The 240,347-nt window shown below is 40.1% G+C and overlaps 2 protein-coding genes and 1 long non-coding RNA gene across 5 annotated transcripts; 2 read left to right on the top strand and 1 right to left on the bottom strand.

Moving 5' to 3' along the window:
* Positions 1 to 17,688: 17,688 nt before the first annotated feature.
* Positions 17,689 to 19,265, bottom strand: LOC124882560. Its single transcript, XR_007041935.1, has 3 exons — positions 19,099 to 19,265; positions 18,698 to 18,798; positions 17,689 to 18,610 (listed from the first exon to the last, which is right to left on the bottom strand). It is a non-coding gene; the product is annotated as an uncharacterized LOC124882560 (long non-coding RNA).
* A 1,325-nt stretch (positions 19,266 to 20,590) lies between these two features.
* On the top strand, positions 20,591 to 233,397 carry fam184ab (family with sequence similarity 184 member Ab). 2 transcript variants are annotated; one of them, XM_047388056.1, is made up of 22 exons: positions 20,591 to 21,332; positions 111,446 to 111,565; positions 113,147 to 113,305; positions 115,563 to 115,802; positions 116,004 to 116,087; positions 117,549 to 117,800; positions 132,027 to 132,162; positions 134,732 to 134,913; positions 141,660 to 141,845; positions 154,342 to 154,464; positions 164,818 to 164,979; positions 165,854 to 165,975; positions 174,350 to 174,500; positions 180,479 to 180,691; positions 193,932 to 194,085; positions 197,423 to 197,550; positions 205,326 to 205,510; positions 211,019 to 211,165; positions 219,586 to 219,703; positions 221,496 to 221,600; positions 223,826 to 224,082; positions 232,433 to 233,397. In XM_047388056.1, the coding sequence occupies exons 1-22, from the start codon at positions 21,162 to 21,164 to the stop codon at positions 232,512 to 232,514; spliced, it is 3,477 nt and encodes a 1,158-aa protein (XP_047244012.1). In that variant the 5' UTR covers positions 20,591 to 21,161; the 3' UTR covers positions 232,515 to 233,397. The 2 variants fall into 2 exon arrangements, with proteins under 2 accessions (XP_047244012.1, XP_047244013.1); XM_047388057.1 differs by lacking the exon at positions 223,826 to 224,082 and having other exon boundaries at positions 20,601 to 21,332.
* Positions 233,398 to 234,354: 957 nt separating this feature from the next.
* On the top strand, positions 234,355 to 234,962 carry ptrhd1 (peptidyl-tRNA hydrolase domain containing 1). Of its 2 annotated transcripts, none has more exons than XM_047388371.1 (2): positions 234,355 to 234,595; positions 234,695 to 234,962. In XM_047388371.1, exons 1-2 carry the CDS (start codon positions 234,398 to 234,400, stop codon positions 234,863 to 234,865), a joined length of 369 nt encoding a protein of 122 aa, XP_047244327.1. In that variant the 5' UTR covers positions 234,355 to 234,397; the 3' UTR covers positions 234,866 to 234,962. The 2 variants fall into 2 exon arrangements, with proteins under 2 accessions (XP_047244327.1, XP_047244326.1); XM_047388370.1 differs by having other exon boundaries at positions 234,362 to 234,607.
* The last annotated feature ends 5,385 nt before the right edge of the window (positions 234,963 to 240,347 follow it).

Raw genomic sequence — 240,347 nt, 5'->3', positions numbered from 1 at the left:
TTTTATTACCAAATAGACCAAATATTTGCAACGAAGTCATATTTCCAAAGCTGGTCCTGTTTTATAACTCCTGTAGATCCTCCTGACCTGGATATGAACTACTAACAGCAGACTCATTTCCTTGTTTTCTCACTGACTAAATCACACCAAACTTTACCTGTTTTTGTTAAGCTAGGATACATTCATTCAATTTACTAAATGCCAGAAAGAAGTTTATTTTCTTCATTTTTCAACGTTTACATACACTAAAATTATTGTGCCTTTAACACTTTGGGAAAGCCCAGATGATGAAGTCATGGCTTTGTCAGCTTTCTGAAAATTTCTGTTAATTTCAGGCACACCTCTAGATGTATTTTAAGGCATGGAAAAACCAACCAAATTAGCCAAGATATCAATAGGAAAAGAATTGTGAAACTCCATAAGTCCGGTTCATCCTTAGGTACACTTTCCAGATGACTGAAGGTACCACTTTCATGTTTAAATGCTTATTTGCAAGGATAAAAACACCATGGTGAGAAAGAAGCTATTATTCCAAAAGCAACACAAAAAAAAACAGATACAATATGAAGATGCACTCAGGGACAAAGATATGACGTGTCCAGTGGTCTGATGAAACTGATGAGCCAACATTGAACTGTTTGTACCATTGTTGCATTTGGAGAAAAAATGCTTGCCACCCTGAGAACAACATCGCAACTGGAAGTACGGTGATGGCAGCATCATGTGGGTTTTTTTTTTACTGCAGGAGGGACTGGTGAACTTCACAAAACAGTTGACAGGAAAGGACGTTTTTTGGAAATATTGAAGCAACATCTAAAGAGATCAGCCAGGAAGTTAAAGCTTGAGCACAAATGTGTCAACCAAATGGTTTGGCCTTAATCATACCTGCAAATTAGTTTAAAAGTAGCCCAAGACAGAAACGTCAGTGTTTTGGAGTGTCTGTTACACAGTTCAATCTCAGTCCCTTAGAAGATTTATAAACAGGTCTGAAAAGGTTGTGGGGATCAAGGTGGTCTACAAACCTGACTTGGTTCCACCAGTTCAATTAGCAGGAATGGGCCAAGAACCCAGCAAACTATTGTGAGAAGGTCTGGTTAGAAAACCCAGAACTTTTGACCTGTTTCATACAGTTTAAAAAGCAATTCTACCAAATACTGAGGAAGTAAATGGAAATTTAAGCTTAGAAGAAAACTAAACAAACACTACAAATTGTCTTTCAGGACAATTTGGAAATGTAAATGATTTTGTTCATCCTAACTGAGTTACAACAGGAAAGCTTTTGTCTGATTTGATGTTGCAGTGATGAAAAAATGCAGTATAAATATCTGGTTTTCAGCTGCAGCCACCATCTTCTGAGATCTTCCTGTGTTTAGAGACGCTTTTGTTCTGTTGGTGATTGCTTTTTTTATAAGCAACATAATTCTGGAGAAAACCGTTTTATGTCCGTGATGTCAATACTAATTTAGATGAGTCCAGCCAACCATAAGTTTACAGAAACCGTAAACAAAGTTAAAATCTGGAAAATAGGAGGAATTTTAAGGCATTGTTACATAATATGCAGTTCTGGTGAGAAGCTTACATGCACTCATAAACCAAGTATTACTCTGGCTGAATATTTCATCCACTATAATTAGCTGATTTTCTAGAGGTGGCACAGACCCAGCTTCTCTAAGCATTTTCCACACATTTTCTACAGGCTTTAGGTCCGTCGGGGCTTTTGGAAGGTCCAATTAAAAAAGGTTTTGATCTGTGTTTGGCACATGAGGTTGACCAAAACAAATTTTCTCCATAGGGCATTTGTTCTGTCCATTTAGGCAGCTGCAGGTTTTGTCACATTTGAAGATACTGATTTTGTCTTCTTGCTTTGTCGTCACCATCTCAGTCTATGACGATGCAAAACTCACAGTGAACAGGAACAGTGGTGTTCCAGCTGTTTCCAGTTTAAGATGATAGTAAATTGGATTTTTCATTGAAGGACATAACTACACTTCATTACTGGGACACACGATGCTGTTTTGGTGACTTCTTAAAACTAGCCACCAGATGGCAGCAGAGGACCTCGTGTGCCAGAGCAGTCTGCCTTTAAATCGTAATGTCTGTTTTCACCCAGGTGTCTTCAACCAGTAATCTAACTCCCCAGTTAAACCAATTAAACCAGACGACTAAAAGCTGAGGGTCAGGGGAAGTAGCCCTCTGTGGTGCAGAAAGTAATTCAAACGGATTCATTGGAGGGAGTTGAAAGTATATAATTTATGTGTAACCTTCTAATTGACATTTTATTCAAAATTTGGACCCACTTTCTTTTTAATTCCCTGATTATAGCATCAATTCTCAGACTGGATTTACCTTTATTGTCCCCTGACTCATCTGAACCAGCCTCCTGTGTTCACTCGCTCCCCAATTAACTCAGATTAAAGTTTTTTACTTGTGGACGTCAGATTTTTTTCTCTGCTGGGATGTCCCTCCTGTGCTTCTTGTCAGCCACCATCAAAGCTGGTTTGTTGGCCAGCAGCAGATTGTTGTTCTGAAACGAGAAGTCCCACAGGAGCGCAGCTCCACTTTCTGTATTGTGTCCCACAGGGAACTGGGGAAGCCTGACCCACATTCTGCACAGATGTTCCTCTATAATGTTTCTCCTACTTGGTTAGATTTTTCAGAGAGACTTGTGCTTAAGTGCTGCTAAAGGACAGCAGTGTTATTTTATAAAACAATCAGGCTTTAATTAACAGAAATATTGACACTAACATAAAAAAATGCAGCCTCAACCAAATCTACCATGCAAGTCAAGAACATGATCTCCACACCAGATCGGTCAAGGACCAGGTTAACAACCACCGAAATTGGTGCTGATGGTCGATAGGGTACCAGTGGAAATTATGCTACTGTTGGTCAGCAAAGAAGAAGAGGAAAAAGAGACAGGAGGGTAAGCTGGAGGAAGCAGAGATGAAGATGTTTAGGTTCTCTTTGGGAGTGAAGAGGATGGATAGGGTCAGTAATGAGTACATCAGAGGAGCAGGTGTGTTGGAGACAAAGCCAGAGAGACCAGACTGAGGTGGTTTGGACATGTAAAAAGGAGAGATGATGAGGCTGGAACTGCCAGGCAGGAGGCCTAGAGGAAGACCAAAGAGGACATGAAGGTAGTGGGTGTGAGAGAACAAGATGCAGAAGATATGGTTAGTTGAAGACAGATAACTTACTGTGGCAACCCTGAAAGGGAAAGCCGAAAGAAGAAGAATGACATTAACATAAAACGTCTCCTCATATTTACACTTAAAAATGTGCCACCAATTGAAAAAGAAATCTTTTTATTATTGCATGAAAAATAGTGGAAATAATGCGTAGACGCCATGCTCAGTGAATGGGCTTTTTGTCTGAATGTTTTCGCTTTTCTGCAGTAAGTCTTGTTGTCATGGAAACCAGTAAAGCAAAGCTCCGACCTGGTGGTCCATCTCACTGTGAGTTTTCTAAAGTCCGCTTTTATTTGCATTTCTCTTTTAGACGACCTTTCTGTGATATGGTCAAAAAAATTGTATTAGAATTTATACCAAATACAGCCACACAAGATGCACACTGAACCACTTCATGAATATAAAACAACATAACGGTTTCTTCTTTAGTTTCTGCATACAGTAAACTTACATGTAAATGATGCATAATCTTGTTTGCCTTCATGTCTCATGTTGATGAGTTAATTCTGTCTCAGATTTGTTTAATTGGTGGCATAAAATACAGAGAGCAACGTGTAATTAATCCACAAATTCATGTTGATAGCTAATTTGGCTCAGCCAGCAGTAAGATGACGCAGAATCTGTGTGAATACAGTGGAAATACAGCAGGGGATTAGGCTAGCATGTCTTGGGATGAAGTATTTATTTGGCTGCTTTTTACTCATTTTATGGCGGTAATGTGTTTTTTGTTTTCATGACACTTAACTGACCTTTGATACATTCAGGTGTGAAAAGATTACTGAGTTAAAGGGAGGAATACACAATCGACAACACAATTTCTTCCCATTGAATCCATTAAAAATACCAAGGACAACACAGTTTGAAAACAAAGATCTATTTTTACACCAGCAAGGCAATTGCCAGCAAACTATTGGCTGATATAGGATTTGGATTTTTTAAATTGATACCAATATATCTCTGTTTTGCTAGGTCCACAGACAAATTAGTTCTCAGAGAACTCCACATGAGTCAAAGCTATGATCTTTCACAGGGATTCTCTGTTTTTTTATTTGTTCTCTTTAGTTAACATTCCCTGAACACTGGTTAAAGCATATTTATAAGACAGCTTCAGCATTTAGCCAACATTTCACAAACTAAAACTGCACCACATTGCAAAAGTAACTACCTTGGAGTTTAGAGAGTGTCAGCCTATGTGCAAAACAGTTATTTTGCAAGGGTTTTAGCTCCCAGCCCCAGTTGTAAGCAGGGTAATATAAGACACTGGAAGATTAATTTTCCAGGCCTTAAAAAAAAAGGAAACTGTGTGCATGCGTGAGTTCAGGCACAGCACACAAAAATATGAAGAAATTATTGTTAAAGTGTGTACAGAAGGGTCAGGATTGTGTGTGTGACTGAAAATGAAGAGGTGAAATAATTCCCAATGAACAATCAAACCTCTTTCTTTATTAAAATATTTTATACATCTATTAATATGCCATATCATATGTCTGCCTTTGTTAAAGAGCATAAAACAAAGTATTTTAGTATGAAGGCATCTACTGTTAATGTGTGACGGCATCTAATATCATAACTACATCTCTGTCAATTGTAACAAACCAAACTGTATGAAAATAAGTTCAAACTTTGAGTAGTAGTAGGATTATTTTTGTTAGGCAAGCAGCTTCCTCAGAACAAATAAATGCACTGGGGGGACGTGTGAGGGACCCATCCAAGATGGCAGCCACGCTGACACGTTAGCTCCAACAGTCAGCACCAGTCCTAGAGGCGTCTATATCAATATTTCTAACTTGTCTGTATGTTTAATTTGGAGTATTTACAGCACTTTGTAAACCTTGGTTTGTCTGAAAGTGCTTTACAAATAAAGATGGTACAGTATGGTATAATATCTATGCTCTGAACACTGGCAAGGATACTTGAAAGATAGCCACAGAATTTAGCTAATGTTTCCTGAAACTGGCTAAAGGATAAGGAAACTTAGCTGTAGCATTTAGCTAACAGTCCATGAATACTGGCTATAAGATACTAGAATATTAGAAGTAATATTTAGCAAACATTCCCAAAAATTGTAGTGGATAAAAAATAAAGATTGCAGAACATTTGGGAAGCTTTCTGAGAATGGTGCTTAATACTAAAAACTAACACTGGGACCATGCTAGTAAAACTTTCCAAAATGACTGTCGGAAAATGCCTGCTAAAGGTCACTGTCTAAAGTTTAGGGAACCTTTAATGAACTCTGAATGTGCTCTCTTGTTATTTGAGACGTCTTATTGTTTTGATTGGCTTGTCACTGCCAAAGGATTGCAGTGATGGTTGATGCAGTAAAGTCACAAGCCCGATGTCCACCAAAACATAGCATAGGCTGCGCAAAATGTCACGCTTCGACTGTGGAGTTGGAAAAACAATGGGTGGTTTTAGAATGGGAGTTTTAAATGGGGACGATAATGGCCGAGCTATTAGTATATATTTAACACAGGACCATTCACAGCACTATGGATTTGGAAAGTTGGCAACTCGGAGACAGTCTCTAAAAAAATGCTCCAAAAGCAGTTCTAAGGACACAGAATTAACAAGAGTTAGAACCAACAGGTGGAAGGTTCCTGTGGTCCAAACGCACCCAATGAGACTTCCAAAAAAGAAGAGATCTGTGTCAGCACACTGTGCCAGGCCGCCATCATACATTGAGCCTTACTGGACTTCCTGTGTTGTTCTACCGAGACTAATTCCCTGCCCACCAAATTCTCCAGTTGCTTCCTGTTGTCTTACCTGCAGAAGAACTGAGTTTGAAGAGAGCGGAGCTTTAAATAGGAAGTATTTCTCACTCAACTGCGGCACATTACAGAAACGGGAGAAGACGCAGCCGCAGCATCTGCGTTCCTGAAAGTTCCTTCATTCATGTCGGTGTGTTTGTGTGTTGAGAGTAAATCTGCTAAGCCACAATAACCCTGTGTTTATCTCTCCTGTTAGTTTTATTGAATAACTGAGACAAGAACAACTTCAGGAATGTTTCTGACTTCTTTTTTCTCCATCTTTATTCTCACATAAAAAAGCTTTTCTTTCTTATAAATATTTTGTTGGATGTTTTTGTCTAATATTCATGCTGCAGTCGTGTCTGAACTTAATCTGCTTACATGTGAATAAATGGATCAGGGATTGAGCTTTGCTTGTAGGATGTTTCATCATTGCAGAAACTGTTTTTTTCATTTCAGCAGCACTGCTTCATCATCCCATCCTGAGCTGAATTTTCTATGCATCTTGTCGGTCCAGATTAAAGATTTTGAAAAATGCCTTATTGCACCTCAACCACGCTTTTTGCAGCAATCAACGAGCTTCTGGCTTGATTCGGTCTGGATATTTGACTCCTATCAATGGCAGAATTGCTAGAGTATATTTAAATTGGTTGGCTTCTTGGCACAGAGCTTGTTTTAAAGCATCAATTTTTAGGGAGTTTGTGATCTGAACATTTCAAGAAGCTTAATGCTAGATTTATCCACTCCAAAACCAATTTTGATGTTTGCTGACGGGATCAGCCTCCTGTTGGAACGCCAGATCACGACTCTCATTCTGAAATCTGTGTCTTCTGTTTCGGTTGAACTTTAGAAGAACACAAGGATCATGGTTTCGTCCTTGAGATCAGCTGCAGCAGCTAAACACATTTTAAAAGCCCTGCAGGCCTTTATGTGCACATGCTACAGCACAGATGTAGAACTGGAGTCCTTGAGGGCTGGCGTCCTGCAACTTTTAGATGTGTCTCTCTGTCAACACCCCTAAATCTCATCATTATGTTATTTCAGGACTCTGTAGATCCTGAGAAGGTCATTCAGTCCTTTGATTCAGGTATGTTGGACTTGGGAAACATCAAAAAGTTGCAGGACACACCGGGCCTCAAGGACTGGCCGCTGGTATTTGTATAAATTAATAATTTTATTTTTTATTGCACCTATATTTGAAGAGTGCGTCACTGCCAAGGACTACCGAACCATTCTTGAGGACCATGTGCATCCAATGGTTCAAACATTGTATCCTGAAGGCGGTGCCGTGTATCAGGATGACAATGCACCAATACACACAGCAAGACTGGTGAAAGATTGGTTTGATGAACATGAAAGTGAAGTTGAACATCTCCCATGGCCTGCACAGTCACCAGATCTAAATATTATTGAGCCACTTTGGAGAGTTTTGGAGGAGCGAGTCAGGAAACGTTTTCCTCCACCAGTATCACGTAGTGACCTGGCCACTATCCTGCAAGAAGAATGGCTTAAAATCTCTCTGACCACTGTGCAGGACTTGTATATGTTATTCCCAAGACAAATTGACGCTGTATTGGCCGCAAAAGGAGGCCCTACACCATACTAATAAATTATTGTGGTCTAAAACCAGGTGTTTCAGTGTCATTGTCCAACCCCTGTACATCTATTTTTCAAAGATTAGCAGGACTTATTAGTTGTGACCTAAGAACAGTTTCATTTGAAGTATGTGCTCTGGTATTTCATGGCCCATTTCTTAGACGGCACAAAAACTTCATCAGAGAATCTCTTTGCACAAAAACTAGTGAGACAAATGTAGCCCTGAGGTGTGCTGGGATGTCAGCACAAGAGGAACGTATTCAAGCTTAACTAGTGAGATAAAGTATTGGCCTGGAGGAAAGACAAGTCCCTCAAAACGACCTGTGCAGATTAAACCAGAGCTCTTATACTCCTCTCCACATTGGATCCTGTGAATTTAGATTGACGTCCTGCTCTGTTTCTGCCTGAATCAACACCCTAAACTCTTAAGTGTTCCTACTTTGACTGAAAAATACTTCAGTGCACATTTTAACCCTCAGACTACATAAAACGAGTCATAAAAAGGTAGAAAACGTTTACCCATAGTTTTCATAGCCTTGATGTTTCATAGCATACTCATTTTGTGGTTTCTTGGCCCAGATAAGTCAAGTCATTGCTTCAGAGTCAAAATGATGAGTTATACATAACTGGACCAGTAAAAGCACATTTTGTCCTTTATCAGAGATTTTTAGCTAAAAAGGCATCATAAAATTTCCCTCCACAGCCATTTGTATTTGACAGCAGCCCCTAGAGACTTAACTTCAAACCTTCAAAAACACCTACAGCTGTGTTTATGTATGCCCTACACTTAATGTTTGATGTTTTTTAGTCATTCAGCTGTATTTAACTCGCTACCTAAAGAAAATATTAATATTATAATTTTACATAATTTTAAATAGCACTCCCTCTGTGTTTAGTCCTTCTGTTTCTTTTTCCATGGGTAGACTTTATGTTCATCATAGTCAAAGAAGGTTAAATTGCCTCAGAAATGATTTGTTTACCTGGACTGGGTCATTAAAGAACCTGTTAAAGCCATTGACTAACACTGCTTGGACTTTCTTTCTCATAAAAAGTTCTTCTGACCCTGTGCATATGTTTTTAGCTGTGACTTTTTCCCTGGACATTGATGGAACTTTTGATGCCAATAGCTATGGGTTCGGTATTTTGTCTTTTCACATAAAGTAACCCAGTGTGTATGTCTTGTGTCTTTTCCGTAAGAATAGCCATTGAAGGAGGTTTGGCTGGCTTAAAGTGAGTGTACTCTCTATAGTAAATTCACATTGAAAGTACCCCTGGCACTTTGTTTTATGTTTAGCTGAGTCTCCTGGACTGAGTCATTTAGTCCAGTCATTTGGGCTTATTACTGCCAATGTCATTAGCTATATATACTTTGTTTCTTTCCATAGAAAGTACCCGTAGTTCAGTACCTCTGTTTTGAGCCATTGGTGTAAATTTGGGTAAAATTTACTTTGTTTACCATCAGTTGTTTTTCTTTCTTGTAGAAGTACTTCTGACTTTTGTGTTTAACTGTCTCTTTCCTGGATGAAGCCATTAACACAGCTACTGCTGCTCTCACCTTTGTCTTCTCCTTTTTCCTATAGAAAGCATGCCTGGCCCAGAGTTACCATGTTTTTTCTCTCCTTCTTATCTTCTCGACTCCCAGTTGGTCACACCAAATGGCTGCTCTTATTGTGCCTCGTTTCTCTGTAGGTGTTTCCCTCCACTGTTGCCACATGCTTGGCCAGGACGTGGGATTGCTGCAAAGTCAGTGATCAGATGCATGTGGCTGGGTTTCCGATAACCTTTTTTCAACTTGCATTATAAGTTCTGTATATTGTACTACGATTTGGACTGAACTTAATTAATAAAACTTGTATCTTGTTCAAGTTTTAGAGTGGAATGGAGTGAACTCGACTAAAATAAAATGTATTTGGACTGGACTGGGTTCTATATATCTGGAGATTAATTCAATCCATTTGTCCTGTAGCATTATATTTATTGTGAACCAGCACTGTATAAATATACTGAATTCACTTGTGTTAAATAAACTTTAGAGCAAGGCTAAATGTGGATTTACATCACAGCATCCTCCATAAGTTGGCAGGTGAGCAGAGGGATGACAACACAGTGACACGGTGCCTTTGGATACGTCTCCATACACACAGAGCATGAACAAAAACACCTGCCGAATCCCTAAGCAGCCCCTACATACATATGAATGCTTGTTTAGCATATTCTGTCATGGGGGAACTGTCAGGAAAGTTTCTTTCGATAGGTGAAGAGTGGAATAGTGGATATATAGTATACATCTAAAAAGAGTCATGAATACTCATCAGTAAGGTTGTAAACAGACTGAAACAAGTTTATATGAAACAACACTGATGGTAATGTAAATAAAACCCAATTTTCCCTCCTAATTCACACATTGAACCTGTGAAATGAGAAAAAATCCTATTTTTCTTCTTCTTCTTTGCTTGTTGTGTGTAAAATAGTTTGCCTAAAGATAATTCAAAATTTGCACATAACAAAACCTTACTCTTGGTGTAAGTACAGCTCCAGAAGTTACAATATCATAAAAAAGTCCAATATCTTTTGTCACTCGTGTCAGAAAGCAGGACTTATAGTTGCTTTATAAATAGAGGGAAACATTTCAAGCCTTTATTTCTTGTATCATTGATGATTATGGCTTACAGATAATGAAAACCCAATATTCAGTGTCTCAGAACATTTGAACATTGTGAAAAAGTGGAAACTAATGGTGTCACCTGCAAAGGTTTCCTGAGCCTCTAAATGGTCTTTTAGTCTGGGTCAATAGGCCACACAATGAGGAAGACTCCAAACTGGACAAATGTCCAGAAGTCAGTAATGGACACCCTCACCAAGGATGGTAACCCACAAAAGGTCACTGGTAAAGAAACTTGTTATTAAGAATGCTGTATCCAAGCATTTTCATAGAAAATTGAGTGGAGGGAAAAAGTGTGGTAGGAAAAGGTGCACCAATAACAAGGATAACCTCAGCCTTGAGAAGATTAGCAAGCAAAATCCATTCAAGAAGCTTCACAGTGAGCGAACTGAGACTGGAGTTAGCCCATCAAGAGACACCACATAAAGACAAATCTTAGACATAGGCTACAAATGTCGTATTCCTTGTTTCAAGCCATTCCTGAACCAGAGACAACATCAGCAGGGTCTTACCTGGGCTAAGGAGAACAAGAACTGGACTATTGCTCTGTGGTCCAAAGTCCTGTTTTCAGATGAAAGTAAATTCTGCATTCCATTTGGAAATCAAGGTCCCAAAGTCTGGAGGAGGAGTGTAGAAGCACAGCATCCACATTGCTTGAAGTTCAGTGTGAAGTTTCCACAGTCAGTGACAATCTAGGGTGCCATGTCATCTGCTGGTGTTGCTCCACTGTGTTTTCTCAAGTCCACAGTCAACACAAAAATCTACCAGGACATTGTAGAGCCCTTCATGCTTCCTTCTGCTGCCAAGCTGAATGGAGAAGCAGATTTAATTTTCAAGCAGGACTTGATACCAGGCCACCCTGCCAAAGGTACCAAAAGTGTGTCTAATGACCATGGTGGTACTGTGCTTGACTGACCAGCAAACTGGCCTGCCCTGAACCCTATAGAGATTCTATGACAGGGGTGTCCAAACCTTTTGTCACATAGGTCAAGTTCGTAAGTCAAAAGTACACATGACCAAAGAAACATAATTTATAAAAAACAAAAATCACAAAAAAAATATTTTACCCGCTCAAGAGTAAACCAATATTTTAATTAAACAAATAAAGCCGTTTGATATTTCTGATGAAAGGGATATGTCAATCATTGTAGATCCAAAGCCTAAAAAGGGTTTTGATTAAAACATAGGGATCCAATTTGCAAATTCTTTGGAGCTCAATTTAAAGAAATATTTTGAAAAATGTGTCTCTTCTCAGCAATAAGAAATAAAAATAGAAAATGCTTGCTGTATTTTGCCAAGTATAAAAGCAGATTTGGGTGCACCAAGTCTGCTTTGAGTAAAAGTAACTGGATAGATGTGATCCTATTTACTAAGTTAAAGAGAATCCATTGCAAGAACGATATAATTTGACCGGTAATAACTTTGCCCAAACTAAAAATAGAAAAGTCATCTGCATCAACAATCTGTGCTGGGGGCCAGACTTTTAGGATTCTTGAAATGCAGTCAGGGACAAATAGCCCCTAGGCCCCTAGCTGTTGTCAAGAGGAAGATGAGAGACACCAGACCTAACGATGCAGATGACCTGAAGGCCGCTATCAAAGCCACCTGGGCTTCCATTACACCTCAGAACCACAGGCAGATCTCCTCCATGCCACGCCGCACTGATGCAGTAATTCATGCAAAAGGAGCCCAGGCCAAGTAATGAGTGCATTGAAATGAACATACTTTTCAGAAGCCTGACATTTCTGTTTAAAATATTTTTAATGATCTTATGAAATAATAAAACAGAATTTTTAGTTTTGATTATTTGTAAGCCATAATCATCAAAATTACTAGACTTTAAGGGCTGAATTATATTCCTCTGTGTGCAATGAATCTATATAAAACATGAGTTTCACTTTCTGAAATGAGTGAAAGAAAATATTGAACTTTTTCACGGTATTCAAATTTCTGGAGCTGTTCTTGTAAATGATGTAAGCTGGGCGGCTCATCCTGAAAGACTTCCTTGTAAAGTAGCAGGTTTGCTTCCAGCCGAGGAACGCTGTTGGATGTCATACATTTCTCTTTAATCCCTCGTTTGCTGTCTACATCTTCACGATCACCTGTCCAATGAAGGCAGGCCTGACACAAACAGGATGGAAACGTTTTTCTTCTCATCACTTCACGGCTGTCAGTTCTGCTGACTGTGACAAACACCGAGGAGCTTCTGTTGGATTTTAACTCTCCGTACTGCTGGGCAAATTAAAATGCAGACTTTGATTCTGGCTCTTTCCAGCACAGAGTTATATTTGAAAGTCCCGACATGGTTGTTGTTGATTTTTATCATCTTTGTTGACAATCTGTGGTATGGAGGAAGGTTCATTTACACAGCGGGAAGAAGCAGAACATTCTCACAGATAGCACTGCGAAGAGTTTTGATGATTTAGTTCTTGTTTGCTTGGAAGCTTAAATTTATTTTGCAAGCATTAACATTTTACTGTTGCTGTTTGAAGTTGCGTTTTTATACAGTCAGTAAGAAGCTGATGGACCATACCACTAAACACCTAAGGCAAGAACTGAATTGAACAGTATGCTTTACCCTTTAATATTTCATGTAACTCTACAGTATATTGATCAAGTCCAACTTCTGGACACAAATCAGACATTTCCAGGTCTAAAAAAGGCCACTGGCAGAACATCCGGTTTCATTAACTTCTCAGTTCTATTATACGATTAGTTGCTCATGTTGGGACTACAGCCATGGGTTTCAACACTAAAACTCCGGTACATACTTTCCTGGAACTTTTCAAAATAAAGTGCATTAACCTTCTTCCAGCACAGCCAGGAAAGGGGGTAACTGCGGACTTCCTGTGGCGCCATTACCCAAATAAAAGCCCCCACCTTTCCACAAATCTTTCTCTTCCACGCGGCCTTCCAGAGGTACCGGATAGGAGAGGAAAGCGCGCTGATGTCTTTTGCTGGCAAAAAGACATAAATTTAACTGGATCCAAAGCCATACGATCATCGATCATATGCAAAGTTAAGTAGAATGAAATACTGTCTGTGTATCCGGTATTTTCATTCATGAACGGGGAAATTAAGGTGTAAGAGTTGCTTACATTTTCTCTTCGAGGCCCCACAGAAGCAAAACTGTATCGAGGAGAGATCCTGGTGGAGAAGCTGTTTCTACAAGCCGAGCCGCAAGGACGGACTACGGCTTGCACCACCGTGTTACGGTACCGAACAGCCGCCCAGCCCTCCGGAGCTAACGCTATTGCAGAGCGAACGCAGAGGTTAGCTGAAAACCAACCGCTTGTTGACTGTGGACGTTTATTTGAACTTCATCGCCCTTGGACAACGTTTACTCACCATGGTCAGAGGTTGGGTTTGGGCAGATTAACAGATTAACAGTTGGGATGAAATAATCTGAACGTTTTCATTCTATGAAGTTTGTTTTGTGGAACCTGGCGATCTTTAGCGCTAGTAGGCTAGCTACGGCACGCGCCGGTTCCGTGTTCTTTGTATGTTTTAAAGCTAAGATAAACTTTATTTAAAGGGTGGTTTTAACCAGAACATTGCTCATAACGCGCCCTGGTATTTTAAAGGTATGTGTTGATTCTGGTGCTAAGCTATCTTCTAGCTTAGCACTTTAGCTAGCTTCTTTGTTAGCCCAACGGCCAGCCGGTAAGAACACGTGTGCTAGCATTAAGGCTAGTCAACAGAAAGGTTGTTAGTTTTCAAGCTAGTGAATAATAGTCCCTGAACATCATTTACTAGAGTTGATAACTAAGTTAACACCATTAAGCCCCATTTCTCCAGAAAGATTAGTCTCTTTTCCAAAATACTCAATATTTCTTCAAATATTATTTTTATAAATAAAGGCAGTTAATTAGACACCGTTGAGAATTAGTCATCCAGGAGGTTGGTTTTATTCAGCAGATCATTATTTAAAACATTATTTTATTAAAATAATATTTAATTTGATCTTGCATTGTGAAGGGTTGTCTAAAGGTTGCTGATTATTTTCTAAGTTAATTCCAAAACTAACTTAACTTCACTTCCAGATTCTTCAAGATAATCCGTGGTTCTCAAACATAAACATTGCATGGTAATGTTGCATCACTCTTTTTGGTCATGATTTCTAATCATCTCTAATCAACTTGTTTATATTGTACATAGCCTATTAGTTGTCCCTATTCTTTAATTCTGCTTGGTAGTTTAGTTGGATTGTTTTAACATAGTAAAGAGTTTGTTGATTGAAATATGTTTAACTTTGAGTTGACTTATTTTTGTTGATAAATTCTTGTATTTTAAGAAATTGTGTGAATTCATTCCATATATGTGCAGAGTTTATGCTGTTCAATAATGTCAGAGCTCGTCTCACACCTTTCTATTCTGTCCTAATACCATCGCCTTAATGGGGCTGGTATTCGTAGGACAATCCTTATTATTATATATTATTATTTGGTAAAATATTAATATTAAATATTAAATTATATTCTCAGATTCATATTTACAATACTCATCTGTAGAGTGCAATTATTAACCCTGCTGCATCTGGCTGAATTTTAATGGTCATATATATTTCTGTACTTCCAAGCTTTCATGAGCAATCTCAAGCCTTTATGAGCATTTTTCCCTCATTGTTTTCAACCAGACCTAATCTATCTTCTATTCTAACCCTGGACCTTTCAAACTCAGCACTTGATGAAGAAAATTATTCTTTTCCTGCAGTAATATGTATTCTTTTCTCTTGTACCGAGCCTAACGTTGCATATCTGTTGGGCTCATCGCTAACTCAACTCGGGTCAGCTTTTGCTCAGTGGGGAACAGTATTCATTGCCAACTGGGAGGCTGTGAGTTCAACTGTAGTTTATTAAAGCTTGTGTGTGCTGATGGAAGTGTAACACATTATATAGAGTAATTACACATAGACTGATGTTTTCAGGCCTTTATTTCTGTAAATTATGATGATTTTCCTCTAACAGCTAATGAAACCATGACATTTAAGATTAGAATATTTAACACTGAAACTGTGTGTGTTGTTAATTATTTAAAAAGCTCTAATAATAATAATAATAATAATATTATACTACAGTTATACTAGATATTTTTTTATGCTTCTGGAAACACTGGAACATGTACCGTAATAACTGTATTTTCAGTGTAATGCAATGTTCAAATTGTTGTTTACTTACCTACTTTAATTTGATTTGCTTTACAGATAAGATTGGAAAAAAACATTTACATCCAAATATAAAAAACACCTTGCACCCAACATCTTATAGTTAATGTAAATGTTGCACCAAACCCTTTTTGACATGTTCACAGAGGTCTATGTGGAACCACATGTATTTTCTGTTGGTAATAATTTCTTTGTGTTTCTGACACCAGCGCTTTTCTTGAAGGAGACAACTGTTGATTATAATGATTTGAAAATAGGTCACATCCTCATTTAACTTGCTTTCAGTGAATAATGAAGAGGAACTTGCTGCATAGGCCCAGCTTTGGCTGTCTGAATCAGCTTCTTACTTGCACACAACAAAGCAAAGCAAAGCTAATGAAGATTTATCTTGGGTTTGAATTTGTGTTATGACCAACAGAAAGGATGACTATGGTGGGAAAATGCTGGGATTTTAAGGAAATCGTAAAATAGGGAGGGCTGGGGGAATGTGGATTGCATTAGGTGCAATAAAATTATGAACAGTTTTCTATTGTTTGCTGTGTATTGGGCAAATACACACAGATGCATTTGTTTGCCATCCACCTGTGTTTCTTCTTTTAAAGTGTATAAAGTTAAGGCGTGCCCTCATCTCCTCTTTTTCCAGCTTAATAATTTGGATTTTTTGTACATTAGAGCTTCCTCCTGGTGAGGGAATACAGACGGAGTCCAATTAAGAGCCCGATGGCACAACAAAAACGTGATGAAGTTGACAACATAACCAAAACAATCTAATCTCTCTGCTCACAGAAATATACAGAGAACATTGTTAACACTGGAGGCCAAACAATCTTACTGGAAGATAATAGGAAAGCTCCAGACGTTATTAGATAAGCAAAAATATTTCTTACCGAAACAGCACAGCATGGGATCAATCCAAGGAACACAATTTACATCATAACTGCTGTGACTGTAAACGCCAATAGATGCAGTGTTCCTGCAGGTCTGAAAATGCAATTAAACTCCCCACAACAGACATCCAGCTCCATTCAGTTACTGTTTCTGGAAATGTTGGTACTGTCTGCCTGGATCATCATGTTTCCACAGGTTTAGCAAAGCCAGCCAGCTTGTTAACACAAATGCAAGGGTACAAGAGTTTCCTCCCCCAAACCTTAGTGATTCATTAACCTGTGAGTCTTCAGCTTCAGAGCAAGGAAAGATTCTCAGCAGCTCTGGATTCTGGTAAATTAATAACTTCTTGGATAGCGTTTATTGGTTTTAGCTTTGCTAACATGCTAGCTGAGCGCATGCTTGCACACTGTTCACTCTTAAATCAGTATTATAAAGTTATACAGGACTGCATGAAAAACAGTAATGCAGGCTTTATGTTTGATGTGTTAAACTAGTTTCAACTGCAATCTAATTGGTTTGCATTAATAATTAGCAGGGTGTAGGTGCACATAAAACTATTATTTCGTGTCACAAATAAAAGGTTGGTTTCGAACTAGTTGTTCTTCTTGGTTTACGAATAAGTTTAGTTGCACAGAAATGGAATACATTTGGGCCAAATACAAAGTCTTGTGGAACACCTCAACTAATTGACGTTCCAGCAGAAGAGTCATTGTGTACATTTTAAACTAATAAATAAGTGTCAATTCGACCGGCCAGACAGGTGTCACTCAATTCCTCCAAAATGCTAAACTTTTTGTAATAGTACATGGCTATTTCTTTATCCCCATTTACTTGCAAGAACCAAGACAGGAGAGAACAATCAAAATGAAAAGAAATCTTGTTCTTTTAAGATATTAATTTAAACAACATTAGGAGCAAGACGGCGAGTCCAGTCATAAGATGCATTTCTTTGGATTGTGTCAGATGGCACCAAACAGGAAGGGACCAGCTGGGATTCGAACCTATACACTCTTTACGCGATTTAGTTGACTTTACTAGAAAATTGCGTTGGCTTAAACCATTCTAGTTTTTACACAAAGATTAAACTAAACAGGTTTAGTTATGTTAACCTCCAACTATAGTACAATGTAACAAACACATTTAGCAGTCTTTACTAAAATTGGTTAGCTCAAAAATTTCTTCCTAGTTGTATAAAATAACTATTTTAAGATAATCTTGAAGCAAATAACCAATATAACATTATTTAAAGCTACTTATATTTAGTTAATATAAGTAAAGACCTTTCCTCTAATTAAATTACCCTTTTGATCTTTAATCTTCAAATTGTACAGAATGGAAAGAATTAAACAATACATTTTAATGTTCCAATATATTTATTTTTCATAGAAAGTTTCTGCAAAAGAACATTTTAAGTGTAACTTGTAATCAGGTTTGTTACGAGTACAAAAATGGTATTGAAACAGTAGCCACTGAAAAAAAAAGCTTGCCATCTAAAAGGCAAGAAATATAGGCATTAAAAGTGCTTGACATCAATTCTTATTAGAGAAGGAATACAAATTGAGCAGCATTCAACATTATATGTATGCTTGTGAAAAACTTGACACATTAAAACTGGACGTAATGTTCTAAATTTTCAACTTGAATAAGGACAAATGAACTGTGTTAAAAGGGAAGATTTTGCAATAAATCCCTGTGCTGCTAAATTGTTTGAGAAAACTTATTTTGCAAAATATGTAGTCATGTTTCTGTTAAGGAGGAACTACATGTTATTTCAACATACATTTCTAGATTGCCCTCTGGACAGGCAAGGAGTGCAGCAGATGTGGATTTATGAAGGCACTACTGCACAGCCCCATGAGCAGGAAATCGTTTTGGTCAATCGAGCACACAGAATGGGCATTTACATGAAAAATGCCAAACTTTCCTTTAACTGCATTATATTAACTGAGTGTTACTACTCAGTCCTGAGCATCCGCCAATATATCTGGTACTGTATAGAGCACAAATGGGTGGACATTCACGTCTCTCATAACATTGTAAACTTTCTTAAACAGTAAAAACTGTGGCAGAACCTGCAGGTGTAGCACAACACACAAGACAACATTGCTTTACATCGCAAGCTGGTTTTTTAATGTTTATAACTTTGGTTTAATTTCACTGTGGCCCAGCTCTAGAAGTACCTGTTGGATAAACTGGAACGTGAGCTTCATAGACCTGGGGTAGGTGAGATGCATTGCGTATGAAAGTCCAAAGAGAATGCACTTAACTTTTGGCAAGTCTTGAATGTTGTCCATCACCACTTCTCCTTCAATGATGATTTTCAATGAAGCTGGGCTGAGATGCAGGGAGGATGATGGCACAGCACCTTCAGGTTCAACGAGGAGGATCCCAATGTCAATATTGCGGAATGATCATTTCAAAATAAAACAAAGGGTCCAGCTGGGATTCGAACCTATAGGAGCTTCTTGCTATGAGACAAAAGCGCTTACGGGACCACTATGCCACCCTGAAGTCGGACTCATCTGCAGGTACTGTTTTGTTGCGGACTGCCACCTTGTTGGTTGAAGCACATTTGATTAGGTAAAAAATAAACTTAAATAATTTAGGTGTTTTGACATTTCGTTCTATGCTTTTGTTGTTGCTAAATTTCATCAAAGTTGTCATTTCTTAAAAAATCAAGTTCTCAGTAATCAGCGTGTTTCTATGGCGGCTGTTTGTCTGAATTCCAGCACACCAAAGCCTTCAGGTAATTTGTGTGTTCCTTGGAAACACTTTTCTGCATGAACATCTGGAAACAAATGCATTGCATGCCCCCAGAGTTGTGAAAAAATAAATAGTATACAGAAGACAAACCGTTTGCGTCATCCCTGTGATTATGAGTATGTGAGATACCGCCTGTAGCTGCCGTTCCAGTCAGCTTGAATTTTTTTTTTTTTTTTTTTCTCCTTCCCCCTTCATGCTTTGATAGATGAAGGGCCGTCACTAAGACTCAACTCGATGCATCTATGTTGTTCAACGGAATCGTGCACCAATGACTTCCCCAGATTAAGCTTACTTTTCACAAAAAAAAAGGGAATTTATTCTAGTTTGAATATTTATTCAAACGATACAGCTGAATGTTAGGATTGACCATCTTTTTTAAATGAAAAGAACCATCAAAACACATTTGCAGCATGGCAACATGTTCTGAACGTTATATTCACACACTAGAATAAACACTAAGCTGTTTAGTGTTTTATTATACTAGATTAAATATGTTTTTTTTTCTGATAAAGGCTTTCTTACATTCCTTGTTAAAAAAATTATGGAATCAGCTTATAAAAAGAATGAACTGCTGTTAAGGCTTTGGAAAATGTGCATCCGTACATACAATAACTAATAAATGGTGAGTTCTTTCAAATAAAGTAGATTTATAAATAATGGAAACACCGTGAAATTTGGCATTTCAAACCAAATATCTGGATCAGCAGGAGAACTGCCAGTTGAAACAATAGGAAGGATGAAAAATCTTCAAGGAAAAAGAGGTTTAAAATTTGGAACAAATGCAAACAAAAAAAGGTAAATTGCTAATGGTAACCATGCAGACCAAAGAAGACATTAAATCATCAGAACAAAACCTTAAAGCAAAAAAATTCTGAAAATACAAAATGCCCAACAAAGGAATTTAAAGAAAATCAAGCCGGAGTTAAACATGTTCTTCTGGAACATCAGCTTCTTGGTATGTACGGCAAAAGGTTCTAATCTCAGTCCGATTGAAAGCTTGTGGTGAAATGTGGCAAGGCTCCATCCAGCAAAATAGTTCCATATTTTTTTTGACAGGGGTTGTAAATATTCCTGTTTATTTCTCTACATATTGTGCATCTGTTGCAAACCTCCAGATGCCTTATGTGGAAATATGACTTTCTCCATTGTTAAATCATGAAAAACCCCATTTTTAGTTCACTTTCACGAGCCAGACCCAGTTTTGATTAATGCATGACCTGTAGAATCGGGAAACCTTTGTGGGAAGGCTCCACGGCAAAGCCAACTGCTGACCAAAGACAAAAACCAGTTATTAGGTTTAGGGTGTAATTACTTTTTGACATTGGGCCAGATTGGATTAGAAGACTTTTCCTTTAATAAATAATTGTTTTTTTTTTTTTTAACTGCTTTTTAACTTGATTTAAATTTTGTTTTGATCATTTGAAACATTTATGCGTGGCAAAAACTTTCCTGTATATTACACAATTAATATTAATAGTATTCTAAATGTATATACAAAAAGCGCAATTAGACGCAGGGACTCATTCACGCAAGAACCGCCACTGCTTGTCTGGACGTGAGTCCGTCGCTCCGACGGTACGTGAACGCAGCGCTGCTCCCATCCTTCGTGAATGCAGCATCAACTGTTGAGGTGATCCATGGCAACAGAGGAGCAGCAACCAACCGCCGAGCCTGTCGCACACTCTCTCTCCAAGTCCCTCACACAGACCCTCCGGTCTCCGCTCACTCTGTCCGGTAAATGTAGCCGCAATGCTTCGGGGAGGAATCACTCCTAACGGCTTCCGCTGAGAAACATTCGGTACCAAGGTGACCGACTGGGAGGCAGCCAGCCGCCCGGGAGAACGGGGCTTCACATCCGCGCAAGGTGCCCGCACTACGACCCGCTGATAACGGAGATGATGCTAGTAGCTGGCATTTTCTGGGGTTAAACTGGTCAAATTTGACCCTTTAGTTTATTATTAACGGGAAGCGGGCAAAATGAACGCGGTTTCTAGCAGTCTCTGTGCCAGAAAGGCTTCCTATTTTTGATTAATTCTTGCAGTGCCTCGCTGAAACACGCTGTCCCAGCTCTGTGTGTCTCTGCACCGCTCGGAGCTAGCCCCCCTCCAGTTACTCAACACTGCCCGTACCTCAGTCAAGCATCATCGTTGAAGATGGCGACTGGGTCGGGCTGGCAGCAGTATTACTGCCCTACCGGTCAGGGGAAATTTACTTCATCCTCCTCCTCCTCAGCATCCACCGCCTCCTTCCAGTCCGGCATCGCCATGGAATATACCCAGGACCTGCACCTGAGGATGAGCAAGAAGATCGCACAGCTAACCAAGGTGAGGACCCGGTTTATTAAGACCCTCTCCCATTCTTCCACCAAAACTCGGTTTCAATTTATTCCCGATTAATAGAAAATATATTGTCAAACGTAAGATTCCCCACTGGGTTTCAGATATAAACCACTACATTAGGGCTTTGTTTAATTAAAAACCTGCCCTCCACATTAAATATAACTTTGTGAGCCAAAGATACACAATTCAAAAAGTTCAAGTTTTTAATTTAGGACTAACTTGCCAAAAAATAAAAAGAGGAACAGTTAAACAGTGCCCTCCTTCTCCAGCCATCAGTGTCCCGCATGTTAAAATAAAAATAAACACCTAATTTATTGTAACCCAATTTTGGCTTTTGTTCTGCAAACTTTAAATAATAAATGCACATACTTAAATTCCTGCCCTGTTGTCCCTGGAGTTCAATGAATCATATGAATCAGGTGTGCTGAAGCAGGGAGACAGGCCCCTGCACTACAAGGACACCTCTACAGGTGCATCTTGAATATCGTTAAGAAAGTTTATTTATTTCAGTAATTTGATACAAAACGTGAAATATATTTCAAGTGTTTATTAGAGATACCTTTGGTGATTGTGGCTTACAGCTTTGAAAAGCCAAGTTTCAAGTCATGAGAAAATGTGTACATCACATCAGACCAATAAAAAAGATTCTCAATACAGATAATTGTTGGTTGGACCTACTTTTTGCACATCAACGCAACGTGACGTGGAGGTAATCAGCCTGTGGCTCTGCTGAGGAGTTAAGAGAGTTCATCTTGCTTTATCAGTGGCCTTCATCTCATTGTTGCTTCTGGTGGCTGTGATCTTTCTCCATAGATTCTCTGTAGGGTTTCCATTGGGCCATTTCGCTGGCCAATCAAGCACAGTCATGCTATGGTCATTAAACCAGGTATTGGTACTTTTGACAGTGTGGCACTTTTTCCTTCCTCTCAGCTTTGCATTAATATGCTTGGATATGGCAGTCTGTGTGCAGCAAGAGTCTTTAACAATGACCTTTTGTGGCTTACTAGAGGGTGTCCATAACCATCAAATCAGCTGTTTTCTGCATCATTGTGGAGGCCATAACATAACATTTCTGTAAGGAAATACCCTTTTTTTAATGGATTTTATTCAATATTTAAAGTTTTCTGAGTAACTGAACTTTGGGTTTTCATTAACTGCAAGCCTAATATAGAAATTAACACTATATACTCTGTGTGTAATAAATGTGGATGAGTTCCTCGTTTGTACGTTATTGCTAAAAGAAATCAGGTTTTCAATGATATTCGAATTTTTTATGATGCACCTGGATATGGACCGTGTAGATTAATCACCCGTCGTTTCTCTTTGCTTCCTTTTATTTTACCCACTTAGAATAGTTCAAACTACTTTAGTGTTGTAATGCCTCGGTGTGTTTGTCTAAAATTCACAATACACTGAGTCTACAGAGCAATATTGCGTGAAAAGCTCGGGGTATTGTTGGTGTATTAGATTTCGGAGCTCATTCCGAGGGATTTGTTTTTGGCCAGATGGCTGGGATGATCTTCTTCACCCAGTCTACTTGTGTGCTTTCGCGCTTATTTCAGATAGATATAAAAATGTTTTTTAGCCCTGCGGATCACAGCTTTCATCTGTCTCTTAATAAACTGAAAATGTCTAACAGTGTAGTGAACCTTCTAAAGCATTCAGTCCATGTTGAGGCCCGTTTGGGCCCCCAGTCTGTCATTATCGTGAAGCTGCTGCTCTACTGGAGTCTTAAATGCTTGTCAGGTGGCTTTTCTATGATCTAAGATGTATGTTGGGAAAGGTCTGATGCCTCAGATGTTCATAGAGGATCCAACGCTGACTCTGAACATAGAAATCTGTTCTCTTAGTAGGATTTCTCATTGTTTGGCAATAGTCCGCTGGGAAAAAAAAAAACAGGATAGCAGCTTTAGGCTAAGCACGGACTAAGCCTGTAGTGCAGCAACGACTCTAGTTACTATAAACATGCAAAGACTGTTTTTTCAAGGTTCGTTAATTTTTCATCTAATATAATCTGAACAACAAGGACATTGGAAACATTATGTTCCCATTGGGATACAAAAAGAGTTTTAATTGTTTAATTAACGATGGATTTTGTTTGAGTTGGACCGCTATTTTAGCCAACTCCAAGCTTTCAAAATGTCTTAGAGCAAAACAGTACTTAAAGCTACCAGTCAGACCTTCCTGTAAAATCAGTGAAACTCTTTAGATTTAGTTTGTCATCTCTAGAGTAACATGTCATGGTCACCTTTTCGATTTGTTTTGCTATTTTGTTGTAAATTGTTATTTCGTCAAGATAAAATCTGTCCTTCCAAAAACAAGTATCCACACGCCTGCACCTCTGGTGACATCACATGAGACATCAGGTGACTAATCACTGGCCTTTTGAGTTTGCCTGTTGGTATTTTCCTTGCTATTTTTTCACCAGTTTAATCCTGCAATAGTTTTGACTTTTAATCCATTCATCTACAGCAAAATGTTTGAACCCTATGTGAGAACACAGCTGGGATTTTAGGAAGATTTGGTGACAAAACACATGGAAGCCATTTGTAGGGAGGACAGGGGGAGACTGGTTGTCTAGGTTTCACTATCGAAGATCTTCAGTTTTTTATGGAACCGCACATTCTCATAGAAGATGGCCGACCCGAAAATAACTTTATGCAGGAACACCGACGCCCAGAGATGACTTTTCCTGAAGATGCAAAAACATTTAGCCCATCTGTTGCATTGTCTACATTACATGTTATCTCAGTTTTTTCGTGTTTTTCTTTAAAGTTTCCAGGAAAAGAGTTGAAAGCTCTGCATCGGCCTTTACTGAATGCATTTCCATAATACAACCTCAAAGTGAGATGACTGGGTGATTGAATGTGCCTTACAGATCCCAGTTCATTATCAGAGTGAAAGTAGCCAGAACTAGCATTTCTGATGCCCCCATAATGCCGAAATGTAAAGTTTTATTATATTTCATGGACATTTTTCTGGCAAGGTCAGCTATTCATTGCAGTCAGGAACAGAACAAATTTGGCAATTTGTGTTAAGTGTTCAGTAAGCTTAAAAAGGCACTATACATGTGAATGGCCAATAGGAGAAAGAATTAGATTTGATTAAACAATACAGTCTGCATAAAGTGATGATAACCAATGTTTTCTGACAGGCTTGCACCAACTGAAATGATAGTAGATTGTATTTTCATAATGCAAGCCACACACATTCCCACCAGTGACACATCTGAGCCTCGCCTCTCCAGTGCCGTGTTGTATAAGGCCACATCAACAAAGCTGGGGAATAGGCCGACAGTGTTCGGGCCATCTGCTGCTCACACTGACCGCTGATCTCTGCTGAGCAGAGGAGGCGTTCAGGAATAAATACCAACCTTGAACCTCACCGGGCAGCTCTCCAGACATCCCGAGCCGAGTGATTTCAGCGTCTTTCAGCTGCCGAGGACAAACCCTGAGGGACTGAAACGTTTGGAAGTTTGGTCTCGTATTTTGACCAACCATTATTCTTGTCAGCCTTCTCCTTTATTTTTTTTTATAAAACATTTCCTGCCTGTTTTGTCATCTTTTTGCAGGATTTGAAATCTTATGATCCGCAGGACTTCAGGCAGCCTTCTAGTGTCAGCTTTCATCCCGTGCTCCTGAAAAATAGGTTTTTGCTGGGATTTCATGCATAATCAGTGAGTTTGGTCATTGATTGCAGCTCTCCAGCGCCTCTGAATTTCATGATTTGTGATGAAGGACTTGTTAGCTGCCACTGTTATTTAAGACTTGCAGTAATCTTTAATTCCACAAAGCCGTTCTCATCTCTTTGTGTTATCCAGCCTCTGCCTGCCATGATTTTTTTCCCTCTTTTGAAAGCTTTATTTTATAAGTTTTTATTTCTGTTTCAAAGGTTGGATTTATTGTTAAGGAGGCAGCACAGATGCTTTGCTGCCATGGCAACGTGTTTTATATAAATTATAGTTCAGAGCTCTTGCGTGTACTTTAAGAAATGGGTTGATGAGTTTCTGAAAAGAATCAGCTTGTGAGACCTGAAGTTCAGCTACTGTGAGAGCTTTGGGAAGCCCAGTGCAACATGTCTGCTTACTTCATCAAGACAATGATGTATAAAATAAAATGTGTATGTGTGTGTGTGTGTGTGTGCATTTCATCAGCAATGCCTGACTGACTTTCGTCTTCAAGTGAGTGAGTCAGAAATAGACCTCTGAGCACTCGTGTGTTCTGGACAAAGGGATTGAAAGAGACAGAGTCAAATACCGTTGTGTTGACTGTGTGTAGTGATGGAGCACCAGAACATTATCTTCCTTATAAATGGTCCACTCCTGGAGCAAATATTTCAACTTTGTTTGTTTACACCTCCTAAGTCTAGTCATGTCAAAATAAAGATGTAAAAATATTAGGATAGTAACATTTTACTTTACCTGCTTGTTTCTTACAGCTCAACCTAAAGGCTACATCTTACCAATCGGTAACTATGGTATCATTGATCCTTAGACGCAGACTTTATTCCTAACCATTGAATTTAACCACATATTTTAAATATTTTCTATGTCCTATGTATTAAGAATATATAGTTGATATGTTTGACCATTGAATATGCATCATTTTAGCTGTAGTTGGCCAGGCTTACAGTTTCACTTAGATATGTTATAATATTAAAATTCATGCAGAGTTATGCACCAATTGTTTGGTCTTTGATTTTACAAAATGCTGCGTTGTACATGTCAAACCTGTTAAATTGTTTCATTTTATCATGTGACACTGGATTGAAATCATTGTTATGACCAGCTCTTCTGTGAAGGCTGTCCACAAGGTTTAGGAGCATGTTCATGAGAATTTTTGGCCATTCTTCCAGAAGCACATTGTGAGGTCATAGATTGATGTTGGATCTCAATTTCTGCTCTAATTCATCATAAAGGTGTTCTATCGGGTTGAGATCAGGACTGTGCAGGCCAGTCAATCTCATCCACACCAAATTCTGTCATCCATGTCTTCATGGACCCTACTTTGTGGACTGCTGCACAGTCATGTTGGAAGGGGAAGGGGCCATCTCCAAATTGTTCCCACTAAGTTGGGAGTTGTCCAGAATGTCTTGGTGTGCTGAAGAATCCAAAGTTCATTTCACTGGAACTAGGGGGCCAAGCCCATCCCTCCTCCACCAAACTTTGCACAGCCTACGAACACAGACTCGTCCATCAGATTGCCAGCGGGAGAACGGCGACTCGTCACGCTTGAGGTCATGCCAGAGAAACCCAAGCATGTACGGGGAGAACATGCGCACTCCATGTAAAAAACTTCCAGAATTTCAGTTCTCTCCCACAGCTGCATTCCAGTGACTAAACTGGTCTGATTCCAATGTCGTTGATCACGTCTCAGTATTTGAAATTGTCCAGAATCAGAATGTAACCCTAACCCTAAGTACAATAAAACTAAAAAACGGCTATCTGGTCTGTGAGTAAGCAATAATATAATTTATGAAAAATATGTAATTATAAGCAGTGGTTAAAAGCACTAAATGAAAACACGTGAATATACATTCATACTGATTGTACATTCCCATGATTGCGTTTCCTTTATATTCTAGATGTGTTGAGTTTAGCTACTGCTGTTGGATAGAAACTGTTGTTGAATCTGCTTGTCCTTGCTTTAACTGATCTATAGCATCTGCCTGATGGTAACAGTTCTAATCTGGGTGAGAAGTGTTTATTTTTCCTAAGCACGCTCAAGACGTAGCTCTGCTGGGCCTGTTTCAGCAGCTCAGAGGTGTTCTAGCTATTCATTGTTCCCTGCTGGTTCCTTTCGTTGGTTCCGTGTCCTGTCTTCTTCGTGCAGTCCTGTAAGTTTTTGTTTTTCGTTATTATGAAAACTCACCATGCTGCTCCTGAACTCCTGTCGGAAAATCGGTCCCCTTCAAACCCATGACACGTAGTCACAGACCAAAAAGTCTAATCAAAAACTCAATTTTCGGGCACGGCGCTGGTGGCACAGGTTAGGCACACGACCCATGTACAGAGGCCTCAGTCCTGGACGCAGGCTGTTGCGGGATTTAGCCCCGACCCCAGGCCCCGGCCCCTGAACGTGGTCTAAGGCTGTTTTCTATAACAGAAATAGATAGTATGTATGTGTACATAGTTAATATCTGCTGGAAACCCTAAGATGAAGAGGGATTTTATTTTAAAGCATCACTGTGACATCAACCATACATCAATAAAAGAAGTTCTAGATTGGCCTAGCCAGAGTTCAGAACTAGATATTAGTAAAGCTAAGGGGGCACCTGAGGACAGCGCTGGATCAGAGATGTTCTCTCAATCGGATAGCGTTGGAAACCTTTGCAAGGCCCAGTAGGAAAATATTGCCCTGTAAAGATGAGATGCTGACAGTCTTCTACCAAAGAAGTTTGAGTATGGACATTAATGAAAAGGTAGTTTAACAAATTTTAAGGGTGTACAGATTTATGCAGCCACCATTTAACACCCCCCTCCTAGCTGATTTGTGTCTTTTTTCAGTTGAATTGTGCAGGAAAAGTTTCACCTTAAATGTTGAACATTCTACCTTTACATCACAAAAACCTGGAATTTTTAAAGTTGTGTCTACACTTTCCAGACCCACTGCAGCAGAATTATAATGGAATAATTCCTTTTTATATTTGTGCTCCTAAAGTGTTTTCCCATAAAGTATCTAAGCAGACAGCTTCATACAAATCTAAAAAAACAAAAACAAAACACAAATAAGACTCCTTCTTTATAAAACTTAATGTTGATGGCATGAGTTAGGAATTTGGTTCTGGGCCATTCTGCTGAAACAGAATACGCCATCATTACTTCCCAGATATTTGTTTGTTCCGATGCCATAATTAATGGGGTGGTAGTGCAGTCCATATAGCGAGGGTTGGGCAGGATCAGAAAGCAGATGGTCAGAGCAACACGGCTCCAGACTGAGAGGATACTGATGATAGTGAGTTTAATCTCTCAATGTTGTTTCTTGAATATCGTTAGCAAATTATCAATTTAAAGGCTGTCAAAACTGTGAAATGACCTGTTAGACAAAGAAAAACTACACCCACTTTGGATTTTAACACTATTACCTATCATGCCATGTTTGTTGATGCATTAAAATGTGTATTATGCATATCTAAATGTGAGGCAGTTTAACAGATTTCATGAAATAGTTGATGTACGACTGAGTCTTTGAAGCATGTTTTGTCACTTTTGATGCGCTTCCATTGGGAATAATGGATGTTTATTGGGATTGAGGGTGTGGAATTCAGTGTCTTGCTGTGTCAGGACAGGGTACTGTACTTTTCACGTTACTGTCTCAAATATTATTTTTCCATATCTAAGGATGAACAGACTATCTAGAAATGAAATACAGCTCTGGGTGCCCCCAAGTGAGCAAATAATTATTAGCTAAAATAACCCTTAACTGCCTGAATTTAGTTACAATTATATCAAAATAAAAAATGAATAGTCTTTTTTGCTGTCAAGCAGAGGCTAAATTAAGTAGAATATTTTTATTTGAATGTAGCACATAAAATAGATTATTAAACATAAATACATTTTGGAATGATGCAAATTGGTGACATTAGGCATAATTAAACATATATTATTAAACAGATTTTCCAGTCACAGTTATATTATTGTATTGATGCTGCTATTGCTAAAGACGTCTTTGAAACTTAATTACTGCACAAGTGTCTGTACAATCCTTTCTGGTCCATCATCACAGTAATAAAGCTTAATACTGTAAAGTAAGTACTGGGTGTCGTCCACACTCTGATCACTAGATAGAGGCCATGTGCTTCCAATGCAATCCTTGGTATTTGTGTATGATGCACCAGGCAACTTGACTGCATGAAGACAAGAAGCCATTTAAGCTGATTTCACATCATTAGTCTTAAAGGCCTTAATCAGAAAGTTTTTCAGTTTCAATCATTCGGGGTTGAACAATGGCTACTGGAGTTGAATTTTCCTTTTGGCTCAAACGGTACAGCTTGGTACATGTCTACGTCACAGCCGCATGTTTGGGTATAAAACAATTTCACTCAGACACATGCACCCATTCTGACCTCCACTGCCTTGGCACCGCCGGCTTCGGGCATCACTGAGTCAGCACCTTGAGCCAGTGGCTCAAACTGATAAGGCTCAGGCCCGCAGGGCTCCATACGGGGCTTTTACATCGGGTTCAGTTACACTTTAAGTAATAGTTATTATTGGGTCAACGCTGTAATATTTGAGTAGCAGTCGCACCTATTCTGCTACCTTGGCACAGAGGCTGAGGTATATATGGTATGTGAGAGATCTGGCGCTGCTTTTCTCGTGTCCAAACAAATCAGTTGCAGCTTGTCTTATCAGGTGATGAAATTATGTATTCAACTGTGTTTAATGTAGAAAGGCGATGCATGAGGGGGAATCTTCCTATACTATTGAAAGGCAAGGTACAGTGAATGAGCAATAGTGACATTTAGTATTGGTAATTTTGGTTTTTATGACAATAATGATTTAAGTTTTAAGCTATTAGTAATGTTATTATTGCATCTCCTAATGCATTTGCTTAGTTCATATAATTAATGCTTTGCTACAAAATACTAATGTGTTTTATGTCACATTCTGTTGGTTCTAGGTTCAGTTCTAGGTAATTCAGTCTCATTTTCAGTAAGTCTGGGTAATTCTAAATATTCAATTCTACATAAACTATCAGCCAATCGAATATTGCTCAGGGAAGCTAACGATTATGTTGTCCTGAAGCTGCTACAGATCATTCAGCCTGGCCATTAAAAGCCTCTGAAAAAAATCAAAATCAAATGTTTTACATTTGATTGTAAATATGTACATGCAGAGGAGTTATGCCTATAAATCTTGTTAGCTAACCTTTCCCTCTGGAAAACAAGAATGTGCAAATTTTAAAGGCTTGTTTACAGAAAAACGGTATGTTGCAAGCAATGAACCAAAAGAAATCCTACGTTTGGTGCTTTTTCTCCACCTATTTTGCCTAAAACAGACAAATGCTATCAAATAGTGATATATTATTGATGTTTTGTGAGACTCTAAATGCTCAATCAACCAGAGACACTTCATATGCAAGGTAAGGCAGTTATTGAATCTCTGTCTCTTGAAATTCACAAAATGTTTACAGGTCCTTCTCAAAATATTAGCATATTGTGATAAAGTTCATTATTTTCCATATTGTCATGATGAAAATTTAACATTCATATATTTTAGATTCATTGCACACTAACTGAAATATTTCAGGTCTTTTATTGTCTTAATACAGATGATTGTGGCATACAGCTCATGAAAACCCAAAATTCCTATCTCACAAAATTAGCATATTTCATCCGACCAATAAAAGAAAAGTGTTTTTAATACAAAAAACGTCAACCTTCAAATAATCATGTACAGTTATGCACTCAATACTTGGTCGGGAATCCTTTTGCAGAAATGACTGCTTCAATGCGGCGTGGCATGGAGACAATCAGCCTGTGGCACTGCTGAGGTCTTATGGAGGCCCAGGATGCTTCGATAGCGGCCTTTAGCTCATCCAGAGTGTTGGGTCTTGAGTCTCTCAACGTTCTCTTCACAATATCCCACAGATTCTCTATGGGGTTCAGGTCAGGAGAGTTGGCAGGCCAATTGAGCACAGTGATACCATGGTCAGTAAACCATTTACCAGTGGTTTTGGCACTGTGAGCAGGTGCCAGGTCGTGCTGAAAAATGAAATCTTCATCTCCATAAAGCTTTTCAGCAGATGGAAGCATGAAGTGCTCCAAAATCTCCTGATAGCTAGCTGCATTGACCCTGCCCTTGATAAAACACAGTGGACCAACACCAGCAGCTGACACGGCACCCCAGACCATCACTGACTGTGGGTACTTGACACTGGACTTCTGGCATTTTGGCATTTCCTTCTCCCCAGTCTTCCTCCAGACTCTGGCACTTTGATTTCCAAATGACATGCAGAATTTGTTTTCATCCGAAAAAAGTACTTTGGACCACTGAGCAACAGTCCAGTGCTGCTTCTCTGTAGCCCAGGTCAGGCGCTTCTGCCGCTGTTTCTGGTTCAAAAGTAGCTTGACCTGGGGAATGCGGCACCTGTAGCCCATTTCCTGCACACGCCTGTGCACGGTGGCTCTGGATGTTTCTACTCCAGACTCAGTCCACTGCTTCCGCAGGTCCCCCAAGGTCTGGAATCGGCCCTTCTCCACAATCTTCCTCAGGGTCCGGTCACCTCTTCTCGTTGTGCAGCGTTTTCTGCCACACTTTTTCCTTCCCACAGACTTCCCACTGAGGTGCCTTGATACAGCACTCTGGGAACAGCCTATTCGTTCAGAAATTTCTTTCTGTGTCTTACCCTCTTGCTTGAGGGTGTCAATAGTGGCCTTCTGGACAGCAGTCAGGTCGGCAGTCTTACCCATGATTGGGGTTTTGAGTGATGAACCAGGCTGGGAGTTTTAAAGGCCTCAGGAATCTTTTGCAGGTGTTTAGAGTTAACTCGTTGATTCAGATGATTAGGTTCATAGCTCATTTAGAGACCCTTTTAATGATATGCTAATTTTGTGAGATAGGAATTTTGGGTTTTCATGAGCTGTATGCCAAAATCATCCGTATTAAGACAATAAAAGACCTGAAATATTTCAGTTAGTGTGCAATGAATCTAAAATATATGAATGTTAAATTTTCATCATGACATTATGGAAAATAATGAACTTTATCACAATATGCTAATATTTTGAGAAGGACCTGTATGTCTAATCTAATGAAGTGAGGGCAAGACTTGTTTTTTATATCTCACACTCCTGTGATTTGTTCCAGATTTGAGGTTCCAGTGGCGCAAAATAACATGAACAATGTCTTTATGAAAATACTGGACTGCTATTAAGAGTATATGCATTTTATATTATTATAGTTACATTGTGTTTTATCTGTTTAATCAGTTTTTCATTGATTTGTTAAGTGGCCCCAGAGAAACTCTGGCCTTGTTGGATGCTATTCACTTTATGATTTGATTCATTGATTTGAAAGGTAAAGATGCTGCGGCTTGTCACTGTTTTTCTTTTTACTAAAACTGATCGGCCTCTTTGACCCTTTCATTAGTAACACGTTTTCCAGTGAGTGGCTTCTTGGATGAGGGTCTGTTTACAGCTTGGATTGTTGCTTCATGGTGCTGCATGTGATGTGGATGCATGGAAAAAACCTTGCTGTGTCTTCAGATTTATTTTTATTTTCATGCCTCTCTGCAACAATAAAGGAAATGGTGTGTGATACAGAAGCATCTGTAACCTGTTGGATGGAGTAAGGGGGAGTCAGGTTTAGCCTAAACCGGCTCAGTTATGGTTGAGGTGCAAACACACCCTCCATTTCTGCTACCTGTCTGACCCCTTCTCTTTTCCAATGGTTATAATCAGTCTGACAGAGAGAGGTATCCCAATCTTTGTGGCTTTTAGTATAACAATGGTCATCAGTGGGACCCTTTGTGGGGTGCCTTGTGACAACATTGTTGTAAATAAGCGCCGTTTAACTAAACAATCTGAACTGAAACTATCTGTGTAGTTATGCTGCTATAGGCTTAGGCTGCTGGAGGACATAATGACCACTTTCACCCTCTGCGCTACATTCTCACACTACTCTCCAATTTTGCATTATTTGTTGTTATTTCAGCTTTTAACCTTGTTCTCTCTCTTTTCTCTTCCTAGAAGCTACACCTGGCCTGACTCTGTGTCTACCTGTGACACCTTTCTGGAGAGGGGCATCGTCCAAGCTTCTGCTGGCAACAACTTAATGCTCACCCTCTACCGATGATCCACATAGCCCTGTCTTTTAGTCTTTAACACTTTCTCTCTCCTAGACATGGCGATTGACTGAGCTTTACTGTAACTAATTATATGTGCTCTTTTTCAGACTCTAACCTTGAAAACTGACTCAGAGTTTATCTGTCCTTTCTTTCTAGATGAAACGACTAAAGGAGCTACATCCACTAACATTTACTTTTCCTTCCTATGGAAAGTACTCCCGGATCCGTGCTTCTTTGTTCTCTCTGTGTCTCTGCTCTGTTCTCTCAAACCCCCAGTTGGTCGTGGCAGATGGCCGCTCACACTGAGCCTGGTTCTGCTGGAGGTTTCTTCCTGTGAAAAGGGAGTTTTTCCTCTCCACTGTCGCTACATACATGCTCAGTATGAGGGATTGCTGCAAAGTCAACGCCAGTGACTGTCCACTGTCTCTACATGCTCATCTGGGAGGAAGGAATGCTGCAAGTCACTGACTGGATGCAATCTGCTGGGTTTCCTTAGATAGAAAAACTTTTTATCCAATTTGAATAAATAACTAACTCTGACTGCACTGTTCAATGATTAGGATTAATTGGAATGTATGAACCTGACTGTTGTGAAGTGCCTTGAGACATGTGTTGTGAATTGGCGCTATATAAATGAACTGAATTGAATTGAACTGAATTAAGTCGCAGTGTATGATCTGTTTGCCTAATGCATTAAAGTTACTGTTATGTCCTGGAATCTGACATCTATTTAAAAATAGACTTATGATGCACCTTGGATCCTGAATTCTTACAAATAATGTTGGTTTGTTCTTTTTAAGGACGATTTGTGAAGTCCTCTTTGAAACTCTGCTTTTTCCAAAACATTTTTTCCAAGCCTCTAAATCAGGATTATAAAAATGTTACACAGGGATTTCCACGATTTCCTCTGATATCCATGTAATACAAATGCCTGATCAAGGTTAGAAGAAATATTTTATCTAAGGGAGTGCCCGGCCACCCTACGGAGGAAGCTCATTTCAGCCGCTTTTATCGGGATCTTGTTCTTTCGGTCATGACCCAAAGTTCCTTGCCATAGGTGAGGGTAGGAACGTAGACCTACTGGTAAATCTAGAGCTTCGCTTTTTGGCTCAGCTCTCTTCTCCACAACAGACAGGCACAGCGCCCCCATTACTATGGCAGACACTGATATGTCTGTCGATCTCCCGTTCCATTTTTCCCTCACTCGTGAACAAGACCCCGAGATACTTAAACTTCTCCACTTGAGGCTGGAACTCCCCTCCAACCTGAAGAGGACAAGCCACCCTTTTCCGGTCGAGAACCATGGCCTTGGACTTGGAGGAGCTGATCCTCATCCCAGCCGCTTCACACTCGGCTGAGAACCGCCCATGCTGTAGGTCTTGGCTAGAGGGGGCCAGCAGGACCACGTCATCTGCAAAAAGAAGAGACGAAATTCTCTGGTCCCCAAACCAGACCCCCTCCGGCCCTTGGCTGCGCCTAGAAATCCTGTCCATAAAAGTTATGAACAGAACCGGTGACTAAGGGCAGCCCTGCCGGAGTCCAACATGCACCGGGAACAGGTCCGACTTAGTGGCGGCAATGGGGACCAAACTCCTGCTCTGCTTGTACAGAGACCGGATGGCTCCTAATAAAGGGACCCCGATTCCTTACTCCTGAAGCAACCCCCACAGGGCATCACGAGGGACACAGTCAAATGCTTTCTCCAGGTCCACAAAACACATGTGGACCAGTTGGGCAAACTCCCATGAACCCTCGAGTATAGAGCTGGTCCAGTCTTCCACGGCCGGGACAAAAACCACACTGCTCCTCCTGAAGCCGAGGTTCGACTATCGACCGTACTCACCTTCTTCAGCTTGACAGCGTCCCTTACTGCCGGTGTCCACCACCGGGTTCGGGGATTGCCGCCACAACTGGCACTGCAGACCTTACGGCCGCAGCTACGGGCAACAGCAGCAACAATAGATGCAGAGAACATAGTCCACTCGGACTCTATGTTTCCGACATCCCTCGGAATCTGGTCAAAGCTCCCAAAGGTGGGAGTTGCATACATCCCTGGCCAAGGGCTCTGCCAGACGTTCCCAGCAGACCCTCACTATGCGCTTGGGCCTGCCAAGTCTGTCCGGCTTTCTCCTCTTCCAGCGGATCCAACTCACCACCAGGTGGTGATCAGTGGACAGTGAACAGCCCCTCTCTTCACCCGAGTGTCCAAAATATTCGGCCGAAAGTCGATCATTGACCTCCTGCCTAGGTTGTCCTGGTGCCAAGTGCACTGATGGACACCCTTATGTTTGAACATGGTGTTCATTATGGACAATCCGTGACTAGCACAGAAGTCCAATAACAAAACACCACTTGGATTCAGATCGGGGAGGCCATTCCTCCCGATCACACCTCTCCAGGTGTCCCTGTCGTTTCTCACGTGGGCGTTGAAATCCCCCAGCAGAATAATGGAGTTCCTGGGAGGGGCACTATCCAGCACCCCCGACAGGGACGCCAAGAAGGCCGGGTACTCCGCACTACCGCTTGGCCCGTAGGCCGAAACGACAGTCAGAGACCTATCCCCAACCCGAAGGTGCAGGGATACGACTCTCATCCACTGGGGTAAACCCCAACACGAGACGGCTGAGCTGAGGGGCAAAAAGCAAACCCACCCCACCCCGCCGCCTCAACCCATGGGCCACTCCAGAGTAGAGTCCAGCCCCTCTCGAGGAGATGGGTTCAAGAGCCCACGCTGTGCGTGGAGGCGAGCCCAACTATTTCTAGTCAATATCTCTCGACCTCCCGCACAAGCTCAGTCTCCTTTCCCCCCAGCGAGGTGACATTCCACGTCCCTAGAGCCAGCCTAAGCATCCGGGGATCGGGCCGCCGAGGTCTCCACCTTCGTCCGCCGCCCAATCCTCTTTGCACTGGTCCCTAACGGTTCCCTCTTCAGGTAGTGGGCCCACTGGGGGATGGCCTCGTGTCTCTCGTTCGGGCTTGGCCCGGTTGGGTCCCGCGAGGAGCAACCCGGCCACCAGGCACTCTCCGACGAGTCCCGACCCCAGGCCTGGCTCCGCCGTACTGGGCGACTTCACGTCCTACAAAATATTTATAAGTTCATTCATTTTATTAAATCAGTTAACTAGTGAAACACATTATTTAAATTCCACACAGACTGATGTTTTCAAGCCTTTATTTGTGTTAATTGTGATGATTTTCTGCTTACAGGCACTGAGAACATCTCATTTAGGATTAGAATATTTCATCAGACCAATAAAAAACTATTTTGATACAGAAATATGAACTTAATGAACAGTATGTTTAATACCTGCTTAAAGGTTGTTATTTTTAATCTGACTAATGAGCCTCACTGGAACACATATTCTTATTTATTGAATAAGAATATATTAGCAGTAAATTACATTAAACATTTATTATGGTTGTAATAAATTAAGCTAATTTGTATTTTATTTAAAACAAAATAGGACTGAGAGATTTACTTTTAGTCTTGTAAAGCGTAGAAATATGGAAAATGTTGAGGGTCCCTTTTATTGTTTTGCAGTGAAGTGAACAAGAAGTGCTTTGCACCACTGATTTGGTTTAGAGAGTTTCCGGAGGTGTCAGACAGGCCAGATTGCTCCTCACAATCTGATGAAAATACACTCCAACCATTCAGCTTTTTTAATTTCTAAATATAATTTTCTTGGATTGAAAGCTCAAGAGTGGTCTGTGTGTGTGTGTGTGTGCATGGTGGCCTACTGCTATTGCTGGAAGACGTACAGCTTATTAACCTCTGCAGGAAGCTTCATCGCTTATTGTCACAATTCACTCAGATTTCATTAAGATACACGGAAACACACACATGCAGGAAGATTAGAAAAAAGATGGGGACTGAGGGAGAAGTACTAGCCTGGAGCTTTGTCCGCAGAAATAAAAGCATGATCGACACACAATGGAAGTGTGCAAAGACGATGATTTGATGAGTCATTGGTAATGTTGACCTTCAAGGTTTCCTTCCTGTTTGAACAGCCTTAAACCATATTGCTGCTTCTATTTTCTGGCCTGTTTAATTGGTTGATGCTGCAGTATTTCATGTCAGTGTTACAGGCAGGGCATGGAGAAGCACCGATGCACAGCTTGCTTGCTGTAAGTTGTGGCTGATTTATCAGACAAATTCTCCTTAGTGCCTAGTCAGTGTCTTTCACCTGTCTCTGTGTCTGCAAACGCCATCTGTGTGCTTTTTATTGTCGATCATATAAGATGTCTGACATGAGAGCTCACTCCAGCGTGTTGTGGTGGATTTTTACTCAACAGAGTGGAAAGCGGAAATGAAACCTGCCTCACTGATCCACTGAACGGCTAATGACTTTGTGAGGAACTTTTATGGCTTAATGTTTAATTTATTTCTGAGTGTATGACAAATTTATCTTACACTAATGTGTCTTTCTCTCATATCCATTTAATTAATCAGGCTGAACTACATCATCTTTAATCTGAATTAAATATGCAAATATACAGAAAATTGAAAAGCAATTTTTTTCCTCTTAAACTAAAGTAATCTATTAAACTCTCCCTTCTAAGAGCTCTGGGTAATCATTACCAACAGTTTCTACTGTAGTCGGTTGCACGTTGCAGCTTTTGTTTGTATCTGAGAAATCACCAAAAATGATATTTCATTTTTACAATTATGGCTCAACCAAGTATCTGACCCAAAATGTCACCTTTAGATGAAAGAAACATTCAGGTATTTCCAAGGAACCTCTAACAATCTGAAATGGGTTTGGAATGAAGGGCTGTAGACCAAGAAAGAAATGGTGCTCCAAGCTGAGACCTTCAAGCGTAAATGGATTTCACACATACTCAAATGGACAGGCTAATCACCTTCTGGAGAAAACCTTTATGGTCCTATGAGACAACTGCTGAGCTATTTGGCCCCACTGAAGATGAGTATGTTTGGAGTCAAGGTAAGGCTTTCAAACCTCAGAACACTGCACCAACTGTCAAGCATAGTTGTGGTAGTATCATGCTTAGGGTGTGTTCCATTGCCAGATTTCTTAACCTCATCTCAATCAACAGATAGATTGTTGAAACCTTGGCACAGTTAGCTGTTTAACCAGGACCATAATCCCAACTTCAGCCCTATCAAAAATATGTGATCTATGGTTTAAAGACAGAAACCTTGCATTTTAAAGTAATCTATTATTTATTCATGCTTAAAACGAATCATGGGAATCAATTATTTTATTGCCTAAAATATTATGACCTTCATGCCAGAGCTACATGTCCTGTCTCTGCATTAATGCAGAATCATCTAAAAGTCCAAACAACATTACTGGTTATTAAAGAACACAGTGAAGGAGCAGATTTACAGCATCAGGAAGCTGGTCTTATCATTTTTCTTCTCCAGTAGGAAGGAACCCTGAGATGTTTCAACCCCTTTGTTCTCCTCTGAATGTCCTGCTCTCTTCTTCCTTTGTTAAAAATTGTCTCTGTGTGTCCATGGTTGTCCAGCTGAGAAGGAGGAATCTGTTTGAGCTCACTGACGTTTTCACTTGTTAAAGTCAAGATGTGTCAGGGAACATGACGTAATTACAAAGAACAAAATGTTTCCTCACTTCCCCCAGTCTGTAATTGGCCATGGTAGAAAGCATCATTGCATCCTCACCAATTGACCGCAGCAAGCTGCGCTCTAAATGTTAAGGCTTTCAGGTGATGTAGTTTTCCTTCTGCTGGTCAGAATGATAGACTAGTGGGTGGAGTACTGTTTTTAGTTCATATCTAACTAAAAACAGTACTCTGTTCGGTTCAGGCCCCCACCAGTGTATTGAAGACTGAAAAACATGCTCAAGATAAGTTGAACCAAGTTGCACTGCTTGCCAAAGAGCAATGAGCCGGAAGTAGTGCTGATTGTTCGTATAAACTAACATTACTGTGGGTGTAACGGTACATGAATATGTATGGGAAAGTTTTGGTACAGCTCCTTTTGGTTTGGCATGAACTATATCGAACGATTAAAGCGTTGTGTTAAAGCTGAAAGCATGTAGGATGTTTACATTATGTGCAGAACCAAGTAACAGAGCTACGGAGCCTTGTGCAACTTTAAATAGTGACACTGGGTGGACTCCCACCTATCAATTAAATCTGCTTTTTAAGGAACATTGAGGTTCCCTATTGAGCTGCAGTGGCGATGGAGAAAGAAAGGTTTGTGAACATTTTTAGACAATTATTGGCCTAAAACAGCTTAAAGGTGAATGTAAACACTACTGGTGCTGAAGAACAAAATAGCTTAGGTCCAAATCCTGCTGCCTGTGGTAGCATTCAGCCAGCAGTTTGCTCTTTGAAGAGAGGGGATATCCTAACAGCTGAACTCTTAACTATAACACTGTATATGAATTACCTCGGTGATTGAGGAGCTTCAGAGCTGAAAGTGGTTATTACATTTTCACCTTGTTTTAGTGTGGATTTATTTTAAGGAAAACCAGTTTTCTGATCATAACAACGAATGCTCAGTTATTTGGACCTTAAAAACTGTTGCTATGGAGACTGATGCCGATTTTTTGTTGCAGTTCTGTGAACTGTGAGCTTTGAAGATTTTTGTTTCCGGTGTTAACATCTGTCTGACCGTGTGTGTTGGCAAGATAAACTAGGCTCCACCTGCAGCATTGTTTGAAACTTTCTAGTTGTTGCTCTACATATGGGCATGGTAGATATGGGCATCTCCTGGATCAGCTTATGCCCCCCGTCAAGTGTGGGGCCTATTTCCTCCCTGCCCCACTCTTTGCTGGTGGCTGGTGTCTCTGCCTGCTGGTGTATTGGTGGTTCTCATGTCCATGACTGGGTGCTTCGGTGTGTGCTGGCTCATTCCCGGTGGCTGCTTGCTGGGGCCAGGGCCCCATGGCTCTGTCAGGCCTCTGCTTGGGGGGTGATGTGCCCCGGGGTCTCGGGTCTCTGGATCCATGGCTGGATCTGCTCTGTTGTAGATGGCTGCTGGTGAGGCCTGTGAGCAGGTCTGTGGCTCCTCACACTTGTTGTTGCATATTTCTATGGAGAGACATATACACAAGCTTGCTCATACTTACACCCACAGGTGTTTAGATTCAGGTGTTCACAGATACACAGATGTTATATATTGAGCCACAGTTACCACTAAATACATCTTGGATTCATAAGTACCGTGCACTTTTCTTGTCTTTCCCATTTTGAAGCTCTCTGTCACATGTTTATAATAATGGATAACTAATTAAATATTCCTAGACATTTTGATCAAATCAGAACATTAAAATATAAATCAAAACAAGTTGAAGATACATTTATTTGAATTTAATAATTTGCAGATGTGTACATGAGGGTGCCTGAAACCCTACCATACCATACGTCATTCATGACAACTGTAGATATCCATTTCTTTCTCTTCAAACTTCTCATTTCTTCCTCCACCTGTCCCTGAAGGTATCTTTACTGATTCTATCAGGTATAACAATAAAAACGATCAATAGTGATTTACAACAAGTTAAACTAGAAACTACAGGTATTAAATATACTTAGAAATTTGAAAACATTCAAGCAAATTTCAGTCAAAATCAAAACAAACTCTAGACATTCTTGCATGGTGCAAGCCTGCTTCAGAAACTAGAAATTGAATTTTTAAGGAGCCTTCAGGAGCTCTGAGAAACAGTCTAAATTTTCCTAAAGGCTTGAAGCTGCATCAACTTTCTGCTCTGTCTTGGCAGCTGTGAATGTGGCCACCAGGGGGCCATCTTTCCATACTGGGTTCCAGCTTGTGTTAACACGTTAGGGTGTATTGCCACTTTTGGTCCGCTTTAAACGGACCAGAGTTCGTTTCCCCCCTTGGTCCGGACCTTTTGTGCAGGTGTGAATACAGCCAAGCGAACCGTGGTCCGGACCAAACAACCGGACCAGACCCACTTTTTGAGGTAGTCTCGGTCCGCTTCCAAACGGACTCTGGTGCAGTTTGCTTATGGTCTGAATACAAACTGGCCCCGATCCGAACCAACTGCAGAAAATGTACGTCTCTTTGGACATAACAAGCCACCGTAGCCGATAGCAAAGGTGTACGTTATACTCCAATCATACCTGGCCAGCTGATTGTTGCAACACTGGGCATGTGGAACCGGGCAAGCAGAGAATACCGTCCTCTTTGGCGTTCAGCACGTATTCTCCAACGCTGTCCAAACTTATAAATAGAACGTCAAAAAATCTGTGTTGAATGAGCTGCTCTTCACCCTCACAATAATATTGCAGCTGTAATAACGACACAAATATGCAGAACAGAGGGTATATTCACACTTGCCACTTTAAATGGACCCAAGTTCGTTTCCCCCCTTGGTCCGGACCTTTTGTGCAGGTGTGAATACACTCAAGCAAACACTGGTCCAGACCAAACAACTGGACCGAGACCCACTGTTTGAGGTAGTCTCGGTCCGCTTCCAAACGGACTCTGGTGCGGTTCGCTTATAGTCTGAATACAAACCGGCCCCGATCCAAACCAACTACAAAAAGCGTACGTTTCTTTGGACATAAAAAGCCACCGTAACCTGTAGCAGAAGTGTGTGTTGTAAGGTAATCATACCTGATAAGCTGTGTGTTGCTTAGCAACGCTACTGGCTTGTTGTGGGACAAGGCACATAGAGAACGTCGGCGTTCAGCACGCATTCTCCGACGGGGTTCCAAAATTATAAATGGAACTCAAAGTCTGTGTTGAATGAGCTGCTCTTCATTCTCACAATAATATTGCAGCTGTAATAACGGCATGAATATGCAGAACAGAGGAGCTGCACGCAGCACATCTACAGCCATTTTCCTAAATGTCCAGGTCTGTCCTCTGTCCCGCCCCCATCATTTTTGTCCAATGGGAGCAATGGTCGTCACTCGCATGGCTTTGTTTACAAGTAATAGTTCACTTGCATAAAGTACAATGTGAAAGGAAACCGCACCAAACAAAAAAAATAAAGTTCGCTTTTGCTCCGGACCAAACAAGCGGACCAAACGACTTTCCTGGTGTGAATACACCCTAAATGCCTCAATGAAGGATTTCTGAATTCACATTACACAATACAACATCTTGAAGCAAATCTATCTAAAGAAAATCTATCTGTCTCCGCCAGATCAAATTTGACCTCATCGGCATGTCTTGCTCCACTTTGATAACCTAAAGTCAGTGAGATGCAGATAAGGCGTGTCTCTGTATTTATTTCCAGTCGTTTCTCCTGAACCATGCTGTGTAATTTAGGTTTTTGTCTGGCATGTGTGTGTGTATGTTTTTAACTTCATCCATCCTGCTCTGCATGGACTGTCTGCTCATGTTGGGGTTCTTAGACTTATTTACAGAAACTAGCAACTTCATCTTTAAAAACAAGCTTCAAAAATAGAAGCCTAAAGTCCCAAAACCAGCCAACCACGCAGGACTGTCAAGTGAAGTAGGGCAAAATATTCATTCAGTATTTCATTGGGTTAAAAGCAAACCATTTATATTTATTCATAAAGTAATTGTTGGAAAATGTTCTACAAATAAACATTAAAAAGGGAGACAAATTGTATCCAGTTTACACCTTGTATCAGTTTAATGCTTTTTTTTTTTTTATTTCTGCTGAGAAACTTTAAACAGTAGTTAAAGACTGAAGTTATAAGAGATAATTACATTTCTTGTATTTCTAAGACGTGTAGATATTTTGGCAACATATGGAGTTTTATTATTAAAAAACTGTTTTAGTGTCAGATTTTTTCCACTAATAATCCACTGAAACAAATAATTTCACTTCTTAGTTATTATCAGCAAGGAAGCACATCAGAACACATGAACAAAATGTAATCATCTGCAAAATGAATCAATAATTTATAAAATGTTATTACTAGAGATGCTCTGATCTGGCTTTTCCTGTCTGTTTAGGAGCAGATTCTGATTCGGACTGATTCTGATTTTACTCTAAATACTATATTAATATGCTGCAGGTTCTTTAATAAAGCAAGTATGGATCAGCAGTATGTCTGGAGGAGAAATAAATGAAGATATGCTTTAAACAACAAGATGTCTACCGTGAACCATGGCGTTGGCTCAGAGATGCTCCGGGGTTGCTTTACCTCTTCTGGCCAGGCCTCTACTGTGTCGCACTTGCAATGAATAAAGATGTCTGTGCCATGACTTATTTTGCAAATGTCACACCTGGTGACAGCTTTGCTAGCAATTTGTGTCTGCGTTTTTTTGTTAATCTTTTCTGTCTTTGGGAAAGAGGCTAGAGGTGGATCGCTGGCAAGTTGCAATCCAACTTGATTTGGTTTTAGATTTTTAAAACAGGCTAAAACAGAGACTACATATACTTATTACTCCATGCACGTAGAGGTATTCTTCAATTCTTTATTTGGCTTTAGCAGCTCATTAAGACACGTTTCCAACCTGTGAAAATAAAGTTATATTTTAGTTTTAATACAATCTCTTTATATACATTTTTTTCTCACAAGAAGATTTCTGTTGCATCTTATTGCAGATTTTATGGAACAACATTGGATACGTTAATTAGTTTAGATCATTTTGGAAACTTTACAAGTTGTTTTTGATCTGCTGCCAATCGCCTTGCTATTCTTTCAACTGATCTAGATGGTAAAGTCGGGGCTCCACAAAGGGCTTGACCTGGTACTTAGGGGCAGGTGTCCGTCTCCGGTTGGCCGTTCTTAACTGAATCAGTGACATTCTGATCATTGACCTCCTGGCCTTTCTCCATATTCTTTGGCACCTTAGGGCAGCCTTTTGGGCGGACGGAACATTAGCCTCTCTCTCCTGAACCGAAAACATGGGTGGCTGGAAACCAAACACAACATGGAAAGGGGACAAACCAGTGGCACTTGATTGCATAGAGTTCATGGCGTATTCAACCCAGGGCAAATCTTGTGACCACTTGGTCGGGTCTGACTCACATAAAATGCGAAGTTTGGTTTCTACTTCTTGGTGTGCCCTCTCAGTTTGGCCATCAGACTGAGGATGAAAACCTGAAGAGAGACTGATAGAAATTCCCAACAAAGAACAGAACTCCTTCCAAAAACGTGACACAAACTGGGGTCCTCTATCAGAAACAATGTCAATAGAAATTCCATGAAGCCTGAAAACGTCTTTGGTCAGTATCTCACCCATCTCCTTTGCAGACGGGAGCTTCTCCAGGGTCACCAGATGAACCATCTTTCTTGTTTCACTAATATGCTCAGTCAAATCACTTATTTCCTGTTGCAGGTTCTTGTTCTCCCTCTTCGAGGTCTCCAGGTGGCCCAGAGCTTCTTCATAGGAGTTTTTCATTTTGAACATCTCTGTGTTCAAAGCACGCGCCTCCTTCTGAGCTCCTTCCAGCTCGGCCTGACTCTCTTCATACTTCTGCTTCCACTCTGCAAGAACCTTGTCAAAGTTCCTCTGCTTCTTGTCCAGGTTCGCAGCCAGAGCATTAGCTCTCTCCACGTCGATCATCAAGACCTCCACTTCACCCTGTAGCCTCTGTTTGGTCTTCTCCAGAGAGGCACATTTCACATTCACTGCCTTGATGGACTCTTCCGCATCCAGAAGACGCAGGGCAAACTTTTTCTTGGCCTCCTCGAGCTCCTCAGTGCGCTGAATGGCATCAGTTTCATACATGGTTCTCCACTGAGCCACCTCGCTGTTAGCCTTGGACATAGCACGCTGCAGCTCCACTTTGGCCTCCTGCTCCTCCTCATACTGCTCTCTGAGCAGATCACAGTCATGACGAGCCGACTGAACAGCATGAGCCAGAGCGTTCTTGGCCTTAATCTTATTAAATACTTCCTTTAGATCATGGTATTCTTGAGGTACCTTGGATAAATCCGGGTACGTCTCCTTGACCTCATTCTCCATGCTGACCTCCATAGCAGCAGACAAAAGGCAGGCAGTGGAGCATGACTCAGACCAACCCAGAATTTCTTTTTTTCCAGTCAATGTGAGGGTTGTGTTTCTGCAACCAGGAGGCCCCTAGGACAACAGGAAGTTCAGGTGAATTTATGATCATGAAGGTTATATTCTCTTGATGATTACCTCCAACTGTTGAGGTAATCTCCTCCGTCCTGAGGTGTGAATTGTTCATGCTGTGACCATCCAATGCTAGCACTTTACGTGTGTCAGCTGACGGAATGAGCTTTATGTTGCTCTTATTGGCAAATGCTTCATCCATGAATTCAGTGTCTGCTCCTGAATCAATAAACACGGCCCCCTGGAGAGACATGGAAGAGTTTTGAAAACAAGCTGGAAACAAGAAGGAGGAGGCAGTTAGTTGACTTCGACTCAGTAGAAACCTCCCTTCCTCTGCTGAGCCTGTCCTTTTTAACGGACACCTATGTGCTAAATGTCCCTTCTCTCCACAATAAAAACAGAGCTTGAATCTTCTCTGACAATCCTTCTCTTCAGGGGTAATCTTGGTTCTGCCCAACTTCATGGGCTCACAATCCTCATTTTCCTCAGTGAGAGGTGACTGACTCCTTCTATCATGCCAGAGTGGAGGACCCTGAGTTAATGAGGAGCAACCCTCCTCATGTCGCTTACCCCTCCCTCTCTCTGCCAGCCGAATGTCAATGCGAGCAGCCAGGTTCTCGAGTTGTTTCAGGGAAGAGGGGTAGTCACGGGTCGCTAACTCATCCTTGATGTTTGCGTTTAGTCCTTGCATAAATGCATCCATCTGTGCTGCTTCATTCCAACGGCTATCTGCGGCCAACAAATGAAAGTCAATTATATAGGACGAGACAGGCTGATCACCCTGTTTAAGGGACAGTAAGCCTCTTGCAGCTTCATGACTTGGAAGAACAGGGTTAAAAACTCGAATGAGTTCCTTGAAAAAAGTTTCATAGAAGGTACAAGATGCAGACCTGTTCTGCCATTCAGCAGTTCCCCACTGCTTTGCCCTTCCTGCCAGCAGAGATATAACAAAAGCCACCTTGGAACGTTCAGTGGGAAAGAATGACGGCTGAAACTCAAAATGAATTTCACACTGAGTTAGGAAAGCTCGACACTGGTCTGGGTCTCCCCTTAACATCTCAGGCGGAGAGAGGCGTGGCTCCCTTTGTGACGGTGGCGGCTCGGAGACAAGATTGCCAGAATGTAATGTGGAAAAATTTCCTCCAAGCTGGATTTCAACCGGAAAAGGGTCTCATCAACATGGGTTCGCCTCTGCTGTGCTGGCGATGGGTCTATTTTTGGCCAGATTTTTCTGCTATGAATCAGAAAAAGGCAGACCCAAGATTCAGCCAGACAGTACTGAAAGTTTTAAAAGGTTTATTCGGCCACAGGAAAACGTCACACAGGTAACACTCCTCACAGCTTCCAGGAATCACTGCTTTTGTCTTGAGTGGAACTTGAAACCCAGAGGGGAAACCTCAGTGGGCGGCAGGCGGTGATCTCCACAGCACAGGTAAGAAGTGACTCCAGGCTGAATAATCCAAGGGCTAGGCTGGCTCAATAATCCAAGGACAGAAACAGGGTCAACGATCGGAACAAGAGCCGTCAGGCAAGGGGCAGGCAGAGGCATAAATTAGATGCAGGAAACAAGGTTGACAACCAAAATCCAAATAGTCCGACAGGGAGCAGGCAGAGGCATAAATCCAAAAGGCAAGGCAAGGTCAAGAACAATGACCAGACAGGAAGGAACGCTGGATATCTACTCACACAATGGCTTTCAAAAATCTGGCACCGTCTGCTTGTCAGAGTCAGTATATATCAGGGAAGACACAGGTGCTTGGCATTCCACAGATTGCACTGCACTATAGCAGCCACCAGGTGCATCTAATTTGCTGATTGCAGCCAGGGAGACAGGGTAGAGCAGACGTGCCAGAATCATAACAGACACACTACACAACCTTCTCAGTCTTTAAAAAAAATAGATGTAAAACACACTATCAGCTGATATTAGAAGACAGCTGAAAGACTAGGGATCATGCACTTAGCAATCCCCACAAGGGAGAGTTGCGGTTTCCAAGTGGATCAGTTGTGTTCATGGTACCTGGCTGCATGAAGGTCTTGTTTTAAAACATTCTAACATGTTTGACTGAAGTTGGGTTGGTTCCTTTCACACACTTGCAGAATTCTGTTACAGTTCTGCCGACTGTCCAGCATTAGGCTGGTTCAGACTGTGCCCAACTGGGAATCAGAGGTAAAATCTGACAGAAATATCCTCTGGTTCAAATGTTTTCCTGCTCAGCACACCTGATTCAAATGATTGATGTAACTCCCCAGGATGTCATCAAGTTCTCCAGGTACCTTTTTAAATAACCTATTCATTTGAAATCAGAAATGTTCTGGAAACATCTTGTGTATGCAGGACCGTGAGCCCTGAGAACCAAGCTTTGAGACCACTGCACTAAACTGTAGTACAGGGGTCTTTTAAACCCAAGTCCTGTAACTTATAGATGTGTCGTTGCTTCAACGCACCCAAATCAAATTGTTAGGGAGGACTCTAAGAACTTGATTGCATGCTGAGTAAGTAATCAAATCCCCTGATTCTGGTGAGTTGGACCATGGGCAAAAAGTGCAACACTGATAACATATAAAAACAGAGCTTACCCTCGAGGAAGTCCTGTTTTCCTGTTGAAAATGAAATGCGTGAACCCGTTTTCTAAGAACATGATACTTCATCAGTTCTCTGCAATGTCTATCATGCTACATGTGACTTAATATATCTATGTGTGGTGTAAACACTTATCAGTCCTGCACAAGACGACGATATTCATTCTTATTTATACATCCTAAAGTAAAACCAAAGATATACACTATACAGGCATAATGTTGGTCCAAAACAGCAAACTTTTAAGTATACTAACACACTTGGCTCCGAATACAGTCAACTACAGGTTACAGTGTTTTTTGTAGTTTTTGTTTTGTTCTTGTGACAATATATTTTCAACAATGAAATATTACATAGTTTTTCCCCCCAATATATTTGGCTTGTTAGGAACCTGAGATGATATTAAACCAAATACAGCAACAATGCATCAATGTACATATCATAATTATTGTGATAGTGAAGGATTGTAAATGGAGATGCTTTCTGATATTTTCTTGATTTTTAACAATACAAGTTAGCAATAATGGAACATGGCATAACACCAAAAACAGTTGTGCCATTAAGAAGATGTAGTGCTAATAACTAATGCTTACAGTGGTGACTGTATTTCAAACACAGCTGCTACCTCTTTGTTCAGAATGGCCATAAAAAAGCATTTTTTAGGGGCTGGAAAGACATTGTTGTAAAACCTCCCATTAGAACAGGGTTCTTACTCATTCTCAAAATCTCCATACTTTCCGGACTCCAATTGCTATATGTATCTCACATTATATTTACGGTTTTATAGCATAAGACCCTAATTAAAAGTCGTTTAGAGGTCAAAAAGCGAGTAAGTTGCCTTTTTTAAAATTTGTTGAAACTCAAAAAAGATTGGTGGCTTGAATGTTAAAGTAAAGCTGAACAGTTGCAAATCAAGAGGAAAAGGAAGAATCAGAATATCTTCTGTCATTGTCACAAGTACAACGACACAAAACAAAGCTATCAGTTCTGTGCATGAGCAATAATATAATTATCTAGAATACATACATAAAAGCAATTTAAAAACACATTCATACTGATTGCACATTCCTTTTACTGCATCTCCTTTACATTCTGGCTGTGTTGAGTTTGGCTGTTGCCTTTGGATAGAAACAGTTTTTAAATCTGCTTGTCCTTGCTTTAATTGATCTGTATCATCTGCCTGACTGTAACAGATCAAACAGAGCGTGACCTGGGTGAGCAATTTCCTTTATGATGTGCTGGGCTTTCTGGAGTTCTTCAAGTGTGGGGAGAGAGCAGCCAACCATCTTTTGGTCTGCCTTAATGACCCTCTGGAGCGCTTTCCTTTGAGCCAATGTGCAGCTGGTGCACCACACAGATACAGTAGGTCATTATGCTCTCAATAGAGCAACTATACAAGGACACCAGCAGCCTCTGTGATTTTATTTCTCTTAAGCACCTGAGGAAGAACAGTCTCTGCTGGGCTTTTTTCAGCAGCTCCGATGTGTTTATGTTCCAGACTAGGTCCTCCTTGATGTTGGTGAGCTGCTGGTTCACCTACCACACCTGCCTGCTGTTGTGGCTGTCCAGGTGGTGCTCAATCATCCTCTCATGGTCCGACTTTCTGATGCCTCTCTTAAGGTTTGCTCAGGCTGTGGTGTAGAGGCCCTCACTGCCTGACCCAAAGGTGTTGCTCCTCTCCTTCAGCAGCTGCTGGACCTCCCTGGTCATCCAGGGCTTCTTGTTAGGGTAGACCCAGGTGTTTTTCTACACAGTAACAGTGTCTATGCAGGTCTTGATGTAACATAAAAAACTCTCTGTGAACAACTCCAGGTCTGGATCTTTAAAAATCTCAGTTGGTCCTGTTAAAGCAGTCCAGCGGCTGTTAGGAGGCATCTTTGGTCCAAGTTTTACAAGGTTTTCTTCAAACTTATGAAACTTTTTTATAAGTTTTTAATAATCTGAACCTGTACATATTGTTGGTTGAGCAGTTGGTGGGAAGTTTTTGTTTTGATGGATTCAGCCTTTTAAAGAGTGATACAAGAAAACTTAAGCAGGAGATTCCATGCTTATAATAAATAAACAGTTTATAAGATGATTTTGACAAAATATCGAAGTATATTTTTTCATATTACCTTGGTTAAATTATATATTTACTATTTACAATGGACATAAATGTATCTTTCTGATGGAAATGTTTTCTTCTTGTATAGTATTCATGTTTCATTGTGTTCATGTGTTGCTGCTTGTTTTTAAAGAGCATATTAACTCAATAAATCCACTAAGAATAACACATACCTGTATACATAAAGAATCACATTTGATGCACACATTTTTCAAGTTTATCCATGAACCGTTTAATGATGTTTAAGTTATGGGCTGTATGACACAAAATGACTGTTCTCCTCAAAAACCTGAACTTCCACCTGTAGTACTAGGATCCTCCACCACATGGCTGAGACAACTACAGCATTTGATGCAGCACGTTTTTGAGAACAGTACGAACGTTGTTATTGAAATGTGTTCTTTACAAATTATCAATCTGGAGTTGGAGTGTTATTAAAAAAGGAAAAAATCTGATTTTTCTTTTCTTGCTATGGAGAACTGCTTTGACCCCCAATAAATTGCACCTATAAGATGCACCAAATGATTATAACATAAGGCAAATAAATGATAATTTATAATAATAATATAATAATTTATGTTTACATAAAATTCTGAAAACTGCTTATATCTTCCAACTGATAACTTCTGTTTTTCTTTTTTTTCCTTTTCTTTGGTACATTTTGCTTATATCAGGCGTCTTTTGGCCCTTTCTGAAATTGGCAGACATGTTTACTTCGCTCTCCCTCACGTCCACTCTTTCTTGTTTATCAGTCTGTCCTTTCCTCCAGCTGAAGGGCATCCAAACAACAGCAGGGCTCACTGTGACTTCACCCAGCCTCCAGTCTGTCTTCCCATTAAGATAAGATCAAGCTGATTCCTGTTGCCTCAGGAGGGACACTCTAACAGTGGAAAGTGACAGCATAAGCAAAATTAAAGAAGTTATTCAATTCAAAATTTAAATTCAATTCAGAAATGCTTTAGAAATCACAAAGGAAAATTAAATGTTGTAGCTTATATCATGCAGGTTTCTTTAAAGAGCCGTTGTAGATGCTGATGGCTGTGGGCAGGAAGGATCTCCTGTAGCGCTCCGTCTTACAGCAGATCTGAAGAAGCCTCTGACTGAAGACACTCTGTTGTTGTAGGACAGTCTCATGAAGAGGATGCTCAGGGTTCTCCATAATGTTCTTCATTTAATGAAGAATCCTTTGCACAATGATCTCCAGAGGTTCTAGAGTCCCCAGAACAGAGCCTGTGGTGCTCCTGTTATTAGCTTGCTGAGCTTTTTTAAGTCCATGGCTCTGATGCTGCTACCCCAGCAGATGATGGCTGAAGAGATCAGACTCTCCACAACAGACTTATAGAAGATCTGCAGCATCTTGATGCAAACACCAAAGGACCTAAGCTTCCTCAAGAAGTACAGTCTGCTTTGTCCCTTCTTGTAGATGGCTTCACAGTTGCATCTCCACTCTAGTCTGTTGTCCAGGTGAACACCGAGGTATTTATACTCCTCCACCACCTCCACATCTTATCCCATGATGGAAATAGTTTTTGACTTATTCCTGTTTCTCTTAAAATCTACAATCATCTCCTTTGTTTTAGTCACGTTCAAAATGAGATGATTGTTTCTACACCATGCCACAAAGCGGTCCACCACCTTCCTGTACTCAGCTTCTTGTCCATCTCTGATCCACCCCACAACTGCAAAATCAGAATCAGCTTTATTGCCAAGTTCGTACATACAAAGAAGGAATTTGACTCCGGTACACTTTGCTCTCTGGGTTTTTTTAAAAAAAATTTTTTAATGCGTTATAAGATATATTATGCATATATCTTTATGTCCTTAAATATACATATATACAAATATACACATATACAAAGGTGCATTTGCGACTTCAGTATGCAGTTGTTTGGTACTCTATTAAATGTTCATCAGAGAAACAGCCCAGGGGAAAAACTGTCTCTGTGGCAGCTGGTTTGGTTAAACTGTGCTCCGTAGCGACGGCCTGAAGGTAAAACTCTGAACAGTTTTTGTGCAGGGTGTGTGGTGTCTCCTGGATGGAGGGAAGGTCAGCCCTGATTATTCTCTCTGCAGACCTGATTATTCGTTGCAATCTGGACCTGTCCTGTTTTGTGGATGAGCCAAACCACACTGAGATGGATGAAGACAGGACAGACTGAAAGATGGCAGTGTAGAAGATGATCAGCAGCTCCTGTGGAAGGTTGTACTTCTTGAGTTGCCTCAGGAAGTACAGTCTCTGCTGGGCCTTCTTTCAAACAGTGTCTATGTGTGAGGACCACCTCAGGTCCTCAGAGATGGTGGTTCCTAGGAACCTGAAGTGGTTCACAGCTGACACGGTGTTGTTGAGGATGGTGAGGGGGGTGTATGGGGATGGTGTTCTTCAAACATCCACTTCCATTTCCACAGTCTTGAGTGGGTTCAGTTCAAGGTAGTTCTGACAACACCAGTGTACCAGCCGATCCACCTGCTGTCTGTATGCAGACTCATCACTGTCCTGAATCAGACCAATGACAGTGGACAGTCAAGTTTCTCAGACCAGTCCATACAGCCGAAGCATCACCAGTAGAAAGGCTTTTTTTCAGCTTCTCACTGTAGCTTCTCTTGGCTGCTTTGATCTCCTTTGTTAGTCTGTTCCTGGCCTGCCTGTACCATGCCCAATCTCCACTGCTGTGAGCTTCCTCCTTATCCCTGCGCAGGTTCCTGAGATGTGGAGTAAACCATGGCTTGTTATTCCCAAAGGTGCAGAATGTCTTGCTCTGCACACACATGTCCTCACAGAAACTGATGTATGATCTCACCACATCAGTTAGTTGGTTTAAGTCAGTGGCTGAAGTTTCAAAAACAGTCCAGTCTGTGCATTCAAAGCAGGCCATCTGCTTTGATTCCTCAGTCCACTTCTTAACAGTGTGAACAGCGGGCTTGGATGCTCTTAATTTCTGCCTGTAGGTTGGGATGAGGTGGATAAGAGAATGATCCGAAAATCCCAGAGTAGCCCTGGTAACAGAATGATATGAGTCCTTTAAAGTTGTGTAACAATGGTCCAGTGTGTTTTTGTTTTTGTTGAGACACTTAATATGCTGTCTGTATTTGGGAAGTTCATTGGAGAGGTTTGGACTGTTAAAATCTCCCAGTATTATGATGAAAGAGTCCGTGTGTTTTTTCTCCACGTCTGTAATCAGCTCAGCGAGATGTTTTTCAGCGGCAGAAGGGCAGCCATGTGGTGGAAAATATGAGCCTATTATTATAAACGAGTATTCATCTGAGTATTTCTGCAGATGACAGGAGTCTGTCTTGTACTGGAAGTCTGAGGTGTACAGAGTGAAAAGGAATGGTGAGAGTACAGTCCCCAGTGGTGCTCCTGTGCTGCTGACTACCTGGTTAGACTCACAACCCTTCAGTCTCACAAACTGTGGTCTGTCTGTCAGGTAGTCTTTGATCCAGGAGATTGTTGAGGCCTCCACCTGAGTTTTCTGGAGTTTCTGACAAAGCAAATCAGGTTGAATTGTGTTAAATGTTCTGGAGAAATCAAAGAACATGATCCTCACAGTGCTGCTGGCTATGATAATACTTTACAAATATTGAATGAAATGTATTGATGTTGAGCTTACCATAACTCATAGATACTCATATTTTTAGTTTAATGCAGTATATTGACTACTACCTAGAGTCAATTATAAAAATTTGTCATTATTGAGTTGGTGTGATTTCTTCGCAGCCTTTTTATTTTCTTTTACTCATTTAAAGCCTCATGACTCAGCTTTGCTTTTACAACAGCCTTGTGTTGTAAATGTTGGACTATGTCCAATCTATAAGGCTCATATTTCACCAAACGCCAGCCTTGCCTCTCTTTGTGTCTCACAGTTAGTTAAATGGTTTTTTAATGAACTGTCTGGATTGCAGACGTCAGGGTTTGCACTATACCATTATACAGTTCAGTTTAAGAAAATATGGTATTTGGTTATTCAGGTAGAAACAACACATTAGAAGCTGTAATTAAGCAGCTCCAGGCCAGAGTTTTATTTTTATTCATGCCTGTCTTACGATCACAATCAAAAACAAAAGCTGTAAACAAGAAACATCGCAGGATTTTTAACCAGAGAGCCATTTGTTCAAGTTCAATCTTTTGCTGAGGTCTTCCCCGGAGCGGTGGACATCATAAAAGCTGAATCAGCGTAGGAATTTCTTCGTCTTTGCTGCTCTGAGTTTTAAAACATTTCAACATTCTGCTCCTCTTTCTTAGTAAAGCAGCTGCTGACAGCTATACCATCTAAAGTGCTTAAACAACACCGTATGATTGCATTTAATGTACACAGACATTTGCAAATGGGCATGCTCGTAAAACCTTAAACTTACAGTCATTCAGTGCTGAGGTGACTGAACCATTTTGGCAAGAAATACATCCTATCTATGTGGAGCAACAAGAGCACCTCATCACCTAAACATAGTCTGCTTAATAACCAGTCGACACACAATTAACATTTACAAGGCCAGGTTATGCACCGTCTTGTAATAATACACTTATTGCTGGAACTTCTTCACATTATATCAAGTCCCAGCCACAAACTCGGTGTATTTTGGGGGGGACATCATTTCATGTATCACACATGGTTTTCAACATTTGTACAAATAAAAGTCTGAAAAGTGTATTTTTGTTCAAAGCTTAATGAGTCCCTACTATGTAGATCTGCTATGAGCCATAACTACAGCTCTTACGGGGTATGCCACTACCACCTTTGTTTTTAGAGATTGGATGGAGATGATCTGTGAACATCACTTTTCAAGTCCAGTTGCTTTAGATTTAGATTATCAATGGGATTTGTGTCAGGACTTTGACTGAAAATGGTTTGAGCTAAACTCTTCCATCGTAGGATGTATGTCTATGGTCGTTGGAAATTTGGAAGATGAACTTTCTTCCCAGTCTCAAGTCTTTTGCAGCCTATACAAGTTTTCTTCCAGGATTGTAGCTCCATACATCTTCTCATCCACTCTGACCAGTTTCCCCGTCCACCTTAAAGAAAAGGATTCTCACAACATGATGGTGTTGGCACCCTGTTTCACGACTGGGATGATACTGCATGTTTAGTGTCGTGATCAGTGTTAGGTTTTGCCTGTAGTCCACAAATTAAAGTTTGGTGTCACCAGACCAGAGCACCTTCTTCACATGTTTGCTTAGTACCCCTACATGGCTTGTGGCAAACTGCAAACAGAACTTTTTAGGGCTTTCTTTTAACTTGTGGATTTGTGGAGTGCATGACTAAAAGTTATCCTGTCAACCTATTTTGCCACTGAGCTGTGGCTCTTTGCAGCTCCTCCAGAGGCTCCTTCTAATCCTTTCCTCGCCCGGCCTCTCAGTTTAAGTAGTTGGCCGTGTCTTTGCAGGTTTGCCACTGTTCCATGCTCTTTCCATTTTCAGATAATGGATTGATCAGTTATTTTTAGATATTTAAAGCTTGGGAGATGGTTTTAAAATCCAACCCTACTTTAAACTTCATCTAACTTTCTCCCTGACGTGTCCTTGTGTTCCTTGGTCTGCACGATGCTGTTTGCTCTCTGATGTTCTCTCACAAACCCCTGAGGCCTTCATAGAACAGCCATAATGAGATTAAATGACCCACTCGTACCAATTAGGAAGCATCTAAAGGCTGTGGGTTCCACTAAGTTTTATTTAAGGGGAACAGAGCAGAGGGGAATAAATACAAATGCATACCATATTTCTAATTTTGATTAAAGGGGACATATCATCCTTTTAAATCCTTCCTTTTTACATTAAAATCATTTAGTTGTGGTCTATATAAAGTAGAACTGCAATGCTTTGGTCTCAACTCCTTGTTATTGTAGCTCTACAGGCTCCACTTTTACCACTGTTCCGAGGTGCGTCTGAGAACAACTCGTTTTGATGCTGTCTCTTTAAATGCTAGTGAGGCATTTCACACCCCGCCCCCTCCAGGTCAAAGAGCGTTCCACTCCACTCCGTTTGGCCATTTTTGTAGTTTGACAACAGAGATACAATTGTCTAGTGCCTTAGAAACAAGACAAAAACACCAAAATCAATGCAAAACTGTTTATGTAATAAAAATATTCAAAACACCCAGTACTGTTCAGTCCTCAAGGAGCTAAAAGCAGCAAACAGCGCTAACATAAGCAGAAGGCACGATGCTGCTGCTTTTAGAACAATGGCCAGGAACATATCAACACACAATAAATTCATGTCTAAAATAAAGTTTGTTGTCTTTTTATCGTTATTTCCAGCTTATTGCTTAGCTGTGTTAGTTGTTTCCATAGACAGAAGCAACTGACCCCTTAATCAGATGAAGTCTTTCAGCAAATCCATCTTGATTCTGGCGGAGGTTGCTGAAGGCACTCATCCTTGAAGTGCTTTGCGCAAACAAAGAGGAATTTCCTTACTGATGTGGGTAAATTTCCATAAAATGTTTTATACAACCAGGCACTTCGAAGACGTTTTGATGCTGGGGGACGGTGTAATGAATTGTGTGGGTTAATACACCCACAACTGAACGTTTACACTTATCCATTTGCAGCTTCGGCATACTTGAGTTTTGACAACAAAATCATAGCGAGAAATAACAATGGCAAATATACTGTGACGTAATAATTCAAAAAACGTAATGGATGATAGAGAAAACTGAATGGACCGAAATATCTGACCCAAACAGAACAAAGATATCTACACAACACTACACAGACCAAATTAAACATTTCAGCACTCCTACACACTCTAAGTATGCAACAAAACGTATTTAAGCGCTAAAAAATAGGATTTTGCATGATATGTCCACTTTAAGAAAAAACAGGGAAAACATGCAACACTTTCCTTCCAGCGCACAAGTCTGCACAAAATTAATGGTCATAATGTGACAAAATGTGGAACAGTTCAATTTTATATAAATCTAAAATTGGCTGTACATAAAGCGGTTTCAGGAAGAAATATCATTAAATATGTACATGAACACACAAAAGCTCTGAGAAACAGGGACTATGCATACTAAGAAAGTTAACCTGCAAAGGAAAGCATATGAGGTAATAATAAACAAAGACCAGGTAAGCAGGGAGAGCAAAGATAGAAAAAACAGAATAAATATGGAAATGAAACCAACAAGGCGAGACCAAACCAAGCAGTTATATTCTGCTTCTCCACCCTGAGGGCACGCTGGCAGGGTTATGGCTCAGAATAGAGACTAGGACAGAGGTTAGGTGATTCTGATTCTTTGGATCCGATGTTCTGCATTTTCTAGATCTAGGTCACTGTTCTGACCTACTTAATATATCTGGTTTAATTATTTCCTTGTCCTGTCATCAGGTTCTGCAGCTGCCTACTATTTCAATTCAATTCAGTTTATTTATATAGCACCAATTCACAACACGTCGTCTGAAGGCACTTCACAAAAGTCAGCTACATACATTCCAATTAATCCTAACCATTGAACAGTGCAGTCAGATTCAGTTATTTATTCAAATTGGATAAAACGTTTTTCTATCTAAGGAAACCCAGCAGATTGTATCCAGTCAGTGACTTGCAGCATTCACTCCTCCTGGATGAGCATGTAGAGACAGTGGACAGTCACTGGCGTTGACTTTGCAGCAATCCCTCATACTGAGCATGCATGTAACGACAGTGGAGAGGAAAAACTCCCTTTTAACAGGAAGAAACCTCCAGCAGAACCAGAACCAGGGTCAGTGTGACTGCGGCCATCTGCCACGACCAACTGGGGGTTTGAGAGAACAGAGCAGAGACACAAAAAGAACACAAAAGCACTGATCCAGGAGTAATTTCTATGGGAAGGAAAAGTAAATGTTAGTGGATGTAGCTCCTTTAGTCGTTTCATCTAGAAAGAAAGAACAGATAAACTCTGAGCCAGTTTTCAAGGATAGAGTCTGAAAGAGAGCACATATAATTAGTTACAATAAAAGCTCAGCCAATTGCTATATCTAGGAGAGAGAAAGGGTTACACACTGAAAGACAGGGCCATGTGGATCATTGGTAGAGGGTGAGCATTAAGTTGTTGCCAGCAGAAGCTTGGATGATGCCCCTCTCCAGAAAGGTGTCACAGGTAGACACAGAGCCAGGTGTAGCTTCTAGGAAGAGAAAAGAGAGAACATAGAGTTAAAAACTGAAACAACAGCAAATAATGCAAAATTGGAGAGTAGTGTGAGAATGTAGCAAAGAAGGTGAAAGTGGTCATTATGTCCTCCATCAGCCTAAGCCTATAGCAGCATAACTACAGAGATAGTTTCAGTTTATTTATTTATATAGTGCTTATTTACAACAATGTCGTCTCAAGGCACCCCACGGCGTGGGGCCGCCGGGGAGGCCAGACCAAACCACCGAGTGCCAGAGCCTGGCCACCCCAGAACGGGCCACGTGTAGGGGCACTAAGTAAAATAATAAACTGATAAAGTTTGTCCATCTAGAGCCCACTGATGACCATTGTTATACTAAAAACCACAAGGATTGGGATACCTCTCTCTGTCAGACTGATTATAACCATTGGAAAAGAGAAGGGGTCATACAGGTAGCAGAAATGGAGGGTGTGTTTGCACCTCAACCATAACTGAGTCGGTTTCAGGCTAAACTTGACTCCCCCTTACTCCATCCAACAGGGAGGGATGAAGGTGGAGGTAAAAAATAAGGAAGATAGCCTAAGCCACTCTAACTATAAACTTTATCAAAAAGGTAAGTTTTAAGCCTAGCCTTAAAAATAGACAGGATGTCTGCCTCACGGACTAAAACTGGGAACTGGTTCCACAGGAGAGGAGCCTGATAACTAAAGGATCTGCCTCCCATTCTACTTCTAGAGACTCTAGGAACCACCAGTAAACCTGCAGTCTGAGAACGAAGTGCTCTGTTAGGAACATATGGAACAATCAGATCTCTGATGTACTGGTCCTTCTCAAAATATTAGCATATTGTGATAAAGTTCATTATTTTCCATAATGTCATGATGAAAATTTAACATTAATATATTTTAGATTCATTGCACACTAACTGAAATATTTCAGGTCTTTTATTGTCTTAATACGGATGATTGTGGCATACAGCTCATGAAAACCCAAAATTCCTATCTCACAAAATTAGCATATTTCATCCGACCAATAAAAGAAAAGTGTTTTTAATACAAAAAACGTCAACCTTCAAATAATCATGTACAGTTATGCACTCAATACTTGGTCGGGAATCCTTTGGCAGAAATGACTGCTTCAATGCGGCGTGGCATGGAGGCAATCAGCCTGTGGCACTGCTGAGGTCTTATGGAGGCCCAGGATGCTTCGATAGCGGCCTTTAGCTCATCCAGAGTGTTCGGTCTTGAGTCTCTCAACGTTCTCTTCACAATATCCCACAGATTCTCTATGGGGTTCAGGTCAGGAGAGTTGGCAGGCCAATTGAGCGCAGTGATACCATGGTCAGTAAACCATTTACCAGTGGTTTTGGCACTGTGAGCAGGTGCCAGGTCGTGCTGAAAAATGAAATCTTCATCTCCATGAAGCTTTTCAGCAGATGGAAGCATTAAGTGCTCCAAAATCTCCTGATAGCTAGCTGCATTGACCCTGCCCTTGATAAAACACAGTGGACCAACACCAGCAGCTGACACGGCACCCCAGACCATCACTGACTGTGGGTACTTGACACTGGACTTCTGGCATTTTGGCATTTCCTTCTCCCCAGTCTTCCTCCAGACTCCGGCACCTTGATTTCCAAATGACATGCAGAATTTGCTTTCATCTGGAAAAAGTACTTTGGACCACTGAGCAACAGTCCAGTGCTGCTTCTCTGTAGCCCAGGTCAGGCGCTTCTGCCGCTGTTTCTGGTTCAAAAGTGGCTTGACCTGGGGAATGCGGCACCTGTAGCCCATTTCCTGCACACGCCTGTGCACGGTGGCTCTGGATGTTTCTACTCCAGACTCAGTCCACTGCTTCCGCAGGTCCCCCAAGGTCTGGAATCGGCCCTTCTCCACAATCTTCCTCAGGGTCCGGTCACCTCTTCTCGTTGTGCAGCGTTTTCTGCCACACTTTTTCCTTCCCACAGACTTCCCACTGAGGTGCCTTGATACAGCACTCTGGGAACAGCCTATTCGTTCAGAAATTTCTTTCTGTGTCTTACCCTCTTGCTTGAGGGTGTCAATAGTGGCCTTCTGGACAGCAGTCAGGTCGGCAGTCTTACCCATGATTGGGGTTTTGAGTGATGAACCAGGCTGGGTTTTTTAAAGGCCTCAGGAATCTTTTGCAGGTGTTTAGAGTTAACTCGTTGATTCAGATGATTAGGTTCATAGCTCGTTTAGAGACCCTTTTAATGATATGCTAATTTTGTGAGATAGGAATTTTGGGTTTTCATGAGCTGTATGCCAAAATCATCCATATTAAGACAATAAAAGACCTGAAATATTTCAGTTAGTGTGCAATCAATCTAAAATATATGAATGTTAAATTTTCATCATGACATTATGGAAAATAATGAACTTTATCACAATATGCTAATATTTTGAGAAGGACTTTATGCTTTAGTAAAGAGAATTGGCCCAAGTACTGAACCCTGTGGTACTCCACAATTAACCCTGGAGTTTAAAGATGATTTATCATTTACATGAACAAACTGGAATCTGTCAGACAAATAAGATTTAAACCAGCCTAGCGCTGTTCCCCTGATCCCTACAGCATATTCCAGCCTTTTTAAGAGAATATTATGATCGACTGTATCAAATGCAGCACTGAGATCTAACAGAACCAGTACAGTCCATTATCTGAGGCCATACGAATATCATTAGTGACTTTCAGCAGAGTTGTTTCAGTGCTATGATGAGCTCTGAAGCCTGACTGAAACTCTTCAAACAGGTCATTGCTGTATAAATGTTCACACATTTGATTTGCAACCATTTTCTCAAGAATTTTAGATAAGAATGGAAGATTGGATATAGGTCTAATTTTTCAAGTCATCTCGATCAAGCGAAGGTTTCTTAAGTAAAAGTTTAATTACAGCTAACTTAAAAGCCTGTGGTACTGATCCATTTACTAAAGATAGATTAATCATATCTAAAATGGGGCTGGTAATCAGAGGGAACACTTCCTTAAATAATTTGGTTGGGATTGGGTCTAACATACAAGTTGAAGGTTTAGATGAAGCTAATATTTCTGATAACTCCGGAAGCTTCACAGGATCAAAACAGTCCAAACACAAATCAGGTTCTACAGTTATTTCCAATGTTGTCTCACTTGCTGAGGATGAAGTAATCATCTTCGGGAGTATGTCAAAGATTTTCTTTTTAATAGAATCAATTTTATTTAAGAAGAATCCCATAAAGTCATGACTGGTGAGAGCTAAGGGAATGGATGGCTCAACAGAGCTATGACTCTAGTACAGTTGCTAAACTTACACAAAGAGAAAACTAGGATTATTCTTGTTCTCTTCTATTAATGATGAGAAAGAAGCTGTTCTAGCTTGGTGAAGTGTCTTTTATACAACAGTAGGCTATTTTTCCAAAATAAGCAGGAATCCTCTAGGTCTGTACAGCGCCAGTTATTGAAATCAGGTGTGTTAAAGCAGGAAAACACCCAAACATACAGGACAGAAGTCCTATGGGACTGGGATTTCGTATCATTAAATTAGGGCGTGTCTGCAAATATTTTGGAACATGCACTAACAGAAAAAAATGCTGGCATTTTGTTGCTTCCACTTATCCAGTGTTTTTGTTGCATGGGGTTCTCTATAGGAAATGTCTTACTCTGCTTCCATGCCAACATTGATGAGCTCAGCAGTTAGAAAACCCACTGGTTTTCTGACTTGCAGCTGGAACAAGTTTGGCTGACATGATTCCCAGATCCAGTCCGGCTTTGGAGATAAATGGACCACGGCGTTGTAGCTTGACTAGAGAGCATGTTAGTGGTTCACATTTTATCTACTTGAAATAAACTGAACTTGACTGCAGGATCAGTTGGGAATGTATGGACGTGACTTGGAATCAGTCTGTGTGATGTGATTGAATTAACCTGTGTTGTGAAATATATGTAAATAAACTGAACTGAATTAAAAATGAAAGAAGTCAAAAGCAAGAGTCACTTGATTTATTCATAATTTCTGTTGCTATTATAGCATTCTTTTCCTGATTTTACACCAATTTATTCACTAATTAATTCAGTTTGGAAAGATATTTTATTCTTTAAAAATTACATTTTATCTTAGGAGTGCTCCTTCAGATTCAAGCTGTTGTTACAGGAGACAAAATCTGAACACTTTCACAATTAAGATAGAGCTTTTGTTCCTCCTGCTTTAGTAAACATCTGAATCTTGATAATGCATCTAATATTCTGATTTTTCTTACAGTTTGCAGGATAGCATACAAAGTATTATATTAGAACGTGTAACTTGAGTACTTTGGTGTTTACAGTCTATATTTGGGTCTGAGAAACAACAGACAAACACTTTCACAAAGATTGCAGACAATGTTCAATAAAAATAAATCCAAAGGCTGAACTCAGTTCATCTCACAGCTTTAGGTCGATATAGACTGTTTTTGTCCCAGTTATTTAACAGAACGTGTGCTCCATTCAGATGGAAAAGTTATTTTTTGTGTGACTCAATGCAAATCCTGTTATTCTATGAATAAACCAAGTATATAACATCAATGAAGAGGAGAGTTGATCATGCATAAGGTGTTGTGCATATATGTAGTGGAAATCTTGCCAATATTTAATTAAAGCTACAATGGGGAGAACAAGTTTTTGATACACTGCTGATTTTGCAGATTTTCCCCTTTAATCTTTCTCTTCAACTGTGAGTGACGGAATCTAAAACAAAAATCCAGAAAATTGCATTGTGTGATTTTTAAGTAATTAATTTGCCTTTTGTTGCATGACATAAATATTTGATACATCAGAAAAACTAAACGTAATATTTGGTACAGAAACCTTTGTTTGCAATTCCAGATATCAGACGTTTCCTGTAATTCTGGAAAGAGGTTTGCACAAACTGCAGCAGGGATTTTAGACCACTCCTCCATACAGATCCTTTCCAGAGCCTTCAGGTTTCAGGGCTGTCGCTGGGCAATACAGACTTTCAGCTCCCTCCAAAGATTTCCGATTGGGTTTAGGTCTGGAGACTGGCTAGGCCACTCCAGGACCTTGAGATGCTTTTTATGGAGCCACTCCTTAGTTGCCCTGGCTGTGTGCTTCGGGTCGTTGTCATGCTGGAAGACCCAGTACGACCATTCTTCAATGCCCTTACTGAGGGAAGGAGGTTGTTGGCTAAGATCTCCCAATACATCGCTCCATCCATCCTCCTCTCAATACGGTGCAGTCATCCTGTCCCCTTTGCAGAAAAGCATCCGCAAAGAATGATGTTTCCACCTCCATGCTTCATGGTAGGGATGGTGTTATTGGGGTTGTGCTGATCCTTCTTCATCCAAACATGGTGAGTGGAGTTTAGACCAAAAAGCTCTATTTGTATTCCATCAGACCACATGAACTTCTTCCATTCCTCCTCTGGATAGTTCTGGGCTGATCCCTCACCTACGTGATCATTGATGCCCCAAGAGGTGAGATCTTGCATGAAGCCCCAGACGGAGGGAGATTGACCATCATCTTGAACTTCTTCCATTTTCTTATAATTGCGCCAACAGTTGTTGCCTTCTCACCAAGCTCCTTGGTTATTTTCCTGTAGGTCTACTAATTTATTCCTGATGTCCTCACACAGCTCTCTGGTCTTGGCCATTGTGGAGAGGTTGGAGTTTGCTTGATTGAGTGGGTGGACAGGTGTCTTTTATACAGATAACGAGTTAAACAGGTGCAGTTAATACAGGTAATGAGTGGAGAACAGGAGGGCTTCTTAAAGAATAACTAACAGGCCTGTGAGAGCTGGGATTCTTACTGGTTGTTAGGTTGTCAAGTACTTATGTCATGCAATAAAATGCGAATTAATAGCTTAAAAATCACACAATGTGATTTTCTGGATTTATGTTTTAGATTCCATGACTCACAGTTAAAGAGTGCCTATGGAAAAAATGCAAGACTTCTATATGCTTTGCAAGTAGGAAAACCTGCAAAATCAGCAGTGTATCAAATACTTTTTCTCTCCACTGTATATCACAGCCTGAGCAAATTGCTTGGCCAAATATTTATGTCTCAGATTCCAAAGAAAAAGTATTTTTAAATATATTCCTGATCAAATAAATTGTTTAGAAAACGATATTCTTTGGTCTGATGTCATATTTTAAACTTAAATGCCATGTTTTCATTTGCTTTAAGAAGAATATCATCATAATTAAGGGTTGAGAAAAACATTCATGTGTAGTTCTTTTATATACTGTGTTTCACTTAGTGAGTTATTAAAATAAATCAACTTTTAATGATATTGTAATCTGTTGAGTAGGTCTGTATATAAGGCCCACAGAGGCACCTCTATTCCTCTTTGTGACTGTGGAGCAGGTACTCAGGACAAGCAAGTTGCAATTGTAGGCGTCTCGTTCTTTATTCTCGTATATTTACAAGTTAATACAAGGTAAGATTTGTTTAGAGTATACATAATATTTTTATAATCTAGAACATTTTTAAATTCAGTTGATGTTTTTTCTCTAAAAGAAATAAAATGATGCATTATTTCACTGTCTTGAACAATCTGCAGGATCATTGTGACGCGTTTCCTTCCATCACATAATGGTTTTACAGTATTTAGAGGTATATCTTCAGATGAGGACTTGAAGTTCTTAGTTAATAAAAAAAATTAAATGAAAGTTAAAATAAAAAGCTGTCTGTGCGATCACTTCACTGCATCTGCTGTGTTTGTAGCTAAGGAGATTGTAGTCACATCTGCAGGTGTTGAGTGCAATCTGCTTTGTTAATCCAATGCAGAAACAGACCAAGCAACGGGGAGATTCCACTGCTTCATGTGTTTATTTTCATTCAATTCTTTGCAGTTTTTTTATCTTCTTCTTCTTGGCTGCTTTTGCTCATGTATTGTGGACGTTTTATTGTGTGGGTCTGTGTGCCTGAACCCTACTTGTAAAACGAATTCAGTAGGAGAGAAAGTCATTTGGCCCCCTGTCTGCACAGACTGAAACATCGTGGAGAACATTTTGGGTGTTAAGGCTGCTAGCGTTTTTGTGACTGCAACATTCAGGCAGTCATTTGTAGATTCACAGCTCATTAGCACTTCAGCAGAATGTTCGACTAGCTGGTGTGAACAGGACTGCATGTTGACCTTGTCTTTTTTTACCACCCCATTAAACACGTGCATAAAACGCCGGTACATGGCAGTTTTTCCCCATTGCTGCAGTTAATAGTTGAGCCTAGGATTTTAACCCAACAGAACAATCTTTGTTTGAAATGGGTGGATCTTTTCTCAAGCTTTACAGTACATACAGTTTACCGAGTCCTTCTGCGTCTAAAATACCACAAATGATGGGATCACAGTTTGTGCGCACACCCACGCACACGCAAATGTGGCAGAAGAAACCGAGAAGCTGCAGGCTACAAGTGTTACAGACACTGATGCCAGTGCTAATGGAATCCTGCATGCTGTGGCTGTGTGAGCAAAACAGAGACTAGAAGAGAAAGATGAGAACAGCGAGACAGAACGAGCCAAGCCGCTCCCAGTGGAGCCCAGTGCTGTGCTATTCTTAACACCCTTTCCATAATAACCATCCCATTCATACATCACTTCTGATGCAGCACACATTCAGAACTGTTCTGTGATGAATCCTGAAGCAGACATAAAAGAACTGCATTCCAGGTAAACATTAAAACCTTAGATTTGTGCAGAATGACCTCAAGCTTTGTAGCTGTGATCCCTGGCATACATCAGGAGAAATTGGTTCCATCTCAATTGGGTTTTATGCTTTAGTAGTTGGCCTGACGTTGCTAAAGGATGACCAGAAAGATTTAACTCAGACAACACAGTCTGGGAGAAACCTGCTCATTTAGGCCTTTCCTTCATCTTCACTTACAATGCTCTGCTTTCTGCTCCTTTACAGCTGATTCAATAAAAACAATTCCTCAAACTTTAAGAAAACCACAGAGGCACCTGGCAGGAAAGAAATCAAAATGTAATGTCTTCCAGATAAAAAGCTCCTAACTGTGTGTCTAAAAGATTACATAATGTAAATTAAAACCCATGTTGTATAATGAAAAGATGTAGTTACACCAGTTTCCAATCACTGCGTTGCATGACATTTATTATAGGCTGGTGTGTTGCTGAATTGTACTCGTAAAACTTGGTTGATTAATTCATTGCAATATAGAGAGATCGGCATAAAAAACAAAGGTACATCTGGATACAGGTTCAGGATGGAATCTAAAAAAATCGGCTTTACCATATTTGCATTTCTAGAATCCGATGTGATTAATAAATATTCTTTCAAAATTACTACACCCACACACCAACCGGTGATGGGGGGGTTATAATTTGGGCTTAATTGGCAGGACCAGCGCATCCTGCAGACATTAAGTCAGCAGTAAACACCTGTATAGAAAGTATTCTAGAATCAAATAGGTGAAATCTGTGGTGTCATCTGTGGTATGATTTAAAAAGGTTTAGAAAGACCATGTATGTTTGTGCATGAACATCGTACTTGTGCAACTCGTTCTGTTTCCTGTTGTGAAGCTGTATTATTTTCCCAGTGACCTTTACTCTGTTATCTTCCTCTCTGGCTCCTATGTTCCACCAGGACTTGACATGTAATTAACACACCTGCATCCTGACAGCCATTTTCTCACCATAATGTCCAACCCTGGGGATTTAGCCGATTACTGTGCTTATTTTCAGAGCCCTCTGCATTGGAACTGCTCCTTGCCTTAGATGTGGCTCGTCTTACTGTTGAACTGTTGTAGTTTGGATTTGTGTGTCTGGGTTTTCTATTATCTGGAGTATTTCTGTTATCTTTTGTTTCTTGAAGTTTTTATCCTATCAGAAGTTGGACTTTGGATCCTTCCAACAATAAACCCTGTCTCTAACATCTGGAAAACCTTTGGCGTTTTTGACACATTTTTCCTGCTGAGACAGCACTCCTTGCACTGACGAATGTAAAGAGGACACAGAAAGAGAAGGATTAGAGTGGGGTTGAGGTGAGATGATTAGAGGCCTGAGTTTCTGCCTCAGTGAAAATCTTTTGCTTTAGGAATCTTTGCAGGACACTGATTTAGAAACAAGGACTTTGCTTTAAGGTTAGGAATTCGTTGGATAAGTTTAAAACAAGAAAGAAACATGTTTGTCCTCACAAAGACAGGAATAAATAAAGCTGTGTTCCTCTTCAGAGGACATTCATCCTTTATTTAACAGGAGGCTGACTGGGAAGCAGGTGATGGAGCGCACCTCATCATTCAACAGCTGTGGCACACACACACCACACACCTCAAACTAGGCATCCGATGCTGGGGTCAGATTAGATCAAGCTGTCATTGCCACAACCAACCACTGTGCATCTGTCGCCGAGTCTGTCCACATGTGTGCTTGCAGAGGCAGGCGCGTTTGAACCCACTGTGCTGTGTGCTTAGCCTCTGGGCCGGGTCCATGTCAGTCAGGGTTAGACCGTACAGTGAGGGAGACAGCTGGGGAGGCATGGTCGACTGAACAAGGCGGCCACCACCTGGACACAAACACACACACACACACACACACACACACAATCAAACAGAACAAAAGACAGGAAAAAGAAGATGGAGACATTAACAAGGCTGTTTCTTTTTGCTGTGGCTTTGACTAGATTTACAGTTCTGGCCAGAAACTTAAATACGCTGATCATCAGCAGTGATCACATTTTTTTATAAACTGTAAAGTGATGGAACAGCACTTTGATATCCACAGTTAAGCAGCTTGACATTGACATGGACCAGACAAAGACTGAGCTTCTTGGCCTCAATGACAAGAATATTTAAAACCTAAAAAAGTATCAGCTGTCGAACACGGTGGAGGCAGCACCTTGCTGAGTGACTGTTTGGCTGCCATGCTGAATTAGACAAAGGATATGAAATAATGAAAAAAGAAGGGACTACCTTTAGATGTTTAACTTGCGGACGTAATTGGGTTTTCCAACAGGGCAATAATCCCAAACACACATCACAACTGCTTTCCAAGGGTTAAAGAAGCTGATAATAAGGTTGGTGAATAACCCTGATCTCTACCCCACTAAAAAAGGTGTGGACTATGCTTAAACGTCAGGTCCTTTAAGGTACCCAACCAATTTACAAGAACCTTACCAATTCCACCAAGAAGACTGCCTGAACATCCAACAGGAATCACTTCCAGAAACCGTGTAGATGATAGGCAACTTTCTGAGGTTCATTAAACCAGACATCACGTAGGTTGTGGGCATACATGCTAGTCTGTATGTATAATTTGGACCCTGAATAAGTTAGTGGAAATCCCCAGTAAATTCACACTTATTGGTCCAGTTCTTGGTTTTAAACATCATTGAAGTTGTATTTTAAGATATATTCAGTCCTGAAAAAAAGAAACTGTTAAATAAATTTTAAAAAACTAATTTTCTACAATATTCATGCTCATGAAGACCAGAACCGTAAAAAGAACGGTAGAAGAACTTATATAAGATGGACCTTCACAGAGTTACTTGCTTCATGTTCGACTGGGATAAAAAGCCAGATGAGGTGGGGCAAGAGAGGTGTACAAACCTTTATACTGCGGTTTGTGTCATCATACATCTGCCATTAATGTTTATTTTTCTATAAATCAACCCTTCTTCAACTCTGAAAATTATTTCTGTCTATGTAAAACCAGAAAGTGGTTAACAGGTACAATTTATTTACAATAAATTATTCAAACCCAATGTTGCTATTTATCCACAGTGACCAAAAGAGAAGTAACTGTATAAATCTGATGGGTTATAGCTGTTCTTTCATTTAATATTTGTATTAGTTGATTAATATTGTTGCAGGTAAACACTATTAAATGTATCTCATTTCAGTGACAGGATGTCTAAGGCAAACTGCTGCAGAAGAATAAAATGATCAGTTTATTCTGTTTTAAGTTATGCCAATATATCAGGTAGTTCTGGCACAATACTGCCTGAAAAATAGAATTTATTAAAAGTAAATTTAAGGGTTTTTATAATATGTCTCTCTCTTTTTTAAGCCAATAAACTGTCCGCGGTATACTAACAGTCTTCTTGCCTAAAACTAATAATTTTGGAGAAAACAAGTGTAAGAACTGTACAGAAACACGAGGAATCATCAGCACAGCAAACTGAATGAGCTTACATTATCACATCAGGCTGACGGTGGATTAGAAAGCGAGAGATTGTGGCTTTGGGCCCGTGCTGCTGGTGACTCATCTGACCTGATTCTCAGCAGCAGTAACAGTAACAGAGGAAGAGGCAGCCAGCGAGAACAAAACTCCTCATCCATCACACACCTGACTCTGTATGTGAAATGGTTTGGTTTTCTTGCTTTCTACTGAGAAACTAAATATAAAGTGCTGAATTAGGATATTGTTTCACAGTTCATTGTTACACGCAGCTCTAATATCATGGCTGTAGATTGGTGGAAAACACTGTGACGTGTTTTAAATCTCTGTTGGTACAGTACTCATGTAGGCCACAGCTGTTGTGGAAGCTGAAGATAAAAACCATAAAATCATTGTAGTATTAGCTTACTTTTTATCTAGGTTAGGGCAGGAAGTCTCTCGGTCAGTTCTTGGCTGGTTAATGGGGTGGATTGTAACGTTTTCAGGAGAGGTTCACATCAAAGTATTTTTAAATGATCAGTATCATTGTATCTGAGTAAATCTAACTAAATTTAACATGTTGTTGGTCTTCTGGATGAGCTTTTATCTGCTGGACCCTCAGCGAGCCGTGCAGATTCATTTTGCCTTAATAGTTTTTATAAATCGCAGCCTAACGCCATGCACACTGTTTGCAAAACTGTATTACAGGCTGTGCAAATTATTTCCTGCATCTAGTCAATCTGGGTTTTTTAACCTTTTATAAGGACTTCTGATTCCGTTTTGTCAGTCTGATTTTCTAAGGACTCCAACACACACAAACCCGTTTGTAATTAAAAAAAAACAACAATAAAATCTAGCAAACATTGAAAAATGCACGATATTGGTAGTTTTTTTATAGGAACAAAAAACAAAGGGATTGCAATAGTATCCCCGTTTATGATTGATAGCATATCTCTGGTGTCATTTGATTTTTACTCAAATCAACACAAAAGTGCATGAATGAACATACTGTATTATGATGAGTTCACAGATGGAAGAAAAAGTGGGAGTTTTCAGCTTTATGTCCTTAATAAACATATCAAGTAAGAACTGACCAATTTTGATCACATGCCACCTGACATTTGCATCATTTTTAAATGTAACAGATGCAAATTTTAATCAGTTTATTAGTATTTTAATAAAAGACCAACCCATCGTAGTGCATAATTATAAAGTGGAAGAAAAATAAAGAATATTTGCCTAACCTTTCGACACATGAAAAACGACCTCCCTGCTAACATTGCTTCTCTGCTTCAGTTTAACACCCCACTATCCTGTATTATATCTCTATCACCGTCACATGACCGAACAAATACCACATGGCCAACCCCCTCCCTCTCCAGAAACACAAACAGCAACAACATCAAAATAAACATCAGTTGTTAATATCGGCCCAGTTTTACTTATCGGGCCGATACTGATGTTAACACCGATACATTGTGCATCCCTAGCATGTATTTGTATTCAGCCCCATTTACTCTCATACCCCTGAATAAGTCCAGTTCAATTTTAATCTCAGTATAGGTGCAGCTGTTCTCTGAAGTTCTCAGAGGTTTGTTGGAGAACATTTATGAACAAACAGTATCCTGGTGTTCCTTCAGGATGCTGTTTGGTTATTAATGTAAATGCAGACAGGCTAGTCATAAAGTAGTGAAGAAGTTTAAAGCTGGGTTTTCTCAAGCTTTGAACATTTCCTGGAGCACTGTTCAATCCATCAGCTATAGATACAAAGAGTATGGCACAACTGCAAGCCTACCTTCAAAGACAACTATTGGAGTCCACAAATCGGACCTCTATTAAAGACTGGCAAGATTGTTGAATTGCTGAAAGAAATCCAAAGTTATTCCCTTCTGTAGCTTGCCGCCAGCCATGTAGGTGACACAGCAAGCATGTGGAAGAAGATGTGTTTAGATTAGACTAAACTTTTTGGCCTATTGCAAAAAAGCTTTGTGTGGTGGAAACCTAACACTCTGAAATCACTGTGAAACATGATGGTGGCAGCACCATGCAGTGGGGTTAACAGGGAAGCTGGTCAGAGAAGATGGATGGAGGGAAACACAGAACGCTCCTGAAAGAAAACGTGTTAGATCCCGGAGGGGAGAGACATATAATAATGTTCACATTCCAGCCGGACACCGACCTTTTAACATCCAGCCAGAGCTACAATGGAATCGTTGAAATCACGGCTGCACAACAATAGGGAAAAATGAAACTGTAATATTATTTCTGAACAGTGTTGCATTCAGTCAGTCCTTTGTGATTTAGATATTGCAAATACTGAAACTGTGATGATGATTGTGGTCCCCAGTTATTATTAAAGTTTCCAGACACCTTCCATCCCATCTGATGGAGCTGGAGCTTAGATTTGTATTTGTAGATAAATGTTTAAACCATGGGGTTTGCACTGTGGTACAGATGGCTCTGTTGTCCTGTAGTCAAATCAAGCCTCAGGTCTTTCTGCATGGAGTTTGCAGGTTCTCCCTGAGCATTTCTGGGTTCCCTCTGGGTATCCTGGCTTCCTCCCTCAGTCCAAAAATATGATTGTTTGAATAACTGGTATCTCTAAATTGCCCTTGGGGATGAGTCTGTGCATACATGGTTATGTGTCTCTTTGTTGTCAGGTGATGGACTGGTAATCTGTCCAGGATGTACCCCTCCTCTGGTCCAGTGACCGCTGTCACTGTAACCATGTATCTTTTTCCTTCCTTCCTTCCTTCCTTCCTTCCTTCCTTCCCGCAATTATGTGCTACTTTGTGTTGATCTATACCAAAAATCTTAATAAAATCCAGTCAGTGTTTTGGCTGTTAAGTGACAAAATGTGAAGTAGTTGCAGTAGAAGGGATACATTGCAGACACTTTCTGAATGCTGCAGCCTGTGCAAATCGGTGCAGGCAAAAGTGATTGAGAGAGCGTTTGATTTGCTTTTGCTCCGAGTCATTTTGGCAGAGCCTGCATCTTTAACTTTGGAGGATCAGATTCATTCTTTGCAGTAAGCCAAATTGGTAATCTAGATTAAACTTTCACTTAATGTGCAGGTGTTATAAACAGTGCTACTGTGTTCTGTATTTATTAGCTTATATCTTATGCACATATGCACATGGTTCAGTGCACATTCTGTCAGTCGGTTAAGCAAACTTAAGGATTTTACTCCTCTCAATAAATGCTCTCACACAGTGGGCTGGAACCATATTCTCCTGGTGTTTGCTAGTTTTGTTGTTTGGCTTTGTTTTCAAGGTAAAACTGACATCAACATTTTATCCATGATGCCTTCTACTAAATCAATGCATTAAAATTAGTTGCTTCAGAGGCTTTCCAACATAAGCTTAAATAACACTCTCAAACTTTCCTCCTGTTCAGAAAATGAAAATTTTTTTTGTACATTATTGAAGAGCACAGTTTTCAGGATTGTTTTCTTCAGCCATACATTAGTCCTGTATGTCTTAACCCCAACCTACTCATGACTCACCACAGCTTGTCTGCTTTGGTTCCACACAGCAAAGCTCAAAGGTTGTTTAATCTACAGGGTTTTATCACTTTATCTCCATTTCCAGTCCCAATGTGGGTGGGATGTCGACTTTCCATATGTATGCATTAGGTATGCATTACCTCACATTGATTCAGAATTAATGCAGAGTGGTGCACAGGAGCATAACCCTGATTAAATATTTTAATTTTTCCTCTGCTTAATGAATCGCTACTTGATGTGCATAAAATGCACTCCTTGCAGTTTGTCCCTTGCATTCAGAAGGCACCGATAACAAAGCCTGTGCAAGTGTGGATTTATTAATGAGTTATTTACTTTTATCATAATTTCTTAGCGATAGCTTCCCATCCAAGGCAGACAAAAGTTTGCTGAAGAATTACTTTAATTAGTGGCAACCTTAATTGGTCATAATCACTCTGAGTAGCTCAATTATCTTCTGTCTGCAGCCCATTCTGTTGGATTACACCTGACTGTCAACCTGCCCTCCTCGCCTCCTTAACTCAATCACTGCTTTCAGAGCGTGCGTCAGCAGCGGAGGGGAAATTACAGGGTTTGAATTAGAAATATTGTCTCGCACTGACATTTTCTTTCTCCCCTCTCCTCATCGTTTGTTCAACTTTTCTCTGCACCTTTTTTCCGGTTCCTATTCCCGTAGTGGTGACTCGGACCCATTACCATGGCAACCCCTGTGAAAAGCCTTGCCAATCAGACAGGTTTGTTTGTGCGTTGGGAAAATGTGTGTAAATGCAACTTTTTTTCTTATGTTTAACCTTCTCTCCCTCATCACCCGTGTGAGCAGCATGTAATTACCACCTTCCCACTCATTTCTAAATATATTTCCACAGTCATATGCCACCTGTGGAAACTTCAGCTTCTGCAGTCTGAAGGCAAAGTTACAGGTGTGAAATTTCACGTTGCTCCAACCCTCTGCTGAGGCGCCATTCCTGCTCTATATAACTCGTTGCTGGAGGGAACAGACACTAGCTGACTTCTAATGGCAAGAAAAACCTGAAAAACACCTCAAGTCATTTCTGCAGCTGTCTCCAACACGGCTGGAGGTGACAAGCAACTGGAACACGATGCTGCTGTAGCTTTTTCTTTTTATCGTTCAGCTGCTTTTTTCTCTTTGGCTATCCTCTGAAACATTCATGTTGTGATTGTGAATTATTTGATGTGACAGAAGCCAAAACTACTGCATCATTTGTCTAAAAAAACCAGATACATCTTCCTTCTTAATCTTCAAATCTTTAGAGGGTAGAGAGATTACCTGTTTTTTGACAACATGACATTGTGCCTGGATTTTATTTAGGGGTATCTGAGTAAAGGGGCGTAAGATAAATAGGTGGTGTAATTTTCTGATTTTGTTAAAAAACATTTTGAAATGCAGTTAGGATGGATGGATGGATGGATGGATGGATGGACAGTCAGAAGGACTATGAATGGAAGCAAAGTTAGAAAATGAAGGAATTGGTGATGGACAAATGACGATTGAATGAAATTAAGGATAGCTGAATGGATAAATGGGCATATGAATAGATTTATGGATAGATGGATGATGTTTTAATTGACAGAAGGAGGATGGATGGATGTTGGATGAGTGGATGGGACATCACTAGAGTGATTTTCCAGATTTGTTAAACAATTTTTCAACAAAACATCAATGTATCAGTTGTTTTACATTAATCTGTTATTATTTAGCATGTTTGCTATACAGCGGGGCCACTCACCCTTTAATGAAGCAGATGGGTGTAGTGTCAAGCACAATGTTGTCGTCTAAAAGCTTCATCACCTTCTTAAAATGAACCCTTCTAGACATTGTTTTATTAAAACCTCTTTCAGCGACCCCAGAAAATGGTTCTTGTTGCCTCAGCAGGCAATCATCACATATTAATGTTGTGCGCCAGATAAATGAAGATTATACAAAGAAGAAGCAGAAACAAACATGATGCTAGCCAAGACAGCTAAATAGGACGTAAATGAGGTAAAGAAAACATTTAGGCTTATTTCTTGCCTTTCTTATTTTGATGGGTTGCATTGGCAGCAAATGTTTAAGCATACTTTCTACTGCCACAGTGGCTCAAAATCTTTTTGGAAATCTTGAATTGTGCTCTGTTAAATCAAAGCTTCCACACACACATCTCCTTCCCTTCCTGTCTTGGCTTAAAGATGGTGCAGAGCTGAGAGAAGATGACCTGTCCACATACTAACTGAAGGTTTCAGAAGGATCTGCTGACTGGGTCAATCGTCAGCTCCATCTACAGGCACTCATCTGACATCAAACACAAATTATTCTGCTTCTCCTGCCTTCAATTTAGATTCAAGAGACATGTGGTTAAATTTATGCTATAAAAACGTGGCATACAAATCCGTCTCAGAAAACTAATTTCATATGGCTCAGTTTTAATGATCCACCCAAACTTTTCAACATGTTCTATAAAAGTCCACGCTGTCCAGATTTGAGGAAATGTGGATGGACAGTATAACAATGGATAGTTGGCCTTGCTTAACCCTATCAAACAGCTAGTTATCTCTCATAAACTGTGTGGAACCAGTGCCACGAGGGGTGGATGTACAATAGACATCAGGCTTGTGTCAGAACCCTTAGTTTCCCAGTGGACCATTCCAGAACATATTATCAAGTAGTCTGTCTAGAAATCTGATAGAATAACGTCCTGTAGTATGAGCTTTCCCTTTCATGCTCTCAGGGCCACCCCTCATTGGCAAAGATCCCCAGTATTTTCTTCGCATCCTTTTATATAACCATGCATTTATAATTTTGATCCTTTTTTAAATCCTATCAGGCCTGAGCTTTTCTCTTACAATTGACTGATAGTAAGAGCAAAATCCATCTTTGCCTTTACACAAGACATGTTTCCACTTCCACAGGTGGTAAATCCAACCCAGAGCATCCATGCTTCATTGTAGGTGTGGTGTTATTTACAGTGTATGAATCATTCTTCCTCTTCCAGACATACTGCTAATCCATTGGCCTGAAAAGTTCCAGTTTTTATTCATCGCTCAACAGAACAGACTCCCAAAACCTCTTTGTCATATTGATATAGTTGTGAGCAAATTAGAGCTGACTTTTCTTGTGCTTTTGGGTCAGTAGTGGTGAATGTCTTGGAGTTCACGCAAGGATCCCTTGAGCGTTTTGCATGTCCCGTTCTGTGGAAACGGAAACCTCAGTGATTGCTGCCACCAATTCTTCTACAGTCAGATGAAGGTTTTTCACCACCTGCCTTTGCTAACTTTTTGTATCCTTTTCCTTATTTCTGTGAATCAATGATCTCTTCTCGGACTTATGTGGAACAATTCTCTTGAATTACCCAAATTTCCAACATGCAGTGAAACCGTCAGCATTTCAGGTATTTCTGTGTTCTGTCCTGCACACCTGATTCAACCAATAAAACCCTGAATTGGTTGCATCAGGTGAGCCTGAGACTAGACATGATTTACAAATGTGTTTTCCTATAAGGAATTATCTTCATGGTGCTGAATAATTTTGAGTCGACAGTACTTTTTATAAGTAGGATATAGTGTTGAATTTGGGAAAAATCCTAGTAATATTAATTTTATTGAACTTTGTAAACTGCTGAGTAATTTGTTTGTTGCAAACACCTGAACCCTGCATATATTTTGTTTTTGGCGGGGTGACTTCCTAATAACCCCAATTTCTCCTTCCTCATTCATTAACAGAAATAGTTTTGATGCATTTGATGAACAGGAAAGAAATTGGATATTTTAGTATTTACACTGTATTTACATCAGAGCCAACCAAGAGAAAATGGGCCTATTTATATCTCTAGACAATTGATTGTTGCATTTCTATCAGTTTTTAATTCAATAATGTTCTACTGTTCTATCACAGTAAAGTAAAAGCTTTCTGTATTTTTAAACTCAATTTGCTTTGGGAAGACACAACATGCCAAAACAATCTCCAGCAAATGTGATCCCGCTGTAACTAAATGGACCCCCTATTATAATACACAAATTAAATCATGTCTAAAGACATTTTATGAAGCACTTTTTGAAGGATATTATTTAAGTATGTGCTCAGATCTGCCTTCATTTATAAAAAGTCTGTCTAGTTCTAATTTGAAAATATTGCTTCAGAAATTTGGATTTGTTGTTTATGTAGTAAATCTGTAAACATTTAGCATAGAGTTTACTATTCAAACACTTAACGGGCAAAACACCCAAGTGATTATTCATTAAGAAAACATCAAGAGGTTAATCCCCTGTTGAAGTAAACATTAGATGCCTCCTCTGCAACATTAACAGGATTTTCCTCCCATAGAAAAGCTACATTTAGAGCTTTTTTAGACTTTACATTTTGCCATCTGCTTCAAAGACAGGCAGCAAAGGAAAACATCATTAGCTACATCTATTGCATGCAAACACACACAAGATGCCAGAAAATGTTTGTGTGTGTGATGCGCCGTCCTCCGTCCCAGCAGATCACTGTCAAATGTTGTCAGCTGTGTTTTGCCTCTGAACTGAGCACATGGGGCCACAATGCTGCAGTAGCCAAGGAAACCAGCCCACCGGAGCACAGAAACATCTCTCACGCCACAGAATGGATACAATGGCAGACATCATTTGTTTTTATGTGCACCTTATTTGTTTTTAATTAATTTTAAGCTGAGTGTACAGGTTTACCGTCACATTTCTTGTAGCGGTTCAGACTGAATCTTTTCTTCAAACTTGCAATAAAAGATTCTCCAATTACATGAGGGCAAAATAACTCTGAAGGATGAAAACACTTAACCTTGTTATTGCATTACCTCCTAAATGCTTAAGCTCTGAAGTGTGTGCAGTCAGCTACCTGTTTTCACATTCAGCAGATGCAGCAGAGTATTAGCATACATTTAGTCTTGAGCCATGTTCTTTTTATTTTTCTCCATGTTCTGCTTCGGCCATAAACCCGTAAAAGTACATACAGGTCCTTCTCAAAATATTAGCATATTGTGATAAAGTTAATTATTTTCCATAATGTCATGATGAAAATTTAACATTCATATATTTTAGATTCATTGCACACTAACTGAAATATTTCAGGTCTTTTATTGTCTTAATACGGATGATTTTGGCATACAGCTCATGAAAACCCAAAATTTCTATCTCACAAAATTAGCATATCATTAAAAGGGTCTCTAAACGAGCTATGAACCTAATCATCTGAATCAACGAGTTAACTCTAAACACCTGCAAAAGATTCCTGAGGCCTTTAAAACTCCCAGCCTGGTTCATCACTCAAAACCCCAATCATGGGTAAGACTGCCGACCTGACTGCTGTCCAGAAGGCCACTATTGACACCCTCAAGCAAGAGGGTAAGACACAGAAAGAAATTTCTGAACGAATAGGCTGTTCCCAGAGTGCTGTATCAAGGCACCTCAGTGGGAAGTCTGTGGGAAGGAAAAAGTGTGGCAGAAAACGCTGCACAACGAGAAGAGGTGACCGGACCCTGAGGAAGATTGTGGAGAAGGGCCGATTCCAGACCTTGAGGGACCTGCGGAAGCAGTGGACTGAGTCTGGAGTAGAAACATCCAGAGCCACCGTGCACAGGCGTGTGCAGGAAATGGGCTACAGGTGCCGCATTCCCCAGGTCAAGCCACTTTTGAACCAGAAACAGCGGCAGAAGCGCCTGACCTGGGCTACAGAGAAGCAGCACTGGACTGTTGCTCAGTGGTCCAAAGTACTTTTTTCGGATGAAAGCAAATTCTGCATGTCATTCGGAAATCAAGGTGCCAGAGTCTGGAGGAAGACTGGGGAGAAGGAAATGCCAAAATGCCAGAAGTCCAGTGTCAAGTACCCACAGTCAGTGATGGTCTGGGGTGCCGTGTCAGCTGCTGGTGTTGGTCCACTGTGTTTTATCAAGGGCAGGGTCAATGCAGCTAGCTATCAGGAGATTTTGGAGCACTTCATGCTTCCATCTGCTGAAAAGCTTTATGGAGATGAAGAATTCATTTTTCAGCACGACCTGGCACCTGCTCACAGTGCCAAAACCAATGGTAAATGGTTTACTGACCATGGTATCACTGTGCTCAATTGGCCTGCCAACTCTCTGACCTGAACCCCATAGAGAATCTGTGGGATATTGTGAAGAGAACGTTGAGAGACTCAAGACCCAACACTCTGGATGAGCTAAAGGCCGCTATCGAAGCATCCTGGGCCTCCATAAGACCTCAGTGCCACAGGCTGATTGCCTCCATGCCACGCCGCATTGAAGCAGTCATTTCTGCAAAAGGATTCCCGACCAAGTATTGAGTGCATAACTGTACATGATTATTTGAAGGTTGACGTTTTTTGTATTAAAAACACTTTTCTTTTATTGGTCGGATGAAATATGCTAATTTTGTGAGATAGGAATTTTGGGTTTTCATGAGCTGTATGCCAAAATCATCCGTATTAAGACAATAAAAGACCTGAAATATTTCAGTTAGTGTGCAATGAATCTAAAATACATGAATGTTAAATTTTCATCATGACAATATGGAAAATAATTAACTTTATCACAATATGCTAATATTTTGAGAAGGACCTGTATGTATATTCTGTAATGCAAAAACAAAACCAAAAAGCAAAGTGTACCGGAGTCAAATTCCTTGTTTGTATGTACGAATCAATAAAGCTGATTCTGATAACAAGAAAGTAAACTATTTAAATTCATTTTACCAAGCGTTATATAATATTGTGTCAGAAATATGCCAGAGGTTTTTTGATTGACTACAAAAAGTTTGTATTGAGATGCAATTTGGTTGGACATTCAAGAAAATACTAATGAGGCTCTATACATGTATATAACCTTGCATATATAATCCTGTGTGTTTTAGAGAAAATCCACAATAAAGAAATACTTATGAAACCAGTTCTGTTTTAAAAAAATCACTGTTGTATGTTCTATGCCGGAAAAATATAATTTCTGAAGCATCATTAAAAGCTAATATTTAATATTAATTTTGTTTCCATAATAAGAGGCTAAAGTTTTTTGACTGGAACCACACACGCTATGCAAAATGTTTAACTTTAGTCATGAACTACTTTCCCTGTTCCCTGACCCACTGTGGATTATCACTCAGTCCTGTTGGTCCCTTTTAAAGCCCCTACTTCTGCACCGAGTTGCAAGAAAGAGATTTGCGTTCCTGAATAATTTGACCTTCACCTGCACTCGAGACAGAACGAAATGAACAGATTGACAGAGACAGTTTCAGGTTCTCCCAATCCTCACTGAAGCGGCACATGGCCCACTGCTGAATGCTGGGAGGACTGTAGGGAAAACATAAAAGGCCGACCAGTGAACCGGAGAGATTGCAGGCTCACTGTGCAGGGGTGGGTGTGTGTCGCAACCAGTTATTAGGTTTAGGCATGTGTGAGGGGAATAAAATGCAGAGGAGGTGGTTGAAACAAAACTCACTCCCTTTTCTACCCTGTCAGCTGCTGTGGAGACCCCCGGAGAGCATTTTCTCTACAAAGAACGAGGAAATGTGTTGGTCCTACGTTCGCCTAAGATCTGCTGATGCAGAGTAATGGTGGGATGAGGGTTGAACGGGTGGGTGATGAGAGAAGAAGGTACCTCTGAGTTGTTCTCTGCTGGTGTCATCTGGAACGCAAAGGTGATAAGGTTTAGTGGGAATATACAGGACTGTAAAATAACTTTTTGTTGTTTGCTTTTTTGTCAAAATTAATTGTTTCAAACTAATTTCAATAATGGATAAAGATAACCAACATTGAAAAAATCCTCATGAATTCCTTTATCAAGGTAAAAAAGCTATTTAAATTAACCTGATCCTTTTGTGAAAAGTAGTTGCCTAAACCTAATAACTGGTTGCAACCCTCTTGGAGGCAACAACTGTGACCAGGTGTTTGTGATAACTGGCATTGAGTCTTTCTGCATTACTGTGGGGGGATTTTGAGCCACTCTTCTTTGCAGAATTGTTTCAATTCAGCCATATTCGAAGGGTTTCTGAATAAGAGAATTCTGTTTAAGGTCATATCACATTTCCTCAGCCATAATAACGTGTGGGCTTTGACTAGGCCACAAGTTGAAGCCCATAACTGAGCAGAACTAATGGTTGCATCAGTTCTGGTATCTGGGCTTTGAACCACTAAAGCAGAACCAGACCATGATAGTACTGCCACCAAGTTTGACTTTTATGTTGTAAGTCCCCAGAATAGTTTATCAGTGTTCTTGGACGTTTGTGATTTCTTTGGTCTCCCATAGATGCCGTGATGAAACATTAACACTGACCTGAATTGAGCCAGGTGGAGGCCTACAGTGCATTACATGTTGTTCTGGATTGTTCTGTGACCTCCTGAATTAGGTCAATGACTTTGTTTCTCATCTGTTATTTATTTTATTTGGATTGGGGGATGGTGTGTTGTCTTTTTGCCTACTTCCTGTTGTCAAACAGGTTCTTTTGAAGGGATTTCTTGGTTCCACAGCTCAGATAGCAATCAGCCTGGCTGTGGCAAGTAGATTGAACTAGATAAACGTTAATCGGAGTTAATGCATGATTTAACAAAGTGGTCAGATTGGTTTGGATAGATTTTTTTCCCTAAATAGATGAAATCATCATTTGAAAATTGATTTTCATATTTTCTGTATTTATATCTGGAACATTTGTGAGACTAGAAAGCAGAAGTAAGAAATCTGTATAGGTACAAAGATTTTTCACAGCAATGTGGTCCATTTAAACACTGTGAATGGGTGTAGAGGGGTTTGAGTGTGATGAAGTAAAGGGAGAACATTTGCTGAAACCTCCTTCACTTTTTTTACCTGCTGTTCGTCAAAGATTGGGATTGGGATCGACAGATTGTATTTCAGTTTACTCCTCTGGATCTGATGTGTGCTGAAGCTGTTAAATGATGCATTTCATAATATGATGAACTTTAGGCCTATTGTGTTCCATCCACGTCTCATTATTTTACTGTAACTGCCTTTTAAAAAGTCCTACTCTGTGTTTTGAGTGATTCTCTTTTAATAAGAGGGCTTTTAATTGGGAGTGGACAAGACGGGCAACAGAAAAGACCGATGCTGAGAGTCTGCAGCTCCGCTACAACTCCACAGATGCTATTTGTACGCAACTTGCTCCAGAATGTGAACTGTGAGAGTATTAAGAAGATAAGGTTTATTATTTTTGTTTCCATCTTTGTTTAGCATGTTGCCATGAAAATGTATCACCACAGAAATGGTGTCTTTGTTAGGTTTGCTGGTTATGGTCACATTTTGATCCATTTTTACAGTGGGACCAATTAAAGGACCAGTGTATTTGGGGCCATCTAGAAGCATAAATGTCATACCTTAACAAATTAAATAACCCCTGTAGACACATACCACACCCTTCTGAAAACAAAGCTATGAGTTTTATATAGTGTTTTTCCCTCAGTGCTACATCTTACAGGAGGTAGTCATAAAGCAAACTCAACTCAAAGCTTTAAAACAACCATGACATTAGAAATCAGCCTCACATCTCTGATGGGTAAAACTGAATGTCTGTTGATGTTGATGAAGTATGTCAGACATCCAGTCTGGACCACATTTAGCATCCAGATATCATTCATTACCAATGATGTGCACAACCGACAATTTTAAGTTTACTTAAGAATTATTCAAATAAATATTGTCAGTGCAACATTTATCTGCCTGGTTAGAATCAGTCGTATGTTTTTTGTTCTCCTTGCTAAGTTTCGGATTTAACTGTGTTCGTTCCAAAGCCATTAAACCCATTGATGAACTGTCATGTTTGATTACGAGACCTACAGTATTTTCTAGTGACCAGCCAGCTTGCGGGCATGGTTGACTCTTTTTTACATTATTTTCAAACGATAAATCATCTAAACAAACGACAGCCTGTAATCATTAGGGAATAATTCTTTGAAAACTATCATATTGAACTTGTCTCATTACATTGTTCACATGCTACTCTCCTGTTGCCTCAGTCTGTGAGAGTATCTCCAGAGAGAGAGCTACAAATCAGCACATTTGGAAAAATAATGTGGAAAAAGCCGAAATGTACATTGTCATGCTCAAGGATTATGTGAAATATGTAGTTTAAAAAGCCTTATGAGATTTCTGTTGGTCTGCTCCCTGCTGTATTTGTTCAAATGTCCTTTTAAGATCTTTTTCCTGCCAGTGTGTGAGCTGCCTGGTGTCATAGAGATGGAGACTGGTCTGGTACAGCATCGGTCAATCTTGTAATGCTGTTGCTTGTTTTTAGGTGTGCAGTAACATGCATTGATACCTCTTTCTTACATTGTATTTCACTGGGTTTTTATGTGTTACTTAGTGTAATAGTGTATAGTTGTGAAGTGGAATGAAAAGGATACTTGATTTGAACTATTTTACACATTTAAAATCTTAAAAGTGCAGCCCTACATCTGTAGAGACTGACATTTTTGTCCATTCTTTGCAAACGTTGTCATCTTGCCACAAATTCTCATTTTGATATAGGTCTGGACTTTGACTAGGACATTCTAACCCATGAATATGCTTTGATCTGAACCATTACATTGTAGTTTTGACTTGTAGGTAAATGCGGCAACTATTCAGTGGGTAGATAAGTCTTCCAATGGAAAAGTTGTGGGTTTGATTTCTGCTTCCTCCTGTCATATACTGACGTTCTCATGGACAAGGCACTTTACCCCGAGTTGCCTACTGATATTGTATCATGTGAACGAGTGTGCACAAGTAGAAAGGCGCTATATAAATTCAATCGATTTCTGTCTAAGGTTGTTGTACTTCTGGAAGATGAACCTTCACCCTATTCTCAGCTTCCAACAGATTTTCTACTAGGGTTAGCCTGTATTTAGGTCCATCTGTCCTCCCATCATCTCAGCCTGCCTGTCCCTGCTGAATAAAGTGTTCCCACAGCATGATACTACCCCCATCTTTCACCCTGGGGATTGTGTGTGTTTTCAGGATGATGTGCAGTTGTGGTTTTCCTCCACACATAGTATTTTGCATGTAGGCCACAAAGTTTAATTTTGGTCTAATCTGACCAGAACAACATCCTTCCTTTGTCAGCGGTGTCCTCTACATGACTTTTGGCAAATCATAAACTGAACTTCTTATGACTTTCTTTCAACAATGTCTTTCTTCTTGCCACTCTTCCATAAAGACCAGATTTTTGGAGTTGTTGACTAACATTTGTTGACAGAATCTCTGCAGCTCCTCCAGAGTGACTTGGCTGCTTATCTGATTATTGCTTTCTTAGTCTATCAGTTTAGGTCAGTGTTGTCCACACCTGATTCCCACTGATGGCTGATTAACAGTCTTTTGCATAATTGCTATCACCTGAACCAGGCATGTTGAAGCATGGAAACATCTAAAACATGCCGGACACCGGCCATCGAGGACCGACTTTGGACATCCCTGATTTAGTTGGCCGTCCATGTCTTCGTGGGCCGCTCTTGCTGCTGTGTCATCCTCTTCTCATGTTCAGATGTTGCATTCAACCGAGCTTCATGAGATGTTCAAAGCTTGGGATTGTTGTTTTCTAACCTGACCCTGCCTTAAACGTCTCCATTACTTTATTTGTGACCTGTCTGCTGTGTATGAAAGGCACCCAATTATTTGTAAAAACCAAACATGTATCCTTTTACTTTCACAGCACAATAATAATTGTATCATGTAAACAACACCCAGAGGTTTATCATTGTAATGTGACAAAAAGTTCAATCAGATACTTTAGCCAAGGTATTGTAGTTTGTCTACAGTACATCATCACACCAGGGATGAGTTTACTTCTCCATTTCCGCAATTTTATATACCAGTCAGTCCTTTTGACTCTTACATCCCCATGTTCTCTGGGTTAGTCATCTACACATATGAACAAACTGGGTTTGAGCTTCTCAGAAGGAACATGAACAGACTTTTTGCATCCTGTGATCATTCACTTGTTTGATTTGTTGAGCTGCTGTCATTGTGGCCTACTGCTTCAGCTGTTTCAGAGCAATGACTGAATTTATAGGAAGAGGGAGTCCATAACTTAGAACAACATCTCATTTATTTACCATGTCAGCCTTTTTATGCTTTGCATCACCTATTCTGGCAGGTCCTGTTCTCAGGACTGTCTGCTCAGTGTTCTCACAGATTGTGGCTTTGTTGTATTTTTAGCATTAAAATCCTCCTCATTTAACTCATTTCTTTTTTACTGTTTCTAACAATTTTGAGTTAAATTCACAGCCCACATGAACTACTTCAGGTTCAACATGTTGTCGTTGTCATGCATCAGTTAGTGTGTCCGTTGTATCACAATGTGGTATTTTTAACCTTCTCTCTATTAGTTGGCTTGCATCTCTTTGGATCCCTCCTGTCCTCTCCTTTTACAGAATCTATTACAGCTTAATATTTAGTAATGCTGGTCTGATTCACATATTTTCCAGTGTTTTGCTTCTCAGAAAGCAGATTAAGTCTGAAATAATAATCTAGAAGTATCTCATTGAGACCGCTTCTGTTGAAGCACAGAAAGGTTGGTGCCCTGTTTAAATTGAATCATGTCCCAAAGTCCCCACCCAGGTAAATGAAAGACATCTATGTTCAGCTGAAAAGTTCCCCACAAACAGCTTGATGCTTTCCTTACCCTTCTACCCCAATAGTGGGAATAGTGGAGTTCTTCTATGCATGAAGTAGCTGAAGTTGTAACAGTTTGCAGCACCTGTTCACTCTAAAATAGTGTCATCAAAATAAACTGCACTCACTTTAAATTAGTGAGGCAAAATGCCAACCCTGTTATCTTCAGATTGCTCATGCTGATGCTGCCAGTTGTGCACCCTGCTACCAGTGACCAAGCGTGAAGAAGACTCGGAAATGATCTGTTTTTAATTGAGATCTTTGAGGATAGAAGAAAAACGGATGATGCTTTAAATTATTTCAGGTCAGTGCATTTCAGCAGGACACTTTACTTTGTTTAAACGCTGTCTAAACATGAACCGGTTAACCGGTTTTAACCCAATGTTTTATTGAATCTTTCTCTCTCTTCTCTCTTCCCAGTAATCATATTAAATAAAATCATGCTGTTCAGGTTAGTAAATAAAAACAGATGTGTGTTTATTATTTTGATATGAGTTTATTTTGCTGCTGCAAATACAAGCAAAATGAACCCTTTAAAGCAGCTTGTACTCTTATCATGTGTTAATACCTTACACAACAGCTGCTCACAGTCAACACTGTAAACTCTTTATTGAAAGGTGGCAAATAACTGATGGTTTCAGTCCCAATTTTAACTATATAGTTTAAACATAGTGATGTGTCATTGTGTCATAACTAGAAATATAAACAAAAGACAACATATGCACTGAAATGACAATGTAGACAACTTTCCTTACTGTAATCTTTATAAATCTAAGTATAGTTGATTAAATATAAATGATTCTGGGTGGAAAAGCTTCACTTAAATTATATTAGATAAAGGATTCATCAACTTATTGCCCTCTGTCTACCTGAGATTGGGTCATGGAGGTAACGGGTTCAGGAGGCCAACCAGAAATCCCTCTACCCAGCCGCAATCAGCTGAAGGGATCCTAAGTCGTTCCCAAGCCAGAAGGGATAAATAATCCCTCTATTGAGTTCTGCATCCAGGTGTCCAGGAGAGTCCCAAACAACAGCAACTCTGCTTTAATCTTCTCACGTTGTTTCTGAGGCTGAACTCCACCAGTGCAGAGAAACCTTTCTAGCCCTCTCTTCTATCCTGTCACCATAAATGTTGGTTTGAATGTAGATGAACCAGAAAATGGTCCATCATGATCATCTTCGTCCTCTTGAAATACATTTTTAGACAACAACTTTTATTGCTGGTTTTAGGATAAACAAAGCTAAAAGGCTCCAAAGCAAAGTGTTTTTAATTAGTAAAGCTAAATTAGCCGTCTACCTGTCGCACCGAGGCGAACTACAGGCAGAGTTGACTTGTGATGTGGTGACACTGTGGAGGCTGATTATAAAGGCCAGGATTTGGCTGGAGTTCTGGTTCCACTCAGTCACCCAGAATATGGATGTTTTTAAGGAGCAGTGGACAGAGGGTGACATCCTCTGTAGAGTTACTGGGGGAGGGAAATTTGAGTTGGGATGATTTTTTTACTGAGCAGTATTGTTTCTTCCAACTGTTGTAAATTTGTGTAAATAAATAAGTGTTTAAAAATCTTCTTCACCTTGATCAGTCTATTCATCTCTTGTTCCAGTGATAAAGAGCCGTGAAAACATCATCTCAGGCATCAGACATTAATAATCATCATTAGCAGTTGATATCACTGCTGCCTTTCAGCAAGAAGATCATGGGTTCGAATCCCAGCCTCTGGTCTTTCTGCATGGAGTTTTCATGTTCTCCCTGTGTGTGCGTGGCTTCCCACCAGGTACACTGTGTTGCCTTGTAAAGGACTGGCCACCTGTCCAGGTGTCCCTCCCGTCCCCGTGACGCTGTAAGGATTAGAGCTTATTGACCATGGATGGATTTTAGCAGCATATTTATTAGATTTTTTTCCATTGTGCTCAGTTTTACTTCAAACATGTTGGTACTGTTGACCACTACTTTTATGAGTTAACGGACTGACATGTAACGCTAAAGCCTGCAACAAAACATCATCTTCTATCACTTATTTTGTGCAACAGGGACAGCCTCAGTTGCATCAAATGTTGAAAGCTGAAGATTTGATTAAAAATGGAGAGGCTTCAAACGAATGCTTCGTTCACATGACACATCCGGCCCAACCCTAGAATAATTATTCTTGAGCATACAGAGCTTTTACTGCCTGATAAATGATCTGTAACCACTGAAGGAAGGATGATTCTGTAGGAATTTCAACATCATAACGTCTTTAAAATCATGTCACAAAGACAGCAAAAATATCCCACACTGTCAGTTTATCCCACACGCTGTCTACTTATCGCAGCTAATGGCTCAGTGTTATCAGTTCACCATTGTGGTGATGAAACATTTCAACTGGAAGACACATTCTCTGATTGTTCTGTAAGGATAATAGTTCTGGTGCCAGTTTTAGCTTTCTGCTTTGGCCTGCAGCCAGACAGCTCCCAGATACCTTTTATTCACTGCAGGCTTAAAGGCCTAATCTGGCATTTGCTTGGGTTTGAGACATGATCGTCAGATGAAGACCAGATCTAATTCGTCTGGGTGAAGCTTTTAATGAGTCACAGACACAAACCCAACTAATTCCAGCTTTTAAGACAAAGCTGCTCTTGCTGCTTGTAAAGCAAACGCTTCAGCTACAGTACACAAAGCAGAACAATTTCCATCAGTCTGACTGACTTTCCACATTGAATAACTATAGGCAGAGACAACAGCAGCGTGTGTAGGTTGTATAATGGGAAATGTAAAAAATGAAGAAATATGTTGCATTTAAATGTGCTTTTATCTAAAGCTTCTACGAATCTAAGGGGTACAAATAGGATTCCAGGGACATTTTACATAATGAAAACGGTAAACGTGCTTCAATTATCCCTGCTGTATGACCGCTGGAGATGGGGATCATTCCTGCATGGATAAACAGGTATCAACAAAGGATGGATAGATGATATTCTGGCTGCTGGTCTTCAAGGTTTAATATGTAGTCATCATACCCACTTTTGATAGGTGGGAAGCCTTAAAATAAATTCTAATTTTTATTGCAGTGACATAATGTCAGACTGGCTTATAAAACCGCTTGCAACCTAAATGATCTCTATAAAATATGTGTAAAGGAAGTGTGTTAGTGTCAACTGCTATTACACTGGGGTATAGATGTGGTCCCAATTCTCTTAGTCATGTTTCAAAATGGGAAAGACAATAGAACATGCCATTCAAGTAGAACAGATGTGTGATGATCTTCACTTATTTCAGGAAACAGCTACGACAAATGACTAATAGCCTGAAGTAGCCCATGTCTGCACTCCTTTCTGATCTACCATCAGTAATGGAAATGACTGTGACCCCGCACTTTGGTCAGATTACATTAAACCTGACTCTTTTCCCTCCAATAAACACTCCTGGTAGGTCTGGTGTAAAACAAAAGATGATATTTGTAAAAGCTTCTTATGCCCACTCTTAGGTACAGTGAAGGATCTGTAATGCTGTGGGTATGTTTCTCTTCTGGAGGCCCTGAGGATCTAGGTAAATTGCAGAGCATCATAGAGATTTTAAATGAACATCTGGTGGCTTCTGCCACTAAACTGACTATGGGTTTCTACTGGGTTTTTTTTTGCTGAGTAATGATGGAAAACATTTGGACAAATTAACACAGGGTGTGGGTTACCTGTCACAGAAAAAACCTCAGCACCAAGTCGTGTTTCCACTATCAGAACCTCTGGCTCTAGCACCAATAAACTGGACCTTTCTTGCACTACCTCTGATCCTTCACAAAAACTCAGTGGCTCTGAGTTGACCTCGATGGATCCCAGCCGGTATGTGTGGCGCTGTATATTAGGTCTTTTAATCTGGGTTTTGACAGGAAACCTAACCAGAGCGCCCAGACAGCTTCAGTCTCTCTGTAGAACCCAAAGTTTAGACAGTAGATGTGATGGCAGATGGATATGGCAGGTAGCTGTGGTCCAGATACCCTAATTCAACAGTAAAAGTTATTCTCTCTCATTTTGTAAAAACAGAACCACTTTATAGCTCAGACATTCAGCAAAAGACAGAAAAGACTCTTGCTTGTGCTCTTTGTTCATATTTATTTGGCTCCAATCTGTCTTTCATATTTGGTCTGAAGGAGTGAACTTTAAAACACATTATTATTTTGATGGATTCAACTTACCTTGTATCTTCTCCCACCTTCACCCAGGAGCATCCCTCCTCTCGTTTTCCACAGTGATTAAACCACACAGAGAATAGTGGGTGAAGAGTCTTCTTCTGTGGTAAAACACCTGAGAATGAAGATAAAAGGAGTGAAACAAACCCATTAGACTCGAAGGAACAAAACAGACACTCAGTGTGTGGGCATTTAAGTAAAGATTTCAATAAACCGACTTTGCTCGGGAGCCGGGTTTTTAAGTGATGTGTGCCGCCGTTACTTCTTGTTGGAGAGTGTGCAGAACATAAAAAACAGACCTATTAGCATTCTTCTTATATTTGTCCCTGCCAGCTAACTTTTCCCACAGTTATATATATACAGACGATTTATACCAGAGCCCAGATACTTATATTTCCTTTCAAGTAAACAGACTGTCTGCTGAGCTTGCAAACTAGCCTGAATCAGCAGTTCTCATGTTTTGAAGATTTTAAAAACAATTTGCTCCATTTTCTGCAGGTTTTTTATAAAAATACTACATTTTGAGATGCACCAATCGGCTGACTATTTCCCTCGTTTGATCTTGACTGGACATTCACAGCTTAAATCTTGAAAAATCTGAATTTGCCTTAATATACACATATACTCATGCACTATTTAAACCATATTTAACAAAATCCACTTTATTTCCTCACATTCAGACCTGAGGAACATGTTTTTCATCATGGCAACATATATGGAAGACTAGACTGCTTGAATAAGAAGGCAGCTGGACGTCTTTCTCTGTCAAACCTTTTAAACCTCTGAAAGGCTTCTTTAAAGGCTACAGAAGAAGTTATATTCAGCTACCTTCAGTAAAAGCACTTAGGAGTATTTGTTGTGCAACTGTGATTTTTTTATTATTAATATTTATAAAACATTCTAATTAAAAATCATAATACAATATATATAATTCCTAACCAAAATCATTTACAATGAATAGATATTAAAATTAAACTATGGACTTGTGATTATTGGGCTATTAGCAATTATCAGTAATTATTATAAATAATTGTAATTAATAATTACTAAATATTAACCAAAAATCACCTAAAACATTTGCATATTCAAACTTCGTGGAATTAAGATTGTGTAGCCACAAGTAACTGTTAATAATTATAGTTAATTATTATTAACAGTTACAATCATTTATGTGAATATAATACACTGCTCAAAAAAATAAAGGGAACACTTAAACAACACAATATAACTCCAAGTAAATCAAACCTCTGTAAAATCAAACTGTCCACTTAGGAAGCAACACTGATTGACAATCAATTTCACATCTTGTTGTGCAAATGGAAAAGACAACAGGGGGAAATCTTTGGTGATTAGCAAGAAACACTCATTAAAGGAGTGGTTCTGCAGGTGGGGACCACAGACCACTTCTCAGTACCGATGCTTTCTGGCTGATGTTTTGGTCACTTTTGAATGTTGGTGGTGCTTTCACACTCGTGGTAGCATGAGACGGACTCTACAACCCACACAAGCGGCTCAGGTAGTGCAGCTCATCCAGGATGGCACATCAATACGAGCTGTGGCAAGAAGGTTTGCTGTGTCTGTCAGCGTAGTGTCCAAACAAATACAGGGCTATTTTTTTCATTCCTAATGACAGCTACGCTGATGCTGAACTTTTTATGACAGTTTTTTCACAGTTGAGAGGGTCAAATACAAAGGTTAATCATGCAGTGAAGTTTGACATAAAGAGATGCCAGAAAGATGACTGTTTATCTGATTCTCTTTTGTTTTCTGAAGGTCACAAAGAGTGAAAACACTGACGCCAAGATTTAACTAGTACCTCAGTGGAAAAAAAGAAAGTAACAAATTATTTTCACTTCATATATGGTTCTTACAGTACCGTATTTTCCGCACTATAAGGCGCACTTAAAAACCTTTAATTTTCTCAAAAAATGACAGTGCGCCTTGTAATCCGGAGCGCCTTATATATGGATCAATTGGTTAATTGGTTGATCCATACTGGCTGTACACGGCGCTCTGTCAAAATGTTTCAGTACGACTGGTAAACTACAAAGCCGCACCGCTTGCAGCATTACGGCTACCGTAGTCAGGGGCGTCGCCGAATCAATAGCGGTAAACACCTGTATTGTGCTTACTCATAGTTCAACACCACTTGTGTGTGTATAACGACCCCAAAATGGCACCTTTCAAGAGACACGCTTACAATGGTGAGTTCAAACTCAAGGCTGTCAGCTACGCAGTCGAACATGGGAATAGAGCAGCAGCGAGAGAATTCAACATTAATGAATCAATGGTACGGAAGTGGAGGAAGCAAGAAGATGACCTGTGCCAAGTAAACAAGACTAAAAAGAGTTTCCGAGGGAATAAAGCGAGATGGCCACAGTTAGAGGACAAACTCGAACAGTGGGTTGTTGAACAGAGAGCAGCAAGTAGAAGCGTCTCTACAGTCACTGTTCGTATGAAGGCAAAAGCGCTAGCACAGGACATGAACATTAATGAATTTCAAGGCGGTCCTTCTTGGTGTTTTCGTTTTATGAAAAGACGTAATCTCTCCATCCGCACACGAACTACCGTCTCGCAGCAACTGCCAAAAGATTACCAAGAAAAGCTGGCCACGTTCCGCGCATACTGCAAAAACAAGATCACTGAAAAGAAGATCCGGCCAGAGCACATCACCAACATGGATGAGGTTCCACTCACCTTTGATATTCCCGTGAACCGCACTGTGGAGAAAACGGGGACCAGTACGGTGTCTATACGCACCACAGGGAATGAGAAGTCATCCTTCACTGTAGTTCTCGCCTGCCAGGCTAATGGCCAGAAACTTCCACCCATGGTTATTTTTAAGAGGAAGACCTTGCCAAAACAAAACTTTCCAGCCGGCGTCGTCATCAAAGCTAACTCAAAGGGATGGATGGATGAGAACATGATGAGTGAATGGCTGAGAGAAATTTACGTCAAGACACCGGGTGGCTTTTTTCACACAGCTCCGTCCCTATTGATAAACGACTCCATGCGCGCCCATATCACCGATGGTGTCAAAAAACAAGTGAAGAAAACTAATTCGGAGCTTGCAGTCATTCCGGGTGGATTAACTAAAGAACTCCAGCCGCTAGATATTGGTGTCAACAGGCCGTTCAAAGCTAGACTGCGAGCTGCGTGGGAGCAGTGGATGACAGAAGGCGAACACACATTCACCAAGACAGGGAGACAGCGCCGGGCGACTTACGCCACTATCTGCCAGCGGATCGTGGATGCCTGGGCTGATATATTAGTCTCAACTGTGGTCCGAGCTTTCAAGAAGGCAGGAATAATCACTGAACCGCCAGGCAACAGCAGCGACACTGACTCTGATAATGACGAGAGGGAGCCGGGCATGTTGGATGCCGCAATCGCCCAACTGTTCAATTCGGACACTGAAGAAGAAGAATTCGAGGGATTCGTGGACGAGGAATAAACTGAAAAAGTGAGCTTTACGTATTATATATATACCGTAACTGATCAATGTTGAGTTATGCACTAACGTTTGATTTAGCTGTGTTTCTTTTACGTGTTTACAAATGAACAAGGCTGGGAGATATTGTGAATATGCACATTAACGTTTGAACAACGTTGAGTTATTGTGAATGCACTAACTACGTTTTATACGTATGCTGGTTTGTAGTGTATTAATAAAGTTTGACTGACTTATCTGACTGTTTTGTTGACATTCTCTTTAGCACAGCTCCGTCTAGTGGATGCAAACGTTTGACTGCAGTAGCTTCTATTCTATGCGCCTTATAATCCGGTGCGCCCTATATATGAAAAAAGTTCTAAAATAGGCCATTCATTGAAGGTGCGCCTTATAATCCGGTGCGCCTTATAGTGCGGAAAATACGGTATGTACTTCCTTACAGATTTCTTGTGTTTTTTTGTTGTTTGTTTTGACATTTTAATGTTTCAGATTAAAAAATTTTGTATCATACAAAAGTAAACTGGAGTAAATACAAAAGCATCTATGTGGAAATATAAAATCTACCCTGGCTAAATCATGAATTAACTATAATTAATCACATTCTTTGGTTCAGTTTCACCAGCCACACCTAGGTCTGGTTACTGCCTGCCTGTAGAATCAAGCAATTAATTCAGCAGAACCTGTAGGACAACATGAAGTAGGCTAAAAGATTTCTAAAGCAGCACATGATGGTCTGATCTAAATATGTTCAGGAATAGGTAAGACACAAAGTTATTGACGTCTGTTAGTCTGGAAGGGATTACAAAGTAACTCTAAGGTTTCACCACAGTGAAAACCAGTATTAACAAATTGAGGAAACATGGAACAGTGGAGAACCCTCCCAGAAGCGGCTGTCCTACCAAAGTTACTCCAAAAGCACATTGTTTCATTCAGGAGGTCCAAAAGACCCTGAAAATCATCTAAAGCTCTGCAGACCTCGCAGGCCTCAGTTGAGGTCAGAGTTCTTGATTCAGTTGTAAGAAGAGGCTGGGCAAAAATGGCCTCCATGGGGGAGATCAAAGCTAAAAACCACTGCTAATCAAAAAGAACCCAAAGGCCCGTCTTACATTTATCAAACATGATCCCTAAAAGCTTTGCAAAAATATTCTGTGGAGTGATGTGACAAAGTGGGACTTATTGGAAGGTGTGTCACGTTATATCTGTTGTAAAACTAACACAGCATTTCAAAAACAGAAAATCAAACATGGTGGTGCGAGTGTGAAGGTCTGGGACTTCAGGACCTGGACAAGTTGCTGGAATTGATAGAACAATGATTTCTGCTCTCTGTTAGAAAACCCTGTAGGAGAATGTCTGTCCACCTTAAGCTTAAGTGCACTTGGGTTATGGAGCAGGACAATGATCCAACGCACGGCAACAAGTTTACCTCTGACATAAATAAATACAAAGAAGGTTTAGGAGTGTCCTAGTGAAAGCCTGGACGTAAATCCAAGCAAGATGCTGGGCATGACAGGACGGCCATGCCGGTAAACTCAGCATTGTGCCTTAAAGAGTTCTGCCTACAAGACTGGGTGAAAATTGCTCCCCAGCCATGTAAAAGACTCATTGCCAGTTTTCTCAAATGGTTGATATCAGTTGTTGCCACCAAGGGCGTTACAACCAGTTGTTAGGTTTAGGGGGCACACAAGGACAGGTTGGTTTGGATAGCTTTTTTCCCCTAGTAAATTAAATCATTTCAAAACTGCTTTTATATTGGCTCAGGTTATCCTTGTCGGATATACATTTTTTGATGATCTGAGATTAGGCCTGCTACAATTAATTGGATCAATTTTGATTAATCAATTATTGAAATGATCATCAACTAATTTAGTAATTGAATCTGATCGTTGACTGGAGTATACAGACTGTAAAACATGGCATTTGCTGAAAGGACAACCCACTCAGAGCAGTAATTAGGCCAAAATTGCACAAACAATATATAGATTTAGCATTTATGATGAAAAACCTTCTTTGTCTGTAAATATGCTCTACTCCTCAAGTTGCATAGTTTCACCTGGTTCATATTCTGTAAAAAACCTCCTATTAAGCACCTTTTGTCATCTGATTTTTAATCGAATAATTGAAAAAATAGTGGACAGATTAATAGATTAGCAAAAGAATCATTAGTTGCAGCCCCATCTGAGACATTAAAGTTTAACAAAAAAGCAAAAAGAGAAGAAATCTCCAAGGGGTCAAATACTTATTTCCCCCATTTTTTCCAGTTAAAATGTAAAACTGGAAATGCTGGGTTTTGCTGCTTTTACTGAAGCCACATCGAATGTAAAGGTTGAAAAGGAAATCAATCTGCTGTAGATGATGATGTTTTTCTCCTTCTACCTTCAACAGAGAGAGACAGACGGACCTCCATCAGTCCACCTCAATTAAAACCGGAACAAAGAGCTGCTGTAACAGTCTGACAGTGCAGAGACACGAGGAAAGATGAAAGGAGAAAAGGACGGGCTGCAATCATGTTAATTTCTCTATGGCATACATACCACCAAGAGCACCCAGCGGCATTCAGATTGTACCACTGAGATCTCAAAAAACGGCCAATAAGCCACCATTGTATTTGGTGTGGCCCAATTTTGCACAATTTATTGGGCAACTTTCTGGCTCTAAATTTCTGAGCTTGTGCTGCTTTCTACGCACAGAGCAGACATCTCTCACGCTGTGCATGTTGGTCATTTTGTTGGAGGGTAGGTTGAACCAGATGCCTTTCTTATTACTTGAAACTTTGTTTTAGAACAATATGTAGTTAAAATGGCCCACAGTAAACCCTTGGGACTGGGAATGGGTATTCTATCAACTGGATTAGTTTAAAAAAGGAAAGTGTTTTCAGATGCAAATATGGCCACTCATATGTTCCTAGATTGGGGTGTTTGTGTGTCCCATGCACAAACCGGTGATCTGATTTTAAATATAACGCACATGCAGGAGTTGTTGCATCTGACAAAGTTACACCTGTCTTGATGCAGAAAGCTCGTTAATGTGTCTCTCCATCCACCACAGATACAGCAGTAGTGGTGTTGTTTACACATATTTGTATTTGTAAATGAGTATTTTCATATAATGGATTTATTTCTTTGCTATTTTGTTTCCATGATACCGTTGTGATTACTGCGAAAACATATGCAACACAGGCAGACGGTTTTTCTTCTCTTCCTCTGTGTGTGGACAAGGGTGAAGCATGTAAAGGAGCCCAGACATACAAGGGAACAGCATCCAGATGCCGTTTTTAGTTGGTCAGGCACATCAGGGCTTCGCAGCTAATCTGATGCAGTAGCCACATACATGCTTAGAGTTTAACTGTGGATAAACTGTGGGATTATTCATGAGAGTGCACAATTCTGGCTTTTCTACATACAGCCTGTGAGTTAAGAATATTACCACTAGATTTAAGTTTGAGTAACTTCTCAGATCTCCTGCCCCATGGGAAGCTCTTCAAATATGAAACAATTTGTTTTTAAAATGTTATTTGTGCCACATGAGTTTGCACTCTTTGTGTGATATTTTCCTAATATATCTACTGCTTTGGTGTATTTTGAGTTTTATGTGATAGACCGAAACAAAGCTGTGCTTGTACATAGCTGTGAAGTGCAATGAAAGGTTAAATAATTTGATAATCTTTTCAACATAAAATCTGTGTTCATCCTTAAATAAAATCAATTGCAACCAGTTGCCTTCAGGGGTCACCTGTGTGTATATGGCACTCAGTATAAATGCAGCTGTTGAAAATGAACACTGCATATTCTTAACTCTCCATCCCCATGGCAACACATGATGGTGGCAGCACTGTGGGGACACTTTATTCAGAACACAAATGCATGCCACACTTTTCAGATTTGAATTTGTAAAAAATAAAGAACGCATTCCTTAGGTCTGCCGTTTTGATGAAATGTTGAGAAGTTCATTCTTTTTCAAGGCTTTTCTGTACATGTAAGAAAGAGAAATAACTCCAAACCTTTATATTTATTAGATGATAGGATAATGCACTCTGATCTGATAATGGAGAACATCCTTTAAAATGTAGCAGAAGTCTCAGTTTGTCTGTTTCTATATCAAGTGGAGGTTTGCTCGTTCAGTTATGCGGTGCTTCAAATTACGCTGTTAGAGTCTGAATTTAAGAACTGATAGCATCTATTTAGTCCTTTTATGCTAACATTTAATTTTGTTAAAGAGATCCCGAGCCATCCTTTTCTGTGCTGTCTGCAGATGAGGGAGAAAGTTTACAAATGCACATTTTCCCCATCAAACTGTATGAAATATTTAGGAATGACATTTTGAAATGTTTTGGATGTTTTGCTTGTGACAGGTATGTTTTTAAACCTCAGTAATGGAAAACAGAGAGGCTGTTGTGTTAAAAGGTTTATAGGTTGTTAGTTTGCCAATCTTGTTTTTTCGGACTGTATTAAGACTAAACTGAAGATATTTGGATAAGATTGTTTTGACGTTTATTTTCTATTTTCCCTTATTTTATCTTTCCTGAGTCGTCAAATTGGAAAATCATTTCCTATTTTGTAAAAATATGACAGAAGGCACTTTTGAACTAAAGGAAGATATTTTTCTATGGTACTCATTCATCGGCCTTATCTCCTTCAATGTCCTCTTCTCTCAGCTAACACGTCAAAAAGTACAATCCACAATCTGTTCTGTTTTTGTCTCATAGCCTGCACTATTGTGCCATTTCAAATGCATATTCTTACAGCTCATTCGAGTTTTTCCAAGCCTGTTCTTATCGTTATATCCTCCACAAGCAACAAACACATAGCTCAAGCTGTCAAGATGAGAAGTGACACTGCTACACTGACTGTCGAGGCTGGAAGATCAGTGTTACTGTCCACCAGTGTCACAGGAGCGGTTCTTCTAGCCCAATTAAAAGTGTTTGCTTCTACAATTTCATTGCACTAAAGATTCATCATAAAAGATGACTCCTAAAACCATATAATGCATACTTTTGTCCAAAACATTTGATCACTAATGACCATTGAGAAGTGTGCTGCAGAGTTGTGCATGAATGTGTTATGACAAGTAGGATCATGAGAGATTTTTTTTCAGAAAACTTTAGCCTTGATGATGCTGATTTTGACTTGATAAAAGTCACCTAAACACATCAATAACTGTTAAAAATAAAACACGTTAAACGAAAACTTTAACTTCTCAATGCGAAAAAGAGCTGCAACATTTACCATCCAAGGGGAGAACCTGGTGACTGCTGTACGTGTGTCTGTGTGCCTTGTTGAAGCTGTGTGAATACATTTATGCATTTTAGTGGCGTCCCATTTCTGATAATGTATGCCTCTTTTGACTATATTGAGCTGTGTCTGCACCCTAGTTCTATGGTTAATGCTGAAGACCCTGCTGTAGGCTGGAGGCTGTAGTAAAGCAGAGACAAAAAGCTGCTGCTTGTTATATTCTTTCATTTCTAACTTTTGTCTAACCAACAAACACCACACGGCCAACCCTCTCCCCCTCCCCCCCCTAAAACACACACAAACAGCAACAAGATGGAAATCAATATTTGCCCAGTTTTACTAATGAGACCGTTACGTTAAAAAATGACTAACATCGGCCGATACCGAAGATAATTGCCGATGCATGGTGCATATCTACTAGTGAACATGAAGGAATTCGGTTTAAACATACACAAACACATACTGTGGTGCGTTTATCTGTAGGCTTTGTGCATTTATTTTTCATGCTTCTTTCTTGTGTTGTCACATAAAACTGTTTATATTCCCATGAATCAAACTATGAAACTTTTTCAGACATTGTGTCCTAGTCTTGAAAAGATCCATTGTTCTATTTAGCATCAACATGCCGAATTTGACAGCAGGGGTCCCTCCCTGAAATATTTTGCAAATCATTAAATTAGGGATACACCTGCTACATTATTGGTTGATCTGGTAATAAGTTTAAATTAAACTGTGAACGTTGTTCTTATCCAACTGTATCTTTTCCCTTTTCTTTTGGTATGTTTTTTTTGTCTTTTAGACTGTTTTGGCTCTTGAAATTGTGCTTGGGTTTGGTTATCTGGCTGAAATACAGGATCATAGGATGACGTTCAGCTCAACACTGCTTCGCCCTAGCTGGAAAAAATAGTTTGAACTTCCTTAGTTTAAATGTGACATTGTTTCACGTTGCAGTGTGTGTATGTAGAGTAAAACCATTTAAATGAATCAAAATATTATTGAGTAGTCAACCTGCCTGGCAGGATTCAAAGTTGTTGACCAATTTGCCTCATTATCTGACTGAACTCTGATTTTTCTCTCTGATTTCTTTGCATTTAAAGCATTCGTCTCCCTCACACTGTCAAGTTGAGCAACGTTTGATTCCTCATACTTCAAAAGGTCATGTATTCTCAAAGTCATGTATTATCCAAAAGGTTTTTGTCTTCTTCGCCCCCTCTGGGATCAGGACAGGTTTTACCAGGCATGTCACATCTTTCTGTTGCAGGAATCTTCATTTAGAAGCCATCACTGATACACTTCAGTTGGTGGATTCCTAAATGAGCTGATGCACTCATCAGAGATGCTGCATTAAATGAAAGGACAGAGATTTTGCATTTTACACATGGGTTCAAATCTATCTGAACAACAGCACCACTTACAGCAGCACAGAACATCCCATAATTAGCTGGCGGATTAAGGTGCGTCTTACAGTTTAGCAGATCACAGCCTTGCATTCTAATTAAAGTAATTAGCCCCCTATCTCTCTCCATACTTTGGTAAATTCTTACTCAGAAAATGCATAAAAGTGAAGCTGAGGAAATGAGATGAAAGACTGCCTCCATGTGCAAACTTTAGCTTTATTTAAAAATCCATATAAACACCATATTAAAAAATTTAAATGGTGCTTCAGCAAAAACAGAACTAAAGTGAAGTCTGACAGAAAGCTGTTTGCAAAGTAATTTTAAGTATTTTAAAACATATTCCTAATAATAACGAAAGTCCTTACATACTATGAATATGCACAGAAATAGATCTTCATTTAATTTGGTATGTTTCCAGAACATGCTTATTAGTCATAGTTAATATGTTTTCAGAGGCGTTGATCAGGGCTTTGCAAAGGCCGTTGCAGAAGCTTAATGGTTGCAGGCTGTTTTAATGTGTGTTTGGGATCTTTTTCCTGAATGCCAAACATACGTTCAAATTCAATGAAATTACAATTAGGAGGTAGTTGTCCTACTTTGTTATTCTTTCCTCTTTGTGCACTGGGATAGTAAAACAGCCCCACAGGATAATGCTGCCACCACCATGCTTGACAGGTTGTGCAGTGTTCTTAGGTTTGAAACACTTACCTTGACTCCTCCAACCTTTCTTCTTGTCGCTGTGACTACATAGCTCAGTCTTTCTCTCCACTAACCCTCCATGTTGGCAGCCAAAATTTAGTTGCGGTTGATGGTATCAAATCAGAATGGATACATCAGGAAATATTAAGCTTTGGGAATGGGCTTTTACAAAGACGTCCACCTTCACGTTCCCACGTTCAGTCCGTGGCAGGAAACCATCCAACTGAAATTAGCTTTAGCAATTCTGCTAATATAAAAGGTCAAACATCCAAACAGAGTTATTATTATCAATAAGTTATCTTTATCAATTGTAGCATAATTATTTCAAGTGTGCATACAAAGTTGAAAGATGTTAACAGGAAACTTTTTAAAAGATGGCAAAAGAAAACATTTATTCATTTTAACTGAGTTGAGTGTTTGAAACTTATTTGATTCTGATTCTCGCTTTTTCTGGGGAGCAGGGGTGGGATTACGGCACCACTTTTTTCGCCAACAATTTGTGCCTCATACATATCGTTGCTGAGTAAAAGATTGTATCAAAAAAAAAGTTGAACAAAGAGTAGAAGACCAAACTTGGTTGGAGATATGACAGATTAAAGAGCCCTTGAGTTTTACCTCTGAAAGAAAAATCCAGAGTTGAAGTTTAATGGCTGTGCACACCCTGCAGTCTGTGATGATTTGACTAAAACCTGAAGTCTTCTAGCAGTTAGAAACACACTATGAAATCTAGTTACGTTGAAGTGCTAAAAAAAGTAACGATGCTACGACTCAATCATAGATAGAACAAGGGTGAAAAGGAGGAAAACAAGGCAGTCCTGCCTCCAACTGAACAATGGCTTGGTATGCAGCAATAATCATGAAGATAATTGCTTGCTAAACTACTTTTCCACTAAACCAACTGTGCAATTGCCTCATCTCTGAGGGCTCTGCCTGTGAAATGACACATTGAAAGTTGTTCCAGCAATTAAGCGCTGCATCTCCCCTCTGACCTTTTTCTGCACAGTTAACAATTTTATTCCCAAGTGTGAAGAAATCAATAGCCAGCAATGCAAAGACACCCATTCATATCTGTGAGGCTTAGCTTTGGAAATAATTTTTTGTTTTGGCTTTATTTTAAAAGCACAAGCTATAGCAGTAGGTCAAGTTTAGAGTGTCTGAAAGTTGTGATATTTTTATTGAGGTTTTATAGATATCCAAAGCTAAAAATATATTTAATATTGTAAACACAAATTTAAAGTAACTCTCTTTAGTCCCCACTCATTTTCAATGACTTGTACTTGGTCCCAATTATTTATTTTTCACAAAGCAAGAGGCTTGATTTATGTATTTATGTATATGTAGTTGGTTTTACAGTTATGCTGAAGCTCTGTGCTGTGGACCAATCCTGCCATAATTATGCATACGGAAATGTAAAAAGAACAAGCATAAATAAATAGCATTAAACAAATAAATATTGTAAATAAATACAAAGGAAAAATAAAACTGACAGAAAATATTGAATTATACACATAAATACATTTAAAAATGAGTCATTAATTAATAAAGTAGAAAATTGTAATGGATGATAAATAAATAGGTTAATTATTACAAAGGTGAATAAATGTAGCTAATTAAGTAAGATATATATATTTATGTCTCATTGAATAATTTAATTACTGCCTACATGTATTTATTTACTGCATTTGTTCTGTATTTAATCGTATGCTTCTTTATTTATTGAGCATTTCTTTATTTCTGTATTAATGCAGGATTGGTCCTCCATACTGGCTGATTCTTTCCCAAAATATAAAAATAAACAGTATTTAATAGAGCTCCTGGAACTTAATAATGATTATTTCTTGTAGATTCAAGAAATTTTATGAACACTGCAGTCTGCTCACTTTCTACTCTGCAGGTCCTATTTTTGCACCCACCCCTCTGCACTCTGAAGGCTAAGCTTCTTTGCCACTGGGTGGGAAATGGCCGCAGACTAACATTAGGGTGGAGAAATGGTGGTCATTACACATTGTCATTATCATCAAAGTCTCATCAGCTGACCTGGAAGATGGGCTTCGTAAGAGTGTGTGTGTGTCTGTGTGTGGACCGAGATAGCCAACCGTTTGTATTCATTTAGTCACTTGAATTTCAGGAGAAGCTGCAACTTTTTATGTTTTGATGTCTTTGTGAAGCCAGCAGAACAAAAAGTGAACACTGTTGTGGGTTTTACAACCAGCTTTAAGCTCCAGATGTCCTCCACAGTTTGCTTCATTTTTTATTAGAGCTGCACAATTCTATTGAATCGCAGTCGTTATAATAATTTTAGATATATGTGGGTTTTAAGTCATGTTGGGGCTTTGAACCTCCGATTTCTTCCATATAAGAATTACAGCAAAAATATTTAAATTGACTTCAATAAGAATGAACTTATGTTTAGTCCATAGCAGTTTCTCAGAAAGAAATGGAGTGAGTTATTGCCCCAAGTGGAGGACTATACGTGTATCTGAGGTTCCCAAATAGGAGCTGAACAAAGGTCAGATTAGGGCGACCTATCCAATAATGCAGACGTGATGCAGGTCTGATGGCTTGACGACGTAGCTTCCAGGTTGTTAGTCAGTCTGCTGCACAACTCCCCTGTGGTCATGAGTTGCATAGTGATGGTGATTGTTTTAATATAATTTAGCGTGGTACTCGCTACAGAGTTCAGGTTAGTGTTTTAGGACCGATTTTCTGTCTCTGCTTTTGGAGAAGCTTTGATCTACGATTAACAATTTTTGCCAATTTCTCTTTAGGAACTAAAAGAAGTTTATATTACAGTGTTCAAAACTGTTTTTCTAGCTTTCCTGCAGTCAAAGGTCTTTAATTATTTATAGCAGAAGCATAGGTGATGTCACACTGTGTGTGTGAGAGAGGAATCGCTGAAAAACAGTGTGTTTCTGTTTTAAAATAAAGACAAAATGACTCCTGGGATGAAATGTTAAGCAGTCTTGAGCATCCTTGTGATTAGCACAGTTAGAGCTGCCAGCATTACAAAAACAGCAGTTTCTGTCTGTATATTCTAGATCACTCTGATCTTTCCAGGCCAACATTTCTAAATCCAGCATGTTCCTAAATCCAGAGAAGTTGAAAGCTCACAGGGGAAAAAAATTAAAGTTTTCTATGCTCTGTTCAAGCCTTCCTGTTATCTGCTAAAACTCTGAAGCATTTTTAAAAGTTGCTGACTGAATGAATAACCGAAATACATTTTACATGTACCTCTCTGAGTGCTCAGGTTTGCTGTGTTAACCAATCAGAAACATATTAGACTCTGATTTTCTGACTCGCTGATCACTGGTCAGGTTTCTTCACCAGCAACTTTCTAGGAGTTACTTGGCTTTTAGTTTAATGTTGTTTTTTTGATGTTGTTGGACACAAGAGCCACATGGCTCTTGTGACCTTTTTTGCAGTTTTCATCTCAGTTTTAGTCAATGTGGTTTCTACGGTCTGATTTCTGTTGTTAAACAAATCTAACTTTGCCGAAATACGTTTCCTCTACAGGAGGAACACATGAGAAACAAAGTCCCTGATAGATATTAGTCTGAGATGGTCAACATGGGGATGGTAGTGTGATGTCTGAGGCTCTTTTACTGTTTCACAACCTGGACCAGGTGCAATAATTGTTGGAACCATATATTCTGGTTCCAACCAGAAAATCCCAAAGACAATGTCTAGCCATCAGTTCGTGAACCTCCACTCGAGTGGACTTGTGTTAAGTAGCAGAACAGTAATCCGAGGCACACTAGCAAATCTATTGCTGAATTCCTCAAAAACAGTTTTGTGGTGATTTAGTCAAAGTCCGGCCTTAAATCTAAATGAGATGCTGTGGCATGACCTTAAACAGACCGTTCAAACAGAAAAACCCTCCAACGTGGCTGAATTCTGCAAAGAGCAGTCGGCCAAAATTGCTCCACATAGGTGTAAAACACTCATTATCCCCAACGCTCGATAGCAGTTGCTGCTGCCAAGGTGGCACAACCAGTTGTTGGGTTTAGAAGGAATTATTCATGCATTTCTCTTATGAGCTGAAGCATTTAAGCAAAATGGCAAAAACAGAAGAAATATGTAACTGGGCAAATGCTTTTTTACTTTGCTGTACATCAAAATCTACAGGTTTGTCTTCAGCTATAACATTACAGTGAGTCTTCTCTTTGGTTCTGGAGTATATTTCTACAGGAGAATATATTCAGAATCTTCCTGGAGTTAAAAAAAAATGTTTTTTATTGCAGCATTGTTCAGATGAAAGCTGCTTAATTGTCTTTTAGGAAATTTTACTGGTGACCTTTTATACGTTGACACTTCCCTGTCATCACTCAGATACGATTAGATGGTAATGCAGTTCTAAGGCTCTGTTGTCTTACTTTAAGACTCATATGTCTGGAAATGTACCAAAATTTAGTTTCATTGCAAACATTATATAGTAGTTTGTGAAAGACATCAACTAAGAGCTTCGAACTCCCATTTTTTCCTGCTTTCACAGTGTACAGTATTTCATTGAGCAGGAAGCAGCAGGCCAGTGAGTTTTTCCGCTCTTCCTTCTTCCCAGCAGACACACAAAGCCAGTCGCATTTTTCCGTCACCTTATCGATCTGCTGCTTTCACTGTCATTTAAACAAAAAACGCTGCTAGAACACGAAGTGATCGACCGGCGGAGAAGAGAAATGATCTCTGCCATGAGTGACATTTTCTCCCTCAATCTTTCTCACTCTCACACCTTTGAAGGCTTCAGTGAAAATGAGGCATTTTCATTTTGTTTTGAGTAAAATGCTAAATCTCACTGGATTTGTTTAGCTTTAGAGGCTCAGATTCAAATTGAGACTGAACAGACCTGATGGGTTGCAGCATGTTTTAGTGAAATTAAACAATAAATAAAATAAATTAAGCAGCTCCATGGGGAGAAAAGTAGCCTTTTATCCCTGATTTGCTTCTTGCAGCTTCTTTTGCACTCCACGACATGCAGTCCTTGTTGCACTGAGTGCATGATATTCAAGCTGACTTGGACAAGCTGAATTCATACATCGTTTCTGCCTATAGTTAATCGAATAACAAGTGCCTCATTGATGGAACCACAAACAATAAGACTCTGCAGTCCCCCTCACATGGACGGTTCTCGTCTCATTAAGCTCACTGTTGTTTGTTTATAGCTCAGGACTTTACTGTTGATTTCCAGCACCTTGCTGACTCATGCTAGATACTGAACGTCGACCTTTTCAGTAAGATAAGGAAACTGGAGAACTTTAAGTAGCGAAAATGTCAAGTGATGTGCAGCATCAGGCCAAACAGTAATAAAGGAAGACAGAAATTGGACAGAAACCACAATACAGCTGTTATCCATGTTGAATAAATTGATAAATAAAAGTTGTCCATCAACATGTACGTCTATGTAGACATTGATCTATATCAACATCCATCCATGGTGGTGGTAATATGCTTTGGAGCTTCAGGTTCAGCACAACTTGCTGTAATTGATAGAACCATGAAACTAATCCCAGGGGCACTTGCTTTGGACCACTGTCCAAAGCACACTAGAATGTATGAAGGTTTTTAGAAGGCCTAGTCTAACACCATCCATCCATTTTCTTCCATAGTGGGTCACAGGTGCCTATCTCCAGCAGTCTAGGGGTGGGAGGCAGGGTACACCCTGAACAGGTTGCCGATCTGTCACAGCGCAACACAGAGACACACAGGACAAACAACTATGCACACACTCATTCACACCTAAGGGCAATTAAGAGAGACCAATTAACCAAACAGTCATGTTTTTGGACTGTGGGAGGAACCTAGAGCACCCAGAGAGAACCCATGCATGCAAGGGGAAAACATGCAAACTTCATGCAGAAAGACCCCCAGGCAGGAGTCGAACCAAAGACCTTCTTGCTGCAAGGCAACAGCGCTACCAACTGCGCCACCGTGCAGCCTAGTCAAACTTCCGACTTACAATTATATTGCTGGGGCATGACCTGAACTTTCCCTCTATAAGTTTATTGCCCCCTCCTTCAACTTTTGAAGGAGTTGCAATATTTCCAAATGTTTTTCATGTATTTCTTTGTTCGGAGCTCTGTAAATACAGTCATAATCAATAAATTAGAACATGTGTTCCTATTAGGATTGTTTGTCTGATTAGGAGTATTTTTTGAAAACAACAACCTTTAAGTATTTATAACACATATTTTTCAAAAAACCGACATTTCTATACTAAAACAAGTTTTTTTTATTGGTGTGATATAATATTCTAATCTTAAATGTCGTATTTTCATTAGCTGTAATCAGAACATCCTCATAATTAACAGAAATAAAGCCTTGAAAACATCAGTTTGTGTGCAGTTAATCTATAAAATGTGTTTCACTTAATGAGCTAGGTTACTGAAATAAATGAACTTTTTTCAATGGAAGTTATATTTCCTTTAGTCTGCCTATGCAATATTTGGTGTCTATTTGATTGAATTTATGCCTTTAAACGTCTGAGTGAGTATAAATGCAGCATCAGTTTTAAGAATGTTTGTTCATCAAACTGTGTTCTGCGTTGCCGCAGTTTAAAGGATCAAGTTTAAAACTGGACTCTGCATGTACCTTCAGGGTTGCCATAAAATGCCTTGACACAAAATTAAATTTTACCTTAAAGCAGGAGATATTTTAAAGCTGTGTGTCGCCTTACCAGGAGTGCAGACTTAAGAACAAGCTCTGCCTGAGAGGACCCGTTCAGGCTTAGAAAGTCATATAAATTGTTTAGTACGCGCAGACTCCCAAGAGGCAGAATGTGTGCCCTTGAATGTAGACCATGTGGGAATAAATCAACCTAAATTTACCACAAATTGTTAGGAACTTTTTAACAGAGCTATTTTTTGGTTTGACAGTAACAGAAAACACTGCCTTTATCTCTCTAACACATACATCTACACATTTAATACACAACGGTCTTTGCCTCCTGGTGGCCATTTGTCAGGCAAATCACACTGATGAGTTTGGACCTGGGTTCAGTGGTTCACGACGATCTTGGCAGCCTGTGCTGGTGATGTGTGTGTGTTTGTTCCTTTGTGAGTGTATCAGCAGACCCTGCAGCATTTTGATTAGTGCATTTCATCTGTAGAAGTGTCTCGTGATGACTCTTGGGATGTGATGGAGATTTTAGCTCCTCTAAGAGCTATGTCTTCTTCCTACGCTGCCTTCTTAAGCTAATGAGAGACTGAGCAGACTGAATAATTTAGCTGCACTGAGGAAAAGATGCCTTATTTTGTGGCAAACCAAATTTTCTCATCCTTATTTGACTCTTTGCTGTTTGTCTCTGATCTTAGGCATTTCATTGCTCATTTATGAACACAAAGCTCTGGTGTGAAAGCTCCAAATCGCAGCACAGACTGAATTTGAACTTGCCATTTCTGTCTTTATTTATATTGTTGGGTTGAACTGACAGGAAAGGCAAAGAAACGAGTTCACACCTTTTAAAAGCTTTTATTTTCAGCCACCATCATCAGTGCTGACCTGCTGTTTACTGACGAACATATTAGGTACCCATGTGTCAAGATCACTGCTCTTAATTAGGATGCAGTATTATTTCTCAGGAGACGCAGTTGTAGTAAAAAAAAGAAAGTACACCCTCTTTTATTTCTGGGGGTTGTTGAATCAGGAAATACTAAAAATGATCTGGTCTTCACCAGGTTGTAAAATGCATAAAATCCAAGCTTAGTGGTATAAACAAATTACAGTCTTATTGTTTACTGAGAAAAAACAAAGCTAACATGAAAGACTAGCTCTGTTCTTTGGACTCCTCTGGAACCTCTGGAGATCATTGTGTAAAGACGGATTCTTCATAAAATGAAGAACATTATGGAGAACCCTGAGCATCCTCTTCATGAGACTGTCCTACAACAACAGAGTGTCTTCAGTCAGAGGCTTCTTCGGATCTGCTGTAAGACGGAGCGCTACAGGAGATCCTTCCTGCCCACAGCTATCAGCATCTACAACGTTTCTTTGAAGAAACCTTCATAATATGAGCTATAACAACATTTAATTTCTCTTTGGGGTGAATAAAGTATTTATGAATTTAATTTAAATTCAGTAATTCCTGCAAAGTTGCAAAAAATTTGTTTTTGCGCAGCCCTGTTAAATTCCCAGCACAGCATTTTAATCATGTTCAGGTCTGGACTTTGACTAGGCTGTTGTAACATGTTGTTGTCTTCTTTTTAAGTCACTCTGTTGTAGATTCGTTGCTGTGTTTGGGATCATTGTCCTGATAAGCCAATCTGGACCAAGCTTCAGCTGACACACTCTAGCATGCTGTGGTGTACAGGGGAGTTTATGGTTGACTCAGTGGCTTTGAGATCCTTTAGCTGTGAAACAAGCCTGAATCATCATCCTTCTACCACCGTGTTTGACAGCTTTCAGAACCTGAAGAACTGTTTGGTCTTCTCCAAACATGGTTCTGTTTTTTACAGCCAGACATCTCCACTTTGGTATAATCTATCTAAGGACATTGTTGCATATGTCTTGATACAGCTTTGCAAACCTCCTGCGGTATTTTGTTTAGGCAGAAGAGGCTTTCTCGTGGCAACTTGTCAAACAAGACAAACTTGTTCAGTCCTTTTCTTTTTTTCCCTATCATGGACTTTATCATTTAACATGCTAACTAAGGTCTCTACAGGTTGAGATGGACCTCCAGGGGAGTTTCTCATTCACTGTGATTTGGGTTGAATTTCCTTGGACATCCACTCCTGGTGAGACTGGCAGCTCTCTTAAATGTTTTCTACTTGTGAATAAACTTTCTCACAACAGCATAATACACTCTGTGTTTATAAATCTCTTCCTAAACTGATCTGCAGCAACAGTTGCTTCTCTGGGGTCATTGCTGATGTATTTCCTCCTTGGCATATTGTTAACACACACCTTTACGCTGCAGACCAACGCATTGCCGTAACTCCTGTTGTAATGGAGCTGTTCACATTGATGATGATCCAGTTAAAGTGTCTTAGTTAGTTAGAACCTGTCTGCTACCTTCCTGCCTTTTTTCTATAATAATAGGAGTAGAATCTATTGTATGTTTTGTACTTGAAAAGCTTTTATTTATATTTAGACCAGATCATTATTGTTATGGCTATAGTCCCACGAATTGAAAAATCCTTTGACTTCTCTTTCCCTTGACATTAGATTTATTATTTTAAACCATGTTTTAGTCATGCCTGAGGTTCCTATGTCATCCCCCATTTACTGAATGGCTTTTGGGCTGGAAATTGCAAAACGTGCATAATATATGGAGTTTGTGTTTAACCCCCAGTATATGCAGCTGGCAGGCAAACACCTGTACGCGGTAACTGCCGACCTCTATTCCCATAGGAGCTTTGTGTTAGTTTTTTACAGTGTATTGAGCAGGTATAGGTGCAGGAAAATGTTATAGTAGATTCATGTTGCCATGGCAGCAACACTGCCATGTTTGGCTTTTGTTTTCCTCTTCTTGTCTGGATGCCTCGTTGCATCACAAATATTCTCTGGCTTTAGAGTTAGAATTTTGGGGCTCTGTAACAATCATGCCTGAATTTTACTGCTGTTATCCAGCGCTGTTGGCAACCAGACCAGACCAGACCCACCCTAGTGTTTTGCCAAAGTTCCCAGGGCAGCACACGATAAACAGACCTGCGGGCCTGCAGGTTGTGGCGGCCAGCTTCCATGAATCTATGGCTCCGAGCTCATGCATTACATAAGCAGTCAGTACACAGAAATATAATTTGAAAACATCTGAGGTAATAAATAATTTAGGAAGTGCCAAAGTTTGTTTTAATTTTAAAGCAGCACCTGTTTAAATGTTTATAGAGTTCACGCAAGCAGCAGCGATTTGCACATTTATATCTCCAATAAAGTTTTGCTTCATGCACATTTTGGGGCTTTTTGCATGGACAATAAAGGGGACGTGTGAAACCTTAAAATTAGTTTCTAACATGGTCTGCAATCTGAAGCAGAGACTGAGGATAATTTGCTAGAATGAAAGTGTTTGCAAACATGGCACATTGCCTTGTTGAGGCCCATATAAATACGCATAGCTGTCGGTCCACATTTCTTGAGTCCTATAATGTTAAACTACAGTGCAAACTGAGTGTAGTGTACAACAGATAACAACATGCCCAAACTGGTCAGAGTGGAATTCACAGGTCATCTACATCAGAGGAGGTAAACAACTTGTTGTTTATGAAGTGTCAGCAGACTGGAGCTCTGCAGCTGTCAGCAAAAAGAGACTCTTTCAATGGGAATAAAAAAATTCTTATTTAATAAACACCACCACTTGTCAAGCTGCGTCCTTTTATCTTATTGAAAGCCCCAGAGCTTGATGTGATCCTCTCCTTCTCCTCTCTTCTTGTATCTATTTCATCTGTTCTTCTCTTCCTTATGACCTTTGGTTAATAACTTGAGTATCTTTAGCACCTTTGTCCACCTCAGTGCCCTGAATTATTGACCTGATTTTCCAGAAGCAGCCCCATATATTTCTGTTTCTCACAGCAGTGAGGGGATGCTGGCTAACAGAGTGTCTCTGGTTTTTCGCATGGAAATGTGAAACCCATTTCTGTCCCCGGTCTTTGTGCCTGTGAGTCGGGGATTACGGTGCTGTCAGATTATGGCTCTCCGGACGGCCGCGTGTATTTTTGGGATGGATTTAAGGGTCAGTCGCAGTTTGCTAGTGTTATATTTAACCCCAGTGGTACACAGCATCAGCCCATCTCTAATTCATAACCAAAGACATCACTGAGCTAATACTGGTGTCATCAAGGCACGAACTGGGAAGGCTATATGCAGCACAGTAGCTCATTTGCATGGTATATCTGCTTATTTGTACTGCAGCAGCTTTATAGGTCTTATGCTATGGCAGGCTTTATCCACTCGTTTGCATTCAATCTCCCAGCAGATTTGGAAGATCTGTGGTGCATATGCACAAATCAATGCTTTTCGTGCATGTATTTTGTATTCTTTTGGGGACATTTAATTACCATCAGAACCATCAAAGTATGAACTAACTGACAGAAGCTTCAAATTAAAAAAGAAAAAGATTGATCATCTATTATAATAGAACAGAAGCTGAAAAGAGACGCAGTTTTTAAAATATTCCAGCTGAATCAACTTTTTGGTCATATTCTGCTTATTACCGATACTTATGCAGAGCCTCAGCTGTTCTTCATGAATAAATGCAAAGATTTTCTGTCCTATAAACCTTTTCATGTCGTTCTAACAGCTTCGGCATAAACCAGCCTTTCATCCTTCAGTTTTGATATTCCACACTATCCTCAAAACGATGTTTGCTGCTCATGTCTGCATTAAATATTCAGCGACGTATATGCAACGCAGCAAGCCACGCACATTAAACTTATTCCAGTTGTTTAGTCTATTTCTACACCAGTACTGATACTATAGTAAACCCTGATAATGATCATGTTTAATGTCTAATGTCTGTCTTTCCTCCGTGTTGCAGGTTATCTATGCACTGAACACAAAAAACGATGAACACGAGGCCGCCATCGCCACTCTGAAGGAGGCGCATGAAGAGGAGGTGCAGCAGATTCTTTCTGAGACCAGAGAGAAGATACTGCAGGTAAATCCTCCTGAGACCTGTCTGTTATAAGGGATGGTACTGAAGTGCTTAATATAATCAATGTTTAGCTGCTTAACAATTGAAAAGGTTAATTGTATGACATATTTTTTGGGTATCGAACAGTTCTAATGAAAATATGCCGTATTTACACCCAACATGAGCTCTTTTTTTAATTGTCGGACCATAGAAGCTACCTATGTGTAAATCCTAAATTTCTCCACTGTGGGAAACCAGTCTCCTCATAGTTTGCTATTCTTGCTCATTTTCAGCAGCAAAACTGCTTTCTTTGTTTTGCTCATTGTTGTTTTTTGAAAATGTTTTTAGGGCAAACATAATCTGCACAAGTATGTGTTTATTGTGGATTTTCCCCAATACAAGGTTCAAATTAAGCAAACAGGCTCAAATAAATGCATACATCCCTAATAATATTTGGATAAAAGTCACTTAGGAGCTCATTCTTCTGGATCATTGACCACTACTTATCATACACATCGATTTTAATTGGTTAGTCATCTATTATATTTGAGTCTTTGGCCATTCCAGAAACGCACTTTATTCACTCCAAGGCCAAATTGTAATTAGCTAGCTGTGGATTTGAGGTGAAGTTGAAGAATTTGGATGTAGTCTTCACTACCACCAGTTCATGCAACACAGCAGTACCACCAGCAGCAGAACAGACACACAGCATGATGCTACCACCACCAGGCTTCACCTTCATCCACGCTTGAAGGTGTTGATGTTGTCACCGTATCAGTCCATGTTTACCTTTAACCCGATAAACCAAACTTCCAGTTTCTGATATTTTTTAGCATTATAATCATCTCATCTGAGGATGACAGTTTGGGTCAAAAGGTTGAATTTGGTGTTCCAACAGGACAATAGTTCTAAACACACAATAAAACACATTTATAATGAATACAGCAGCCAAACATTAGGCTTGTGGAATGGACCTGAGGCCTATTGAAAATGTGTCAAATATCCAACCATTCCAGTGTTGAGTCTGTTTGCATCATCATAATCTTCATCATCCAAAACCCAAAATGACGATGGTAGAACTCTGTGCCGACAACTCAAGGGGCGCTGCTGCAACAACTAAAAGAAAATTAAAAGAAACAATGTGCACCCCTGACTGGTGCCCTTAATCTAATGACTGGCACCCATAATCTGGCCTCTGGCACCAATATGGTGGGAGAACTAACCATTTTCATCTGTGCAGAGACCCTGCATGTTTACTGCTGGGTTCCGAATGCAATCAGATTAATTTCACAAAATGAAATGTATGGATTTAAACTTTTAATTTTCACTGTTATGTAAGTTTCTTTATGAGAAAAATCACTGCCATATTTTATGTCTGAGCACATTCAACAATCTAATAACAATCTCATTTTAATTAAAAGCTGAAATCCAGGAGGTGGAATTATTTTAGTGTTTTTCCTCCTCTGCTGGCAGGTTCATTATTCCAGGAATTAGCTTTTTTATCAATTAAATTAACAGAAGCGGATGAAATAACTGCTTCTTTCCATTAAAACACCAGATTTGAAGAATATGGTCTAACTAACCAATTGCTGCGTGTTTGTTCAGTACAAGAGTAAAATCAGCGATGAGATGGACCTGAAGAAGAGGATCCAGTCTCTGGAGGAGTCCATGGAGCTCCACGAGAGGATGAAGAGGCAGGCGCTGGCTGAGTTCGAGAGCTACCGTCAGAGGGTGGAGGATATGCAGCTCTGCACCGAGGCCCAGGTACACGGTCTGCGGACAGGAAGCAGCTGTGTCTGCGGGGTCCTGTGGGCACAGCTGCAGGTAATCAGTATCGTGTCAGCCTCCCAGTCAAGCTGTGAGGCTGCAGAGCTTCTGTTTGTCAACAGTGATTGGTGTGTGCCTGTCATGAGCAGGGATCCATGCAGCTCTGTTTCTGCTTGCTGCTTCAAGTGGAAAAATCTTTCAAAACAGTTTTGTTACAGTTTGCTGGGTTCAAACATCTTTTCTGGCCACACTACACATTTTAGTTGTTTTTATTGACCGGTAACAATTACGCCAACATTAATGGAGGTAGGGTTCAACTAAATAATGACTCTTTTCATTGACCTGACCTCTTGGGAAACTGATTTAGAGAATGTGATTGCAACTTTTTTCTCTATTAAAAGATAAATAGGATCTAATCCCCCAGTAAATCCTGTCCGAACATGAATGTCAGTTATAAACCCCGAGTCAGCTACCTTTTGTCCCACTGCTACAAAACATTTATAAGTATGTACTAAATGTTTTATTTTATTTTGAAAACTAACGAAATTAACGTAAAATGTATTTCTAATTGTAGGTTTTAGAAAAATTGAACTTTCAGAAAGGAAATAAAAATGAAACAAATGTGTAGAAAGAGATGTAGCCAACTTAAAAATATTAAGCAAATGGTTTGAACCTGAAAAAAAACATTCAGTTACTTTAAGCCTTGTTATTGAGCCGCAGTGGAGGGACCAAAGAACCACATTCAGCTCTGGAGCCGCAGGTTGCAGACCCTGGTATTACCAGATACTCCTGAGATGAGAGCGTTTTTGATACTGTGAACTCTTTCCACATTTTGTTACATAACAACAACAAACTTCAGTGTATTTTATTGGTATTTTCTATGGTAGACATATACTCATGTACTCAAACTCATTATTTTTAAATTTCTCAATGCATTCAAATGTGTGCCATTCATTTGTATTCAGCCTCCTTTTCTCTGATGACCCTAGATTAAATCCAGGGGAACCAACTGACTTCAGATGTCTTCTAATTAGTCAAAAGTGGGTCCACCTGTGTGTAATTTCTCCTCAGTATAAATCCAGCTGTTCTGTGATGGTCTCAGAGGTTCATTAGAGAACATTAGTGAACAAACATCATGCAGACCCAGGAACACAGCAGACATGTCAGGAAGAAAAAATGTGGAGAAGTTTAAAGCAGAGTTAGGTTAAAAAAACTGTATCCCAAGCTCTCACAGAGTTCTGTACGTTCTCCATCCAATCTGACTGGGCTTAAGCTATTTTTTGCAAAGAGGAATGGGGAAGAAATTAGTTCTCAGGTTTGTGAGGCCTGTAGAGACAAACCCAAAAAGACCTGGAGCCAGAACTGCTGCAGAAGGAGGTTCTACGAAATATTTTCTCAGGGGGCCGAATACAAATGCATGCCACACTTTTCTGATTTTTATTTGTAATTGATCTGAGAAACCCTGTATTATTTTTCTTCCACATTAAAAATACTTCGGTTTGTGTTTGTAATGTGACATAATGAGAAAAAGGTCAAGGGGTATGAATACTGTATAGGTATATACAATATTTATGGGATCCATAAATATACCTTCTCTTCCAATCAAAAACAGTAGTAATCAGATTGTTTCACTGATAAATTCCATCATAATATTTAAGTAATTAAACAGGATGAAGTATTTCAGCATGTTCTGTCAGATGAATGCAGTTCCTTGATGCACTAAACAACACCAACAGTCTCAGCTTCTAGCTGCTCAGGTCTCGACTGGACGTCATTCCTGCACTTCTGTTCAAAGACAAATCGCTTCTTGTTTAGTTAGTTTAACTTGTTGATTATTTAGTTAATTGCTTCTTTAGTCAAATAAAATGCTAATGTTCTGATAGCAGCTATTTTAAGAGAAAATGAATGTAAAAACAACCATTTAAGATGTTTACTGTATGGGCCTCACCTACTTTACAGATCAGTGAGTTTAGACACTCCTAATCGGTGCTGTGATGTTTTCTTTGTTAAATTTGGATGTTAAAAACATCAAAAAGCCTAATGTTTAGATAGTTGGTGTTTGATGAGTGAGTTTATGGATTATTTTGTGTTAATTCAGAGCAGAGAAGTTTGCCAGTCAGAAGATCAGAATCCCCCATGCCAGTGCATCACCACCTGGCGTGGACCTTTTTAAAGAGTCACTGGCGCTGCATGAAACCCAGAAATCAATCCCCCCTTCTTTGACTCAGCCTTTCATTCCTGGCTTTTCTGGCAGCACACACAGCGCGTGGTGTCCATGTCGAGGGAGGTGGAGGAGATGAGACGGTCCTTTGAGGAGAAGCTGCGAACGTTCAGCCAGGCCCAGGCTCAGTTTGAGCTGGAGAAGAAAGCTGCTCTGGAGGAGCTCAAGGCTCAGCACAGACAAGAGATCCAGGAGCTTCTTCGCAGCCACCAGAGCCAGAATGCAAACTACAGCAAAGACCAGGAGAAACTGGGACAGCTCCATAAAGCAGAGGTAAGGCACCTCAACTTCTGCAAAAGTAGAACAGCTCCGTAAAGCCTGAGGCTCTCAAGTTAAACACCAAGAAAGTATTAAGAAAGGGGCAATGCACTAATGACAATGTTGTTAGTATTTCTTCAGAAGCAACATTCCCTTTCATACAGGTTCAATGTCAGAAACTGTTGATGAATCCCATGTTGTCTCTTCGTGCTACAGGTGGATTCTCTGACGGAGCGGGTGGAGGAACTCAAACAGGACAAGAAGAGACTGGTGGAGGAATATGAAGCCAAACTCAGCAAGGTACTGCCTTGCAGACTTTGAACAGTATTTACTGCCTCCATAGATCCAACATAGCATGGATAATTGTTTTTTCCCCTGCCAACTTATAGCAATGATTTATGGGGCTGCATCTATAACAGCTATTTCTAGTGATTCCATTGATGTACTTCATAATGAATTCGTTTAGAGCTGCCCTGGAGTTTGTCTTGTACTAGATTATAAATTTAACAACCTTTCCAGAATATACATTTCTTTAGATCAATGTCTAGTACATACAGATCATGTACTATATGCATTTTTCTAAATTCAGTTCAGCTTAAACTTCAGCTAGATCAGTGAACTCATTTATTAGTTTTGTCAGATAAAATTCCTTTTATGTGCCAAAGGGAATATGGGTTTAAAGGAATGTGTGTTTGTTCTGAACTACTGTATACCTTTAGAGTCACTTTTAGGTTCACAAAATCAGATGAATAATAAGTTGGTCACCAGTGATTACCATACTCATCCAGATGCATACAAAAGCACTCCACACCAAACAAATGCAAGAATGACTGGTAGTTATAATACACAGCAGAATAAATGCCTACCTTCTTGGTTTTAATCAGTTAAAAACAAAATCCTAGAAACCTGTTTAAGATGGGATTTAAATGACATGTCCTAGTCAAAGATAACACCTAGGGTCTTTGGTTTATTACTGTAGGCCAATTTAATGCCATCCAGATTAAGTCACTCACTCGGCAATTTGTTTTTTAGTGGCTCTGGTAAAAAGATGACAACTTCAAAATGCAATGGTAGTGTGTTAAAAAAATGCATTAGGAATTGGTTTGCATAGCACAGAGAACGCAGAAGGGACACAGATTTCTCCATTTAGTTTAAATGAGATATGAACAAAATCAGGAAGAAATTTAATTTCTCCCCATACACGACCAGGTGTGTACAGTATTTGCATCAACATAGCTAAAGTTATGCAAAAATAAAATTCCAAAAAACAAAAGCAATTTCAAACCCAGGGAGGTTAAAACTATAATAAAACAGTAAAAAAGAGATGTTCTCAGTTGGTCATCTGATGTGCTCCAGCATCTAATTGGTGCAATCTGCTTTGTGAATACAATGCAGAAATAAGTATTGCTTTGGGAATTCACCCGAAGATTTTTTTTTCATAACAGCAAGAAAACAAAAGAGATGCATTTATTTTGGACAAATCACCTGGATGGAGTCATTTTTTAGTTCAGTTGCAACATAACTACATAACATAACTCATTATTGTATGCTCTCTATTGTTTGTCTTTAATTTCTCTGCAATTAATTGGTAATTTAAACAATTAACGTAAAAGTGGCTCTGCTAAACAGTTGTGAATATTAACTAGTAGAGCAGTCAGTGATTTTAATCAATACATTGAACTATTAATAGTCACAGAGAGTACTTTCAGCCTAATTATTTGAATAAAACTGATCTTTCTTTGTTTGGTTTTTGATTACCAGGCCCAAGCCTTTTATGAACGCGAGCTGGAGGCCATGAAGAGAACCCAGCAGCTGACGGCCGACAACCTGCTGGCGTGGAAGCGAACCGAGGCTGAACTGCGGCGAGAGTTCCAGGCTCAGGAGGCTGCGCTCCAGAAAACCCTCGGAAAGCTTCGGGCCGAGCTGGCCCGGGTATCGGACGAGGCTCGGGAAAACCGCGAGAGGTCCCACAAGCTCCAGGGGTTGCTCACCACTTCAGACAGCACCATCAAGGTTGGTGGCAGCTAGGATTGAAACAACCTTGCACTGGTTTTCTTGCTAAATCTGGAGTCTGAAGACAAGAGAAGATAGATTTATTAAAGTGGTGCCAACGTTTAATGTGATTTGACCTAAACAGGATTTCTACTCAGTCAGGACGTCTGGAAATTATTGTTTGCAGGGTCTGGATTTTTATTGATTACACATCAATAAAAACAAATGTGCAAAAATATACTCAGAAAAAGTCCCGTAACTATTCCCACTCCTGCTAAGTCTATGTTACATATTGGTTGTTACAGTTATAATGATGTCATCTATAACATTTATATTCTGGTATTTTGATGTTTATGTTTAGCTCTGTGAAAAGGTATTAGCCTTCCCACAGATTTATATTGTTTATGCTTTGATGTCACACTTACATGTTTCGGAAACAAGCTACTCTTCATATCAGACAAAGATAACCTGAGTAAATACATAAAGCAGTTTTAAAATGATGGTTTCATTTATTAAGGGGAAAAAAACGATCCAAACCACCCCGGCCCTACTGGTTTTGGCCCTCTCTTATATGTAAAATAGTTTTAATTCAGCCAAATTGGAAGATTTTTGAGCATGAAGTTAATTCTACAACATTCAAATCAGATTTAAGTCCAGACTTTGACTAGGCCACTCCAAAACCTTCACTTTGTTTTCTTTATGGGCCATTCGGAGGTTTTGTTGGTTTGCTTTGAATTATTGTCTTCACGCATAACCCAAGGGGGCTTCAGCTTAATACACCTTCATACACACACCTTCCAAAATCTCCCACTTTTATCTCATCAGCACTCATAATGTTTTCCCAAACGTTTCGGGGATTATCACGACATCTTTTAGGGAATGGAAGACTGGCCTTTGTATTGTATCTCTCCCATGGAGCCCATTTTGTCCCAGTTTCTTTCCTGATTTTGAATCATGAACCTGACCTTTGTTGAGGCAAGTGAGGCCTGCAGTGGTTTAGATAGTTTTGCAGAGGCAAAAACTCGGGCTTGGGAGGAGTTCAGTGAGGCCATGGAGAAGGACTACCGGTTGGCCTCGAAGCGCTTCTTGCAAACTGTCCGGTGCCTCAAGATGTGGAAGCAGTGCTTCGCCAACACTGTTTATAGTGGGGGTGGGAGGCTGCTGACCTCGACTGAGGACATTATCGGGCGGTGGAAGGAGTACTTCGAGGATCTCCTCAATCCTGCCATCACGCATTCCCTGGTAGAAACAGAGGCTGGGGACTTGGGGTTGGACTCTTTCATCACCCAGGCTCAAGTCACCGAGGTGGTTAAAAAACTCCGCGGTGGCAAGGTTTCGGGGGTGGATGAGATCCGCCCTGAGTACCTCAAATCTCTGGATGTTGTGGGGCTGTCATGGTTGACATGCCTCTTCAACATTGCGTGGCGGATGGGGACAGTGCCTCTGGACTGGCAGACTGGGGTGGTGGTCCCCCTTCATAAGAAGGGTGACCGGAGGGTGTGTTCCAACTACAGGGGGATCACACTCCTCAGCCTCCCTGGTAAGGCCCACGCCAGGGTATCTGAGAGGAGAGTCCGGCCGATAGTCGAACCTCGGCTTCAGGAGAAGCAGTGTGGTTTTCGTCCCGGCCGTGGAACACTGGACCAGCTCTATACCCTCTACAGGGTGCTCGAGGGTTAGTGGGAGTTTGCCCAACCTGTTCACATGTGTTTTGTGGACCTGGAGAAAGCATTCGACTGTGTCCCTTGTGATGCCCTGTGGGGAGTGCTCCAGGAGTATGGAACCGGGGGCCCTTTATTAGGGGCCATCCGGTCTCTGTACGAGCGGAGGAGGAGTTTGGTCCACATTGCCGTCACTAAGTCGGACCTGTTCCCAGTGCATGTTGGACTCCGGCAGGGCTGCTCTTTGTCACCGGTCCTGTTCATAATTTTTATGGACAGGATTTCTAAATGCAGCCAAGGGCCGGAGGGGGTCTGGTTTGGGGACCAGTGGATTTTGTCTCTTCTTTTTGCAGATGACGTGGTCCTGCTGGCCCCCTCTAGCCAAGACCTACAGCATGCGCTGTGGCGGTTCGCAGCCAAGTGTGAAGCGGCTGGGATGAGGATCAGCTCCTCCAAGTCCGAGGCCATGGTACTCGACCGGAAAAGGGTGGCTTGTCCTCTTCAGGTTGGAGGGGAGTTCCTGCCTCAAGTGGAGGAGTTCAAGTATCTTGGGGTCTCTTGTTCACAAGTGAGGGAAGAATGGAGCGGGAGATCGACAGACAGATCGGTGCGGCTGCCACAGTAATGGGGGCACTGTGCCGGTCCGTTGTGGTGAAGAGAGAGCTGAGCCGAAAAGCGAAGCTCTCGATTTACCGGTCGGTCTACGTTCCTGCCCTCACCTATGGCCATGAACTTTGGGTCATGACCGAAAGAACGAGAACCCGGATACAAGCGGCTGAAATTAGCTTCCTCCTGTTGGACCACTTGTTGTTGAATATTGGACTACTTGCACAGACACCAGGCCTCCTGCTGCTTTCGGCCATTTTGTATCCAGGACATGGCGGCTGATATGACACGCCCCAAGTCTGACGTCACAAGACGCTATATAGGAAGGCGGACATTTTTAAAACTCGCTTTCAGCTGGCAATCTTGACAAGGTTACCACACAACTGGAGTGTCCTCTGAGAAGAAGAGATCCCACGTGGAGTCTTCATTTATTTCTCTTTCTCGTTGGCCAACGAACAATTCATAACTGAGGTTTCTGGACTAGGAAGGCCAGAAATTTCACTTTGCCGATCGAAGACGTGAGTTTAACACGTGACTACAAACACGGAGTTCGAGGAAACGAACCGCCATCGTGTTTCACCCCTAGTCGACTGCTGATGGTCAGCTCCTATTTTTTCCTTTTCGTCAAGAAGACCAAAGGACGGGACTAACCGCTCTCTTGGAGTGTAACTGCGGACGCGCACAACGCTTCAAACCCCCCCGTTTTCCCTCTCACTCGCTGACCCAGAAGGAGGCTTCACCAAGTAAAACCCATCTTTTATTTAATCTTTTATTTCTTTATTAGAAGGCCTGGGCAGGGTCAGAGGTGTAGACCGATCAGAATCGCTGGTTAGGATCTCATGTGTTCTGAATAATATGTGCATGTAACCTTGCTTATTGAAACTTTGATGTGTTATGTTGATATCGGGCCGCTGCGTTCCTAGATCTGCTTGTGTTTCACCATCTGAGAGTCTACGCGGGTGCGTTGTAAGACTGGACTGTTAAAACGACCTGATGGTAAAATTCTCCATTTCCCTTTTGTCTTCAACCTCACTGTGCTAGATTGCTGCCAAAAGTTAGAATCCTTTGTGCTCAGGAGTTGGGGGGAAGTTTTATGATCAGGACATCACTGAGTACAGACGGAGCTGCGCTCCAACCCCCCCCCACTCGTCACCACAACCCCTTTTCATATTCTCATTCCTTCTTATGTTTTTGCCATAAACTGCTGGTTGATTCAATACATACCCACTGCCGTTTGTTGAATTTTGCTTATTTAGATGTGTTACCCCTGTGTTTGTAGAACGTTGCATGTTAAGTAGGTGAAGATTAATAAATATTCACATAGATAAAGAGAGAGCGTTTTGTGTTCATTGTGTGCAAAAGTGATTCGTCAGTCAAAATAAGGTTAACGTTCCACACGTTTCGGCAGAAACGGTCGATTAAACAGTGACATCTCCGGCAATAGTTATTAATTATTACGGAGTATTTAACGGTTGTAATTGTCAGAGGCGTTGAGCCACAATTACAACACCAGAAACCTCTCTGGTCTCAATTCATAAATGAGGATTTTGGTTAAGAAGTTGATTTTGTCAGATTATGATTTGTAATTATAATTATTGATCAAGATTAATCAATCAATAATCATAAACCCAACACTCCGTAGGGTGGCCGGGCTCTCCCTTAGAGATAGGGTGAGGAGCTCGGCCATCCGGGAGGAGCTCGGAGTAGAGCATGCGCTGGGGCGGTTCGCAGCCGAGTGTGAAGCGGCTGGGATGAAGATCAGCTCCTCCAAGTCCGAGGCCATGGTACTCGACTGGAAAAGGGTGGCCTGTCCTCTTCAGGTTGGAGGGGAGTTCCTGCCTCAAGTGGAGGAGTTTAAGTATCTTGGGGTCTTGTTCACGAGTGAGGGAAAAATGGAGCGGGAGATTGACAGACGGATCGGTGCGGCTGCTGCAGTAATGGTGGCGCTGTGCCGGTCCGTTGTGGTGAAGAGAGAGCTGAGCCAAAAAGCAAAGCTCTCAATTTACCGGTCGGTCTACGTTCCTACCCTCACCTATGGCCATGAACTTTGGGTCATGACCGAAAGAACGAGATCCCGGATACAAGCAGCTGAAATGAGCTTCCTCCGTAGGGTGGCCGGGCACTCCTTTAGAGATAGGGTGAGGAGCTCAGCCATCCAGGAGGGGCTCGGAGTAGAGCCGCTGCTCCTCCACATCAAGAGGAGCCAGTTGAGGTGGCTCGGGCATCTATACCGGATGCCTCCTGGACGCCTTCCTCGGGAGGTGTTCCAGGCACATCCCACCGGGAGGAGGCCCAGGGGACGGCCCAGGACACGCTGGAGGGACTATATCTCTCGGCTGGCCTGGGAACGCCTTGAGCTCCCCCCGGAGGAGCTGGAGGAGGTGTCTAGGGAGAGGGACGTCTGGACGTCTCTGCTGAGTCTGCTGCCCCCACGACCCGGTCCCGGATAAGCGGAAGACGACGAGTACGAGTAGTTTCATACTATGTGTTAAGTTTGCATGTGTGAGTATAAATCTGAGATATAACATGCATTGTGAGCCTGAGAGGGAGTAGTCACAGAGGTCACAGCAGGCTTCAGGTTGGAGAAAGGGTTAATCCCAGGTCAGGATGTTCCCAGCATCTGTGAGCAGTAAATGCCGGCTGTTAGTCACGATATAGGCAATAAAATACTCCCATAGGAGTAACTAATTTATAGTGGGGACACGGGAATGTAGAAAGCTCCATTGAGTGACCTGTGGCTTTGTAAACAAACCGTCAGCTTTGAAGTAAGGGTACAAAATGCTTTAACACTGATTGTAAGACAGACTCAGTGGAAACAGCCTAGCTTTGCTGATCTCTGAGTCTCTCCAAAAGGCCTTTGGTAAATCTTTCTTTCTTTGTATCATTCCTTTTGTATTCAATACAGATTGGAAATCATTGGACTTATTATTTACCAAATTAAACTTGTGTTAATCTTAATTTCCTGCTCTTCATCTGTTCTTTCTCACGACATCCGGACTGGGGTGACGTTGAGACCGCAAGGATATCAGTGATAGAATTATTTTACCTCAACAAGGGTCATCTATATTATAACCAGAATAAATATTTCATAATTTTACTGTACAGTTTTGTAGAAATATCTTGTCAAAGTACCTCAAAATGCTTAACCAGTATATGCTTTTGCCTAACTTTGAGGAATTTATTTCTCCAAAACCATGAGAGGTGACAACACAATCGCTTCAGATTTTATTAGAGGGTTATCTATACTATAACCAGAATTAGTATTTCATAATTTTATTGTAAAGGTTTGGAGAAATACACAACTACCCCAAGTGTAGTATAAAACAGAATCCATGTTGGGCAGATGGCATCCCATAATCCTGTGTGCTGTCCTCACAACCCGTGATACTTCCTTCCTCTCCTGTGCAATTCCCTCACCATACTGTCATGCTGAGACACAGAGTGCTTTCCACCGTGGCCCTGTTGACATCTTTAAGCAGCTGAGGAGATGAAGAAGAGCTGTTGTTGTACCTTCTTCAACAGGCGAGGGGCGTTTCCAGTCCAGGAGATGTCAGAGGAGATCTGGATGCTCTTGCACTTTAAGTTGTCCAGACCACTTCCCAAGATCTCATCGACTTCACCAAAAAGAAGTGTTTGTGGTACTTTGTTGGGGTAGTTGTGTATTTCTCCAAACCTTTACAGTAAAAGTATGAAATATTAATTCTGGTTATAATATAGATAACCCTCTAATATAATCTGAAGAGATTGTGTTGTCGCCTCTCATGGTTTTGGAGAAATAAATTCCTGAAAGTGGGACAAATGCATATAATGGTTGAGCATTTTGAGGTACATTGAGTTGTGTATTTCTCCAAAACTGTACAGTAAAATATTAAATATTTATTCTTTTACATAAAACATAAATGTGAAAGTTGTAAAAATGTAATTAATATAAATGTTCTGAAGGTTACTTTTCTGTTTTCCTCTTATTTTCTCAACCGTTGCCAGGATCGGCATCCTTTCTGCTCCATTACCGTAATGAACCTTGTATGCGTGACGCTAATCTTTAAGAGAGAGCTGGTGTCGGCTGGCAGGACCACGTATTTCTGACTGTCGGTTCACTTGACCGCAGTTTTCTTCGGTACAGTTGATGTCTCCTCACTGCGACGCTGCAAGCCCTGCAGTTCGAGCAGAAGTTCAGAGGTGGAGGGGATCAGAGTCTGCTGCTTCAGTCAGCGCTAACCAATAGGGAAACGTCTTACATCGTTCGTCTTTAGGCCCCGCCCAGGATGTTTATATTCCCAGCACTCAAAATTTTTTGAGTTCAACTAAAAACAGAGAGCGTCAAAACCAAAGATTTTTGACATGCGCAAATAAAAGTTTATGTTTTGCAAATAACCTTTTGCTCTTCGTGAGAAAAAATTAGTCATTTTAATCCAAAAAAGTTTTTTCAAACAATTTTTTTTCCTCCCCAAAATAAAATATTCCATAAAAAAACAAAAATCGTTACAACTCTGAAAGTTTTGATCACAACTTAATATTTTTGGATTGAGATAACTTTTTTTTTTTTTGGATTGAGATTAGTTTTTTGTTTGATTGAATAATATTGAGACATATTTACCTTCATAAAGTTCAGTCCAATGAGATGGAGAATGCATGTGAACATATCCACACATTCAAAAATCCTCAGTTAGATTTAGGTCTGGACTTTGACTGGGCCATTCTAAATGAATAGTCTTGTATTTAAACAGTTTCATTCTGCATCTGATTGTATGGTTAGGCTTGTTGTCCTACTGGAAGGTGAACCTCCACCCCAATCTCAAGTCTTTCAGCCTCTAACAGGTTTTCTTCCTGGATTGTCCTGGATTCAGCTCCATCTATCTTTCCATCAGCTTTGACCATCTTCCCTGTCCCTGCTGACAAAAAGCCCCACAGCATGATGCTGCCTCCAACATGTTTCACAGTGGGGGTGGTACGCTCGAAGTGGACTCTATTTACTGATTGCAGAAATGCAGAAAAAACTGTCATCAAATATCAACTTTAAATGACTTTTGCAGTTTTTCAAGATGCTGCAGCTTACTGCTCCAGTGTTCTCTGTCATTCTCCTTTAGCTCATAATGAAGTGGGCGAATCTCCAGAGAATGCAAGCAAATGATCGCTCGCAGTAACTGAGACAGACGTAATTAATGGCTGACTGTTCACAAGCTACTGCGGGAATGTGCTTGCCAAAAATTACAAATTTTCCCCTGAGTGAAATACACCAGTGACACTGTGTTAAATTGCTGCTTTCACCGTCTTTGGACTAAATATTTCACTCTTGAGAAAAGCCAGTCCGAGTTGGCTGATGGAGGCTTTTTCCTGCAAGATAAAAGCAATTAATCATAAGTTTTTAAATGGAAATGCAGAAATCAAACAGGACCTGTAGGGATTTATAAGGTGAGGCTGTTCTTAACTCCATCTGTTAGTGTTTAAGTTCATAAAGCAAGGTGAATTTAGACTAAATTGTTTGAGATTTGTGTTTGACTATGCTTTAAAGCCTAAGTACACCTGAAGTTGAATTTTGGCAGTTTTTTCACAAAGATAGAGGAGGTTTCATACACACACACCTTCTTTTTATGGGTTTTACTTCACATCTCATAGCTGCAGCTTCAGTTTTTTTGTCGTTTTAATTCCCAGTGTTCATACATAATTGTACAGACTGTTCAGATGCATATTAATCATAACTAAAAACTGTTTTACTCTGTTTTTGCACTAACTGATCAGCTGGTCTCATTTCAGTAATTGTATCCTAGGAACAAGTGAAGCATGAGAAAGCTCAGATGAAATGACTCCATCAATGTATTTAGCAGACTGATTGTGGTAGAAAAAAGGGGCTGATTTGCTTGAAATAATTTCTTTTTTGTTAGCCATGGTTACCCTCATCAATTTGCATCCATAGGGTCTTCGGTGCAAGGAAATAATTGCTAACCTGAACAGTTTGTGGTTCATCAAGATCAAGGCTGCAGAGAAGTCCATTTTGTCCAAGTAAAACACCAAAGACTGAGATAAGGTCTGAAATAAGAAAGTGTCATGATGAACATGGAAAGGATTCCTATAACGGCATTGACTGAAAGGCCACTTGCAAAGGAAGAGGCTAATTCTTCATAACCAGAATACAAAGCCAGATTGCAGTTTGCGAATGTGTTTGGGCATAATGACTATGTTATTTTTGGAGAAAAAAGACGAAAGCTTGCAAGCCTGAGAACACATCCTAAGTGGGAAGTACAGGGGTGGCAGAATCATGTTGTTAATAAACATAGAAAATAATGGACAGTCAGGAATATTGCAGGAAATACATGGATGAACAGCAGGAGACTAGTGGAGAGGCTTTTTCTATTGATAAACCCTCCTGATTGTTTGTAACATCTGGGAAATCGTCTGTTGGTTGTAGAACACAGAAGAGCTAACATGAGTGCCAACAGTTAAGGCACCTCAATATTATGCATCTGTCAGGGTGCTTCTCATTCAAGGGAGTGAGCTTTCCTCCAGTTTTCTTCCACTTTTCTCTACACCTGTCAGTACAATGCATTCACCCTTCACACCTCTGGAGGAAGGTCTTCAAGATGATGATGTCCTGTCTGATGTGTCATCAAGCTAAAGATTATCTGTGTTTCTTCTTATCCTCTTGTTCTGGTTGCTTGTCCCACAAATATAGCAGTGCAGTGTTTTAGTAAACAGTAGAGCTATTTATATGAGCCTTTAAAGATTTGCTGGCTCAGTGGGCTCAAATGTGCTTGGATAAAAGAGACAGAACTGATTTTAGTCCTTTTTGGATCCAAGATAAAAAAAAGAGACAGCAAGGATCAATGTGGGATTAAAGAACTTTATTTTTCTCCTTTAGCGCCAAGGTTGTGAAAGGACAAATAAATTTACTGCAGGACTAGGAGCAGAATTGTGTAATTAAACTAACTGCGGACATCAGCTTTTAAACTAAACAAATTACTAAAGTAGGATACCCTAAAGTGTAGCAGAATTAAAAGGATCAAAAGGCTTGTTGGTATTTAAGGTAAAGCAACCAGGCCTGAAACAATAAAGTATGTAAGTTCTGAGAAATGAGGGGTTCAGCTCAATGGGCTGCAGTCTTCATTCGTTAACTCATAGAAGTCACTTTGTCCAGCTTGGAAACACACAGACAAATTTGCGTTGGTAATTTCTGAACCGCATGCTTTACTGTACCCCACTAATTTTAACCCCTTAAGCTAAGTATTGATCTTTTAAACAAGGTTTTACATTTTGAAAAAGTTATAAATTTGATGTGCATTAATACAGAAGAATAAAAACATCCCAGAGTTAGCCGAACACGGAGTCGTGGTTCTGCTAAGCCATACATCCCCTTAACTCTCAGCACTGACTGCTTCATTATTCAGAGTCAAAATTCATGCAATCACATGTGGCCAAGCTTCCTTGCTGTCAGAAGGCTGAAAAAAATGATCTTCAGCTTAATAAAAACGTTTAGAAAGTTTTATAAAACTTGCAGGAAAAACGTTTATTCTGCCCACATGCAAATAATAATAAAGTTTGAGCTTCCTAAGAGAAAATAAGATCTTTCACACTGATACAGGCATATTTTATCTTCCACAAAGCTCCAACCAATACTCCTGGTAACCATCCCACCTTTTACGTTCCAGACGTCTCAGAACAACCCACAGATAATGTTTCCAACCTTCTCATTTAGGCAAAGCAAGAATCCTTCCTACATTTTAATGTTTTTTAGCCATCATGCTAAATGTGTACATCATGCTAAATGTGTACTCGCTCAGGATCAGGGAGTTCCCTCCAAACCTCGAAGTCCAAGTTAGGAATTCATGCTCACAAAGATTAAACTCACTCCATTTCTGTCTGAATATTTCAGCCAGCAAAACTCTCCACGGAAATGTGAAAATAAACATTTAAAAAGACAGAAAATAATTTTTCCCAGCATTGTTGCTCACAAATCACATCTTACAGCAACGTTCATTGGCTCACGGGGAGGACGGCTTGCTGGCACTCGCACCCATAAAGTCTAATTGGTGTGACTCCTCAGTGGGTCTCATCATTCTGAGGCTTCATCGTCTTAACCGTGGCTGCAGTAATTAGGTTTGAGGCCGGCTGTTTGGGGGGAGTCGGAGATGTGAAATTACCTCTCATGAGTTCCTACCGAGTTCTGAATAACATCACTACTGTGCTGCATGTGTGTCGATCCACATCATTCCCTCAAGTCTGGTCCTTCTTAATTAAACAGAATTTACATTCTTGATCCTCAGTATTAAAAACATGCCAACAATATGTTTTGTTCTGTAAGTTGAAAATAACTGAAATCTCTCTGCAGCATTTCTAGCTATATCTGATATATGTATAGTATGATTATATGACTTTGTGCTAAACAGGTGCCTATATTGTTTCTGTGTAATTGTTTCGGTTAAGATGCACAAGCGGTTTCCCTCATTTCCGTAGCTGCAGGTTTTAATTTGCTTCTGCTAATCGTCACAGATGTCTGCGGAGGTATTGGGAGCAAAATGTAGGCAGGAACCAGATGGATAGGAGATAAATACAACTTTATTTATTTACAAACAGAGCAAACTAAATGTGCTGTTATAACAGATGGTTCTGGTGACTAAAAATAAGATGCAGGGAATGCAGCAAACAGAAGGTGACATAAGAAAGGACACACCAGAGTACAAAGGAAACCTCATAATGTCTTGTTGTGCTTCAACAGAAAGTAAACTTGATCTTTAATTTCATGTTTAGAATTACCTTCCTTGGTGTTATTTTGTTTTTATGGTGTGTTTCATTAGTTTTCTCGGTTAGTTGTGATGTTCTTATTTGTTCAAGCATTTCCTGTCATACCAACTTGATCTCCTTCGTGTTGAGTGTCTCAGTTACCAACTACTCTATAAACCTTAATCAATCCACCTGTTTTGGCTGATCTTTCACCCCTCCCAGTTAATCTATTACTTGGATTGCACAGCTTGGTATTGTTTCTTCTGGGTTTTACCTTGGTTTAAATATTAATACTTTTAAGTCCTCAGCATGCCAACTTCAAGCCTGTAGTTGGATCCCCATTGTACATTTTATCTCAGCAAAGATACGACACAGAACCTGAGATATTTGACATTCTTTAGTTGACCATTTGCATATACCAAGGATTCAGCTATAGCTCATCTGGTTGGAGCTAAAATACTGTTTTATGAGCTTTACTATATTATCTTTGGTATTTTTCCATGGATGCATCTAACACAACCAGAACAACTTACAGTATGTCTGACAACATATCTGTATCAAAGTGCTTAAAATTGACCTTTATTTTAAGGTTTCCACATTTGTATTTATGTGGTTCCAAAGGATATGAATTACGTCTAATATAGATTTACTGCAAATCTACTAAACAATCACTATGTGAATTTAGAGGACTAAATGTTTCAAAGGATTGTTGAAATTATTTCTTACAGACAGATAACATAACCCCGAAACCTCACCATATTTCACATTTTTAGTCACTTCATATTTTAGATATAGACCTTTAGTAAATCATGGTTTACCTTCCTTTTTATGTCTTCTTTCCACTACAGTGGATAAAGATACATGTTGTTAGGAACACTGCTCGCTCTGTCAACATTCATTCAGGAGTCACAGCAGTGATGGATCATCAGGAGTCAATTCAGTTCAGAGTATTCAAGGCATTTCAAAGCTAATGTCAGAAACAACAAATGCTGATCATTTAATGCCAACGAGCTTTTTATTTAAGGAGTCATTGAGACTTGAAAGGAACCACTCCTTTTTATAAGGAAGAAACCTCAACTAGAACCAGATTCTGGATGAGCTGCTATCTGCAAGGATTCACTGGGGGTTGTGAGGACAAGATTGGCTAGGAGTACTTTCTACGGGAAAGTATAGCAGAGTACACATACTGTAGTTAATTCCAGCAGTGTCTCCATCAGTAGTTCAGTTGAGGAAGAAGTCTGAGGTAAACACAGGAGCTCTAAACCAGGAGAACCTGTGGGAAACAAAAACAAAGAGTACTCAAGGTTAAAGACAGCAATAGCTTTGTCAATGACAATGTCCAGGAAAGACAGAGTTAAACACAGAATCTCTGTAAATGGTGTACTTTTTATCAGAAAAGAACTAAAAGGTGTAAAACAAATAATAGCAGCAATTACTCCATTAATGGCTTAGCCCAGGAAACAGAAACAATCATTTGCCAAAGCAGTGAGCCAGGACTGCTTTCGATGGGAAAGAACAACAAAGAGAGAAAATAAAGTTAAAGGAAGCAAATGCCCCATCATTAAGTGTTCTGGAAAGACGTGATATTTAACTAAATGAATCGCTGGTCCCTGACCAGATTACCTGAGTTAACTCTTACAGTCCTAGGCTGTTAAACCTCTGGTCGTCGAGCAGATTACTGATCCCTAATCAGCTGCCTCTTTACAGTCTGTATAGTTGCAGTCCTAGACTAAGACAGACAAGAGTTAAAGTAAAACGCAGGTTTTTTCTCATGTTTTTCTCTTGTTAAAAGGAGTTAAAGTGTTTGTATAACAAGACATGGTCATAAAATTCCCCTCCCCCACCTAGGAGCCCTAGAATCAGTTAACAAAGCAACAACGTTATCTGTTCAGCAACAGAAAAATAGTGCTGTAAGCAGCACTGCCCTTTGTCACCGATCCTGTTCATGGCTTTCATGGACAGGATTTCTAAGCGCAGTCAGGTGCCGGGGGGGGGGGGGGGGCTGGTTTGGGGACCCGTGGATTTCGTCTCTCCTTTTTGCAGATGATGTGGTTCTGCTGGCCCCCTCTAGCAAAGACCTATAGCATGCACTGGGGCAGTTCACCACCGAGTGGGAACAGCGGGGATAAAGATCAGCTTCTCCAAGTCCAAGATCGGAAAAGGGTGGCTTGTCCTCTCTGGGTGTGGGGAGAGTTCCTTCCTCACGTGGAGGAGTATCTCAGGGTCTTGTTTTCGGGTGAGGGGAGAATGAAGTGGGAGATCAACAGACGGATTGGTGCAGCCAGCGCTCAGCTCTCGATTTACCGGTCGGTCTACATTCCTGCCTCCACCTATGGCCATGAACCTAGAGTCATGACCAAAAGAACGTGATCCCGGAAATATAAATATAAGGTTCCTCCGTAGGGTGGCCGGGAATTCTCTTAGAGATGGGCGAGGAAGAAATCCGGACATCTCAGCTGAGATTGCTGTCCCACGACCCGGTCCCGGATAAGCGGAACATGACGAGTACTGTATTTGAGTGATCCAAATAATCAACTTTATTGATTACTCTTATTGCTCGTTTTTTCAGTGTTATTACTGACTGTAGTGAAGTTTTGTAATTATCTCAGTACAGTAGTTCAAGTAAGGTAAAACTAGGAAACAATGAAGAACGTGGAGCACTTTTTCCTTTAGAACTTGTTTGGATTTATTCAATATAAAGAGACATTTTGACAGTTTAACTTGCGTATATCTAATTTGAGATTTCCATTTTTTATCTTCAATAATTACCCCAAGAAATGTGTATTTATATACTCTTTCATTTTCTCCATTTAACTGTATTTTGATTTCTGCCTGTGATCTTCAGTTACCGAATAGCATTATTTTTGTTTTGGTCAGGTTTAATTAATAGCAGCACTTGCTCAGACACTGTGTTCCGGAAAGACACGCAACTAAACATAGAAGCAATGAGCCAGGTGTACTCTCTATAGTGACAACAGAAAAAAAACAAAGTTTATGGCAATAGTAATTGTAAATGATGCCTAGTGGCAGGAGAAAACAGCAAAGTGAGGAATTAAACTCCTAATTTGGCTGTTTAATGGTGAAGTCATTGCACCAAAAGATAATTATTGATATACCTTTATTGGAGAAACTCTAGCTGCCTCTGTTTCCTGGACATAAATCCGAACAGTTTACACCACAGAAGATATGTCTGGCGTTTTTTCCGCTTGTAAGTCACACATGTGCATTGTTTAAGTTTTTGTGTATTGTTTTGACTCTTCTCTAGGACTTAACCAAGCAGCTGGATGAGGTGACCCAGAACTCCGAGATTATAGAGATCCGTCAGAAGGAGGCTGAGTGTGAGCTGGAGGCAGCCAGAGATCGAGTTCAGCAGCAAGCAACGGAAATACTCCTCAAAGCCAGTAAGAACCTGAAGTTTCTCTCTTCTTCTCCCTTCAAGACCCACGCAGCAATAGAAACACACCGAACATCTACTAACAGCTCCTCTGTCTCTGTCTGAGACATTACAGCCTATAACATTTTAATGTTATGGCTGCACTTCAAAATTAATGGCATTCCCTGGTCCTAAAAGGGAGGGGAGACTCCTCTCACTCTGAGGAGATCCTCTTTAAGCAATCTGATTTGACAACTTCCTGTGTTTCTCTTTCAGTGCAACCATATTGTACAAACATTAGGGTCTGTTCCAAGTCCGGTGAATGCAGTGCACATAAGTCAAGTCAAGTTTATTTATAAGCGCTTTTCAGCAACAAGGACCTCAAGGCGCTGTACATAAGGAAAAACATTACAATGATACAGAAAATCAAACAACAGAGGTAATAAAAAAAAATAAAGAGAATATAATGATGGATTAGAAAATGAAAGGAAAGTTGGACCGAAAACTTAACTAATAATGTTTAGATAACACATTCAAAGGCCACTCTAACAAATACGTTTTTTATCTTGTTTTGAAGCTACTTAGGGTTTCAGCACTTTCACAGTTTTCTGGCAGTTTTTCATAAAGGTCCTTTTATGAAGAAAGACACATTTTATTGTACATTCTGTCAAATTTATATGAAATGTTAAAGCTGGCTTGCTGAAATGTGTGCTGTAATCTTGTAGTCTTAATGATCGGTTGGGTTATTTGGTTAGATTTTTTTTTAAATGGCAGAAGGGCAGAAAAGTCAATTTAATTAAACTTTCAGACTGACTAAGGAAAATGTTTAAATTTTTTTGCATGAATTCCTAAAACTTTCTATTTTCCTTTATCATTCATTATTTTAAAGTTAAAAACTTACCATAAAAACTTAATCGCAAGCTGTTTTTTCATTTATCAACAAAATAAAACTGACAAGCCTCTTTAGTAATACTGCTGATGAAACACTCATCACAATTTCCTAATGAAGATTTGACATCTTTAACTACAGTCTTCAATGTTAGCTGCTTTTAAATGAAAGATAATCGCAGACAATTTCAGCAATTTTTCTTCAGTTTGCTGTTGTGTCTAATTATGTTTGGAAAAACTTGGGCCAACGGGCCACTTTTTTAAGCAGTTCTCTAAATTATTTCACCATTCTTCTCTCAGTGTGGGGTAGTAAGTTAGATATGGGTTCTCATTAGGCTTGTTTGTCACAGTTCCAGTTTATCAAACTGCTTAATTATTGCTCTGATTGAATACATCAGTTACCTTTTGAAGTAGCCTTTTTATTATTGCTATTTCCTGACTTATTACGATCAACACACATCAGTATTACTTGGGACGTCGTGTTCTCTTGTCTTTCCAATTTTGAGGAGGGCCTAACAGAAATGGGCCTCTGTGTCATCTCATATCTATACCTCAGGGAGATGGGAAGTCATCAATTACTAAATACAAGTTTATCGAAACTCAGATCAACTTTAAAAAGGTTAATTAAAAATAATTTCTATTTATTTCATACTAATTACCTAAGAGCTAATAATTGTTACTGTCATAATGTTTCGAACAGTTTTGACCCACATGCAGAAAGCAATTCAGGAGACTGAGTTTAACGGTAATGAGTTTATTTACAATGTAAGGAAATGTGCAGGGAACTGGAACCTGGTTACCAACTGTAAAATAAACAGAATGGTAAGCAAGGAGTAACTCAGGATCTGAATTCTTAAATAATAATTCTGTCTTAGTGGATAGATGGGGAGGTCCGCGATAGGGGGGTGGAGAGACCAAAGGGTTGTTTACCCATGAGACTGAGGATGGTGAATACTGGTGTGCCAGGATGGTTAGCTGGTCCAAGAGTTTCTGAAGTTGGTGCAGTGGATGGAGGAGGGTGGACAGGGTTCATGGAGGGTGATCCAAGGAGCGAAGAAATCAGGAGGCTGCCAGCCGTTGTGATCAAACGAAGTAACAAGAGGCTTGAGTCTTTGTTAATGGAGCTGGATCGCTTCTTTCCAGAAGAGGGTAATCTAGGCAGAGTTCAATGCAGAAGGCAAAGTCAGGTTCAGGTAATCCTGCAAGGTAACAGACACTGATTACCAAAAGGTCAAGGCAAGGACAAGACAAAGGTAATGTGGCTAATGCTGTACCACTAAAGGCAACACTCTGGCAGTGAGTTGCTGGCAGCCTCCTCCTTAAATATTCCTCAGCAGGTAATCAGGGGAATAGAAAACACCTGTCACCTCTCCTCCAGGTTCCACGCCATCTAGAGGTTAAGCATAGTAAACAGCACCAAACAAACAGACATGGCACAGATTCTGACATTTACAGCTGTGGTTCTCTAAAAAAACCTTATTTAACATGATTTTCTCCACTCTGAATAAATGTTCTCAATGTAAGTTATTTTTCTGTAAGAAATAATGCTACTGTAATAACAGATACCAGAGGTGCCAATCAGAATGGTGGGGGCTGTAGTAAAGAGTGGTGTCATTTGCTGATGTTGGACATTTTTCATAACACTTGCTTAAAATAACAATGTTGATCTGTAATGTTTGCATTCTTTTCATGACTGTGTCCTGTCGCAGGTCAGATAAGCAGTTTGCAGGCCACTCAGATGACCCAGGAAGCAGCCATTAGAGACCTGGACAACGAGCGAAGCCGCCTGAAGGACAAGGTGCTGAGGATGGAGGAAGAGAGGGAGGCCCTGCACAGCCAGAGCAAAGCACTGGATGAAAGACACAAACAGCAGATCCAATCCCTTGAGAAGGTCTGTGTGTTTGTTTGGTATTCATGCAAGGCTGGAAGTTACTGTTATGAATAACTAAAAGCTGATCAGGATGCTGCGCCCAAACCTTTCTGTGGACAGTGATCCAGGCCTGTAGGGAAAATTCAACGTGTTGTTCTTTGAATACAAAGTTGTGTCAGTTTAATTCAGCTACTGTATACTAATAGGATGAAAATGCAGTGTGGCAGACCTGTTCTAGCAAAGTTCACTGACCTTTGCCTCTGTTGTCAGTAACTCATGTTTACCGTGAATCAAGATTATTTTTGAGAAGTTCAACAGAAAAAATGCATTTTTTATTTATATCATATTTACCTAAGCTAGCTTACTACAAACTAGAAGTGGAGAGCGTAAAGAGATGGATGGATGGACGGATGGATGAGTTGAACAGAATGACTTTAGTGGGATTGGGAATAGTTTGGTTTGTTTGAACTGAACAGATTCAGAATAAATTGGATTAAAATGAATTTGCTTCCCTGTCCCTCCTCGTCCATAGACTGCTGGAGATAGGCACCAGCTCCCCTGCGACCCACTATGGAATAAGCGGTAGAAAATGACTGACTGACTGAATTTGCTTCATTCGGGCTGTACTTTGGTTGAATGAATTGAATTGGATCATTGTAACATAACAAAATCAGAATTAGTTTCTCTGTAAAACGTATTAGTGTGACTTTATGCTGTTATTTGGGAGTTTTTCCTTTTAAATTGCATATCCTGTTCATACTTTTGGTTCAGATTAATTGAACAGATTTTTATTTCTATTTATTTGTATTAGTTAGCAACACGGTGACCCCTTTTATTCAGCCATTACAAATGATAAAGACATATTTCCCTTTACATTTAATTATTAATCAGTTAGTCAGGGGAGGTAGCAAGGCACCATATTTAAATAAGTCTTCATTCAGTTTGCATTTAGTTACTTTCTCCACTTCTGTTCTTATCTATTACATTGTTTAGATTTACTTTCATTATTAGGTCTGTTGCAGAAAAGCTGCCTCAGTTTGATTTTATGCTAAACTGTGTACAGATATCAAACTGGCAAAAGGTTTCAAACCTGTCGATCACAGCATTAAATAAACTGGGGAGAGAAAAAAACACACTTTTTAAAAACAAAAAGCCTTAAAGGTCAGATGATTTGTGGAATAGTTTAGTCAGCCGACCAACCACAGCAGACTGTAAATGTCAAGTGTTGCTGCTGCATGTGTGTTTTCCCATCCTTTTATCTCTGACATTTGTGCAGTGTAATCCTCTGGGAGCTTGGAGAGGTCTCCCACTGACTGAGGTTGTTGTGAATTTCAGTGCTTTCCTGAGGAAAACACAGGATCTCAGCTAAACTTTACAACACATTTCTGTCAGAGTGGCCTCCTGGAGCTAAAGGATTTCTGCACCCATAATGATTTGAACCAGTTTTCTTTTTAATTTGTCAGTATGCAGTTACAGAGAATAACTGGCTGTTTTGATTCCTAATCAGAGTTTTTGATCAAGGTGAGACTGGCTTATCTCGATCTCTGACTGATTAGTACATCTTTGTCTGTATAGTTTCTTCTCAGAACCTTGTTAAAATGATGTAAATTAGGAAAATATTGCCTTCTGACTTTGATTTGACTTCTGATTTTTTGCAATCTACTTACGTTCTTTTATTTTCCATTTTCTCCCACTATTAATGAATCTTTGTAGTTAACTTGTCTTTATTTCTGCGAGGCCTCTGCTTGTCTTCTTTCAGTAAAAAGACCAACTAAGCTCCCAGGATGTTCAGGCTTTGTTGCTAATACCAAACAGAGGAGAGTGTCCCTCCTTGTCTTTGTTGCCATATGATCCCACAGCAGTTTTGCTCAATTTGACTGTTTTCTCTGTACATTTTTAAAGCAGCTATTAGTTTAAGAAAACAAAACAGACTGTGATGTTTCCTCATGAGGTGTGTTTTCATGCATCATCAGCAGTAATATTTCATAATATATGTAGCAGATTTAATATGACGTGAACAGAAAAATGTAGCCTAATTCAATAACATTGTGCATCTACTGAAACTGGCAAACTAGTTTCAGTAGATGTATTTATTTTTTATATAATATTATTAATGACTTTTCAGACAAGTTTTGTTAGTTTGTCTGACTACTATAATCACAATATGACTGACATACTGTTTCAGGAATGAATGAGATCCTATTAGCAGATGTACAGTACAGACCAAAAGTTTGGACACACCTTTATTTTCATGACTATGAATATTGTAGCGTCACACTGAAGGCATCAAAACTGTGAATTAACACATGTGGAATTATATACTGAACAAAAAAGTGTGAAACAACTGAAAATATGTCTTATATTCTAGGTTCTTCAAAGTAGCCACATTTTGCTTTGATTACTGCTCCGTACACTCTTGGCATTCTGTTGATGAGCTTCAAGAGGTAGTCACCTGAAATGGTTTTCACTTCACAGGTGTGCCCTGTCAGGTTTAATAAGTAGAATTTCAAGCCTTATAAATGGGGTTGGGACCATCAGTTGTGTTGTGCAGGAGGTGGATACAGTACACAGCTGATAGTCCTACTGAATAGACTGTCACAATGTGTATTATGGCAAGAAAAAAGCAGCTAAGTAAAAAAACAAGTGGCCATCATTACTTTAAGAAATGAAGGTCCGTCAGTCTGAACAATTGGGAAAGGTTTGAAAGTGTCCCCAAGTGCAGTCGCAAAAACCATCAAGCGCTACAAAGTAACTGACTCACATGAGGACCGCCCCAGGAAAGGAAGACCAAGAGTCACCTCTGCTGCGGACGATAAGTTCATCTGAGTCACCAGCCTTAGAAATCGCAGGTTAACAGCAGCTCAGATTAGAGAACAGGTCAATGCCACACAGAGTTCTAGCAGCAGACACATCTCTAGAACAACTGTTAAGAGGAGACTGTGTGAATCAGGCCTTCATGGTAAAATAGCTGCTAGGAAACCACTGCTGAGGACAGGCAACAAGCAGAAGAGACTTGTTTGGGCTAAAGAACACAAGGAATGGACATTAGACCAGTGGAAATCTGTGCTTTGGTCTGATGAGTCCAAGTTTGAGATCTTTGTTTCCAACCACCGTGTCTTTGTGCGGCGCAGAAGAGGTGAACAGATGGACTCTACATGCCTGGTTCCCACCGTGAAGCATGGAGGAGGAGGTGTGATGGTGTGGGGGTGCTTTGCTGCTGACACTGTTGGGGATTTATTCAAAATTGAAGGCATAGTGAACCAGCATGGCTACCACAGCATCTTGCAGCGGCATGCTATTCCATCCTGTTTGCGTTTAGTTGGACCATCATTTATTTTTCAACAGGACAATGACCACAAACACACCTCCAGGCTGTGTAAGGGCTATTTGACCAAGACGGAGAGTGTTGGGATGCTGCGCCAGATGACCTGGCCTCCACAGTCACCGGACCTGAACCCAATCGAGATGGTTTGGGGTGAGCTGGACCGCAGAGTGAAGGCAAAAGGGCCAACAAGTGCTAAGCATCTCTGGGAACTCATTCAAGACTGTTGGAAAACCATTTCAGGTGACTACCTCTTGAAGCTCATCAACAGAATGCCAAGAGTGTGTGGAGCAGTAATCAAAGCAAAAGGTGGCTACTTTGAAGAACCTAGAATATAAGACATATTTTCAGTTGTTTCACACTTTTTTGTTCAGTATATAATTCCACATGTGTTAATTCATAGTTTTGATGCCTTCAGTGTGAAGCTACAATATTCATAGTCATGAAAATAAAGAAAACTCTTTGAATGAGAAGGTGTGTCCAAACCTTTGGTCTGTACTGTAAACTGGCTTAATGTAGTTGTTCTTATAGACAGTGTCAGGATCTAAAGCACACAGTGGGAGTCTTAAGACATGAACGTGTATTTTAATCTTCTGCATTGGTTACCGTCATGTTTACAATGCTGCAAATCTCTCCTTTTATCTTAAATTTGCAGCTTTTATTTTGTAATCCCACCCCTTGCTATGTAGGATGCATTTCACATCTTGCATAAGTTGCATAGACAGGTTTTAATGTGCCTTTTTGCACATTAAAGTAGGCTTGTCATCACACATAGGGTATCTGGAAATCACACCAGTTTTGTGAACATATTTAATCCCATGTATCCCATTTACCCCAAAAGTAGATATTGGACATCCTTAAACTTTTAAGATCAAAGTCCTTTTGTTCCTCCATAAAGTAAGTTCAGAGTCCAATTTTGATTGTGTTTTGCAGCTGAATCAGAAACCTGGAGGTGCAACTAAATCTGAAACAGATCTGCTGATTTTAAGAATAATCAAATTTCGTTTTTCCGTCCATGGCGTCAGCTGAGCTAGAGGACATCATGTCCCACTTGTGGCCTTTTTGGCAAGATTTAGCCAATTAAAATGTCCAATTTCCACCATGCAATGAAGAAACAGCTGCTCCTCTGATGAGCTCCAAATTGTGTGGCCTACAGGTTACATTTCACCCCTGTTTCTATTTTTCTAGCTCTGATTCATAATGTAACAGTTTTACTGACAAACTGGGTGCACTGTGCTGCATTTCCTCTTGCTGCTCTGTTTTTGTCCATGTTGGATTGTATTGGGTGCTTAGCAACAACTTTAATAAGCACTGCTTAATTGTATTCCTCTGTAGAGTGTGTTCAGACTTAAGGTCAGTATTTGTTTCTAAGTTGATGAAATGAAAACAGTATGTAAGATTTCCTTCAAACCAAATTCAAGCTGCCCTTCTCAGGAACTTTGGAAGACCTTTTAATTTCAGTGTGAGGGCAAACATGACCCTGCTAAGCTCTTGTACTCACTACTAAGGTGTGTCACTGCTACTTTCTCAGCAAGCCTATCACAATGGTAAATACACGTATATGTCTTCTGCACTGTGTCTCCACACAATCTGTGGAATTTCCTTCTAATTATGAGAGGTTTCTGCACCTCACCCATCTGTTTCAGCCTTACTTCAGGGAAGGAAACTCTCAGTATTTCCACCCACTTATAATCAGCTTGAGTGACGGAAGTCATGGGTTTATTTATGTAGACAATGTAGCGCACCACTGAGTTTGCCATTCTGAGCTGTAATTGTAACCAATGGATTGTTCTGCAGGCATATCTCAGCAAGTACAGTCTACATATTAAACTTATTTCATAAAGCCTGCGAGCTCCAGCTTGAGCTTTTTCTGCTTGTCTTCAACCTCCTTCCTTTCTTAATAAAATGGCAGGGATTCACTTTGACAATGGGACAAAAGACTTTAGCATTTAAACTTTAACCCGAAGGACTAACAACATCCCTCAGTCTCCCAGCTACCAGCTTACATGCATGTGTGTACATTATGGAGTTGTGCGTGCTTCTCCTCAGCTGAGAGCCCTATTCCACAGGACGCCTGGTAAATATGATCTCTGTGTACAAGGGGCCAGGGCATGGCATTTTCAGAGTGTGGATTATTTGTGGGCTGCACTGTAGCACAGTTGGTAGCACTGTTGCCTTGCCGTGAGAAGGTCCTGGGTTTGACTCCCAGCCTGGGGTCTTTCTGCATGGAGTTAGCATGTTCTCCCCGTGCTTGTGTGGGTTCTCTCCAGGTACTCCGGCTTCCTCCCACAGTCCAAAAACATGACTGTTTGGTTAATTGGTCTCTCTTAATTGCCCTTGGGGTTAGTGCATAGTTGTTTGTCCTTTGTGTCTCTATGTTGTTCTGCGATGGATGGATTACTTGTTTCAGCAGCTTGATGAGATTATTTTGGTAGGAGTTAAAACAGGGGCAAGATGTGCATAGCAGCCATAGTGCCAAGAATTTACTTGGAGTGCTGCCTGCCTGGCGCGGAGACTAGGTAGAAGTCATGGCATGGGGGCGTTGGGGCCAGCCTTCTTCATATTCCCTGATGACCAGTCCACACAGCTCATTGACAAGCTACAATTCCTGCTACCAGGCTTCTCCATGCAGCACTTAGCACTGAGATGCGCTGCCACGACAATGGCAATGAAACACTGCAGTCTCACTACTAAAGTTTTGTGAAGCTGAAAACAGTTAGAAAATGTTTCTTCTCCATTACGAGTAATAGAGAGCACACTGTGTTCTTGATGCACACTGGCAGACCTCTTCAAGACCCTCCAAGTTATGGCTGGCTTTTAGTGCAGTCTTTGCAGTGTGAAGAAGGCCTAAATGTCAACCAAATTGAAAGCTGCTCAATTTCTTTGAAAATGCAAAGGAAAAGATAACCCTTCCTTTTTAAAATTTCTTTTTTTACCATCGAAAACACTGGACTTGTAAACTCAAAGTAAATAAGGATATATTAATATTAACTTATGACTGTGAGAATGATGGAGTTGTTTTGTTGCTGTTATCTTATTTCGTCTTAATTTCAACACTAGCAATAAGTTAGTGATTCCAAACATTTGTCAGGTACAAAACATGCCTGAGGTTCTTTATGTTTCTTTCTGTCTGATATTTTGTTCCAAACAAAACAGAAACGAAAATAACGTTAAATATGCAACTGTCAGGATTATAGTGGTGGGCCAGATATGGTCATTATTATGTTGGATTCATATCTGCTTGACCAAAAACCGAGGCTCTGTCTGTATCTCTGAGTTTACACATTTTAATAATATTAGATGTTAGAAAATGTCCAATACAAACAGAATACAACATCAAATTGGTGGCTGATGCCAAATAAACAGAATCAGTATGTGTAGATGATTGTCACAGGGCTCACCTCTGAATTTAAATCTGTTTATGGTGTTTGGTTGTGTTTGTCAGACCCTCCATGAGGAGAAGACGTCCCACGAGATGAACATGAGCAGTGTGCGAACTCACTATGAGGAAGAGACCAGCCAGATGAAGGAGGGCCAGGGTCGAGCTCTGGAGGAAGTGGCCAAGAAGCACAGGGTGACCCTGGAGAACGCTCTAACCAACGCTGAGAAGGACAAGAACCGCCTTCTGGCTGTGAGTACTCACACAGTCAAACTCCAGCAGGCTGATATTCACCCTTCTTCAAGGTTAAGTTACAATTCAGTGCCAGGAAAAATCTTCTTAAAGCATCAACGAGCATTCCTGTTCCCCAGGATCCCTTATGGCTGCGTCTGTGCTGTTAGATTTTAAATATGTTTAACCTGAACAGACAGAAAATCAGGATTGACTCAGAGAAAATACAAGCTGTCAGCCTCATCAGTCCCTCTGTTGTCTGCTCTCACTGCCTGCCAAAAGAGTTGCTCCTGTCACAGAATTCAATCTGTTGATGTTGTATCTGTTTATAAGTGAGTGGTTATTATGCATGAGGGACGTGCAGCATTGTCTGCATATGTTTTAATATGAAAAGCAGCACTTAGTATATCTGGAGTAACTTCTGCTGCAAACACCAGCATATGCATGCTAAAAATACACATTTTAAACAGAAAAATCTGGCCTGTTTGTTTATTCATCCAGGTCATATTCTGCTCACTGCTGAGAACTGCTGATAAAGTGGTTCTCTGTGGGGAAACGGTGATTGTTAACTTATCCACAAACTCTCTGGGAGCTGGTTTATAACAAGCCAACATTTTTCAAAAAGCAGTTTCACATCGGCTTGAATGTGGTTCAGAAGACGGATTAGTCTGCTAAAAAAAATCATATTGTCTTTGGAAAACTACAAACTACATTTTCAGTCTTCCCAGTTCTACTTCTACTCTATGTTGTAAATATCTAACAACTGCTCTCGTAGCTAAATAACATCCATCCATCCATACATTCATTCATCTACAATGGACTATTTCAATGTTCTTTGTTTGTAAAAAGGAAAATTTAAAATTGCTCAAAATATTCAAGATTGTTTTTTCTAAAAATATTATTTTCCCATCTTGGGTAAGGTGAAAAGAGAAGACTCTTATTTTTCACCAGAGTTAAAAATATATGATAGAATAAGCAGCTGACGGGCTGCCTATTCTATCATATATTCTATTATATTATGTTGTAAATATCTAACAACTGCTCTCGTAGCTAAATGACATCCATCCATCCATATATCCACCTGTTAGGGTCATCCATTTTGGTCGGACAGACCGACTAGGCTGCGCAGTTCGACAGGCGCAGGTCAACAGGCGACGCAGCTCTGACGTCCCCCAGAATTATAAAACCCGCGGAAACCAAACTTTCGTTGCCATTTTCAGCGTGTCTCAAGGGATGACGCAACGAAGGCACATATCTGGAGAGACAAAAGCTCGCAGGCGAACTTTTCCTCCACACAGCCATTCTCGGAAGAGCTTGAAAGCTGGAATTCTGTCTGATACAAGAAGGTCAGCAGATTCATAACCGATTGAAGACCCCGTCGACACCCGACGCAGGTGGAAACCCACAGAGGTTTTGTCCATGGAAATGAGGTTCCTCTTTGTTGATTCAGTCGACTGCAATGGTTTCTCATATTTTCCCATTTGGACGGATGAGAAGTTTACAGTTTTTGAGTTGTTCTCGGACGCGTGACACTCTGGTGCCCCCCCATTTTTCTTCAGACCTATGACCCATCCTCAAACCGGTGAACAGAAAAAGTCAACGTCAAATTATTTCATTTATATTGAATTGGATAGGTGCATTTAGAGGTCTAGGCAGGATGAGGCATAGTTAAGGTGATTTAGAATCACCAGTAGTTAATCTAAGGTTTCTCTTGTTGCATGCAATGCTGATTGAAGTGTTTATGCTGAGCTGTTTGATTTGCTGTGCGGCTGAATCGTGGATGCGATCAGCAAGGTGAGTGTTCATGTTTTGGTCCAGGTGATCCCAAATCAGCCAGGAGTTAGAAGTTGGACTGCTGGTTTGATCTTCATAGACACTCTATGCACATATCTTTTCTTTTATTAATATTTTTAGATAGTTATTTTGCTCCCTTCTGTAGAATAGTGCATATTTAGTTAAGTGAAGTGATTTTTGGACCAGAATAGTAATTGAATTGGTCAATAAATGTTCACATATATATAAAGAAAAGTGTTTGTGTTTATTTTGTGCAAGAGTGATTTATCTGTCAAAATAAGGTGAAAGTTCCCACACCGATCGGTGGAGCAGCTGATTAAACAGTGACATTTAGCGTGGTTATGGTTAATAATGATCAATAATTAATGATAAATAACTAATTGTAATTATTAAGTACTTTGAGCCCATAATCACAACACCAGAGTGCATCTCTGATTTTTATTTGTAAGCAATGATTTTTCATTGAGACAACTATATGTCTGAAGTATGATTTTTAATTATAATTTTTGATAAATATTCATTCATTAATAATCATAATCCTTACACATCCATCCATCCATCCACTGTGCATTGAAGTGTTGTTTTCTTGACACCTGACTGTCCACGGGAACTAAACTGTTACTTGAAGTAATTTCTTTAAGAAATTAAAACTAGTCCAGCAAAACCCTGACACATGATGTATGCATCATCAGCCAATTTATAATCACTGTTTTCCAGGTTTTCAGCTCATAGCTCTTTGAGGCATTTGTGTTGTTTTTGGTAATATTTTTAGATTGTTCTAAAACATGCCAACACATATCGTGTTTGTGACGGGAGTAAAATAAAATCATGTTGGCATCCCCAATAAAATATACTTTTGCAGGACTGAGATAGGTAGTGCAGCCATAATTTAATCATAGTATTTAATCTTTAATAGTCATCTTGTAAATGCAGATTGTATAAAAAGGCATAAAATTCAGGTACTTCATGTAAGTACGTTAAAAGACCCGTTTGAATGGCATAATTACGTGTTGTGAAAGTGATTTATAGTAGAATACTTTGAATCACTTAGTATAAATATATATATATATATATATATATATATATATATATATATATATATATATATATATATATATATATATATATATATATATATATACAGGGGTTGGACAATGAAACTGAAACACCTGGTTTTAGACCACAATAATTTATTAGTATGGTGTAGGGCCTCCTTTTGCGGCCAATACAGCGTCAATTCATCTTGGGAATGACATATACAAGTCCTGCACAGTGGTCAGAGGGATTTTAAGCCATTCTTCTTGCAGGTTAGTGACCAGGTCACTACGTGATACTGGTGGAGGAAAACGTTTCCTGACTTGCTCCTCCAAAACACCCCAAAGTGGCTCAATAATATTTAGATCTGGTGACTGTGCAGACCATGGGAGATGTTCAACTTCACTTTCATGTTCATCAAACCAATCTTTCACCAGTCTTGCTGTGTGTATTGGTGCATTGTCATCCTGATACAGGGCACCGCCTTCAGGATACAATGTTTGAACCATTGGATGCACATGGTCCTCAAGAATGGTTCGGTAGTCCTTGGCAGTGACGTGCCCATTTAGCACAAGTATTGGGCCAAGGGAATGCCATGATATGGCAGCCCAAACCATCACTGATCCACCCCCATGCTTCACTCTGGGCATGCAACAGTCTTGGTGGTACGCTTTTTTGGGACTTCTCCACACCGTAACTCTCCCGGATGTGGGGAAAACAGTAAAGGTGGACTCATCAGAGAACAATACATGTTTCACATTGTGGACAATGTGAAACATGTATTGTTGCACCATTGAAACCGACGTTTGGCATTGGCACGAGTGACCAAAGGTTTGGCTATAGCAGCCCGGCCGTGTATATTGACCCTGTGGAGCTCCCGACGGACAGTTCTGGTGGAAACAGGAGAGTTGAGGTGCACATTTAATTCTGCCGTGATTTGGGCAGCCGTGGTTTTATGTTTTTTGGACACAATCCAGGTTAGCACCCGAACATCCCTTTCAGACAGCTTCCTCTTGCGTCCACAGTTAATCCTGTTGGATGTGGTTCGTCCTTCTTGGTGGTATGCTGACATTACCCTGGATACCGTGGCTCCCATAATGTTGTGTGCATTTCAATATTTTGAGCAAAACTGTGCTCTTACCCTGCTAATTGAACCTTCACACTCTGCTCTTACTGGTGCAATGTGCAATCAATGAAGACTGGTTACCAGGCTGGTCCAATTTAGCCATGAAACCTCCCACACTAAAATGACAGGTGTTTCAGTTTCATTGTCCAACCCCTGTATGTGTAACAAGCAGCTCATTTTACTTACTGAATATAGGTCAGGAATTTATTATCTGTCCACACACAGACATTTAAATTCAACTTTTTCTGTCAGAATCCTTCACATGGTTGGCAGGTGATTAAACTTCAGATTCCTGCAGAAAATTAGTAATTTGTTGGGGTCCTCTGTGGAATAGGTTCATCAAAAGAGGCTGTAACAGTGACTAAGAGGTTGGCATACCTAAATGAGAAAACGCAGCCTACCTACGTGGGTGCAGTTTTATATTTACCACCTATAACTGTCATCTGGGACGGCGGTCGCTTTGCATAATCTGCTGGAAATGTGAGCAACCTGGGGCAGCTGCTGTCAATGCCTTTGTGTTACAACAATTTTCCAAAAATAAAAACAGAACGCAAACAAATCCTGGTGATGCCACGTCACGTCATCTGCCTTATGAGTCACATAGGTGGAACGGGTTATTTTTGTGCTATTTGAAGGAGGAACTAAAACATCTACCCCTCACGGACGCACACAGCTGTGTTTATGTGTCGCTCTGTGGATAACTGTTTGGCACTAATCAGGTTAAAATCCTCCCCACTCAGTAACAAAGAAGCAAATAAAGCTTGTCTATTTTCAGGTTCTGCAGAACATATTCTCCTTCAAATCACTTTTGCTATTTCAAACAAATTAGGAAATTAGGCTTTGAGGAAGCAGTGGAGCTTTGACATTTAAAAAGGTGCAGAATGCATGGATTTTTAAATTTAAACTCCTGCCTGAATGCTGATGACATTTACATCATGTACAATGGCAAGAAAAGAGTAAGGAGTAAAGTAAAAATTTGAACCCAGTAATTTGATGGAAAAGATGGATGGATGTTGCTGAGCAGCACAACCACATCAAACTGTTGTGAGTTCCTAAGACCTCCAGGTTTAATAATTGACTCCCTCTTAGCACCGAGGTGGGCCATCCTGACTGGCCTGAGGCTCATACATACAGAATACAGTCCTTTCTCAGATTGAGCTTTTTCACAGCCTGTCAGCTGCTTATTCTATTATATATTTTTAACTCTGGTGAAAAATAAGAGTCTTCTATTTTCACCTTACCCAAGATGGGAAAATAATTTGTTTAGAAGCAGCAATCTTGAATATTTTTAGCAATTTTCAATTTTCCTTTTTACAAACGAAGAACATTGAGATAGTCCATTATGAATGGATGGATGGATGGATGGATGGATGGATGGATGGATGGATGGATGGATGGATGGATGGGTCATATAACAATTAAACCATTTAAAAGTGGTCAGTGTTGTTGTTTAGTATAGTTTTAATATGACTGTTCAGACATTTGAAAATTGAAGACGTTTTAATCACTTTGGGTCACTTTGTGATATTTGGACGATTCAGTGTTCCAGATGTTCTTGAATGCACCATAAAAGCAGCTGTTGGGAAATCCCTTGGAGTCAGAGGTTCTCCTCACCACAGTACCATTGTGTTGTTGCATCTTATTCTGTGCAGCGATTTTGACCGGTTGAATGCTGCAGGCAGCTGAATTTAGACTTATAAAAGGGCGAACCAGGTTATTTGAGCTTGTTTATTTCAATTTTTTTTCTGTTTTCACATTGTTTGGGTTTTTCAATTTAATCGTTCAGGCTAAATGTCACATTAAAGGTGAACAACGTTTGGAACAGTCACTGAAAACTGGAAAACAGCTCAGGTCAGCAAACATATATAAACCTCGTAGATGTTTTAGGCAGCATCATCAGCACTTAGTTGAGTTTGAAATTGAAGTGGGATGACATCCGGGGGGCCTAATATTGGAACTAACGGTTACATGAGAGCTGAAAAGATAAAGAAAATGTTTCGGAAATCCTGCAGAACTGTTGATTAACACCGGTCTAATTGATTATAAGAAGGTCTGGCCCACTTAAAGCAAATTACAGAGAAATGAGGCATGACTCAAGACTTTCAGGGAATGCAGTATCTAGTGTTTCTGGTAAGGAAATATGCTGCGTAAGAGCTCCACCCATCTTTACAAATAATGAATATACAGAAGATGGTAGTTTCATATAAGACAATGCACATCCATTAAAACTCCTTCTGCCATCGTCTGCATGTTCCTTTGTGCCTGATGTTTAAATTACACAAAATAGCTAAATATCCTGTGTCAGGCTGATCTGATACGAGACTCTGAAATTGTCTCCTGAAATTACAAACAGGACCAGTTTAATGAGCCTGGAGTATCTGTTTCAAACCACAGCCCACCTTTCATTTGGCTGCTGCCGAGGCGAACAGTTCCTCCTGCCTCGAATAGCCCTTTAATGATGCCTCATCTCCAAAGGGTCCTTATTCCAGTCACACACAGCAGGATGAGTGATAAGCTATTCTCTTGCATCAAAGTTGTGTAATGAGAATGTGTTTTAAATGATATTCCACTGCAGACCTGATCCCAGCTGACAGCTAAGGTAATAGAAAACCATTACGCATTTCCAGGGATATATCCCTTGCTTTCATATAAGCACTTCCTCCCTTTTGTTCCTGTGTGGTTCTTGAGGCCTTGCATTTTCTCCCACTGTGTTGCAAACTCTGGTTCATGATTACTCTGTCTGCATTGGTGAGGAAATGTCTGGACTGAAACAGCGACGAGCAGGAACCGCAGAGGCATTCATTTCACTCCTCACACCTCCACTGCTCCTTCTGTCATCAGTTATCTTCTCTACAATATGACAGGCCAGACAGATGATCCCTCTGTTCATCAGCACCTAATTCTGTAGTCTGATCCAACTTTAATCTAGTAAATGATCTTTTCTTTCATCATTTGCAGTCTTTCAACACTTTGAATTATAATGAGTTCTCTATGAGAGGAACATTTTGAATTTAAATGAATCGGTCTGCTCTGCCTTTGTTTCCAAGTTATGAAATCAATCCTGATAGGTCATTATTGATTTTTTTTCTACATCTGATTTTCAGTTCCGTTCCTTAAAATGGCCTTTGACAATATCCCACAGACAGGAGTAACCGGATGTGGCTTCGTGTCGGAAAAAGTAGGAGACAGTAAATTACTTCACAGGGCTGTCGGCGGGGTTTGAGTCCAACTGAAACTAACAGAGGTCGATGCAGATACATGATTTCTTTCACCATGTAGGAGTGTTTTAAGACCCACTGTATGTTGTTTGTCCCGTTCACCAATTGTATTGTCCAGCGGGATTAGTTGAACCTCATTAAGCTGCAGAATGGATTTAAAACTGAAGAAGAAGCTTAATGTTTCAGTATGTTTAGGTAGTTTTAGGATCACGATTGTTTCGAAAATGTTGTTCCATATTGCAAATAATTCAACTTTTTGTTCTTAGGGTACAATTTTTCAGTAGCTTAGTTGACACTTGCTACACAAGAATAATTTGGAGTTCTTTTTCTAACTTTGCTCGGTGTTTCACTACGGGAATCGCCTCAGCGTGACCAACTACGGAAGCTCCAATGACCTGACAGGTTGAACCGTGTCCGTGGCTCCACCCACCAACCAATATCACGGCCAAGCTATCCTACTCAACTCATTCTCGCTTTCTTCCCGTGTGAAGACTACAGCGAAGCTCCCTCGGCACGCTCAGGCTAGCTTGGCTCTGCTTAACAGTTCTTAGGCATTCTGTAAAGGAATTCGTCGCTGAACGCAGTACCAGGGCAGGCCTGGGACGTGCTGGGTGAGTGTTTTGACAGAAGCATTCCCTACTTGCCCATACATCTGGAGCAGTGACCACATAAAGGTGAGCTGTTCAGTATCTTCTGTTTTAATTAACAGAATAACAGTGCAGACCAAGCACTGTTAGGGTGAGCTTGGTTTCTGGTTTGAGCTAAATGCTAGCATAGGGTTGGTACAGTATGGCTAACGTGTTGGGGCGAGCGGACTTTATCTCCCAACTTTAAGCTGTATTAAGACGCTAACGTGTTAAGACTAGCCTCATTTTAGCCTTTAGCCTTTTAGCTCATCCATGCCTCCGCTGTTTGAGGGCCTTTTGGATGGTGGGGAACTTGAAGCTGGCGGTGGAAAAACGGAGGGTGATGCGAACTCCGACCTCCTTGAATTGGAGGACATGGAGGAAGATGAGGACGACTCCTTGGATAAGACCATGGGGGAAGCACTCTTTTGCAGCGGTCGCTGCAAGATATCGTTCATCCCACCCCGGAGAGGGGAAGAAGAAGCAGGCAACCTAGCCCTTCTGTCCACAGCGTCCCCTTTGAAGAGGAGACTTCCAGACTGCAGAGGAGGCCTCTCAGTCCGGGTTTCAGATGCTCTGGTAGTTCCCAGTTCACCAGGTGTCATGTTAAATTCACCTTCACATGTTTGGAGAGAAGTAATTGTGTGGCAGAAAACACTGTGTCACCAAGCACTCAGCAGTGCCCCATCGCATATTTTGTTCTGGGGCAAACAGAGAAAATAAAAGAAGCTTTTCTGAAACCAGGCAAGTTGCCAAGGGCAGAAAGCCCCCCACAAAAAAAGATAAAAATAACAAAAATAGTTCTCTGCCACTGTCCTCTGCGCACTGAAGAGGCAGCTTGTGCTCTTCAGAAGAGAGCCAAGCTCAGCAGGGCAGAGGGGATGATGTCACTCGGCAGCAACATAGGCCCTCTCTCTGCTCGGGCAGATCAGTGGCACGCATTTCCAAGGGATACAGACTGCAGTTTGCCATGAGACCTCCAAAATTCAACAGGGTGATCTTTTCAGTTATCAGCAGGGATTCAGCACACGTCCTGGACGATGAATTTGCATCCCTAGTAGACAAAAAAGCGATCAGAGTAGTACCGAACGAGGAGGTTAATCAGGGCTTCTACTAACGCTATTTTCTTATTCCAAAGACAGACGGCATATTACTACACCCCATACTGGCCCTGCGTGTGTTAAACGGGTCACTTTACGCAGGAATACATTCAGGATGTTAAGACACTATGTTCTATGCCGCTCCATCCGTCCGGGAGATTGGTTTGTAATGATCGATCTCTCGGACGCATATTTTCACATCGGCATTTACCCCCCACACTGAAAGTTTCTCAGGTTTGCTTATCAAGGCACAGCCCATGAGTTTGAAACCGTCCCGTTCGTGCTGTCATTAGCTCCAAGGGTGTTCAGCATGTGTGTGGAGGCAGCACTGTCCCCTCTGAGGACGAGCAACATCAGAATATTTTCGTACATAGACGAGTACCTAATTTGCAACTAGGCAATCAGCGACTCCCGGGAGGTGATGAGCCACCTCATCAACCTCTGGTTCAGTATAAACTGGGCAAAGAGTCGCTTATCGTTTCATGGTATCAGAGGGGATGATCTTATCATTCACACGGTGCATGACACAGTTTCGGTTGGGAAAAGTTATTTTATTAAGACTTTGCCTGCGGCTCCTCGGCCTCATGTATCTGTAATTTCTGGTGTCTATCTGGGGCCTCTGATGATGAGGGATTTTCAGCAGTGGGTTGCATCATTGCGTCTGTGTCCGCACCGTCATGCAGAGTGAGAGTAACACTGGCATGTGTGTTGGCTCTTTGGCCATGGGAAAACTTGGCGGTTCTCACGGTGGGCGTACCTATAGGAACGATAGCTTCCAGGGTTACCTTGACTACGGTCACGTCCCTGACAGCCTGGCGTGCAACCATGATGGGCAGAACTGTGAATGGTGTATGCTCACCAAAAATGGCATGGCTCCACATCAACGTGCTGGAACTACACGCAGTGTTCCTAACTTTGAAACACTTCATGCCCTATTTGATCGGTCACCACGTCTTAGTGAAGACAGACAACTCCACAGTGGTGGCTTATATCAACCGTCAAGGCGGGACCAGGTCCCTGCAGCTACATCCTCTGTACGGGGAATGGGAGCTGCACCCCCAAGTGGTGGAAACGATCTGGCAGAGATACGGACGGGCTGCCGTAGATCTCTTTGCCTCATGGGAAAACTCTCATGCCCCTTGTTTTTCTCCTTGTCAGATCCAGACGCTCCACTGGGCATGGACGCGATGATGCGCTCATGGCCGAACGTGTTGCTCTATTCTTTCCCTCCTCTCAGCCTGATATCCCCAACTCTCGTCAAAGTGAGGGAGCAGGGCTTGTCCTTGATTCTGGTCCTAACTCTGGGACCTAACTCTGGTGCTAGAGGCCCTTTGCCATCATCCCTTTTAGCCTTTGGAGGGTGTTGGCTTGAAATTTCTTTCATTGAAAACTGCACTGCTCCTAGCCCTGACCACAGCTAAGAGAGTGAGTTACACTTGCTGTCGGTCAGCCCAGCCTGTTTACAGTGGGCTCCTGGGTTCTTCAAGGTATGCTTGAGACCCAACCCTGCTTTTATGCCCAAGGTGTTGGAGTTGTCATACAGATGTTCAATGGTGGAACTGCTGGCATTCCATCCACCCTCAATCTCTTCAACAGAGGAGTAGAGGCTAAATTGCTTATGTCCACTGAGGGCTGTGAGGGCTTATGTGGACAGGACGGTGGGTTTTATTAGAGCTGGCCTTCTGTTTGTGTCTTTGGCCACTGCCTATAGGGGGAAACCTGTCTCACACCAAAGCACACTAGATTGTGGAGGCTAAATCTCTGGCATGTAGATGTGCAGGATCAGAGCCTCCTACAGATGTGAGGGCCCATTCTACCAGGAGCATGGCCACCTCTTTGGCCTCGTTTCATGGTGTGTCAGTTTAGGACATCTGTGCTGAAGCCAGTTGGGCTACACCGCACACATTTGTGAGGTTTTACAGGCTGGATATGGCCCAGCCGTTGCTAGCACACCCTTTGCTCCGAGTAGGGATGTCGGAGTCTGCCTAGGCCTGGATTAGCTTTGCTGCCATTCATGGCTTTGGGGATTAGCATGCAATCCGGGAGGGGGCTATATCTCCCATAGTGAAACAACAAGTGAAGTTAGAAAAAGAACACTGGGTTACTTAACGTAATCACTGGTTCTTTGATAACAGATTGAGGTGTTTCACCATCACATCCCTTTTTGCATGGGCACGCAAAGAAAGTTGCCTAGAATGAGTTGAGTAGGATAGGTTGGCTGTGATATTGGTTGGTGGGTGGAGCCACAGACATGGCTCAACCTGTCTGTCACAGACAGACGTAATGTCATTGGAGCTTCCGTAGTTGGTCATGCTGAGGCGATTCCCATAGTGAAACGCCTCACTCTGTTATCAATGAACCAGGGATTATGTTAAGTAACCCGACGTTCTCGCTTTTTCTTTGAGATGGGTTTTTTCATGGTCGTACAAAACGCATCCCTCTGTGTAATGAATAAATGTGGTAAATTGTATTAGGTGGTGGAGCAGATTCCCTCAGCTCTAATTGTCCTTGGAAAGTCGTACTCATCTCACAGTGTAAGTGAAACCATTATCCCATTAATAAGCAGGCATAATAAGCCATATTATATTGACAATTAGTGATCTTTTATCTCACTTCAGTCAAGGACAACGAAGATGCTTGGCAAAGTTTTCAAAGTTTCTAAAGATGAATTCAGTAAAATGATGTTATGATAAAACATAATTCCAAATCAATGCTACATCCAAGAAAGATGTTTTGTTTGTTATAAACAGTATAAAAAACTAATGAAAACACACGTATGAAAAACACAGCAGTGTCACAACAGCACAGTACTGCTCTGCTCCATGAAATTAAAATAAAATCCACCCAAGGCTTTGAAACCTCTCAAATTCTTCTGGTCGTCTGGTGCTTTAGTTCAACATTTCTTCCAGTATTTTTGCAATTAGACATAAACAATGAAACAAGTTACCTCTTTGTTCTAAACCTTTACACGAAGAATCTGGAATTTGAATGTCTGCTGTATAGACTCAGATTAAAGATCTTGAGCAAAGAAAAGCTTATTTCTCTCGCTGCTCTGTGGGCCCATATATTATGATGAAACTTAAGGAACTGAATGAGAACCGCTCCATTCTGGCTCTGTGCTGATGGTGCTGGAGTCCGGTGCTTCATCTTTCATATATACTCCTATAAATGTAGATGAAGAATTGGCTGTGAGTTCTTGCCATTGTTGTTCCTTTTTAACACATAAACAATTGGATATGTTAGGTAAGATGCTCACGCACTGCGTCTTAGCAGGTGATCCAGCTGCAATACAGCTGACAAAGAGGGTCCTGCAAAGGAAAGTGAGGGGAGCGGACAAAGTCATTGGAGCTTCCCCGCCTTCGTTGTAGCATCTGTTTCAGAGCTGCTGCAGGAACAGTGCTCAGTTCTTCCACAGAAACTCCTCACCTCTTCTCCTTGAACTTTCTGATCTGCTGCCATGAGGCAAATGGTATTGCAACATCAAATGCAGAACCACCAGATTGAACCCATTGGAACATTGTTTCATGTATGCTATTAGGAATAAAATGAAATGTAAGTTATAATAAGCTTAGAATGGCTGTCATTTTCACGATTTGTGTTAATGTTTTGTTTGAACAGGAGATGGAGCAGCAGTTTGAGAAGGAGCGCCTCTCTCTGGAAGAGCAGAAGACGCTTCTCAGTCAGCAGCTGGACGAGATGAGGGAGGAGCTGACATCTAAGCTCAGAGCAGCCAATGAGGAGGTGAGACATGGAAGATCCCCCAAACATGGATATTTTCATGAGATCAAATGATCTTTAGAAAGATTTGAAGTCACCCTGAAGAATGACAGCAAATCATCCTTCAATTTCTGCTGTCTAGGAATAAAAACAGTTACCTAAAACACATACAGGTCCTTCTCAAAATATTAGCATATTGTGATAAAGTTCATTATTTTCCATAAGGTCATGATGAAAATTTAACATTCATGTATTTTAGATTCATTGCACACTAACTGAAATATTTCAGGTCTTTTATTGTCTTAATACGGATGATTCTGACATACAGCTCATGAAAACCCAAAATTCCTATCTCACAAAATTAGCATATTTCATCCGACCAATAAAAGAAGTGTTTTTAATACAAAAAACGTCAACCTTCAAATAATCATGTACAGTTATGCACTCAATACTTGGTCGGGAATCCTTTTGCAGAAATGACTGCTTCAATGCGGCGTGGCATGGAGGCAATCAGCCTGTGGCACTGAGGTCTTATGGAGGCCCAGGATGCTTTGATAGCGGCCTTTAGCTCATCCAGAGTGTTGGGTCTTGAGTTTCTCAACGTTCTCTTCACAATATCCCACAGATTCTCTATGGGGTTCAGGTCAGGAGAGTTGGCAGGCCAATTGAGCACAGTGATACCATGGTCAGTAAACCATTTACCAGTGGTTTGGGCACTGTGAGCAGGTGCCAGGTCGTGCTGAAAAATGACATCTTCATCTCCATGAAGCTTTTCAGCAGATGGAAGCATGAAGTGCTCCAAAATCTCCTGATAGCTAGCTGCATTGACCCTGCCCTTGATAAAACACAGTGGACCAACACCAGCAGCTGACACGGCACCCCAGACCATCACTGACTGTGGGTACTTGACACTGGACTTCTGGCATTTTGGCATTTCCTTCTCCCCAGTCTTCCTCCAGACTCTGGCACCTTGATTTCCGAATGACATGCAGAATTTGCTTTCATCCGAAAAAAGTACTTTGGACCACTGAGCAACAGTCCAGTGCTGCTTCTCTGTAGCCCAGGTCAGGCGCTTCTGCTGCTGTTTCTGGTTCAAAAGTGGCCTGACCTGGGGAATGCGGCACCTGTAGCCCAGTTCCTGCACACACCTGTGCACGGTGGCTCTGGATGTTTCTACTCCAGACTCAGTCCACTGCTTCCGCAGGTCCCCCAAGGTCTGGAATCGGCCCTTCTCCACAATCTTCCTCAGGATCCGGTCACCTCTTCTCGTTGTGCAGCGTTTTCTGCCACACTTTTTCCTTCCCACAGACTTCCCACTGAGGTGCCTTGATACAGCACTCTGGGAACAGCCTATTTGTTCAGAAATTTCTTTCTGTGTCTTACCCTCTTGCTTGAGGGTGTCAATAGTGGCCTTCTGGACAGCAGTCAGGTCGGCAGTCTTACCCATGATTGGGGTTTTGAGTGATGAACCAGGCTGGGAGTTTTAAAGGCCTCAGGAATCTTTTGCAGGTGTTTAGAGTTAACTCGTTGATTCAGATGATTAGGTTCATAGCTCGTTTAGAGACCCTTTTAATGATATGCTAATTTTGTGAGATAGGAATTTTGGGTTTTCATGAGCTGTATGACAAAATCATCCGTATTAAGACAATAAAAGACCTGAAATATTTCAGTTAGTGTGCAATGAATCTAAAATATATGAATGTTAAATTTTCATCATGACATTATGGAAAATAATTAACTTTATCACAATATGCTAATATTTTGAGAAGGACCTGTAATATATATAATATACTGTGTTTAAAACAGTCCCTTGATTGCTTGAATGTTTTATCAACTTGTGTATTTAAAAAGAATTTCAAGAGTTGAAAGAATTTTCCTTTTTTGTCCCTTACATATTGGGGTTCCTGGCCCGCAAGGCATGGCCGTTCGCCTGCTCCCAGCGGAGAAGGGAACTCTATTGTTTTTGCTTCTTTTTTTCATTATTATTGGGGTTCCAAGCCCGCGGGTGCAGGCATGGCTGTTCGCATGTTCATTATTATTATTATTATTATTATTATTATTATTTTCCGCTAAAAGTCGTTGGGCGCAAGAACCAGAAAATGCTGGAAAGAAACTGACATAGCAACCTAGTAGGGAATCGCAACCTCTACTCAGATACTAAACTTCAGACCCCTTAACAACTAGGGGGGGGTATTACGTATGACAACTCATTTGGACTTATAACTTCTAAACCGTAATTCCCACACTCCAAAGGTTTATATCACCTTGTTCCTTGGATGATTGTGCATCACTTTGTAATTGGCTACGCCCACTTCCGCCTAACTAGATTTTTTGCTACGTCGCGACAAAGGCAAAATCTATTTTCCACAACTCCTCCTACATTTTGAGCTCAATCAAGATAAAAACTCTGTACATGCCATTTACAGAGTTAACGGGACACAATAGTATGAAATCTTTGTCAAATGTTTGAAAGTTGTTAAAGCTATATGTGGACAAACTAGCACAAAAGTTCATTGACTATATCTCTGCCATATTTCATGATTTCCAAACAAGATTGGAGAACTTGATAGAGAATGAACTATTGTGCCTATACATTGAGTTTGATACACATTCAATAGTAGGGGGCACTATAAGCACCAGAAGTTTATATCTGCATAACGGACTGATGGATTGACACGCAACTTGGTCCATATGCTCAAGACCTTGACCTCAGGACATACTTTTAATATGATTAAAAGGTGGGCGTGGCTTATACGTTATCTCACATTTGACCTTTGAACTCAGTGAATTTGAAAGATTTTGTTGAGGAAATTACAGATCATATGCAAAATTGTGCTACCTAGGTACATGAAAAATTTTTTTTAGTTTCACCACTAGATGGTGCTGGTATAATGTAAAATGCGTTTTTGGGATCATCTCTGAAACTTGCTTGCAGAGACTAAATCTCAATTCCTGGATGTCTGGATGTTCTTTGAGTCATTCTTAATCATGTGAGTTTTGAAAAAAAAAATCATAATTACGCTAATTAGCAATAATGTTGCGTAATATGCGAAACCTATTTTCATTAACTTCTCCTTAGGGGCAAGGCCAATCAAAGCGAAACTGGGCCTGGTAAGACTGCAGACATAGCCGACAAAACAATGTGGAACGGATTTCAAAATTATTTTTTGGTTTGCGAATTATATGCAATCAAACTTTTTTGAAGCAAAAAAAAAAGTTTTTTGGCCTAACTTGAAAATAGGTTAAGATGTACAAATAATTTTCATACCAGTAGTGCATAAGGTCAAACTGTAGGTATGTACTCATTTTCAGGGGGATCTAAGCCTAGGGGGCGCTATAAGCAAGAGAAATGTATATAGCCAAAATGGCTGAATGGATTTTTATAAAATTTGGTACATTTCTTCAGGATACCACCTAGAGAATATGTTATCAATATGGTAATGATAGGGCAAAGTGGGCGTGACTTATGTGCAAAAATGTACCTCTGAGCCTTCACTTATAAAGAAATTCCCCAAAAATCATTCGTGGTACCTAGAGAGCTCAAACCTTCAGGATATGTTCTGTCCATAATCCTGAAAAGTACCTATTTTAGCTAAAACTCGATCTCAAAGCACGTCACTACAGTGTACAATGTTTGGTAATTAAGCTAGCAGTTGTATCTCAAGTTCTGTTGGGCCAAACGCCGTGAAATTTTGCACACGACTTAAGTAGACAAAGCCTATAATCCCCAATAAACATTGTTCAATTTGGATTTCCCACTTGCGTACAATTAATTCATAAAGAGATATGCTAATCAATAATGGTGATTATAAATTAATTTTGATGAACTCATTAAAGTGTGGTGACTCAAGCAAAAATTCTACATATGAACGAGGTTCTTGGTGAATATTTTGACATTTTTCTGACAAAGTATGGATTTTACGTGAATTTTTCAATTTTGGTCATTATTACTAATATCATTGAAATGATAGTTAACAATTTATTTTAAAACAATCATTAAATTAGAGACATGACAAACAATGTATATCATTCCACATATAGATATGGTTTTCTGAGAATATATAATTTTTTTAATTTGGCTTAGTACTATGGTTAACAATTTTTGGTTGAAAAGGTAATTAATTTAGGCACTTGAATAAACAGTTATATTGTTTCTTCTATAGTCACAGAGATCTAAGAATATTTTGGGAATTCTTTGATAAAATATGGATTTTTAATGAATATTTAAATTTGGTTCATTATAGGTTGTTAATGTATAAACAAAGCCTTTTCATTTTTTTGTTCAAGGATTATTACATATAGGAACATTATAAACAATATATATTATTGTAGATATACACAGGTTTAAATGAGAATATTTTGGCAATTTGTATGACAAACTATGTATGTTTATGGAAGTTCTGTGCTGTCTAGGCACTTGTTACAGGCTGTGTTTAGTGTAGTGGATTAGCTGTCTGCTTCCCATCCTTCAGATTCATGGTTCAGTCCCAGGTGTATCTTACCTTATTATTGGTGTTTTTTTTTCTATCAGATGCAATGCTGCCTGTTAATCCAACACATTTTTTTTATGAAACCCATTACATCTAGGGACATTATAAACAATGCATATTATTGCAGGTATAGACAGAGTTAACTGGGAATAATTTGGACATTTTTTAATGAAGCAGCCCTTGTTATTTTTGAATGAAATATGGATTCTGCAGAAAGCTCACTGTCTGCCGCTCGTGGAGGAAACAGCGCCCCCAAACTTACGCTAGTGGCCAAAAGGTGTATTGCATTCGTAGTGTTCAGAACCACTCACTGTGCCGGCTGTCTGACGCGGGTTCGAATCCCTGTCATGGAAGGAATTGAAACTTAGTTTTTATACAATAAATATGTCTTATTTTTAGATTGAAATTGAAAGAATATCCTTAAATAAATACTTACTCTTTGATCCAATGTTTTGAAAGTTTTTGCATTGAATTAGAATCAAATCAGATTCTATCTGTTATGGCATGTTTGGATTACAATGAATTGAATTTGGACAGGATATCTAATGGCCCTATTTTTTTTTTTATAATGTACCTTTGTTGTGAATTAGTGCTAAGACAAAAAACCAAATTAAAGTTTATATTATATAAAGCATTAAGAATAAATCCTTTGACGAATCATACACATATGCACAATATTTTACTTAAATGAGAAAACAGCTATAAGAAAATAGTTTGGTTTCAGTTTAATTATGTTTATTTAAAAGGTCACAGCAAGAAATACAAATCACAGCAACTTGTACTGCATGTTTTAAAATACTTTTGTTATAGTAAAAGGTCATAACAATTTTCTATATAGAAATACACAGGAAAAAAGTAAAGCATGTAAAGAACACGGTGTTATGTAAAGGGCTGAATATTTGCATTATGTACATGGAACATAGAGCAATGGCTGTCTGATCAGCTAGCCATTTCTTGCCCTTTTCCACCACCCATCTCCTCTTCTCAACCTCATAAAAAGAAGACTGACAGAACTCTGCCCACGTCATTTCCCTGGTCATCCCCTCAGCCTGGTACAGAGAAAAAACCTTAGCAGGACAATAAATATATTTTCCTGCCACACCAGGAAAACCTGTGTGGATGTGTGGACTGTTTGGTCTTTGTTTGAGAGGCCTGTGGCAGAATCTGCACAGCCGCCCAGTGGGATGTTCCTCCTTAGCCTTTCTTGTTTCTCGTTCCTTCCTAACCTGGTTTGAGGCTGTGGAGCACTGCTTAGCAGCTTCAAGCTCTCTCCTGAAAAAAGGAGTTCAGGCAAAATTAGCAAATGGCATTCTTGGATTTGCCAGGCCCTCTGCTGTATAGGTCTGATAGACTTTAGTGGAACAGTAAAAGTATTTCACGTCTTCTGATTGGTAAAAAAAAAATGAATACTGGATCCATCCCCCCGGAAACGTGACTTTGTCTGGCCACAAGCCAAACAGTTCCTTGTTCTTTTTTTTGCAGGTGGTTGTTGCTGATCCTGCTGCTTTTGAACAATGTCTTTGACAATTTTCTCAATTTCTGATACTGTCAAAGGGGCATCCAGTGGTTTATTGCTGGGCGGGTTAACAGTGGCAGGTAGAATAGTTACCACAGGAACATCTACAGTCTCACTTCCTTCTGTGAGGTGATGCCAAAAGTTGTTGAGGCTCCAAAAGCTTCTCTGTACTGGTGTTTAGTGACGAGCTGGTGTTTGTCATCTTATTCAGGTGCTTCACATAACGAGATATATGCTGTTTAGTGGTAGGGTGCAGGAGGCTGTTTGGATTGGTGGATGCAGCCTGAACCACAGCAGCATACTCTGCATCAACTTTGGCAAGAAAGTCTTTTTTCCCATGATGCTTTGCCATGAGTTGGTCAATAGCATCCCTCATTTGCTGTGTCCACCTAGAATGGTCCAGGACATACAGCAGACCACCAGCCTTGATAGGACCCGTGCGAGCAGCACGTGGAGAGGGTGCAAAAGGCAGTGCTGGTACCACTGGGACATGTGATTGAGAGAAAGAAAACAAAGTAGTAGTAAATTCACTATTTTCCATTTGAGTGTATCAACCTATTAAACATAGAAAGATGAAAGGTGAAGTGACTTACCTTTCTTTGGGCAGGGTTGGACTGTCATCTGTCTGCTGAGAGCGCATGCACAAGCAATGTGACCCTGAAATGAGTAATTAAGTTGGTTCATGATAAGTATTTAAATATTTTTAAATTATTTAAAATGTGTCAGCTCTAATAAAAAGCAAACACAAAGCTTACCAGAGCTAAGAGCTCTATCTTCACCTCCTCAGGTAGGTCTGTGGCTGTCACACAGGGAGGGGTTTGCTCAGAGTGGTGAGGCTCTGGGATTTTCTGTGACCTATGCTTATTCCAGTCTAGTGGGACAGGACAACAACTGGGCTCCAAATACTGCAGTCCAAACCTTTCTCACAAAACTGACTTGAATTTTGCAAGGGAAGATCAGCTTCCTTTTCATTGTAAACAGTGAAAAAAGACCAAAATTTGTAATGTATAATATGGTTTTAAAATATATAAATGATCTACTACAGGAACGACAATACACTGCATACACGCTTATAAATTCGCTGACTCCTTTCCGTTTTGAAACGGAAGAAATAGCGCCCCCAAAATTAGTCTAGTGGGCAAAGGTGTATTGCATCCGTAGTGTTAAGAACTACCATAGGAAATGAATGGGAAAAGTTAAGAGAGTTAAGCTTAATCATTCTCGACTCCCAAATAAGTTTTTAATCTTTATTTAAAGCAACTCAGGGTTTCAGCGTGTTTACAGTTTTCTGGGAGTTTATTCCAGATTGTTGGAGCATATGAACTAAATGCTGCTTCTCCATGTTTGGTTCTGGCTCGGGTATGCAGAGTAGATTTGAGCCAGAAGACCTAAGAGGTCTGGGTGGTTCATACACTGGCAACAAGTCTGTAATATATTTTGGTGCTAAGCCATTCAGTGATTTATAGACTAACAGAAGGATTTTAAAGTCTATTCTCTGAGATACGGGTAGCCATTGTAAGGACTTTAGAACCGGGGTGATGTGCTCCACTTTCTTAGCTTTAGTGAATAAACATATGCAACAATGGGAAGGAATGTGGCAAATAATGAATAGGTTAGAAAATTATGTATAGAGAGAAAGGTTTATGTAGGGCAATATGAATAGTGTAAGTATCTGTAGCAGCTGGATGAATTGTAACAGAGTTCACAGTGACCATGTAAAGTGACTAGTGTATGTATGGGAGGAGGGATTATTGGGAATTTATCAGTTTTATGATGCGGGGGATGAAACTATTGCAGAATCTGGTTGTTTTGCATTTGATGCTTCTGTACCTTTTTTGCCAAAGGGCAGCACGGAGAACAGTCCATGGCTGGGTTCGGATGAGTCTTTTGTAATTGTCTGAGCCCTGGTTGGGCCGCGTTTGCGAGCAGTGTCACAGATGGAAGGAAGCTCTCTCCCAATGATTTTTTTTTTCCAGCTGTCCTCACCACTGTTTCTACACATTTCCAGTCTGAGGCGTTGCAGGCCCCACACCAGACAGAGATGCCGCTGGTCAGCTTTCTATTGTCCCTCTGTAGAAAGCTGTGAAGGTGGGAGGGGAGAGGTTTGCTCTTCTCATCCGTCTCAAGAAGTGTAGACGCTGCTGTGCTCTCTTCACAAGAGCAGAGGTGTAGAGGAATCATGTCAAGGTGTCTGTGATCTGCACCCCCAGGAATTTGATGCTGTTGACCCACTCCACTGCAGCATCATTGATGAGGTGGGGGTGTGACTTGGTTGATTTTTCATTAAATCAACAACAATCTCTTTCGTTTTGTTGACATTCAGGATTAGATTGTTTGTTTCACACCAGTCCACCAGGTGTGTTTCACCTCCTCTCTGTAGGCCAGTTCTTTGTTGTCCCCGATGAGACCCACCACTGTCGTGTCGACCGCATACTTAATGAAATGGTTGGTTCTGAACTGGCACGGCAGTCCTGGGTCATCAGGGTGAAGAGCAGTGGGCTCAGCACACAGCCCTGGGGGGGAGCCGGTGCTGAGAAAGATGACGTTGGAGGTGTTTTTGCCAACCCCTCGGACTGGGATCTGTCTGTGAGGAAATCCATCAGCCTGTTGCACAGAGGGCTGTTGAGTCCAAGGAGGGCCATTTTGCTCTCCAAGTTTGGAGTTTGGAGATGAAGTGGTTCTTCCCCTGCTTCTCAAAGCACTTCATCATAATGGGAGTGAGTGTGACAGGGCAATAATCATTGAGTGAAAAAAAAAAAAATTTTTGAATTTAGGGCTGTTGTGAACAATTATTTTAGTAATCGAGTATTCTATCGGTTGTTCTGACGATTATTCGAATAACAATTTTTGTGTTCGTGTAGCAGCTTAAAATATATATGAAAGAGAAAATGCAAGAAAAAAATTCAATTTGTTTTTTATGTAAAATGTTATTGCCTCAAATTCAATAGGATTAAAACATCACCTTTATTAAGTGATTAATGCATTTTCAGCTTCAATTACTTGATTTTTTTATGGATATATGTGAGGTTTGAGATTGCATTAATACAAGCATTTTAGCATTACAAAATAATTTTAATCTTGTATATTGTTTTTACAGATTGCAAAACTAAATGTGATCTTTGTAATGTTAGCAATAGGGTTAGTAAATAGGTTTGGGTTTAGAAATTTGGCTACAAAGAACCGAGTTTTGTTGTGTTATTGTAAATAGCAAATGTTTATTCATGTTTTAATTAAGACTACATTATTATTATGTTGGTCCAGTGTTTGCAAACATTTTAATTTGAATGTTTGACTGCTTCATGTTCAGTATTTTTCTTGGCGGCGTGTCTTTCCCCTCGCCTTCTTCCTCCATAGCTGCTAATATCCCTTAAGGGCCTTTCAGACAGGACGTGGTTTGCGCTGTGCTCGCCGCTGAGTTTAGTGCATTTGCGCTGCGTGCTGCTAAGCCTGTGAGGTCTGAGTGCTTCTGCAACCAAGATCTGACCTGACCCTTTGGAAAATGTGGTCATGTGGGCGTGTGGTAGTCTGGAAGGGGCGGAGTTGCTGGGATTGGCTTGGAACCCGATCGTGACTGCTTGCAGTTCTAGTTTTTCTTGCATTTAGAAAATAGAAATAATTTTGGTTATCCTGTCTGACCACAAACATGAAATGTTTAATCTTATTTAATGTTAGACAGTAAGAAAACCAATCTTTTTAGATTTAAATATATATATGTAAAACGAATATAAATATCAGATTTCAGCTGTACATGCCTGAGCAGTCAGAAATCAGATGAATATCAGAGTTTTTTTCCTTTATTCACCCAAATGACTGTAAAAAATGTAGAAAATCTCCTTGTGTGGAAGTTATAAAGCCAAACGGAGCCTCAGGGTTTTAGCTGTTGAACAGGAGTAACTGTCTTAGGGCTGCATTTTACATAATAGATCATTGTTATCCTTTTAAATCCTCAGCTCACAGTCCCTCATTATTTTTTAACCTGACACTGACTGAGTGTGAACAAAGCTATTTAAATTCACTTTGAAACTTGGGAAGAGTTTCCAGACTCCAGCTCTGTGTGATTGGAGGTGAGTTTGAAAAGTTGGGCTACAGGCTTTTGTTGTTTTTTTTTTCTATGACTTTTTTAGATGAGGCGTAGCATTTAATGTTTTGCCAAATTAACTTTGCACGTCAGCAACAATTACAAAGGTTTGCACATTTAAACATTTTAAATGGAAAGTTTTGTTAAATGCATTTTTGATAAAAATGCCACCTCACTGTAAAGAATATTGCAGAGGCTGTTTCAAGGTTGCTTCCGCACTGAGACAAAGCACAAGGTGCAGCTGAGGACAAGTCTGTGCTCTGCGATATTATGTCTGTCTCACCTTCATACAGGTGTCTCGGCTGCAGCAGGAGGTGCGGAAAGGAGAGCAGGATTTCGGGACAGCTGAGGGGCAGATCTCAACTCTGAAGGAGGCGCAGGATAAACTACTGGAGGAGCTGGACGCCACTCGGGCCCGACTTAGAGAGACCAGCAACCTGCTGACTGCGCTGCAGGTTAGCTACAATGCAAATCCTCATGCTTTCCAAACCCAATTCTAACATTTAACATGACAACCGAGGCCTTCAGAGTCTGAGATGAAGCTTTTGGGTTGCTGCAATTCCTCAAACTATTGCACGGTCTAAACGTGCGGTGAATTTAGTGGGATGTCCACTCCTGAAAAGATTGGAAGCTATCTTAAATGTTTCCCTTTTGATAATAAGCTTTTTTTTAGGAAAGTGATGGACTTCAAATAGTTTGGAAACCGTCTAACACTTCCTTGATGGCAGTTGATGGGCAGCAACAGTTGCTTTTCAAAGGAAATTGCTGGTATCCCTTGGCATTGTTTTAAATACATCTGTATGTTTTAGATCAGCAAATAGCCCAAACTCTTCTTGGTTCCTAAATAATTAATGCATTTAATTGGCTGAACCTGGCTGATACCACTCCCATTAAATGCTATGGAAGCAGCTATCATGGATATTTCAGTTTTGGCTTCATCTTTGGTTAATAAATAAAAACTGTGGAATCTGTTGCATGTTTTTGCACAATTGAAGTAGATTTAAATTCTGTTAGAACCTGATAATGTTTATGTCCTGATATATAAAGCCTTTGAATTAAAAGAGAGAGGGCTTTTTGTTTTCCCTAGACTTCCACTTAGCTTATAAAGGCTCCTTTGACTTCAGAATACCTCAATAAAACCCTGAGTAAAAGGCTCAGATATTTTACATTAGGTCTTAATGAGTTAAAAAACTATTCATTAGCAGGGATTTCAGGTCACTGTTATTTTGGATAAAGCTGTCATGCTACACAAAAAGGAAAAAATAATCAATATTAATATAAATTCACAACTCAAAGGCTCACCAAGAGGTCCATCTGTTTGTTCCTCAGGGAGAGCTGGAAACCCAAAAACGGCACCATGAAGCCAAACTCATTACCACCAAAGAAGAAGAAAAGCATAAGATGGACAAGATGGCCCTGGAGCTGGAGCTCAAATGGACCGAAACACTCCGGTAAGTCTGTGCATGTGGGTTTCTATCAGAGGGGTTTTATATAAAAAAAAGAGACTGACTGTTTGCTGTGTGTCTTGTGATAAGTTAAAGCATACAGTAAGAAATATAGGACACAGCCATTTTTAGTTTCTAGCATCAACTGAGTATGCTCAGACAGATCCCACAGGTCTTTAGGTTCCCAGTATAGACCATAAAGGTGTATTAACCTTGGTGGGCTCTGCAGCTTCACACCTCAGTCCAGTCTTAACCTCCTTCCAGCTCAAAATTTCTGTAACCACCATTTGATCTCTGATGTGAGAAGTTATCAAAAAGTGCCGCTGAATAAAAGTGATTCTTCTCTTGATGTGCACTGCAATGGAAACCATTAAATGACTCAGTGTTTTTAACACTTTAAACAGCTTAAAAATGGTTCAAGTGGTGAAAAGGTTTTATACTTGAAAACCAGTTTGTACCTTTAAAGTTAAAGCCACTTTGGAAAGCAATAAATACCAGGATAAATGGATGAAATTCATCTTTCTTCCCCACAGGTATCATTACATGCAATTTCTTTCTTTTTTTAAAATCTCATCGGAAGTACAGAGTTTAAGATAACAACAAATGTTTGCAAATATAGAGATTTATCTGACTAAAAGTCAACGAAATGACCAATTCACTGTTGTTTAAATCAAACTTTATACAGGTTGATGTTCTGCTGCTGTGAAAGGTGCCAAAAGGGAATACATTTGAAACTGCATTAATGCAGGAATAACAGTTGTAATATGACCTTAATGGTGAAAATGAGCAGAGAAAAGAGATACAGCTTGCGTCCATCTTTCATTTCTGCTGTTTGAGTTGTGTTTGGTATTTGTGGATGGTGTTATGATGAAAGTGGAACTGATGTGACTTTTCGGTTGTAAATGTTCTCACTTCATCATTATAGATCTTGGTGTAAATTTGTGATGAATTTCAGGGTTCACGGCCAAGCAGTGTCTCCCTCAGTTACCTTCCCACTTCCTTATTTCTTAATGTTATTTATTTCCATGCTTGTGCTCTGTCTGCAGTGATGCTTGAAGTGACAGAAACAGCAGGGGAGTCTGCCCTGTTTTCTGGATCATTCAGCTAAGGGTTCAATGAGTGCCTCAAAGTGGCACTTTGGGGCACTCATTGAACTCTCAGTCCGAGATACTTAGGCGATCATTAGGTATGAAAAAAGAAAAAAACAGGCCATGGCAAAAAACAACTTTAGCCAAATTCTGCACCCAGGATACATGCAACATAAGTACTGGAAGTGCATCCTTAAGCTGCTGTCACAATTTTTTCTATCCTGACATGTGTTTAGGCATATTGAAAAACTTCGGTTACGTGCATAAAGGAAGGTGATTTTGTGCAACACCAAGTCTTGTCTCCTGTTTGAGCTTTTAATGCTCTCCTGTTCAGATTAGTGCATACGTATTATTGTGATTATGAATATATTATTCAATATTTAATATTAATACTTTAATATCTTGGGCTGCACGGTGGCGCAGTTGGTAGCACTGTTGCCTTGCAGCAAGAAGGTCCTGGGGTCTTTCTGCATGGAGTTTGCATGTTCTCCCCGTGCATGCGTGGGTTCTCACCAGGTACTCCGGCTTCCTCCCACAGTCCAAAGACATGCCTGTTAGGTTAATTGGTCACTCTAAAATTGCCCTTAGGTGTATGAATGAGTGTGTTGTTTGTGTGTTGCCCTGTGATGGACTGGTGACCTGTCCAGGGTGTACCCTGCCTCTCGCCCATAGACTGCTTGAGATAGGCACCAGCTCCCCCGCGACCCACTATGGAATAAGCGGTAGAAAATGACTGACTGACTATTTCCTAGTTTGGAAACTAACCTTTTTGGGTAAATAATCTTAAACTGACTCATAAAGTGGGCGAGAACGTGTCCTTAGCCATTAGCGGTTGGAGCTAACAAAAGAAGCTCATAGCTGGTTACCAGAATCAAACACATACTTTTAAAATACTACTAATAAAAGGGTTGAAATGCATAGGCATGGATGGCGTCCTATGGCCGATCTGTGTTTAAAAACCACCCTTTAAATAAAGTATGTCTTAACTTTAAAAAAAACAAAAACAACATAGAACACACCCTTAGCTGAGTGCTAGTCTGCTAGCACTTACTGCAGCTGAATTTCTCAACACAAACAACACAAACATCATTAAACAAATATTTAGATTATTTAACTCTAAACTAATCTTCTCCGCCCTAACACTACCTCTTACGTGAACTGTGCTGTGGAGAAGTTGTCCGGGGCGACGAAATTCTGGAAAGCCTCCACATTGAACAGAGGGTTAACTTGCAGCTAACCTCCGTAGCTGTGGGGAGGGGCGGTTAGTTCTGCCGGCCCAGGCTGAACTGCACGTAGAGCGGCATGCTGTGTTGCAGTACCTTTGTTCTTCCTTCAGATGAGAAAACCGCTGCTCTCTGCGTTGTAAACACAGGGTTTCTGCTGGGAACTCTCTGGAACACAGTTTGCTTCTGTAGACCTCAAAAAGAAAAGTCAAGCCATGCTTGTACCTTAATTACCCCATTCATGAATGAATACCAGATACACAAACAGCAATTAATTCCTACTTAACTTAGTGCATATGATCGCGTGATCATATGACACTCTTGGATCCAGTTTGAAGTGTTATGTCTGTTTGCCCGCAAGGAGACATTAGCGTGTTTTGTGTCCCTCCTTCCAGCTCCGCTGGGGATCTGCGTGGTAGAGGTCCGCCTGTTGGAACGCGGGGTTTTTATTCAAACAGTGATGTCACGGAAAGTTTGCTGTTACCCCTCTTGTTCCTGTTCCTGACTGTGCTGGAAGTAGGGTAGTGCAATTTATTTTGAAAGTTCCAGAAAAGTTCTTACTGGCCTTTAATGTTGTTACTCGTGGCTTGGTCCCAACAGTATCGGGATCAAGGGTGTGAAATTCACAGTGTTTAACTGCATTAGGACTGGGTAGTCTACTTTGGACGTAACATCACTGGCTGCATTTAAAGGATCAACTGACCATCAGGGAATACAATTTAAATGCTCTATGAGTGCCCCCAACTGGTCACGCAATTAGCTAAACTAATCAGAAAGTAGGTCAAGCTATCACTTTCACTTTCAGTTTTAAGTGACTAGTACAGGCAGGTGTATCAATTGTTCACATAGCGTAGATTACAAGTGATGTTACTATTGGCTCATTGCTGCAATATTTAAGTTGCAGTTGCGTCCATTTTGTAGCATTCACACCCATATGCTGTAGATGGCATGTTAGATTTATGCCGCTTATGCAGCATTGTCGAAGCTGTGGCAGCCTGGGTCTGTCAGAAATGTGGAGGTTGTAGCTAGACCAAACTGCAGATAAGAGCCCAAAAGCCGCATGATGAGTTATGTGGGGAAGCCAATGGAAGAAGCTAGCAAATGAGAGGGGAAAACCATGCAGCTATATACAGGGGGCAGTGGGGAGAAAAGGCTTGGAGAGCAGGTGAGGGTAATCAGGTGAGTATGAGAAACAGCTGAGACCAATGAAGGCTGAGGGAACTTAGGGAGATTAGAGTAAAGAGCAGAGTGAGAGCAGAGAAAGAGACACACGGAAGGATAACAGAATAATAATACAAAATTGTACAAAAACACTAAAGTAAATCAGTAAAAGAAAAACATAAAAGAATAACTGAGATATGCACCAAACAAGAAAATTACCAAAATTAACACACAGAAGGAAACCAAAACATAACTCAGGTGGATCATGACAGGGTCATGAGGTGATTAAACTGTGTTTGCTACACTGTCAAATGGGAAGTCAATGCTATTTGCCTGTGGCCTCATGTCTTCCTAAACTATTTAATACTTTGCATTTTACTCCAAATATATCGTCATTGCAATATCAATACTGGAAAGAACTACTCAGACAGCAATACATTTTAGCAGATTATATTAGTACCATGCACTCAGGCCCTCTATGCCAGAATTATATCCAGTGATGCTTGAATTTTAATGCAACAGAAAACATTTTAGGAGGTCTCCATGATTTTTCAGTAAGGTTATTAAAAAGCATCTTTAAAAAGCTGATTTGATAGGTTGCATTAATCAACCTATCAAATCAGACACCAGATTATGGTCACTTTATCTTCTGGAACTCTGATTTTTTTGTCCCAAGACATTTGGCTATTAACATTGACATCAAATAAAATGTAATTATCACGTCTATTGATTTGAAGTCCACCTTGTTGATTTGAACATCAGAAGGTTCTTTTCCTTATGGGGAACTGAGCAAACATGGTGAAAGTCCAAGCCGTTCTCATGTAACTTGTGTTTGATAAACATTTCAGACATGGTGTGTAAAGTTTCATAGCCCCAGTTTCCCCTGAGACCCCAGTTTTCATTAATTTAACAAAAGATACGGTGATTTTCACCTAGTATGGTTTAAGAGGATTAAAAAATTTACCATTTCTAAAAACCTTTAAAAAGTTAGTCTTTCTAATACACCTTTGGACAAATTATCAAATTGCGCAGCTGTACAACGCGCGACTTATATTCAGAGGCTTCAGTCCTCGACGCAGCCGTCATGGGTTCGACTCCAGGCCCAGGTGACATTTGCTGCATGTCTTCCCCGTTCCCTCCCCTTTCTTCTCGTCTTTATTTTGTACATTTGCATATTCATATTTGACCACCCAACAAAAAAAATAGTCTCTCCTCTGCTTACATCGACACAACAAAAGATGCCAAAAAACATTCTTCCAAAAACTGTCAGAAACTAGACAGATTATAGGTCAAATGCGACCAAACTCAACAGAAGAACTTTTTAAGATCTTCCAAAACCTCAGAAAAATCTTCCTGCAAACGTCTGCTGCCTAACAGAGCCTTCTGCTTAAAAATCTTTCAACAATGTTGATCTATAGAAGCAAAATATTAAAAAACATGCAAATGTGTTATCTTACGTGAATTTCATAGCACCAAGCTGCACTTTCAGTGCTTGTTCTGGTAATTTTAGAAAAGAAACTGTGTAAGAAGCTTTAAATAAGCCAGCACAGGTCACCAAAAGACCCCAGATATCTCGCAGAGTCAGAATCAGTTTTATTCGCCAAGTTTGTTCATGCAAGACATTTCACATTGTTCTCAATTCAAAATATAAATATACAAAAAGAATTGTTGGAAACTAACGTTTTTTTTCTTCTTTTGTACATATATCCATATACAGTGTTTTTGCAGAAGAAGAAAACAAGGATGAATTGGTGCAAATATGCCTGGTATCAATCTGGGCGCTCTCACTATCAAGTGTTCATCAGAGAAACGGCCTTGAGGAAGAAACTGTCTCTGTGGCAGCAGACAGTGCTCTGTAGCACTGACCTGAAGTCCAAACAGTTGGTGTCCAGGATGTGTGGGGTCTGCAGTGATGTTAGCTGCCCTTTACCTGTCCCTAGCCCTAGATAGAGGGAAGGTCAGCCCTGGTAATTCTCCCTGCTGAACTGATTGTTCATAGTAGTCTGGACCTGTCCTGTTATGTGGAGCCAAACCACACAGTAATGGATGTGCACAGGACAGACTGAATAATGGCAGTGTAGAAGATGACCAACAGCTCCTGTGGAAGGTTGTACTTCTTATGTTACGGCAGGAAGTACAGTCTCTGCTGGGCCTTCTTCTGCACAGTGTCTATGTGTGGACCGAATCAGGTCCTGACAAAGGGTGGTTCCTAGGAACCGGAAGTGATCCCCATTAGACAGTGTCGTTGAGGATGGTGAGGAGAGTGAGAGAAGGGGGTGTTTTCTGGAAGTCCACCGTCATTTCCACTTTTTTGAGCGGGTTAAGCTTCAGGTGGTTCTGATCGCAACGGTGGACCAGTTGATCCACCTCCTTTCTTTATGCAGACTCATCACTGTCCTGGATCAGACCAATAACAGCAGTGTCATCTGCACACTTCAGGAGTTTCACAGACGAGTCCACTGAGGTGCAGTCATTTGTGTTGAGGGAGAAAAAGAGTGGGGAAAGAACACACCCCTGGGGGCCTCCGGTGCTGATGGTTCTTGCGCAGGAGAAGTTGTTTCAAGTTCTACTGTTTCCAGTAATTTGTTTCTATCAGCCCTCATCTCTCTCCCTGCCCAGCTTGTCTTATAGAGCAGAGCTTATGAGCAACACCAAAGATGTGCAGAGCTACAAGTCCCTCTATGTGAGTGTGATGAAGTAAGAGATGTTGATGTCTGTGACTCTGTGCTTTATTCCAAATTAAAACACGGATGGTGGCACGTGTCAGACTACAGCATCATGAACGTGACCATATGAGCCGTAGCATCAGGAGGCCTTTGTGCTTTTTCCTGCACGTTTTTGCGTAGATGTGCGCATTTGTATGAGATCCCACTTTCAGTCTGACACTTTCTAGCTCTGAGTGGCAAAAAACGTGTTTGCCTGGATACTCCATTTAACAGCTGCCATTTCAACTCCCACTCAGCTATTACATTGACAGCGTGCAGACACACACGCTCATCTACGAGGCGAGGCACCAAGGTGGGAGCAGAAGCTTTAAAGAGAGATGGACACCCAGTAAAAGCTGTGTTGGGGTCTAATGGCACAGGACAATTTATTGCTGCCATTACAGGGACATTAGGGTCTCTGAAGCACTTTTACCTTAGCAGCCAACTTCTGGATGAGTTTCAGCTTTAACCCTGTGTTGTGTGATAGTGACTGTTTAATCCATGCAAAAAGAAGACAGAACACAAAAACTGATTCAAGAAAACCCACCCCATATAATTCTTTTTTACAAAATCACAGGTGCCACACCCATCATTACCTCTGTGAATACCTTTATAACCCTTAACAACCCCAGTCCCCAGAACCGTTGGAAGACAAGACGGCCCACATCATCACAAATCCTTCACAATACCTAACAATGGGCAATTTCCACATACTCGTACTACTTGGAGTGCTGTTGCCAGAATGCTGGGTCTTAGTCCCCTCTGACCAAAACCCACAGTTAGTCCAAGTAGAGTTTAAGAAACTCAGCACATTTACATCTGTAATAACAGGGCACAAAAGGTTTTTTCTTGGCATGCCTTCTGGAGATAATGTCTGATGGTGACGTCTACCTTTGCTACGGTTCTCTAACTGTGAGCTTTGGAGGTTTTTGGTTTGTTTTTACTCACTAACCATCGTCCTCATCGTGCCTCTCACTGTAGATCTGGAGCCACATAGTGACCTCTAAAGAATACCACACATTATCCTACTTGAATGACATCTATTATTGTCCTACTGACTTTGACGAATGGCAGAGAATAATATTCCTCTTTAGGTTTTTTCCCACTTGTAGTTTGTTTACTTTGGCATGAATCAGTTGATTGGCTTTGAAAACTTAGAACTTTTTCCAGAGGTCCGGTTCCTTTTCACAAAGAGGAATCAGTTTTTAACCACGATGGTTCAGTCTGTTTATTGGTCAGATGTGTCCAGGGGAGGGAGAACCAAATGTAAATACAGGAAGCAGATACTGTGTTCTGAGTTAGTCTAAAACATGGTTAATGAAATCCTATTAGTATTTTTCTGGGTACAGTTTCATGCAAATTTATCTGAGCAGTAAACAGAATGATTTTGAGAGAATGCGCTAAAGGTAGTATGGGGCTTTATGCTTTATGAGAAAAAGGACCATTATTTATTAGTGTGTTTACTCTACCACATCCCACCAAGCTACGCATAACTGGCTACGGGAAGACACTTGGATCATGCTTGCAGCAATCACCTGGTAGCTGTGTTGGAACGAGGTAAACAAACTGCTTTGGAGTCCGTTTGGAGGAGGTGGCCTCAGTATTTTTCTTTTGGTCCGCACCTTAGATCGAATGCTATGTTTACATCTACACAAGCAACAAGGGCAGAAAATAAACAGTTTGTTTTAAATGGACTAAACACCTCAGCTGTGCTTTCAGGTTATCAGGTTATATTTATGCCACGAGGAAACAGGAAGTCATAATTTACTAGGTTTCCAGACTTTCTTATCAACCTATCAAAAATTATGAATTAAAACACGCTTCACTTGCATTTATTGTATAGAAAATATTTGGAGTGCCAGTTAATGGTTGTGGCACTGATTTTATTTGTTAATGGGGGATAAATGTGCTTAAAGTAAAAGCTGGATAGTTGTAGAATATCGAGTGTGAGATGAGATAATGCTGCTGCAGTAAAACATGAATTTATTGTAACACTTTTTATAAAAAGCACCATTAAGTGGTTTACTCTGGTTGAAAGGTAGTGTGCACTAAAAATGTTCAGGTAATTGTTGTACAATGTTCCTTATTGTGGGAATCTCTTGTAATTTTTTAACCAAAATTAGTTTTTAAATGTTTTGCTTCCTTCTGTTTGACCCAACTGGGCTTTCAAAGCAGGTTTTCTAAATGACTTTTGTTTTTACAGTCAGGAGTGCAAGAAGCTGCGTGAGGAGCTGAGAGAGGAGCATCAGGAGGACAAGACTTCAGCTCTGGCTCAGCTGGCACACAGCAAGGAGCACGAGCTGAGCAGCGCGCGCGAGAGCTGGCAGAGGAAAGTGGAGGACCTGCTGGAACAGGTGTGACTTGGTGGTGGTGGGGGACTTGTACATCGTGACTGCCCTTCTTCCAAGTCCTCCTCATCTTATTTATATTCTCAGAAAGCAGGAAAAATTGTGACAAAATGTTAAGATTAAAAACTGCAGAAAATTTATTAGACCAAACGAAAAGAGAAAAAGCACAAATAATGCTCCCTGATCTGAGGAACAGATGTTTAGTTCATTTAGAAGTAAGTTTAATCCTTAATTTACAACCGCTAATCCACAGAATACCTGCTTTCTTGGAGCTGAATGGATGCAATTATTCCAACAGTGAGAAAATCAAAAGCTGTGAGAAAAGACAAGAACAACAAGAGCAGCTACGTCTCTGCTGAGCTCATTTTGTGCATGTAAGACTGGGTGTCTGTGCCGGACTGATGTGTTGCTTTCTCTCACAGACTCAACCATACATCCATTACTTAGTGCAGTATAACACATCCAGGCACGGCTCTTAATCATTGCTCAGTAATATCAATGTAGCACGACTAAGCTTCTCTGTGGTCATCATGCACACTGGAAGTTTATTTCTGCACGTGCACCAGCTGAGGGTAGAACATACCCCTGCTGTCAGAGACTGATGCCTTCTCCCTGCGCCACACAGTCAGCTAAACTACATTTATTTAATCTGATGCCAAATCAGATCAGCCGCCAGCCTCAGGAAGGATGCACTCTGACAGACGGGATGGTGTTTAGAAAATCTAATGACCTGCATTTTAACAGATGGAAGTAATGTCAGCGAAGCCTTGATGCATGAGCTGATGTGGCGTTTAAAAACAGATTCTCAGTTAGCAAACCGAGCAAGTTTGCCTGGAGAAAGCTCGGCAGAAACTCAGCTAATCCCACAGAGTTGGACTATAATCCAGCTCAGTAAATCATGGTTTTACAGATATGAAAAAATTAGAACACCCCACTAAATATTCAGTCCGTTATTAAGATATATTTACATGTTGATGTCAACGCTGTTTTTATTTATCTCTGGAAAATGAAGTGATTTAATTGCACTTTAAAAACAAAAATTAGCCTCATTTGACTCATTATTTAAAACATATCAAGCAGTTTTCTAAAAGCTACTAAAAAGCTACCTAATGTCACATTGTGGTTTGTGGGTGGACTGAAGCGCAGACAAGAGCTAGGCAGCTGCATTTCGTGTTAATCTTGAGCTTTATTCCACAACCGTCAAAAAAATCACTGCAGGTACATAACAGAGTTCAGAGCCAAAAACTTACTAGAAGTCATGCTGCAGGACACGTAGCAAGGTACGAACAAAACCAGAGGGTTGTGATCGGGAGGAACCAGCAAAGGACAATGAAACAAAGCCAACTAATATACTAAGAGAGAACAAAGGCAGGTAATCAAAGGAACTAAGAACAGGTGAGACAAGGAGGCAGGGAAGCAGAGGGAGCAGGTGAAAACAATACATAGATTAAAACATGACGAAGGACTAATAAACAATACCGAAACAAAGCTATAACCAAATGAAGCATGAGAGTAAAGAATAATCAAGAACCGAGAAACTAGAGGGAACATAAGAAACATGACCTGAGAACGAAAAAGGAACCATAAAGCAAACCAGATTACAGAGTAACGAAACCTAACACCACACAGACTGAACTGACAGGAAGGGAAGCAGAGAACATGAGGACTAGGATGTAAACAAACAAAATGTACACAATAAGTAAACACAACCTAACCAGAGGTGCTGGAGAAAAAAGATAAACAGAGCACAATAATAATAATAATCATAACAGCAGAAATGACAACAAAGAGAAAACCATACTAAGTCATAACTAAGAAAAATAATACTAACTAAAGGAGCTATGAACGAGGAAGGAGAGAAACACAACCTAACACTCAAAATAACTGAGAAGAAAACATAACACAAAACCAACACAGAGTCCAAAAGGTGACACACCCTGATACCTAAACCTATCTAAAACCTAAATATCTTAGCTGAAATATCTTCAGTGAGACACTTCTTGTAGCCATCCACCAGTCTCTGACATCGGTCTGAGGAAACTTTGCCCCTCTTCTCAGCTTTAACCGTGAGATGTTTGAGGGGTTTCTTACATCTAGAGCCTGTTTTAAGTCCCCCACAGAATCTCAATAAAATCACAATCTGGGCTTTGGCCCAGAACGTTCCATTTCTTAATTCGCAGCCTTTCCTCAGTGGATTTGCTAGTATGTTTTGGGGTTATTGTCCTGGTGCAGGGTCAAATTCTTCTTCAGCTTACATTTTTAACATTTGTTTTATGCCAAACATGTTCTATTCTCTGTTGTTCAAATAATTCAACTTTAGACTCAACTGTCTAAACACAATTATTCCAGAGGTGCTGCTTCTCCGGCAAACTTTAATCTGGCCTTAGAGAGCTAACATTTCCTTCTGGAAGTTAAACTTGTTTAGTCTCTTTCTTGTACAGTCATGTACCTTCACATCAGCAGAAGCACGAGCCTGCTGTAGGTCCCATGATGACACTGAAGAGTTTTTGGAGACTTCTCTTGGCATTTTGCCGTCTGCTTTTTGGCTTAAAGTGCTTGGATGACCAAAACCTGGGCGTGTTAGAAGGTTTGATTGTTGCCACTTGTAGACTATTTACCTTACAGTAAAATTTCTGATCTTAGATTCTTTTGAGACCTCTTTGTGCCCTTCCCAGACCCATAAGCTGCTACAGTCTTCTTTCTGAAGGCCTCAGACAGTTCTTTGGATCTTGCTGTTTAGCTTAAACAGTCAGGAGCACACAAAACTAAATCGGTGAGGTTTATCATAGTAAGGTATGGTAAGTTTATTTATATAGTGCTTTTCAGTAACGAGACACTCAAAGCACTGTACTTACAATTACAATACAATCACAAAGAACACAAAAAAACAAATCAAATGCTAAGAAATCCAAAAATCTATGAATCCTTCTGAGAAATCTAAAAATCTCTGGTCAATATTACAATGATACAGATAACATTAATAGTCCTTTGGGTTTTACTGGTAAGAGCTGGTTCTAAACCAATCTTTCTAAAGAGGTAATTATATCATTAAGTCCTCTATGTAGGGGAAAACCTCTTGTCCTAAGAAGTCTCATCATTCCACTGAATTCTAACTAGTGAAGCTGAGTCACTGGTACAAAACAGCTTTAATCCACATTTTCAGGTGCTAAGAATATATTGCTTTTACTGGTGCTGAAGTTCAACTAAGTAATAACAGTCCATTGTAGTCTAATTAAGAAAGCTGGATCATTGGTGTAAGAGCAGCTAAAGTCCAAATTACTAATAATGTTTGGTTTTTGCTGGTAAAATCTATGAAAAGTAATGAAATCACACATTTAGGTAAAGTATCATACTTCAGATTCTATTCTTAGCAGAATAGAATCTGAAACAGTACAAAACAATCTCAGCAGGGGTAAGCAACACACACATAAGTAAAGATTCAGCAAGGGTACGGTGGAATCTGGAGGGTGTGAATATATATAAATCTGAGTGTTTGCAAGAATTAGACTGTCAACACTGATAGAACACACTGTCCTTGAGAAGAGAGGTGGAAGTTTTATCAATCGGCCGCATAGTCCTATCAGCACACAGCTGGTAGGGGAGCGCTGGGGAAGAGCGTGGTGTTTATATAACATCCAGGAGATATTCTGTGGATACCCAGTTAGCAGAAGTTGCCAAGGCCACATTGGGGCGCCAGATTTAGAAAAACAATAAATGTTGTGGTTCAGGCAGTTGTGAATTTCCAACTAACTTAAGAGTTTTACTGGTGTGTCTCAATTTCAAATCCAAATAGCCAGATTTCTGGTATTTTCCGCAGATCTCGAGCGTACAACTTCTCCAAGATTATATCCTTTAACCTCTGAGTCCAACTGCTGCCAGGCTGTGATTCTGTTCAAGAATCGTGTCCAGCTTGTGATTCTGCTCTCTTAACATTTCAGTCTGAGTGTTGATCGCTCTACAGACTCCATCCAACATCGCAGGAAGCTTTGGAAAGCTTTGAACAGCCGCCCACATTTTAATCACTTGATAAGCCAGGTAACCACCCACTCCAAAAAGCAGAAATCCTGTTATCAAAGTCCAAATATGTACACATTTTCTACGTCATCGACCGACATCGTAGTCAGGCACACAATCTTCCACTGCTGCCAAGAATCCATTGTGTTTCCAGAGAAGAACGTCCCGTCTGGACAAGAGGCTTCTCCTTTACCCTGTCTTCCTGTAGGAAAATAAAAAAAAATTGATCAATTATGTTGAGAGTCCAGCTGACCAAATCCATAATTTACAAGTTTGGAGGATATGCAAAGTGAGGCTCTGAGAAAAATACAGACAAAAGCAGAAGCAGGGATCAGCAGGGAGGGAGGGAGAGAAAACGCGTGTCTTCCACCGAAAGCAAGAGAAAAAAAGTGTGCACCTAATATGGCAGTGTGATCTTAGACATTTCAAATGTGAATAACTGTTTTGTTGTATAACATGAAAAAACTGTTCTGATCCTTACCAGGTTCTATAATTAGTTAAATATAACAAAACACACAACAGATTCCACAATGTCAATATTTATTAAACACAAATGAAACCAAAATAGAAAACTCAGTACATTCTTGCTGCTTCGATAGGATTTAGGAGGGATACTAGCCGCAGGTCCTGCTTAATGAATGCTTATAAATTGAGTTACCATTACAGAGGCCATCTCTTTAAAAGCTGGGCTTTTGGCTGTTTGCTGGTGTGGAGCCTACAGGTGTGCCAAGGTGGCAAGATATCAGCAATAACCTTAGAGAGGCAACTGTTGCTGTCCATCATTCTGTTGTTTTCAAACAACATGAAATCCACCACTCTGCATTAGGAAAGATTATTTACAAGTTGAAAACATTATCAAAAGCTGAAAATCTTCCCAGGAGTTCAACAGAAGGTCAGACAAACCAAGAGCTCCATTTCAGCCTTAGTTACAGTGTTACAACTGAATAATAAACATAAATAACAGCATCAAATCTAGAAAAGACCAGATCATTTTTATCATCCTGATATATAAAACTCTAGATTTAAAAATGGGTGTACTTCCATTTGTCCCTTGGCTGAATATAGTAAATCACAGCTGCCTGTGTTTCATCTCTTTGATCAGTTTTCACCTCAGCAAATACAGTTTTGTTGTGGGTTAAATATGTCATAGTTCTGAAACGAGACTTTAAAGGAGAGCTTAATAAACACAGAACAACAAATTAAAAATGAATTAATTATACTGGGTAATAAAATTAAAGCATTCCCATGTGGGTTGCTGTTTTGCTCTGTTTAATTTCGATGTTGCAGAGGCAGTCATTATCTCTGTTCTATGAAACCAAACTCAGTAACTCAACCTAAAAACACACATTCAGTCACATGCAGATTTACACCCTATCCAAGCAGCTGTGGTTAACATGAGTGACCGTTTATGCTTGTAATAACTGTTCCTAATTCCATGTTGCATCTGCAATTTCACACAGCTTGTTCATCCAAAGCAAAATGTACTTAAAAGTAAGTTACTTCTGTCTTTTCTATTGTTCATAGGTTTGAAAATCGCAGCTGTTATGTCAGCAGCTTCTGCAAGGTTATGTTTATCATTAGAGAAAGATGTATTCACCATGCTTCTGCAATCTGTCTAGACAGACTAATCTACTGAGTCATACTCCTTCCTACCAATAATGGATTTCAGTGTGCCATTCATTGCATTGCAGCTTTAGTTTATAATGCACTACCATGAACTGTAAGTTATTTGCATAAAGCTAAAAGCTCTTTTGCTTTAATCTTTAAAATTAGTTTTAACCTAACTGATTGCCCCCTTCCTTTTCTGCTTCTATGATCCTGCAGGACAAACTGAACTTAGACTTCTCACACTGATGAGGCACTTTAGTTTAGTTCACAAGTGTGTGGACACGGTGTTGAGCAGCCTCGCTGATTTAAAAACAACTTTGTCGTCCAGTGTGGTGTGTTTTACTTGGCCTGTCTCTGTGCAGATATCTCTGCTAAAGCAGAGTCTGGAGATGCAACTGTCCCAGTCGCAGTCCTCGCTGCAGCAGCTGCAGCACCAGTTCAGCCAGGAGAGGGAACACCTGAGGATGCAGCTGGACGAGCTGCAGACGGAGCACCAGAGACGACAGCAGCGTCTGCAGGAAGCCCACCGCTGTGCCATGCAGGACATGGAGCACACCAGGCAACGTGACCTGAAGGTACACAGAAACGATAGTCTCAACAGTGTGAAACAAATTTATTTTAAACTTCGTGTGCACTGTCATCTGAAAACGCACAATATGTATAATAAAACCACTGAAAGATTTTTTATCATGCAAGCATGTCTTCTAGCATACTTCACCTAGAACTACCAGAACCAACCATGTTACACAGTGCACTTTTTTTTTCTCTACAAACACTATTAATGTGTTTACCCATTCACCACATGCTGGAGAAGCAGAACCATACCACTGCCTTACAAACTTCAATCAAACCAATCCCACTCAATCACAATTTTGTTCTTATGTTCTTAAATCATGCTAACAAATGTTCTAGTTGTTAAAAATCATTATAAAACACAACTAAAAGCTGCAGAGCATATTAATTTGTATCCCAGTTTTGTTTAGTGCTGTAGAACAACACAATGCCATAGAAAATAACATTTATCTTCCTATGCATTTGACTGTAGCATCCTCAACCTGATCACCACATAAGGCAGGCTGCTACTGAGTTTCATGAACATTTCTTTAATCCTGATAATACTTATCTGACCACTTGGGAGCACAAATGGTGCTTTGAACTTGCATCCCCAGATGGTCAGTTGATCCTAACATATGAAAAACAAATTGAAAAAGTAGCAAACCCTGTCCCGACTCAGCAGAACACTGTGAATTCAACTTGTAAGCTGTACGTTTTTCATTTTATGTTTTATCTGATTGAGAAAAAAAATAACCAAGACAAACGGAAAAAGTCAGAGTCCTGTTATCTATTTTAAAGTCTCTGCCCACATGGCGGAAACATTAGCATTAACTGCGATGGTTCTTATTATTAAAGGTTTTAGAAATGCTGGTTCATAATGATAGCTTTCTAAAACTGACCACGTGGATGTCACTTCAACTCAACGATTATTTCAAAACAAAAACTTCATTTACCCCAGACTTAATCTTACTGTTCAGCTAGCAGCATCTTCACGAGGAATTTTCTTGCTTGTCAAAATGAAAGCACTTCCTGTTCTGTTCATTCAGACAATAAACATTCTCTTCCTTAATTCACTACATGGTGCCTTTTCATTGTGTTGTAACATTAGAACATTTTCACTGCCTAAACTTGTCAACAAATGTTTTAAATGTGGATTTAGGATATTGCTTTCTGCTTTTATTAATAATACATTGATTCACAGGAAGGAGAGGAAACCAAACTCTATATAGTGCACTCTATATGGTGAATGGGTTAAAAATATGAACATGGAGATGAACAGGTTTCAATGTTTGATAATTTTTCAAAGTCATTTACAGCATCTCACAACAATTCAATGACTTTTGTGAGCTGTGAGTAGTTTAAGGACAAATGGTAAAGAACTGAATCCATACACTACAGCAATACAGTGTTATAGGCAGAGAAAAAAAAGACACATTTGATGAAAATATGTTTGTTTCACTCATTAGAGACTGAGGACATGGACTTAGAATAACTGACTTGTAAACACCTCTGACTTGTAAACACCTTAATTTGTAATTTTGTTATACCGTATTTTCCGCACTATAAGGCGCACCTTCAATGAATGGCCTATTTTAGAACTTTTTTCATATATAGGGCGCACCGGATTATAAGGCGCATAGAATAGAAGCTACTGCAGTCAAACGTTTGACTGGGGTTGCGTTATGCATCCACTAGATGGAGCTGTGCTAAAGAGAATGTCAACAAAACAGTCAGATAAGTCAGTCAGTCAAACTTTATTAATACACTACAAACCAGCGTTCTGATAACTCCATTCACTCTCATGGTAAGGTCTCCTCTACATAGAATTATATTGAATAGAGCCAACCGCACGTTAGGAATGCATTGGAGTCTATGAAGTTGAAGTTGAAATCAAACGTTAGTTAAAACGTGAAAGGGAACTTTTCCCTGATTCAGTAAACACGTAAAAGAAACAGTTTGATGCACTAAATCAAACGTTAGTACATTCACAATATAGTAGCGTTAACTGTTGAATTCTCTCGCTGCTGCTCTATTCTCATGTTCGACTGCGTAGCTGACAGCCTTGAGTTTGAACTCAGCATCGTAAGCGTGTCTCTTGAAAGGTGCAATTTTGGGGTCGTTATACACACACAAGTGGTGTTGGATTAGGAGTAAGCACAGTACAGGTGTTTACCGCTATTACTTCGGCGACGCCCCTGACTACGGTAGCCGTAATGCTGCAAGCGGTGCGGCTTTGTAGTTTACCAGTCGTACTGAAACATTTTGACAGAGCGCCGTGTACAACCAGTATGGATCAACCAATTAACCAATTGATCCATATATAAGGCGCTCCGGATTACAAGGCGCACTGTCATTTTTTGAGAAAATTAATGGTTTTTAAGTGCGCCTTATAGTGCGGAAAATACGGTACTTTAAAACCCACACTACAATGAATCCCATCAATGTAGGACTCCACATCAAATAAAAATATAGAAACATTTTGGGTTGCTCACAATAATTTAAAAGAAATGACCTACCTTGTCAGAAAAGCCACCTACCATCCTCAGCATTCCTCGGTCTGTGAAAACCTCTCTCCCTGTTTATAATGACTTTGTATACATTGCATCGCAGGCATCACTCGAATGTTGATTTTGTTTTTTATTTCTTTCATTTGTGTTTTTTAAGATTTAGGCCAGTTTAGATGGGTCTTAGATCAGCCCCATCCTCCCCTCTTACTCTAATCTCTAAGAGCTGCATGGTGGTACAGTTTGTAGCTCCGTTGCCTTGCAGCAAGAATCTCCTGGGTTTGAATCCCGGCCTGGGGTCTCTCTGCATGGAGTTTGCCTGTTCTCCCCATGTATGTGTGGGTTCTCTCCGGGTACTCTGTGTTGCCCTGTGATATCATTGTGCCATCAGAGACAAACATACAGTTTTTTGCTCTATGGAATGTGACTGATTATCTGTAAAACATATGCATTTTTTTTCATAGTTGGACATTTTAGGAGATCGTGTTATTTACCAATTTCACACTGATGAGTTTCATTAAAGAAGTTAAATACAATGCTCCATAATGTTACCATTAATAATTAGGAAGCATTGTCTGCCTTACCCTGTTTTCTTTCCACTTGAAAGCAAATATTATCTGTTTTTATTGGAGAAAAATGTTTTTAAGTTGTTTTGCCTCTTAGCTTTGGTTCCGGACTCTGATTAGCTGTTAAACAGGGTCAGGGGAAGGCAACGCAAACAATGTTGCAGCAGTAAGTTTTTTTAAATCCATTTGTTTGCTGCCTTTAGGCTCAGCTGTGTTATTTCAGGTCAGTGGAGGTAATGTCTGAGATGGTTAAGTGGTTTTCATAATAACAGAGCTGTGCTGGAAAAGAAGTATTTTAGGTTCCCGACTGTCAGCAGGTATCGTGTTTTGCTTTTATAAATGAATGACTCAAAGGTAGAATACGTGTAAAAAATGAATTCACTGCAACATTATTGACACAGGTTTCCACATTGTGTCATGTAAACATAAAAAAACCCAGTAAACAAAACATAAAACCCAGTAAAATCACTTGCATTCTAAAGACAGTGTCTACCTGTTTGTGATTTAATCTGAGCATAAGACCAGCTGTTCTATGAAGACCTCAGAGGTCTGTTAGAGAACAGTGAATAAAAAGCATCATGAAGACCAAAGAATACAGCAGACAGGTCAGGGAGAAAGTTTAAAACAGGGTTAGGTTATAAAACATTATCCCAAGCTTTGAACATGTTGCTGGGCTCTGTTCAAACTATCAGCTGAAAATAGAAAGGATATGGTACAGCTGCTGACCTACCAACACATGGCTGTGCACCTAAACTGACAGGCCAGGCAAGGGGAAGAAGCACACTCATGGTAACTCAGGAGGAACTGCAGAGATCAACAGCTCATGTGGGAGAATATGATGACAGGTCAATTATTATTTGTGTGCTCCATAAATCTGACCTTTATAGCAGGGTGGCAAGAAAAAAGCCATGGATGAAAGAAAGCCTTAAGAAGTATTATCAAACAATGTAGGAACAAGGTTCAATTTTGATCTCATCTGACCCAAATTAATATTGAGCTACTTGCAAAACCTAGCATTTCATGATCCTGAGCACACAATCCCCACGGTAATGCAAGGTGGTGGCATCATCATGCTAAGGGATTATTTTCTTTAGCAGAGTCAGGGAAGCCAGGAGGAAAACTGTTAGAGGCTGCAGAAGACTTGAGACTGGGGTGGAGGTTCATCTTCCAGCTGGACAATGACTGAACACACATCCAGAGCTACAGGAGGTTATACAAAGTATTGGTTCAGGTGGCTTAATATATATGCACACCACACTTTTCTGATTTAGATTTAGGAGAAAATCTGGAAGAAAACCGTATCCTTTTCCTTCCATTTCACAATTATCCACTGCTTTGTGATTTTAAAGGGTGTGAATACTTTTGCAAGACAATGTAAAGAGAGCTGCCAAAAGAACAATACAGAAATAAGGTGTAATCCTAACCCGTTAAATAATGTTGTAAATTCTCCTAGGTGCACAGTTTTTCTGTCTTTTAAAAACTACAAGAAGTATGTGGTTGAACATTTCTGTCATTTTCTCTGCCGGTAAAAGAAGCTCTTCAGAATAAGGCCTCCTTGACATTTTAATTCAATGAAGTCTTGTCAGAGTTGAGGTTAGACTGGCAGTGACTCATCACCGCTGTTCCTCGCTCTCTCTGACAGCATATCCTCCGTATCAAGTAGCTTTAGTGACAGCCATCCCTCTCCTTTGTTTAATGTGAACATATGCATGCACAAAAACAAAGCCCACGTTCTTCAACATGCCAGTGAGTAGTTCTTCAGCGTTAATCCCTCCATTTCAGTCAAGGTCAATTTGGATCAGACATACGTCACAGTTTTAAATCCCCTTCTCCTCTTGGATGCTGTAATTGTCTGAATGCTTTGGGGAGAAGGGTGGGGTCAGGGAACAGCGTCCTCATGAGGTGTTGATGCCAACTACTTGAGTATAAATTTGTCCTGGGATGAACGTTTGAGTCATGCAGCTCAGTTTTTAATAATCTTCTGTAAACTCACTGTTACCAGAAACATCCTCCTTCTCTGTCATCCCTGTTTGCTCCTGCACCTTCTTCTTCTATGATGGAAATAAGAGGAAGTGGATGCTGCAACTTTCTCTGTAATGACAAAATCATCTGAAGCATTCTTTATTCCACCCCAGTCTTAGTTAATAAGCAGTGAAACTGAGTGTTAAAAGCTTTAAGGAGGGCTTTCATGGTGAGGGGGTGTTTATATTTCTGTCTGCAGAGCCGGGGAAAGAAAACTCAATTATCCTGAGTGGAGCCATTTGAAGGATGATTTGTGTTTGGGTGTTTTATGCGTGTTGGGGTGGATGGCGGCACCTCATTCATATTGCCTGGTGTTATCTCTTCACAGTTCACAGGAAGTTATATCCAGAGAGTAATAAAGTAGCTCCAAATCCCTACAACGCAAGCACACACACATTCACATAACCAGATTTAGTTCCCGGACAGGCTGATACTAAAAGCTACAAATAGAAGCAGCGAGAACGCATGGAGCGAGTGACAGTTTATCTTATTTTCTTTTACTTCATTTTGCCTGTGCATTATATGAGGAGCGATTGTTGTACAGTGATAAGTGTACTTTTCAGAGGACAGGTTGACGTTATTACAACCTAATGTAGAAAGTTTCCAAATATAAATTGCTCTGAGCTTGGAAACTTTCAGCGTGGGATAAAGGACAAACTGCACTGTAGCTTTAAACCTTTTTTTTACTTTTCCCTTGTTTATTTATTTTTTGTATGTTGTGGTACTTTGTTAAAAATGTACATACCAGACTTTAAAATTATTATTTTATTTATCTGTTAAATATAATCTACACTGACATTGATTTATGTTGAAACACTCTGGATATTGACCAAGAAACATGGCACATAAAATAAATGTTGTCGTCCTACATCCCCTTCGTTCTCCTTGTCAGTTGTCGGGCTCTATAAGCCAGTCAAACAAAAGTTAAGATTAATCGAAGATAACTATGCTAACAGCAGTTTTCAATTAATGATTTTGTTGTGGAAAAAGACTGCACACTCCCTCCTGAACCTAATACCTGGTTGTGCCACCTTTGGCGGCAGCAGCGGCCATGAAGTGTTTGCAGTAACTGGCAATGAGTCTTTCAGAACGCTGTGGAGGAGTCCTGGCCCACTCTTCTTTGAGGAATTGTTTTAATTCAGCCACATTGGTAAGTTTTCAAGTACGAACAGCCACAGCTTCTCAATCACATTTAAGTTTGGACTTTGAATAGGCCTCTCCAAAAAATTAGTTTTTGGCTTTTTGAGTCATTTGAAACTGCACTTGCTGGTGTGCTTTGAATCATTGTTCTACTGCATGACCCAAGTGCGCCTGAGCTTCAGGTCTCAAACTGCTGTTCGGACATTCTGCCTCAGGATCTTCTGGTAGAGACCAGAATTTATGGTTCCATCCATCACAGCAAGTTGTTTAGGTCTTACAACGTCACGCTACCGTGTTGGTCTGGAGGTATTTAAATGTTGTTCTGGTTTCTCTATTGACCTCCTGGATAAGTCTTTGCTGCAGTCTTGAAGCAATTTTGGTCTAGCTAAGGATGGACTTCAGACTGTGCAGGGCAGAAAACAGTCATGGCACAGGCTTAGAATGCAGCCATTAATCTTAAATATCCTGCCTCCCTTCTTTCCTTGTTCAGCAGACATGATCATGATTCAAACAAGTGGTTTATGCTTTGCCTCCCAAGGATGAATCAAGGATGTCTGAACATGGTGTGTAATGGTGTTTAATGTTGTATTATGTATAATAATTAAAATAGATTAAATGTTGATCAAGTTAAATTTAATGGACATAAAAAATCTGTTTGAAGCATCTTCCATATCCTTTAATGCTTTTATTTCTGAAGATATGATCTGATCTCAGTAGAAAACTGAATAAAACGCTCCGTATTACTTGTAATATTTCTTCATTATTTTGGCAGTCAGATAGAAAAAAATATCCAAGCTTTTGTCTTCATCAGGTTCTCTAGACGTAATGTTCTCTGTCCCTGAAATAGTTTGGATAAGGTGAAAATTATTACACAGCAGCAGCTTGAGGGCTGAGTGAGACCTATAGAAGGGAGTTTGCGTTGCCTTCAGGTTAGTTCAGGCATCTAAATTCTGCTTTCAGGACAGCACCTTGAAGCTATCGCACTCTCAGGCCTCAGTTCCTTCAGCTCTGCTTTGAAGATGTCCAGGGGTCAGGATTAAGACCTGTGTTAAATCATCTGGATCAACCTTCCAGAGGACTCTCAGCTCATGTTTCTCTCACACTTGTTGATGAGCTGCTTCTCTTTCTGAGTTTAACGTGCTCATCCACCACTCAAGTAAAAATATCGACAGTCCATTAATAAAAGAGAGATGCAAAGGAGAAGGTAAAATATACCAACATTACAGTCAGATAGTAATTATGGGATTCATTGCGTTTAGTAGAGATTATTGCGCTTCCTTTAATTAAAGAAATAAAAGTGGGATTTTTATTGTCCCACACTACAAAAGCACCAATGATCTGTGCCAAAGAGTAAGAGAGATTAGTGGCTTTTAAAACTCACTTTCTTGTACCGCGACACTCCTCCCACTGGAGCTCCTGCACACATCCACCATAGCTGGTTGATTAAGGACAATGGGGATTAGCAGGGAAAATAAAAAGTTCACTTAGCCCTGAAATACCTGATGGTGCCACCTTAAAAGTCTAAAGGGACGTTTAAAACACTTGTTACATGATGTATTAAAACATAACACAGGAAATTATAGAGGAAATCTATAAAACCTTCCCATTTATTATATTTTTAGAAAAACTGTCACCAACAATTGTCATATTTAGTCATACCAGGAACAATATTAACCTGCCTGAAAGGTAAATGAAGCATCACCCTGCTGCACACAATGTCCACCAACATTGTGTTGGTCTTTAATTTGTTGAGTCATCTATACCAGGTCATTGGGCATCCTGGCCACGTCGCCAGTCCATCACAGGGACACACAGGATGAACAACAATGCACACACACACACACACACACACATACACACACACACACACACACACACACATAACTAAGGGCCTTTAAGAGAGACCGTTAAACAGTCATGTTTTTGGACACCGGGAGGAAGCCGGAGTAGCCGGTGAGAACTCGCACAGATGCACACGGAAAACCGTGGCTCAGTAGGAAGAGTAGTCGTCTTGCAATCAGAAGGTTGTAGGTTCGATTCCAGCTTCCTCCTGCCATATGTCGATGTGCCCCTGGGCAAGGCACTTAACCCGAATTGGATGAATGTTGCTCTAGTGTAAAGCGCTTTGAGTGGTCTGCATGACTGGAAAGGCGCTATATAAGTTCAGTCCATTTACCATTTAACATGCAAACTCCATGCAGAAAGGGATTCGAACCTCAAACCGTCTTGCTGCAGGGCAACAGTGCCTCTAGCTGCACCACCATGCAGCCCTCTTTTATGTACATAAAAAAATGTGTTAAACCAGAGTACAAATCTGATTTATTTAGTATTGTATAAGACATATTTGTGCCTCATTCAGCTACAGTTCTAAGTACCACAGAGAAAAACTTATAAAATAAAATAAAAAAAACTGTTTAAAACACAGGTCAGTGTCTGATATAAATTTCACTTGTTTTAATAATCTCCTTTTGGCCAAAAAGTTAATTACCAAAAAAAAAAAAGGATCAAAACAGAGCAACACAGCAGCTGAAAACAAAGTTAATCTGTCACTCAGGTTTGATACAGGTATAAAGCAACTGTTTATGAGTTTAAAGGCTGAATCATATTCTCTCTGCCCTTCCCCTAACCCTATTTACTGACCCCTAACTGAGGCAGTAATTGCAACAGTCTGCTGAGAACCAGAAAACCCAGTTGGATCAGTTCTCACTGATTCCTGTCAACCAGAATATTATCGTATCTGCTGCATAAACAGTTCTGGAGACATCACATTTTTGTGCTTATTATGGAAGTGCAAAATATCAACTCAATACAGATTCTACAGTGATTTTCTTTTTGAAATTGGTTTTTGCTTGTTGAGAAGAATTTAAAATGAAATCATACAAAACCTGTTAAAAGTCATCAAACTACGCATTATAATGGTGGTTCTGAAGGTAAAGTATTCTAATTTGAGAAATATGCTGGTTCTTCACTTTTTATTCTTGTCCTTATTAACAGTAATTAACATACCAAACATATTTCAAACTGAATATCACGGGGGTGATTGTGAACTTAACAATACGTCAAACAAGAAACAGTTTACATCTGTGACTGTATGTGGAAGCACTGCACCTGCCCCTTCATTTCCATGTGTGCCCCTGGAAAATCTCTTTATTTTGAAAGAGCTAAAAAGCTCTTTACCCACAAAGCCACAGTCACCCACAACCATTCAGGAAAACTGTTTGTGTTGCTTTCATAGTGGATAATTGATAGAGTGCACAATAACATATTAGATCAGCAGTCCCCAACCTTTTTTTGCGCCACAGACCGGTTTAATGTCAGACAATATTTTCACGGACCGGCCCTTAAAGTATGATGCATAAATACAACAAAATAAAATGATACAACCTGCATAAAAACTGGTATTTTCTAAATATAATAATAAACATGAATCCACTGTGTATGCAACTTGATTAGCAGTGTCCTCATGACATTGTGCCAACATCGTAACATGAGTAACAACCTCTACACTCCATGGTCGTAATAGTAAAGGTTAAACATGCCCTCAACATAAGATACACCACAAAAGCAAATATAAAGTGCATGAAAAATACAACTAAATCAGTGGGAGCTATGAGCTTATTTCTATGCAACGAGACGGTCCCATCTAGGGATAATGGGAGACAATGGCACCTGAAGTGTGTTGCTAATGTCCAGTCTGCTCCATACTTTTGTTTTGGTTGCTGTCACTGCAGAAAACCCTGCTTCACACAGATAGGGTGTCGGAAATGGCAACTTGGTTTTCAGTGCTTTTATGGCGATCTCAGGGTTTTCGGCCATGAATTTAATCCAGAACACCAGCAGAGTTTTTGTATCAAACATGCTTTTAAGGCTGATGCCATTTGCAATATCCAGCAGTTTATCGTCTTCTTGCATAGACACGCTGGACTTCCCTAGTTTGTTGGCAAATGGGTCGCGGATCCATTCCTTGGCAGTTTGTAGGTCTTGTAACTCTTTTAAAATCAGACAGGTGATCGTGCACCAGCTGGGAGAATGAAGGCTCCAAAATCCCCACTAATGTTTAAACCTGTCAAATCTACCTCTGTTCTCGCGCCATCCCCACAAATCCAGTTTGACTTTAAATGCAGCTACTTTATCTGCTAACTTGAAGACAGTTTTAGCAGGTTTAATATGTCACACAAGTAAGCGAGTTTGTGACCCATTCCTCGTCAGTGAAATGTGCAGCCAGCAGTGTCTTTTGTTCCTGAGAGAAATCTTTGCAGCAGCTCTGGTAATTCAAATACTCTGGACAGCGATCTTCCTTGGGATAACCATCTTATTTCTCTGTATAAGAGAAGGCGTCTGTGCTCTACGGCCATCTCCTCTCAAAGCTGCTCGTACAGGTGCAAGTTAAGGGCGTGTGCTTTGATGTGGTCCATAACTTTAACTACATTCTCCAATACACTTTTTAAGTTCTGGTGGCATTTTTCTGCTAGCTAGCTTTTTCCTGTGAATGACAATGCGTAGACTCACATTCAGGTGCAACTTCCTTAATCCGAGCAGTTAAATCAGTCAGCTGTCCAGAAGCTCCTTCTGTGCATCTGAAATGACCATTTCAGTTTTCCTGGTATATTATCATCCAGCGACTTGAATAGTTCTGTGGTTGTGGTTCTGGTTGGCAATGATAGTGCACATAACATATCCTCATGCACATCCTCCTGATAAAAACATCTCACATAAATAAGAAGTATTGCTTGGTTGTCAATAGCCGTAGACTCGTCAACCTGGATTCGTATCAAACGATGTATTAAATTATTGTTCTCCAACAATTGTGTCTCAATATCCTCTGCTGTTTCCCCAATGCGGCGAGTAACGGTGCTAGCCGAAAGAGGCACCTGTGCTACCTTTTTAACCGCAGCCTTTCCTAGAATTTCGCGGCAAATGTCTTTAGTGACGGGAAGGATCAATTCTTCAACAATAGTGAATGGCTTCTTAGCCTGGTTAGCCATTCAGAATGATGCTCTCAGGGTTGTAGTAGATGATAATATAATGTTAACTGTAATTGTTTTGTACTAAATTGCTGTGTTTATATGTGAAAAAGTAGCAGGGCTGCAACACAGTCCAGAAATGTTTGGGAGAGTACGGAAATCTGTCTTCAGAGTGCATACTTATCCTGTAATACCTTTGCATTTTTAATTGTCCCTTGTTCTTAGATTTGTTTCCAAAAGTAGGCGGCAGATGCTGCCATCAAGGTTTCAGGACAAACACGCTCAAAGCTAAATTTTTACAGCCTTGTATGCGGTGCCACACAATAAACTGCTCAGCGGGAAAAAGTCTCCACATGGAACTGTTTTATATGTGACACACTCCTCCGAGCAGCCGGTCTTGAGTACACCCAGGGTCACGGCCACTCTCTGTCTCGTACTGAGAGGTCTATTCCTCTTCTTCATCCCTAGTTTGGTTTAATGGCCTTTAAAACCACCTTCTTTTCTTTTTCTTTTTCCAAAGCTACACAGCAAATTAGTTCCCTGTCCAATGACGCCATGGCAGAAAGTGTGGGAAATGTAGGAATGTGTCAACAGAAATATAGGAAATTAGTATGCTTGACTATGAAGCCGACAGTGCGCACGGAGTCCCCGCTGCTCACAGTACATCCAACTATATTCTGTCCTTTAATCTCTTTTAAATTGACCTTTTCAAGATGCATATTTCTGCTACCTGAACGACCCCCTCTCTTTTCCAATGGTTATAATCAGTCTGACAGAGAGAGGTATCCCAATCCTTGTGGTTTTTAGTATAACAATGGTCATCAGTGGGCTCTAGATGGACAAACTTTATTAGTTTATTATTTTACTTAGTGCCCCTACACGTGGCCCATTCTGGGGTGGCCAGGCTCTGGCACTCGGTGGTTTGGTCTGGCCTCCCCGGCGGCCCCGTGCCGTGGGGTGACTTGAGACGACATTGTTGTAAATAAGCGCTATATAAATAAATAAACTGAAACTATCTCTCTAGTTATGCTGCTATAGGCTTAGGCTGATGGAGGACATAATGACCACTTTCACCCTCTTCGCTACTTTTTTACACTACTCTCCAATTTGGCATTATTTGCTGTTATTTCAGCTATTAACTTTATGTTCTCTCTTTCTCTTCCTAGAAACTACACCTGGCCTGACTCTGTGTCTACCTGTGACACCTTTCAGGAGAGGGGCATTGTCCAAGCTTCTGCTGGCAACAACTTAATGCTCACCCTCTACCGATGATCCACATGGCCCTGTCTTTTAGTGTTTAACCCTTTCTCTCTCCTACATATGGAAATTGACTGAGCTTTTACTGTGACTAACTCTATGTGCTCTCTTTCAGACTCTAACCTTGAAAACTGGCTCAAAGTTTATCTGTTCTTTCTTTCTAGGTGAAACGACTAAAGGAGCTACATCCACTAACATTTACTGTTCCTTCCCATAGAAAGTACTCCTGGATCAGTGCTTCTTTGTTCTCTTTGTGTCTCTGCTCTGTTCTCTCAAACCTCCAGTCGGTCGTGGCAGATGGCCGCTCACACTGACCCTGGTTCTGGTTCTGATGGAGGTTTCTTCCTGTTAAAAGGGAGTTTTTCCTCTCCACTGTCGCTACATGCATGCTCAGTATGAGGGATTGCTGCAAAGTCATCACCAGTGACTGTCCACTGTCTCTACATGCTCATCCAGGAGGAGGGAATGCTGCAAGTCACTGACTGGATGCAATCTGCTGGGTTTCCTTAGATAGAAAAACTTTTTTTCCAATTTGAATAAATAACTGAATCTGACTGCACTGTTCAATTGTTAGGATTAATTGGAATGTATGAACCTGACTTTTATGAAGTGCCTTGAGACAACATGTGTTGTGAATTGGCGCTATATAAATAAAACTGAATTGAATAGAATTGAATATTGTTGTAATTGTTTAATTTATTTTCTTAGCATCCTGAATTCTTTTACCTAATTCTGCAACATCTCTTATTTTTCTCATATATTCTCTGTTTCCTTCTTCTCCCCTCTCTCCCTTCCCACCTCCATCAGGAGCTGGAGGAGCGTCTCCGCCACCATCACCATGCAGAGCTGCAGTCTCTCAGAGAGGCCCACCGGCAGAGCATCGAGACGCTTAAACAGCAGTCAGAACAGGAGCTACAAACTCTCCGCTTTGAACTGGAGGACGAGGGAAAAGCCATGCTGGGTGAGGGCTGTGCAACACTCTGTGTGTGTGCAGCAAGCTGTGGGGGTGTCAGGCATAAAGAAAATCATCCTGAAATCTTTTAGCATTTAAGATTGTTTCTCAATTAGCTCTGGTTTTACTCTGGAAGCTAATGTCAGAATTAACATACCAGTAAATAATTCCTAAATATTGTTTTAAATTGCATCTTGGAAAGAACGTGTGTCCAAGAATATTTAAATACAGGCGGATTGTCAGGGTTGTTGTTTTAAAAAGACTGAAATGCAGAGCATGAATCGGTTTGAATGGATTCAGGGAAGAATTGAAAGAAACGTACAAGGAAAACTCACAGAGCTCTGGGGAACATGGAGCCACAAAGGTCTGGAGTTATGGAGCAGGCAGCAAACCATATAGTAACCATATAGTAACAGGAGGAACCAGTCAATAACACAGAAAACCAGAGAGTATAAATGCTGAGGGAAGTGGAGAATGGACCTATAATCAAGGAGAAAACCAGGTGCAGTTGGTGTAAGAGGGACTGAAGGTATTAACGTAATTAACGTTGATGAGCAGGGATTGCTGGGAGGTAACAGAAAACATCTAAATGAAACTGAAATAAGTAAACACTGAGACTAACACAAACAAGGAGAAAACAAATCTAAAGGAGGACACTAACTAAACGTATAACCACGGAGTAACAAACACCTAAACAACAGAATGAATCTAATCAATCTAAATAAACTGAAATAAAGCGAGTGCAGATTCATTTAAATGCTTTTATTCTTGGAGGTGGGATTATGTGGAGTAGTAGGGAGCAGTCTGTTTGTAGCTCAAATACTGGCTTCTTTTAGTTCTTCATTTCATGAGATAAAATTGTATACTTAGACTTAAATCTCAGACTACGAGATACAAAGAAATACACAGAAATAAATGTAGCTTTTGTTTTAACAGCTCTTTAAGTTTGAAGTTTAGGTTGTTGGAAATTTGCTCATAAATGGGTCTTATTCCTGCTTGACTTAATAATAGTTTCTCCCTGATTCTCCAAACTGCCATCCCTCTTGACTGCTGTCTATTACTAATAGGATACTGACTGTTCATACCTATCCTAAAACAACCTGAAAAAAATAAAGGTACATAAATTCATTTATAAATGTTACTTATACCTCTTTAGAAATTATAGTTGTTGCTCCAAAAGCTCCTTTCACTTCTTTATTGATAAAAGGAGCAACAAAATGTCCAACTAAAAGCTTGATCAGTTCTATTTGTTGTCCTGAACAGTTTGTATAAACCTGTTTTGTCAGCGAATAAAGATCTAAAACCTAGAAAGCATTCCTGTAAATTACAGCAGATTGTAAAAACACTTTCTAAATATTTAACATTTTGTCACAACCGCAAATTTCAAAGTATTTTACTGAGATTTTATGGGACAGACCAACACAAAGTCGCGTTTAACTATGAAGGGGAAGTCTTTTCTGGTAGGTTTCTACCAGCTTCGCACATGCAGAGACTGAAATATTAATTTTTTCTCATTCATGTTGGATGAAAAAATCTGTTTCTGTCAGGATCTACCATTTTGTTCTTTGTTTTTGTTTACTTTGCCGTTAAAGGTTTTCCCTGTTGCTTTGATTAGTAGTTTACTTTTGTTTAGTTAATATTTGCTTAGATTCTTGGGCTTGTTTACATGTCCTTAGATTTAGTTCTTTCTAGAGTTACTATTTATGTAAGCTTATGTTTAGGTTTCTTTACCCTGTTCCTCCCAGTTAGTTTAGTGTTTAGTTTCTCCTCCTGTCTCTGTGTTCTCTAGCTCCCGTTTCCATAGTAACATATTCCCTCAGTTCCCTGCAGCCTGGTCCACACCTGTTACACATTTCCTCTGATTACCTGCCTCCCTGTCTCATTGGTCCATACTCCACTTCCCTCAGTTTATAAGCTCTCTAGTTTTCATTGTTCCCTGCTGGTTCCTCACGTTATCAACCCTAGTTTTCTTCCCGAATTCTCCGAGTGGTTTGTTTTCTGTTCGCCTCCTGAACTTGTACTCTACGGATTACCTGCCTGTAAGTCAGCTTTCAGTTTCATTATTAAAACTTCATCTACTCACCATGTGGCCTCCTCGCCATGTTCTGCATCCCGGTCCTGCCTCCAAACCCACAACCTTGACAGTTTCCGTGTCTTGCTACAGATCCTAAATTGGATTTAGGTCTGGACTTTGACTGGGCCATTCTGAAATGGAGTCCTTTATGGAGTGCAGGACTAACAGTTGTTCTGTCAACAGATTTTCCCACCTAAGCTGAGAATGTCTGCTGCTCCTCCAGAGTTACCACACACCTCTTGGCTGCTTCTTTGATTAATGATATCCTCTCAGTTTAGGTGTTCTCTAACAAACCTCTGAAGCCCTTACTAACATAGTTTTGTAGCCAGATACGACCCCAAACATCTGGAGTTTGTTTAGTAATTAGGTGGTTTCAGAAGCTCAGCTGGCTGCACTTGATTTCATCAGAGTAAAGAGTAAAGATTTGTATTCGTAAAACATTTGAAACCTATATATACCTTTCCTTCCCCTTAACGATTAAGCACTACTTTCTTTTGATTAATGCCATCAAATCCCAGTAAAATGTGTTGAAGGTTGAAGCTGCGTTGGGACTATATACAAATTTCCTGAAATGAATACTGAGTTAATGCTTTATATAGAACTCAACTTTGTTTGATGAACAGATAAAACAACACAAGTCGGATCAGTGTTCAAATACTTTCAAGCTTAAAGGAGAAATTAAATAAAGGTCAGAGGAGTTCAAGTAAGACCAAATATATCTAAGGAGTATTCATACAGGAGGACCATTCAGTTGATAGTGCCAGAGTGTGATGAATGGTCCTCCATTAACTTTCATGTCATGGTCCTGACACTGCAGACCTCCTTCCATCTGTTTCTGTCTTCCTGCGTCTTGACATCCTTTTATTGACCCTTCTTTTCTCATTATCACTTCCTTTACCAACTTTCACACTCTTCCCAAACTGTGCGCTCAGTATTACATGTTTTAAATGTAATAAAATACAGCACAATACTTGCCATTATATTTCTTTAGTTGATAACAAAGCTGAAAGCAGTGCGCATTCCCTCTTTATTATTTTCTAAACCTTTGCACTGTTTGTAATAAAAGACGTTTGAAGTGAGGATTAAAGGCCAACAGCTAAAGGAAGCACAGAGTACAGAGTAAAATGCCTCCGCTCCTAAATAAGCTCTTTTTAAAATACAGACAAAGGGGCTTTGTAACAAACCACTGCATTTTCAGCATTACTGAAAGTAAAATCTCCAGCTTTGTTTCGTCATAAAACATAAACTCTGTCCTCATGTTTTGACCTTCAGCCTCTCTGCGATCAGAACTGAACCACATCCACGCATCGGCCATCGAACACCTGCGACAGACCCACCACCAGGAGTCAGCAGCTGCCAAGGCCGAGCTGGAGAAAGCCCTGAAGGACAACCGGACACAGGTAGAACCTGAGAGAGGCTTCATTTATAATCTGTCTGCATCCACAACTGTTTGCATTCCCGCTGTCATTATCCCATAATCATAAATCTCGGCGTGACAGCAGCGGACCGAGTTGTGTTTCAGCATTTAATTGTAATAATCAGTGTGAAGTTAATGATTTTTGCTGAAGTTCCCAGCTACGCTGCATGATGAATGACTCTTCCGTCACGTCTGAATCCTCCCAAACATTTCAGCCTTTTCCGTCTCGATGATGGTTGTTGGGAAGATTGTGTGATTAAAGTGAGTCGAGACTGTCCGCATGTCTGAGGAAGCTTCTGAAGCTTCGTTTTATGCTGTTACACAAAAGGTCCCTCCTGAGAAGTTCAAGGCATTGATTTCTTCACAGTTAAAAGTTTTGACAGGTTCACAAATGTGTCGATTTTGTTTTGTTTCAAAGTTTCTGTATTATTCTTTAAGGATTTATTAGCAAGTACTTTAAATTAATGAGAATAATCAATATTTTCTGTGTCGATCTTTCTTCATCAATTCTTTAATCTCTGAAAAAATATCTTCTGGGTCCGATCCTAACTGATGGTGATCACAGTTCCTTAGTTTCTGTTTCTCTACCTTCTTTTTGAGAACTGACCACTGGTTCTCAATCAGGTTAAGATCTGGACAATTTCCTGACCCTGGAATTGAAATTTAAATCTTCTGGTCTTTGAGTCAGTTCATCATGCAGGAAAACTGACGGATCAGCAGATGCATGGCAATGCTCTTGGGTTGACGGGTATCAGGATTCTTCACTATTAGCACAACACAGGACTCATTATTACTTACTTTAGATCAAGGGTCCCCAATGAAAATAGCAAGAGGTCCACGACCTCCATCATCCAAACACTTTGGGGTCCGAACATTTAAAATCAACTGACAAATATGTTTTCTTTGATTTTTACTTAACATTTATTTAACACTAGTTTTTGTTTTTTAACTACTGACCAGTTATTCATCTGCCCATGAAATCATATGCTGAACAGAAAAGTGCAATCCCATTTAAGTACCAATATTAAACACACTTTAAATGACACAGTTGAGCTGGGTCAGCACGTCTTGGTAGAACAGTTCTGCTCTCCATTTTGTGCTTGCAGCAGGCAGGGCAGTTTGCTTAACCTTTTCCTTAAGTTGTTGTCCTTCTTTTCCATCTAACAGTGTTTCTGCCACAGCTTTCATGCACTCTTTGATCAATTTCCAGTCAGTGAAAGGCTTGTTTTCCTAAAACCCCATGTACTCTGGAGTCCAGGGTTTGGGGACCCCTGCTTTAAATGTTCTTCTCCAGATGTCAGAACAAACAAAAGGAGAAAATAAGGTTGTACCAGTCTTCTGCAGTCCATCCTTGCACTTCCAGAAGAATTTCAGTCTGTCCTTTATGGTATTTTTGGACCGAAGTGGCTCAATGTGGATGCAGATGCATTTACAACACCTTCTGCCCCAAGCTCTGCACTGGTGGCAACAGATTTCATACTCCTCAGGAGGAAATGCTCCTGTAGCTTGCTTGATACTCTTGGATGTTATGGAGGCTTTTTCACTTTAGCTGAACCTCTTAACTTGTAGCTCTTGATTGATAAGAACACTGCATGTTCTTGTTGATTCCCATGCAGGAAGCTGCTTTGCTGCACATTTTTCACTGAGGTTAACCTTAGATAGATTGGAAACATCCAGGTAATTATCACTTGAACAATGTCCACGCCACCTGTAGGGGAAAGTAGGTGTGATGATTTGAGTAGGAGTCAATGCTACATCTGGGCTGATTTGTACAATAAAAGTTTAAAATAAGACAAAAAGTGTTTTGTGAGCTTTAAGTTGCTTTGTCTCTTCAGCTTCCTGCCTCCACTGAGGTAGATTAGTATACCCAGTAACAGGACCAGGGTCTCAAATAATGAGATAAACTTATTTATATACCCTTACTGACTTTCCCAGTTATTTCTGATTACTTGATTTAGTTCTTAATTTAGTATTTATCTTATTTATTCATGTATTGAAATCCCACTGTTGTCTTTAATGCTGAAATTATGACTTTACTGTGTAGATTATTTTTTCCATCTATTCTGGGTATATGAGCTGTAACTATAAACTAAATAATCAACATTAGAATTAAAAACATACCAAACCATTATTATTGTCTACCGTGAGACCCTGAATATATATACATGCTCTGGCTCCTATTCAGTGGGATCAGTATTATTAAATTAAATTCATTTTTCCCATAATTGGTCTTCAAATTAGGCAGATTGAGTGATTTCAGGTGGACTTTTTTAGCTTTACCTGTTCTTGTTACTGAAGTTAGATGAGTCATTTATTCTAATATGCAAGGAAAAAGGTTTTAGTGAATGTTTAAAGGTAGGCTCTGCACAACCATCCTAAAATAAGGTAAACTGAAGTCACTCCAAACCATCAGGTCATGACACTAGACTCTTTCTATATTTTACTGTTAAGACGTTTAAATACTTGCATGTGTGTCACCCACTGAGGAGATCCTGACGTTTTAAGGCATTTAACCGAGTTCCTAAGCAACAAAAAATGTATCATTTTCTTTTTTTAATATCCTATTTCAGCTGACATTGTGACGATTATCTTCTGTTTTGCAGTCGTAGTAATTTGTTGAAACAGTTTCAACAGATTTTCTTTGTATAAATAAAGAATCAAAGTCAAATAAAAAAAAGTGGATAAAATAGTTTATTCAGTCCAGGAAAAACATTTTCCTCCATCATTAATTTCTCATATTTATAGCTGTGCAAGGACCTTTCTCTTTTACTGCTTAACAGCATTTATCTTTCATTTGAAGTCACAGAAATTAGAGTGGGGATGGAGAAACTGTTAAATGATGAAGTGAGAGTGCTTTATGGGATGCATGCTGCAGGCTCACACACACACCATCCCGCCCTGCAGGCAACCTTCCTACCGTTGCTTGTAAATCATCCTAATTACCCCCATACACCATGGGTTCCTCTTTCGTCACCTTGTGATTCAGATGTTCAACCAAAGATGCACAGCTGGTTGTCTTTAATTTCCCCCACCCCAGCATTGATCCTCCTCATCTTTAGCTGCTGAGGCGATGTGAAGTCAATAGATGTTAATATCCAAGTGTTAGAATCTGTCCTGAACTGTCAGTCATACAGTAAATCAGAGACAAACGCAGCAAAAACCCAATTCAGATGCTACATTTCAACATCCTAGGTCCTTTTAAAGTTAACCAGATGGAGCTGCAGCTTTTTATTTTAGCTGTGATGACGAGTGCAGCTGGATGGAGCATTTCAGGAGACAAATGAAGGGGAAAACTAATTGAAATTGTCAATTTCACACATTCTCCTGCGGACATTACTGCCTCTGTTGACAGTTATGTCTGACACACCTCATAAACATTGGTTTATTAAATCTCAGCAAGCTTATAAACCAGCTGCCACGCAGTCACCTTCGAACAGCAACCTTCAAGCAGTAACTAAACAGCAGATTATTTCTATTTTGGCTTCTTTTCGCTGCAGCTGAAATCCATACTCTCAGAAGATGCCTCAGTTAGAAACGATGATTTTCTGCTCGGTCAGCTCAGTATTTCCTTTTCCTCAGATGACTCTCAAGTGGATGAGTTTCATTGATTTGTGGGAGGTATATTAAACAGAAATGGATGGATCAGTTAAGGACAAACAAAACTTTTTCTATCTATTTTTCTTGTTATTTCGAATTTTATACTTTTTGTTTGCTTTTATTTCCGGTAAAACGATAAAACTTCACAATGGAACTTGATATTACAGTTATTTTAACCTCTTCAAGTGTCTTCTTGAACTTGAAAATTTCTAAAATAAGTCATAAATAGCCTAATATTATCTTCCCTTTTGTGGTCAGAAATGTATCTAGATGTGCAATGCTGGTAGAGATGTTCTGCAAGGTGTAGGATTTTTCATATGTTTTAAAAACCTCTAAACCATCCATCATTTCTTTTCCACTTCACAATAATGCATTGCTTTGCATTGATCTATGGCATAAAATCCCAATACAATAGCCTGAGGTTTGTAGCTGTTATGAGAAAAAAGTTGCCTTATACCTTTGCACAAATCTAATGTGACGGGACTTGTTTCTGGAGTCTAAAAATGTTCCTTAGAGGAAAAATGTTCCAGCACCAGATGAGATACAGAACAGAAAAGTGTCGGCTGTGTTATGGGATGTCACACAGCAAGCAGTTTTGTTATATCTCTGAAGCCAGAAGTCGCTGTTTGGTTGCCCTGGATTAAAACCTGCTTCATCCTTTCTGCCCCTCCACCTCCTGCTATTTACAGTTCATCACTCTGTGGTGGAAATAAATGAAATCATTTTCTGGCACGGAGTGACTGGCCCAGCTTTTATGAACAAGTTTTTTAAATGTCTTTCACATCATGTTAAACATGGGTTTTATACTTTTAGTTAGGAAATAGAAAGAAACTCTTCTTCATGGTTGTTTTTGTACACATGATAATTTTTTATGTTCTGGTCTAATTATTCACTTTTGATATCTATAATATATTGTTTTATTTCTGCTATTTCAGTGTTTGTGCGAACATTTTCTATCCACTACAGCAAATCGGTCGAAATTATTATCCTCAGATCTACATTATCTTCAAAGAGCTGCTGTCTTTTTCTATTATCGTCATCAAACACAGATTATTTCGTTTTAATTTATTGTAGTGGTAAAAAGAAAGTACTCATTTTTTATAGTTTCAGAGTTTGATGGATCTGGACGCAATAAAAATTATTTGGTTTTCACTGTCTGACCTCAAATGTACAAAACATAAAACACCCTATTATTCAACCGTCTTTAGCAGAAGTAACCGATTAACTCAGTATATTTTTTTGCACAGCCTTCTTAAACTCCCACCACTACATTTCAATCAGGTTGAGGTCTGGAATTTGACAATTGGACCTTTGCAACAGTTTGGTACTTTCTTTTTCAGCCATTCTGCTGTAGATTTACTGTTTTGTTTGGGATCATTATCCTGTTGCTGACCTAGTTTGGACCAAGCTTCAGCTAAATAATTTATCTAAATAGACTGCTTGGTCCTTTCAAAAGCTTGATTTTTTTTTTTTCAGCCATTCTGCTGTAGATTTGGGGCTCCGGTTGGGGATGACTCTATGGTTAGGGAGCGAAAGTACATGTTAAAAGAAGCAGCAAAGTGAAGAAAAAACAAAATCAACAGAAATAAAAATAAGGTTAAGAGAAGGTAAATATAACTAAACTATAATAAAAGCAATTTATTGGACTCTAGCAGTATTATAAGGAAAGCAAGTGCTCTCTGGTTCTTCTTCAAAGGGATCAGTCCCCTTTCCTAACACTTTACTCTTGCCTTAGAGATAGGGTGAGGACCTCCGTCATCTGGAGGGACCTCGAGTAGAGCAGCTGCTTCACCACATCAAAATTAGACAGCTGAGTTGCTTTTGGGATTTGATCTACCAGGTTCCTTGGGTGACCTTCTTTCTTCCCTGTCCTGGAGATCTACTATCCTGCAACTTTTAGATGCATCCCTACTCCGACACACCTGAACCAAATGTTATTCAGCTTTGCAGAGGCCTGGTAACCAGCCATTCATATGATTCAGGTAATCATATTGGAGAAGGGATAGTAGATCTCCAGGACTGGACTTGGTCATCTCTGTTCTACTACAAATAAAGACTTAAACCATTGAATAACTCATTAAATGTTCATCTTTCTCTGTGTGTTTGTGCTGCAGGGCTCATAGACATTAGAATAAGTCATATAAAGTATTTAAAGAGGAGTTGAATTGAGAAAAATGTTTGTGAAACAATATTATAGCTTTTAGACACCGAACACAAATATTTGTGTTGATTGCCATGAATTTAAGTGAAATTATTTGAAATATTTTCTATTAAAGTGAGGTAAAATCATCGGTGGACAGTAACAATACTGAATCTAATTCTAATCAAGTTAAGTGCTTCTCTAATGCAAGTCATGAGATTAGATGTTTGCTCTTATTCAAGTATCTAATTACAAACACCAATTTGGCACACAAGGCCCAGTTTGTCTCTAATTGCAAACCTGGCAATGTCTGCGTTGTTTAGAATTAAATGGCTGCTATATTTCTCTCTCTAGGTATTACAAAAGCAGAAAACAGAAACAACCTTTTAACTGCTGAAAATATTTTAGGATAAGGGAATTTTAGTCACGTTCATTCATCCATCCATCCCTCCATCCATCTATCCATCCATCCATCCATCCATCCATCCATCCATCCATCTATCCATCCATCCATCCATCTATCCATCCATCCATCCATCCATCTATCCATCCATCCATCCATCTATCCATCCATCCATCCATCCATCCATCCATCCATCCATCTATCCATCCATCCATCCATCCATCCATCCATCCATCTATCCATCCATTCAGCCATCTATCCATCCATCCGTCCGTCCGTCTGTCCATCCATCCATCCATCCATCTATCCATCCATCCATCCGTCCGTCCATCCATCCATCCATCTATCCATCCGTCCGTCCATCCATCTATCCATCCATCTATCCATCCATCCATCTATCTATCCATCCATCCATCCGTCCGTCCATCCATTCAGCCATCTATCCATCCATCCGTCCGTCCGTCCATCCATCCATCCATCCATCCCTCCATCTATCCGTCCGTTTTTTTACTGTGTATGTAAAAATCTGAGGTCAACTGTGTGTAAATATACTAGCAATTAACTACGCTCAGAGCTATGTTAAAGATAAGAAGCGGTCTCACATGTAGATCTCCTAATAAATTAAGTTTTGGGTTCAGGAGGCTCCCTTTAAAAAAACAAAATGGAAAACATCTTCAAGTTTCAAACGCAGCATGTCACTCGTTGAAGTGACGTCCTGATAATGGACTCATTGTGTCGCGCTTCACGTGGGCGCTTCAAAGAACCCACGCGTCGTTCGCTGCCTCCTCTCCCAGCTGGGAAATATCGCTGCTCATATTCTCTGTTTCACACCGCAGCAGGTGGCTGTGAGTAATTTCACTCGCCGGTCATGTTTATATGGAGTCATCTGTTGTTCAGACAGATTCAAAACTGTTTTCTGAAATCTTATTTTTGTATTTGTGAATTGAGAGAATCTTATTTAACTGGATCTTATTGACAGATTTTGCCCAACAAGCTTGATGTTGAGATTTTTCTAAGGCAAAATCAGAACCCAGAACCAGAACCTGCAGAAAGGGTCCGTTCGAACTAATTTGAGGACAGTTAATAGCTTTCGGAAACAGACGTGTTTGAAAGCACTTCGGGTCTTCGCTGATAATTAGATGTTTTTTGCTCATCAGAGTTTTAAGGTTTCATTCAGGCTCTGTTTGAACACTGGACAGCTCAGTGCTTCAAATAAAAGTTCCTCCTAAGTTTATGTGAAGCCAGTGCCTGTTTTTATCCCTAAATCCAGTCTTTTCCCTAGTCTCCAAACACCTCCCAGTAGCTAAGGTGCAGTTATAGAAATCCAAAGTGTGGACTGCCATTCCCTAGTTTTCGTTTTTATTATCGGTCAGCCGACACTTGTTCCTAAAACTACTGTTCCCAATTTGGAGAGGATGTAAGTCCTACTGCTGCTGATAGAGCTGAATTCAGTCCCTTGTATCTCTCTTGCCTTCTTACTGTCTTCTTCTTCTTCTCTATCTGTTTGTAAACCAGTTAATTCAGTAACTCTCCCTCAGGGTGGGAGTTGAGTTAGGAAAAAATGTTGCATTGGAGTTGGAGACCCCTGACCTTTCTCCCTTTCTTTCTTCTTTCCCAGGAGCGGGACCTGCTCAGTCGGATCTCTGAGCTGCAGGAGGAGGTTTCCAGGAGGAAGAGCCACATCGCTCAGCTGGACCACCAGATCCACACACTCAACGAGAACATCAGCACCCTGACGAAAGAGCTGGAGCTAAAGGGCAAGGAGGTGCTCAAGATCCGCAGCGAAGCCAACCAGCAGATCCGGTAAGAGTCGAACCTCAGAAGCCAAGATGTAATACTGAAAACCTGCAAGAGTTTTTAGACACGGTTTAAAAAGTGTATTTTTAGTTCCAGATGCCTTGTAATGTTAGAAGAGGCCAATGGAACATCCTCCATATTTTTCTATTTGCTTTCACTACCAGATCCAGTTTCAGATTGAGATATCTTGCTTTTAAGTTTGTAAATCTGAATATATAAATATATATATATATATATATAAAACTGTACAACTTCAGTATTTCTGGCTCAGGTTGTAAGACAGTAAATCTTGTTGAGAGAAAATCTTTTAAAGATATTAAAGGACAGTAAGGATATTTAGCACTACTTATCACAGGAATCCCAAGTTTTCAGGCTGGTTTGGAGCCAGAGAATTGCTTCCCAGACAAAAAGGACAGAAACGGTTTGGAAAGATGAAGGACTAACCTCAAGATGTTTTTTCTGCCTTTTTAACTACCATCAGGCACCACACCTCAACTTATATACCTGTTACATCATCCATGATTCAGTGCACAGTTAACATAAGCAGTTTAGGTAACTACATCCTGTAGAAACCAGTTTCTCTTTAGGAACTATAATTAAAAAGTGTTTAAAACTTATTTTCTAGCCTTCCTGCCATGATTAGTGATTATTTTTAGGATCAGAGAGGACATCAGACTGTGCATGTATGTTAGAGCTAAAGCTGTAAAACAGGGTTAAACTTTTTTATACTTATCCTAACTGTCAGATTTCCAAAAGGCTGCCATCATGTTCAAGTCCAGGATCGTCCTTAACTAAGTGAGGCTAAAAGCTCTAAAGGATTAAATAGAACCATGTTCAAATATTCCTTTAAATAAGGCTTTCTCACCAGCTGGAGTTGGTTCCGGTTGGCTGACCAATTATCCAACTCGACCTAAGCCGGCTACGGACTGGCGCCTCATGTCAGAGGGAAAAACAGCAAAAAGCACATGCTGCAACCTCGGTTTTGATTATAGAAGACTACAGGAACAGCTGGCATCCATGCTACCATCCTTTGTCTTCCTCTATCCAAGAATGGGTCGTGGGGTTAGCAGGTCTAGGAGGGAAGATCAAACATCCCTCTTTCCAGCAACACTCCTCGGTTCATTCTGGAGAATTCCAAGGTGTTCCCTGGCCAGAATGGAGACATGGTGCCTCCAGCATGTTCTGGGTCTGCTCCGGTATCTAAGCTTAGGGGAATATGGCCGGGCATACTAAGCAGATGCCCAATCCATGTCAGCCGCCTCCTTTCAATGCAGTGGAGCAGTGGCTCTGCTATTAGGGCGAGCCCATCCTCCCAACTGAAGAAACTCGTTTCAGCTGCTTGTATCCAGGATCTTGCTCTTTGGGTCACGATCCATATCTCGTCACCACTGCTAAGACTCAGGACGTACACAGCCTGACAAATTAAGAGCTTTGAGTTTTGGCTCTGCTCTTTCTTCATATTGACAGACTCAACCAATGCTCACAGTACTGGAGATGAGGCTCCAGCGTCCTGCCATCAGTTGTCAACAAGACAGTTAAGCTCCTCCACTTGAGGCAAATACTGACCCCAGGCCTGGAGGCAGGGGCGCAACTACATATTTTTGAGGTGGATGCGAACATGTCACCGGCGCCCCCCGGTGAAATAGACCGTGCCACACTGTTTTCAATAGAGATCACTGCTAACTGGGACAAGCGATCATTGCTCATATTTGAACGAAGGTATGTTTTGATGAGCTTGAGCTTGCTAAATGATCTCTCTGCAGATGCAACTGTCAGAGGCATAGTTAAAAATACTCTAAGGGCTACTGTCAAATTTGGAAATACCAAATCAAGGTTCTCTTGAATGAGGAAATTTAACTTTTCTAGAGCCTTGTAACCCTTCAGTAGACGGCTTGCTGGGTATATTTCTTAAATGATATCTCTTGACACATCACAGGTGGTCAGGGCATATGTGGTCACTGATTCCTCCAGCTCAGCTTTAGTCATGTGCTCCATTTTAGTGATGAATTTAAATTTCTCAGACAGTTGAAAATTGGAAAACCACAAACTCCTTTGTGGTGATTGACTCGCCATGTCTGCCTGCACTAATTTTCCCAAAAAAGAACACAATGAAAGATGGTCATCAGAAATTCAAATCATCATGGTATATAGGTTTTTGTTGCCTCCCTAATGTAATTATTCCTACCAGACATCATCAGTTGTCTCTTCTGTCACTGACCTCATGTCTGCCTCTTTCACCCCTTGTCTGTGGCATTTTCCACTAAGTCATATGGTCAAAAAAGCATTCTATATTAGTTATAAAAATTACAGATCTTAATACAGTTTTTTTAAAATAATGTTTAAACATTTTTGCTTGGGATTAAGTAGCTGTTCCTTCACTTCCACCTAATATTAGACCAACCTGTCGCCTTCCCCTGTCTGTCCTGATTCTTCCTCTGTCATCTTCTCTTCTTTCTCTCCATCCTCACAGCTGAATGACATTAATTTTGTCTTAAGTAGGTTTAAAAAATACAACAGTCAAAACACAATGAAATGAATATTTAAATTTAAATGATCTCCTTGTTGGATAACAGTTACTGACTGGACATTGCATCTGATCTGACTTATCAGATCCATCACAACACCACTGTAGTGATATTAAATAAGACATTTAAACTCAAGTGTCCCCCTGCCAAGAAGGTTGGTAAACATGGGCCACCAACCTTTTTGAGTCTAAGGGCTATAGTGACACTGGACTAATTTGTCTGATACACACATAAACTTGTACAACTCATCTTTAATTAAAGAATCAATAATAATAAATATACATATGAGTGAATAAATTGCAGCCTAGAGGGCTAAGTGTTGGACTATAGCTGGGCACTGGCGCCACGACAATTTAGCTTTCCTGTGTTAATATTTCCTAAGTTTTATTTCGGTCATTCTTACACTTAGTGTGTGGATATGTATGTGTATACACTGACGGTACTTTGCTACTATCTTTCAACCACATTGAAAGGCTTTTTTTCATCCCGCCAACATCTTTATCCTTCTCCCTTTTCCTTTTTCTGTTTTGCGCCCCGGATAACTTTGTTTTCTGCCGCTCCATCTTGTTGTCAAGTGCAGTACGAGTGGTAGTCTAAGATTTAAAACAAAAAAAACCAAAAAAAAACTCGCCTGAGAGCGTTCTCCTAGGGGCGTGTGCCCAAGCCACCTGTGTGGGAAGGGAGAGCGATAGGAGGGGAGGTGAAGGGGCAGAGGGACGCCTAATCAGTGCTGTTACTCTGTTATTGATCATTTCATGCTGTTAAATATAGAAAATGCCAACTAGAAAAACATTTTTTTCTATTGGGGGTTTTGACGCCCCCTCTAGTACTGCGCCCCTATGCGTTGCATACAGTGCATACCCACTTTTTGCGCCACTGCATGGAGGGATGGAGCAGTTGGGTTTCTTAGTTATTTCCTTCAAATAGCTTCTTGCATCCTTTCTACTTCCTCTGACTCCATTTTTAAACCTTGAGGATTTATTTCCTCTGTAATAGCGAAGAGTGTTGTTTTTAGCATGATCAGGTGACACTGGGGTTTGGTGTATTCAGTGATAGAAAAAAGATTGTCCAGTTTTGGGTGATTAAATGATTTCAAATGCATCTGGATGCTGTTAGTCAGAGTAAAGGCTCAATAAAGACATTAAAAGGTTTCAGCATTTATTTATTTTCCTTTTGCAAACCTAACATCTGACATCTAAAAGCTTTCTGTAATTTAAACATTACATCTGATTTGCTTGATTAGTACAGTAACCAGTTTAAGAGTTGAAGCTGAAACTGGTCCTTAAGCATCACCCAGCTCTCCTTCATCCACTTTCCTGCGCCCCAGAACCCAAACACAAACCAGCTGTGGATCTGTCACCATGTGGTGCTAAATGTGGACTCCTCTGATTATATTTGGATGATGCTCGTTTCTGGTATCTCTCTCTGATAGAAATAAACCAAATGAAAGCTGGAAAAAGACAAATCAGTGCCTTACTCCCACCCCTTCTCCCGGCTGATGTCAGGAGCTCATTGATTTGGAAATGTGGGAGTTATTTTGGGTAAAATCTAAACAGAAACCTAATGTGCAGTCATGTTGTTCCCAGCAGTGTGGTTGGAATTTTTGAAAGCAGTTTTCTGCAGCTGATGCAGTCCAGCTGCTCATTAAAATCAATCATCCCCAGATGTTGTGTTTAAAGGTTCTGTTTGTTTTACAGCTGCCCTCCTGTCGCTCCATTATCCATCGTTAATTTGCCTTTATGCTCGCCCGTGCTCGCTCCGCGCTGACAGGCCTCTCCTGTTACGTAACTCCTCGTCTGAATTCTGGTCATGGGGATAAAAATAGAGTGATAAATAAAAAAAGAGGAAGCAGGGAGAGATAAGATGTGCGCCCCTCGGGGAGAGTTGGCCTAGTCATAGTGAGAAGACAGACATCCACCTCCCCTCCATTATCCCTTCTCTCCCTCTGCTTTCTTTCATCAGCCTGTTTCTCCTCATTTCATTAGTATCTTCTTATGTTCCCATTTTCCAACATCCGAATGCGTCCCCTCATCTTCTCCCACCACTTAAAAGCCATCACTTTTTAACATAATTTATTTGATACAATAAATTATTGAACACATCACACTCACCACTCACGTCTTCCCACATTTACTCTTAATTTGGTGCAGATTTTTTCATTATCCATTACTGTTATTCTCTCCATCTTAATTACAGTCATTGTTTGTTTTCATACGGTTTTGTTATTTGAATTATTTCCATGCATCATGCGTCTCCTTTTTCCAATCTCACTCCCATTTCCTCCGCAGAGCAATCATTTATGTTTTCCTTGGAGAGACGTACGCAATCTGCACGTCCTGATTAAGTCTTCAGGCAAAACATCGGCCATTCACAGATCAAAAGGAAATCTTTCTTTTTTTCCTAAGCCGCTGTGTGCGTCACTGTGTTTTAGAGCTCGATTTCCATGAAAGGGAAGATTTGTTTTACCCCTGCTACACCTGATGTGGCATAGAATGATGCAACTCGACATGATGCGTTTGATTATTTTAATGAAAACTACATCGAGCCTTTGACGTAACGCAGGCTGTTCATTTGTACATTTCCTGGTGTTTTTCAGGTGTTATTTTAGAGTAGACGTATTTTAGGGATGGTGACCTGCTTAGATATAAACCTGCACTCATACGTTAAATTTTTTTTTATCTTGAACCTTTTGCACTTGACTTTTAAAACTGTTTTACATTGTTGCAAAGTAAAATATTTTAAATTAAATGCAGTCAACTTATGTTGACATGCAGCAAAACAAACATGCATACTTTACAAACATAAGTCTTAATCTGTGCTCAGGTGGTTATATCTTTACAAACTAGGTTGATAACCAGCTACAGTTCAGGTTAGGTTTATTCTGTGTTTGTAGCTGGAAGCTAATCACTATATCATGCCTTCAGTGTTTAACAGGTCAGCAGCATTGATCCTCTGAGCTACTCAGCTCTGATCTCTTCTGTCTCCTTAGGGCTCACGAACAGGAGCTGGCGAAGAGGCACGAGAGGGAGCTGACCGAGCTGAGCGCGGCCCACAGCAGAGAGACCCAGAACATGCTGTCTGACTTCAACAAGGCACAGGAGGTGCTCAAAGACAAGATCTCCGCTCTTCAGATTCTGTACGTACGCAACATAAATGTACTGCATTGACTTCAACCAACAGCTGATTAACAAACCAAGCTTGTAGGATTGCATGGAGTTAAACCTTCAGTTTGCTGTAAGGCTCCACAGTCTAGGGTCAGAAAGCATCTTTTCTTAATCTAAGGTGTCCTTGGTTGTTATGATGAATATTTGCTGTGGATCATTAGATAAATACTGGGATTTATTTCACTAGATGGAAGAAAATGATGGTGAACAAATATTAACATAGCCTGGCAATTAGGCTGCTTCAGTCAGAAAAACACATTTTATTATTTGAAAAACCACATCCAGATTTCTTTCCGGAGCAGTCATGAATTTAATGTTAAGTATTTTTCAGCTCTTAAAATAATTGTTGTTCCAAACTTTATCCTTATCCCATTGTCTTCATCAATCCATCCTCATATGTCTTTACTTATCTATTCTTCTGTTCAGCTTTTCTTCCTTCCAGTTTTTGCAGTTTTCATTTTTAAAGCCTGACCTCTGTTGAATTGTGTCATAAATCAGTTTATATTTTTACTGTAAAAATTGAACAAAAAGGACTGAGAACTCAGTGGAAAATATTTTGGACTAACTATAGTTGAATCTTCCACAACTGAATGTCAGATAAAAATTAATGTGCAGATTTACATGAAATGTGCCCAAATATATTTATCTTGGAAAGAAATGATGAAGGTTCTTAGAATTTTAATTGTAAAGTTTTTTATATAATTTGATGCAAGACGTTTATAATACTGATTTATTCCAATAAGGTGACTATATGAAGGTGAAGTCAGTCATTAGCTGAAGCCTGTTTTCTGGAGGAAAAGCATTCAGTGCTACAGGAGTGAAAACAATAGATGCTGAAAGAGAAAAGGAGAGGAAGTATAAGGTTATTTGTTGCTGGTGAGTGGCGGCGATGTCAAAGCTAGAGCCGAGCAGACTGAACCAAATTCATGATAGTCTGAGTGAAAGTCAGAGGAAGATGTATGAAAGCGCAGAGCCAAATAAAGGAAAGTCACAGAAACATAATGTGGTCTGCTTACATGCAGCAATCAACCTCCTCGTCACAAATGACCTCCTTTTCAGTCTGATTCTGGTGACAGCACAGCGCCACCTGCTGGTGTGTACTTGAGGAAAACATCACACCTTGCACGTTCATATTTTACTGTTCAGTCTTATATTTTCTAATCTTTTCAGCTGTTTTGCTTTTTTCTTACTTGTCTTGATTTAAGGTTGAAGGTTTAGTTTGAGCCAACTTGGCTTAAACTAAAGCATTTTCAACATTTTAAAAACTGATCAGCAGAAACAGCTTACTTAAAGGGTTAGCTGTTTTTATTCTTGGTCTTTCACACTTTAATTTAATTGTTAAAGATTTTTTTCTGTGGTCTTTGTTAGGGTCTTATTCAGTTTGGAACATTTTTTAAGCAAAGCACAAATCTATCTTAACAGATTTAGTGCCATCCTACCTGATTAATCACTGTAATCACTTCAGCTCCTTATTTCTCATGATAAACAAACACTGAAGCTGTTGCTCTGATCAGATTTCATGCATATTTTAATATTTTGTCTTTCATCTGGGTCAAATAAATTGGTCCTGTGGGAGTTGGGCACATTACCTGCACTCATCACTATGCGTTTGAACCTTAAAAAATCTCTTGATCAAAAGTTTCTGTTAATTACGAAACTGAATAAAATCTGTCAACATTCCCTTAAGGTGTGCATTCAGGAAATATTGTATTTTTTATATGTATTTCCAAGCTTTGAAATGATAAAAAGGGCAAAAGGGTGCCTGAGGCAACAGTTTACAAGCCAAGCATCTCTGCTTGTAAACACTTTAAAGCCTCTGAGGCTTTAGTTCTTTTGCTCTTTGTTTCAGAAAACGGTTCCCCATATTTGGATCATCTTTAATGCACTATATCTTTAAAGTTCTGTACACAGATTTTGGGAGGTTCCAGAAAATAGTTTAGACTAGGTAGATCTATAGCTAGATTCTGTACCAAGTAAAACTGGAAATTCAGCCACAACATACGAGTAAGCGTTTATTGTGGCTGAATAGGTTTATTGAACAGAAGTCAGGATTATTGCTCTGGTCAAGGAACACCACTCTGGTAGCTCTGTAGGGAGAAGACACAGGTTAGTGATTTCAAATCAAACAATAAGATCTGTTAACCTGCAGCACTGAGAGACAGGCAGGGTGTCTCCCAGGCAGTGGTGGTCGGCAGGGGACTCTGGGGGTTTTTCAGACTAGAGAGGTTGTCCAGTAGCTAAACAGTCATTAATGATAAAGGCAGGAGAGGAAATACAGACACACAGTTTGAGTTTGGTACACTGAAAGAATCCACAGTTAAAGCACCAATCCGAAATTCAGGTATGTGGTCGGTAAACAATGACAAAACACAGGAGGGCAGATATCAGGATTCTTAACAAAAGGATTTGGCACAAATCAGTGGCAGAGAATCAGCATGGGTTCAAAAAGCAGTAGAAGTCTGTCGTGGGCAAGGTGAGGTGAGAAAAATCCAGGGACATAAAAAGATATTTTAATACAGAAATGTCAGCCGACTGAAAAGTATGTCCACTTACTGTCGCTATATGTGCTCAACACTTCAGGTCAGGGTCCTTTTGCATGAATTACTTAATGCAGTGTGGCATGGAGATGTTCACCCTGTGGTTCTGCTGAGGTGTAATAGAAGCCAAAGTTGTTTTGATATTGGCCTTCAGGTCTGCATTGATGGTTCTGGTGTCTCTCATCTTCCTCATGAAAATACCTCATAGATTCATGTAAATTCTATGTAAATGTAACCTGTTTTTGGCCAAGTACTGCATGCATGCAGAAAAAGGCCTTGCAACAGAAGACCAGCAGCCGTACTGCCAGAAATTGAGACACGACCAAACAGTTACAAAGATAACAAACATCGTTATTAGTTTAGTACCTTTTGGCTTCCAGGAGGTTCCAACACCTGAAACTAAATGTCACCTTATTAAACTTCATGCTTTCATGAAAACTGAAAAACTTTCAGAAAACTCTCCTCAGCATCTTTCTACAGGGGTTGGACAATGAAACTGAAACACCTGGTTTTAGACCACAATAATTTATTAGTATGGTGTAGGGCCTCCTTTTGCGACCAATACAGCGTCAATTCGTCTTGGGAATGACATATATAAGTCCTGCACAGTGGTCAGAGGGATTTTAAGCCATTCTTCTTGCAGGATAGTGGCCAGGTCAGTACGTGATACTGGTGGAGGAAAACGTTTCCTGACTCGCTCCTCCAAAACACCCCAAAGTGGCTCAATAATATTTAGATCTGGTGACTGTGCAGGCCATGGGAGATGTTCAACTTCACTTTCATGTTCATCAAACCAATCTTTTACCAGTCTTGCTGTGTGTATTGATGCATTGTCATCCTGATACATGGCACTGCCTTCAGGATACAATGTTTGAACCATTGGATGCACATGGTCCTCAAGAATGGTTCGGTAGTCCTTGGCAGTGACGCGCCCATCTAGCACAAGTATTGGGCCAAGGGAATGCCATGATATGGCAGCCCAAACCATCACTGATCCACCCCCATGCTTCATTCTGGGCATGCAACAGTCTGGGTGGTACGCTTCTTTGGGGCTTCTCCACACCGTAACTCTCCCGGATGTGGGGAAAACAGTAAAGGTGGACTCATCAGAGAACAATACATGTTTCACATTGTCCACAGCCCAAGATTTGCGCTCCTTGCACCATTGAACCGACGTTTGGCATTGGCATGAGTGACCAAAGGTTTGGCTATAGCAGCCCGGCCGTGTATATTGACCCTGTGGAGCTCCCGACGGACAGTTCTGGTGGAAACAGGAGAGTTGAGGCGCACATTTAATTCTGCTGTGATTTGGGCAGCCGTGGTTTTATGTTTTTTGGACACAATCCAGGTTAGCACCCGAACATCCCTTTCAGACAGCTTCCTCTTGCGTCCACAGTTAATCCTGTTGGATGTGGTTCGTCCTTCTTGGTGGTATGCTGACATTACCCTGGATACCGTGGCTCTTGATACGTCACAAAGACTTGCTGTCTTGGTCACAGATGCGCCAGCAAGACGTGCACCAACAATTTGTCCTCTTTTGAACTCTGGTATGTCACCCATAATGTTGTGTGCAATTCAATATTTTGAGCAAAACTGTGCTCTTACCCTGCTAATTGAACCTTCACACTCTGCTCTTACTGGTGCAATGTGCAATCAATGAAGACTGGCTACCAGACTGGTCCAATTTAGCCATGAAACCTCCCACACTAAAATGACAGGTGTTTCAGTTTCATTGTCCAACCCCTGTATGCTTCTTCACTGATTCGTTTTAGGACCATATTTCTTATCAGCACACTCCTGCAGTCAATTTTCACCCTGCAGTATGTGAAGAATACCAGGTTGATATACATATATATACCAAAGCCAAAATAGAAAAACCAGAATAAATGCCACAGATGAAGCAGACTTCCTTTCATGACTGAGGCTCCCCAGGCTCAGCAACGGTTGCTTACATCATAGCATTCATGTGCAAAATTGCTCCACATTGAACATTTGGCATCAGTTTCCTTTTGCTCATAGCAAATTCAGATGAAGTTCAATCTGCTAGTAAAAACACATAGGCTTGAATCTACTAGGATGTGCTATCAGCTATTTGCCTCCCATTAAGTCCTGCAGATTTAAGTATGACTGAGACTTCCAGGTTCTGACAATATTGAGGTCATCCTCGGAGCTGAAAGAACAACATCCTCTGTGCCTGAGAAATTACATTAATGATAACCTGCAACAACAACAACAATAAACACTTTTGACAATTTATATGCAGATTAAAGAGAACACATCATCCGTTGTGTGACTTTGGAAAACTAGGAGGTTGCACTTTTTCTAATTTTTGTCTCATGTCCCCCACCACAATGTTGCAAAATCTGCCTTATGTTTTTAATGGCATATGAAGATGCATACATCACAATAAGAAATTGCATCGACTGTATATTGGACATTTAAGCATACATACTTTGATCTCCAGATGTTATTTAATCTCGTGCTACTCAGACATCTGTCTTCACCAGTGAAGGTTTACTCACCTCAGAATGCTGTTTGCTTGAAGTGGCTGAAGTGGTGGGGGAGTTGGACCTGTCACTGATTATTTTAGTTAATAATTATTTGACCACCTGGGGACTGATTCTGTCATTATGCGGAAGCACATGGTATATTTTACACAGCCTAATAGGAAATGGGCACAGATATCACACCGCATTGCATTCTGGGATTTTTGGGAGCTTTGTTAAGCACCAGTCTATCGGTGCCATGCAGTGAAGGAGATAAAATGACACAAAGGAAAAAAAAACAATATGGAGAAACAAATTAAAGAAGGATGGTTGTGTTTATCATGAGAGGCTGCAGCCTGTGATCGTCGCACAATAAAGCTTTTAAATAGGTTGGGTCCGGAGGATGTTCTGAATAGAGTGATCCTGCTTTGCACCCACAGTTTTATATTCTTGAAATCTTAGCATTTGTTTAATAAAACACACACGTTTGTATTTCTACCCATATTAGGAGTTTGTATTGACTTCCATTCATTTTGGTAACTACATTTATGACTAACCCCAACCATTACAGGTATATTCCTAACCTTATCCATAACCAAAACTTAATTCACACACACACCAACAGCCATTTGTTGTTTTCAAAGTGTTTCATCTTTAGTTACAGAGCACATGTTTATCCACACAAGAACTCAAGATGCAGTCATTTAGGTAACTCATTCATGATTTCTAAGCCCAATAGTTTGTCTCACTTCAAATTAGTAGAGGTTCAGAACACCTCCAGTACTAAAGGTGCCCAAAGCTCAGACATCAGTAATAATTTTGATAACAGAATTTTCAGTTTTAATCATCACCGTAGTGATTGGTACCTGTGAAGTTTGCAAGGTGAGCTTGTTGCGAATGCTGGTGATAAACACTATTAAAAAAATTCCTTTGGCTAATGCTGGGATCTAAACCTCAGCGCACACAAATCTTACCCTTTCTCTGATGTGGAAATCTGGATGTGCCACCATCCAGTCCTGTAGTAGTAGCTAGCTTATCCCCTGACGTCGAGCTGTGCTGCTGTGCTAATGCCACGATCTGATTCCCTATACTAATGCCTTTAGCAAGACAGGGGAGCACCATTAACGGTACACATACTTCATATACATGGCAGGACTTGATGTTTTACAAAATATGCTTCATTTTGTCGCATGAATCATGTTAAATGGGTTTTTAGATAGGTGTTACAAACAGCCCTCATCCTATAGAGTTAGATGCATTTTGCTATAGCTGTGATTGTTTTATTTAAGATATTTTTTCTGCACTAGTGGCCTTTATTTTTTGACAGTAGGCAGACAGGAAAGAGGGGTAGAGAGAGGGGGAGACATTCGGCAAATGTCGCCGGGTCCAGAACTCGAACCCGGGATGGCCGCTTTGAGGACTGTAGCCTCCGTATATGGTTGCGCGCTTAACTCCTCCACCATCAGCGCCACGCCCAGCTGTGATTTAAATTAAAAGAAAGATATTGTCATATTTTCCTGAAAATGCAAACATAAAACATCATTTAAAAGAGGAAATGGTTTCAATGCAGAGAAGCATAATTTCAGGAGCAGATTTGTTTTGTGAGGGCTTTGAGAATTTTGAGGATTTGTGAATATGCACAAATACCATATACAGGAAGCATCACATTTTATAAGAGTTGGGGCAAAAATCCCTTTGACTAGATTTCATAATGAACGACCCACTGGTCTAAGTGGAAAGTGTCTCTGGTGGAGAACTGCTCTGTATGAGAAAAGAGAAGAACAATGTTTTGGTCTCATCTGATGGGTTAAAATGAATATGTGATCAATCCTATCAGTATACTATCAATCCTGAATGATTTAAGCCCTTAAATGGTAAACATATTGTTTATATGTAGAGGTATGTATTTGTAGAGTTTATTATAAGGAATTTTATTCCAGCTGAAACCTCTTTACATAGAAGGCCTCACCTTTACTGGTGTTGTTATTGTTGCTTCATGTCTTTTGAATGTGTTAGAGCAGGAGTGTCTGCTTCTTCTTGCCAGTGTCAAAATGCATCTAAATGTTAACACATCTTAATCCAATTAGCTGCGAAAATCTGTGAAGCTCCTTAATATGTGTTAAATAAAAACAGCAACATTTTCTTTTCCGACAACTGTCTGCCTTCATCTTACATTTTTTTTATTTTACATTTTGACCTTTTGTTTATTTGTCTTGATTTTAAGTGTTTCATATCATATTTTATCTATTTCCTTACTTTGACTGTTTAACTTACTCTTTATGATTTTTTTATCCTAACAGTTTTTAATCATTTTCTTGGATGTCTATTTGTTTTGTGTCATGGGTTTTATTGTTCAGCGTGTTCACTTGTTTGTAAAGTGCTATAAAAATGAAACTGCTTTGAACTGAATTAAAAATATTCCACTAAATTAATTCTTAAAGGCTTTTTATGATCCATAAACATACGTTTCCTTTCCTTATGTCTAGTAACCGAGCAGTAAGCCGATAGACTAACAGATGTACATGGCTGTCATCTTGTATTGTTCATTGTAGTTGGTGAAGTCGTGATCCACAAGAGTTATTACATCTCAGTGGTTGCAATGGGCTAGTTTGGGCGTGGCATCAGTCCGAACCTTTATTCGGACTTCTACAGTAAGCAGAGTGAGATTTGTTCTGGTTCTGAGCATCGAGGGGTGTTGGTCTGCATTAGCGGTTGAGATGGGTTGACAAACACGATAAAACAGAGGTCCAGTCGAGTTCATAAGGAGTTTTAGATCAAATGCAGACGTAGATCAGTGTGTGGCTGGATAACTGGTTTCCAGCAGACCTTATCAGGAAAGCCTTCCTACTGCAGAAATGTCACAACAGTCATTTTTGGCTTCCTGTTAGACGTGATACATTTTTGAGGTTTCTGTGAAAGAAAACATTTTTAATGCAGAGTCAGGTTAATCAAACATCAGTAAAAGTTATCCTGTCCTGCAGATAAAACAAGACAAATAGAACAAGTCTTTTCCATTTTTACTGAAACGTTGATCTGGATGATTTATTTGAAGTGGAAATGTCCAGTTGTCAGCCTTTATTTATGTGCTGCATCCAGAGAAATGTCCCCAAGTGGTAAATGATTAATTTAGTGAACCAGGTGATTTCAACAAGGGACAGAGAGAAAGTCCATTATAGCGTTTTGTTCAATATGACCTGTGGGGTCGTTGCTTAAAGATGCTTTTGACTTAAAACTGCTGCCATCAAATTGATGAGAGAACAGAAATAACACTGTTCTTTTGATCAAAGGGAAAGATCATAAAACATTTCACATTAATAACTCATAAAATTACTTATTAGTCATTTCTATTTTTGTTTTGTTCTCTCACAGTTTGGAAGGAACAGAGGAGAAGTTCAGAAACAGAGAGAGTCGACCTGAAGATCTGCAGGTTATCGCTGAGCTGAAGGAGATGGTCACAGAGAGAGAATCTCTCGTCAAAAAACTGGTGGTAAGAAACTGAAGATCAGGTCAGGACAAAGAAATTGCAGGAGCTCACTGATCAGCTTTATGGATCCACGGGGTTTGCACAATAAAGCTGAAAACTGAGCAGGGAGCTCCAGGTCTGTCTACATTTGCAAATGTGATACCCTTCAGCTGTACAGCAGCTGATCCAGCCACTGTTTACTGGAAGGTGTTCAGAGTGTCTAAATTTTATTGATATGTTTGAGCCTGATTCAAGCAGATGAATAAATCATTCCTCATTAACAGTGGGCAGGTATGAACTGCTGCACAAATGTTTATGGCCTGATTTGCTGAAGAATAGTTCAAAAAAGGTTATGGATGTTTTGGTTTAGGTCTACGAAAGAGATACATTTAATAAAATGGTTTTCCATGTTAAGGAAATAAGGATAAGATTCCAGATAAGAAATTTGATGACCCTGGGTCAGGTACAAAAGGTTTAACCTTCCATCTCCAGCAGAAGAATAAAATGAGAGGACAACAAGCCTTCCCAGAAAATAAATCAATCCTGATGATATCTATATATTCACATATAATCAAAGGGTGTATTGATAGACAGCTTTGCTGGTAAGATAAAGCTGAAGAAAAACAGGATCAACATTAAATGGGATAAAAAACATTTTACATTAAAATACCAAAATACATTATAAGATCTCTTGATCTAAATCACCAAAGTTAGTTTTTTATAAAAGGAAAATTTGACCATTCCTGAAAAAAAATTGCATAGGAAAAGCCAGCCCCCATTTGGCCCCATTTTACAAACTGTAAACAGTTTGTTTTTAAGATACAATAGAAATGTTTGGCACTCATCACTGGATGAAGGAATAAATTATACATTTTGCAACATTTTTGCCCTCTTTTATAAAAAATGGCAGTGCAACATGTCCTGTTTCCTCTTCTACCTCAAAATTAACGCTTGCATCCAGGGAACAGTAAATAGTTCACACAATCTGCATGTCGCAAACGGCACTGAACTACAAGATGCTTTTTACCCTAGCTGTAATTTGCTTAAATATTTCAGATTTATATGGTGATTTTCCTCTCAATACATATTACCTCATTTGAATGGGGCAAATGCTTTGGATTGAGACGCTGTTTGGTAGTGCAAATTTAGGAGCGGATCTCCCTTTGTGAGAGCTTTCAGAAACTAGTTTGTGCAGCTTTTCATTGGACAAACTCCTTAGAGAACATGCCTGTGTATTTTGCTAAAGCAACTTTGTCTGCACAGCTGTGAAACACTTTCACAAAATAGAGAGCATTGCTTATTTACTGTAGGTGTTTTCCAACCTGAGAACCAGTGATGATCCCGAGGGCGCCACATTTATGTCTGCCTTAAAGTCGAGCAAACCCTGAGGTTCACATTTTTCTGTAGTTTAGAAACATCAAATTAAACGTTGTCCAATAAAAAATTCAGAAACATTAAAGTTTGAAGAAATAGGAAATTAAAATCCAAGATAAATCATTATTTAAGGTTTACAAACCAGATATCCTCATTCTTTAAAACACATGCTATTTTTCCGTCTCTAGTGTACTGCTGCAGACCTTTGCATTCATGGCCTTGTGTCTAAGCTCCAAAACATGCAAAAGGTGAAACGTTTAAACAGAAAGTGGCAATTTGCAATGTCAGCACACACCATTTTCTGCAGATTTTATGAATGCAGGAAAAACTGCAGAACCAACTTTGAAAACTCTGCGTAAACAACTCATTAAATTTCTACTCAGGCTCCTATGAGTCCTCTGCAGCTTCATTGTCTGACAGCTAACAGTCATTTCTCTTCCAGGATGATAAGAAGTTCTACCAGCTGGAACTTGTCAACAGGGAGACCAACTTCAACAAAGTGTTCAACGCCAGTCCTAATGTAGGAGTTATCAACCCACTCATTAAGGTAGGTCCTGCCATCCTGCAATACAAAATAAATAAGCCTGTCACTTAAAGTCACTGCTAACTAAAGATTATATACACTAAATCATTTTATGTGCAGATCAGGCAGGACAATCAATGGTATACCCAGGTTTTCTTGCATTTCGTACTGCTTGAACTTTTTCTCCATTTTGTCACTTTACAATCACAAATTTCAATGCATTTTATTTTGAAAACCTACAAATTTGCCATGCATTTGTATTCAGCCTATTTACTCTGACACATAAATATGGAAAAGTGGCAGGAATAAATGCCGCTGTTAAAAGAAAGTCGAAGAAGTCCTATTTAAGGTTTGCAACCATCCATGTTAGAGACGCTGCAAACATGTGGAAGAAGGTGCCCTGCACTTTTTAGCCTGCATCCAAAACTCCGTGGGGTGGAAAACCAACACTGCACATTCCAATCAGAGTCAGGGTTGATGCAAAGATAGATGGAGATTAAAACGGGGCAATGGTGACAAAATCTAAAAGAACAGTTGAGACTAGAGCAGAGGTTCACCTTCCAGCAGGACTGGTTTATGGAACGGTTTGGATCAAAACACATGCATGTGTTAGAATGACCCAGTCAAAGTCCAGACCTAAATCCAGTTGATCTTGTAATCAATCTGACTGAGATTGAGCTAGAAGAACGGAAGAAAATGTCTCTGTGTTTGCAGAGCTGGAGGACACCTATCACAAATGACTTGCAGCTGTAATTGCAGCAAAACGTATTGACTCAGGGGCGCTGAGTACAAATACACATTACACCTTTGAGATTTGTATTCATAAAAATTGTATATATAAAGTCAATTTAAAACATTTTAATGAAGAAGACATCAAAACCTTTTTTTGTTTGTAGCTAAAGCTTTTTGTAATGAGCAAGTGCAGGAAAATCTAACAGCTGTTGTATTTTTTGTTACATTTGGCAACGCTTGTCCTCACCCTGTCAAACAAAAAACATAAAATCTGTTTAAGAAAAATAATATTTTTCAATTTTGACATAATTTTCTGTTTTTACTTAGTTCTTTCTCCTTTGAAAGTAAAAATCTGTCCAGGAAAGAGACAGCTGAACACAGAAGATGTGGGCAAGGATTATTGTCTTTGGCAGTGGTGTCCATAGTTGGTTCTCAAAGGCCCTTGTCCTGCATGTTTACTATGTTTCCCTGCTGCATCCAATGAACGAGTCATTAGCAGGCTGTTGCAGAAGTTAGATCAGCTGTGTTGTGGGGGGAACACGTCTAAACATGCAGGACACAGGCCCCTTAAGGCTGGACACCACTGTTCTGTGGGAAAGACGAGCAAAGAGAATACTCCTAATTAATGGCTGAAAAACTGCTAAACATGGTAGTATGAGTCAGGGGTACTTTCTATGGAAAGAAAAACCAAGAGTTCACATATTCAGCCTACAGTAGCTCATTCATTGACTTTATTCAAGAAAGATACAGCTAAACATAGAACCACTGAGCCAGATGTACTTTCTATTGACAAAAAACAATATAGATATATAGATTTTTAATGCTTGCAATACATCCATGGGTGGTTTTGTTCTGGAACAAGACTGCTAAATACAGAAGGTATGAGCTAGGGAGAAGGTGGCCTCATAGATTTTGATAGTCACCTGGTTGACAATGTGTTTAATTTTTGTCTGAGTTTAAAAGCTCCCACTGCACTTTTAGAGTCAGCTGTCAACAGTAGCACAAGTTTTATAACTTCCAGTGTGTTTTATGTTGTTACATGTATGTTTTCTACATATTGCTATATGTGTTTTGTCTCTTTTTTTTGTGTTTTGTTTATTGGTCACATTTCTTTGTGTGTGAACCTTCCACTCAGTTTCGATTGGTCCTCCTAACTTTTTTATTACAGCTTTCCTTTGCTTTCCAAGCCATTTGTTGGAGTGAGATGTTTCCTGCTTTGACACATCTCTTCACACATCTTGACAGTCATTCTGCTCAGACCGACTGCTGCTTTTAAGACTGTGACCGAGTGACACCAGTCTCCAGACTGATCCATTCTATCTGCCTAAATCAGCACTTATTAGGATCAACTCAGCCCGCTGCTCTTTCCTGTCACTCTTTCCTGGATTTCTACCTCTAGAGCTCTCCCTGTACTCCATTTGCCCCCCCCTCATTTTAATATTATTTTGCTTTAAAGTTCCCTTTTGCTCCCTTTTTGATCCGAGTGCCCCTCCTTTTCTTTTTTTTTTTCTGTGTAGCAAAAGAAAAAGAATGAGAAAGCAGCAGCCAGCAGATTCAGCAGCTCTCCTAATCCCAGGGCTCTGGAGGCAGCAGGTATGGGTTTGGGTGTGGTGGGCCTGGGGACGGCGCAGCCCCCACAGGCCCCACCCCCGCCCCCAGCCCCGCCCAGCCGCCTAGAGCCCATCCCCAACTCCCCCCATCACCACCTTGAGCTCAACTCCAACAAACCTCTTGCCCCGCCGACCCCTCCCACCGAATCCAAGAAGTTCATGAGGTGAGACCTTTTCCGCTGACAGGCAGCAGCTCGTCAACCATTAATCATCCATCAGCAACTTTTGGTGGAGGTTAAAGCCCATTTTTATCCAAAGCTCAGTTAAACCTTGAATGTATTAAAAGAATAAATGCTAGAACTCTTCATTGTTCCTGGTTCTGCAATAAAGTATTTAAAGTATTTTTAAACTTAATTCGGTGTGGTCATATAGAGCTCTTTTTAAAGTTATCATATTTGCAGCCTAAATGTTGCTGTTTTTACGGTTTGCTGATACCCCTGTTTGGAGCAGTATTTTTCTTCCGTTTTGGTGGATTTAACAGCAATTTTGACAGATTTGCTATGAAACTTTTCATTATTTAATCTTTAACTATTTCTTCTATAGTTCTGTTAGAGATTAATAGAGAAACTGTCTCAATTTCAGCTTTTCTTAAATAAAATGACAAAAGTTTCTAAGAGAGTTTGTTGGGCGTTCCTAGCTACCCAATACAATTAGCATTATTGGCTTTAAAGTCTGTTGTCGTCCATAATCTGTCAGACTTTTTACCCAGTAGACACTGGATCCTCTTTTTTATTGTTGCAATAAACATGGCTTTTCCAGTCAGTAAAATGCTAGGATCTATCTCAGAGTTGATCTGCTTGTATTGATAACAAGAACTTCAATATGATTTTTAAAATGCAATTATCACAAATATTTAGCTCCACACCCACGAGTTTTAGCTTATTGTATGATGCAACGTAGTAGCATGCAGGACACACTAACACAAGTAGTCTGTGTTAATCTAAACCTGTGCCAAACATCAACAAGGCTTTAGTTTTTACTACATTTGTTAAACCCTCAAACTAGCGTAGCTTTAAACTGCCCTTGGCCTTAAAAAAAACATTGGGTAACTAATATTAGCCTATCATGCTAATACTAACATGCTAACTAAATTGCCTTGGTTGTCATGTTCATAGGATTAAAGTGGACAAAAACAATAAATCACAATCTTTCATATACAGTTTTTTCATATATGTTTCCTGCTAGTATTAATTACACAAACTTAACTACGATTAAAACATACGATGTGATTGTTATTTTGCTGAGTAGCCACAAGTTGTAGGCTTTTGTCTTATGTATCATATCAGCACGAGGAACAGACTAACCAATCAGGGCCTTTTGTTTTACTTTATTTTCATTTTATTTTATTTGTTAAAAATACTCTAGATAGCTAAAGTACTGCCATGCTATTGGTTTTAACGCTGCCATAGTAAATAACTCAACCTGACACATTTTTGCTGGTATGTTTTGAGGAATAAAATGGGCAAAAACAACAAAACATTATTCTGTTTTTAACGTAAACCCCTATCCAAAGTTTTATAGGTTGATGCAGTTACTTGTATTTTATAAGCTGTAAGTGAAGGATTTTTGTTAAGCATAGCAAACATTAGCTTTTTGGCTGCATTGTCCTCCACAACAGGCGTTTATTTCATTATATACCCAAATCTTCAGAAAATAACCAGAACTTCATTACTTATTTTAACTAAAAATCTTTAATTTGCAACAAATCAGAATTAGCTCATAAAAGTTGATTTATTGCAAAAAGGTAAAACATTTAAAAAAATCAAAATCTTGATATCTTACAGCTTCTTGTTTCCTATAATAACTTAATATTGTTTGTTTTTGCCTTCTGGTTAAACATCTGTTTTAAAAAAGCGTAATACAAACTAAAAGCTTTCTCATCTTAATGCTAAACATTTATTTAAAAACATTTTGGAGCAGAGTAACAGAAGGGATATTGTGACAAATTAATATTTTCTCCACGATTTTATTTTTTAAACACAATTTTATAACACAATAACTATTCATCTGTACATTTTTTATATGAAATAAGACCTGCAGGGCAGTACAAGAGGATAAAGGGGTCCTCATATTTATATAAAGCTTATTGAGTAGTAGCAGTTTATTTAGAGCTTGTTTGACTGCTTAGGTTCTGTGTTTTCCTCTTCAGCAGGGAGGTTCAGCAAACAATCAATGAAAAAATCCTGGAGATGATCTTCTGCCCCCTAAATAGGCCTGAAATGTTGCCTTAAATATCACAACAGCTGATCCACTGTCGCTTTCTGCTGCAGCATATTTGAACTCGCATCACAGCTCCCTAAATTAGACTACAAATATTTAAAGAGCAAAACTACGAGGTGGACATAAACACAGGAATCCCACACATGACTGAAGCTTCAAAGAATGGCATTGGAATACAAAAGGGGCATGTTCCTTTTCCCTTTTTTAAGCTTTCTTTCCTCAGTCGTGTCCATAAGTTTGTAAATGTTGTGCGCATGCTAGCAGGGTTTGTTTTTTCTGTGCAGGAAGTTATAACACTTGTCAGCAGTCATTGTGTTTTTTATGTTGTTGCATTGTGTCATTTTGTGATTCCTCATCCTCACCTAAAGTTCAGCATGTTGATTGTTCTTAAAAGCAATAGTTTATTTTGAAGTTATGATGAAGCAGGTGCTGCCTTGTGCAGCTATGAACTGTTGTCTCTGTGACCTCTGATCTAAAAAAAACTTTCAACTCTATGGTCCAACAACTCCTTTGGTTCATGACATCTAGGTGATAAATTATGTAACAAGCGTCACACAGGAATACATGTAGTGCATCTGTTTGCATGGCAGGTGGTGTTTTCTGATGGAAGTGTTTAGGCGTGTAGCATGTGTCATGCATGCTTTCCTGCTTTGCAAAAGCTTGGGACAAACCTTTTCTATGTGCACACACACAAATGATTTCAACTGGAAAACAAATAAGTTATATGTACTGTACCAGCAATACCGCAACACATTAACATACCATAACCTTAAATAGTGACAGTCTGAGGTTTGATAGTGTATCAGTATATATCAGTCTGCAAATATGCTTGTGGGCCCCCCACCCCTGTTATGTTTGGCCCTGTCCTGCATATTTTAATACACTATAGACACCTAGCACTTTGGGGTGAGGGAGACCCTGCTGTCAGCAGGCAGTGTGGTCTTACACACCCCAGCCACAACCCCAATTTCAAAGCACTTTTGACTTACACATCTGGATTCATTGAAACATTTCACATTACCATAGACACACATGTAAACACCGTAGAATGGAGGGGCTGGGTTTGGGCGGCACAGTGTTGGGCACTCTTTTGCTTCAGCCCCGGTGCCCGTGCTGGTTGGACGGAGACTGGTGGTATGGGGATAGTCCCTGACGGCATCATGGGGGGCTGGCGAGGGAATGCCCCCCTTGGTGGGGTGTTGTTTGGGTGTTTAGCCCGAATCCCAGGGTGGTGGGCACCCATTGCCGGGCCTATGGCTCCCGGGGATGTGTGGGGTTGACCGTAGGCTGAAGGGGCTACTTAGGGCTCTGGTGGTCTTCCTTCCCTCTTGACCTCCCAGGGACTTGCTCACCAGGTAGGATGGTGATGTTCCCTCTCTTCCTTGGTCCTTTCAAGTTCAGGCTGCTGCAGTGGCCTGGTGCCTGCCCAGGGTATTTGGGATCTTCCCTGCTTAGTGCTGGACAGTCTTGCTGCTGGGGGTTGGTGGGAGCCCTCAACCGGCGGAGGAAATGGTTGCTAGGCTTTGCCTGCGAAGGGGTGCGGGGGTACACAGTGCCTACGTCTCACCCTGCAACTCTCTTGGACCTGGGGGCTTCTGCTCCTGTGCTTGACTGACGACCTACCTCTGTGTTGGCTGCATGGCTGCCCTGCTGATGCGTTGTGTCTGTCTGCCTGAGGCTGCTGGGGCCTTCTGGAACCTAGTCCACATGTCCAGTTCTCGCAACTTTAACTGTGCACCTCCATGTGACAACTTGCTCACCTACACCCACTCAACGCAAATACACTTATTTCTACACATCCGTTCAACCACCCACCCACCCACGCGCACACACACATACCTACGCAACAACACACATTATCAAAATGGTCGAAGGTCAAAAAAACAGGTTACTATTACATCAATGTGGCCTGCCTAGTTTGATGCTGGGTCCAGTTTTGGTTTAATAAAGTAAAATTAGGATTTTGCTATGAATCAGAAAAAGGCAGACCCAAGATTCAGCCAGACACAGTACTGAAAGTTTAAAAGGTTTATTCAGCCACAGGAAAACGTCACACAGGTAGCACTCCTCACAGCTTCCAGGAATCACTGAGGCAGAAAAAGGGATTAGTGACTTGTCTCTCCAGATTTTGCAGGGATCAGAAAAGTCACTAACCTGCTCTTGTCTTGAGTGGAACTTGAAACCCAGAGGGGAAACCTCAGTGGGCGGCAGGCGGTGATCTCCACAGCACAGGTAAGAAGTGACTCCAGACTAAATAATCCGAGGGCTAGGCTGGCTCAATAATCCAAGGACAGAAACAGAGTCAACGATCGGAACAAGAGGCGTCAGGCAAGGGGCAATCAGAGGCATAAACCAGATGCAGGAAACAATGTCGACAACCAAAATCCAAATAGTCTGACAGGGAGCAGGCAGAGGCATAAATCCAAAGTCGGGGCTCCACGAAGGGCTTGACCTGAGAAACGTGGAACGTGGGGTGAATCCTCATGGAGTTGGGTAATCTCAGTCGTACAGCGACAGGGTTGATGATCTTGGAGATTGGGAAAGGTCCAACAAATCGGGGTGCCAATTTCCGGGATTCTACCCTTAATGGGAGGTCCTTGGCGGAGAGCCATACTTTCTGCCCCACCTGGTACTTAGGGGCAGGGGTCCGTCTCCAGTTGGCCGTTCTTGACTGAACCAGTGACATTCTGATCATCGACCTCCTGGCCTTTCTCCATATTCTTCGGCACCTTAGGGCAGCCTCTTGGGCGGATGGAACATTAGCCTCTCTCTCCTGAACTGAAAACATGGGTGGCTGGAAACCAAACATAACATGAAAAGGAGACAAACCAGTGGCACTTGATTGCATAGAGTTCATGACGTATTCAACCCAGGGCAAATTTTGTGACCACTTGGTCGGGTCAGACTCACATAATATACGAAGTTTGGTTTCTACGTCTTGGTTTGCCCTCTCAGTTTGACCATCAGACTGAGGATGAAACCCTGAGGAAAGACTAACAGAAATTCCCAACAACGAACAAAACTCCTTCCAGAAACGTGACACAAACTGGGGTCCTCTATCAGAAACAATGTCATTAGGAATTCCATGGAGACTGAAAACTTCTCGGGTCAATATCTAACCCATCTCCTTGGCAGATGGAAGCTTCTCCAAGGGCACCAGATGAACCATCTTAGAAAATCTGTCAATTATGGTTAGTAGTACAGAGTGACCATTAGAAACCGGTAGACCTGTCACAAAATCCATCGCTATGTGCGACCATGGGCGAGGGGGAATGGGCAATGAGTGCAACAACCTCGCAGGGGGATGACGAGAAGACTTGGCTTGACAACATTGAGTGCATTCAGCACCAAAGTCTTTGACATCCTTGACCAGCGATGGCCACCAAAACTGAGACTGAACTGTCTGAATTGTTCCGCTGATTCCAGGATGACAAACGAGGCGAGAGCAATGACAAGACTCCAGTACCTTTGGCACAAGGCATTCAGGAACAAAACAGCGGTCCGCTGGACATGATGGTGGGATAGGCAGATCCCTAATGGCCTCCTGGACCTCTCTTTCCACCTCAACTCGGGACACAGACAACCTGACGGTTTCAGGAAGGATAAACTCCTCTTCACCCGCAGACTGAGATTCTGCGGGCTCTTGAATCCAGGATAGGGCGTCAGGTTTGCCATTTTTACTCCCTGGACTGTAAGATAAGGAGAAATTAAAACGACCAAAAAACAGAGCCCACCTTGCCTGCCTGGGGTTCAGCCTTTTTGCTGATTTCAGGTACTCCAAGTTTTTATGGTCAGTCCACACCATAAACGGCTCCTTAGTCCCCTCCAGCCAATGTCTCCACTCTGTCAATGCCAACTTGACGGCCAGCAACTCTCTGTCTCCCACGTCGTAATTCCGCTCAGCCTGAGACAGAGTCCTTGAGAAAAAGGCACATGGGTGAACACGATCATCCTCACCTCTTTGGCTTAATACAGCTCCGACCCCAGTGCCTGAGGCATCCACCTCCACGATAAACTGTCTCTCTGGGTCAGGAGACTGTAACACTGAAGCTGACGTGAAGAGCTCCTTCAACTTATTGAAGGCCTTCTCTGCATCCTTATTCCACAAAACATTTGTCTTGGAAGAGGTAAGAGCATTTAGGGGAGTAGCAACCAGACTGTTATTTCTAATAAACCTCCTATAGAGGTTTGCGAAGCCCAGAAATCTTTGAAGCTGCTTGCGATCAGTTGGAACAGGCCATTCCAATATGGCCTTCACTTTGGAGGGGTCGACAAGCACTTGATCTGGGGAAATGATGAAGCCCAAAAAGGAAGTAGTAGTTATGTGAAACTCACATTTTTCTGCCTTGACGAACAACTGGTTTTGGAGAAGACGCAGGAGAACAGCTCTGACATGTTTTCTGTGGGTTTCCAGATCTTGAGAATAAATCAGTATGTCATCAAGATAAACAAATACGAATTGACCCACCATGTCTCTTAGAACGTCATTAACCAATGACTGAAAAACTGCAGGAGCGTTAGTAAGTCCAAATGGCATGACCTTGTATTCATAATGGCCCGTAGGCGCGTTGAAAGCCTTTTCCACTCATCTCCTTCTCTGATTCGGACCAGATGATATGCATATGTGTGTTTCTTACCGTTCTGAGGTGGGGTGAAGCTTATTTCAGGGATTTATATCATCAATTGTGTTCACATTGTTTGAAACCTAAACTAACTGTAAATTTCCAAAGAAAATGAAAGGTCTGGTGCTCCTCGTTAAAAATCTAAGCCATTAGTTGCATTAGATGAGATTTTGGATAAATTGGGGAATTTCTGCGAGATATCTGGCAACCCTTCATCCTCTTGGCCACTGATGCAAAAAAGGCCACTAAATCATCTCTCTAAGACTCTGTCCTTCCTTCTGATTATGTCTTATCATCCTCTCTCTTCTCTTCTAGCTAACTCCAATGTTCATTTACCATCTAACTTCCTTTTATACCTTTTCCACCCTACTCCCCCTCTTTCTGCCTCTGTTTTACCTTTTTATCACATTTCTACTCTTTTCCTCGTCATTTTTGCACAACTTGCAATCTAAACCTAGACTTTGTTGTTTTGTGAAAGGAATCTGTGATACTAATTTAATATAATATTATGTGTGCAGTTTAAATGAATGTTTTGTTGATTAGTGAGCCTCTAGAGTTTCAGATTTATTCATTATGCTGAAGTCAGCGGGGAAGAAATGGACTTCCTTGAACATGAACACAGCAAAAAAAACCTTTTATGTCACTAAGGGGTTCTGGGACTGTTTGTTTTAGAAGTACCCAATTAAGGAAGCAGGAATGCCTAAAGTAGGTGTTTGTTTTTAGCACTTAACCTAATTAGATCGAACTTTGGGGAACATGCTCTCACCCCAAAGACACGAGAAAGATTGTAATTGCAGCTTCTTGCTGCCATATAGATAAAAATACCATCAGGAATCAACATTTGTCTGTCAGAAAACTGAAGCTGAAGGAAAATTGAATTATTTGTAAAACTGAGGAGATTCAGGTATACTACAGGTCAGTTACAGACCATGTAAAATGCTGTAAAAAATATGTGTCCCCTTATACATGGGGGTGTAAAACCAACAGAGCCTTTCACTGAATCACAGTGCAGCCCATTTATAACATAACTGCAGTTACGCTTCCCTCTTGTGGACTCAGCTGTGCACTACATTTAAAAACCTCTAGACTGTCAGCCGCTTAATGTGTTGCTGTACTATGCTGAAATACATCATTTTAGTCCAAGAAATCTTAAATCTCACAGGTGTGTTCAGGAGACAAATAATTATTAGTAACAAATAATTAAGTCCAGGGTTTTATGCAAGTTTGTATAACTGGTGGACAGAATAAAATCTTGTTTACTTCACAACTGGGAACATGCTTGATGACTTATCAAATGAAACTATCAACACAGAAATCTAATAATATGTCAATCCTAGATAAATGTTCCAGAAACAGAAACCTGTCATTATTAGAAGTAAACATTAATATATTTTGTTATCATGCTGGACAAAATTCTTGAGTCGTTCCTTATTTTGATACTTTCTTCTGATCTCTTGAAGTGTTCTTGATCATTTGTTTTCCAGACTTTCTGAAGACCTTTTAAATTTCTTTGTGAATTGTATTGCAGAAGCAAAAGAAGCAGAAATTTAAAATCTGGACTTAAACTGCTGTTACTTTCCATCCCTGTGTGTAATTTAACCCTGACTTCCTCTATGACTCGTCTGTGTGTAACTCTGATCCTGTTGTTGTGCTTTGGCGCTCCCTCCTGAAGCCCTCCTGAGACGAAGGATGCCACCATCGACCCGGCCGACGCCCAGCACCAGGAGTGGTTCGCCCAGTACTTTTCCTTTTGATTGACCAGAACTTCTAAAGGGATTCAGCATGTCAACCAAACTTAAAGAAAAAAAAGCATTGGAAAAAAAATCTGGGATAAAAAACAGAGAAAAAATGTTGAAACTATTTGTTATTTATTGTCATTTATAGGTTTGGGGGTCAGTTCACTTCAGATTCAGTCAGCTGCTGTTTGAGAACGGACTCTCATTGACCCGTCAGTTGAACGCAAGGAACTTGATGTCATTAATTATCACTTTTGGCAGAGATGTAAAGACGACTGAGCTCCTGCTGTTGACTGAGAGGAAAGGGAACTGAACCCGAGCCTGACGTCAGACGTCATCACTCTGATCTGATTTGATTGTTTCACTGTGGACGAGTTTCTCTCTTAGTACAGTGACAATAATCATCCGTATGTTCGATGTCGATTTGATTACATTACTTTCTGATTTCTGTTGCAGTTTCTTTGAGCTAGGAAACACCAAGTGGTGCGTTATCATGCTGCTAAATGCCATAGTTGGACTAAAGTGAGAATTAAATATATATAAAGAAATTAATGGTAGGTTTTTGTGCTCTCTCTCTCTCTCTCTGTATGTGGGTCTACTGCACACAGCATCTTAGACTAGGAGGGCTGATCCAAGACCAGTTCCCCCTCCTCATTTCTGGTGACATTCACCTGATCCTAGATCAGTTACGCGTCTCCATGAATACAGGCTCGGACTTTAGGACGGTTTGTTACAGCTGCGTAGACGTTTCAGCAGATTTTGGTAGAATATTAAAACCCGTTTGTATGGTTGTCTGTCTCAACACAGATATAATGATGTCTCACCGATTTTAAAAACAAAAATAGCATTTTATATTTATAATATAATGTGTATGCTTAATAAAGAATTATTGTGACATTTAGCTGTGCTGGTCTGTCATTTATTTGTCTGAAAATGCAAATATGTCAAAGGTTTGTTTGTTTTATCTGTTGATTTAAACATGTAATTTTTACATGTTTAAAAGACCAGAACCTCCTTGTAAAATGACTTTATAGTAAATGAACACAACAAGAAAAGGCAAAAACGTTTTAGTGCAGAAAACCTTGTTTATTAGGCAGACCCAAAGTGCAAGGACATAATGTTCTGCTCCCTTTCATCACCAACTTGAATATACTGTAATGTATATGTTAAATATCCTGGTAATTCCTCAGCATAATAGACAGTAAAACATTATTATTATTGATATAATTATTAATGTTATGTATTGTTTTGTACCATTTAGGTTATAGTGAATACTTCATATGCAATGCTCTACGTTCCTTAATATAACAAACAATAAAAAAAATTACAGATTTTTATTAGTGATTATTATTATTTGATGATATAGTGATTATTTAGCTCGACAGGGGAAAAAATGTGATTTTAAATGCAATGTTCATCTTAAATAATAAGGTTCTAAATTCTCCAATATAACAGATATAAGAAATAATATTGTTTGCATGTAGTTAGTAGTAGTAGGATTAGTGTTCGAGAGAAAAATGTGATTTAAAAAGCAAAGTTTAAATTGTTATTTTTTTATGCTTTAGATTAATTAAGATTTATATTTAGGTCATATTTACATGATGTGATTTGAGATGCGAAGTTTATTAAGGTTCTAAATTTCTCAATATAACGGAAAATAAAAATAAAATTACTGTTTTGAATAAATATTGTTTTTATGTAGTTTTTAAACAAAAACTGTTAAGGCTCCTCAGATATAACAGACAAAAATTAAGATGATTTATTTATTGCAGTGATTAATAAAAATAGTTTTATACAAATCAACCACTAGAGGGCGCCATTGTATTTGGTTTGGTGTATTTTTCAAGTCACGTTACTTGAACCAGGAACATAAATAAACGGGAATCCGGTCCAGCTTGAAGATGGCAGCACCCGGTGCTGGTGCCCCTACCCGGCTGGTCCAGTACGTGGTGGTCCGCTCGGACCTGATCCACAAGCTATCATGGCCACTGGGGGCCGTGATCACCCAGGCGTGCCACGCCGCTACCGCCGCGATCCACCTGCACTACGGAGACCCGGACACCCAGCGGTACCTGGAGGAGCTGGACTCCATGCACAAGGTGGTGCTGGGGGTGAGCGTCAACATGCGCAGTGTTTAATCACTGAAGATGAATTCAGATGCAGATATGAGTTGAAACTGGTGTGTTTTTGCTCTGCAGGCTCCGGATGAGGCCGCTCTCTCCGGACTCTCAGACGCTCTGACTCAGGCTGGAGTCTCCCACAAACTATGGATCGAGCAGCCGGAAAATATCCCCACCTGTCTGGCTTTGAAGCCATACCCTAAAGAGACTGTCCAGCCACTGATGAAAAAGTTTAAATTGTTTAAATGACTTTTCATGAAAATCATTAAAAGCGATAAAATGCACTGGGTGGCGCCAAAACAACCCTGGTTCAACGTTGACGTGAATAAATCCTTGTTGAATCCTGTTTCTCAAGAGGAATTTGTAAATTATGGTGGTATGATTTATTTGTAGGCCATTTTATATGTTTAATGCATGCATCATTCTTTTCCCTGAATGTGGCAACTTTCTCAGCAGGACACAAAATACCATGTTTAAATTATTCTTATTTCTTCTAAACATATCAACTCTAGTGCTTGTTCTGCAGAACAGCAGCAGAAACAAGAAGTTCAAAGCAACTCTATGCAGTATTTTAGTTTGAACTTAAATGTGTAGACTTGTGTTTTAAATCATTCCTATAACCAAATTTCTTCTTATTTTAAAATATGTCACAACTTGGCTCACAGCTCCTCCAGAGCTCCCGTGTCCCTATTGGCTGCTACTCTGAATAATGCTTCTTTTTCCCGGCCTGTCAGTTTAGGTCAGGGGTCGGCAACCTTTACAACCCTATGAGCCATTTTTATTTTCAGTCCAGCTAAACGACATTTGTGTAGAGCCACAAAAGCAACTTGACTCTTCCAAACAAAATGACTTATTTTTACAATATCTACTATAAGAAATTTGTTTAGATTTTTAAATTAGAGAAAAGTTTTTTTTTTTTTAGGTTTTTAAACAAAGAAAATCATCATAGTTTTACATAAAAATGCAAAAAAAGTTACTTCACAAGAAATATTCCTTACACTATTAGTCTAAAAAAAGTTGGTAATGCTAGTATTTATCACCTTTACATTTTAGGGTTGAACCCTCGCTCCATCCATTTTAGTCGTTGTGTCCTTGAGCAAGACACTTCACCCACCTTGCCTGCTGATGGTTGTCACAGGGCCCAGTGGCGCCGATTGTATGGCAGCCCCACTTCTATCAGCCTGCCCCGGGGCAGCTGTAGCTTACCACTGTTGGTGAATGAATGGGTGGATGACTGTAGTGCAAGGCACTATGATGTCCTCGGACTTCATAAGACCCGCTGTAAAAGTGCGGGCCATTACCATTTACAACACTGGTCAATTCATTATCATTCCTGACCGATGTTAAAAAAGAGCCACGTGTTGCAGACCCCCTGGTTCAGGTGGACGTCCTTGTCTTGGTAGGTCCGCATTTGGTCCATCTTCTTTCCATCTTTAAGGCAAGGCAACTTTATTTATATTTGAGCACATTTCAGCCAAATGGAAAGCAAAGTGCTAATACATAGAAGTATATATAAATACATAGGAGGTCATAGCAACAAATTTTAAGAGATAACAAAAGCAGAAGATAAAAACGTTAAAACGATTTTTTTAAAATAGCTGTTACAATGAACGTAGTAGTTGAGAATAACCAATAACAAATAAGGTTTTTAACGTTGTTTTAAATTTTTGGGGCATAAAGCCTGAAGGCAGCTTCACTGTGTTTTGTTCTGAGTATTGGAATGGTGAGTTGGTTTGATTCTGATGATCATAAAGGTCTCAATAGTTTGTAGCACTGAAGAAGATCAGAGAGTAATGAGGGCTCTGACAAGTGAGTGCTTTACAAACCATTAATGAGATTTTAAACTCTATTCTCTGAGCTACAGTTAGCCAGTGTAAAGACCTTAGAACTGGACTGATATTTTTGTCTCTTCTTGCTTTCAGCTGATGGATTGAACAGAGCTCTGTTTGGGATGTTGTTTTATAACTCAACACTGCTTCTAACTTCCTCACATCTTCCTCCCTGACCTGTCTGCTGTGTTCATTGGTCTTCATGATGCTGTTAGTTCTCTAAGAAACCTCTGAGGCCTTCACAGAACAATTGGATTTAGGGATTAAAATACTCCCAAGTGAACGTCTGTTTACTAATACGCTGACTTCACAGGGCAATTGAGCTGGATTTTATTTTGGGGTATCATACTAAGAGGGTGACTATAGTGCAGGCCAACATTTTCAGATTTTAATTTGTAAAAATGTGTTAGCCAATTACCTTTTTTCTTCCAATTCACAAGTCACTGCTTTGTGTTGATTTATCACATGAAATCACAATAAAATACATTGAAGTTGGAGGTTGTAACATGAGAAAATGTGAAAAATGTCAAGGAGCATTAATATTTTTGCAAGACACTGTAAATGACTTTCATATTAACCCAAATTGTTTTGAGTACATCATGTAATATAGAATAAGTAAGGAATAAGTAAAATGACATATCATGCGATGCTGTTTGTGTTGTTTACCACAGGAGGGCGCTAAAACGCTTGACAAAATACCTATAATTCCTGAATACGAGTTTAATATGAATGAAGGTGAAGACTTAAACAGGGTTAAAAATTCACTGTGAATAACAGCTTTGTGTAGAAACAACAACAGAAAGCAGTAAGTGACTATAATCAGTTACAACATCAGAATAAAATATTTCCAAAAGGCACAGGGTTAGGGTTGAAGAAACTTTACATTTTCTGGAACGACTTAAGTAATTCAGCTCAAGCTGCGCCTTATATCTCCCTGAGGGAGCGATAGGTGCCAGCCTGAATTTCAGGAAAAGATATTATCATCTGCTATAACCCAGCAGGCTTGGGATTTTATGTGAAAATTGTGCATATCTGTGAGGTGGGAGGAAAATAATACATGTTTGTTTATTTCACTTATTAAGTGCAAAAAAGACCTGAAAAGTTTTGCATGCATTTACTCCGATTCCCTTAAATAAAATGTTGTCAAAAGGTGGGAATACTTCTTGCAAAGCACTGTATTGGAACCCCCAGTAAAGATGTGTGATAGAAATTAAAAGAAATAAAACCCTCTTTGATTCAATTCAATTCATTTATATAGCACCAATTCACAACACATGTCGTCTCATAGAATATGACAACATTCATCCATAAATCCCGAGTATCAGTGCCACAATTACTTCTACCCTTTAACAATCCCTATGAGTTTATTAAAATTCAGATTTTTTTAAAATAAATGAAGATAATTTTGTAAGTCACAATTTAGACATCTCGTGTCCCGGGAGGCTAAATATGAGGTGTCGCAGAGGCCCATTTCTCTTAGCCACACTACAAAATGAGAAAAACTAGAAAACATGATTTAAGTAACATAAATGGGTCAATGAGTCAGGCAATGGCTACAAGAAGTAACTACTGACCAGAACTTTTCCATGTCTACAGTCTGAGCAATGATTAACTTTAAGACTGCTACAGAGCTGCAGGACATTTTTCAGTTTGATGCAATAAAAGGTGAGTTTGTGCACATCTACTTAAGAAGAGGCTAAAAATGTTTAAAACTATTCAAAAACAACAATAAATTATGCAAATACTATTTTAGAGAAGCTTAAAACCACACAAAGTATAGCAAATAGTTTATTATTGTTTCTGGTGCTGAATAGGTGACTTTGTCACGAATAAACTCACCTTAAGCTGTTATTAAAATTGTTTCAGTCTGACTCATTTTCTGTCTTACTGTGATTCAGTTGAGCTGCACACGGGCAACCAGTTAAACATGTATGCTGACTACAAGTAGGTAGGTTTTACAGGTTTTACAGAAGGACAGCAAAAAAAGGAAAAGAAGGTGCAAAAACGTCTGGTTGTTTTTCATCAATTATCAAGTTCACTGCATTTAAATTAAAAACAGCTTAATCTATGGCCTTCATCCGGCTATGCTGACACCTTTCAGTCAGGAGCAGCAATTACTTCTCATGTAGTTTGAGCTGCAGCAGCTTGCTTGTTGGGTCACGACAAACGGGCCAGCCTTCGCTCCTCGTGTGCATCAGTTAGCCTTAGCCACTCACGACCCTGTAGCCTTGGACCACAGATCAACCTCTGCAGACTGGGAATGTGCCCAACAGAGTTGCGGGTTTGGAGATGTTCTGATCCAGTCGTCCAACCATTGCAATTATTTTCCTGTCAAACTTGCTAAAAATCCTTATGTTGCCTTTGTGTTAGAGTTTATAATAATAACATATTTGTAGAATATTCAATAAACAGTAGAAAAAGTGGTGAGGGGGATTGGAAGTAAAGGGGTTATCCATCTAAATCTAATTATATCAAAATCAAATAAAAGTTAAATGAGAAACAACCAGTAAGAAATGTTGGAAGAAGTTTTTCTCTTTGGTACCATGTTGGACTCAGGCAGCAGACCCAGACTTGGCCCATTACTTCTCCACAGCGCAACCGTTTAAATCAGGGGTGTCCAAGTCCAGTCCTGGAGAGCTACAGCTTGTAGATGCATCCCTGCCCCAAAACACCTGAATCAAGTGAATGTTTCATCACCAGGTCTCTGCGGGGCTGAATGACTGAATGCTGATGAATCAGGCAACCACTGAGGGAAAACAACCCTCAGTGGTTGCCTTCATCAGAACAGAACCAGATCTGTGGTACCAGATCTGTGGTACTGTATGTTTTCAATCATCCTGCCTGCAGAGTCGATATGACTCTTCCTAGAAATTAATGTTTCAGAGCTGACCTTGCTGTTTCACCTACATATCTGTGTTTCTGTCCCTTTGCCCGGACATTTTGATAATAATGCAGATGCTGCCTCCATGACTTTAAGTTCCTGTGTTTTATCAGGAAAACAAGATGAAGGTAAACTAAATTTAACAAATGCCAGAAGTGTCTGTCTGGTTGAAAGCAAGCATAAAGCACTCGCCTACCTTGACCTACCAAACAATTATGTCCTCTTCAGTTTATTAAATATAGCAGTATACTGTTTTTAGTCTGATGTGTTCCTGGAAAACCTCTTCTGGTTGTGCTTTTCATCTAGCTGTCGTGTTTCTGTGTAAAAGGGTTCAGATAATTAAGTGGGCTTCTCTAAATGTCCTTGGTTAAAACAGAGATTTTGAGCTATTTAACTTCAAATGATCAAGAGCAAATTTAAAATAAAGTTTAAACCTCAACTAATTATTTTGAAGTACTTGTTTTTTTCAAATCCACATAAAACATGTAGATAATTAGTTTAATATTTGAGAATATAAACAAAAACATCAAACGATTCTTAGATTGAGAGGAATAAATTAGATTTGCATCTAATCTAATTGGGTCAGGTGCACTTTACTCCTTAGCTGTTAGTTTATGTGAGTCCAACAGGGGTTTTGCAGAGTTGTCCTGCATTAAACCAATGTAGAAAATAAACACAGAGCCGCTAGGTAACCTGGAGACAGTCCTATCTGGGGTCCCTCTCCTACCCATAAGGGCCACATATTAGAAGTCAAGGCTGCAAGCTTGTGAGATGTTGCCACTTGCTATTGTGAATTAACCTTTCCATGATTCGCCTCACACGAATATTTCAGCTTTTCTGAAGAGGGGATACATGGTGTAGTTATGAGAAGTCAGTACCTTACCACAGATTGGTGAATCTAGGGGGAAATTTCACAAAGACATGAGATAGCTTTTAGCTAGCAGTAGGCTTGAAATATTCACCAGTTTGTCTGATTTTCTGAACCTGGATTGCTGACGTTTGATTCAGGGTGACACTGGGC

This window comes from Girardinichthys multiradiatus, chromosome 15 (assembly GCF_021462225.1).
Source record: "Girardinichthys multiradiatus isolate DD_20200921_A chromosome 15, DD_fGirMul_XY1, whole genome shotgun sequence".
NCBI lineage: Eukaryota > Metazoa > Chordata > Actinopteri > Cyprinodontiformes > Goodeidae > Girardinichthys > Girardinichthys multiradiatus.
This window is presented reverse-complemented; position numbering and strand designations above follow the sequence as displayed.

Excerpts from the sequence above, each read along its gene's own strand:
- ptrhd1 (XM_047388370.1), top strand. The coding sequence starts at position 234,398 with ATGGCAGCACCCGGTGCTGGTGCCCCTACCCGGCTGGTCCAGTACGTG. Across the intron at positions 234,608-234,694 it reads TGCACAAGGTGGTGCTGGGG|GCTCCGGATGAGGCCGCTCT; the intron begins GTGAGCGTCAAC and ends TTTGCTCTGCAG.
- fam184ab (XM_047388056.1), top strand. The coding sequence starts at position 21,162 with ATGGCGACTGGGTCGGGCTGGCAGCAGTATTACTGCCCTACCGGTCAG. Across the intron at positions 132,163-134,731 it reads GGAAATACTCCTCAAAGCCA|GTCAGATAAGCAGTTTGCAG; the intron begins GTAAGAACCTGA and ends GTCCTGTCGCAG. Across the intron at positions 211,166-219,585 it reads ATCTCCGCTCTTCAGATTCT|TTTGGAAGGAACAGAGGAGA; the intron begins GTACGTACGCAA and ends GTTCTCTCACAG.